General features: G+C 32.4%; 1 protein-coding gene across 2 annotated transcripts; it reads left to right on the top strand.

Moving 5' to 3' along the window:
- Nucleotides 1-77196: 77196 nt before the first annotated feature.
- LOC130894034 (gamma-sarcoglycan) lies at nucleotides 77197-262091 on the top strand. 2 transcript variants are annotated; one of them, XM_057800558.1, is made up of 7 exons: nucleotides 77197-77364; nucleotides 82313-82549; nucleotides 207653-207699; nucleotides 236319-236547; nucleotides 251045-251234; nucleotides 253534-253726; nucleotides 255376-262091. In XM_057800558.1, exons 2-7 carry the CDS (start codon nucleotides 82373-82375, stop codon nucleotides 255680-255682), a joined length of 1143 nt encoding a protein of 380 aa, XP_057656541.1. In that variant the 5' UTR covers nucleotides 77197-77364; nucleotides 82313-82372; the 3' UTR covers nucleotides 255683-262091. The 2 variants fall into 2 exon arrangements, with proteins under 2 accessions (XP_057656541.1, XP_057656542.1); XM_057800559.1 differs by lacking the exons at nucleotides 77197-77364; nucleotides 82313-82549 and adding an exon at nucleotides 199107-199381.
- Nucleotides 262092-274969: the final 12878 nt, after the last annotated feature.

Raw genomic sequence — 274969 nt, 5'->3', positions numbered from 1 at the left:
GATATTTAAACTTCAGATTTAGAATTCGTGCCATACTATTTCACAAAAAGGGTTTTTTATAACTTGTCTAATTTCACTTTGGCTGTTAGATGGAAGAACAAAGACCATTATGATAAATCCGATAAGGTATTTAACCTAAAAGTGTTGTAACTAGGTTGATATTAAATATTGTCAATTGCATATGTTTTAAAAATTTGTTTACGCACCTTTATAATATTATATAGTTTCTAATCACTAAACGATGGAGTGAATTTATACGCACGGTGTATCTTTCTTCAGTAATTTATCTGTACAATAACTATTCACTAACACTTTCACATTTAACTATACACTAAAATTAATCACTGAACAATTCACTGACAATTATCATCTAATTTATTTTACTTTTCACTATCACCGTGTTTTCTCTGATGCTAGAGACTTCATTATCATCACATACTAGAATCTTCGATTTCCTGGAAATTTGTCGTGAACAAATAAAAAGGCCTTAGAAATCGTATCTATAAAAACAATTATAAAAATTGAAAAAACCTTTTTACAATTGAATTCAAACTAAAGGATGGTTATTTTATGTAACCTATTGGTAATAGGTTCCATACTGTCGTTAGGCGCAATCAAATTTTCTGAAAAACTAAATTTTTCCATTTAAAAAACATAAGATGACGCTTTTACGGAGTACTCATCACATGTCTCGGTATTTTTTTGCTTGAACGTTCCCTAATGAAGAGAATTTGAATCACAATGTACATAACCTAATTGTTTTCTATTTCTTCAATATCCATACTATTTTCAAAAGCTGTTGTTATTTAAATTATTCAAAGAAATAAGGTTTAATTGTCAATTAACAATTGAGACTAAAATATTTAGCTTGTAATTGTTATACTGGATATTCGAGGACTAGAAACCGTTCGCCATACAGGAACATTCTGAAGAAAATTATCATAAATTGTAATCAATTGCTATTAGAACACAATCAAACCTTTCTTGGCGAACTATTGAATAAATAAATTGACATTTATACTACATAGTAGCAAAGATCATAATACTGGTACAACAAAAAACTCAGGGTACAATTCAAATAAAAAATCGACTTTGATTTTGTGTTAATGTGTGGATAGAAATAGTGGGTAAGAATTTAGTAGATCCATATTTTTCATATAGTATCTTGAATAGTTATTACCTGTTAGTGAGTTTATGATAATTTTCTTCAGAATGTCTCTTTTTAGCGAACGGTTTACATGACATGAACAGCGATCTAAAAATCTACTCCTAAACCATATAATTTATCGAGTTTCAACAAAGAGTACCTTTTTGTTAAAAAAACGATTGAAAAATTCATTTTTACTACATTTAGATTGTACAGGTTGTCCTTGTAAAAGTTACGGATTGTTAACCATTGAGCATGAGCCGCTTTTTGGCCTTCAGATGGTACTTTAGAATTATTCATTCCGTTAAACACCTTAAAAAAGTGAAAATAACAAGTTTCTTGAAATAATTGAAATTATGGAGGGTAAAGGTAAGGAGGACCATATCATATAGGGGATAAGCTTAAAAACTGTCCGTTTGTAGACGGTAAATTATAATTCAACATAACATGTGTTCAGTGTTAGAAAATTCAATATTTCAACTGACTAGAGTCGTTAATTAAATATTTTGTAATATAACCTAGAAATTCTACTGTGAGATAATGCTGAATGTTAATTAATTATTGTGAATTTGTAAGAATTTTTGCAATAATTATAAAGTCAATTATCACAAACCAATAGAATCACAATGGGAAAAATTTGCTCAGTGAAAAGTTGTCCGAGTGGACGTAAAATGAAAAGTAATTCAAGTAGTACTCCGAAGTCATTATCTTTCTTCAAACTCCTGCTATAGTAGCGTCTCCTTAACGTAAAGGATTTGATGGACACTTTCTGTAGCGCCTTACCTCTACCCTCCATAAATTGAAATATTATTTATCAGCTGATTGCATTCATGTATCGACGTTAAGTTGATTTAGTACACTAGCTGGAAAATTGATTTCAACCGTTTATTACATCCTCATATTTAATTTACATACCATTAGTGGTATTTAGAGAACTTAATATTATGTAAAGTAAGTATAAGAGAGTATTACGCTAGACGGAGCAGAAGTAATATCTTACTCATTTTGTATTCTCCAATTCAACTGGTACCAACATCAAAACCCTTTGAGTATGTAATATAAGTACTTATTCCTATCAGCCATCAATATAAACGAGACTTCTAGTAATGTTTTTGTTAACAAATTTATTCGCATCAATGTGGTATTCATTCGGAAGTGGCTAACTTACCGAAATATCATAATAAATCGATCAAATTCAGAGTTGATGAATTTTTGACTTTTTCTACAGAAATTTCGATTTTTTTTCTATGGAGTTCACGTAATGTCGAGAAAGTACCAAAAATTGACTGAATCATGTTTATAATGGTACAAAGTATGAAATAGCGGTCGAATGTGCTAATATATTTGCACTGTGTGAAAGCTGCTTCAATAATACCCAGCTTTTTCCCTTTTGAGCCAGTTCCAAATCAAGTTCACATTTTTCCGTGGAATCTATTGGTTTCCTCAATTTTTTTCTCTCATACACCACTTCCAAAATTTTGCTGGATCCGGTGGACTCCCTGCAGTTTTTCACTTTTGATCCTATTCCAAATCGAGTCCATAGTTTTCTGTGGAACCTATTGGTTTCCAAACTTTTTTCTCTCATAGACCACTTTCAAAAATTTTGCTAAATTACTACTAATTTCCAAATCTCAAAAAAAGTGGAGATTAGATCCATATATGGAAACTAGCGTTGTGACTGAGTTTCAACTACGAAAACAATTATTAAAAAAAAGGTTAGAATTGATTGCTTGAAAGGGTTAATTATTTCATGTATCAACTGAACAAATTTTCAATTAAATCTCAATTGATTTCGCTATAAGTAACATCGAAAAAGCAAAGCTGGTCATTCAAAAAAGTAGCTCCATCCAACTTAACTTTTTTGAAATCTACAATGACTCACAGCACAAGAACCAATCAATTCTTATAAATCTTATTTAGAAAACTTCCAATTCGGAGTGGTAAAAAGAAATATTGAGTTTTATGAAGAAAATCTAGATTATTCTAAAAATTATAAAGATCATATTTTGTAAACATATGTCAATGTTTATTTTAATATAAAATAGGATTGTTGAAAATACTTTTCAATGAATGTTAGTTTATTCAATCGTAAAATTAATTAAGCTCATTCGCATATAAAATCGTAAACTTTGTTTTTTTTGTATTAATGAAGTTTTTAAAAATGAATTTTCGAGAGTTAAGCTCATAATTATAGTACATTTCTTTGTGTTGTAGGTATTTAGTCAAATTTATAAATTATTACACTATTAATTATTGTCATAACATTCACTATGTAATGTAAGTTCCAAATTAGTAATTACAAAAAAAATATAATTTTCACGAGAGGGATGTACTTGATAGACTGACAACCAATTATGAATATTTGGCTTGATTTGTTCTATGACATTCAATCTGCACTTTTTTTGTTAATGATTCTTTAACGGCTCTAAACCTTACCAGCGAAAGCTCCTTATTAGTGCTAAGCTCGAGTAGCTCTTCTTATAATATCAGATTCTTCCTTTCTGTTTCATCAAATTGAATTATGATCCTTGGTGGTATTTCCATCGACAAAATATCTGATTTTAAAATCATCGATCAAGGCAATCAAATTTTGAGCGTATGTCTGAATCTATCACTCAAATTTGGGAATTTGTGGATCCCAGTGAATTGGAGTTATCTCTTAGGACTTATAAGCCTACGATATCGCCCAAACATGGTAGGAGCACCATCTGTTGTCACCGGAATAAATTTTGTGAATGGAATCGATTTTTCCTTAAAAAATCACTCAGGATAGGATTCGACGTGTTGTACTGGATATGGAATATGTTTTTACACCTGAGCGTCTTAAAATATTATCTGCCTGTATTGATAGAAGAAGTCAAACCTTTCAGCTCTTCACTATAGAAACTAAATACATTTTTATAGATCCCCCCTTACGATTGTGGACCCTATGTCACGCCCAACGTACATCCCTGTCTTGTTCATCTCCTGACTCCTATTCTGATTTATAAGAAGTAATTTTACTTATACTGGCGAGTTTTTATATTAAAATTATTCTGTAAGATCCTGAGCTAGTCCAAAAATCAAATTTTAGGCCCTTATCCCTATAACATAACCAGTATGACACTATGATCTTCATATCTTGTGAAAAAATGAAACATTTTTGCCTTCTCATATAAGTGTACACCCGATATATTCATTATATTCAAACAAATTCTATTTACTACAAAAATACTCGAGGGGTAACTTGAAAAAACATATAACTATGTACTAAAAGAAGTGATACGCCTCTGGATTACGAATGCCCCTTTATTTTATTACTCTCTCTATCATAAAAATAGACTATGGCAGTAATACTTCCATAAATATTTTTTTTAACTATTTAGCATAAAATTATTCTTTTTATAAAGTACAATACTGAAGGTGGGGTCACATTGACGTGTCTGTTAATACAATGAAAGAATTTCACACTTGTTTTCATTATTCTGCTACTTTTGTCTATATTTCCGATACTTCGTATTGTTAGACACTTTCGATATAAAGTAAGGAATTCGCACTCATTGAGACTAAAACGTGGAAGGTATTTTAGATAGCGGAGACGCCTACCTTGCATACAGATTACGTATTTGCCAACCGAGCCATAGGTTTCGATTTCAATTACAAATCCGGCAACACAACTTAATCAAAAAAACATCAAAGCGAAGTGAGCGAACAAGTTTCATTGAGGGGTTACAGTGTTCTAAGTCAAAAATAAGGTTTCTTCTAATGTAGAAGTTGTGTACGGAAGCGTCAAATATTCACAAAGGACATTATTCTCAAATTTATTGATTTTGATGCATACTATTCAAGATATATACAGAGTTATGATGAAAAACATGAAACGTACAAAAAACAAAAACACTTCGCATAAGAAAAAACTGTGAGATTTTATTAAAAAAAACTTTAACTACTTATACTAAACCATTACTCAATAAGTCGTGTAACAAACACATTTTTCTGCTAAAAATCGATTTGATTCATCAATATAATCTCTTTTAAGAGTAATAAAATAATCCCAACGCTTCTCTAACTTCTCGATGCCAAGCTTGAAGAAGGATTTGTCTTTAGCCTCATAATAGGCTTCTGTTTCTGCAATTGCTTTTTCATTTGAGCTGAATTTCTGACCGGCCAGCATTTTTGTTGAGATCCGCGAATAGTCAGTAGTTACTGGGGGCTAGATTTGGACTAAACGGTGGATGAGAATTCAAGCAAATCAAGAGTAATTCGTTCAATTTAAACATATTTGCCATCGACTTCTGAAACGGTGCATTGTCTTGGTGCAACCTGTGCTAACAACCCGTTAAATGACGTATATCACCGTCGTCTTCTTCTTTTCCACTTACTTCTTCAGGCAGAATAGCACAGAACTAATTACGAAAATAATACGCAATGGATGAAAGTCTCGTACTGGAATTTTTCTAAACTAACATCCCGATGAAGAAAAGAAAGGACTCTGAAGCATTGTAACTGAAAAACTTGTCTCTAAAATTGTTACAAAAGTCTTCTGGTCCCTCCGGTATCATTGCCTTGGTCCACGAAGGGCTCTCCAAGACTGGAAAATACTTCAGAAGTCGCTGGTTTTCAAGCAAGGCTCTTCTCATAGGTCCCTTCCCAGGATTTTCTTCCTCGTGTTGATATATGTTTGATAATTACTGAGAATTTATATAGTATTCTCTTCTGCTATTCCACACAATCTGTCGTCTGGGCTAGCGGTATTGCCGGTGTTGCAATGTGATAGCCGATTTCACCGTGCTCTGACATTAGGTCTTCCAGAGTCTTTTCGCCCCCTTAGCTGAAGTATCTACGCTGCCCAGTCTGATAGATTTCCTTCAACTATGAAGACTATGTCTTTTCTGCCACCTAATAACTGGAACTAAGCCTTTTTTTCTTTTCCACAGCTCAAGATATTCTTTAATCAGCTGCATATTTAGACTCTGTCAGAGGTTGTGTAGCCTCAAGTTTGTCCAGGTGGTCCCTGAGTCCCTTATGTTCAGTGGATCTTTCAAGCACGGTGCTAGCAGTATGAAGATACCTGTAGATATTGATCTTGAACTACTGTAGGATGTAGTGTACGAGAATGCCTTGGTAGCTGATTTTATAGGCTTGCAGTTTTCTAAAAAAATTGACGTTCTGGGTGTCTGCATGGAAACTTAAAGTTCATGAGCTACGTCTGCCTGTGAGGGTTTTGAACAAACTAATTCAGGTAAATTATGTTAGACAATTCGGAAGAGCATTTACCGTGGTAGTATGGGTAAAACAGAGACCTTTCATCTTTTTTCTACGCTGGCCAAGTTTGTGGTTAACTCTGGATCGCCTATAAGTCGATTTTGTCTCTTCTGCATTGAGTCGCCCATCTTAAAGGTATGCTTGGGAGCCAAACTAGAGGATTGTAGAGGATTACTCGTAGAAGCTGTAAATAGCTTTTTGGCCTGAGTCAGATTTTCAAAAAACTTTTAAAAAAGTATGAACAATTTTGGAAAACTGTTGGGAATAAAATATAATCAAACCGAAACAGACATAAGTTGAAGAAAACTATGTGGAACCATAAAACAAAAGCAATTGATGAAAATTAATAAATATCTAAAAAACTATTGGACATATATAAAAAACGCAGTTCGAATACTGTTGGAAATATAAGACGAATAAACCAGAACTGAAATAATTTGAAGACAACTACGAGAAACTATGAAACCGAAGTGATTAATGAAAAATTACTTGAAAATTCTAAGAAACTGTTTTATATATATTTTAAAAACTGTTGGAAACCAAAATAAACAGAAAGAAGTTAAAGGAAACCATGAAACACAAGATACTTATCGGAAATATAAGAAACTATCGAGAAAGAAATCGAAAACAGTTAAAAATATTGAAAAAACTGGCCAAAACTTGTTGGGAACGAGAAAACGAAACTGTAGAAGACTAAAAAATAATTAAAAATAGAAAAAAACAAGTGGAAATTGTAATAAAAACTCTTATAAACATTCCAGTTGCTCCAAGTGTGCAAATGTATACACTATTATGGTATTATGGTTGTTATTTTTGGATCTGCATAAAAGAAGCGTACCTTCCTCGAGGAAATATGTGTCCTTCATTCCTTTGCACTTAGTCAATCCATGCCATCTTCGCCGTTTTATCTTGCATGCATCTTTAATTTTGTAGTGCGTCTTCGTACCTTACACACTGATCTGCAGTGTCATGAAGAAGGTCCCCATGGCAGTCGTTGATGTTGACTTCATCGCCCGTACCTTTGTTTAACGCTGCTCATTTTGATTTAGAATCAATCAAACTTTTTTTAGTAATTGCTTTCATAGCAAACGTCAAATAATGATTTTAATAAGAAATTTTCTCATATTTTAGTTTCTAGAAATTTTCATAATGACATCTTATTTGTCCATTAAAAACAATACACCATGTTACTTGCCGATTATCTATCCATTGGTACAAGATTTTTTCTTATGGTTCCATTTTTTTCTGCCTTTACAAACATATAAAAAGTAAATTTTCTTTGGATGAAACATTTTCAATTATTTCTTAATTTTAAAATATAAAAAACGCTGTATGCGAAGAATATCATTGGAATTATATAGGAAAACTTTTGAAAATATATCATTACCTCGAGCACAAACTGCAGAAAATTTTCTTTTCATATACGAGTATAAGTTTTAGAAAGAATGTCACTGAATTAGTGGTGTCGATGTCGTCGGGATCGATGCAGGATCCCGAAACAGAACATAAAGCAGGTATGTGGACGGCAAATACACCTCGGGGTACACTTTAGGTATTTTAATATGATTTCTCCCGGTTGCCTCACTGCGCTGCACATTATTGGGAATCAGAACAGATGCTACATAGTCATTCTGAAAACATGGTTTCTGATTTTACGAGGGTGAACCGACATCATAGATTCTTTATATAAATTATAAATAATATAAAAATTTGTGCCAAAAAAGGAACGGAAATTTCGTTGCATTTGCATTCTTTATTGAATTTAGCGTACATCTATATATATATATATATATATATATATATATATATATATATATATATATATATATATATACGTCGTGGGTCAATAGACAAGTTGGGATTTCAGCTAATATCCCAAGACAATAGGCAGTTGACTGATGGTGCGCCACCCACGCCTATTCTCCCGGAGTATTAGCTAAATGCCGGATAATAGATTATTCGTCGAAAAACGACCAGGCGTTTGTCTATTCTCCTGGAACTTTAGCTAAAATTACCTCTACGTGCGCGAGTACTTTCTTCACTTCGGTGATCCTTTGTGATAGTGATACTTTAGCGAGTATTTTAGCAACAAGATGATAACGCAAAGTTTTCACGATGCAATTGTTGGACATTGGAAATAATAGTTGCAGTGTATACCTCCACCATTCATCAGATGACTCACAGATTTCAGTCACATTACAGACTCAAAAGAGTAGCTTGTTCAGCGTGTTTTCCCAGATATAAACGCAACAGTTCAATAACCATAATTAGCTGGGTGAATGAACAATATTAGCGACGAAATATAAAGATATCAATGCAACCATTTAGAATTTTCTTCCGGGACAGTTGGATTTCCTTTGAAATCAGTCGAATTCACAGAAATTGCATGGATAACTACCTCACAATTTGCAGTTACATATAGGATCAGTTGTTATCATGCTGCGTAACATTAATCAACCTCGATTGGCTGTGAAAAAGCTGATGAATATCGTCATTGAGGCAACAATCATAAATACAAAAAAATACAAGGATGAGGATGTCTTGTTACCGCGTATATTGATTATCACAGCAATTTCCATTCGATTTTAAACATTTACAATTTCCGGAACGTCTGGCCTATGCAATGACCACAAATAAATCGCAAGGTCAGTCGTTGGAAGTTTATGGAATGAATTGAAATAATACGTCGCGTGTTCGCGCGTCAGAAACCGTCATCTTTGTTGATTTCCGCACCAAAAATCAAAACAAAAAATATAGTTTATCAGAAAGCTTTAAATTTATTGAACAACTTACTAATTTGACATTTTAATAACTGATTTTTCTCTTATAGTTTTTGGTTATATATTCGGTTGTACATTTCAATAGGAATAGTAACCGCTCAATCAAGAGCTCTTTAACTCATTTATTGTGTTCATTGCATGTCATGGCTTTTTCTGCTATTTTTCTTAATTTTTTACTGTCCACGGACTCCCATTTTGTTCTGATTACTTGTTACTTGACTTTTCCATTGGTTTTTTGGTCTTAAGGGTTTCCATTCTGTTATTTTTCCACCGTTACTATTTTATAAATATAGTGATAGTCTCTTCATTTAAGTTTTCTCTATTCTCAGCGTTCATAAGGATCATATTATATTGTTCGTCACTTTGTTGGCCCATATATTCTTCTTATCATTTTTCTTTCGAAGGCTGCGACTATTGTAGAGAATAATGGAAAGCAGCTGTGAAAGCGAGGTTGAAAATGTACCTCACGAAATTACTAAAGCAGCAGCTGCTGCTACAACTCAATTAGGTACTGCCCGAAAAAACAAAGTAAAGGTCAGAGGCGTCTTTATTTATGGTGTAAGAGCCGCCCGGCCGGTAATTTCATTGAAAATGTACTCGCGTTATGATAGCGGGCCCGGGCGTGGTATAACCTAACACAACCCAAAGTACTCCGGTTTGGATATCTATATTTTGCATGGCATCTAGAGCTCTCCATAAATAAATGCCCAGTTTTAGCAAAGAAAGGCGCGGCAAGCACGAGCGGCGTTCACTGTAAAAAATTTTGTTTAACATTACGAGTAAATAAACATCTAACCTCATAGTTATAAAGATTATAATATTGGTAATAGTGAGTATCGCATTGCTACCGAAGGGCGCGGGCATTTGTTTTGATTTGTTTAAAACACGCTTATCATCGTTGACTCGACTTTAAACAAAATTTGGGCAGTGCTCAGTAAGCTTAGGTACTAGAGAGCTCTAGAGTGATGATTGTACCCGGGAGCTTTATGAACTAGAGACGCTTCTGGTTGAGGTACGGAAGTATTCATAGTTTAATCATGGATGGATCGGGAAAAATGCAAAACTATTACAAAGGACGTTTATTTGGCACGAAAATCAGATATCGTTGAACCTTCTACTTTATGGACCATTTTATCGATGGTGAAAAATATCATTTTTGTTAAGAGTGATGTGAACATAACCACGTTTTTGACGGTTATGGCATTTCTTAGAAGAATGAACGTATTTAGTAGACAATTAATCAAAAAACTTGGTAGGGAATCCGACAAAGAAGCCTATCTAATGCTGAAGATAATTTCATAAAAAATCACAATTGCGCGACAAAAAAATTTTTATCTAATAGCAGCAATTATTGGGTTACGGAGTGCATGTAGACGCGAAGAACTAACAAAAATGACAATTGTTCATATACACGACGAGGAAGACATTCTGCTCATAAAAAAACCAGATTCAAAGAGACGCATTGAAGAACATTTTTTGTAATTGGGCATGAAAATTTGATATTATTACTAATATTAGACAAAATGTTCGTTTCGGCCGGTTGGTATTCACAGTTTTGGAAATTTGGGCCTAAGAAAACTACCAATTGCTAAGAATTACACAGGTCATTGCCTTTGTCGAAATTCAGCGACGATATTTGCTGATAATAGTGAAAACATTACAAATGGCAAGTCTATCAATGTCGCTGGAGGATACATAGAAAATTTACTTACAATCATTTACAAAATTTCTATCCTGAAAACAATCATAATGATTTGGATACTTAACCTTCATGCTCTGACAACAACAAGCATTTAAATATACCAAACATTTAAAATAAATTGAGCCCGTTTATATTATCAATTGTTTAAACTTTAATACAAATATTAATATAAGCAAGAATTAGAATGTAAGTATTATGATATTCCTAATTTTGCTCTATAAATGATAATGATAATATAAAGAAATATCAATCACTTATTTTTGTGGATATTTTCACGTGAATTACTATTTTTTGTGAAACAAATTATTATTTAGGAATTTCTATGAGATTTTTGTTATTTAATTTGATTTTTTCTAACCAATAAATAATTTTGAAGCTGCACAGATTTTTCATTACAAATTAAACTTTTAAACGACGATTTCATATAATGTAATATGAACTTATTGATTTTAGATTGAAACATTCTGTTGATCTAAATTTAACACCTAAGCAAATGTCAAATAATTAATTTCATCAGTTCATTTATTTTAAAATTCGTTGTATTTGGGGACGTTAACTATGAAGTGATATTACAAATTTTGTATTTAGGCTTATAGTAGTATTACTTTTATTGATAAATTCATTTCATCAAAGTGGTATTCAAATGTACTTTTGACTAATTAATCTAAATACTGATCAGATGTCATAAATCATCAAAGAGATTGAATATATTCACTTTATTTGATATGTAACCGATTATTGAAACATTTATACTGATTTCTAATTCATTAAATTAATAGTTTTTGAGGCGGCTCCCACCCAATGGTTAACAATCCGTAAGTTTAACAGTGACAACCTGTACAATCTAAAGATAAATTTATGGTTTAGAAGATATGTAGATTTTTAGATCGTTGTACATGCCAAGGAAACCGTTCGCCATAAAGAGACATTATGAAAAAAGTTATCATAAATTGTAATTATTTATTGAGAATACTTATTAATACATAATCAAACATTTCTTGGAGAACTAGTGTTCGTATGAAAAATTTTTCATGTCACATCATTATTTTCCCAAAACTTTTAGACACAATTGATGCAATGTAATCCAAGTAGGTTTTCTGCTATGTAAAATAATCTATTCAAAATGGTTTCATAGTCAATTTTTGACAAATATTCTAGTGCCTATACTTGTAATCTAATCTAATAATTATTCAGTGCGTGCTACTCAGAATCGATTCTCGTGCTGTATCGATGATGTACGTGAATTTATATACGATATGGAATTGAGCGACAGTTGAAAGAGGTTCTTACATAATTAAACATACGTTCGAAAGAATGAGGATAATTTTTGGAAAATACTTTGAAAATGCATCAAAGACGGCGAATAAAATATATTGGTACATATTTAATGGATCATCTATGTACATAAAAATGGCAATATTGCTTACAAATCAGCGTTAGTTAGTTAAAACTCAAAAACAAGGCTAGAGAAACATCGATAGGTTTAAATTGAAGAAGAAAACATCGAAAGAAATGTTAATTGTGTTAATTGGTTTTAGCTTCATATTAGTTTTTGTTCGGGACAAATCAAAAGTAGACAGTTTTCTTATATTAATATTGATTATAAATTTAAATTTAACAAGGAAGCAAATTGTTAGAATAATTGCTCTTGTTGAAGACGGGCGCAGTCAGAGGTACGTTGCAAAGAAACTGGAAATAAATCCGTCAACTGTATCCCAGGTAGTTGGGGAATATCGAGAGACCGGAAGATATGAAAAAATAATAGTGCAAGGTCAGCCGGCAACAACTACATCTGCAAATAAAAGTTCTTGGAGAGTGCAAGCTTCACAAAGAAGACATGTAATGGCAAGACAGCTTCAACAAGAGATAATTTATTCCTTGGTATATTTAACAATTATATCCATAAATAATATCTGAGAAAGAAAGATTCCATATTCATTTGGGGCTTTACAACACCTTTAGCACCTTCTTTTGTTCCTGGTAAGTGAGTTATCAAATTTTTCTGACAAGTTTTATAGTATAGCATATAGGCTATCCAAATACCATTTACGTGTATTTTTAGAATACATCACCATTGGCCGAACTCAAGTCTTGGGCCAAGGCTGGGAAACCACGGGCACGGCCAATGCTTGACTGACCAGACTTGGGCCAACGATGGCGCGCCCAACCTCGGCTGTCCAGCTCGGGGGGCTCCTGTATGGGCATCTTCATATACAGTGAAATCTACAGGGGTATTTTTCTAAATAAGTTCCAAGAACTGGTTCCTGTCTCGCCTAGTCTAGGTCTTTTTGGCTCCATTATAGTATACGAAAGGTTCCAAATAAAGAAAATAATGCAGTTAACTATAAATTTTTTAAAAACTAACTCAATTCACCTCAGAGATTTATGTACCATAAAACACGAGGTAGCGTCGTATACGAGCAATACACGATAACTCAAAATTGTAAAAATTTTAGAAATCTCTCGTTCGTTATCTTCGAGACAACTGAAAACGCCACCTTGTAGCAAGAAGGTTAATGAATTTTCGTGATATTATTTCACTGAATATGGATGAGAATATAATCGAACTGCGTATTTCTAATTTTTAACTTCCTATTTTCACCTTAAATATACAATAAAAATAATGAAATGTATGTACGTTTTAGAAGTGACACTCTGAATATGATATGTCGATATTTTGAATTCATAATCATTCTTAAGATTCATGCTACTTATCGAAAAATGTACATAACCAACATGCTAAAATGAAATATACGATCTTTTTCATTTTTATTTATCGTATTTCTCTCGTATACAGCATAAATCTGGTTCGCTCTTCCGCAACTGATGTTATTGGTTACGGATAGGTTCTCTCGGTATAACGTTTTGGTTTTTTCGACATCAGGATTGAGTCTCCTTCACCTCGACTTAAAGAAGGTATCTCGAAATTGAATCTCGACTATAAAAAAGCGTATCTTTTTTATGCGGGACACTTGAGTTGCTTGTGAAGTAATATAAACATAAGTAATCGGATTTGGGAATTTAGTCAGGGATAGGAGAATCACTGTATGTCGTTTTTTTGTCTGGAATGACGTTTGAACGTTCAAAGAATAGTCTAAAATATAATATGTTTTCTTGTAGATCAATATATAAATCTCACTTTTTTAGTTTTGAAATAAATTATGCTAAAGTTGAAATTTTCAGTAAAAAAAATCAGTAGACATACTAAAATGATAATATACAGAACAGCAATAAAGTCAACGGTAACCTATGGAGGAAAAACGATGTATCTAGCAAAAGCAGATAAAAAAAAACTTAACACCTTTAAAAGAAAAATGATATGAAGAATATATGGACCAAAAAATTTACGTGACTGACAATATAGGATCCTTATGAACGCTGAAATTGGAAAAAAATTTAAATGAAGAAACTATTATCATCATAGTAGGTCAATTTTTGAGAAATATGATTAATAACACAGAATTAGACAAAACAGAGAAGAAATTAAGTCAACACCATTTCTAGAAACATTTTTGGAGGGATATGTTTTGGAAAACTGTTTATTAAGCAATATTTTTGACAAAAAAAAACAAAATATCTTCAACTATTTTCAAGTTTGCCTCCTTTTTGATTATAATAGAAACCTCTGAGGCTTTCTAAGAAAAGTATCAGTTTCTGGACATTGTCTTTTTTGCTGTAATAGCTCTAGATCTATTACTGTCTCTAGATCTCTAGATCTATTAACAAATTATCAATATTCAAATCCTCAGCTTCATCGAATGAATATTTACTTAGTGAGGTCCAAGTGCTATTGGTCTTATGTATCTAGTCAATACAGTTAATTTTTATGTATGCGTCAATCAACAAGTAGAGCTCGATATACCATTCTAAAGGGCGAAGATCCTGTGACGATGAATACTCCAGAAAACATCAAATTAGTGTAAAAACTTGTTCTAAGTGATCAGCACCTTAAAACAAAAACAATTAAAAGACAGACCAGCATTATCAAAATAGTGCAATTAGTGCAAGATGGGTGTCTCGAATTCTCAGTGCAGTTCAAACCAGCGACGAGTTAAGAGCGCTTATTAGAGCTTTGCTGTTGGGACTAAGAAAGCGTAACCTTATCAATTGTAACGAGTGATAAAACTAAGGTCTTTTACTACGATCTGACATCCAAAACAGATTCCACAGAGTAGGATCGGATGCTAAAAAAAGTGAAGGCTACTAATAAAACCAATGAGGATCTGGACAGAAGAGGTGAAGAAAGATATTGAAAAGTATGTTATAGAAAGATGAGAAGAAGAGGTGCATATAGGAAGGACAGAATACTAGACTTGAAGGTGCGAAGTTCAGAATTATTTCAAAAGCTATCGAAATAGAGAAACGTCCAAACTGTTTGAACACAAGAGACGATATCCGGAGATTACCATCAACCAGGAAAATCTTCTTAATCCACTTCGACTAACAATAACATTTCCTCTTAAACCCTCCGAGAAACCAAACACCACACATTTATTACCTCTCCCGCCAATGATATGCTCCGCAAGTGGCGCCAAAAAGATAGAAGCTCGCCAATAAGTCCCCTATGATTACAAGGTCCATGCAACTAGCTCAACAGTTAGCTCTAGACAAGCAGGGATAGTGTTTACGATTGTGAGCTTATTACTTTTTATTTCTGATTTGAACCTAACCATTTTCTGGTGAAATTCAAAGAAGTAGGCAGAATAAGGCCTTGGAATCAATCAAAAAAAGGGGTTATTCGTTGCGTGGACTAAGCAGATTGAGAACACGGAATCGGATCAATTTTTACCAACAAACGAATAACCACTCTATCCTCACGCCTCTCTTGGTATTGGCTTATGAGAGACGAAACGTCAAGAATTTTCAAATTTCAAAATTTTTATATTTTGAGCGCCAAAGTGTACTAACTCTACTATATACCCAAGCTTCCGAATACTTGTATTCATCGTCTGGGAGTGGACAATTATGTATTGTTTGGTGTTTTACCTTTTATTTTAGGAAAAATAGATTGAATGTTAAGTGTCTGACTGTACGCTATCTAAATATTGTATTGTTTCAAGATTCTAGAAAGGTTAGGAGTAACTGATTTTATATTATAAAGGTGTATGAATAGGTGAGATAAAAATGGAAGAATTGATGTTTGAAAATGATATCGGTGCGATGTCAAAGCCAGTGTCAGATGTGTTATACAAAATTCTTTTTAAAGATATTAAGGGTATGAGTTTTCATAAAAAAGTTTGTAAAGTATTTTATGAAAATAAATGATAATGATAATAATAATAATAATAATAATAATAATTTCAGTCTCAGATGATAAATAGATAGCTTGGAAGTATTACACTTTGGTGTATACATAAAAAAGATCAGTGATAATAAGTTCGGCTAATAGATTTATCCAACTATCAGATTCTGAATTTAGATGCTTAGCTATTCAAAAAGCAAAAATTGCATTGAAAGAAAATAATTATACGGAAGAAATGATAAATAACATATTCAAGAAAAAGATAAACAGATACCACAATCAATTTAAAAACAAAACAGAAACGAAACCTCAAAACATAAAACATTTTTCCTTGCCATATGTACAAACAATTATCGAATTATTTCAATAAATATGATATAAGTTTAAGTCATAGAGGACATAATACATTATCCAAATAATTCACAAAATTAAAATCTAAAACACCAAAAAACAAAATAAGTAATATTATATATCAAGTACCTTGTACTAATTGTGACGCTATCTACATAGGGAAAACATCTCAGTATATAGAAAATAGATTAAGAGGTCACCAATACGATAAAAAAAAAAATAGAACTGCATTAACGAACCATGCGATAACAAAAAAAACATAAATTCAATTATAAAGATTCAAAAATTCTTGAAACGGAATCTAATACACGAAAAAGGGAATTTTTATAAACGGTTCACTTTCATAAGGACCAAAAAGCTATAACTGATAAAAAAGATCTAAATAATTTAAATAAAATTTATAGCTCTATTTTGTAAATCCTAATAAATTTGATTGATAACCGCTATATATTTGAGATGTGGAAACCAAAGAAAAAATTAATTTTTCTTAGTTATCTACCTCCTTGATTGAGCATTGAGTCAATTTTTCCTGCATTTTTACATTACTCAATATAACATTTTACATTGAAAATCACAAGGTACAATCTTATATTAAAGTCGTAAATAAAAACACTTATAACTTGATGTGCTATTAAGACTAACAATTTTACTGAGGTTTCCGTATAACGTCATTATCACATGATATCTTTCCTTTTAACTGTTATAGCTGGATAACTATTGCATTATTAAAGAAATTTATGAAGTGTGGAGGAGCTGAAAGTTATACGATGTTTTTTATGGCGATACTTGGAAGTTATTAATATATCACTTGAATTATGGTCAACTTTATATCATACTAGAAAATTTTGTGTATAATAATGGGTTTATAGAAACTATGATGTGGGTATATTTGTACAAGTTTTACATTTATGAAAATATTTAACTTTATAACAACTTCTTCTCTTCCCTTTGAAAAAATCAGTTATTTTTCTTTGTTTTCATGTTTATGTGTGCATACAATTTAATAATAATTATATGTGTCATAAATACTGCTTTGTTCTAAGTGAATTTACATCAATAATCATAAAGACTGTATGTTTATTCCTCTGGATGCCTCATGCTTATTATGTCTTTGTTTATATGTATGTATATATATTATGGATTTGGGGTCTTGTATACAGTGGGACCCAATTTTTTGCTACTATACTGGGGAACTATTAAACTCATTCCACTTAGAAAGTTGAAGCTGCCAAAGATCTTCGTCTTCTATTTTAAGCGCTCCCAGGTGTGTAGGGCTCTTGAGTTCCTTAGTCTTTCCCTCTTCAACAGATCTACTCTGGTTATAGCTTCCCAGAAGAGTCTTTGCCTGTCTCAGCCCCTATAGGTTGTACCAATAATTAATTTTACTTCTATCTACCTTCTTTTCCAGTGCCTTTTCCTTTGTTTTGTAACTGATACCACAGAAGAGTTCGGGTCTCATGAAGGGCTTGTCTGCCTTGCTTTAGCGAGCTTATCAGCTATTTCATACCCCTCGCCCCGGTGTGTCCTGGAATCCATTGTAGGGTTATTTTATTCTTCTTGTCTAGCTCATTTATTTTTTCTAGACCAGCCCAAACGAGTTTGTATTTTATGATATTGAAGCTTAGAGCTCTATGGCTGCTTGACTATCGGACTTTCTAGATTGAACTGAACACATTTTTTAATTGCATAGATTTCTGATTGAAAAATGCTAGGTGTGCAGTCTAGACTTTCAGAGTGTTTTGTTCTGGGCCCATACACCCCTATTCCAGTTCCTATGGCATTTCTGTTCTTGTCTTTTATGGTGTTTTGATACCATTTGCTTTTACAGTTTATTATTGATCTGAAGCTTTTCTCAAAGCTAAACTTTTTCGATGCAACGTCCTGAGGCATGTTCCCAGGGTTGATCATTATTTAAGAACGGGTTTTCTTTGTTTATAACGATCGGCGACTGGACTCTTTCCACATTCCAGAAGCATCGAATTCCAACACTAAAGGATTTTTACATAACTATTAATTCATTTTCAAATAACTCTTCCTGTTTCAATTATTTTTCGTTTTATTTTATTCTCAAATATCTTAATGTTGAGTTAAGTTTATTTCATTATGCTAAAACAATTCTCTCTTATACTTATATGTATCTACGCCAGTGACTTCCAGTGTTACAAATGCGATTATTTCAAGCTTAGGTCCGGACGGCACAGTTGATGTAATCGTAAAACAAAAGACAAGGCAAGGAAGTGACGTCATCTGGACTATTTGTATATCTGCTATTATTTCTAACATCTAAGGATATAACTCGGATTATTTCGCATCTCTGAGTTATATCTTTATATAATATTAAGTTTTCATCTTCTGCGATTTATTGAAACGAGCTTGGTTTCACAGTTTTTCCCATGTAAAATATTTAATACTTGATAATTTCAACTGAAAATCTTTAGCGTATATGAAATCCAAAAAAGGAATTATGTGAATCAACACATACCTAATTCAAGCCTGCCTCTCCAAAATTGCATCCCCCAAAGAAAGATGCATGTCTAAAAGAGGTTCCTACTTCCTCATCACCTCATCCGACGGGGTAGTGGTAGGTAAACTATCTTAAAAAGTTTATTCATTTGCTAAATCTGTCCCTACTTGAGATCATGTATAACAGACTCTCTAATAGTTAGACCTTCTTCTTCATTAGTTTCTTTCTCCTCTTTTTTCGCTCTCAAGTGATCAGAGTAGTTGTTTCTAGCTTAGTCAACTTCTACTCTGGATATTGGAGTGGGTCCTCAGTTCTTCAAATTTTCTTCTAGTGGTAGATCCACGGGATCGGGATGTACCCTGGGGAGTTCCTACTTGCCTCAAGTTTTTTTTAGTTTGGATCTTCTTAGAATGATTGAAATAAAGACAACACGATAAAGATTCATTGTTTACTAGGAGGTCCACGTGGTTCTCGAACTTCAATTCTTGATTCATGATGTTTTTCAGGTATTCCTTTCTGGTCCAGCTGATTTATTCTCCCACAATTTTCTCGGTGTTCTTTGTATCTTCTGTACTTGTTGAAGAATCTTGCTCGGCATTTTTTCGCTTATTTACTGATCTTTTACGTTGTCCATTAGTCGCTAATTTAGTGCCTGGCTTTCTGGAATATTCACTATAATTTGTTGAGTGCAGTGATATTGTGGTCTTCGAAGAGAACTATCAGGGTGTTGCCGATCCTGAGAAGCAAAAAATACTCCTTGAGATACTTCTGGATATTACTTGATTGGGAATCTTATGTTTGTGATGTAATTCAGTATCCCCAGAAATTGTTCTGCGGTATTTACTTGCTTCCTGGATCTTAATTATTCTTCAAATGGGATCCCAAATGCTTTGTTTCTTTATTTAAATCCATAGTTTATTTTTTTCTGCTATTTATTCAATATATTTCAAAGCTTTTTCTGCCTATTATACTTATTTGTTCCAATACTGTTGATTGTGTCATTCATTTTAGTATTAACGTTTTTTGGTTGAATGGTTGAATATTAGTATTTCAGCTGGCTAGCTTTTCCTACACAGCAGTTTTGTACTTAATGAAGTTTGGACGTTAGCTATTTCAATATAATGAAGCTTGAGTAATGAATTGTTGAGTAATCTCAAAAGCACGACGAAGGAGAATGAATTTTGTAATTACAAGAACGGAGGTTTTCAATATCATAGCATTTATGGCAGCATAGATAAAGAAATAGATTAGATATGCTAGAGAGAGAGAAAATAGAGATCACTGAAGGAATAAGGGATAGAATCTTTTCAATATTTTTAATACCATAACAGTTATCATAGCTTAGAGAAATATAATAGACAAAATCAGAAAGAATAAGAGACCAAAGAGGGGTGTATTGATGGATTGTTGGGAGTATTGTATAGAAATTTCGAATATTGTATCAAGCGGCAAAGTACAGAGAATAAACTACGTGAAAAAGATTGACATATATGCAAAATTGAGCGTTAGGTAGAGAATAGAAAGAAAGAGAAGACATTGATTTTAATCTTGAATTGTGAGTTACCATAATATGGAAATTCTATATAGTTTTTAGTGATTTTTTTGCGATGTAACACATTTGTTTCATTGCTTTGATACATCACCTTGTATAAAACAATATGGATTTAACATCGAGTTTTAAATTCATATTAAATCGAAGAAATACTTTATTGCAATATATGCAGTCTACAAAATCGAATCAAAGCTATATTTCTTATATCAATGTTCATGGTCGAGTTAGATCAAGTAAACTTAGGGAATCCGTTTAACCAGTAAAATGGAAATGGGGAATTAGGACTCAGCAATAAAATTTTGACAGACAAATCTGTGGAACATAACTGGAACAAACGAGCAATTTCCTAGAAATATGATGTAACGTTAGGATAGAACGATTGAGAAGCAAAATCGTGGAATAAGTATTTTTCAAAGATAGACATAAAAAAATGACTTGATAGGATATTTTATTTTACATCCAACCAAAATAATGGTCTAGAATTAAAATAACACAAAATATTACTCATCAATAATTTAGATACTTTATTTATTATAAAAACGCCAGTACTTAGTCCTGCAATTTTTTTTATATTTATGATATTAAATTATAAGTAAAACAGCTTATTTCGTAATAAAATGAGATATGGGATAGGTTTTATGTAAAAGTTTTACGAGAAAAACAAATTTTTCAAAATAATTTGACAAAACGAAATTTATACAGGATGGAACAACAAATTATATGCAAGTTATAAGTACTTTGAGAGAAACCAACGCTGTACCTTGTGGTCGGGATATTTTTTTCGGCAATTACGAATAATAGATTAATTAACCCTCAACTACTATTGTAACCTTTAATCATCGTGTTGTTTTTATTTTCATTATATTTGCTTGTGAGTCTGCTAGTAAGAAGAAAAAAAGACCTTCTAAAATGGCCACCAATATATTCCTTCTGTTAGGTTCAAAACCAAAAATCAATTTTGTTCTCAGTGATATCATTATTCAATAGTAGTAGTAGCGATAGCGTATTTATTGAAATAGTCAGTGTATTTTAAAGTGATACAAAAACGACTCATTTTCGTTTTAGTAATCAAAATTTGCACAATCAATGATTTATCTATTAATAAGTTTTGCGAGGCGCTGTAGGCGACTGCGAAGCACCCGCACTACGCACTCCGCTATTGTTGACATTCAGGGGTCAGTCGGCGTTGAGCTACAGCCACGTAAACATGTCCGTCATTGTTGATGCTCCCGCCAAGCGTGAATTGCGAAATATGATTGGTTTTCTACAGGCTGAAGGCCATAGTGCGGCAGAAATCGATCGGAGAATGAGTCATGTATATGGGGAAAACTTCATGAGTGATGCTATTGTGCGCGAATGGTGTCGAAAGGTTAAAAATTGCCGTAATTATGTGCATGATCCAGAGGGGCCAAGGACGCAAATCTGTCGTTTCAGATGACCTGGTTTAATGGGTTGACAGAATGGTTAAAGAAAACCGCAGATTCACCATTATTGTTTTGTGTACGGAATTTCCAGAAGTTTCAAGGTCTGTTTTGTACTCTACTTGAATTCAGTAGCAGCAACTTTCATTGAAAAGGGCAAAGAAAAGCTTGTCCACAGATATGACAAATGTCTCAATCTCTTCGGTGAAGTAACCGTAATTGTACCAATCTTTTGGTAATAAAATTATTGTTTTATATGAATTGTCTTTTATTTATAGCCAATTGGAAGTTAAAAACAAACGGCTCTCGTACATGTCTTCACCTTGGAATGCTCCATATATATCCCAAAAAGTAGCTTCTTATATTATACCTTCTTTAACGAAGATTATTACTTTAGTTTTAAGATATGGCAACACTGACGTGAACATGTCAAATATAATATTGTCATCATATGTATTAATCACACTATGAACACTACCACTACATGTAGTGTGTTCATTATGAATATCACCAACGGTTCCTGAAATTCAAACTCAATTCCGCTCATATAGTTTGATATTTTTAGAATTGATTGAACTAAGAACGTGTTGTTATACGATTGCTATTTGAGTTTTTTACAGACACTTTAAACTTTCATCTTGGTAAAAAATGGAATGGAATTGCAAACATTCTTGCAGCAGTGTGCCGATAAACTCGATTCGACTTTTGGTGATGGAGCGCCATCTCGAGCCATCGTGTTTCACGGCTTCAAGCATATCAAAATAACTTTAGCACTTCCAAAAAATAACGACTCACGAGACCGCCCGCATGGTTACCTGCCCACACATACCCCAGGCAGGTTTAATTATTTTTCAACGAAGACGTGAGGATTCCGGTCGTTCCAGTACAGGCAGTTATATCGATTGACCGTAACGCTCAACCTGAATGTTGCTTCATCCGACCAAATGGAAAGCTGAAATTGCATCCGTGGTACCATTCGCAAAATTCCAATTTGCGATGGAAATTAATCTCGTGAAGTGCACGGAGGAAATGCGGATCGTAAACTCGATAGTGCATGCGTGTGAACATTCTTCGTAAAGAACTCCTTGAAGTTCTCCCGAGAGTCACCCTGCAGATAAGTTCGGCTGTTCAACTAACACCAGCGCCACTGTTTCCATATTTTGGTTAGTTATTACAGATACCAGTCATCCAGAGCACTGTGCATCGGCAACAGAGCCCATTTTTAAGAATTTCTAGTAATAACATATTTTCGTAATCCGCGTTCGTACGCAGACACGACGTAACAAAAAAAAACATGAATTCACTCTGAACAAGCATTTACTTGAGGAGTACGTGTTATCATGACACACTTACAGCTGTCTTAAGCACGTACATGCTCTATTTGAACCTTTTTCGAAAATGTTGCTAGACTTACGAGCGTTGCCAAACTTATGTCGATTTTTCGAGTCAATTTCCTGACTTATGCTGACCCCTGTATTCTCATTGTCGATTAGAAACGCTTTTCTGGAGCTGATATAAGATTTTCAATATATCTCATCTGGCCTCAATCTGGACCTAATCTGAATAAATAATATTGAAAAGAATAATAGGGATTTAAATCCAAAAACAAAGCTTTTCTCCAAACTATAACATCTTCGTCATTCGTATAACAAAATGAATTCCATGTAGGACCGTTTATAAAATTTTTTGCCCAAAATATAGTTGATTTGTTTACAAAAATAAATTAGTTATGGAACATATTTGTCAATTTTAATTAATATCTTCTCATTTAAAATGGTATGTATGTGATGGATAGACATCCTCGGATCAAATAGACGGCACGCGGGCTTATTTCTACTTAAAATCATGCTTTAATAGTTTAATTATGGTGAATACAAGACGAGTGTCTCATGTTTTAAGATATGAAATGTTCCATAATAAGAAACTCCCAAACTTCCACGGGTATATTTAAGGACCTTGCTACTAGAGGCATCAACTGGTTATCATAAAATCAGTCTTGTTTTCCGCTTAGAAGAAATGAACAGCCACGATGTTAGAGAACGCTTATCTCTCTTTTTAAAAGTTCAATAGCAAATGACTGTAATATTAACTTTCAGAGTGATCGAAATTTGAGAAAACTTAAAAATTTCCAAACCGAAAGTTCGATACTTTTTAAAAGAGTATTTTCATTAAAATATTCACAACAAAAATTTACAGACTAAGAATATTCCATTGTTATTTCTAGAAATAATGTCTTGAGGTAATTTGTTATCTTCATATCGAATTACCTCACGTTAATTACCTTTTTGATCATGGAAATGTGTCATTTTGATCTCTAAATTATTGTTCGTGACAATTCATTAACTTTACTTGCATGTCTGTACAAAAATCGTTAAAGGACCTATTTCGAAGGGTCTGTTTACTTGCTATTACGAAAAGTCCCCTTTTCCGAATGCTGATATTAATTTGTAATTCAAGTTAGTACGTACATAGTAGTCATATTTCATATAAATGTTACGTTCGTATTTATGAAAGTTCCCAGTTCGGAAACGTTCGCCATTTGCTGGATAAATATTATTTAGACGTACTTAGAATTCGTCCTACAGAATTTATGATTGACTAAATGCAACATTTAATCATTTTCAAAACTTGTACATGGGGTTGATTAAGTCTGCGGCACTGTACCCACACTGATTACACTAGGCAACAAAAAAATTATTAACTTCTTCCTCGTGGATAAGATTATGTTGGATGTGTCTCCTATATTCGGAGTCCGGAATGTCTCTAATTAAAGACCAACAGTAGTCTACAAGCATTACTGGTTATATACATTGAGCATTGAGCATTGAGCAAGGGGTCAGAAGAGATCTATAGTTACTCAAAACATTTTCAGTAACTTCGACAAACGCAATTCTTTTCTTGGGTTACAAATACACCTTCCCTTTTTTTGGCGTCACTTGAAGGGTAACTTTTGAAGCGCTATCAAAAAAAAGTATAAACATTTATGAATTTTGTATTTCGAATGAAATAAGAATTTGAGGCCATTGAACTCACAGCGGTAGACAGCTGTTTGGCAACTAATATTAACAGTAGTATAACAAACTAAAAATGAAATTAATCATTCACAATACGTAATTTATGTTTATTAGCAAGATCGATATCATAAAAATTAAGCGAGTTATGAATAAAAAACTATTTTTTTAATTTAATTTAATTAATAAATTTAATTGATTAAACTCGAACATGACATTTCAATTAATGAAAAGATGTTAGGACAAAAAAAATAATTATAACCATTATCCTATGAAGGATTGATGTTGATGATAGTATAAAGTAAGGAACACGAAAAATCAAGAGACTACCGCCTGACAGGCTCTCACAACATAGAAATTAGTAGTAACTGGATAATATACTAATAAAATTCAGTGTGTATTTATACTTAATCCTATTTAGTTTGTCAACTTTTATTTTAAAATTAATTTTCTGTCTTTTTGGACCCTGAGTTTTGGCCTATTAGTTCCTGTTGCATTGTCAACTCAGTTATTTGTTGTAAGTGTTGTTTCAGTTCTTCTGTCTCCAACATACCATGACACGTCTCCTATAGTCTTTGTAGATTATTACTATGGTGACATAATATGCTTATTTCATCTGATGTACTTTATCTGTTCTGTTTCTTCTCCATTTATAAAGTGTTTGAGGGTCTCCACGATTTCAAAGCTATGTATTTCTCTTCTTGTGCTTATTATGTATGTGGCATTCCTTTCGTTTATTCCCACCACTGTTTTTTATATTCCTCCTTTTATTCTGATTGTAGTTTATTTCTTACCATTAGTGCTATGCCACTAACTGTAACTTTGAGAGTTATGTTAGCTGTACCCACATCTATTTCGTTTGCGAAATCTTCATGGTTAGTACTAGCCCTCCTTCCATAGTCGTTTGTATCAATTTGAATACTTTTTTATCATTGTTGTTCAAAATCGATAAATATTATGTCTAGCTCCATACCAGAAGTTCTCGTAAACTTCTTTCAAAATACTGATTACTAATTTTAGTTGATACATTTATATCATATTACCAACTCGTCAAAAACACAGATCTAGCTATCGAAATTTTCAGGTACACTCGTGTTGTAGAGCTTCCAGTGGACCCCTGGGGGAGCACCTAAACTACTTCAGGAATCAGTGCTCTATATCATGGTTGTAACACTTTTCCAATGTCTGTTAGATGCGGGTCTCTTTTCCACTTGATTCGCAATTTTTTGTTTTATCATTGTGGTATTCTAAATTATTATTTTCCTCAATAAATTTGAGGAGTTGAGGATCTTATTCTATGTAATCGTTCTAAAAATGCTATCATGTAGGAATAAATTATTAAATCATAAAAAATTGAAAAATTGAGAAACAATCAATTTCTGATAAGCTTGAATAGTATACCAAACATCTGTGAGACAAAAGTGAAGATGGATGATGATAGATTCAGGTTATAATCGGATATTGAAGAAGTTTTCGATGAGAAGTTCTTGATTCTATGGCTGTCAATTTTCTTTATTCAAATACTACGCTGAAAAAAAATTATGCACGTAATTACAAAAAATCAAAGGGAAAAAATTTGTTTCAAAACCTGCTCAATTCATAATAGAATGGAGTAGATATTCATACATAATTAGTCGAGAAAAGAAAAAGCATTCTTTTTATCTAATGGTGGGTCCACACGATACAGACTTTTGTTGGTACAGATATCTGTACAGTCTATGAAGTCGGAGTAAAAAAATTCACCCAAAAATTTGGATAGAATGTCTGTACAGACTTTTTGTTCTAAAGTACAATTTAAATTTCTTAGCTACGATGAATACGCAGACTCACACGCATACTCCGACTTTTGGATCGCACCGACATTTGTCTAGTTTGCACAGACAAAATTTTATAGAATTTTATGGAATCTGTATCATGTGGACCAACTATAAAGAAAGTGTGGTAGGAGATTTTTAGCTCAGAAGTACTTCTCTACCAAGTCTATTTTATTTTGCAACTATAATATATTTCTTTTATTTTAAATATTTTCTCGCGATATTGCTTGAATATTTCCATTTTTCATAGTTCACGTTTACGGTTTGATTGAGAGTTCCTGAATAGATATCATTACATTTCACGAAGCCGCTTCTGTCCGACATCTTCGAATTTGAATAAAGCAGAAGGAAAATTAATTGAGTGGTGCTGTGTCATTTTATTTGTGGAGTTCAATCATAAACTTGACACTGAATTATTCATAGATGTCACCCGAGACCGAACATCTGTTTCATTCCCATATTGCAGTTTAATATTCAGTTTGGTAAAAGATTTTTTTCAAATTCGTGTGGTAGGCAGTATCTTTCTTCCGATAAAGTTTGAAATATTTTCATCTCGAATTCTACTAACAGCACATTTTTATGAATATATTTGTAATATGGGCATTTGAAGGCAAAAAAATAGCAAAGTTATCTACTTAATCCAATTAAAGGAATCTTCACTTTCACCTGGTCCTTGTGCAACACGCCTCATTGCTCTTGAAGGAACTTAAAGTTGTCAAAGGAATGATTGATTTCTCTTGTATTCACTCTTTTAGATTGCGCTTTTTGGCAACGAATTCTGCAGTTTGTTTCAATCAGACCTGAGTCCAACTGATCTGAATTGTAATAAAGTGACGGAACATTAAGCAGCATATACAATGTGTTTCGTTGTAGAGAGCAGTTTTCTTATATTATTTCACCGAAAAAACAGGCATGGTTAGAATCGTCTAAAGGACCTGTTTAGTATAAGTTATTATGAATTTTGATTACACTGGATGGAACTTACCCGGTGTAGATTTCCATTCATTTCAAGAAAATGTTAAAGCATTAAATTTCGTAAACGTTTTCACTATTGATGACAACACATGAATGTTTATTTAGTCCGAGACTGCTACTTAAGTTGTTAGATAAACAAATATTTATAATTGGATGTATCTTTATTGTTTTTCAAAATATTCTCCATTGAGATACACTTTTGCATACTTTTGAACCAATTGTCGAAGCATTATTTCTGATTGGGGTACCTCCAAGTGTATCAACCGCTTCTTCAGGTGTAGAAAAACGTTGATTTCGCAATTTACTTCTGATCTGAGAGAATAAGAAGAAATCATTGGTTGCCAAAGAAGCACTAAACGACGGATGACCCGTCAAATCGATGTTTTGACTGTTAAAAAACGTTTTTGATTGAAATGATATATAAGAGCTCACATTGTCGTAGTGATTCGTCTTCTGCGACCTCTTTGAGTTGATTGGCACTCAACTCGTTTCGAACAACAACTTAAAAAGCACTCGTATGACCACACGTACTAAGTAACCATTAAAAATGTCAAAGTTCATGATAATAATGTCAGATTGGACATATTCAAATCAGTGTTGTCATATCTTGCCATTATATAGAATGTTCTACATTTTTGTCATTCTTTAATAGTATTTTCAATGGAATCAACACATTTTCTAAATTTTGTAACGATTTGTTGTACAGTTATTTATTTTTTTTATATTGTACTGTATAGTGTATATACAGTACCAATTTAAGTCTGGAAAATGGGACTTTACGATATCCTTGTGCTTTACAGTATTTTTAAATTCTTCCTATCCCATACGAAATGATGAAAAATCAACTAACATCAATAGCTCATTCTAATTTTTGAATGTTTCAGTAACGGTGTAGCAACTTTTACTGTAGGAATTACTAGATGTACTTCTTCATTTTCAATAATGCTGGAAGATATGTGGCTTTGGTTTAACACTTGTACTAAAGTTTCACCCCTTGTATCATTCTTGCTATTTCTTTTTTGATCTCGACGGATTCTCCCACATATTTTTCAGCCACTGATGAGCTCTTCCCACTACAATGTTGCTTTGAAACATTGATATCAGTCCCAGCATTGACCAACAGCGTTGACGAAGTCCTTGTGGAGCAATGTGGTGCTTCCGCAAATTTTTATATTTTCTGAATACATCCAAATATTGCACCGCATTGCTGTTGACACATCTACATCGTCTACTTCTAAATTATTAATGTCTTTTCTTCGACAACCTCCAGAATTATCATTTAATGCGATAACTTTCACCAGTAAATAGTCTTTGTATGGGACGTCCCTCATAAATGTTTCAACTTCTTATTTTGTTAAGACCTTCGACTGTTTTGGATGGTAGTCTATACATTGTTTTTTTTTGTAAAAAGCTATTAACTTAGAATAACGGGAAATGTTCATTCTCATTAGCTATAATCATTGATTTGACCATAATGAATAGCTATTTGATGTTTTTGACTGAAAATTTGGGATCTGAAAAGAATGCTTCTAAAAAACAGCATCATCAAAATAAACCAACATCATATATTCATCAGCACTTTTTCAAAACTTTCTCAAAACATCACATACTCTTTTTCGTATCTTTTCGGATTTTGGAATAATTTGCCCTACTGCTTGTGCACTTCAATTCAATATGTTTGCCCTTGTATACTTTTACCTTAGTGACTTCTGTTAATTTTTATTTTTTTTTAATAATATCAATAAAATCAAAGGAGCTATTTTTGAGTAAAATTGTAATATATGACATTTCATATTTTAATATAATTTTCCTTTAGATATTGCTGATTAGATACTCTTGACTCGGTTCGTCCATGAACATCTATCTCTTGTTCAAAACGCAAGAAGATTGGCAAGTGTGTATAATCACACCAATTAGGAATCACATACACATCACATACTAAGTACAGACAGCGAGATAATAGAAAACAGACGATCTAGAAAGAGCCATAGAACAACAACCAGGGTTTAGAACAAGCAGAGGAAGTTCGTGATTAGAGAAATAACTGTAGAAGAAAAAGAGGAGACAGATTCAATAAGAATAAATCGAAGGCTGAAAGAAAAACAAACCTCGTATAATTTAGCAAGAATAGTTGTTAAAATTCAGGCTCATTTCGATCTTGTGTCATAATTTCTGAGCGACAAACAATAATGTAGAATTTATACCTAACATTGCTTTATCTAAAAATCGAAATTAATTGTTTTCTATGATTCTTTAAACCAATTACCTTCTTTCTATAATGAATCAAAGTTTCCTTTTTTTACTATGCTCTTTGAAATTATACTGTAGGAAAATATCTACGCTTCATTTTAATAAAAAAAAAATCGATAGCATTCAATTGTACACTTGGAAACGGCAATTAATCAGTCAAATTAGAAAATATTCCCGGCATTGGAATTAAAAGCATTATAAAAACATTGTCGGAAGTAGGCTAGCAGATAAAGCGCGTCTTCCATCCCTTACCCCATTTTTGACAACAGCTGGTCGCAGTCGCCCGACGCCTTCTTCCTTGACGTCGACTATGATTTACGGCGCTTTCTGAGCTCTCTGATTACAATTTGATGATTGTTCCTATTCTAGCTCAGCTCTTCATATAACATTATATACGCCGAAGTTGAGAAAAGTGGCCCAGACATTAATGTTAAAGTTAACTTTTATGAAATATTAAATCCATAAAATTTTATGGCACTACTATGAATGTTCGTTTTGGTTGAACGACTCACAAAGGAAAATAGGTTATTAGTATTAATGATCAACAAAATTTCCGCACCCAACTTTAGAACGATCAAAGTTTCGAGACAAAAAATACTATCAACCCTCAAGTTATATAAAAGCATAAAACCGTGTGTATCCTTTATGGGTGTCGGGTGTGTGTATCTTCATATTCATGCACAAATTTTTGCCACTTCTTTCCATTTCTAGCTTTTTTCATAGTCTCCTAAAATTGCAGCATTTTTGTTTTCCCAGGGTTTATTTGGGCGTCCTCTTTGTCTCTCTTCCATTTCTCTAACTTGTCAAATCCTTCTTGCCAGTCCATAGCTCTCCATTATACAAAGTTGGCTAAACCATCTAAGCTGTTTTTTCAATTGCTTCAATCACAAGCTCTACATTTAAGTCTTCTCTTATCGTTTAGTTTCTTTTCTAGTGTCACCTTTGACTATGCGTAAGTACACTTCATTTCAGATGCTTGAATATCATTTTTGAGTGAGTTTGTGAGTATCCACATTTCGTTCATCTCGTTTGTTGTTAACTCGTCTCTTAATAAGCGTAATAAAATTTGATTACAGTGCTGATTCTTTCATTCACTTCTGCTTCTTGATTTCTATCGCTCTGTTTGTCCACGCCTAAACACTTGTTCCAGTTGTATTTCATCTATTTCAATTTTGAGCTCTCTTTCTTTATTATTTTTTTCACCTCTATATTGATATTCAGGCTTCTCAGTTTTAATGCTTGTTTCCATGTTAAGAAATTATGTTTCAATTCGGCTTCGTTTTTAACGAGCATTACACAATCATCGACAAAAACACATTCAGATATTCCATGTATCCTAGTTGTATCTGTTTCACTTTTGCTTCCACTTCTTTTAATCGATCATCCATTATTATTATATAGTAGGTCCGGACTCAGTACTCCTCTGTGTTTTAATCCTCCTTTAGTCGTAATTGTTTTGGATTGGTCATAATTTTTCTACTACTAGTTCCTTGTTGTTCCATCCACACTTCTAATATTATTTCTAAATTAAACTCCAGCTACTCTATGTTGTAAACCATTCCATATTTCGTTTCTTCGAACGCTACCACGTTTTGGATGTCTATAAAACCGAGGTATACTTTTAGATTCATTCTCAGTTTTTTTATTATATGTCCAAACAATGAAGAAACTACTCACTTCCGAATTTTTTGCATCAAATCTCGGAACGAGCATGTGTGACGAAAACCAGGAGCAACGTATCAATCTCAAATTTCTCATTAAATTGAAAAAAGCTCTGACTGAGTGCTATGAATTGTTCCAAGAGGCCTATGGGGACAATTCTCTATCTCATGTGCGTGTTTTTGAGTAGTATAAGCGTTTTAGTGAGGGTCGAGAGAGCACTGAAGATAACCAGCGTCCAGGTCGCCTTGTGACTGTTTCAACTCCGGAAACAGTGACCAAAATCAACTAAGTTGTGCGGTGCAGATCGTCGAATGAAAGTCCAGATCATTGCCGATGCTGTAAACGCCGATAAAGAAATGTTTGGAAAAACTTTAGTCGAGGAATTACACATGACAAAAGTCTGTGCGAAGTTGGTGTCAAAAAATCTGACTCCTGAACTCTTGCGTCAACGGATCTTCTCAGATTTTCTTACAAGATTAGAAGAAGATCTGGTTTGAAAGAGATCCGATTTGAGTCGATGGAAGCGGTGAAGCAAAAAACGACAAAGCTCCTAAAGGCACTCACCAAAGACTTCCAGCACAGCTTCGATCAATAGAAAAAAATATGAAAACGTGTGTGGCGAGGGGAGAGGAGTATATTGAAGTGGAGCATTTGAATGTAGAGTAATTTTTATAATATATGTCATATATGTCAAATCTACTTACCTAAACTTTTTTTGTTGTAATACTGCAATTATTATTATAGCAATTTTGAAAGCATCTTGATCTGATCTGCCACAGCCGTCAAAAGTCGTTTCCTTCAACGCACTGTTCTTCTGTATTTTTGCTGTATGCAGCTTGGTATTATTTTCACAAGTAGGAAGAAATTCCAACGTTTCTTTTGATGCACACGCTCTAAGTTAGATCAGAGATTTTTCGTTATTTCTCCAAAAACTCATTTTATGTTCTCTTCCAAGCTTGTGGATTTTATCGATTTATTCTATACCAGCAGGTTACGAAGAAATATTTTCATGGTGTACTGGCTGTTATAGAAGTGGTTTTTGGCATCAACGGCAATAAATCTAATTTCTTCTGGATTTCACTTAATAGCACGATGGTAATTTCAAGGTTATGACGTTTCGTAAGCAATGTAAGCTAATGCAGATCTTAATTTATGCGGTGAAACTACCGCTGGAATTTCTTACCTTAATAATTTAGAGGTTCTTTCATGTAATCCGATTTGCTACTTTCGTACACTTGAAACTTTTTATCTATTAGACTATTTCTCAATATGTTTTAACATTCTTCATTTTTTAAAGAATAGATTCATGCAGATAAAAAAGTGTAAGCTATTGAAATTTTTCTCGTAAGCCAAATTACTTTGAGATTTCATTGAATCACTCTTATGATTTACATTATAATTATTTCTCAATATTGTTATGAACAAGTTCGCAAAATGGTTCCCTAAACTGGCCTCGTCCTGATATTATGGAACTTAAACATTCGGCGAATTCGCTTGGCGTTTTTCGAGCGGATTCTTTCACATTTTTTATAAATGTGCGGAGCTCGTTTGATGTTCATTTGTTTATAATTTTCTTAACATCAGGCGGTTTATTAACAGTATTTGTTCTAAATAATTTGTAGGAAAGTCTATTTATTTATTTCTTTTAGTTCTAGACTTCTGTCGAATTTTATTTAGGTATACAAATGATTTGTGTAAGTGCAGATAGTTAGTTTTAAATAAATAGTCTTAGTAAAAAGAACGAATTAGTGAAAGTAATCGCAGATATTATGTAAGTGACATTTATAGATATATAATTATAAGTTAAGTGTATTGTAGAGTGTTTAAAAGGATTAAGAACGTGAGAGAAAGTGTTCACCACGAATAGAAAGATTGTAAATGAATACGAAAAACATTACAATATCATTTTTTACTATATCTTATGAAGTTACTATTAAACTGTGAAAAATATTCTTTTATAAAACAATCGAAGAAGAAATCGCTCGAGTCAAAGTTTGTGCCACATACATAACTTTCCATTCAACATTCAAACGAAAAAAAAATGACTGAAAAACCTTCAAAATCCCTAAGTGACGTCAACAGATCGACTTAGTTCAAAAACTTCTGAATAAAATAATTCGTTTCTTTTGAATTTTCCGGCCTTTTTACTCTCCCGCCCGTATTATTACCATCCAAACAAATTTAACCGCGTATAATGCGACAGCTTTGCCATTCTGAGATACTTTGTCTTTTCTCTCTTCCAGGAGGGGGAGTTTTTGTCTTTGGAAGATCCGAAACGTTCAATCTGCGAGGACTGTCTAAGTGTCCTCCTATTTACGGTAATATACAGCTACTTGTCTATTGTTTTTGTGAATTCGAATGGCAATAGTGATATTCTCAGCGGCTTTTGTACCGTGTTTCTTTCTACTTCACGTTGAATTATGACACTTAATGATGGAAATCAGAACGGCTTATTTGTTTGTTTCGAATGAAAATGGCATTCTTAGTCTTAGTATAATACTTATATAAGGTAAGGCATCAATGGAAAAACAGATGAGATGAATAAAGCAGCTAATTTTACAGAGAGCAAATATCATCATTTTGAAATGGAAATGATGGTTGAAATTTAACAAATTTTTCTACCGTATTTTCAATTGTAGATATTGTATAAAAAGACTAGCGCCCTCTATGAGAGTCAGACATAAAAACAAATTCATTGTATTTATCAACTTCCAAAACATATTTGCATATAATGTCATGACATTGTTGCCAGTAGTTGCGACAAAATTGTAAAAAAAAATTTTTTTCATCAACGCTCTTCATCTTGAATACAAAATTTTTTTATTGAGCAAAACGCAAATATTTTTCAGTTTTCTATCTATCCTAGAGACGGGATCACCTTTTTTTTGAAACACCCGGTATATTATACACTAACATTTTTTATTTTATTATTTTATTTTTTGTTTTCAATTTATTTTTAAAACAATTGGCTATACACTACACTTATAGTTTTGTTGTTCTGCTGTATTGCATTGTTCAATTCCATAGTACTGGAATTTTCCACTCTGTATTTTATCCGTGGTATAAATATTAACTTTCCTTTTTTTTACCTTTTTTTCATTATACTGACTTCGATGACTCTATTCTGTAGATGTTGGATGCAGAGTCTCGTACCACTAGACAGTTTTGGCGAGTTCAGAATTCTTAATAGAATAATTGTTGGACTAATTTTTAATTCAAAACACAATCTAAATTCATATCAAACGTAACTTTGAATATTGAATTTTGAAACCCATGAATTTGATATTTTTACAAGAATTAATAAAATTTAAAACCGCCTTAATTAATTATAGTAAGTTAATTTTATTATTGTTATACATTTATACATATTTTCAATATTGTACTTGTAAATAATTTCAGTCCCAGACGATGAATACATGATTAAGCTCGAAATATATATTAAAGTTAGTTTACTTTGGTGTTTCATTGGTACATTCCCGATAAGAAAACGCTCATAACCCAGTTGGCAAAGACTTTGTTCCAATTAAAAACAAATCTTCACCAACTAGATTATGAACGTTTTCGTATTTTAAAGAAGAGACTATTTAGAAATAAAAACATATATAAAAGGTCAAAGAAATAAGAATTCAAAGAAATATTTATATATTAATACACCTTTTATCATTATCCACTATTCCTTACAACTCACCATTATTTGTGAAGTGTAGTGCTGGATGTCTTCTCTTGTCAGCTCCTTCAGGAAGCATACTGCTTTCTCTTCAACTGCTTCAAAGGACTGCAATCTTATTATTAATGCATTTTGTCACGACATTGAAGCAATACTTTCAAACTAAACTTCAAAAAAATCCTGAAACTAGAAAGCGTAGATGATTGAGACCGCAAGGGGTCAAAAGGAAAACTGCAACTAGAACGAATGGAGAAAATCTAATTACTGCCTTATCGAGGTTTTATCAACATTTGTGGTGAATAGTTTTGAAGATAAAATTATTGCACCTATTATTTTGGCATTCTTTGGTACAATTGGTAATTTAATTTTAATTTAAGATTATGCGCGTCCTCACCGTGAAAGCAGTAGACATGAACATATCGATACACTTGCCGAGTTCTTTGATATAGAGTATACTTAAAAAAGTAAGAAGCCTCATTCGTGCCAAGGAAATGACGTTTGTAAAATAACTAATTGTAACTTTTCTATTAAGTATTCTATAGTGAACATTCGTTTCATTGAATTTAATGTTATTTTTGGCTTATATATTGGCTAAAACGACATCTTATATAGATTGTGATTTGATATCCATAAAAAATGCCATGATAATCTATCGAGAAATTAGTTGCACGCAATTTCTGTTTTGTAATTAAAGGAACATGAATTCATTACACCGTGTAATTTTCTGTTTCAAAAATTAGTCATTGATATAAAAAAAAAATAGAAAATATACACTTTTAATATTAAATGTTCGTAAATTCTTTTTTATTTGATGATAAATGAATGATAGTTTTATACTTAGTATAACTATCATAGTAAAAATTGCGCCTAGATAAAATAATCTCTCTAAGTAATAATATAAAGTAATAATAATAACATATTAAAAAAAAGGATAAACAAATATTATATTATGATTAATTATTTGAGGGAATATTAAAAAAAAAAAATAAAACACGCATAATTATCTCAAATAATTTTGAATTTTGATATATTGGTCTAACATCTCAATATACGGAAAATGGGTTTAATAGTCACCATCGATTAAAAAATAAAACTGCATCAACAATCTATGTAATAGAATTAAATTAAGATTAAAGTCGAAATAAAAACTAAAACCAAGCTTTTGATGATCTAACTGAGTAGTAAAAATTTATTGTAGTACATTGTGAACAATTTTATGTACTTCCAGATTTCTGGCGTCACTGGTGATTTCAACAGGTCATGTCCCGCTCAGTTGCAATCAAATAAACATGGTTGCTGCTATTGATTCATCCGCCAAGTGTGAATCGTTTCTTGCAGGCAGAATGAAACAGTGCAGCGGAAATTTAACGAAGAATGAGTTGAGTGTTTGGAGACGCATTTATGAGTGATGGCGTCGTTCGTAAATGATGACGAAAATTTTAAGATGGCCGAACTAATGTTCAGATGAAGGGAATCAAAAACATAAGTCTGTCGGTATATACAAGATAGTTAAACGAGTTGACCAAATGATTAGGGAAGCACGAAGGTTTACCATAAGTGAATTATCGTTGCAGTTTCCGGTTTGTTGATCTGCTCTGTACTTTGTCGTTTCTGTTGGACTTTCGGCTCCAATGATGTTGATTTACAACGACAAAATTTTTTTGGAATTTCTTGATCGTTACAATAATGATGAAGATTATGGATTCTAGATTACAAGTCCTAAACGAAACTACAATGACAACAATTAATGTACAGAAATTCTCCAACGAGATCCACAAAATTCGAACGAATCTTTAACAACTTGAAAATTATAGCAACTATTTTTCAGGATCAAAATGGTATGTTAAATGTGGAGTTTGTGAAGCATGGACCAGCAATTAATGCAGATTCATATTGTGAACGAACGAAGAGGCATGCTGAATTCTGATCTAAGAAATTCCTGCCCCTAAACAACTCCTTTAGCAATTCCAATGGGACATTTCCTAGCACCTACCATAGGGTCCCGATTTAGTACCGAGTGGTTATTATCTTTTCCCTAAACTGGAGCAGTGACTTGGAGGGCGGTTATTGTATGCAAATTCGATTTTGATCATTTGTAGTAGGCGGTAGTATTTTGTTCTAAATATTTTCACCATTTCCTCATGGTGACACTTAACAATTGAACAAGCAATAGTTTTTAACAGCTAAATTGAGTAAATAATTTGTGGATAATTCGGTGTACTTGGAAACCTGTGACTTTTTTTATATCTTATCTGTTTACAGCATTCTGGAGCTCGAATTGTCTAGAAAGTCAGTAAATAATTTGATGTCGTAGTGAGCACAATGGGATTTTAGAAAGTAAACTAATTGGTGTATTTCAATAAATTATCAAAATATCAGGAAATGAAAATCATGGCGTACAATGAAAGTTTCGAACAATTCTCATTCAACAACTGAACGAGTTTTTTAAAGTGTATCAGGCCTAATAAAATTAATTAACCGCAAAGTCGGTACCTATAATAGTAACTGCTTATCATGCCCAAACATATTACACATGAACATGAACATTCAAGGTGGCAGGGTGCATGCGATATTGTTCGGTTGGTTTTGTAGCTTGGGTTGATTGTTGGTGTGAATGGAACGTCGACTGAACACGACATAATATGATCACTTCGTACAAGTTATTCAACATTAGCTATCGTGTTAGTATATAAATGACCATAATATCTTTATACCGTAATATATCCCATGCTTTATTTTTTAACCCGCCTTAATATATGTCAAAGATATATTCGGATTTCGAAGCAATATCTTGAAATGTATCAGAGTGATGGAAGGTACAGTATTTGAAAATTTACGATTCAATCTATAAATAAGTACAAAAATTGATCCAAGATAGTTCCTCAGTGTATTTAATTGTTTAAAATGTTAGACATTCCTACCAAAAAAGTTTTATTTGACATAGGACATTCTAACTTGCCTAGTACGACCAGTTGATGTGTTAACCATCCTGTTTCATTTTATTATGTTTATGGTGAAATATCAGCGAATCGTTTGAATCGAATTGAATCGTTTGTATTCTGATTACTTCGCTATCGACACTCGACATCAACATAAAGTGTGAATGCATGAAAGTGTACGTATCTAACAGACAGTGCTCATCAGCAGCCAATTTTTTTCGCCGCCTTATCTATACTCTATGTATGAATTGTTTTTGATAGAGTTAGAAGGTTTTGTACGTTTTGCATCGAAAATAAATTGAAGATTCTAATTGCCTCAATAAATATGACTCGAAAATAACAATTTAATTTGATATAACATTCTCACTGTATCGTTTATAAGGTAAAAGAACGTTTTAATATTAAAAGGAAAATGAAATAATGTAAAAGTCGTGCAAGCGGTAGAAAATATGACACTTTAGGAAGAGTAAAATACCACAATATTTCTTAAATATTTGAATGTCTGGCTGTAACAAATTTTATGGCTCGTTCATTTTTTTATTTCGTGATAACATCATTATACTACGGGAAATTGGAATAATTGGAGTGAAAAATAAGGAAGTTGGAATTATCATGAGGCGGATGTAGTATTGTTTTTTTTTTGTATCTGATATTATATCAGTCTGAAGTGAGCGTCATCCACCACATACAGTATACGTATTTTATGAGATAGAGTACAGTAATTTAGTACCAAAAATGATATAAAAGAATAACTTGTAGTTTGATTTTCTACTTCTAGGATTACTTCATCTCATATCAAAATGTGATTATGAAAAATCGCTGTAAATGGGTTGTCTTCTTCTTCTTTTATTGAACCGGCTTCTAAGGTTCTCAAATCAGTATGTTCGTCTTCTTTCTGGACCTTTTTTCCAAATATTTTTCCTCGTAGGATGGCTTGGAGCAATGCATCTAAGGATTCGTTGCGCATTATATGATTGTATTCTATGTTTTTATAGTTATCATTATTTCTAATTCTTTTTCCATGTTTCTGAAGACTTCCTCTTTTGTTACCCGAGCTATCCTCAGGATCTTGAGTATACGTTTATCAAACCATATTTCGAATGCTTATAATTTTTTGCTTGTGTCTTCGTTCAAGATCCATATCAATCAACGCAGCATCTCAGTATTCTTATTTCCTTTTTAACGGAAAGATTGTGACTCTTGAAGAAAGCACTTTTTGATACATGCCCTCTTTCTATTGGAACTTAGTTGATATAAAGATGGCTTTCTTTGTTCTAGTTTAATTAAAAGAATAAATAATAAACTGTAGCCATCACGTTAGTTAGTTAAAAAAATATTTGACTGCAGGAAGAATAGAAAAACAAATTAAATTTTGTAAATTCGACGTACTTAAATAGACAAAAACCTTGACTATTATATTTATGAAGATCGTATACATAATTTCATTCCAGTTATGGTAAAGAGTTGAGGGGAGGTTTTATTGAACCGACTTTTCTTTCTAGGCATTTTTTTCAAATATTTTTCCTTGCAGGAAGACTTGGAGCGCTTGGAGCAATGCATCTATGGACTCGTTGCTCATTATGTGGTTATGTTTCCAAGTTTTTATGATTACCCATACAGGAAACCCCAGAGTTGACAAAGGGGCCAAGCCTGGGCCAGTTCTGGGAAGCCTAGCTTCGGCATACCTGTATTGGCCCATGCGTGGGCGAGGCCATACCAATGATTACCCAAGCTCAGGTTGATGCTGGGATACCCAGCATTTATTTGCCACCCAGGCCTGGGAAGGTTGGTTGACTCTGCCTTGGCCATATCAATGATTACTCAAGTTTAGGCCAAACCTGGATATCCCAGCCTTGGCCATTCGTTGACAACCCAGGCTTGGACCAAGGTTAGGCCAATCCTGGTTAACCCGGCCCTGGCCATTCATTGGGGACCCTAGATTGAGCTGTTCGGTCTCATACGGCAGCCATAATTTTTTTTAATATGGGTCTGATCTATCCGATATATAGTTTATTCGGTGTGTGTGTGTTTTTTGTCACATTTTTTATTATTTATTACTACTAAACGTAACCATATCTGATGCGTATCTTCGAGTTCAAAAATGGCATGCATTGAATAGAGAAAAAAAGAACTAGCTGAATTGTGAACGGGCAAAACTTAAATAATTTAAGTGTGAACATAAGCTCTGGGTGTGAAGTTAACGATAGTGGTACAGACTTGTGCAATCTACAAGCGTTTAATAATCATAATTTGGATGATAATGCTGATAATAATGATTCTATGAATTCTAGTGATAACGATCTTGACAACAGTAATAATAATAATCGAGAAAGTAATAGCCGTAAAGATAAAGAAGAAAAAGTTATGTAATGAATAAGTCTTGGTATTTAACCCTGGCCAGGTCCTGGCATTTAAGCATGGCTCAATCTTGGTGACCAAGCTTGTCCCATCGTTATTACTCCAGAGTTTTTCCAAGACTGGGTCAAGCCTGGCTTACAAGCTTGGCCTAGAGTTTTCTAGCATAGTTGGACCAAGCCTGGGCCAAGCTTGTGCCATTGGAACTTTCCTTTATGGGTATCATTACTTCTAGTTCTCTTTCCATGTTCCTGAAGACTTCCTCTTCTGTTACCTGAGCTATTCTGAGAGTATTGAGTATTAAACTATTAAAGATGGATCTTGCTTTTTGATGCATGCCCTCTCTATTGGAACTTAATCGATATAGAAATGGCTTCCTGTATTTTAATATTTATTTATAATCATTAGTTTTGTCTATTTGACATTGTATATCCAGGTCGTATCGCTGACTGTGACAGGTGTTTTCTGCATATCCGATGTTATTTATTAGTCTACATTCTACTGTCTCATATTGCTGGATATTCATTTTAAGCAGAACTTGAAGTTGTATGGAGATTATATGCTAATATGCATGGGGTATAAGATGCGTCAACCTCACCATACTTTTACCAACGATGCTCTAGCGGTTGCGCCGATGGGATGAGCCAACGGAGGAGTTCTGGTGCTGGAAAATTGGCTCCTAAAGGTGGATGAGATGCAGATTGCGGTAAACGGTGGAGAAGTAAGGAAGAAAAGTAGGATAAGACACATCATTGAAGATCCATAAGGTTATGCCGTAATTAATTACATCATGACAATAATCACTACTAAATTAATGAGTAATAGGAAAGCAGAAAGCTTTACTACACATCTTGATAACCATAAATCTCGTAAAAGATAATTGATGTTTGAAGTGAACGAATAAACAATAAACTGTCGTCGCCACGTTAGATAGTAAAAAAATATTTGATTGTCATTGTCTTAAAACTTTCTAGGTACGTGAACAGACAAAAAACTTGACTATTATCTTTATCGTATACAAAATTTCATTCCATTTATATTTGTTATATTATTTTTATGAGATAAACTGCAATTTTTCTAGTAAAACGACAGAAAAAAAAACAAGATTCTACGATGCTATTCAGCGCTGAAGTTGCTATATTCATATCTTCGCGAACACTCGTTTTTCCTAACAGCCTACAAAAATACACTTCTTTCTAAGAAGCTCATATGATATGAAAAACGTTTGAGCTCATGAAATATGGGACGTGGATTAATTTTTGTTAACGTTCAGTCTAATACTGGCACTAAAATTTCAGATTTTATACTTTAATAATGAAGTTGGTTTAGTGTTTCAATCTTGTGGATGTATAATTGTGAATATTATGTTTTCTACATTGATGTTTCTTTTATTCTAATACAAATTTTAACAAATATTTCAACCTTTTTTACAAATAGAGAAAAATCGGATTTTAGTTACGGTGTATAGAAAAGTGATTTGTACGAGAATTAGCTTTCTGTTGGGTCCAGTAATGTGTGTTGCGATTTTGATAATGATCAAGCACCTCCAAAAGTCAGGAAATGTTCACAATTGTAATACATTTATTTTAAATAGCTTCAAGTTAAGAAATAAGTGCAGCAATTTTATATTTAATGCCTTTAAACATGTCAAAAACAAATAAATGCATTGGGAATCAAAGACCTGAAGAGATTGGACAAGTGATTGTCCCGCGATTTTATGATTTCTGACGTGATCATAGATAGAAGAAATAAGTGGAGCAATTTTATATTTAATGCCTTTAAACATGTCAAAAACAAATAAATGCATTGGGAATCAAAGACCTGAAGAGATTGGACAAGTGATTGTACTGCGATTTTATGATTTCTGCCGTGATCATAGAACATATTCTTGGAAAACAGTCATTTTTGGAAACCTTGGAAACAAATATTAAGCGACAGGTGACTGACGACTTTTGATACATATTTTATTAAGTATTTTGAATGCCAAACAATATTTGGTAATGAAATCGATGATACAATATAGTTCTATAAACATTGCCGAAATGATAAAATAATAGTACGACACATTTTTTTTGTTTTTGGAAAATCTAATTTTTCCAGGAAACTGTCAATGTAAATTCAAGGAGTCTTCCAAGAATCGTAATTACTTTCTATACTCTTTAAGGATTCCAAAAGGCAGAAATCAAAAAATCGCAGACAAACAACTTTCGGCGTTCGGCAAGAGAAAAAAATTTTTCATATAATCGTGAAGGATACCATCCAAGAAATAGCAGATTATACTTGGTATTCATTTTTTTAAAGATTCGATACATTCTTGTAATAATATTTGGACCAAGTTTTTAAAAACTATTCCATTACATAGCATCTAAGTGTACGATTCTATCTCAAACACTCTTTAAATAGAATCAATTCATAAGACTTGAAAAAGACGAGGACTGTGGTTGGAACGGAGCTCAAAAATGTAGAAATTTTTGCAAAACAGTACGTTAATCACATAAGTAAGAATTGTTTTGGTAAGCAGTTCAGACAAAGGTCTACGAAGAATGTTGAAGCAGAGCTCACTCTTTCCCCTATACTAAAAATACTATTTATTTGGAGCATTTTTGGGAATAATTGAAGATTATAAAAAGCTTCAGCAATCCGAATTGGGATATTTAAGCGACGAAACCCTTCAAGAACAACAAAAAATTCGATCAAGGTATAACTTTAATGGTCGATGGGAACTATAGACTCATTTTTTCAAATGAAACGTACCATGAGTAATGGCCGCTGGTGAAAATATTGTTTTTGCGAACATGGATTGAATGATAAAATCTAATTTCATCAAGATGGAGTTACAAGACGCGTGTAGGCACTAATACCTCAAATAGGGTGACATCGTGGATCGAATCCATTTCTCAGCTTGTATGTACGAGGATGGTCTCAGAAGTACTTGCTCCGATCTAAAGATGGCGGTAGTTGCTTGAAAAATACCACTGTACACAATCTGTACGAGTACATGGAAAAAATTTATCACCGTTATGTGACACAATATTTGAAAGGAGTCAGCTTAACCAATAAAAAAACTGAAGTAGATTCTACTCTGGGTTGGACTGCTCCTCTCTTATAAAATATCCCCCAATAAAATATTGGGTAGGAGAGTTTACACGAGTCCGTACGACCTGCAAGGACTAGCATTGCAGTGGTCGACCAAATGAAGTGACGACTCCAGAAATATTGAAGAGAATCCAGAAAGCGGTACTGGATGATCATAGACGGAAATTGCGTGAAGTAACAGATACAGTATGCCTTTAAAAAATGCGGAACATCGCATATTAACTGAAAATTTGGATATGAGAAAGCTGTGTGCAAGATGTGTATCGCGTTTCCACAGACTATCTTTAAAAAAGATAAACTATCAATTGTGACTATTTTTTTTATGTTTTTCCATCAAGACAATACACCAGCTCACACATCCGTTATTGCAATAGCCAAAATTATTGAATTAAAGTCTGAATTGCTACCTGATGCAACCTCTTTGCCAGATTTAGCTTCCTCGGATTATTTTCTGTTTTCAGGCTGGGAGGTGAAAGATTTTCTAACATGAAAGGTGATGTCAGTAGTTAAAGTTTATTTTAACTAGCTTGACGATTCTTATTGAAGAAAGGGTATAGAACTTTGAACATCGCCCATAAATTGAGACGAAAATCTTGGTTTAATTGGCTTTCAAGAATGACTTTAATAATATACTGCTAATAACAAACCTTGAAAAGTATATTACTTTATAATAATTACAATGTGATTAAGTTGATATTATGAAACAAAAGTTGTAATATGTGACCCGATAGTTATAGAGAAGAAAAAAGAAAAATTTCAGCAAACAATCTACAGATCTATAATAGGAGTCTAGACAAATTTTTTTACTTACAGTTTCTATATTTTAAATGTTTTGCATACTTACGAGGATACATTGGTATCTAATTAGCCTAGACCAGTTCCGTGCATAAACAAAATATTGTGTTATCATACAAACTAACAATAACTTATTAGAAGTGTCAGTGTAAAGTTTGACGTCAAAAAGTAGACCAGAGTTACGCAATAAATTAAAAGAAAAAAGATATCCACCGCAATTGTGAAAATCGAAAAATTGGAGAATCGAGCCATCATCAAGTACCTTTATTTAAAAGGGTTAAGAGGTAAGCAAATTTACGGGAAAAAATTAAAGAGAAAGGACGCAAAAAGCTATCCAAAGGTGTTTTGTTCTTACAGAACAATGCCCCTGCATACAAATCTCATGTTGCTATGTAAAAAATTCGTGATTTAGGGTTCAAATTACTAGAACACCCCCCTTATTCACCAGATTTGGCTCCGTCCCACTAGCATCTCTTTTCTCAACCGAAAAAAGTTTACAAGGTCGTAAATTTTCTTCCAACGAGGGGGTAATATAAGTTGTGGAGGTCTGGTTTGCAGAGCAAAAAGAAACATTTTTGGAGTTTACTCCTTAAGAATCGATTTGCATATATAAGGGGCCCGGTATGAGAAAAATGTGAGGAGTAAAATCTATCGATGAATGACCTCGTTACGTTTTTGGTGCGCACCCTATGATGCGCAACTTTCTAATTTGTCAGTGTCGACATACTTATATTGCTGTTTTTATTATAAATATTAATAATTAATATTGTTATTGTGAAGTTTTAATTTTTATAATTGTGTTCCGCTAAAGTGAACTGAAAGTATTTTCAAATAACTATGGCAGAAAGAGGTGTAGATGATATTGCCGGAACGTCTAACAAACACGTGGTTGCAAGGTACGTTAAAATTCATGTATTATATGTATGAGCATGTGCAATTTGTATTTATTAAATATTTTAATAATTATTGGTGTAGTTCATATAAATATATATTTGAAAACAACACATAAAATTAGATAATCAACCCAATATGAATTATCGAGATTATTGACTATTGTAAAAAGTTTAATGTAAAATATTTCGTCGATTAGTTATAATAAATGTATATGAAATGAATAAATTGAATAAATATATATTTATATATGTATATTATTTTCATTAATTAACAAATTTACCCTTTTATACAGTATCAATCTTTTTTAAGTTAAATAAACTCTTTTTGCGTCTGGTTAGACTATCGAACTTAAGGAGTAAACTCCAGTCGTGCGTCGGAGCTGACACACACAATTTTTTTGAATGGTCTAGAGACTTTGCAGGTTCGCTGTAATGAATGTATACAATTAAGAGGAGAATATGTTGAGTAACAAAATATTTTGGACATTGAAATTTTCTTTGGTTCTATAGTAGGCTGAGAATTTTTCAATATATCCTCGTACATTTCAAAATTTTCTAAAAGATCCATAATAAATTTCAATTTTAATTCGCGAAAACGTACTTCAAATTTCATATTTCTCGAGAATTTTCCTAGATTCAATCATTATTTCAGAACACCTAAACGAAAATGCCGAGGAAATTTGATAAGAATGCATTCAGTGTTGAATCGCTTAACACTTTAATGTAAATAAGAGTAGATTAGAGGAAAATAGCCAGCAAATGTATACAAAATGGCTTTGCTTGGATGGCTAATCGCAAAGAGAAGCTTTTATAGCGCGATGCCTTGGGTCTATGTCGGCATTGGCAGTATACGACAACACCAACATATCACAGAACCGAATCAAGAAGGAAAGTACACATATTTCAACGTCCAAATAATAATTTTTTCATTCAAAGTAACATTTTCTCGTTTCAACGTAACGTAAAAAAAAGTAACGTGCCCAACGATTTTGTTCTGGTTTGTGAATTTCCAAATTTCAACCATTGTTTGACTCTACTAATAAATAATAATCGCCTGAAAGCGAAATATCAATTCAATTATCTTCAAAATAAATATTTAATCCGAAATTTCTTATATAACCTTTTCTAAAATTAGATCGACATCCTATTTTCTTTTTAATGCAACTAATCATCTATGGTCTCTTAATTTTTTTTCATTTGAATTTAATTTTAGTAATTAACAGTTTTGAAGTCCAAATGTATTCTTGACAATTCGAATACAGATGTTAATAACGTCCTCACAAACTTTTATAAATCTGAAACCCCATATAATAATTGAATAATATCTTCATAAAAAATACATCATGCATCAACATAAGGTGAATCTTGTCATATAATCACTAAAATTTATATTAAGTATATAAGAAATTTTTGGAACCGTTCGCGATATTCATACTGAACACACTGTTTACACTAACCAATACTCACAATTACAATGTCTAACGCTCGTTTCGATAACCAAGTTATCGTCTTCAGAGACTGAAGGTAAACTGTTAACCTTCAGTCTCTGAAGACGATAACTTAGTTATCGAAACGCGCGTCATACAGTGTAATTTTGAGTGTTGGTGTAGTGGTGGTGTAAGCAGTGTATACAGCCTGAAGGTAATTGGCAAATTTCACGCAGTTTTTTACAGATTTTAACAACAAGAAAAACAAATCGGAATCAACTTCACACTTGAAGTTAATATTGTTTCATAATATATAAATTCGATGTATTGGAAAGCCTCAATTAGCGACACATTCTGACGGTGGTAATTGAAGTATGGATTCATAAGATGAATGATGAGATTGAGAACATGAAAAAATCACAAAAATGTGGAGAATATTGAAAAATATAAAAGTTCTAAATGAGAATGGCCATAATGTACGAATGTATAAGATTTAATGACGAGTTTGATTGATAGAAATTGTTAGTTGATGAATTTTGAGACGTTTTTATCAAGGTTGCTTGACATGATGCAATATAATGTGCAATATATCTTGATAAAAGGCATGCGCAGATGAAGTTCAGCTTATTGTTTCATGCAAGATCACGAACTTGGTGTCATTTTTATTGCATGCAAGCTGCAATTCTAGACAAAAATCTACTTACTTTTGGTTTACCAAAGAAACTGTCTGTCAGGCTCCAAAAGTAAAAAAGCTGCAGATATAATTGTTGACAGCGATCCACTGACAACTTTTTCACTTACTTACACGTTACTTACTTAGTTTTCCTTATTTCCATTTTGATTTGATTCCATTCGATTACTTTTACTAATAGAATTTTTATTAGTGGCAGTTATAATGCAATGGAAAGAGACTTGCGTAATATTAAGCGACGCGACGTGCAATATTGATCTATGCAATATTTTGACCCTGCATGAAATTGCATGCAATTTCTTGCTCGTTGTCTTGCACCATGTCAAGCGGCTTTTACCTTCAACTTTACGCTTGTTTCATTGTTTTTTTAACGAACTCCTTCAGATTCATATAATTCAATGAAGTTTTTTATATAATAAAATTTGGTTAAAAACAAATTCTTTCATTTATAATAAAATAAAAAATAATAAGATAATAGAAAAATACTTTCTGATTGAAATGGTATTAACAAAATTTCTATAATTATAAAACTTGGCTATAATTTTAACTTACAAGCTTTGGACAAAAATTAAGTTTAAATAGACTTTGTTTCAATTTGATTCTATAGAAAAATCAAGAAACATATTTCCATATCAAAGTAAAACGAACTTTCGAAATTTTCTGATTTATATTCATATTTTAGTATATTTCATCCAAAATATCTTCCAAAGCTTTTATTTTTAATTAAAAAAATAGGTTGCAGCGCTTCTTTATTGTTCAAAAATTATTATAAATCATTGATGGTAGTATGAACTAACTCAAAAATGTGGACACTCTTTAACTCCAATGGTATTTAATAAAGATTTTTTGATGTGGAGTCTTCTTTAATAACTTACGAGCAGTGTACAAAAACATTTATTTCTAAGTTCGATTTTATTGGAGTTTAATTTTGGAACTTTTATATAAGTTTTCTCCTATTATCTTTGGAGTAGTTTCTATTATATAACTGCTTATATTTGTTGTTTTCTTCATTACTTCCTTTACTTTTCGTCTTTTTTTGTTGTTTGTGAAAAAATCCGAAATCTTGTGACATAATTTTGATTTTAATTCAGAGATACTTGAATAACTTTCCAAACTTAGAATATTTACTAAAATTTGTCATGAGAGTTGAATTTTTTTCCACAAATACATACTTTTAAGGGTTAATATTTATTCTGTGGTTGATTTGATTCATTTAACTGACGTTTTAAAATGTTTCGATATGCTTTCCTATAAGAAGTTGATTTCTCAATGAATATGTTATTATTGAAATTTCTCAGCAATTTTTATTGGGGAGAATGGGGAGAATCGTGTTCGCGGATTGTTTTAACAATGTTATTTCTTCATAACATGTTTCCAGACTTCTTTTTTCTCAAATTCTTTATTTTCTCTACGTCTAACTTAATATTAAGTGTTTACTCCATCTGATTATCAGTTTTACTTGTATGTAATAAAATCGAGGTCTAAATCAACCTCCTATAGAAGAATGTCCAGCTAGTGACACACTAACAATAACAATCCAATTCTTGACGACAATACCTCAAATTAAACCTCTTCAAATGCCTTATTTTCCGTCGAATAAATCTTAGTCAATTATAGTGTGCTATTAACAATGGTTTTTAATTGTTTTCGTACCTCATTCAGCATTTCACTCTTGACCTGCATTTCTTTCACTTTCTGTATATATTTTGATCTCATCTTTCTGTTTCATATTAGGAGATAGATAAAAAAAATTATGAAAAGTCATAATTCATTTGAAACACCATTGAAATTAAAATAGAACTTTTGACGTGAATCTTGGTACAATTGATGTTCAAGAGTGATTCGATTATTTGATGATGACAAAGTTGTGAAAGTATATCGTGTACATATTGGTAAGAAGATGGAAATTTATTGTTCTCATTTTGAAATCAGTAATTCTATCCCATTAATAGTGAAATTTCAATTTTGATTTTCAAATTTTAAAGCATTTTGTTCCGTATAGAAATTAAGTTAATTCCTGCTTGGGATATAGTTAAATATTTTACCATTTTTTTATTGAATCCGGTTCTGTTCGACGACGTGACGGTAGTACAAAATTTTATAAAAAGATATGGCTTTAATAAAATATGTATTATCTCGAATACACATCTCGGTATTGTTGAAATATTCACAAGAATTTGAAATGATAATACCTGGAAAGCTACAAACTGGACAACAATATTTTACAAAGTTTGTATGAGGACAAGAAATCAGAACTCTTCTAAATTACTATGGATCTCACGAATATTGTGATTGTATTCGTTTTCATTCGACAATATCTCGTACATTCTTACATTCTACATTCTTCTCTAATTGATGAAATTTTTTGGATTATTTTCCTAAAAGGCATCTGAATTTGCATGAAGGATGTTTTTCTAGGAATTCCAATCATTCCACAACTTTTTTCGTCGCAGAACAGAACAGAAAATAGGGCAAAGAGACTAGAAGTTTTTAGTATAATTAGGAATAAACAGAAAAAGAGACCAAAATAATGATAATTGCCAAAATAATAGAGGTAACGTGAAGATTATTAACAATAAAATAATAGTTTGAAGAATTTAACTAGGGCAACAGTAAAAAAATGCTGACCCAATGGTGGATTGCAGATAGAAGTACGAAAAGACTGGATGCTTTTTTATGAAATGGAATGTTCAACACTGACGAGTACAGGTAAATCGGAAATAGATGTGTCAGAAATTTTTTACTAGCATTGAGAGTATTTTGAACTGAAACGACAAGTTTTTTGAAAATCAAGAATCTTCAAACACCCACTATGCAAAGAATGATACAAAAGTAGGAGGAAGATCGCCTAAAAGAGGCCTATAACAAACAGAAAATGACCAGAATATTTACTCAATTAATGAATCAATTTCACTATGCACTTCTTCGTTATTTTTTGTTACTTGAATAACTCAACCTAACTATTAGAAAGATAAGATTTGATGAACATATGTATTTGAAGTTTCTAAAAGTTAGTCTTTTATAGCATTTCCAATAAAAAGAATCCTCCAATCAATGTATTGAACTCATGTTTTTGAGATAAATCGCGAGTTATAGTCAAAACTTTTAAAAATAATTTCTGAAGTATACATTTTACATAATATAAAGGTTTGTATGGGATATTTTCCTACATACGACTTTATATTGAATGTATATTTTGGGTTAACACAGAAACGGAATAATATGAATTTGAAATTGGAAATTGGGATGGATTTCTTACAGAAAGTCCTGTCAGTTTTCTAAAGGGGAACATCTCCTTAAGATCTAGACATGAATTATTACAAATTATATACTGAGTGGTTATGATCTCGAGCTCTTAATAGAGAAGGAGATATGGATTAGTGTCAAATGCATACTTCGAATTACAAAATGAGACAATGGAATTTTTTTTAACGATATGCGAATAAAAAGAGTCTCTCATTTGATATATCTATGCACTGGTATGAGGCGAATAAATGGCCAAGATAGTGTTGGTTGTTTTCCAAAATACAACAAATTTACAATTTTGAGAAGAGCCAGAGATGTCATGTTTACAACTATTCGTTTCAACAGGCCAGCTACGTGAATGTAAACAAAATCATCAGTTAATGCAGAAGACTCAATTATATTGTTCGTTATTTTTATAATATACTCAATTCTTTTATAACAACAAAAAATAGTTTTAGATTGAATGGAAACTAGAATAACGATTCTCTTGAACGTAACTTGAGTGAATTTTACATTCTAAGGAGCACCGTCGTTTCCATTTTCTCTCCAGAAGTTTTGGTATGTAAGAGGACTGTTATTAGTCAACGATTCTCCGGAAATTAGACTATGAGATATGTGCGGCCCAGCTAACCATGTTTCACAAGATATACGACATCGATAGTGCCGAAGCACAGTTTTAGAGACGTTTCTCAGCTCAATATCGTGGAATGTCATCTCTCATATAAATTATATAACAGCATAATAGATTCGAAGTCTCTTATATGTATGTGTGGAAGGCGGCTCGAGGAGACGGCATATAATCAGTGCCGTATTAATAATTTTACACTCACAGCAATTCTAGCAGAGTTCTATATACAGAAATGTTAAACAAAATCAATTTAGTCTGTTCAGTTTAAAGTTATGTGATACAAATTTATCGAGATTAATGTATCAATAGCCATCAACAGCAAAAATACTGAGTTATTACTTGATTGATAATGAAGATACTATTTGAGAGAGAGAGAAATGCTTAATTATAAAAAAATTGTTACAATTTGTAGATAAAAGTTTGTAAAAACTAAAAAACAGACATAAAAATAACTATATAAAGATACAAATATAATAAAATTTCAATATACAGAAGAAAACCGCAATTAGTAATAAAATTATAGGTAATAATTAGTATATAAGTCCATAGCAAATATTAAACCAGTATGCAGCATGTCCGGAATCAAATATTATCATTAGAACAGAAGGCGTTTACTGACTAGCTTTCCACAAACTTTCCAGTAAATATGACCTCAAATTATTGGAAAAGATGTTATCGATTTGATTCAACTCGCAAGTGATTGTGCAGTTTTTTGCATAAGTGGATAGCCGTGCAACTATCTTTCTGAAATTGGAGAAGCGTGCTTACGAATTTGGCAAACGGACTCAAACATGAATAAGGAAGGAAGAGTCAGAATTTTTAATATTTTTAAGAAGTCCTACTGTTTAGTCCGATCTAACAGCTCTCTTTTGTAGTTTGAAGATTCACTCAAATTGAGTCGCACCACACGTACCCCAAAACGGAAGGGAATATCGTAGATGCAACTCAATAAGGGCATAATAAACTGTTGAGGAGTTGGATAAGTTCAGTTCTCGGGAAACTGATCTTAAAACAAGAGGAATTTAATTTTAGTGATAAAACGGCAATATGTATTAGGTCCTTAGATATGATCGATCAAGCCATTCCAGCCCTCTTTTCGGGATAATGTTGTTCTAATAGTGGATGACTTCCGGTGGTAGTTGTTGTTCTTTGTCATCACTGTTCGTGTCAACCTCGGAATATCCTCTACCTCTCTTTTCGTCCACTTCAGGATTCCAAAAGAGCAAGTTAAAACAGACGTGGCACAGGTGTTGATTACGTGGACTAAGTTGCCTGCATTTAATTTGGACTTCATAAGTAACTTACCTCTTCTCGTGTACTAATTCTGGTTTATAGTTTTTGCTTGCTGGTCGTCCAGTAACTTACCCTGTTGACATCGTAGGTTTCTCTGTTTTCCATCGCCTGTAGATAGAATATCTCCGTTGGGAAGTTGCACATTTCCGCACATGACAATGTCTTTTTCAATATGTAGAGTTTCCATATGTATTTCGGTGAAGAATCAATGTATTATATTGAGAAGATGATTGGATTGAGCTCATTTGCTGCATATATCGTCCATATAAAGAAGATGGGAGATGGTACAGTTGGAGTTTTTATTACCTTTTAAGTTGAATTCGTACTTTGTATCATTGAACATGGTAGTGGAGTATTATTATTATTATTATTATTAATAATAAATTCAATACTTTTTCCACTTTACTTTTCTTATTGACTCAAATACATTGTTTTTTCACCTCACTATATATCGATAATTCGTAAAATAGGGGCCTATTAAAGTTTCCATAGTAATAATATGATCGAAATTCCTTTACCAGATTTAATTTGAAGGGGAAGATGTAATATTACCTTCTTTGACCAAACGGTTGCCATTACGTCATTGCCCTTACTAACAATTTTATAAAATTGGAATTTACCGTCGTATTATATCCCTAAATCTTACTACTCATAATGAAATTTAATATTGAAGAGTTTTGCTGGAATTTTCTGAGGAGGAAAGTTCAATAGGAATGCAAATGATCGAGTGCATTGTCGTCATAATATTCTAGTCATACCTGAAAGTTTCGAGTTATACAGGTAATTGCTACTTTACCCAAAATACAGTATAAGTTGAAAAATCTAAGAGGAATTACAATTATATTCAATAGAATATGTATAGGATACAGAAATATAACAGTAGTGATGAAATAAAATTGATTTAGTTTGATCAAAAAACTGTTGACATGAGAATAAACCAAAAATAAAGTAGGATATTTAAAAGAGATGAATATTGAATACAATATTCCTAAAAAAGTAGAAAAATTTGATAGAAAAATACAATATTTGAATGGACAGTATAAAAAACGACAAGTGAATTGAATTCAGAAAATTAATAGGAAGTAATCAATCTATAACACAGGCCAACAAAAAACTTTAGCTGATTTTCATGTGCTGAATCAAAATCTGGCCCTAGTTTTTTTGTATTACCCATAGTTTCCAAGAAATAGGTATTTTATTATAATCTAATACCCCTGTACGGTATATAGGGAAATCAACGGAACACTATGTTACATCATAAAAATGGTTTGTATTTACAGTATTATAGTCTATGAGACTTCTTGTGTAACTTGTTTTGCGATGATTCGTTTGCTGAACATATCCACACCGTGCCCTACTGGTCGGATAACGGACGGAAGGTTAGGGTAGCTTATTACCTTCTTGTTTTTAGAGTTTTACGACCAGTAATATTAACACTCTGAAAGTAACAATCATCGGAATGATTTCTCAATATCATAGGCACAGCAAATTTGTTTTTTTTTTGACCATTTTCTAAGGTCTTCAACACATACATAACAAATCTTATACGGCGCCCATGATTTAACCTGATCTCCAAGTTTAGTTCCAAAGTATGCTAGATAAATCTGTTTTAAAAAGTCTGTAATGCTTCTTTGGTGTTTTTGAATAACAAACTCACCACAAATATAACAAAAACTGTCAGCAGAGTTTTTATAACCGCGATTAGGCCTTGCACTGAGCACATGTACATACATGAAACGGAAACGTAAAACTGAGATTAGGTTGAAAGTAAACTAAACATCAGCTGTTTGGTAAGTGTTTCAGCAGTACGACCAACATAATCTTCGTTCATTAAATATCCCTAGATAGATATGGAGTCGGTCTTGGTTCGTTAGATTTTTTCAATTTTATTTTAGCTATAAAAAAGCTGTTAAATTCTAAAAATGCTGCTTGATTTCATAAATGTAAATATAAAATGTGAATAAATGGTGAGTGATACAGCTTTTTAAGCATCATATTTGGATTCAGCAACCTAAAAAATATAAAAATATGGTATTTTCAGTAAAAAAGTTTTTTCAGCGTTGGCCTGTGTAATTTGTGAAACAAAATATTCTAGGCATAAGTAGTGATAATGATAGTGAGAATTTGTAAAGAGAATAAATAAACCATATTGGAGTACGGAGAGATTTCGAAGAATGAATTGCAGGACCACTAGAAAAAAGAAAAACTAATGCATTCAAGTTAAGGTATTAACTTGAATGAAAGAGATAAACTGTCAGTTATGATTTAACCATAAATACATTTGTGAATGAAAAAAACGGTAATCAATCTTGCTGATGCCAAATAATTTACTAATTGAAACTTTCTCGCTGAAGAAATAGAGATAGATTCATAATTAATCACCGAAATAGACAGATTATTCTAGTTCTATATAATTGTTGTATGAAATTATCAATAATTCAATTGATAATAATGTATATCAAACTTATCCATATCATAAGGAAAAAAAATTTAATGACATGTGCCCTAAAATATTTATAAAATAATTTCATTTAACAGTTAACGAATCATTAAACTCTGGATAACTTATAGTTAGAAGCACAGGTCTACCAATCAAGGTTATGAAAAGTTACATTTCAAAATTGTCATTTCCACAAATTAATTTTTAAAAATGTTTAATATCTAGATTCCTTTGTTTGTACATTTATTTGAAAAGTACCGAACGATATTAATACCGGAAATTCTAGAAGGTAGTTACAGGTTCAACAGAGACTCATTTTGTTAGAACATGAACAAATTAAAATAATTCCATATACTTATATAAATATTTCATAATATTTAAAATAAATATTTTTTTTTCAAATGATAAAGCCCTATTTCATTCCAAACATTCAGCTTTAGCTTCCATAGAATTTTTTTGGTAGTGTGCCCAGTAGTCTCCATGTGTTTGGTTCCTGGTTGTTTGCACATTTTGGCAAGTGTTTTCCGGCATGTGGACATCTACACAGACAGTGCACTTATTCAGCTTAATGTTAAAAAGACTGTAGGGCTGCTTCGGATTCTTGAATATAGAGGACTTCAATTGCGGAAGCCCTGGGGCAAGTTTGGAGTCGCTCAACCTCAACCAGTGGGGATCCTTACTTGTGATTTAAGGACTAGCATTCAAACTATTGAAACTAGTGGAGGAGTCTTGGTCCAAAGCCAGCGTCATGTAGATTTTTTCAGGAATAATGATATCTCTCATAGCTACATTCTGAGCTTTGGCTAGACACACAGATTTTTTAACATTACGAGTATGTATAACACAATGTGATGAATCATATCTATTTTATTTGTAACCGCACATATATATATATATAAACTCAAATCACATTTTCCATTTGAAACTTTGGATAGCCTTCAGTTTAAGTCATTTGAGTCAATCTCATATCGCGTGCAGATTATTCTTACACAATTTTGTGGAAATTATACGATTTTAACATCAAAACCCAGATGGTTATTAAATTATAATCGTAATTATGGAAAACACCAAACACTGGAGGAATATAATTATCATAGTGTTATTATCAACATGAAAATATCCCCTTGGAGATTGCGTAGGTGTTTCAAACAGAAGGGTGAAAAGAAGTCCGCGCGTTCCTAAAATTGGCATGTAAATACATTAGGAACACTTAATGTAAAATTAGAAGCACGGCTCACAGAGGAAATTGTGAAATTTGAATTCAACGTTGGAAAGTGATTTCCGTTAGGTCACGTGACATCTGCATTTATGAACGAATATTACTTCCACCGAATCGTTTTTTAGGGTTATGATTAATGATATATTTCAGGTTAATAGACTAAATAGTTTGTGACATTCACAAATTGTGTGTAATAATTACAGACGAATGTTGTTAATTATTCGAATGATTGGGAAAAATATTTCAAAATTCTAATCTCACGATTTAACGACATATACTAAGTACTTCACTGTCCAAAGTATTCTCAATAGTTCACTCAAAAAATTGACGTACTTCACTATTGTGGCTACTAACTATTAAACTTTTAACTATCACTTTTCATACAGTTCAAAAGGCTTGAACGATTCAGTCTACAGGCTGTAAGTCAATTATCAAGTTACCACATCGTTTATCGTGTTCTTCAGCAATATTTTTCATCTCTTTTTTTGACTGTTTTTATTTGAAGTTCTAGGTGGAAATCTTCATTGCGGGCAAACCACGAGAAATTAATGATTATGTACTCTTAGATTCATTAATAATAGGCTTTCATTAAGTTTCGAGTTATGACACTATTGGCGTTTGATCACGCCGTAAAGCTTACATTGAATGATTTCTCATAGTTTGACCCAACAACAAATCATACAATGGCTTCGTGCAACTGCTGGTGATAGAGCACCATCAGAGAAAACTGTCTAAGGTAACTTTGTAGTAATGGTCGTGCATCAGTGATGAATGTCGAGAAGGTCGTCCAAAATTGGCGATGCTATGCTCAAAATTATTAAAGAAGATCGACATGTTACTTACAGATAGTTACAGGCGTCTCTAATGTTATCGAAATCACATATGAGTAAGATATGGATTCTGTATAATTAGACTGAAGTGCAGAAAAAGAATCGTGTAGGGAAATGATGAAAAAATTCAACCAAGGACGTTCAAAATCCTCAAACAACATTTTCTTAGTAGTCGAAACTCTTAAGAGCAAACTACCTAATCCCATTAAAGTTGTTATTTCACCAAGAAAATGATCGTTCGTATCTAAAATTGTACTTAACATGTCGCAACAATTCTATCAGAGAATCTAGAAACTGTTGCCTTGAATGCCCAATAAAATGACCTTATATTTGAAAACAGTCCTCGAAAAAATAAGCATCATCCTTCATCACGACAATGCGATAAAGTACGTCAAACACTGAATATTCCAAAGGTAAAAACATCGAATTAATGATGCATTGCTTGAATTCCCCCGATTTATCGACTAATGACTTTTCCTCTTTCCCCACTGTACACCAAAATATGTGCGAACAACGTTGTTCATTATCTCAAAAGACTTTCAAAACCGTGTTTTGTAAATTATAAATAAAAATATTTTACTAAGTAACCTTTAATTTTCTATCTACAGACGAGATCACCTTTTTTTTAAACACCGTGTATAATAGACTCATTAATATATTATCGTAACGATTTACATAGTTCATTTCAATGATGAGAATTTAATATATTCCCACCTTGCTACTGCACCAAAAATTAATTTCGCTAGTGTGGGTTTAAATCAGGTAAGTAGTAAAACGTGCCTGACAAGAAGAACTAATAGATGTCTGGTAAGGTACGTAATTTAAGCAGTATTTTCTTTTGAGGAGCAAACATTCATTTTCGTGCCATTAGCTGAATCTTAATTAAATATTTTCCACGGCTGATATCTCTAAGTGTCACATAACTATGCAGAAGCATCTTTGCTCTCCTCGTTCCCCGTGCCACACTTTAAGGACCGCCCTTCGACCTGGCAGGCCGCTCTTAGCCGCCCTTCAGCATTCGTCGCTCACTTACAGTTGAATATTGGAGTAGTCTCAGAATCAATGTTGAGAACTTTTCAAACGAAATTAAAGTTTGACGTGATACTCTTATTAATTGGTGTCATTACCATCAAAGGTTTCGATATTTCTAAAATATTAATTCGCTTCTTTCAATACGGTGACGTTCTCTTATTTTTTTTTTATACAAACAATAAATTTTGTTAATCGTTTCTCAACATATCGAATAAGAATAGGAAGAGTTTCTATATAATTTAAAATCAAAAATTTTCTTATCTATTTAAATGAATTTTCCAAGATTCATCTTTATTTCACAGTAACCAAAAGTAATTTGATATCTTATCATACAATTATTTTGTTTAGGTCATACGAATAGCATTTGATATTTTCTTATGGGTATCGCACACATCTCCATGCTGTATTTGGGTCTTTTATGTTTAATTTTGATTTTCGATTAGATCTTTAAGGTCCTTCTATTCCATGATTGGTCTAAGACTGATTTTTCCATTCAATTTTTACGAATATACTTAAAATTGGATGATGTCTCTCCTTGGAAGTTCTGAAGTTCTGATATCTCCATGCTGTATTCGGTTCTTTTATGTTTAATTTTGATTTTCGATTAGATCTTTAAGGTCCTTCTATTCCATGATTGGTCTAAGACTGATTTTTCCATTCAATTTTTACGAATATACTTAAAATTGGATGATGTCTCTCCTTGGAAGTTCTGAAGTTCTGATATCTCCATGCTGTATTCGGTTCTTTTATGTTTAATTTTGATTTTCGATTAGATCTTTAAGGTCCTTCTATTCCATACGAGGTCTAAGATTGATTTTCCCATTCTATTTTAACGAGTATACTTAAAATTGGATGCGATGTCTTCTTAGAAGTTCTGAAGATGGTTCCTCCGCTTCTCACAGCAATTCCGAATTGATTTCGTGTCAAGTGTATTCTCAATTTAGCGAAGAAAAAAAAATCAACAAGACTTATGTCTGATTATTGAGAAGGAAATGTTTTTGTGACTCAAGCTCTCCGATATAGAACACATTTCATCTCTTTTTACAGCTGAAGCTTATTGTCTGCGTCTTATATCGACTCTCGATTCAATATTCTTTCATTCTTTCTAAACTTTCAATTTTGGCTGCTCGCTTTCTACATACAATTCGTATAGTTTAGTAATATTTAAATCGGGTGAGAGATACTTTCGGTTGGGATTGTTCTGGCGGCTACTCATTTATAAAATTTTTTGCGTTTTAAACATCCTCTTCCTTAGTTTTATTCTTAGGAGGGTGTTTTTCTCTCTTATCTACCAGCGGAGTGGTAATTTCACTACCGGTTGTCTTGTTCATTAAAGCTCTAAAAAGTATTCCATCCAAAAATCTCTTAAGAAAATTCTTAAAAAATGATTTACAAAAAGTTATCATTTCACCTGACTCTTTTGGTAATGTATACATTCTGGTCTTTGAACATTTATTAGGATTTTGCAAGCAGTTTGTAAATGGCACTTACTATGGCAGCTAAAAATACCTTCAAAAAATGTTTTTTCAGGTACCACGAGAGTTAAGATATGATTTGCCGGAATTTCTTGCTATCATTGATTTTTGTTTCGTCCAGCCCTGTTAATTCTGCTTTCCTTTATTACTCGAAGTAGGTTCATCGTCAACTTCATTTTCTTCTTTGGTTTGTTGATTGTATCTGAAGGTATATGGAGATCAGATTGGAATGGAATCAGAAAATGACAATTTGAAGCTGAAAAAAATAACTCAAATTAATTAATTGAGCAATTATATCATTTTCAGTCGACGTTTTTAGGAATATGGAGCATTTTGAAAGACTGACCACATTGCTTTGAATAGCAATATGGCTCTCGTACTTTCTCCATAAAATGAATTTTAGGTTATAAGTTTTGAAGATGAATACTATCTACTTACCGTTACATGAAGCTGCCAATGTCTAGATATAATAAAAAGTACTTGAAAACAACTGAAAAACTAATGAAAGTAGGATGTAGATACGACAAATTTTCCGAAAATAAAAAGTCAGATTGGCCTAACTACCACGTGGACCATGTTTCCCTATCAATTAAAATCCCGATGCGTATTTGCTGTGCCTTCTAGTAGGAAGTAGGTAAAGATTGTTTGGGTCACTGTGAAATAATAATATATGCAGAATAGTACTTATTGTTGGTCTCAACGCAAATATAAAAAATTATCAGTTGGGCCACTCTGCTTCTGAGCAACTCAATTGTTATCAACCAAACTGGTGATTTTCTGGCTCTTACATAAATTGGTCAACAACCGTCTGCAGCACAAAATTAATTTCAAAACTGTAGTAACTTTATCATGAACTTTAATCAAAAAAATAAATACTAACTGTGGTTTTCCATGGTTGTCGGAAAAATATAGTGTATAACATATGTTAAAAATTTAATTTCACAGTCAATGTCACTGTCAATTAACATTCCATCTTAGTATTGCTAAAATTTGGTATCTACTGAGTAGAATAGTTTTTCTATAGTTCTAAAAGCAGAAAAACTTGGTAATATTCTATAGATAGAAGATTTTTAATAAACTATCATATTCATTAATCAGAACTTCCACAGTTTTTTCAACTATTTTTAATAAAAAATATTGTTTTTGCTATTTGATTTATGACCTTAAAACTATTACACTTTGTAACAACACCAGGTAATACTGTAATAAACTATTAATAAAAGGAATCAAATTAGAAGTCCCGTTGTGAATTTTCATTACCTACAAGCGATTGCAGAATAGAAAAACAACGTCGCTTTGAATATCAAGGAGCTTTAAGGAATGAAAATTTTCAATACATGGGGAATATACAGTGCATTGAAAGGAAACTTGAGTCATCAGTGACATTATTCAGTCCAAATCGAGGTGAAAACTGAAGAATATATGTTTTAGTACATAGGAAAATCTCATTTTGTCCTTTAATAAATGGCTTAAATTATTTTGCTTTCTTGTGTGTCAATATGGACTGCTTAATCCCTATACATTAATTTGTATGTTTATGTTGTCTTTATATTCATTTTATCACAACTCCAGAAACTCTCGTATTTCCTAAAGTTTACTTATTTCCTCCTTTTGTTCGTATTCAAAAGCTTTTGTCAGGTCTACGAAGCAGGAGTGCATATCACCTCTGTCTAACTGATGTTTCTACTAGTTAACTCATAACGAACATCAGTTGTGAAATTACAATCTTTTTCTATTGTCTTCTTAAAAATACATTTTGCATATCTATCCAGTGGTACTTCCATAGTTTACGCATCTCTTTTTTGGTCAACTGCCCTGCATTCCATTCCATTCCCGAAGTGCTTTTCCTTCTAGAATAAGATTCAATTACTCTATAAGTATTACTACTTTGCAATTTTATTGAGCAGTTCAAGTTTTTCTATAAGTGCTTCAACCTTTCTTTGGCTTGATTTTTCACTTGGTTCTGATTCCGTTTATTGTCTTATTTGTTTATTTCTATCTTGTTCATTTCCATCTTCGTCCTTTTTTAAAAATCTCTTCCTATTCATATGATTTTATTATCTTCGTTTCCATGTTTGATGTCGATTTGTTCTCCACTCAATACAATTAACAAAGTAACAGGGACATTAATTCAGTATTCAGGTCTGAAAATTGATTAATAATTTCACACTTTGTTATTCAGTACGTTAATTTCTTTCCCAAACTTTGTGTTTCTATAAGCATTTGACAGCTTTTGAAACCTGTTACTGTTAGAATAGTCACAAAAGAAAATTTCAACGTCAAAGAAACATCGTATACAAAACACCATCCGCAATCATTAATTTTTTTTTAGTTCCTTGGGTTAAAAAATCAAAGGAAAATGGCGTCGGTGTTGATCTGAATTTGCAATGCCGTGATTGCAAGCGCTGTACGTGAAGTATTGTGAAAGGCAAGTGCATACACTCATTTCTAAACAAAGCGGCTACCATTGGGGCCACTAACGAGCGAGCAAGACCCGAAAGACTTCAAAGAAGGTTTTATTAAAAACGGTTTCAAAGTAAGAATTTTCGTATCGGATATAATGTGAGGAGAATGAAAAATTTAAGTACGTTATTTATACAAAAGAATTCTCTGTCGCCCTTCTTAACATTTGAAATTACTCCGGTTTTGGAGCAATTAGATAATTGGGAATCTGATTTGTTTTTTGCTGGGAAAAAATGCAATATCATGCCACAATTCTAAATTGAAAGCATTGCGATGTTGTGATCCATTCAAAAATTTTAATTCGATTGCTCAGAAACGGCTTGTACGATTTTTATGAATTTTTATGTATACAAGGGTCTTGTGATAAGGAAATCCTTAAGAAATACTTATTATTTTTCATCTAATGTTCCCTATACCTGAATGCCATAATTTCAGTATATAATTAAATAACAACAACAATAACAAATTTAACATTCCAATAAATTATTATTGTTGAAACTTATTGAAAGTCACGAAGAACGAATTGAATTTTAATGGTGGTAGCCGTAGAGGTCAACAAGAAACGTGTAATAATTTATATCCTAACCGAAATCTCATAACAAGACCTACTGTCAGTAAATTAGTAAAAAAGTTTAACGAAACTGGTTCATTGGAAGATTTATCCAAATCAGTGCGCAGAAAAACTGCATCAACTGGAAACAAATCTTTAGATGTGTGTGTCCTGTTAGAAGACGATCTACACACTTGAGTATTAGACAAATATCAAGGGAACTTGCAAGCATCCGTAACAAACATTTCACGTGATAATAAATTCCATCCATACAAAGTAACGTTGGTTCAAGAGTTGTCAGATGACGAGTTGGATAGACGTGAAGAGAATGATGGAAAAATGTTACAATCAAAACGATTCAAACTTTTTGAGTAATGTTATGTTTTACGATGAGGCCACTTTTTGTATTAATGGAAACGTAAATCGGTATAATTGTAGATACTGGTCACGTAACAATCCTCGTTGGATGCGTGAATCTCACACCCAATATCCCGAATAACTGAATGTATTGGCTGGAATAGTAGGCTCGGATATTTCCAAATCCAAGTAAGTATTTTGAATTACATTTAAAAAAACTTTTCAGACAATAACAATATCCCAAAGGACGATATTTGGTTACGATGGCATAAGATGGGCCATACAAACAAAAGCACTGATAAAGTGTAATAATTTTGACTATTTTGAGGTTATACTAACAACAAAACGTCAAACTACAAGATAAAAGTTGAATTAATAAAAAAACGATTATGAAATCACGTTCACAACATAAACATTAACATGTGCTAGCAATTTTTGAGTTAGGCTTAACATAAAACCAAAAAAATATTTGCTTTGTTAATTTTTTTCAGTACAAAAAACTTTTTTTAACAAGACATCTCAAACGAATAGCCAAATTATCCTGAATTTCCCTATATATTGAGATTTTCCTTCAAAAATCCCGTTAATTCCATAGCAGAGCTCCAATAGTATTACCTTCATTTTTCGAGGATGTTATTTCGCTAAACTATTTTCTAGTTTCTTTTATGGCTCAATCTCTCACCAACATGCGCAATAGTATGCTCACGATTTGAAGTTTAATGAGATTTGCATTCATTTTAGTTTCTCTTGCTCAACCCCGATATAATGAATTCTGGATTTATATAGACTTTGTAGTCACTACATAGAGTATTATTATATTCATATTTCTTTTATCATAATTATAGAAACTCCTACCCAAATTCCAGTACTTTTTTATTAACAGAGCCCCTACTTTTTCATTATCCCTTATACCAAGTGATAGTTTTGACTGCACTTTTCTATATGGGTTATAATCATGTACTAAAGTTTCATCTACTGACAGAAAACTTTTTTGCAAACCCCCGTATCATGATATTAAGCGTTAAATAGAAAAGTTAGTACACAAATATCACTTTTCGAATTAATATATTTTCCAGAACCCGATGCTAATTTTACGAAATAATCAGTCTCGAAATTAGAATTATTCCAAGTTTCTTTCGTTTCAACCGAAACGTCGTATCGCCCCAATGAAGTCACTACAAGTAAAGAGATTGTTCCAAAAAAGCCGAAAGGAAAACCCAATAATAAGAGTACAAGAACCGAAAGAAAATACTGAGAACGATACGAAATAAGGCATCAAAGTATATACTAAGTCTGCGGGAAAGGATGGTGGTTAGTGAAATGACAGGCTTATGTCCGATATAGTCAAATAGGGAGAAAGAGAGGAGGACTCGACGTCTGTGAAATATCGTTGTTAAATTGCCGTAAAAAGCGGCATGAGTTGGTCGGGAACTTCCTTTTCAATTTTCATAATTTTCCGACTCACAGAATCAGCCGCTACTAACGAAAAACAATTTCAGGTATTTTTAAGTAAATAATATGAGGTATTAAGAAACTTCGTGATACTTTCTTAATGAAATTGTTTAATTGAATATTTTGATAAGTGAAGCGTTCTAAGAAACATCTTAACATAAAAAAAATCATATTATCTCAAACTTGATACAATTGATGAGAAGTTACAATACCAATTTGATTATCAAGAATTTAGTTTATGTGATCACATCTTTCGGATCAAGTAGCAATTAATTGAGTTGATCAAAAGAACAAGGTCCATTATCGTGAAAAACTAATGATTGTAATGATTATAATACTTTACTAGAGTACATTTGAATATTCGAAATGTTTTGCTGCTACGAGACCCATACAAGTATGTCATTTCGTAAAAATATGGTATTTACTTATAGGACAAACATAATACTTTCTGGAAAATAGAATATAGAACCATCACTACTACGGAAAATCATAAGTCAGCACCTTATTAGATTACAATTTTTTCTTAAGAAACGAAAGGTAATTCGTAGGTTGCCTGATAGCAATTGCAACGAATTTCCCAGAGGTTGTGGTGATAATAATTTTAGGAAGAAAATCATCGTAACTTGGATACAGCATGCTGTGGGTGCGTGAATATTGCACCGAGTTTGAGGACAAGTGTTCTTATTGCGGTAATAAGAAAAGAAAAGGGTTGAATGATTCCCCTATTCAATTTTCATAATTTTCCGACTCCCAGAATCAGCCGCTACTAACGAAAAACAATTTCAGGTATTTTTAAGTAAAAAATATGAGGTATTAAGAAACTTCGTGATACTTTCTTAATGAACTTGTCTAATTGAATATTTTGAGAAATGAAGTGCTCTCAGAAACATCTGAACATAAAAAAATCATATTATCTTAAACTTGATACAATTAACGAGAAGTTATAATTCCAATGTGACCACATATTTCGGAACAAGTAGTAATTAATTAAGTTGACTGTAAGAACAAAGTCCATCATCCTGGAATAATAATGATTGAAATATTCAGAAAAATTATGAAGAAATATTACTCATTCAACAAAACTAATGAATAAAATATTTTCCTAGAGCAGGTTTGATTATTCGAAATGTTTTGCGGCTACAAGATCTATTCAAGTATGTCATTTCGTAAAAATATGGTATTTACTTATAGGACAAACATAATACTTTCTGGAAAATAGAATATAGAACCATCACTACTGCGGAAAATCATAAGTCAGCACCTTATTAGATTACAATTTTTTCTTAAAAAACGAAAGGTTATTCGTAGGTTGCCTGATAGCAATTGCAACGAAATTCCCATCGTTTTCAATGACACTTGTGGAAGTGAAACTGAAGATATAGAAAAAGATAACTGCAGAGGTTGTGGTGATAATAATTATAGGACGAAACTAATCGAAATGTTGATACAGCATGCTCTGGGTGCGTCAGTTTGATAAAAAGTGTTCTTACTGTGCTAATAAAAAACAGAGAGTTAAATGATCTGAAAGGCAAAATACATAAACACTTTGGTCAGTAAAAATCATATTTTTCCAATTCATTAAAGTGATTTAAGGCTAATTTTTGATGGGAGTTATAAGAAAATTTGATTTTATATATAAATTCAATGTTTTATTCAATGAAATTCCTTCCTACTAGAGTCTTAAAGTTACTAGGACCATCTCCTCCGGAATTACCTTATAATTTACCGATTAACCCACGAATTCTTGTTATTTATGTTATCAACTTTTTTTTGATGTATAGTATTAACAATAGCTGGATTCATATCATGATAAAAATACAAGGAATAGCGGTCAGTGCATCGACGATAAGACGAAAATGGACAAAATCATCCTCACACTCGAAATGTCTTTGTATCGCCCGTAAACGACAAGATTAAAGCATCATCAGTCGAAAATAAGAAAACCTCATCGTTATCTAACTCCGGCAGGCTACAAACTTCGGCAGTGAATCTTCTCACTTGTCTTATTACAACAACTCAACTCGCCCAATACTGAGTATACTCGTAGTCTCGTAATGCTATGTTAGTGCGTACTTGGCACGTTATGCCGTATGATTAGACAGATTTATGAGGGGATTTCCTGCATTATGTCAAAGGAAGCGCTTAGAGGCTCGCTTTATGAAAGTCGTTTTGTCTTTAATGAGATTTTCCCTTGTCAGCAATTACAATAATTTCCTACTTATTACATAATTTACATATGTTTTCTTCGGGGAAAAGACGGAATGTTGCCTGCTATTTTCTACTGTAGTTAAATCGTAATCAACCTAGTATAACAAAGGCATTTTGTGAGGTGTAACTATTAAAATTACACGACTATTTGTATGTTGTTCTTGCTAATTAACTCCTGAAATGAGGTTATACACATTCCTTTTATATAATTTGATATCAACTTGGATTATTTGTTATCATGTTACTATTTGGAACAACAAACTATTAGTATATATAGTGTGTTATTTTTTTGAAAACAGGTTATCACGAAACATGACTTATTTTTCTGTTTAAACACGTTAAACAGTTTTGAAGTACTGAATACTGATTATGGAACACCTTATATGGGGTATAGGAGTTTATTCAGTGATTTATTCAATTAAGGAATTAATAGTGTGAAATTTTGAATAAAGTGAAAGATATTCTGAATAAGGCGATCAATTAATTACCGTGTCCACTACTTTTTTATAATCTTAAATTCTTTCTCTTTCTTTTCCTTGTATTCATCTCCTTTATTTTAATCTTGTCGTCATAGGCTGAAACTTCAATTCTCAACTCAATAGTTGACATTTATACAATTTTTGATGAACCCAATATAGGATATAGAAGTCTATTAAGAGATTGCGCATAACGTGGTTGTATTCGATTATAACTAGAAGGCCCGTGCTGCTCCGCAGCATTAGTCGGTATTAGAATTAGTAGTAGGAAAAAACACGTCAAAAAAGGGAAATGTATATGAGGATTTGTCTCATAAGAAATTACATACCATCATCAAGAAAATATGATTATTAGTTTACATGTCATTTCAATCTCGTTCACAAAAGTACACTATCTAATTTCAGAAATCATAATACTTCCTTCCAAGCCACATTGGATGTGTATCGACCTTTAGGTTTAGTTTCTACCTTGACTTTTTTGAAAGATTTCCCGCAGGATATGCCCACATACAACTGACCATGACTGAAGACTGGTTCAGGTAAGTATATTCCAACTCGGTCAATGGTTTATCTTTGCGCCTTCTTAATTGTCATACAAAATGCAACTTTCACAGGAAATTGTCTTCGCATAAATGAAAATGGAACAGTAGTTTCAGATGGTGATAAGTCAATGCGAAGTAATAATAGCCGTTGTCCAACCTCTCTACCAGTAATAATCTCTAAATCTAAACTATTCTCGTACATTTTTCTGACAATTAATCTTGTGCCATTCAGTAATCCTTTTATTGCATTAAGATTTCTTAGCAACATTCCTTTAAAGTCAACTCATGGATGGTAAGCCAGTCACCTCAAGGCTCAATTCAGTCGTGAATTGTAAAAGTTCACTCTCATCTTCCGTTATTAGGTTATTCACACTCATGTAAGTTCTGGATGAGCCTGGAAGTAGATCTAAAACCCTTTTATTGATCGCATCGCAATGCTCATTCTTGGGTGCCAGAATTACACGACTTGAAAAGTAGGAAGCTTCAAGAGGGTATGGTAAATTTTGACCATATATTTCAATGATTATATCAGAGTCTGGAATCAAGGACAAAGGCAACTCCAATAAACCATCATCATTAGTAGGGTATTGACCATTACCAATTTCAAGCAGAAAGTTAGCAAATTCGCATTCATCATCGCTAGCCCTCATATTTTTGGTGAGTTTGAAACCTTTGAAAAGTGGCCATAGAGTTGAAAATGTAATTGAGTTCTGTACTGTAGCAGCGCTAGATGCATGAGGTACAACTGGTAACACTTGCCAAAAATCTCCTCAATTCAGTATTTGGTATATTATGAATTTTTAGCGAAGAAGAATTTAAAAAATCTCAGAAAAATTATAAGTAAACTTATTGCCTCACAGCTCTTTTCAGGCTCAACCAATCAAATCATATGAAATCTCAAATGAAAGAGCTTTATTCACTGAGTGTTATTAGACCAAAATAATCAACATATCTTGATTAAAACTGGAGATATAAAAGGCCGAATGTATGAAAACATGGAAAATTGTGGAGGATGAAAGTTGAGTGATTTTCTGTGCTTGATGACAAATCTATGCATAAATACCTTTCATTTAAAGAAAAATAAAGAAAATATAATTTTTTTTAATATATAGATGGAAGAAAACAATTGAAACAATTTCAATGACATTTGAAATGATTATTTGCTGCTCATTTTCCTTCTCTAAGACAATTGTCTAATCTTAAATTCTCACTCCCCTACTTTTTGTTTTAATCTTTCTTCATCCTAATCTTGCCATACTTATTTGTTCTATATTTTGCATCATTCCAGTTTTTTCTCCTATCCTTCTCCTTTTTCTTCTTCTATTGCTTATATTTCTTATTAAGCATATGTATCTCTTTTTTGCTTCTTCCTCATAGATATTTTCGTGTTCCTCTTATTTTCTCCCCTTTTCTTTTCTCTTTATGTCTATCTCACTTTTTTTTTCTGTATTCTCGATTGCTTCTCTTCTCTTATTCACTTGCTCTTCTTCACTTTTACCACATTTTTTGTTTAGTTCTTTTTGTGAGATTCTGTCAATTAGCCCATTTTCTCTTTTTGTTCATTCTCATTTTCTCTTTTCCAAATATACATAACAAATTTATCTGATACCAAGTTGCACAAAGAATGTGCTAGCAAATAGATAATTGGATAGTACTTGGATAGTACTTAACAGATTTTCTCTAAAGTTACTTATCGTTGAGGCCAAAAAGGTCAGATACTTTCCCCAAATTAACCCCAGCCCACTGAGCAACCCATCTACCATTTGCCAGATACCACTTGATTGGACTAACCAACAATGGAGCTCAGTTCTCTTCTCAGACGAATGCCTAGTGTGTCTACATAGGAAGGACATGAGTTTACAGGAGACTCTGACAGAGGAGGATTTGGGAGGAGTTTTCTAGATGGTTTTGGTGTGTGCTTAAGGTTTTTATTGAAACTGGTGGTGAAGCGAAGGGATCAATGCTAGTATTATCAGCGAAAACTTCATCCAAATGCAAATCAATGCCCGTCCATATACTGCAGGTCCAGTACAACATTGAGCATTCATAGGATAAATTTGAGAGAGAAGTTTAGTCAGAAAATCCTGCACCAGCTACGAAAAGGGACCTCCAAACGGCGCTCACTGAAGAATGAAGGAACATTGAGCAAGACGTGTAAAGTTGTTCGATCCATGAAAAAGTGATTATTAAAGTCAGGGAAGAGAACACAAAATATTAAACGTTAGTTGGAAATACATTATTATTTTGATAAAGTTAAGCTTGTGATTTCTTCACTGTTAACTAAAATAAACTCAATAACAATATAGACCACTGATTATAAAGCTAAGACTTGCGTAAGCTAAAGATTTTTTAGATTATATATATTTTTCTGTTTCTTATATATATTATAAATACCATCCCTGTATGCCAATACTATATTATATCCCGTGGATATATTCATTTTCAATCATACCAGAATATACTCCAAGAACTTTACGCAATTCAAAACTTGAAAATTTCTAAAATAAATCTGTAACATTTACTTTTGTTGTATTAATATACCCTGTATCAAATCAGCACGTATTTAATAAAACATTTCTCAATAAAACACCCTTTTTGAAATTTCTCAACTCTCAGTTTAGATATAAAAAGAAAACCAAACTTGAAAATTCTCAATTTTACTCTTTTGGATACCTATTACTTTTATCTAACTTCAGTATCAAATTCCCAATCCTGAGAGTTCGTTGGACGTATACGTATGTAGATATTCGAAAATGGGGAGTCAAAAGCCAACATAATTGAGTCTTTTTCAAGTTAGCTCTTAAGCTCGCCTCTTTTGAATCTGTGGTGCTGATAGGACTTTTAAAAACTGACAATAACGCGGAAGATCTGCCACTTTTTTGTTAGAAGTTGGGGATTACTTCATAAAAATCGAGTAAAGATATACATACAAAAAAGTATCGTTTCTTTCATATTTAGAAATATTACTAGTCGAAACCAGATATAACAATGTAGAAGGTGTTACGTGGATGGTCTCAAAAGTATCTGGCCTGACGTAGGCATGGCGGTACTTGCCACTGTATTGGATAATACGCAATTTATGCAGCATATGTTACAAGTTTGGAGACACCACGTTGTTTAGTATTTGTTTGGAAGCCATCAGTAGTGAACGTTTTTAATGAATTTGTAAACGTGGAAAAAACTGTTCATCGTTATGTGATACAATACTTTTATTTCGAAGACATTATAAAAGATGAACTAGATTCTACTCTGGGTGAGACTACTCCTGCGTTATCAACTTTGAAATATTGGGTACCAGAGTTTAAACGAAGCCGTATGACTTGCGAAAACCAAAATCTCAGTTGTCGACCAAATGAGGTGACGACTCCAAAAAAGCTGGAGAAAATCCACAAGGAGGTACTGGAGGACCGTCGACGCGAGTTAGAAGACGTAGTAAGCATTTCAAAAAGTGCAGTAAATCGTATATAAACTGATAATTTGGACATGAGAAAGCTGTGTGCAAGATGAATGCCACGTTTTCTCACAATTGAACAAAAACGAATGTGCTGCACAGAAATAAGACCCACTTTTTGCACCGTGTCATAATCTTAGCTGAAACGTGGATCCATCACTTCACACCCGAAAAAAATAAAAACTATCAAAACAATGGACTGAAAAGGAAGAAACGGCTCGAAAGAAGGCAAAGACCGTTTCATTTGCAGGCGATGTCATGGCGTCGGTTTTTTAGAATGCGCGCAGGATAATTTCCATTGACTATCTTGAAAAAGGAAAAACTATCAACGGCAAGTATCATGAAAACTTATTGCAGCTTTTTAGCGAAGAAATCAAACAAAACCGGCTGCATATGACTAAGAAGAAAGTGTTGTTTCATCAATACAATGCACCAGCTTACAAATCCGTTATTGCAATGGCCAAAATTTATGAAATAAAGTTTGAGACGCTACCTCTTGCACCCTATTTGGAAGATTTAATCCCCTCGGACTATTTTCTTCTTGATAGACGTAAAAAACTGGATCTGTGGTCGAATTTTTCCAAGAATGAAGAGGTGACGTTGGTAGTTATTAGCTATTTTGAGGAGCTCAAATATATTTTGGATTTTACGTGTCATTATTGTCAGTGTATCATTAGTATTAAACTGATCGTTAATAGCAACACATTTTTGTGAAAATGTTAAAGCATTAAAAGCATCGAATATTGTTGTTAGTCGAAACTGCTCTTGATCGTTTCGCTAGTCTTCGTTTCCTTCGTCAGTGTTACGATTCTTACTTTCAGCTTCTGCAAGAAATTTCCTCAGTAGCTAAGGTGCACACGGCAACATTGTCATCTATTCCTATAAATTCCTCTATCTCAATCCTTGGTTCTGTAGCAGTTCAGTAGTCTGAGCAACCAATGGAGTTAGTGGTACGTTGTTATCTTTTTTTGTAGGAGATTGTATCATTCTCGTTAGCGGATTATCATCATTGTCCAGCGTTTACGATGAAGAGAGATCTTTAAAACCCACATGACGAAAGCAGTTAGCTATAGTTTGATGTTTTCGTTTTCCTAAGCTTCCGATATCATTAGAATTACATCTAGAATGTTAAGACTTTTAGTATCTTCGTATACTAGTGTAATCATTGGATGACATTGTTTTTGAGATATGTTCTATTGGGTCCAATGATCCTACTATCTATTTATCTAATAGTAATTGATAATTATATCGGAATTCAATGAAAAAATCAAATTTGGGTTCAATATACTACGTAATGTTTTGAACATAACCACCACCAGCGCGCAGTATTTAACCGTTTGGATAAAAATTATCTGAATTTTATTTCGTATTATATAATCAGCTACATCTTGAATTCTATAGATTCTAAAATAAATAAATAAATAAGTTACGACAAAACCAACACGGTAAAAAATACCAATATATCAATCGTCACGCTTTCTTTCTTCTTCTTCTTTAGCCTTTATCATTCCAGGGTGCAACCTCCTAATATTTTTTTTTGTTTTGTTTATGCCGGTGGACTCGGCACTCTAGCACCACGTGACGTGGGTCCTCCGTCACACCGCAGCTGGGGCATAGGCCATCTCGTGTTTTTTTTTATCCTGTATGTGTATTTTCTAAAAAGTGAGTTGAGGCAGAACTAAAAACGATTTACGATGAATAGAAAACGCGACAGACTTTCTCTTATCGTAGCTGTCAACCGAATGACTGCTAATTATCGCTAATTTTCTCATCCGCCGGCATTCTGTCAACTCACTAGGCAGTCGGCAGAATCCGGCATTCTGCAGACTGCCAGCAGATGAAAGAATGTATCATCGAAATCACCTGTTTTCCAACTGCCTGGACCTTGTCAGGCAGTCGACAGACTGCCGGCTTTCGATAGATCGTTCTTCAAATTACCGGCAGTCTGCTGACTGCCTGACATGGTCCAGGCAGTTGGAAAACAGGTGATTTCGATGATACATTCTTTTATCTGCTGGCAGTCTGCAGAATGCCGGATTCTGCCAACTGCCTACGACATATGTACAATATATACATATATAAAATAACGACATATGCTCAAAGTAAGCTCAAAAATTCAAATAATTAACATTTTCTATATTTTTTATTCAAGACTACAATTTTTTTATATTTATTCATCAAGCTGCAGGTAATTTCTATCATAATTCATAACAGGGTGATTTTCAATTTATTTAGGCAAAAATTTTGCTATTTTTCTGACAATATATTTTATGAATATTCGGAAAACTCTTCTTGACATCTACAGAGGGTACTGGAGGATATTTTAAGTGACTTAAATCCGGAATTTCTCCCCTTACATTAATTTAAATTTACTGAACTACCAATTTTACCTAGAAACACTAAAATATATTTTGTTTAATTCTTTAACAATTTTAACGAATTTTATTATATATATATATATATATATATATATATATATATATATATATATATATTGTATCTTTAAATTATTTTTTACTACAAAACTGTAATGCATTTTGATAAAGGATGGTTGATTTGCCATTGAGGCTTTCGTTACAATATTTTGTGTATTAAACTTTGGAAAAAATTCGTCAATTGCTACGAAACGTTCAATAAAGTCAGCATTAACCATATAAGGACAGCACCTGATATTATAAGTCAAATTTTTCCAGTAGGAAGTATGTTCAGTGGAAAAAGCTACTTAAAAATTTACGGATTGATATGAAAGTTTTCAAATGATCAGTTTTTTATAACTGTCTGCATGCTATTAAATAAAATTTACTAGATTCTTCTTCCTGCATAGATCTTATTAATAAATCTACAATGTAACGTTTACAAGAATTGGTAGTATCAATTATGGGTAAATCTCTGTAATAATTATTTATATTTATATGCATTTACCCATTTTCCCAGTGGATGAAATCACCCTTATATTAAGCCACTTAACTATATTCATATATAAAATAATTAAGTTTGTTACAAGTTGAGATTTACTAAAATGCTTAAACATACATTAACAGAATGGCTGTTGGTATGATCTACATCGAGAACCCTTTTAAGTATTCTGAATATTTAATAATGCTCAGAAGAGCTCCATCAAATATCCATATCAGTGTCAACTTCTGCCAAGTTTCCGGCGACTATAAACTTGTTGGAACTTTCCAGTTAATTCTAGCCGTTTTTATTAGTTTTTAGTAGTTTTCAAATTATTCTCAAGAAAAACGCTTTCGGTAAAACAAACTCTATTTCATATTCTATCGAATAATCGAACTTGTCATGTTCTATAATACAGAATTTTTATAATTTTACGGTTTTTAGATTATTGTTATATTAATAGAGCCATAGAGATATGAAGATAAGTTCTAGATACACAAAAATGTTAAATAGAATTGTATTAAACTAATAGAATCAAGTGACAGTAAACTTATTATAATAAACATAAAAAATAATACGAAAAAATTGAATTTGAAATTAGTGAACAAAATAATGTTATAAAATCGTCCAAGACATGGACCCTGAATCCAATCCTGTTCGATTATGTTGAAAGAATCCGAAGACTAACGGATGGAGCAATTCTGGGAAAGGCTATTCACATGTTTTTATATACGGCGGCGATTTCAGTTTTCTAGTAAAGCCTGTCTATATTCTAGAACCGAACTATCGAGAAATTTCTCTTGTATAAATATTTGATTATTGAGCAGCAAGAAGGTCAGTAAATAATCTGATGTCATTCTGAACACATCAGGATAGACAAGTAAACGGTGTGTAGTGTAGTGACTAGTTTAGTGTACTTAATGTAAGTGTTTATATAGAAGCAGTGTGTATAAATGCACCCCATCATTAGAAATAGTTGGAATAATTTTGAAAAGAGAAAAGGACAGGAGGGCCAAAACACAACCGATTTTCGCGGCCTAAGGTATAAACATCCTCGAACAGATTTAATAAGTGGTTTCCAGGGAAGACACGATTAGATTGTGTCAAGTCCACAACAAGATAATTCCAATTCCAAGTCGAAATTTCATTATATTATAAGAAAAGCTTTATCGTTTATGTAATGCAATGGAAAATAACCTCAAAACTAACTACTGGAGCTGGAGTAAGTATTGCCAACCGTTCTGAAGAAACTACCAGCATCACTTCCTGAATTTTTTTAATCATTTACAGAAATATAGAACCAATATGAAGTTGATGTTTATAATCCATAAAATAATGCGAGATTTTTTTGTAATTATATAGTTCTGGAACTTCTGAAACCATTGGTGGTATTCAGAGAATGAGAGTTTCCCTTCAGTCTCTGAAGACGATAACTTATCGTCAGACAGTGTAATTGTGAGTGGTGGTGTAAACAATATATTCAGTGTTAAATATACTTCCCACATTGACGCAAATGCCATTATTCTTCCCACTTGAAGCCACCTCTGAATGTTTATATCACAAAAATCTCAAAAAATGGATCACGAAGAATCATTTTAATCATTTAGAGTAGTTCAAGCTGTATCCCAATAACTTTTGGGATTTAGGAACATCGTTAGACAATAAAATTAGACAAAAAAATCTGTGCTATCATGTATGGAAGATAGACGTAAGGAGGAGTATCTCCTATGTCATGAGTGCTGAGAAAATGTCCATCTGTAAACAGCGAATTATTCTTTGAAGACTCACCGAAATAGCGCTAGTATAGCAAAAGGAAATGATATTAATTTAGCAGTTATAACGGGTAGCGCAAAAAAACGCATGAATTTGAGTTGAGTAGTGGGAGTGGAAGGAACGGAGCGGAAGGGCAGGGACTGATTATTTTGTACGCTAGGGCGTCGAGTTTTAATAGCAATGGCGCAGTGGACCGTGGCGCATCGCGTTTCCGCTGTTGAACATTTCTTCAAAAGTGATGAATCTGTTATTACTGTTCAACGGCTTTTCCCCACAGAGTTCAATGTTCCACGAAATGGTAAAGTTAGGTTAAGTTCCGTTGGTAGTTCGATACATGATTGCATCACAATATTTCGTTGGGTTGCTTTTCATCGCCCAACTGGATCAGTTAGGAAGCAGAATTTGTCTGGTCGTTCTCGCACGATGCCAAGTCTTCAAAATGTCGACAGAGTTAGGATATCGGCTTTTCAAAGTCCATGCCGCTACACTAGGCTCCAATAAACAAAGTCATAGATTGGATAATTTATTGTATTCATTTGATTATAATATAATTTGATTATAATGGTTTGAAATTCATGCGTTCTTTTTGCGCCTGTATATTGTATGAAAATTTTTCGAATGGATATGTATATTGAAAGTTTTGTTAAAATACTTGACATACAACGTCTGTTGCTGTTTCTTAAATCTCTCCACTTGCTACCTCAATGTGATTCTTTACAATGGTCACTTTTTGATCCACTGAGATGATTCTCCTTATTTCTATACTCCATACTATCATTTTAGTTAGAATTTCTAGAACCATTGGCTGTTCACATTACCACTATTCAAAATACTCAAAATTACGCTATAGGAAGCGCGTTTCGATAACCAAGTTATCGTCTTCACAGACTGAAGGTAAACTAAAACCTAATTACTTGACTAAATTTTCCCACAAATGAACCCTCTCCCGCGAAAATTAATTCCAGCAGGAAAGCCTCCTTGGCGGGAATTTTCATATCCATTCTTTAACTACTAAACTATAGAGTAGGCTGTAAGGAATTGATTCTTTGCCCGTATAAATATTTTTGACAATCCTCCAATAATAAATGCCGCTTTTCGGAAAATACCTAAAGAGTTATTAAAAATATCATAATATAGTTAAAAATTTTTCACCAATTCCCAAAAGTTTTTTGTGGAGCCTCTAAACACCGTTTATAAACAAATTACAAAAAACATAAGCCGAAGCACGACAAAAACAATTATTTTAAAGATATAAAATTCCAACGGAAAAAAATCTTTCGCGGCTTAGTGAGCAGCATATATTTTCTATTCATTTCAAGTGGTTAGCTTTACTCATGCGCTTTTCCGGATCGTCGAAAGAGACACTGCGATGCACGTGAGCGAACTTTAGTTTACATTCGAACGCGACGAGGGTCGGTAAACGAGGTTTTCCAATTTTCCCGGAAAGCACGTGCGTTGGTTACGAGTTAAAAAGTTCTCACCAACATTTTCATTGAACAATTTCATCATTATATTTTAATGTTTTCATCATTCTTGAAAATATCAATATTATTGAGGTAAATATGAGCAAAATCTTCAAGTGAATTTGGGAAAAGTAATTAGGGTTACATGTAAAAGTGAGCGTCTTTCAAGTTGATTAATAGATTGAATGATTTTTCTTTGCTAGTTTGATTGAATTTTATCATAATCGAGTACAATTTGAAATTTTTCCAGTTGAGAAACCGTCGAACTATATTCATACAATGTGAATTGCGGCTTTAGTTTAAAACTTGAGCGCAGCAAAGTTTCAATTAGAGACATACATCTACTTTTTAGTAAATTATTTTATTTTCTCGTGGTTTCACTGGCTTACAATAGAATAATTAGATTTAATTCTAACTTTTATCCAAATATTGATATCCTCAAAACAATTTATTTATACATAAACATAAAACAACTGTTTCTTCTACTATATATATTGCATTCTATTTTCTTAGGAAACTCATAGGAATTTAAGGTTATTTTCTTTTTCCAAACATTCAACAAGAAGGGAACTGTCTCCCTTATAAATTAATTTCCATTGTGATTTATTGAATCTGAATATAAAGAAACTATTTCAATTTTTGTTTCTTAGATTTACAATAACAAATATGAAATGAAAATTTTTTCAAGTCGTTCAGGCCACCTATTTAATTTTAACTGTACAAAGTGCATCTTTATTCCATAATAATATATAAACATGGTTTATTATACATTGAACAATGTTTTTCATATACCTCCAACAAGAAGTTCTGGAATTTGGAGGATAGTTAGTTTGTGCTGCTTATATCACATTTATCTAAATTTTCTCTTGAAATATTCGGAATTTTCACTAGATTAGATACAAAAGAGTTTAGATTAACTGTAAAAATTTTGGGCATATCATACTGTTTGATTTGATTTTTCTGGTATTTCTGTGTTCATAGAAAAATCAATCGACTCATAACAATAGTTTTTTCAGTGTCACGGTTTTGTGAAACTGTTGGTGTCTTTTCCAAATTGACTGTAAAATTGTTCAACTTCTTATCACTTCGCTTAGAACTATATTTCATCAAATTCTTTGGAATTTTCATAATATTTTTCTGGTATAATCGAAGATAAATTAGTTGTGCTGTAGAAACATCTTTTGTTTTTGTTAGGCTTTTCCAAATTATTTCCCAACGATTCTACTTTTTATGAGTTATGCTCAAATTCATGATACATCTTTGATTCTTCTATATCTTTATGGGGTTTCTTCAATCTATTCGTGGTATTTGGAGCAAAATTCGTTGTATTATAGTAAATTTCATTGGTACCAGATTTTGTTGGAACTATTGGAATTTCTTCCAGATTAGGTCCAAAAGTATTCAAGCTGTTCAATATGTCAATTTGTTCAGTGGTATATTGACATGAGTCATCAGATACTTCTGAATTTGTTTTGGATTTTTCAAGTACAATCCAAAGTTTATTAGTCATGTTTTAGGAAAAGAATTGGTTTTTGTCCAAATTATTGTCCGAAGACTATGAAACTTTTGTGCAAAAGAAATGAGATTTTGTTCGAACTATTTTGTATTGTATTGATACATATTTGAGGTTTCTAGTTTTTCTTAATTTAAAAAAAAATACAACGAGCAGCAGAAACATAACGGACGAGGTAGATAAGCAGATCAAGAAAGCAACTAGAATATCGGGATATTTACGGGACATTATATGGAGAAATAAATATATGAGCATAGAAAGTAAGACGCGAATCTACAAGACCTGTATCAGACCCATACTAACCTATGCCACAGAAACAAGGGCAGACACAACACAAACAAAGAGAAAAATGAGAACAGCAGAGATGAAGATATTACGAACAATAAAGGGTACCACACTCCACGATAGAATACCCAACACAGATACCTTAAGAGAACTGGGAGTACAAGATGTCGTTAGATGGGTAAGAGCAAGACGCCGACAATGGAGAGACTATGTAGAACGAATGGCTCCAGAACGGATTGCCAAATGGGCCAAAACACAGAAACCAGACACAAGACGCACAATCGGTAGGCCCCCAAAACGCTGGTACGATAGCTGGACATCGGCGTCACAAGAGGGCAGATGACAGACCTGACAGGACCTCGTCCTACTACAAGAAGAAGAAGAAGAAGAAGAAAAAAAAATTATATCCGTAGTTTTTTTCCAAATTAGATTAGATCCAAATTTGATCATGTTCAGCTCAATTTGTTTAGAATTACATCTGCGTAGTACATTTTTATGAGATTCCTCTGGTTCAATCTGGTTTGGTTCGGATCCGCTCCTATATCTTCTGTACACAACTGATCTACTTCCATCAGACAATATCCTTAGTGCAGTATATGCCGATGACATAAATTGAATATGCTCCACACCAAGATCCTAAAATTCCTACAAAAATTCTGTAAATAAATCTCGACTGGTGGGTAACAAGTAATTATTGAAAATATTCCTAATTCAAATTATGTAGCATCGAAATTAAACGAGAATAAATCAACATGAAATCCACAGAGGGAGGAAACTAAATATTTTTGATTCCATCTGCATACTTTCCTTCATGAAAAGAAAACAACAACAAACAACAACAAAAAAGGGCAAAAAATTGTGTTGAACAGTAAAAATACTAAAATACTTCACATTCACCCTAATCAAATTGTCGTAGTATCAGAATCTATTATGCGATGTAAAAATTAAAAGATTCCCACGTATTACATCGTTTTAACAGGTTTTAACCTATGGATAAAAAGTTTTATTATGTTTACTATTATATTTCAGCATACTTTATTTTAATTGACTAGGAGTGTTAAATATTTTCTTTCTATTTAATTCTATATTGCAACTAACTTCACCAAATTTGATATATCTATTTTTAATCTATCAGTTCTACTTCTTTTGTGATGTAAAAAAAATTTTTCTATTTACACATACTACTCACGCGTTGTGTTAAGAAACAGATTGTACACTCAATTGAAAAAATATACCTCCAAATAGGCAGTTGTTTGTGTTCCCGCATCCCTCTATAATTAGTAACGTTCAATCTATATCAACAATTATTGCAATTTACATTGCATTACATTTACGATTGCAACGATTTACATAAACGTGGTTACATCAGGAAATACTGTATTACTTGTAATATGTCTGCTTCCTCGTTTCATATTTTGTTTCTCGAAATTGACGATAAATTTATCATCAATAATGTTTAAGATGGATCTTGCCCTAACATCGTGTTTAATTGCAGTTTTTCGAATGGTTGTACAAGGATTTAATAATTTTCTATACCTTCCAAGGACTGCTCATTAATTGCTACGTTCAGTTTTGAATCGATTTTCAGTGAAATTCATTTCATTAATAGTTCGTAACCCTTCAAACTGTAGTTTCATCCATTTGGTTTGGTTGTGTTTTGTGTAAGTTACATTAAATAAGTGAGCTAAATAATCACACGTTTTTTCATGATCACTATAACCTTTTATTTCCTAACTCAGTAACTAATAACTAGAAAACCTCTTATTGATGATACTGAAACTTTATTTAAAATGGATAAAATTTCTTTTACATAAACTGTCAAACATACATAAATTGTCAAAAAATTGTTACGATTTGTAGACAAAAGCTTGTGAAAACTAAATAACAAACATGAAAATAACTAAATGAAGATGAAGCAAATAAAATAAAATTTCAAATTATAGGAGAAAATTATAATGAATAACAAAATTGGATTTTATTTCAATTCGCAAGTGACTGTGCAATTTTTGCATTGTAAAATATTGAGCCCTCAGCTAATTCTGAACGTGAAGTACAACGACTATTGTGCAAAGAATTAGGCAAGCGGATTCAAAGATGAATAAGGAAGGAAAAGTCCGTATTTTTAATCTTCTAAAGAAGTCTCTGCAGTGAGCCCTGCTGTTTAGTCTGAATAAATATCTAACAGATGTAGTTTGAAGATTCGCTCAAATTGAGTCGCACTAGACGTACCCCAGAAGGGAAGGGCATATCGGAGATGAGACTCAATAAGGGCATAATAAACTGTTAAGGAGGTGGATGAGTTCAGTTCTTTGAAAACTGAAACAGGAGGAGCAACTTCCATTTCAAGGAATTGTCCACAACAAACCCTAAGAATTTTATAGATTCAGCGACGTCAATGGTGGTGTTATTTAATGAAAAAGGCTGCAATGTATTGAGACATATATTGAGACAGAGAAGTTTATAATCGCACCATGATTTAAGGGTGATTAGGTCACTAGATGTGTTCCTATGAAGTGCCGTAAGAAACTAGTGTCTTCTGCAAACATTAAAAGGTTATTTTGGAGTAAAAATGTATTCTGGTTAGATCTAATCGAGTTTTATTTATTTACCAAATAAAAATAGCATATAATTACTTTATGAACACACAATATAAATTTATCAATTTAAACTTCTCAATGTCTTATTTATTAGACCTTTCAAAGTCTTGATTTTAGGTCTCTTTTGATTTAAAATTATTTTTTTATCTAAAAAAGTTATGTTCGATACTACTCGGTACGAACCGTGTAACTAGCGCCCTCGATGAGAGTCAGACATAAAAACAAATTCATTGGATGTAAAAAAATATGTTTCCTCAGCGCCCTTTATCTTGAGCGTTACGAAATTTTTTTACTGACCAAACCTCAAATATTTTCCAGTTTTCTATCTATCCAAGAAACTAGATCACCTTTTTTTGGAACTCTCTGTATTTATGCACGTGGGGGACAACCGGTTTATGCATGGTAACTTTCATCGATCGAAAAATATTTAAGTGAGATAGGCTTAACAAGGGGAGAAGCCTAGAGTGACTCATCTTGTCGTATAGCTAATATTTTTTAGAAATAGCGGAAATTTGTGAATCGAAAATATTTTTTTCTCTATACTAAACTCAATAAACTCTTGTCGTTTTTTCATCCACTTTTAATAGTTATCTCAACCCCAAAGGCATTTTATCTGCAGTGGTCTTATTCCTGTATCATTTTTCAGATCTCGATGTGACAGATTATGTGAAGAAACGGAAATAAACAATTGTATATAGTATATAACATGTCGGCTGATGAGGATTTATTTTTGAACGGCACCGGGAAAACGAAAAGCATTTATCAACAATCCTCTACGGGTGAAAAACACGTCCTTTTTTATCCTACTAGTTCTCTGCCATCGGTGGGCATTGACAATCAGACAGGCGATAGAAATACAACTTCCAGAAAGCTACAAAAACAAGTAAGTATACGTTTCATTCTATTTTTGTCAGATATTTTGTTCTTAAAAGTAAAAGTAAGATATTTATAGTTGCGACATAACAAACATGAAAAAAGAAATGATGAAATCATTTATTGTGTACTACATTTTTTTGATAAAATTATTCACCCTTTGGGAGTAACAACCCTCCAAAAATTTTGATGAAAATGGAACGAGCGTGTCATTGCATTAAGAAGGATTTTCAATTTTATATTGAGAATAATGTTTTCCATGTTGCTTATGAAAAAATAATCGATTAGTTTAGAGAACAAATATCACACAAATTAAGAAAAATTCAAATTATATACTAAAATCGTATACTTAATAAGAATTAATAGTATCTAAATTCAATCAGAACTTTTTCCATAATTTAATTTATTTATTTCAAGCCCTATGACTTGATTCAATGGATAGTTTTTAGTTGCGGTCTAGCTGTAGATATCTGGCTATTAAATAACGAGACTGGTTACGAAAAAGGGTTTTATTATAAAAGTTATTCTACATTCGAATGCTCCCCTTCAAGCAGTGCTGGAAGACTCAAATCGCGTCCCTTTCGAAGCAGATATTTTTCTAACCTTTCAAGGAAATCTGAAGAGAGCTTTTGGACATTTGTTAGATTTTTTGGCACCAACTTCGCACAGACTTTTGTCATGTGTAATTCCTCGTGTAAAATTTCTCCAGCCGTACCTTTATCGGCGTTTACAGCATCGGCAATCATCCCGATGCTTATTCGACGATCTACACGCACAATTTGGTTGATTTTGGTCACTTTTTTCGGAGTTGAAACAGCCACAGGGCGACCTGAGCGCTGGTCATCTTCAGTGCTCTTTCGGTCATCACTAAAGCGCTTACACCACTCAAAAACATGCGCACGATATAGAGAATTGTCCTTTTAGGCTATTGCAGCAATTCATAGCACTCAGTGGGAGTTTTATGCAATTTATTGAGAAATTTGAGATTGATACGTTGGTCGACGTTGTACGAGAAAAAAACACGTTCGTTTCAAACCGGTACTGTACAAATACTATAATAGTGACGTTCATAGACAAGATATCTTGATAGACGCTAGAGGTCTAGGGCGACCTCTAGGCGCATAGTCTCGTTATTTAATAGTCATACCTCGTAATCACAAAAACTAACACATCAGGATTACCAACTCGCAAAAAGAAATTTTATGGAATCGAGTTGATATAAGGATTTAGATAATCATTTATCATTTTTTACTCATATTCATGCTGCTCAATTGATATTTCGCATGGATTTTGGAAAATTTAAGTTAATTTGAAAAAGTTAATTTGTTTTTCATTCATTTTAAGAAGCAACATAATTTTTGTTCCTTTTGACGACAGGAATCTCTGTATTCAATTTAAAAAAAAACACTAGTCTACAAGTGAAAAACTGCATAGGTCTTTCACATTTTCTTATAGATTTTGATGTTCAAGTACCCAAAAATAAATATAAGAAATTCCATCACATCAATTCATTCCACAATACTAAATTTCAAATTTTTATTTTGTGTAAAGTTACTATTTACTTAAAACTATGTATCTCATTTTTTGAGCTTTCAATCCAACTAAAATTGAGTGTTCTTACCCTAGTGAACAAATATAATTATAATTTAATGGAAGGATAAAGAATTTGTTGTGTTAGGCAGACGATTGCAAATAGGTTAAGTTAGATTAAAGAGTACGATTGAACATTTTTCAGCGTAGGCAAAGGATGGGGTCCTCATAAGGTTTTTAGAAGTTACGAAGTTACGACGCTTGTGATTTAATAGAATTCGTACTGGCATTCCTATGGCGTGAACAGATAACCTTTCGCTATTTCTGTTCGGTTGATGTGAACTAAGCAGAAAGTATCTTCCTCTAACTTTGAATCAGCTATTCGCCCAGTATCCCATAGCTCTGAAATACAAGTTCCGCACCTATCTCCTAATTGAGATGAGATCCTGAGTGATACAGAGAAATCAGAAACGTTTGCTCCTCAGAAAAAAATTAGCTCAGATTTTTCAGTTAACAAGAAACCTCAAATTTGTTCTCAGATTGAGCTCAAATAACCTAGTAGGAGTCTTGAGAAAAATAATAAAAACATCAATGGATGGTTTGAGATTTTAAAATTCTGAAAATGTGGTTGGTTTTGACAGTCAGATTATACAAAATTTCTTCATTTTCTATGTAGAGCCAGAGAGCTGGACAACAACTGACTGGCCATCACGACAAGGTTTAATTCCTGGCGATAAGAGGTTTTATTGCCGCTTCCTCATATTAAATAGGAGCTAATTGAGCAGTTGGTGAAATTATTACAGAAAGATGGGGATTGTTTTAGATATATTAATTCCAAATTCTCGAAATTGTCTGAAGTCATGTTAAAAGAAGGAGTTTTCATTAACCCCGACTTTCGTCTCATCTCCTCTTCACTGAATCATTAGGAGAAATCGAGCAGCATGAGATTCTTTCAAAAATGTACTACATATGAGCAATAAAATATTTTACCAGGTTGTACTTGATATAGAGAAATGTTACCAAGGAAGATGCCATGTCCGTATAATAGCGAACTACTGCTGGATGTTTAAGCGAGAAACCAAAGAATGAAACCCAAAACTAGGTCGGAGAAGCATAAAAAAAAAACAGAAAAGATTTTAAAAGGAAACAGAGTGAACATGAAGTTGAGTATAAATTTAAATACGAAATATAATGGTTGATAGATATTGATGAATATTATGCTGTATGTTTGTTAGACTAAATAGTTGATTTTTCTTATTATTGTGTTGGATGGAAAGTGATGGATGAAAAAACTTTTTTTTATACTTCTGTCAAACTATACTAGCGTAAATTCAGACGAATATCTCAACTGTCGCTGCACTTAAAGCAAAACTTCAATCTCAACGCAAACTTTGTCTATGTTCGGTAATTTCTAGGTTCTCGTAATGCCTCTTAGACCAGGGTCGATAATTTTAGAACCAAAACAATAGTAGTAGGATCAAATCTATTGCGAAAGGAAAATAATATAAGAAAAATTAACAGAAAAATGATTTACGGGCGATCTGAGGTCCGGAAGAAAATGAAGAAGTGGTTTTGTCCTTTGGTTCTGAGGTAGCACATTTCTATTGTACCTGCGGCTAACTCCAACATGTAAGAAGTAGAACTACGCAATTTATACTTTATACAAGACATTCGTATCAGTCGCGGTTCCCAACTTCAATGGCACAATTATTGTTTGTATAAACAAATGTCATCAACATAATCTATGTTCCAATATTTTTGCCACAAAGTATTTAACCATATATTTTTCATAAAGGAACTTAAATGAAACTTTTCTCATTTGCCATAATTAACGGCTAAGTAACTGAAGAAATTAATTACTTAAACTACCTGAGGAACATCTCTCATTGGACCATAAACGACTTGAAGATCTATTTCCACTTATTGTGGGTTCAGACATGATATTCCTTCTTTAGATTCGGCTTTAACACCGTAAATTCTTCCGAGGAAAAATATTTTGGTTCTGAAAAACGCTAACTATATCAGGATTTGGGATCTGTTCAACCAGATTATAAATATAAAGAAAATTCAAAGTTTACAAAGTCATTTTCAAGTTTTATCACTACAACCTACAACTCCTAAATTGTGTGCCAAAATTATTATTTGACATAAGTTAGCAGCCTTGAACGACTTACTCGTGGCAAAACAATTCATTGTGATTTAATTTTGACGTGACATGTGTCTTGACTATGAATACAAATTATTACATCGAATTGTCCACATTTGACAACAATAAAAATTGTCATAGTTATAGAAAAAAAAATATTACTTCATACAAAAATAGTTTCTACTTTATATAATAAATAAATTGGACCGATATTATGTTTTTGCTTGAAAACGACATTTTAGAAAAAATATTAATATATTTATGCCATCCTAAAAAAAGCGAAATGAAAATTTTGATGATAAATGTTACCTTCCAAGTTTATTAATAAAGTAGTTTGAAAGAAGCTTTACGGATCATTTAATGTGCTCTCCAGATGATTCCCGATGAAAACTTTACCTTCTAAATAAGAAAGATGCTCCTGGATAGGTATTTTGAAAGTTTTAATAAGTTCAATATTTATGTTGTTTTTATAAACACGTTTCATACATTCACCGTTGTTCAAATTATATTTAGAAAAACTTTAATGAATTGATAGTATGTTCATAAAGTAACGTTCCTTCTCATTTTGTTATAATCTCTTATAATTCATCAATATGTGCGTTAGTGGAAATTCCTTGTCGTTATATCTATTAGATTGAAATCAATAAACGGTAACCATTTGGATCAAACGTGGTGTATAACTGAATTCAAAGATGGTATTGATTTCGTTTTATTGGCTTAGTAGATACATGATCACGCGTTTAATATTCTTTACTCCATAGTAGCCAAATAACAGTTTTCTTTCTCATTGTGTTTAGGTTATAATTATAGACGGATTAGTCTATAAAAAATTATGAGGAGAAAAAACAAGTTATTTGAAAACAAAACAACTTAACCGTATGATTCTCAAAAGATATCAAGTTTTTTGAAAAATGAAAATTACTAAGAAATAAAAACCTCAATGAACTGGATGCAATTTATGAAATGTGAGGTATTTATCGATTAAAATGTTTTGTAAATCCATATATTGAATAAATACCTGGCTTTAGACCTTTGTTACTTGTAGTAGTTTTTTGAATCTATATATTAGCTCTATTTTTTGTAACATTTTGGTTACTAGAAATTGCTTTTTCTGTATTAGCCATAATAGAAGTTAAATACTTATTCTGAATAATGTTAATATTTTTCTTAATACTAGTATTGTTCAAATTGGAAGTATTTGAAATAGATGATCGATTTTCTTATTTATGGAGAGTTTTGTTTGGACCTTCCCCGGACTTATCTGCTACAAGTGTATCTCTATTATCTGGAAACATGATTTATAGATAATTTAAGAGTGAAAAACGACTACATTATATTGTTAATTGTGAATACTTATGAGGAAACTCATAAGCAAAACAAAAACCTAGTCTCCAAGACTATAAATCCGAAATTATTAGTTTGGCTTACCGAGCTACTCAACTATAAGATCTTAAATTTAGATCAACTATTGAAATGCTAGAGCTACATCACGGACTAATAATTATCCTAAATTATTTTTAACAAATATTATAATCATTAATCAAACAAAAAAGATTTTAAACATCAATATGTGAAATGCTTATCCTTACTATATGTAGAAGGAATTTTTTAGGAGTTATCCAATTATTTTAGAAAATATAAAATATAGTTAATAAACTGTATAATATATTATTTAACGCTATTTTCCAATCTACACATAACTCCTACTAATCTCTGTTATTCCAAAAAATAACAGTTACTATAGCTTGGATAGCTCCCCACATTGGTAAAAAGTGGTCCAACTCATACCATCACCAACTATACATTTGTAGTGCACTCCGTACAACACACTCAACCAATTATCTTCTCAAGCCTCTCAAGATCAGACTTGAGTTCTATAAGGATGAGAATCGGTCATTCAAGATTCACCCAAGGATTTCTAATACCTTTATAAACCCACTATCAAATATATCTTCTAAAGGAAACTACTTGGAGCAAATTTCCATTGATCTTCAATTTTTTAAAGTTATGAAACTTCATAAACCATAAACTGAAGAACAAGTTCTTCTATATATGAGGTATCTTGTAATAATTATGATGCCTATAAAGGGGAGACTTCCCAATATTTGGAAAATAGATTAAGCAAATTTTCTGGAATCTTGGATAATTTGAAGTATCTGGTTTTCCAATTGTGGATCTCTCACATTTCTGAGCTGTTCAATAATATTTTTTTTGATTTAACAAAATTCCAGTGTCTTGTAAACGAATATTTATGTTGGTATCAGAACTTGGTAAACGATTATTTGGACAACGCTAGCCTCTAAGACATTACCATTCGCTAATCCATACAAAAAATGTAGTAGTATTAGTAAACGCTGGCATCGTTGTTAACTTAGCACAAAAAACCTGTATGTTAAAAAGTTTTTATTAAATTTTTGAGTTAGTACAGATAAAATTAGATCAAATCCGAAGTTTGATTGGGCTTGGGCGCTTCTGATTTTCTAGTTTCTCAGAGGTTTTCGCTTCCTGAATAAGCCTAGCAGCTCTTGCAAAATTAAGAGCACGGGATTTCCAAATTTTGGAACTTGTAACTCAAAAAAATTTTGAAACTAAAAGGAATTTGAAAAGAACTGTCCAAACAAAAAATGTAGTGCAAAAAATTTTCTAAAAAAAAGGTATCCAGTCATTTTTTCATTGGAGCCATAATTTCTAAGTAAATCTTCCTCAACGCCGAGCATCCGCTCGCGGATTCCCGCCAGTGCGAATTCAAGCTAATTTACGTTCCAGGCGCACATGGAAACTGCTCTAACTCTTCGTTCTCAAAAAATTGAAATGCGTAGTGATGGTTAAGATGTTTACTTTCTAATTGGGTAAGCTAGCATAATTTTTAACTTGGGAATTTTTCGAAAATCTTGCGAGATGAAGAGGTATATTTGCCACATAAGCAAATTGGAGTTTCAATGGATATATTTTATCACTCGCCATATAAACAACTAAATCCAACGAGAAATTTATGTAATTATAAATATTTTCATGTTTATAACATACATGAACTACTTCTTATGATAATGAACACTATATTCGTTCTCGTTTGATTATTATTTCAATATTCACAGACTTCTTAAAAGTATCTTTTTCATAAAAATGTGGATTTCCATTTTGAAGCTTAAAATCTCATCTTTAAGTTTATACAATAACAATCTCAGGGTGATGTATCCTTATTCATACAATTTTATAGATGCATAGAAAGTTCTAAATTCGAAAACTAGGAATTGAATAACTAAAATTAATCACTCTTCCATATACGAGAGTAGACAAAGATCATTCATCTCACCTTCAAAGCTGAAATTACTCAGAAAATATGCATGCCAGAAGCTCATAGAGATATTTTCCCACGTTGGAGCTTGCAGTTCTTATCAGGAAGTGAATCTGTACTTGGATAGTGTTCTTTGAGTAAAACTCCAACTCTCAACCCCGGATTGAATGCGCAAAATACTTTTGAAGATAGCAAAAAATTGAAACTTTTTTTGTAGAAAACTTTGTGCTTCACATTTTTTGTCCCGGCAGTTTGTGTCAAAATCCTGATAATATTATCCGCAATTCATAATGTTTTTGAGTACATGAACACATTTTACAGTGAAAATTTTAAGGTTAGGAAAAAATGCTTGGATACCAATCTGTAGAGAATTTTGTGCTGTACATTTTTTCTTCTGCACTTTTTCCTAATTCCTCGTGAATTTCGAGTTATTCGCGATTTAAAAATTTTTTGAGTGTATAAACTCACTTAAAGTAACGATTTTGAGGTTAGGAGCAAATACCTTGGATAATTTTTGTGTTCTATATTTTTTGTTACGGTAGTTTTTCTCGAATTCCGCATAGTTTTCGAGTTATTCGTGTTTCAAAATTTTTTTGCGTTTCAAGTGTCAAAATTTCGAAAATCCGCGTAAGAGCTGCTATACTTATTCAGTATTTCAAAACCTCCCTGAATCTAGAAAATCAAAACCGCCCAATTTGATTTAAGGTTTCAGTTCAAAATCGCTTTACTAAAAATAAACATGTTCTTTCGTATTACTTCTAGAAGCGTCACAAGGAAAAATAAATTTCACTTACAGTCAGAGCTCTTTTATTAGACAAAATTCAACACTCTTTATTTCTTTAACAAGACTTATCACACATGTTTATGGGATCTTTGCTTTTAAAAACTAAGTGACGAAGCCCTTACTACAACATTTTAGATTACTTAGGAAACACCTTTTATCAATTTACTTGAACTCTTCGTATTTCTTTTGAAAAAAACAGCCAAATCTCTTTCAAATATTATTGTTAGTGCTATCAAATCGAATTTTTAAACCCCTTCGCGAAAACAATGAACACTGTCAAAGTATGGAGGCAGTACACTATATTTATATATCCATAAAAGTAATGGTGGATTAATAAAAGAGTGGTGGTTTCAGAAAAAAACAAACGGATACGTTCGTACCCAGCTATAAAATCGTTACTTCTCCATTCGAAAATTGTTCTCAATTGGTAATAACTGGTAAAATGCCAGGTGTGTGGAATGTGCCAGCGCTGGAATTATGGAAGATTTAGATAGCAAACGAGCATGTATTTATCCAAGTTAATGGTAATATTTTGAAAATATACATCTATATACAATGAGGTTGCATTACGTATAATTTACAAATGCATTGAATAAATTCATTTGGTGTCATACATTGTTTAGTATAGGAGACGCCTATTCTGGCAGAAATATCAAACTAAGGAAATGCTTCCAGTAAGTTATGGTCACAAGATGGTTCTACTTCTGTAATATGAGAAGCTTATTATCGTGTAAATTACAAATTAGCTCAAGATATTGACGGAATATCAAACGAGATAAGCAAGTATGGAAGTACCAAGTTACACGATAAACTACGGACTATTTTTAATAAAATACTTGACACCAAAAGTATACCATCAGAATGGAAAGAAAGTATTTTGATTCCAATTTTCAAAAAAGTGTAGAACAAAAAACTTTTCACTAAATGTTTAGTGGAAAAAGTAATGTCATCTGGCATTTCTGAGGAAAAGCAGGGATTCGGAAAGAACAGGTCTACTACAGATCCTGTTTTTGTGATCCGCCAAATTACGGAAAAGGCTATAGAGTTCAATAAGACAGCCTATATGTGCTTCATCGATCTCACCCAAGCATTTGATAGGGACGATTAAGGAATCTAACAACTCTACTAAGAGAAGGAAGATTCACGCCAATATATTAAAATCAATCGAAGATCTGAACACCGATAATTACAAATATATTATATCAGAATGGAAAATGTACTGAGCAGTGACGGCCGGTATCAGACAAGGAGACAGCCTCAGCCCGATCTTGTTCAGCGTATTAATGGATGAGATTATAAACGATGTGAAGCAAGCTGGAAGAGGTTAACAGATGGGAAACAACGAAATGGAAATAGTATGTTATGATGATGGCACTGTGATCATCTCAGAAGACTAAGATAACTTACAAAGGCTACTGTATAGGTTTGAACAAACAGCGAAAGCTTTTAATATGCAAATATCCCTGAAGAGAACCAAATCTTTTACAGTATCCAGAGAACCGATCAGAGTGTCGAACAAGTGATTTCATTCGAATATCTAGGAGCGAACGTAATAGAAATCATGTTATCATACCAGTGATTATTTTCGAATTTCCAGTGACAATTTATTCTCAGGACAAACCTCGCTGACATTGATTTCTATTAAAAAATTGCTTTCAGTACACATTCGCAAGTCTTACTGAATACAGTGTTATAATCAACAGCTTCTGCAACTCGCCAAGCTAATTCTACCCCAGTTATGTGATAGAATTTCCGTTTAAGCCCTTCAGGAGTATTTTCATTCAATAAATTCATCAGTTTTGTTATTTTTACGGAACCTAATGTTGTCGAATTCTATTTCCTTTTACAGCGATATGATTAAAGTTTTCGTCGTACACTTTTAAATGGATTAATAATAACTTTTTTTTTAAGTTTTTTATATTTTTTTTGTAAAAGTTAACTTGTTAAGTTTCACATGGTTAGTTTAGGTGAAGTTAGGTTAGGTTACATGGTTTAGATCGTAGTTTATTTAAACTTCTCTTCCCATGTACATAGCCTAATCTTCCAAAATTAACGCGAGTTATTCCGCCGTCCGATTTCCATCCCCGTGATACTTTCTATCATTCCAAAAGTTTCTTAAATGCTTTCCATAGAAATTTTTTACTCTAAACGGTATTTTTTGGTATGTTTGATTCTATATTTTCATCTATATTTCATCAATAGAATCGTTTATATCACAATCGAATGACATTTCGAAATATTAAACATTTGAAATAGATTAATGTCAACGTGATAAAGTGAAAACAGCCCATGGGATCTTTTTTCAGCGTGTAATTAGACGACTTCAAAATAAATGATTTCATTGGATTTGTACTGGAGAAAAAAAATTTCAGCTATTATATCATCGGAAATAATTGATTATTTTTGTAAGTTACGAGATGTTATTTACAACAAACCGCGAGATTGAGATACGCGCCATTTAAGTTAATTCACACCAAATGAATATTTTTGTATCAAAGTCCTTTCTCATTTCAATCTGAAAGAAGAGTTTTGAAATTCAGTATTTTTATCTTAACATCTTCTGTGTTTTCAACGCACCAGGTATTGATATTGTTTGATGTTAATCATTTATGATTTGATTATTATAAATGGCGACTTTGTTTTTAAAAAATTTCATTAGGTATAAGATTGTTTGTTTACCACGACGTTTTATCGACAGTAGATATTTGGTAGACTTTCTTTGTAAACTATCAGGGTTGTCTCTAGAAATTCATATTTCGAGAACGAATTTTTGCGGTTTTAGTGTATTCACAGGTGTTGAACATCCAATTGCCTCCCTTATAGCCAAACTTGAAATCTCTTAAGGTGATTTCTATTCCAACACATTTTGTTCTACCCTTAAAGTCTTGTAGAAAAAACAATTTCAACTGAGAAGAATTCAGTTTCCAAAGATTTAAACTTAGCTGTGATGTAGAATAAGTCTTCTCTCTTCTTTTTTTAGTTTTTGCTTCTATTTCATGACACAGGTAGATTTTATGCTAATAATTTCTTATCACTCTCGTCTTTTTTTCCTTTTTTTTACTAATATTTCCTATACGTTTTCTGTCTCGATACTGCTTCTATTGTAGAAGACAATTTCGTTATTTAAACAGTTATTATATGTTCACTCTCAATTTCTTCTCTGATTTAATAATTCTTTTCTTAAAATTGTTGTTTATTATATTTTCGAGTATTAGTTGAGCGTTATCTGGAAAATCGAGAACGTAGTGGCACCCGAACATTATTAATAACCCTTGTATAGATGATTACGTGACAAATAATAGTATCGCGTGCTTCTAACTTTTGTTAAAGTGCAAAATATTTAACGAATGACATTTTTATTTTTCGATCGAAACAGGTAGAACTTTTTCGTTACAATTTAATTTAATGTTTCTCAGACTCGAGTTATACTTGACTAAATTACCCTTTTCATATTAAATGACCATTAGAATAGCGAACGTAGTTTCATAACTTTTTATTAACACCGAGCTTTCGAAAATATTTCGATTATCTACGAATACCTTTGGGAGAAAAAACACGTGAAAATCCGCGGAAATAAACATTGTATCGCTACTAAAGTTTGCGATAAATGGGAGACGGTTTTAATTTTTTTATTACGAAAAAAAAAATTATTCTTCATTAAAAGTTGAGACCTGAAATTCAACCACCATATTTTTTATTCGATTTAAAGTCATTATTAACAGGTAGATATTTGGGGTAGATAGAAAACTGAGAAATATTGGAGGTTTACTCAGTAAAAAAAACGCCATCCGTGTTCAAGATAAAGGGCGTTAAAAAAAACATATTTTTCACGATTCTGCGACTAATGGTAACATTGTTATATTGAAATATCATATGTTTTGTAAGCTGATAAATCTTGAGTACGAATGGCGTCAAAAAATTTTTTTACTGAACAAATTCCAAAGTTTTTTCAGTTTTCTATCTATCCTAAAGACTTCATCACCTGTTTTTGAAACACCCTGTATATGTATTACGTACTAAGTTATGTATTGAATCACTGATATCTCAACTCAACTCTCTTCTTTCATTTTACGAGAATATTCTATTGAAACATTCAATATGTATATTGAGTTGTTGCTGGGTTCATATCTGATACCTAATACAACCAGAAAAAAGATTGTACTACCTAGAGTTTTAACCCGAATTGAGATCCCATTGAAATGTAATGCTGAAGAAGATAACTGAGGATCTACTGGTTAAAAATGTATGCAATAAACCACAGAATCCTGGTGCTCTATAACTGCAAGTGAACTAGATGGAACAGAACAGTAGATAAGATTATGTGAATCATAATTCTTCCAGAAAAAAATAATGAATAAGTATTTCTGGAACGACAGTTCTGTTATCAGCACTATCTACATGTTTTCTTAGACCGTTTCAAATATCTCCTAAATTCAAAGTCCGGAGTGTCTCTAATTAAAGACCAACAGTAGTCTGCAAGCATTGCTTGTTCTTATTTTCCTTGGTCGCGTTTTCCATTTGTGGCGATATCTTGATGCAAGCGCTGTCCATGCTCGTCACTTCAAGCGTCCATATTTTCGGGAAAAACTGTATTTTCAAGGACTTATTACATCCCAAGTTATGATATATATATTAAGCATTTTTTTTTTGATGAGATTCGAATATTGAGGAGATCTGTAGTTATCGAAAAAGTTCTCAGTAACATCGAAAAACGCAATTCAAGCTTCTGTTTCCTCTGATTTAAGGTTGCTATGAATGCCGGATCTATTATTTATAATTTTTTGACGTCAGATTCAACAAATACATCTTCCTTCAATTTAGCGTCACTCACAGAAGGAAATTTTTGTTTTAAAAACTAGAAACCAGTTCCATCTTTGTCCATAGCTTTCAAAAAATTGTTGATTAGCCCTAATTTGTTACGTAAAATTAGTAATATTATCTTTTCGGAATTAATTGAAGGTTTATTTGTTTGTCCAGGAATATAAACAGCTCTTGGCGGCCATATTGTTCTTACATAATGTTCATCTCTCTGTCGTGTGTTCCACTCGAATAATCTGCACAGATTAAATATTGGTTTACTTGACTCCTTGAGGAATCAAAGAAGAGTTTCTATTTCTCTGACCTATGTTCATAATCCAGTTTTAACATTAACCCCTCAATGTCATCACAGTACATCAAATAGTTCTCTTCAGAAAACAAATCAACACATTTACCGTGACCTTTACAGTACATGGTAACTTGAAGTTCCTACTTAAACGTTTCAGTCTAGAACTTTAACAGCTTTTTCTTTGGGCAAATCCAAATCTCTTATGAGATCATTAAGCTCCAATTGGTTCATCAAATACGATACTGGAGGACTGATAGGAATTGTAAATTTTATTTCAATTTTTTCGTTTTCAGAAATGCTGGAACACTATAAACTGGATAAAGCATAGGAACTGTTTCCGAATGAGGGACTGTTTTTGTCTGTCTACCAATCACTCATGTGATTGGTAAATTCGCTCTGGTTTTCCAAAAGGCTTTGTTAAATATTATCCTGGTTGAATTTCTATGACATGAGAAACATCAGAAGTGTGGTAACTAGTATTTATTCATGTTGCGAATATCCAGGTTAAAAATGCTCGATAGCCCTTCTTAATTAAAGGTATAATAGCCTAATTATTTTGGCACAGGACTACGAAGACTTAGAATATATGACAAGAAAGCTAGTAGAGGAATACAGGAAATAGGGTCTGGAAGTAAATTTGAGTAAAACGAAATATATGTGTATTGGAGGAGAACAACAAAATTTAATACTTGAAGAAACACAACAAAAAATGAGTCGTTGTACAAAATATAAATACCTAGGTATGTTCATCACTATTGATGGAAGATTAGATGAAGCAATCGCACAAAGAAATAAACAAGAAAGAAAAGCGATAAGACAGCTAAATAGTGTATTGTGGGACAAACAAACTTCGAATATACAATAGCATAATAAAAAGTATAACAACATATAGTAGCGAAGTCTGGCCTCTAAAAGAAAAAACTGTGAAAATGCTTGAAGCCATAGAAATGGATTATTGGAGACGCGCAGCAGGAATCTCAAGACGTGAAAAAATAAGAAACGAGAGAATCGTTGGTACGGACATGTCCAAAGAATACATGAAAACCGCATACCCAAACAAATTTTAAATTGGACACCACGAGGACGGAGAAAGAGAGGAAGACCAAGATTAAGTTGGAGGGAGGGTATCGAGAAGGGATATTCGAGAAAAAAGATTGGAAGAAGATCTTTGAGAAGATCGAGAAAGATGGAAACTTGGAATCGGAAGACGGCGAAGAACGTCTTAACCCTAACCTTAATAACTATGATCTACTTATAGAATTTAACGGAAAGGGAGTTTCGTAATAAAATACTGAAATGATTTTAGACAAAAAAAATTGTGTTTTTCTGTTCTGCGCTCTATCAATAAAATGATTAACAGATTTGGTTCGTGCAACTTCGAATGTTGCCTGGTGTAATCAGAAAGAAAGCGACAGATCTTCCAAGTCTCAGTGAATCATCACTACTAATACAACCAGAAGATATTGAAAGTTTGTATTATCCACACCACTAAAATTTTTAACATGAATTTATATTCTGAGTAAGTTTATTGTGCTAAAAATATGACTGCGGATTCTACATGTTGAAAGATGTGCGCAATAAACCACAGGGCACTCATATGCGAGTGAGCTTGATGGAACAGAAAAACTACTCTAGATGCAAATTAAATTAATTAAGTTTTCATACTCAACTATTTCTATTTATGAAACTTCAGTCACAGAGTTCTAGATTATTTAGTGTTTGGTCATCATCAAATCATACAGAGATTAGCGTTGTATGACTTGAAAATAGCTCAAATTGTTCTGATTGTGAAATTCTAGCTTCTACATAATTCCTTGTTTTTTTCTCAATATGTTTTTCATTTGTTCCTGACAAATTTCTCAATTATTCGACAACAAAGGACGAGAAGATTGATGATAACCTAGCCTGCGCATCGTTGAGATGTTATATCCTTTGTCATATCGTAGTTTTCTTTATTTCTGTGAGTTCCTTGATCAAATCTTGTAGATGCTTTCCTCGTTTGTTCATTCTGAAATAATTTTCAATAAAAAAAAACACATTTCCATGATTCGTTCCTGAATATTTGTTGCCAAGCTTTACATTTCAAACTCACTCAACTCAATATATTATTTTAGGAGAAATTTTCCAATCGAATTTTTGAAGGTTTCACCTTCAGTCTCTGAAGACGATAATTAGGGGTTATCGAAACGCTTGTCAGACAGTGTAATTGGGAGTGTCGGTGTAGTGGTAGTGTAAACAGTGTGTTCAGCATAATACAAAAGAATGCCGCTCTATAAGAACCGGCTCTTAGTAATAGTAGTAGGCTGGGAAAGTGTAAGTATCTAGATGATCTACAATTACATGAAGAATGATATGTATGGTTTATCTGGTATACTGAATGAGTTAATGATTCATAATACCTGAAAAATCGATTACTTCTTTCTACGTACTTATGTGTTCAGAATATACTTCTCAACATTATCATTACCAGCATCTATAATTTAAATAATAAAGACCGATTGCTCCGAAAAAACTTATTTTGCGATTACGAATATTTTCGTTTAAAGATTATCTTCTGGAACTGGTATATCAGGGTGAATTTAATATTAAAAATTTCGAAATATACTCGACGTAATATATTCTGTAATATACTGAAAATATTAATACAAGTTTTGCTTTCAGGTATATACTTCAATTATTTGCTTTTGCATGGGTTTATAATAAAGGGGATTCGTGACATTCTGAGAGCTAATGAATTGCTAAAAAGATAATATGACAAATTTTCATGAAAAGCTAACTAATGAAGTAATGAAGTTGAAAAAAAAATCATTCATGTATTTCATATATTTTACGTATTATGTTACAAGAACGATGATGAAGATAGTAATTATGATGCATTATTTGATATTGTGGAGTTTCTGGAATCAGCTTATTGGAAAATTCACGACCTCTTCTTCTTTTTCTTTTCTCTCACAACCTCTAACATTTGGTGAATGGGCTCTGGTAAAGTTGGAGGGGGATCCACTTTTTTATCAAAAAATTGTTTCCAGAGACGAAGCTTTTTTCTGATTGAATAGATACATCAACCAGCAAAATTTCCGTATCTGGAGTGAAGACCAGTCAGAAGAATTGCAAAAGTTACCAATGCATCCCGAAAAAGTCACTGTTTGGTGTGCATTATGGACCGGTGGCATTATTGGGCCGTACTTCTTCAAAGCCGACGATGGCTGGAACGTTACTGTGAATGGCGAGCGCTACCGTGTGATTATTGACGTTTTTTTAGCCCAAAATGGAAGAAATGTACATCCCTGACATGTAGTTTCAACAAGGCGATGTCACATGCCACACGGCACGCGAAACTATGGCCAAATTGAGAGCCGCCTTCGAGCTTCGGTGAACAGTTCTTCTTATGTTTGGGGCCCGTTAATTGGCCTTTTAGATCGTGTGATTTAACGCATTTGGACTATTTCTTGTGGGACCATGTTGAGGCTAATGTTTACAGGGATAAACCAGCAACAATTTTGTTGCTGGTTTGTGGTGTATTCAGTATAAAATTGATGAATCGATTTTAGGAGCCATATTACTACATCGGACACATTGTATTTTTTACAAACCATTGAATAATGCTTTCAGTAGGAGTTGTAGTATTCTTTCCATAAGAACATAATAAATCTGAATATCACCGTTGTTGTTAAATTGATTAAAGACATTTTTAAGTAAGTGAGGTTAACTGTTCGGCATTAAAGCTAAAGTTATAGAGAAAATAGTAAAGACTAAGTGCATAAATCAGTTGTCTTCATGCTGTTAATTTCATGTCTCCGTGTGAGAATAAGTTAACGGAGCTTAATGTAATATAGTATAGGTAATATCAACCTGCCGCTTGCTAGTAATTACACTTTACAACGATATTAATGTCACGAATATATTCCGTTACATTCTCGGAAAACACGTGCAAGATTTTCTAGAATTGTTACAAGTGTGAGTCAAGAAATAAGTCATAATTCTATCAATGAACTGAATATTGAATAGATACTTTCATATATGGTTAATCATTATATAGTAAGAGTCTGTTAGAATGAATTCTATACAAAGCTTTCACAATATCGGTCAAAAGTTTTTACCAATCCTATAGTTTACGTAATCGATATTTATATTTTGAAAAACATATGAAGATGAAGAAAAAAGTAGCAACGAGTTTTCAATCTGTAATTTATTTAAATTATATTATAGATCCATCGATGCCACGCCTTTTTTATTATCTTGGCATACAATTTTGACATCCTCTGTAACATGCAAATAATCGTGGCGTTTCAGTATATTCCAAAAGATGTAAAATGGAAGTAGGACTCTGCTTTTTGACTTTCAGTACATTCTTCCTTCACAATTCCTTCAAATACTATTTACACAGCTTCAAGGAATGCTTAGGATCGTTCTTATGTTGGAAGATAAAATTTTTGCCAATCAAGCGCTGACCACAACGTACTACATTCTTCTTTAATATTTTCTCATAGTCTCCTTTCCTCAAAATATCTTTCTCCTTACAATCAATTACTTCCGCCGCGTTTTCCAGTCGGGATTACACATGGATCTAACTTTCTATGACCTATGTACAAAAAGTCATAGAGCTAAAAACCACAAATTTTGATTCATCACTACGCAAAAATATATCCCATACTTCACACGTCCAATTTTCATGGTCTTCAACCCACTTCCTCAATTTAAATTTATTTTGTATGTCTCAAAAAACGTTTCTTCACTGTTCCAAAGGGGCATTGCCCTCAATCATCTTTTCACTGTAGAATTACTCAAAGGAAGATCCCTAGATTTATCTGATTTGAGCTGCTATCTCTGGGACCGTGATTCTTCGATCATATTTACTTATCAATACAATGCGTTTATTTTCAGCGGTTGAGGTTTCTCTGAAAGTTTTTTATCGCTAAAGCTGCATAGTTTTTCACGTTGTAGTCCACGGTAAGTCGAGGTATTTTTAATTAGGCGGCAATGGTACGGTTACTTCTGTCTAAACTATGAAGCATTAATGCACGAGTTTCAGCCGGTAGTTCTTTGGTTTTACCCATTTTAAAACTCTAAAGTTATGAGAACGAAAACAATTTGTATAATATCGTCACAAAAAGATGTCTCTATTCAAAACATATAAACCACAGCACATTTTTGCCTCTCATAAGACTGACTTAGACTAAACTACAATCATAAACCCCTAAAAAATAATACAAGCAAATATAGGACACTAATTGGTCTCTAATGAATGGATTTTGGGGTATGCATAAACTTTTGACTGCTAGTGAATATATCTCACCCTAAATACACACACAATTATAAAATTAGGAAGAAATTTATGTTGAAAAAGATGTTATAATGGTTAAATCAAATTATATAAAACGATTGAGATTATTTCTCCTTTCACAACGTTTGTTCATCATCAAAGTTGATACCTGAATCACTTGGAATAGATTTTTTTAGTTTCAACAAAAATATTTTCATAAAAGTAACCTAATGATTTTTCCATATATTTTTGTTTCCAATTGAAAATATTTAATCAAAATAATCAAATTTTGTTTGTATTTCCTAGATTCTCCAAATATTATTGCGATGACTTTATTCAATATATAAGTAATTTAGGATGTATTTTAGTTCTTGTTTGGAACTAACAACTCAAGATAATATATCTTTGAATTAATTAAATACTAATATGAATCAGAGACAACAAATCTCCCTAATTTCTAAGTTAACAGACAGATGCTGCTGTTTAATTGTGTTATAATTCAATATTATGAAGATAGGCATTCATATATAACCAGAATGATATATTTGGTTAATATTGGCCATAACATGTTACAATTTGCGTGAACTTTCGTATCAGATTTCGAATTTTTTTATTGGTTACCAAATTTATCATTTTAAGTATTAGGAAATTCTAGTATGTATTCAAATTTTTAACTGTCTATCATCCTATATTCCAAATATTCTTGCTACGATATTTGCCAGAACTTTAATGAATTATTTCCTTCTTCTTCTTCTTCTTCTTCTTCTTACGTTAGGACTAGGTCCTGTATTTTCATCAAGGGTTCGCCAGGAGTAGTTGAGATGCTGAGGACCAGCTTTCATACCACCTTATAGGTGGTCGTCCAGGAGGTCGAGTTGTGTCTGGTTTCTTTTCCTTTGCAATTTTTGCTAACCGTTCATTTGAAATACTTCCACCTTTGATGAATCTTTTCTATAGTCAATGAAGAGAGGGGTATTTTATATACCACTAAGGGCTAGCACCGCCGAATGGCAACACGTTTTATACATACCTAACGGAAACTGTTTATTTTTTTTCATTCGCAGGCAAGAGGTACTTACCATTATGATAATTAGTGACAAGATTGAAAATGGATTATACATTGTTACATTATATAGGCGAAATGGGAGGAACTATTTGGAAAACTAGTGAACAAAAATAAAGTAGAAAATGTAGAGGAAAGTTTACAAATAGATTTGAAAGGAGATGACATCGATATGAATGTGAAACATAAAAGAAGTGGAAATCATAATAGCAAACCTAGGAACAAGAAACTAGAATAAGCAGACTCACAGCAGATATACCTGAATTTTCAGGAAAATAGTTAAAGGAAAATATAAATGAACCAATTTAAATGATAAGTAGATTGAAGACATACCCCAATAGTGAAGGAGAGCTATAATGTACCCGCTCTTAATGAAAGTGACGGGCGAAGGAATATATTCATGACTTAGAACTAATAGATCTCAATTCCTAATACTGATTTCTAACATCTAGCTGCTGCAGATGACATAGATCTGATGAAAAATTGAATTCTTCATACGAGGGCCGACTATTTAATAACGATACTACGCGCCTAGAGGAAGCCCAAGACGGGGTGTGACGAAAACAGGAGCAACTTATCAATCTCAAATTTCTCGTTAAATTGAAAAAAAATTTCGACTGAATGCTATAAATTGTTGCAAGAGGCTTATGGGATAATTCTCTATCTCGTGCGCGCGTTTTGAGTAGTGTAAGCGCTTTAGTAAGGGCCGAAATAGCAATTCAAAAATCAAGGCAATGTTGATAGTTTTTTTCATATTACTGGTATAGTGATCGGCAACACTGCGAGAACGAGTTTGTAAAAAACGACCCGATTTTGCACCAGGGCAACGTATCTGCCCATAACGGGCTATCTGTGAAGCAGTATTTGGCCAGTTAGCGCACTCCAGTGCTCGAACACCCGCCGTACTCATTAGAATTGGCACGGTGTGATTTTTTTGTTTCCGAAGATAGAATCAGCTTTGAAAGGGACCAATTTTAAGTCGATGAAAGCGTTGAAGCAGAAAACGGCAGAGCTCCTGAGGGATCTCACCAGGAGGGGGGGGGGCATTCGAATGTAGAATAATTTTTATAATAAAACCCTGTTTGTTACTGTCAATTTCGCCAGTATACTGTAACGACGTTACTATTTTGTGCAACGAAGTTAATATTTCTCTAAGACATAAAAGCAACGATATTACCGATTTTAAATGTAAATTTATATCTCCGTGATTTTTAATTTTTATATCGTTCAGCCTAGGTTGATCGTGATATAAATACGCACACTCTGGAATAAACTAGTACGGCCTAGTCTAAATATTGTGGTATAACTAGAAAGTCAAAATAAACAGAATAAAATCCTGCATTATTGGAAAAATAATTATTTTTATTAAAACAATAATGATTCTTCGTTAAAAGCTAAGGATAAGTGGTAATACAAACAACCATACTATAATAAATAAATAGGTTTTTTTTAAATAAAAGCAATATTCAAATCCCAGTTCTTAGAATTATTTTTATATATTTATTTTTACATGGTGTGCTTTTGTGGCTCTTGCATTGAGTATTGTTGCCTAAGCTAACCTAACCTAACCTAACCTAATCTAAACTAACCTAACCTAAATTAATCTAACCTAACCAAACCTAACCTCATTGATTATTTTGATTTTCTACATATACTATAATGCTTAAGCTAGGCCTAGTTTATTCTAAAGAGTGGGTTTTTATATCAGGATCAACTAGCTTAGCATAGGCTAAACTGATTTATCCTATGAGGATAGGACAAATTACTTTTCTTATAGCAATTCTGGAAACAAATTCAGTCATTGGCCAACACTAATATCGATTCACTTTTATTCATGAAATTCTGGAAACTTGACATTCGTATTTATAGTGGTAAACTCTCAAACCAGTTCATGCAAGATTGCTAGCCTACTCTAATTTGTATTAATTTGCACGCCTGAACAAGCGTTGCGGATGGGACGGCGGCCGGCGCGGTAACATCAAATCTCAACGCGTTGTACTGAATATGGAATATGCAGGTTTTCACAAGTAACAGTCTCTGAGCTGCTTTAAATATTAATTGCCCATATTCATAGGAGAAGTTAAGCCAAAATTTTAGTTTTTCACTATCGAAACCAAATAAATTTCCAAGGATTCCCATTTAAAATTTGTAGACACCCATTTTTTGTCACGCCTAACGTCGTAGATCCCCGTTGAGTCTCCCGTGGTCCCTTGGTGGTCCCTTTGGAAATCACGGATTCAATACATTACAGATCTTTTTGTATTGGTTTGCAAAAAGTTATATATCTCCACTTGCATAATCTTGAAATAAGGGTAGTCTTAACGTTTAATTTTGCCTTATATAATGTACCTCAGAATACTACAGAGTTAATATCTCCACAACTTCAATTTAATATTTGAAAATACCTGAATGTCGAATCAAGAAAGTATCTAGATCTAGCACATTCAGAAATTTCCTGTATAATTGGAATAAGCATTTATTTTTCTTAGTGTATCGTTTGAGCTTAATGTATATCCCTCCTCAAATAATGCCACAACTTCCATTTCCCCATTACTCAATATTTTCGGAGTTCTTTGTAATTGTTATATGGAAAATATCGAAATTTTCCTTCTAAATGGAGTGGAATTGATTAAATATTGATCATTTCGTCTATATTGGTAAATAAATCTCATACCAGATATCCGTTGAATAGAATGTTAGGCTCAGGTGTGTAGTCTTTTTGATTTTGTGCATTTCTCTAATACCACAAACATCTTTTGGTGATTTGTTCCTTGGGATTTGATGTTCGCATTGAATATAATGTGAAGCAGCTGCTACCAACGTAGAATAGAGAAAAGCGTAGATTCTCTGAATGTAGATTGTCTCAGGAAAGAGCATCTCAGTTTTATATCTTGTGAAAATATTATCTTCTGTTCGCGAATTATTTGTATTCCTTGTAAAAGAACATTTTCAAATTAAATTTTGAATAGTACAGATTGAATTAATACGAATTAGGCAGCTGGCAATTGCATTTCGATGTTTCGGATTAGTTTTATCTGCATAGAATAGTTGTTCATACTTATAGATTAAGTGGTATAAAGTGACACATTGAGAGTGTAATGAACTTTATGACTCTAAACTGTTTGAAAATTCGGTTGATATGAATGATTTTTTTCCTTAAAAGTATCACAAATATCTTTTAACTATTTGTGTCGAATTATCATTCCAATATATTGTAGTTTACCTCCAATAATCAATTGCAAAGATCAAAGTGAGGTCACAAGTTGAGAAGAAAGAAGTACAAGCTCTTTCCCATACCATTTTCTGACATTTTACAGGAAATGAACACCAAACAATGGATAGATCGAAAAGAAACCTCTCTAGTAACATCAAATATTGGGATGTACTGTTTTTATGGTTTATTTAAACTATTTTTATCGGTGGAAGAAATTAGTTCTGAAAAAAGCACAAAAAAAAATTCTCCAGGATTCTAGGTTTTCGGAGTAGTTAACCCACAAGAGGACACTCCCCGACTCGTTAACTTAGCACTTTATAAACAACTGTTGAGTTAAACGTCGAAGACAGATGTAAAGAAGGCGAATGACCACTCGGATTAGATCTTTTCTAACCGAAGAAGGTTGAAAAAGGTTTAGCAGAGGCAGCGAAACCACACACAAAGACACACACACACACACATCAAGACGTTCAGAGCAAGAAGACAAGTGTATATAGCCATTTCCTAACAAACCTTCCAGAATCTGCCATAGAACTCCAGGAGAGGAACGAATCTACGTGCGAAACTGGGACGCTAAGGAGAATGAAGACCTGTCGAAATGACAGGGGATGGTGGAATGTTCTTCTTCGCATCCATCCGTGGATTTATCCGTGTGTATATAGGCAGTAGGAGATTTCACAGGCAGTTAGGTGTTAGCTAGGATTATAATTTAAAATTCAATTGAAAACATTGAACAAGAACAACTCTTCGTGTCATCAACGTTAGATACTAAATTGAATAAAGTTAACTGTTCAAGAACAGAAAAATAAAAATATCTAGTATAGATCAAATGGAAAAAGATGGAATTAAAAACTTTGTAAGAAGTTGAGGATGTGCTGTCGCTTAACCGATTCTCTCAACGCTGTCGAATTTCTCTTTATAAACTTTCTCAAATGATGGTATTATTAATACTTATTGCCGAGAAGTGGAAGAAATGATTCGAGTAATTTTTGTTTGATATTGTAAGTTAAACTTTTCTACAGCAGATAAAATATTAACTTCATTTCCAAGTTTCCCAACACATAGATCTAACATTCCTGAAGTTGGTAATTTTATTACTACGGCGTCTGTTGAATTGTCAACGAAATAATAAAGTTTGAAACGGTCGGTTTGCAAATTTAATATATAAACATGCTTTTCCCAATTTTTTTGTGCAGGAAAACTCCTTAGTTTAAATAATTCTGGAGGTAGTAATTTTTAATAAAAGTGGTGAAATATGTGAACCTTCATTTTGGAGGGGAAACACCGCATTGAGCATTGATCAAAAAATCTATCCATACATAATAGGATCCCTACAAGACTTGAAGCTGGGACATACAGGGTAGCGCAATAGAACGCGCATTTATTGTATATAGGCTAAAAAAATAAATAATATGAAAGTATTCAGGTAATTAAATGTTTATTTTTTGAAATTAACATCATCTAAATGACGACACTCTAAACGCGACCGCAGATTTGTGAAAAATCTTGTCAATAAATCTGGGGTGATTGCTGTCACTGGATTGTTCATGTAGACTTTATGTTTGAAGTGTCCGCCCAAAAAAAATCGAGAGGCATCAAATCAGGGTGTCAAGGGATATCGCCTCTTTTGGGAAGTAGTCTTGAAGAAAACATCTGTTTCACAGCCGCCACAGAGTCACTCGATGTGTGACAGGTCGCTCCATCTTGTTGGAACCAAGTTATCGTATTCGCTATTCTTGATCTCGCAAGTTCTGGAGTCAAATATCCCTCTAACATCGCAACATAGCGGTCGGTGTTTATAATATTTCGTTCTCGTGAATCTTCAAAGAAGAAAAGGCCAATAATTACTTTGCTTAGATTGCTGCCCATGCCGTTATTTTCGGACTACCAAGTGGTTTTTGATGCTCAATTTTTGGATATTTTTTGGTCCAATAATGACAATTTTGTCGGTTAACGCAACTATTTAAATGAAAATGAGCCTCATCTGAAAAAGGATGTTGTCGAAAGTGGGAAATCGAATAGACATTTCTTCAGGAAATGCCAACCTTGCTCCTAAGTCGATATCTTTCTATTCCTGTGTTAACTGGAACTTATAAGGATGCAGTTTAAGATCCAACTTCAAAATTCGTCGTAAACGCGACAGGTTTTTCTCGTACTGACTCCATCACCCTATCAATATTGTCTGTGGTCCTAGTCGTTCTTGGAGACCTTTTGCTGGTGGTTTAAACGTGGAAACAGTCTTTTCAGGACGCTTAACCAATATTTCAAATGAATTTGAAATTTGTACTCGGAGCTTATTAACGTGTTTTATATATTCTAAACGATACAGTCACCTTGTCAAGACTTATGATCGACGACAATCATACTGTCGGCCAGTGTCTGGGGAGGAAATTATACTTGGGTGTAGTTCAAATTTTTTTAACCGTCTTTCATCCGTCTTCAATATTGCTTCCAATCAATCTCCAATCGTGCAGTCATTTTTCTTGTCAATGCGGCGTTCTAAAATTACTGACATCAAGGAGAAGTGATAAGAGTTCGAAATACTTTCTTTCTATAGATCTTGTACTCCGAGAGGTATCTACCCGAAAATCACGTATCTGGTATCCTCTAGTGAAGCTCTGCGATCTTCTTCTTTTAAACACAATCAGTGCTACTAATTTTCGAAAACATCGCGATATTGTTTGAATCAAGATTGTTGTGGCGAGTATGAGCTGGAAGCTTGAATGATTAGACCATTCTGCACTGAAAGATTATTTACATCTAAAAACGTTTTATAGACCATATTAAATAAAAAAAAATTATTGAATACCAAATATAATAAGGGGGTCATCCCATGTGATGGGCTCAAAAAGACGTTTTTTTTCATAAATTGCTTTCTTAGCATGTCTGGAATACGGTAGTAAAGTGATTTTTGAAAATTCGAAGTGGTTTTAAAGATACAGCAGGTAGAAGAAAGAGCTGTTCGGAGCGCTGAATTGGCAGTTGGGGTTCTATTGTGTACCGTCGACTTTATATCTGGCCTCCCTTTTATACATATATACTTTTATACAAGTTTCTACAGGCTTCAAAGGAGTTTAAAGAGGACGAGGACCGGGCATCGCTGATTGAGGGTAAGTTGAGATTTTCATAGTTTTAAATGGACTTTCAAACTTTCCTCCATTGTATCTCAAAAGCGGTTTGACCGAATGACTTGAAATTCATAGGGCACACTCAACACATGTCAATGCATGGAATGAACTATTATCAATCGAAAATTTCCAATATTTCGATTTTTTTAAAGCAAAAAAATGGAAAATTTGCAAATTTTATTTTAAATATCTATTAAAAGTCCAATTTTTTGTATATTCGTTTGGTAATAGTCCATTCCGTGCATTTAGGCTAACAGATTAGAACGTCGTTTTTTTTTTGTTTCAGATAAGTCAATCAACCGGAATCGTGGAGGAAGGGCGACCTCATTTTTTCGAGGCGGGGGTATTCAGAATGCTGTAATTCAAGTTCTACACAATATTTTTAGCTTAAAATTTATATTTATACTGTCGAAATATATGTTAATGAATGATAATAAACTCAAAGCTCTATTTATTTACTGGTCGTAGAAAAAAAATCCTAAAAAATCTATAAAAAACAGGCCGTCACATGGGATGACCCCCATAAGCTATGACACAAAACTCCAACATTTCAAGTAGCGCGTACCTACTAAAATAATTTATCGATTTATTTGACAATTTCTTAGCCTCTAGTTTGCTTAAATTTCTGATTAATTACTTTTTATGAATTCGTAGTTTTCTAAGAATATTCTGAGAACAAAATTGTTTATCTAACGAATACCGAATAACTTCATGTTCTGTATATTTCCACAATTGAATTTCCTTTTTATTTTTGGAAATTCGTACATCGGAATCGCGAGACTCAATTCCAGGGGGAGAAAGGAACGTCAGGATCACATAACTCCCTCCCTTTTGGCGTAAGACGGCAGCGGTAGCAGGGACAATACCCGAAATTTGTATTATATGTTTCTCTGGGGATTCTCTTAGTAAATTTATACGTCAAGAGATGATGGATTTCCGGAAGTTGGCCATTAAATCATGAAGACATGCAACGTTTGTTACGCCGTTAAGACACTACTCGCTGTATAATATGCAATATATTCAATTACATTACGGCAACCATTATTTGAAACATGAAGTTTGTGATATGTATATATAGGAATATGGCCCTCGGATTGTTCATGAAATATCTCGCCGCTTTGCTTTTAGACGAGCACCACCTGACAAGTTTTCAACTTAATTATTTAAATATTAACAAAGTTCCTGAATAAATCGTTAACCTCCAAATTGTTATACGCTCCTAACAAACTTTCCAATAAATCTTTAAATAATTCATACTTTAAGAATTGGGATTTATAAAATATACAATATACAAGTAATACATCGATTATAGTAAGAACAAAAGGCATATTATACAGTGTTGAGTACTTGAAACACTTGTTTTTACGGTTGATGAAGGTTCTTACTGGTTTTCTTTAACCTGGTAAAAAATTATATACGATATTAATGTAATCTCAGCTGCATCATTCCACTTCTACAACAACAAATTGGACAGTAACGTACTTACAAAGTAGCGTCACAAAGCGAAGACTTAATTATTGCCTGTCTATATGTGGATGGTTTAGGTAATACATTCACAAGATTTTCGTCAAGCTTGTCTGTCCCTGGAAAGACACACTTCTGGAAACTATTTCTGGGAATACAGTAAACACCATCCGAATAGAGAGAGAGAGAGAGAGAAAAAGATAAAATGCTTAAATAAAAGTCTTCTGGTCTCTTTTAACTATTTATAATCTTTTTTTTTTTTTAATACGAATCACTCTTGAAGTTTGGACTTTATTTAGATCCAAATAGACAATATGTCGTAGATAATCGTAGTTCCTTTCCATCTGAAATCGAGTATTCTCATTTCATTATCAGTTACAAAATGCGTTTTAAGGGCGCGACTGGCTTTTTTACATAACATTTTCGCCTCGGGTGGAATCTTATAAACCGGAGATTCTATAGGAAGAGGAAGAAATACCAGAGTCCTTAGTTTCAAAATGATTGTCAGTCCAGATAGAGTAGTTCGGAAAAAATTTAGAATTTGAGTGCGATCTATGAATAATCTGACTGATTTATCCATGAAGAGGGTGGATACACAATATATCTTGATATCACACTGTTAAGTTAACTTTAATAAACTCCTATAATTTACAAGAATATGGGACTGGAACTGACTTGTCCCAGCATATCGTTAGAGATTCTTACTTGATTCTAAACATCTTCACAGGGGAATAGTTCGCATAAAGACAAGTCTAAACATTTTTTTAAATTGTTGAGATACATTTTTGACTGCTTTGCATTGGAGCTTAGTGACTGAAGTAATTGATTCTCACATTTCTCCAATTCAAATAACTGGAATTATTATATTCTCTTCTAGTATGTTCATGGACTTTGAGTGACATCTTCCAGATATTTTTATCTGGTTTGTGACCACGTTAAGCCCGTACTACACGATGCGTTCCAGCGCATGGCTGAGCATTGGAAGGAAGACTGGATGTAGTGTTGCAACTACACGATACGTCCAACGTTTGCGCCAACAGTCAATGTTGTCAAGTCAAGTCAAGAAACAAAAACTTCTCAATAAAGTGATGAATAGCATACAACAGAAATAAATTCTTCATTTTTTATACAAAACGCGCAAAAAGAAAACAAGGTTGTGAAGTTGTACCAACTTCATTCTAATGTTGGGTACTCCTTTATATATGCGTCTAATTATACCAGCGTCCAACTTTGGAAAGATTGGACGCATCGTCTGGTACCGGCTTTATTATGTATTGATGATAGATAGATAGAGTTGACGTATTTAGATTATAGCTCCAGTACTATACAATAAAAATAATAGCTTGTTGAAATATGTTGAGCGGAATTGAAAAAAAAAACTATATTATTATCATTAACCATAAAATTTAAAATTGCAGTGGTATTATCGAAAATTGGTGGTGGATTTAAATTTAAAATTACCTATAATGATATACAAACAATGAATAAATATAAAATGAATATGCAAATTTATGTCATTTGGCCAACAATAGAATAAAATATACAATTTGAAATCGGTTACAATCGAATAGTGGCAGTTAACCTATTTATTCTTTATTAGTATTGTGAAAAAACTTGATAGGAATTAATTCGAAAGATCATGAATGTTATATCAAAATGAAAATTATTCAATCTTAATAAATACGGAAGGGATTACGGCGTATTTTATTGATACTGTATCATTTCTCTACCCAACAGTCACTTCTTCAGAAAATTTCAAATTTCAAAAGAGGGTTAGCGGTTTTTCTTTTAAAAAATCTTTCTTCTGCCGATCTCTTTTATTGAAAATATCAGTTCTTTGTCTTCCAATTGCTTCGTTTACATTGTTGAATACGTATAGATTCAATAAAAGAAATTTTCAAATAATGATTTCATTTCACCTTCAGGTGACACCATTACAACATCTAAGAAACCATCCTCAAATTGAACGCAAGTCATTTTATTGGATTTTTCAAATTCATATAGGGGTTCATAAATTTTTTCTTTTTTTATATATGTTTGGGATCACGTTAATTGAGTCTAGCTCACGATTTTTATTCTATATCAAAGTTTCCCTGATAATGGCAAGAACACTTCCTGAAAGCTTGGAATTATAGTTTAATAGAGTTCTCATTTATAAATTTACTGCAATCCCAAATATTTTAGTACTTTTTCATAGGTAACGGAAAAGCTAATCGATTGGTAAAAGATTCAGTACTCAATGGAGTTGGTTTGAGAGGTATATACAGAATAAGATAATTAATTCAATAAAAGAAAAATGTGTGTATCCTGCCAGAGATACTGGAATTACATTTCACGATCCTCAAATAACATCTATTTTCAAATTTATCTTATCTTCAAAATTTTATTCAAAAAGTATATTTAGAATATCTTGCAAGGTATCTGTTTTTACAGATGATTCAATGAGTCGCCGATAATTTTTCGGGTACAAATGTTAAAACATCCATTCATACTCTTGCTGGAACGAAAACATCTCACTTTCTTACTGATAATAATAGCGATGAAACAAACAATGAAGAAAAGATTACTGCATTTATGAAAAAATAATAACTGACATGCTTCCCACTTTTAATATAACCTGTCTTGATGATGAAATAGAAGAAAGTGACGTTCTTATTGATAATCATTTGACCCGACAATGGAAGCAGCTCTCGTTTTACTTTAAAGATCTTGAAACCCGTTTGTAACTGAAAAATATGATGATTTTGGCCTTAAGACAGCAGAACAGGAAATGATAATTGACTTATCTATTGATAACACATTAAAGCATATGTTTCATGACAAAAATAATATTCTTATGTTTTGGCTACGAGTGGAGGACGATTTGACTTCGACAAACAAAGCTTTAGAAGTTTTATTGCCATTTGTAACATCTTACTTTCTACAGTAGTTGTTTTAGAAACAAAGTATCGATCTCCCTTAGTGAATGAAAAGGAACTGAGAATTGTGATTTCTTCAACGATACCACGGTTTGATAAAATTTGTTGTGAAATACAAGCTCAACCGTCGTATTAAATGTTGTATCAATTATATATCAATTATAATTGTATTCTTGTAAGATTTATTTTTATTACATTCAAAATATTGTATATTATTTTGTTGCCCATTAAATAAGTTATAATATTAGTTGAATATTTAAGAAATTGGAATTGTTAGAAATATCAAGGGGGCGCAACAATTTTTTAAAGGGGGCGAAGGTACAAAGATGTTGTAGAGATTGTATGAGGTATAAAAATGGGCTTATTGCCGAGTTACGCACTTCAGTTGTTAAATAAATAATTTCAAACCTCTAGAAAACAGCAATCCTCATTAGCCTTACTAGCCCTAATTTTATCCATTCATGAGAGGGAGAAATGCTCTATTGTCAAAGAATTGTGTAAATATTTCCTCAAATTATTGCGGAGTGCGGGAAAAGATGATATCGATTTAATTTCAATTGGTAAATGATTGTGCATTTTTTGCATTGTAAAAATATTGAGCCCTTCTGATTCTCGACGTGAGGTAGGTAGGTAAAGGTCTTGCTCCGGGTTCCTAAGTGGATAGCCTTGCAACGACCTTCATGAAATTGGACAAGCGTGCTCATGAATTAGGCAAACGGATTCAAATATTAATAAGGAAGGAAGAGTCAGACTTTTTAATCTTTTAATCAGAAGTTTTTTATAGTTTTAAGATTCGTTCAAATTGAGTCGCACCACACGTACCCCAGAAGGGAAGGGCACATTGGTCTCATGCGAATCAATAAGGGTATAATAGACTGTTAGTAGATGAGTAAGTTTAGTTCTTTGACAATTCATCTAGGCGCAAAATTTGTTAGATGAGGCGGCATTCCCATTTCAAGAATTTGTCCACAACAAGCCTTAAGAATTTTACAGATTCAACGACGTCAATGGTGATGTTATTTAATAAAAAAAGGCTGTAATGTATTTTTATATGACAAAACTTTGGTTTTAGAAACGTTGACCGAGAAGATTAGAATCGCACTATGATTTAAGGGTGATTCGATCACTAGATATGGTCCAATAAAGTGCGTTGACATCACTACTCATGCATAGATACGCGATGTCGCTTATAAACACAAGAAACAAATTAAGGCCTAGTACTGAACCTTGTGGCAGTCCACATTCTATTGACTTACAAGAAAATATCGTTGTATCAACCCTTACAAGCTGACTTAAACACGAGTTTCCGAAATTTGCGTGTTATGTTGCTGCTGCAGCATATTATCTTGAAATTGAGTATTCCCTTCTGTGAAGTAGTCTTCTACTTTACCAGAGTTACAACCACTTATAGTCCTTGGCTTGTCTTCTGTCTCGAGGTACAGTTCACATTTCCTTACCCGTGTGGTGTATCAGTTCCATTTTCCATTAGCGATTTATCTAAATAAAATCTGAAAAATAAATCGTGAATTTGAAATTGCTGTCGTAAGTATATAGGAAATTTCAGTCTACGTGATTTAGGAAATATATCTGAAATGGCTATAAATATTTTACAAATCTATCTCATAAGTTATTGCGGTTGAGCTTAAAAAACGAAAGCACGTAGAAAAAGATACTGAAGAGAAAAATAAAAGTATTTATCATCAAAAAATTCGTGCTGAGGGAGCTTTAATTTGAAAAATATGTCTGGTTGTAACTGACAGAAGACCAAATGAATATTAGTACGTAGGATAATGAAAGAATATTTTGTATTGAGACTAAGAATACGGAAATGCATTTAACATTCCAACAAATTCGAAACTGGAGTTGAAAACTCAATTATTTTTTATATATATCACATCCACAATCTATAAATATACCTAGTGGTAGAGTCGTTAATATATAATAAAAATAACTCTTCCCCGACATGAAACCATCTCTCTTTGTTTATAAAGGAATTCTAAAATTCGGCGAAAGCGCGACACGTTTTATATACTGCGGAATTCGTTTGATGTTTGTTTTTTGTCATAGCGGGCGATTTGTTGACATTGTTTCTTTCGAACTAATTTCTAGGAAGGTCTTTCTATCTATTTGTTTTTTTTTCTTTATTTTCTAGAATTTTTGAGAACATCGTTTTGGATATATAAATGAGTTTGTTTAGCGCAATTGGTGAGTTTGTAATAGATATTTAACGAAACGAAATAGAAAAGTAACTGAAGAATTTAAAAAGTTAGTTAAGTGTAGTGTGAAGTGCTTAAATAAATTGAGTGTTTATAAATTCACTCCCTCGATAAAAATAGTGGAGAATCAATAGAAAAATACTATAACTACAATATTAGAAGGCAAATATTCATCAAACTTCAAATAAGCATTCAATAATCTGACAAAAAAACTTAAAAAGAATATGGAAGAACTGAAAGTTCTACAAAAGTTGATACAAATGCTAAAAATGACTATGTTATATTATAGGGGGAGGGGAATAACAAAAAAAGAATTTTGAAATGAATACTTCGTATAGATAAATCGAAGCAAATAATAATATATGCAGATGATTTCATTATAATAGTAAGAGACTTTCAGAAGCCTTGAAAATAAATTAGAAAGAATAGTAAGAGACGCAGGAAAAAGACGATTGGAAATAAACCAGAAAAAGATTAAATATGTGGAAATTGGAAGGAATAAGGAAGTAAACACTCCTTAACGTACTTAAGAACAATAAGTAATAAAAATGACACAAAGAATGAGCCAAGCCAAAGAATTCATGCAGAATATAGAGTGAAAATTGAGTATAAAATCATAATGCAGAGTTTGTAAAACTGGAAAAATGTATGGAACAGTGGAAGTTGGGAATAGTAAGAAGGGAGGACTTATGAACTTGAGCGAAATTGAGAATATGGTAAGAAAAAAAAATGAAGATGAAGTAAATCAATTAAATCAAAAAGTTTACGATGATACGGATACATTAAAAGAGAAGAAAAGCTACAAGGCATTAAACATAAGAAAAAAACTATAAAAGACAGTGAAGAAGATGAAAAAGTAGATGGAAAGATCATATTGTACAAAATATATAAAATCTAGGAGTATGTGGCTGAAATGGATAGAATGGAAAATACGCTGCAAAACATGTAATAAATTGAAAAGTAGATGTAATAGAATGTTGACTATAAAATATCAAAAGAGCTTAATTTGAGCCGCTACAATTTCAAGTAGAATGTATATAAATAAACAAGGTGTTTATAAATTCATGCTACATTATTCAGGAGGTGACTGCTTGTATGAAATCAAGATAGGACTTTCCTATAACAAAATTTCATCAGTCAACATCTTTGCGAGATATCACGCTTAAAAGGTGGTGACTGAAATTAAATTTTTTTCTAGAATTTCAGTAATACTAGAAGAAGAAATCGTTGCTATATATCTCAACTGTTGAATTGGTCTAGGAGGGCTCCAATATTGGACTCGTCGATCTCCAAAGTTAAATTCCTGTTATTTCTGTTTATTAAGCTACCTGAAATCATTAGTCTACATGACACTCATGATTGATATGAACGATTTGAAGAATCTTATTCAAATAGCGTGAGACACCTTTTGAAATACACCTCAAATCTTGAAACGAGTACGACTACGTGCAAGTATTTCGGCTAAAGATGGTCATTTCCAACATTTATTACAACAACATTTTACAAAGTTATAGATCATAGTTTATTTTTTTTCTCGGTGCAACTATTGGTTTTGGGAAAAAAATTGAAAACGAAAAATATTTTAATATTGAAAAAAGTTTTGATATGAAATAAAGTAAGGGTTCCCAATTTAATTCCCTTATAATGTAACTGAAATTTTAGAAACACAATTTTAGTCACCACCTTTTAAGGGTGATATCTCGAAAGGAGAAGGGCTGAAGAAATCTTGTTATAGGAAAGATTCATCTTAATTTCACTTCCTGAATTTTGTCGCACGAATTTAGAAACACCCTGTATGATGAAAGTATGACCCAATGTAATTTATGCTTCTGAAATATTTGTACTTAATGAGATGAAGAAACTACAGATGACACCATGGAAGATCAATTAATAGAACACGTAAAGGAGGAATAACGAAGAAATAGCAGCGGAAACATTGGGAAGATTTGACTACCATGAATGTTATTAATTGGTTAAATAAAACAGGAAATAGACTGGAATTAAATATTGTGTTGTTCGAATTAACATAGTCAAATATACGTACGTAGACCCCCACTTCCCCACTAAATAATATTTCCATTGAATTCGAGAATTTATGTAAATCGCTCGGGGTATCAAAACAACCGTCATTCGAACAATTCATTCTAATTTGTGTATGATAACTTTGTATCACCCTATTGGCCATGGAGCATATATTTCTACACACACTCGTATCAGTGCAGGTCTCAGTTTTGTGTTTCTACGTTTATCTGCCAATATGTCTGGTGGAATTATTGATGCAGAGGAATCGGTTGATTGAGAACTAAATGAAATTCGAGACATATAATGTATATGTATATGTATATGTATATGTATATGTATATATATATGTATATATATATGAAACGATTAAATCGTAGCATTTAAATATTGAAAAATTATCATTCTCATATTAATAAATCTATAACTGTCAGCGAGTTAAAAGCTTTCATAGAAACATATTGAATTATATAAAAATAGAAAGTGCTGATATTCACTACAGGTAGAGTGTCAGGGATGGTTATTTTATTCTAAATAGATTTACTTGTATTATAATTCTAGAAATAGAAATATTGGAATATATATATATATATATATATATATATATATATATATATATATATATATATATATATATATATATATATATATATATGGTATGAATATATCCAAAATAAATTATTAAATAATAATAAGATATAAATAAAGCAATAAGTTCTGTTCTGTTATTCGGTTACTTAGAGCAGTTTATCACAATAAAATAAATAACATTCTTTATATTAAGTTTTGGCCAACACTATATTCTAAATTATTATTTAATTTTGACAAATCCTGTATAATCAAAGAATTTAATCCATAAATTGACAGATAAAAACAGGAGCACCAACTTCAAAAATTTGTGTGACATACCAACATAAATTTTAAGGTTATAAATGATAAAATATAAAAATTTTGACAACTGCAATGATAAAATTAATAACATAGGAATGAAATAAATACAACAAAGAAATTATAGAATAATATTATTTGAATAAAGTCACAATAATTTAAAAATTTAGAAATGACTATTTAGTAACTAACTTTTAAAATAAATATCATTGGTTAAAAAAAAAACAAGGAAGAAGAGAATCAACAACGAGAGAAATTTTGTTTTTGCAAGAGAAAAAAGAGTAAAATAATTTTAATTGAAATTTAAAAGAATTAAAATCTTGATAAAAAAGGCATAAAATATTCAAAGGATTGATAATTAATAATTGTATAAGTGTAGTAATAAGAAATTAGTGAAAACAATTAAATAAAGTGAAATAAGTGAGAATACTCACAAAGGGACAATTTCCAAGATAAAGAAGTTGTGAAAAGGAAAAGAACAGGAGTGGAACTACAGCGGAGTATCTGTTTATTCTGCAAGGCCGTAACAATTTCCAATTTAAAAAAAAAAAAAAAATTAAAAATACAACATAACAAACACTTAAGGTACTATTCTATTAAGTTTAAGTATTTCTTTTAGTATATAATATTTGAGTTCACATTTCCATATAATTTAGTTTTATGAGTGTAATTATGAGTATGAATGAATGAATGAATGTTTGTAAAATAAAATAATTGTAATAGCTAGTTAAGAAATTGTATATTTTGAATATTTTATCCATTATAAAGAACAGACTCGGTCTTAAAACTATTATAATCTGACCTTATAACCATAACAATTTATCGCAATAAATTTTTTTTTAATTTGACCTCACAATATAATACCCTGAGAATAAAAAAAATAATAACATAATAAAATAAAGAAATTCAAATAATTATTAATGGCGCCCAAATTAAAATCTGATTTTATTTAAAATAAAATTTATAAAAATAAACATTACACACTATAATACCATAACAATATATATATATATAAATGAATTAAATTATTAGATCATATATGAGAAATTAAGAAACATAATATCTCTTCATATACACATATTATTTCTAGTTTCTACATTCAAAATGTAGGCTTGCCGTTCCTCAAAGTAGAAAACAACTACTTTCCTGGCTAATGCAACGAAGAATTTCCTCTGAAGAATGTGATATCATCGACAATCCGCCGAAATTGGCATTTCTAATGGTTCGCAATTACAAGGATAGGGTCGTAACCACTGACTAGTTTTGACGTTGCTGCGTCTCGTCAGATTGGCGTAATGACCTCTCGTTCGGAGTCTCTAGCCCGAACTGAAGACACAGCCAGCCAATGCTACTACTTGATTAATAGTTAAACATTCCTCAGTAGCGCTTTCTGGCGACCTTTTCACTTTCAAGTGCAAAGCATTACTCAAATAGATCATTAGCAGTAGACGCTCAGAAATTAAAAAACTAATTATCTATCTTCACATATTAGTACGAATTTCTCGATTCGAAATGTCAGTATAAAAATATTTGAACAAAACATGGAGTAGAAATTACTACTAGGTAAATATTCTGCAAGTAATTATCGTTTTTCACTCTAGTTCTCGAATCTTTTGGAAAACACGATATGTGTACATATGAAAAAGAATCGTGTTGTAATAATTGACAGTTCTCTCGAAACAGGGCAATTTCCAAAAGCATTTATAAATGTTATACCAATTTTTGAACCTGGAGACAAGAATGACGAAATTATAGCCCAATCTCTCCTAGCTAGAGTATTAGAAAATATTGTGAAAAATAGAGTGATCAAATTCTTGGAAAAACATAATTTACTTTCAAGCTGCAATACATTTATTAACAAACACTATTTACGAAAGCATAGATAGAAATAAACCAACAATTGAGTTGTCTGAAAAATTGAAAGCAACAGGTCAAAATAAAAGATAAAATGAACAAAACAAAAGAAATGACATGTGGAGTGCCGCAAGGAACGGTCTTGGGCCCATTGTTATTCACTATTTACGAGAACAGTATATTTTTATTGGAGAAAATGGGACAAATACTGAGGTTGTATATAAGGACACAAACTGGTACAATTTGAAAATAAAAATTGAGAGGGATTGAATCTTATTGAAGAATTTTTCAGCTCAACTAACAAGTGCGCTATTCAAACTCTTTTCTCTATCATATAAAAAAAGTCTTTTCCTTGCAGACATAGAAGTTACTTGGTTAGTTTAGTTAGGTTAGATCCCAAAAATGTAAAAAACGGTTCCCAATTCGGTCCTGTATGGTCATAAAATATCACCATTACTGCAAATTCGTTAATTGGGTGTTGAGGCTGGAAGAAATATGTCCTACCATAGTCACGTGGATGATTTAGTCCCCATGCATAGCCCGAAGATAGATGCTGGACTCAATACAGAAGAGAGCAGTTCGAGCGATTTAAATTTGAGCAGTAATTTGGACAGCTTACAGCATACAAGAAATTTCGTTGAACTTACTTTGTTTTACCAATACTTCAACGGTGGAGACTTTCCAACATAATCCTGCCTAGAGCAGTTTTTTCGAGACCTACTCGACAGGCAGACGTAGCTCATGAACATCGAGTTCGTCTGCAGGCACTCAAAACTTGTGGTGTGCAAGCTTGTGGAAACATCTTTCCGGAACACTACAAACTACAAAAACTCAAGATCAATATCAACAGCCATCTGCTCCAAATCACAAATTTCAAATTATCCGTCTTAAAATATGTGCACCTAATATAAAATTTCCAATTGTAATTCATAAAGTATCGCTGTGTATATTGTGTATAATCAAGATTTATTTCCAATTTATTCCTATGGTATAAATGAGATAAATAGAAATCAAAACTTCGGCGATTTTTCACAATTCTGAAAGTAAATGTAGGACAATAAAAAGATATATTCCATTTGGGTTATTCCTGTATTTGGCGTTGAAATGGAATCAACGTAAGCGCGAAAATTCAAAAACAAACCAATAAATAACGTATTATCCGTATAGTGTCCGGTGAGAAAAAATTACGGGTAAAGGGATCTCCGTTGGGAAATAATTTTTGTAAACGCCATTAATTTCCATTAAAAACGTACTGCGAGTGGCTCTTAACAAGTTAAATCATAAGTTAAATAGAAACCGGTTCACTCAGAAACAGCTTCGGAGTCACGGAACGTTACATGATTTTCAGACAAAGATGTGGCAGACCGTAAACTCCTAAGTGAAGTCCGTATAGCCAACAGGTTAAAATATACCCTAATCAAGTAGAATTTAATAAGCTGTAAAGTTAGGGAAATAAGAGAAGGTATGATGAAATAAATTTGAATTGAAACATTGACAGAATTTATTTCGAATTTGGGTATGTAGTGCAGGAGTTAGCAACCTTTTGAGACAGGACAGTTGAAAATTACTATGTCGTGTACTATCGGTAGAATTCAATAATAAAAATGTCTCTCGCAAAGTATGCCGTATCTTTTTGGAAAAAGTTTTCAAAACTTCAAGCAACTGACTGGAACATACTCTCTGGTGATGTGGACGTAGAATTTTCTAGATTAATTAGAACACTAACTAGTCTGGAATCAAATTCTTTTTCCTTCAGTCGTATTAAAAATAAGCAAACTAAACCCTGGTCCACTAAATTATATCTGCAAATAACATTATTATTATTTTTGTCTTCTTCAAAAATTACGTGAAACTATACAGAACAATTCATCATAGGACAATCGCGATGTTGCTTTAAAAATTTAGAATGAAATAATTTATAACTATGAATATCTTCTGCAAAAACAACCGATTTTTTCATCCAACCGTATGCTGGGTTTTAATCCATTTAAGTTTGATGTAAAATCCAACATAAAGTAAAATTTTCAGAACCATTTGTCGGAATACTGAGTCTCCATTAAAAATTCTTCAAATGCCAATAACAATTTTGATTAAAAAATTTATAACCTTAACTAATCAGGCCGGAAATGCTGAGGCACAAAACGCTTCTTGGTATATTATGTTGTGAAACTACAGAATTTCGTGGTTTATTTTGCTCTAAAGAATCGTTGTTGCCCATTTATTTTGTTCCTGTCATAGTTCAAGCTCCAACAGTCTCTATAGAAATGATTTCATTCATAGAAATTCTTCTTTTGGGCATTGGAAAAACAAATTTCTGCCAAGAAGAGCAGCTTATGTTGTGTCTTTTTAGTCGCATGACTCATCGATAGCAATAGAAGAAAATTGATTATTTTTCACCTGCAAATAAGTAGCATTTGAAGATACTTAAGCTATTATATCTTGTGATGTTTTAGCGGATAATGGTTAATCTTTCTTCTTTTTAAAGATTTCTATTTTGTTTTTGGAATAACGAAACAGTTCTTCAAATGCACGTATGGAGCGATCGTTGACGTATATCATAGGGGAAGGGGCGAAAAAAATGAGTACAAGTCGCTGAAAGATGGAATTGATACTCAATCCTCGTTAACAGATTCGATAATATTTGCGTATGGACTTAAAGAGCCGCAGCCTCATATATAAAAGGCCGCGTGTTGCTCGCGAGCCGCACACCTCTTCTAGGGGGAAACTAGACATTTGTCGTTTGTCAATCCTTTCACATCAAATCCTCCACATTACTTTACTTTCAAATGAGAAATCTTTTCTCTATGTCTATAATATTCGAAACTGTGCTGCGTCCAATTAATTTGAAATCACATTCATGTTTTTTTTTTAATTATCAACAGGGAAAATTGATATCACTGAATTTGTTTATATTAAAAAACAAATAGCTGCCGAATTAAAGTTTCTAAAATCATATATATACATGGGTGATAGCTTCAGTAGATCTTCTGCCATCTTTCTGGTTGATGCTCTGAAGTGACACGGAGGTTGGAAGATCACGTCGGCAGCAGAAGGATACGTGGATAATTCTATGATAAACAAATCGATTACAGCAAATAAAATAGTCCAGTTGGCAAAGAAAAATCCAAGTACTCTTGATAATATTCGACAAACATCATCAAATACGTTCCGAGAAGAAATTCACAATTCAACAATCAATATTTGTGCTCGTTATAAAAGAGAAAGCAGTACGAGCTTTGAAAGTGCTGACAGAAGTTTCCTAAACTGTCTGTTCAAAAAATAAACCATCGTAAATTATTGTTGGAAACAAACCATATTGTTTTTTTCGAAAATGAAATAATCATATGACTTTTTGAAACCAATCTATCACATGAATTTGTTAACTTTCTTATTCGAAACAGATTTCTGTCTAGACATAAGAAGAATAAGAGTTTCACAATTTCAAACAAATTCGAACCTTTATAACATATTTTGCATCGTCTTATATTCATATCTAGTGCTCCAATTTACTATTCTAGTTTGATTTTTTCAATTATATTCTACCAGCGTGTACGATTTTACGGTTCGGGTTTTCAAGTATTTTTTCATTGACTTCGTTACAGAGATTCAATTTTATTGATGTGTGGTTGTCATTTAAAACTTCCACCTCAATAACTTATTCTCACATTACAAATTAATCATCTAAAAAAAAAAGACAATACCAAAGTTATAATGACTGGGTTGAGAAAATAAAGCTTTGAGGATTATCTAGAAATACGGGAAACAAATAATGTCAAAGGAACATCCATTCAGTTTTTGTTATTGGTAGGATCCAATTCTACAAGGTGAGGCTTACATGAAAACAGAAAACAAACCTCAATTTACTTTATTAATTCTATACTCAATCTATTGTTTTACCTATGGAATAATAGAGAAAGTTTTCCTTGAAGTAACTATGAAAAAACTTTTTCTTGTATCTAATTTGTGAAGTAAAAGATGTTACCAGATGTAAAACAGAGGTAGCGGAGAAGGCTAGAAATATAATGTACGCAGAATAGCTGATCATTTAATAGTTAATAATTTCTAGCAACCAAAGGAAAGTAGATCACAGGAGATACTTTATAAAAACTGTATCTAGGTTTATCAGGAATTTTGATAAATCTTAAATAGAAGGAAAGTAAACTCGTGAAAGAAATTGGGCTCAAGTCTTATCTTTCAGTTATATGTGAAGTATATGAACAAACAGAATTGAGTGTCTTCAAAGATTCACAAGAAGACACGACTTTATGTTCATTTTTTGTGAGACATCTTTTAAGTATTATACCATATTAATCATCTACAAATATCAATAAATCATTAAGGAATTCTGTTTGTTCTAAAACTCGTTTTAGCTCTCTCACACAACTTCTATTTTCTCGTCAATTGTAGTTGGAACTCACTCAAATATATGAGTTTGAAAAAAAAAAATAGATATTTATGAATGGAAAGTTCTCCATCAAGATAAATACACCTTTGCATGCGTTTGAGGTACCTCCAAAACAGGGGTAGAAAAACGTTGACCTCGCAGTTTATTTCTTCGATTGTTTTTCCTAATTTTTTCGGAAAACAAATACTGGTATACCATTCAGAATTGACCGTCCTACGTTGCTTTAGTGGAACGATAGGGGCATGTCCATTTATTCAGAAAAAGCTCCGTACGCGAACAACTTTTATTGGATTGGGCTCATTTTAAGAAACCCATCTAGTCGTTCGTTGTTTAGCTCCGGATTCATATGCTTGGGTCCATGATCAGTCGCTCGTTACAATCTTATAAATGTCTTTTGAAGCACGACACGACACGAGATTTTTTTGAACGATTGTCAAACAAAACGGTATCCAATGCAAACATATCTTTTTGATATGATCACTATATGTGATATGAAGATTTTGCAATATCTGTTTACGCACAGCATCGATTTTTTCAGGCACATCAGCTAATTTTGAACGAATCTCATCCCATAGTGAAGGGCGACCGCGATTGAATTTTGAAAAACCAACGAAAAACGTTGGTTGGAGATAGTACTTTATCACCAAAAGTCGGAGCGAGCTGATCCACGTGGAAAGTCAGAAAATCATCGTACGAAAATGTTAGCGATTCAATTCCATTTTTTTATATCAAGATGAATTTTTCAAATATCTGTGAACAATTTAAAGTGTCTGACTGACTAAAAGTAATCTTTTCAATCCCCTCGATTGCATCTGGTTTCATTTGTTTTTTTTGTAATAACTATCTTTATAGATCCTTGAAATGATGGAAGTTCTGCTTTTTTATAGTATCTTTCAGAGACAAATTGAATTTAAGAATGATTGATGAACTTTCTTGTTTCACTCCTTGTGTTTAAATGAAACTTTTTTGGATCTGCCAATGTACCAGCTTTTTTGATGGTGTTTCTTCACGGGATAGTTTTATTAACTCAACTAGTTAACCTGGTTTCCTAGATATTTTTCACCTCTGGATACAAAAGTCTGATTTCTTTATATTTTTCTTTTTTTGTTACACGTAGTTTCTTCTCCTTTTCTGCTAGCATTCTTGCTGGCCATTTTTTCTTTCTTCTCCATAGTATCTCGTATTTATGTCCTTATAACATTAATATGAATGTTTTGGAAACCTTACTAATTTAATAATGAAATTGAGTAACGTGAAGCTAAAATTCAAATAATAGCTCTATGTTTATTTTTATGGCTATTTACGAAGATATACAGAAAAAATTATAAGCTACCACACTAAAGAAACTCAAAGAGTGAAAGAAAATTTGGAAAATCTTATTATTTACGTGTAGTTGTTGTGACAAGTGAGATGTCGAGGCTATAAGGTTGCTTCCTGATTTATGAACACACTGCAAAGTGAGTTCTGTGCCATAAATCGCTATTCACTGCCGAGGGGCGCGACTCTAATGAGACGTTATTTTTGAAACATCTCTTGCATTAATCATAATTGTGTTCTTCGAGTCGCTGTTACCAGATTTCAGGAGAATTCGTACGTGCTTGCATCGAGATAGGACAAGAATTGATATACGGCATTAAATATAAAAAAACCAGCACCTAGATTGGCTACAGTGGAAGCAATCATCAAAATGCGATGGAAAACCACGAAATAGAGGTGGGCAGGAGCGAAACAATGCAGTTAATGAACGAGTCTCGTCTCGGTAAAGAGAGCTTGATGATTGATAATTCATTTAGGCATACTAACAAACACATCATAAGTATATTGCATATTCTCATTGCAGGAGTTGCGATTTCTCAACACTTTTATTGGATAAAATTTTGATAAAAGCATTTTACCTGAATAACTTTCTCTAAATCTAACAACTTTAAACTGATTTTGAATCAGACCAGCGAAAAAAGCTGTTGTCTCAGAAAATACTTAATTATTTACTGGTACCATCAAGACGATAAAAAAAATTGTTAGGAAGATTTCTTGTTGGAAAATTTAAATACATTAAACACCCCTGGAAAGTTTGTTTTGATTTTAAAATCATTGTACTACACGTTGGCTACACAAAATTTTGCTGTTTTATTTGGGAATGGGAAATTAGCGACAAAAGGATCACTATATAAAGAAAGAGTGACTTAAACATAAATCAGTCAATATAAGTCATAAAAAGGTTAAAAATCATCTTTTAGTGAACCCTGCTGACATTCTTTTACTACCATTGCATATAAAACTTGCTCTGATAGGAATGTTTTTGAAAGTCATGCGCCTAGAAATGGAAGTTAATTTGTATATCTAGAAGACCCAAACACATCCAAGCAAAAATGAAAGAGGGAACATTTGTAGGTCCACAAATACAGCAAATGAGAGAAGAATAAGAGCTCCGAAGAAAAATTTTATGATCACCGATCAATGTTTTGCCAACAAAAAATCGAAAAATTACAAAATTCACTTATTATTTCATACTCGAATGAAGCTTTCGAGTGTAATATGTCTTCAAAGATACAAATGCTTCCCTCCGGATTTATTTCCTTTAAATTTTTGTGCTGTGGGCGAAAAACAAGGTGAGAAGATCCATCTGGACATTACCTTAAAGCGCTATCAAGGAAATGTAATACAGGAATGCTAGCAGATTATTGTTATAGACTTAGCATTCTGTAGCAACCATATTTCTAAATGTAGGTGATGTCTGATACTTTCCTTGAAAATATATGTTTTGATGTCACAAGGAAGCTTGAAGTGTCAATTTTTTTCATTCACATAATATCGTTTTGTGATCCTAGTACATTCAAACATTTTTTAACCAGTACACAATGGAAATGTATCCCGAAGAGATAGAATTTTGGACTAGATTGGATAGGAAGTAGTTGATGATAGTGGAGAAATTTAATGAGTATAAATCATAGTAGTAGATGAGAAAAATAGAATGAAACCTACATCAAGTAATGTCAAAATCATTGTGTGAAAATATATAGAAGGATTCACTATGAAAAAAGACGAATTCACCTCTCAGTGAGCTTAAGTTGTAGTTCTTGGGCTAAGGACATCTTGCTGGATATATATAGGGATTGAATCCGTCATATAAGTGTAACCATTTCTTATTCACATCCAGGATGTAGTGAGATGGGCGAGGGAATGGAGGGACCACGTGGACAGAATTTCAGATGACAGGCTAGAAAGATTGCAAAGGAAGAAAAACCGAATACATCCCGACCACCAGGACGACCTCTTACAAGATGGTATGAAAGCTGGTTGTCATCATCCCAGCTGCAGCTAGGCAACCATTGATGCAAACATAGGACTAAGTCCTAACGTACGATGAAAAAGAAGAAGAAAGATTTCTTCTTTGATAAGTTGAGCAGAGTAACCTTTATTTTGTACAAGTAGATATATCAAAACCTTTGCAATTCTCTATTTGTGAATTGAGGCCATAATAATCCATAGAATATTAGTTCTAAAGCCGAATATAAGATATTATTTGAATGATGATTTGAAGAATAGAGATATTGACCAATGCAATGAATATCCATCGGTTTGAGATAATTAGATAATTTTTATACCGAATGTCATATTAAAGTGCATAAATAAAATCAATAATGAATTTTCTGAATAAAAAATTCGAAGGCTTCACTAGAATTATTTTATGAAGCCGCATAAACAAGTAATAATCGAATAATTTATTATTTGTGGACTAAGTGAATTGCTTACAATTTTGAGATCTTTGTTGATAACCATCTAACTCCAAACAGAGAAAGATAAAATAGATGTTGGTGCAGCTGCTAATTTAGTATTTTGATTGACTGGAGTTTTATCAGAAAGAATCAATAACAGGATATATTTTGAAAATAATCATTCTACATTAGGATTACTTTAATATTTAGCATGAAAAGATATCTTCGTTTTGGGTACAGTTCGCAGTAACAGATATCTGTCAAACTCATATTTACATCAATAAAAAGATATGATGAATCCAAGAAATTGATTATCTTTTTATCATAAAGAAATATAACAAGTTTATGGGACGAGTAGATTTGCTAAATAATATAAAAGTAGGAAGTGGTATGTTAGATTATGATTCTTGCCAATTCGAAGCTTTTCGACAGAAAATTCTCTACAAATCGTATGAGCTTCTTCCATTTTGGTATTGAAATGGTTATACGCTGAAAATAGGCCAGAATCTTAACAATTTAAAATAAAAATGAGCTCAACTTAGTACACAATAAAAAAGCAAAAGAAAGGACCTAATCGGCAAATGTCGCCCACAGATGTTAGGTTAGGTAACAGTGCTCGTTGACCAATAGGGGCAAATAAAAGATCAAGATGCAAATTTACTCAATTGGATTCAAGAAATGCTAAAGACAAAATAATTTATTCATGAATTTCCATGGGCAGAAGTAGTTGTTCAGTTCTAACTTGACACTTATATGGATATAATGTGCCGTAAGACTCCTAGTGCATAATATTGTTTATTTGTGCATGGATATTGAGTTTTATTTTGTTGTTAAAAAAATATTCGAATATTCTCTGTGAAATTTATGCATGATAATTGGAAAATTTATTATTATAAACCAAAAAATGACGCTTTTGAGTGTTGATGAAAGATTCTATATCCAAATTTCATATGTTCTCCTATTTTATTACAAATCTGTATCGTTTAATATGCGTTTATTACTTTAACATTGTCTGAAAACCGATCAAAATAAACATCATGTTGATTAAAAATTTGTGAGGTAGCTCTTTTTATTTAAATAGGATGTATTAAAAGTGATTTTCAAGCTTTGGCGCGCTGCATACCTCGACATGGTTTTCCAATTAAATTTACTAACGCGCCAGCACTTTGTAGTTTATTGTAAATAGAAAAAAATTGAATATTTAACACGTTTGGCACTATCAGTTTACTGAGGTATAGAATTGCATTCGAAAGGTTTACGCTAATAAATTGGAAATTTTGATAAGTGTGGTCTGGTACACTGAACCAAGTGGGCGTTAAATCATTCATTTCAAGTAGAAATTTCGATTTTTATAACTGTCTACATTGTCATGATTAGTTTCAGTACTGCAATACTGTGTTCTGCAAAGAATCGAGAAAGAATACCATAAATGAAACTGAAATTCATATTTTTGATAGGTCTTGATTTGTAAATGATCATTTTGCATATTTTCATCCCTTAACACTTAGAGACCCGATGCGGTCCATATGACCGCATCAAATCTTTCCCATTGGCCCAGAGACCTATTTTATTTCAAACCTTCTGCATGGTCCAACGGACTGTAGTTAAATGTGTTTAACAGTTTGGTTGGATCGTCCTGCGTACTTCAAACATTACTTTACACATGGTCCATTTAATTTTTTTGCATGATCTTCAGCTCATTAGTAAAAAATTTACTCTTCAGCTTAATTCTGATAATATATGATGTTTTTTGTATACAGTCCAAGCGTTAAATTTTTTATTTCAAATGAATTTTTCCTTTATTTTTTCATGGATCCACTCCCCATATAGAGTGTAAAATCACAAAAAAACTTTTTGGATCCAATGGAAAGTTTATCAAGTTTTAAATACTACCCCTCAAGTAGAATAAAATTGAAATCTGACAATTGTGGTTTGAAAAGAATATTCTAATATAATTTTCTCTATACTGATCAATGTGAAAAAAATAACAAATCAATGTGCAAAATAAATAAAAGTTAACAATATAATATAATTTGGTTAAGACTCAGTTTTTTTCAAAATTATTACTTACTAACATTTCTTCTTGAGTCAGAATCTTATTTATTTGTTTTCTGCCTCCACATCCAACATTAGAAATATTATACTGCTGCCTCTGAGTCCAGTTCATTTGTTTCCAAACAATAGAAAAAATATCTTGTCTTTCTACCTCTGCTACGGTTTTACATCCTCGAAGTTTCGAAGAGCAGCGTCATATTTCATGTGCAAACTGCTTAAATATTTCTTGTTTACTATTTCATCGACATCCCATGTACTGCTCTTCCTCTAATCTTAATTTCCTTTATTTATTTTTGGTCCACTCTCTTTTGGCATCTGACTTTACCTGACCTTTCCAGTTTCCTTTACGTTAAAAATTAAGATCTCCACAATAATCGCTGTTAATTGTTTTTTCGTTTTTATTAGCTTCTACAATATAAATGTCTGTTTTTCATCACTAAGTCAATTTTTTTTAATTTGAGTTGTTACAACAGGTACTTTCTTTTTTTTAGGTAATTACTTTTTTTTGACGATGATAATCGTGTTTGGTTTTCATGCAATTCATCTGATTATTGTATCTAAAATATTTCTATAACTCCTGTCCTCCCCAATCAATGAAGACTATTTACTATAATGACTATAATGATTACATTTTCAACAGTAACTATATTTGAATGATCATCTGTTAAAAGTTCTGATGAAGTATGTGAAACTAAATAAAAAACAGTTATATTTCCATTTTTTTACCAAAAATAGATTTTATTCCTCAATGTAATCTCCTCTTAAAGCAGTACAATCATTCCAATCCTTCTCTAACTTCTCAATGCCCTGCTTGTATAAGGATCTATCTTTTGCTTCAAAATGGGCTTCAGTTTCAGCAATCGCTTCTTCATTTAAGCTGATTTTCCTACCGCCGAGATCAGCGAACAGCCAGTAGTCACTGGCGGTCCTATCGGGACTATACGGTAGATGAGGAAACAATTCCAAGAGTAATTCGTTCAATTTAACTATCGTTACCATCGACTTGTGAATCGGTGCACTTGATGAAACAAGGATATTTCTCTCCGACATATGAGGCGGTTTTTCGTTAATTTTAGCATTCAAACGATCCAAAAACCTATATAGCATTCGCTATTGATTATCTCTCCCTTCTGGAGATAGTCGATGAACAGTTTTCTATGCGCATCCCAAGTACTGAAGCCATAACCTTCTTAACTGACCGTTGTGTCTTAGGAAGTTTCGGACGTGGTTTACCGGCTACAGTCCAATTAGATGATGATCGTTTTGATTCCGGAATGAAATCATGGTTCCATGTTTCATCCATTGTCACATAGCGATGCAAAAAATCTGATTTATTACGTGCAAACACGGCCAAATACTGTTCTGAATCATCAACACGATGTTGTTTTTGATCGACTTCAAATTTATGATTAGATGTAACCAATCAATGGACTTTTTTATGTTTTCTGGAGTAAATACCTCAATTGGATGACCAAAACGTTCACCATCATCGGTGTTTGTACGATTCAGCAAACCAATAACAAATGGTTCTTTTCAATGGAGCTGATAACACTTTTGAAGCGATTGCTGAGCTGGTACAGTATTTTTTTCCATCAAGAAGCAATGATAAATTAATACAAGAAATTGTTTTGAAAATAACAAAAGTAGCTTCACTTAAATGACTGTCACTTTTTTCTGACTAATCAAAATGTCATAAAATTCCACACATAGTTCTTGGAAGGTTGGTACTTCATAAAAGTAGTATGGATTTGATAATAGCAACGCCATTTACGTGTCAGTCACCGAACTTATTGAGTGATGTAATGTGTAATTTTAAAATAGGTGAATTATTTAGATCCAAATTTTCAAAATTTCAAATATATACAATATTTTGGGTAGCTGATTTTCTTTCACGATTGTCCGGCGTACCTTAATTTCCAATTGTTTATTAAGTTCAAGTATATCCTCGCCACTGCTCATTATGATTCTTTTTTTCTGAATAAATGGATAACCTACTTACACTAATTACAACTGGAAATTATGTTTTAAATTTTATGTTTCTCAATTATCAAGTATTGAACTCAAAATTTGAAATATGATTGTTGAGCAAACTAAAAGATCGTTACATTAAAACACCACGTAACTCCTAATGGGCTTAATAACAACACCGCTAAGTTATTCCACCAAATCTCAATAGCATCAACTAAACCTCATATCAATATATAAATATTAGAGTTTAACAGTGAGAATATCTAAAAAAAAACATACAAACTGTGAATGATAGATTGATATCTCTCTAGCTTGTTTCCATTCATTGTATTGCAACCAGGTAGTAGGTTCCACACTATAGAAGCAAATATAATTCCGATTTGGTGGATCCCGTGTAGATGTATTTTCCCAATTTCACGACTTTCTATTGGCGGATACGTGTTTCTGATTGGCTAAAACGACGCGTCTTCCGATTCTCTACTGAATAGCATCAAATTATAAAAATAGCATAAAGTGCCTTACGTGGTGTTGGAATTCCAACTACGATAAATAAACGACTATTTAGAGGAGAAGGTTGAAAATATTATACAAAGGATCATGTATAGGCTTGAAAAGAGACTATGTCAGAAAATTTGAATTATTGAGGAAAAAATGTTTTGCTTCTTTATTTTATTAAGAATTTTTGATATAACCCTCGTAGAAAACGGAAAAATATAATGATAAGTAACATTAGTAGTGTCCAAGACTTCAATGGGAATTAATTACTAAAAAATCTCAAAACTGTTGGTGTTTACAATTAACTATTATTATAAGATTTGACAAAACAAACGTTAATAATAATTTTTTCAAATAAATCCAATTTAGAAAGAATCTTTCCGGGTCTTATTATCCCATCCCGGAGGTACAAAAACAACTATCAGGAACTTTCATCTGCCGCACTCTCTGTGGAAAGTGTAATTTTATGTTAAGTGATCTTGAGGGAAATTATACAAGGTTCTCACCTCCGGTTTACACGTTAAGTATAAATAAAATTACAAGTGCGAGCCTGCTTGTAAATTAGTACCTGCGCTAAAAGTTAATTTGATTATATTGTAATTTGCTGAATGCAATCTGGACCACTCTCTACAAAGCTCGACCCTTTTTAACGATGAATTATAATCCTCTACTTTCCGCGTCTTCTCTTTCTATCTCTCATTGTTTTCCCTAAAAACATTCGTTGTAATTGTGCCTAACGCAATTTAGAAACTGACTAGATTTTCAAGATAAACATGATTTGCGTGTGGATATTTTATTTTTCGAACTTTTTTCTATATCTTTGTTAATTACATAGATTAATTTATTGTTCTATTCAATTCAATTAGTTGTACTTTTCTCTATGAAACAATGGTTACTAAACTATAATTACAAACATTTTATATAAGGGTGATTCCGTTCTAACTGTGATTTTTTGTATTCAAAATTTCAAGATTTTAAAATTTAACTTTTCTAACTTTTTTATGCATATTATTCATCTATTTTACTGTAAAAATAAAACTCTAAGAGGAATTTACTACAACTTCAAAGTATCACGAGCAAGACACAAATGTCGGATTTTGAGTTCCACGGTACTGACTCATTTATCCACGGTACTGACATGGTAACTTAAGATATTAAACAACAAGTGCATCAATTTTCCTCAGTTTGATCATAAACATTAGAATTTATAAGGTAATTAGTTTAAATCATTTGTTACGACAAAAAAAATTAATAATTTATCGGTAAATTCTAGGAATGGACATGACACGGTACTGACATGGTAACTTAAGATATTAAACAACAAGTGCATCAATTTTCCTCAGTTTGATCATAAACATTAGAATTTATAAGGTAATTAGTTTAAATCATTTGTTACGACAAAAAAAATTAATAATTTATCGGTAAATTCTAGGAATGGACATGACACGGTACTGACATTCAAGTGATGTAGTATAAGTTTTCTTTAAGTGGCAAGTTATATTGTATAAAAATAATGTTTAAATATCTTAAGAATTATTCAATTAACACAAAATTTTTATTAATTGATTATTAATTAATGACTAGTACAAAAAAACAATACAGGACATTGAATATCACAGTTAGAACGGAATCACCCATAATTGGATCAGTCGGCGTGTTTTTTTCACCAAGATAATGTGAGGCTTCATACATCTTTTGCAACTCGTGGAAAACTTTTGGAACTTGGCTGGGAAGTGACGCCACATCCCCCATACAGCCCTGATCTTGCACCATCTGATTACCATTTATTTCGAAGTATGCAGAATTCTTTGAACGATGACTTCCAATCGAACCTATTTCAGAAATTTTTTTAACGTTGAAAGAAAGATGATTAAATTCATAAAAAACTATTCGTCGTTGGAAAAATTTGTTTTATTTCGTCCTACAAAACCGAATTTACTTTGTCGCTAACCAAATAATGACATCAACTATGCGATGCCAAATTATTATTCATATTACTGAAAACATTTCGTTCTTTGTTTTTGTATTAATAAGTTCTAGCAACTTTATTTAAGAGCAAGGTCTTTTGTTACACAATGGTTTGCAAAGAAACAAAATTAATGTCATGATTTTCACTCCTCGGTGAATCAAATATATAACAGCTTGAAACATGTCCAAATAGTTCTCACAGTGTTTGTTAATACCTATGTTTAAAGCTCTCCTTTCACTGAAATGTTTGTGTATTGACTTTCAGTTTGAAGACAAAAGTCGCACAGAAAACTAATTAGAAATGGAAGAATTAAGTTCAATTAGACTGTACTCAATGAATTTACACAACAGACAAGATTAAAAGTCATCGGCGTCTCCTCAATGCTGACCTTCATGAACTTCGAAATTAAAACTTCCATCTCTTGAGTTCTCACGATGATTTAGAAGTTACAAACCTTATGAATTATCAATTCAAAATCAGCAAACATTTAATAACTAATACTCAAAACATAGAATATACATTAAACGTTGCAATATTGCAAAGAATACTGAAAGAGTGTTCGTTAGAATAATTTTATTTTGTCTATTGAAGTTTTTTTAATCCGACTATACGAGGTCTGGCTATTAAATAACGAGACTGCGCGCCTAGAGGGCGCCTTAGGCGGGTGAGTTAAAAACGTTGTCTAGGTATCTTGTCTATGCACGTTCCAAAACACGTTTCCGTTAGTATTATAATATTTGTGAAGTAGCGGTTTGAAATGTACGTATTTGTCTCGTGTCGAAAACCATGTGTTAAATTGAAAAAAACTCCAACTGAGTACTATAAATTCTTGCAAGGTGCCTATGGGGACATGCATGTTTTTGAGTGGTGTAAACGCTTTAGTGAGGGCCGGTAGAGCACTGAAGATGACCATCGTCCAGGTCGCCCTGGACGCTGGAAACCAAATTGAGCGTGCAAATCGTCAATGAGTATCCGGATGATTGCCGACATTATTTAATAGACAGACCTCGTATACCTCGTATCATACAATATTATTTGCATATTTTTTTAAATTTGATGAGTTACTATATTTGTATTATAAATATTGTATTTGTGTCAAGTATGATGTGTCATATTCAAAACAGACAATTCTAAATTTTTAACCTAATTGTTCTACATTGAACACAAAAAATTAATTTTTGTCTATATTTAATTATTGGTTGACGATTTGATGGAAAATTGAAAGAACTGGCAGCTATGGTAGCATCGGATATATATGCATGTGAAAAGATAATCCAGAAACCACATTAGTGAGATGATATACGAGGGTTGCTATTTAAGTTATGGCAACACTTATGTGTATATATCAAATTTGATAATGCCGGATTAATATTTTTATTGCTGAACGTACTAAGAACGTGCTGTCGTCATACGACTGCAATTTATTGGGATGCTCATAAAATGGAGTTAAATTGTGAACATTTTCATGCCATCAGCTCGCTTCGACCTTTGGTGATGAAACAGCATCCAGAGTCACCATTTTCCGCTGGTTTTCCGAATTCAATCGTGCTCGCACTTCACTACAGGATTCATTTCGTGAAGATCGTCAAAAATCGGCTGTAAACTTATATTGCAAGATCGTCATGTGACATGCCGTGAAATTTATGCATTCTTTGGCATTAGTTCTTCTGAAAAAGATAATTTAACATTGTGGGCTTCTACTTCTTATCTAAGCATGTATTTATCGAATCATTTATACAAATATGTGACAAAGTTAGTGGATTTGAGAGAAAACTTGTAATTTTATAAAGGACTGATACGACTATAAGAAACTATATAAATATGATAATTATGAGTAAAGTAGAATGTCACAAATAAGGAATCTAAATAATGAAGTAATTAAAATTACCATTGAATCTAAATAATAAATAATAAATATTAAATAATGGAGTAAATAAGATTAACATTTGCTTCTCTAAATTTCAAATCCTGTCACCGGGTACAAATCTTATTTACGTAATAAGGAATCATTTTATAATTCAAATTTGATGATTTCCAGTATTTTCTATAATTATTGTAAATTGATCGAAATAATGAATTGATTTCATTCAGTCTTTCCACACTGTATTATTTGCAATGTTTATGATTTATAAATTATGTTATTATAAATATTAAGAAATCAAAGTTTGCTATGATAAATGTGATATAATTAATTTTCTTAAGACGTTAAGGTTAGGCTTTCTACAATAAAGTTTCTAAGTCATAGTTATTAATGCACAATTTTCTTTAATAAAATATTTTATTTGGACTTAAATCAATAATTCCTACATTTGAAAATCTTTTTCGATTTCTTCTAATAATGGAATGAATGGGTCTATTTTTGGTTCAGATTTACCACGCCATGTATATTCTATGATTCTGACCCCCCAATCTTCTGAAGATACATGCCTATCGCTGCCCTCAATTCCTTGGTATGAATCCCGCTATCAGAAACAAATCTTTCTTTATGATTGACCCACTCATGAGTGTAGCCTTCAATGCTGAGGTATTGATAAGCTAGCCAGCCATCTCTATTTTTGATAGAAATGTAAATTCGTATACTTTTTTCATAGAAACTTTTCTCCACATGTGTCAATCATCATAACTTTTCAATAAGAGTTAGCCTTCCTATGACAATGGCTACTTCCGGTAACCGACATCAGAATTTTTGGGAAACCCTCGTATTTCCAGTCATGAATCACGTTTGAGTCGATAATCCTCTGAAATTCAGTCGCTAATATCCAAATTAGTTTCCATCACTTAAAGCGAGAACAATATGCTTTCCTGATCCAATGAAATTGACTAGCAAATATTTGTGTCATCTAAACAAACGATATAATAATCATTTATTCGATTTGTAATTGCGCGTGATATCGGTAATGAATTTCAAATTATTCATGTGCATTTAATGGAAGGTTAAAAGGAAATACTGGACGGTTAGGTGGAATAGTTTGTTATTGGCCAGAAAAATGATAGCAAAAAAAGCTTTTACCTCAGGAAATGTTATTAATGACATGATGGTCGATTGGGAAAGTGAAGAAGAATAATGTATACAGATAGATTCTTCAATTAAGACTGAATTCAATACTTGATTAGTATTGTTTTCGAATGTCGGTTAGTAATTAGAATTTTTTGTAATAACTCATTTTTTATTTGACTGAATTGCAACAATGTAAAGTGTACGTAATTGCTAAATATTGAATTCTCATGAACAGTAACAAAGTTTAATAAAAACAAATCATTGAATTCAGTTATATCAATTGAGCAAATACTCGTGCTTACGCTTTTGGCTATTCAACACTTCTTGATTTGTTTTTTTTTCAAATATTCTCGTTGAGAAAAGCCCTACTCATTGAGGGTACTTCGAAAGCTCTTAACTCGATTGTTGATCCGCCTGGAAATATTGTATCGAAATACGAACAGATCCTGCGAAATGGTGAGAAACACCATGTTGTTGAAACCCGATGTAAACTTCTGTTCACTGAAAAAGCACACACTCACATCTTGCTTGCGGGAATGGGAGCTACCTACCTAATGTCACGACAGATAATTAAATAATTGGAAGATTACTGGACTGAAAAGGTTGATAAATATGGTGGAATGAAAATATTCTGTTAATGCGTACCTGATAACTGATTGGTAAACATAGCAGCAAATTTTCCTACGACCACTTATGAAAATGATAGATTGTAATTTTCGGAAAGTAGCTTATTTCATGTACTAAAAAATAACAAAACATACATGTATTGAAATACTTCTTTTTCTTATGTTACATATGGTCTCGAACGATATAGGGAATACACGAATACAATATGATTCTGGCTGGCTGCCGAAAGGCAAAAGACCAAATTTAAGAAGACTGAAGAAGTAGACAATACTATTTTTTGTGGTTAGTGTTCTATCGGTTCTTTAGTTAGTAAAATATTTCACAATTATTCTTTTCGTTTTTGTCATCTCCACTATTACAAAATAAGAAATATTTTGTAGGATTTCTTAACTTTTCAGCACACGTGTTTATATACTGTACACTATATCAACAAATGTGTGATATTGTTTAATTGACTTTCTTATTTGAAAAATACGTTTTTTTGAAGATTTTTTTACGTGGTCGTAGTAAAAATAGTGTACATAAATCGTTGGAAAGTGTATTTCGTACTCGTTACGTTCAAGCACTCGCTGCTACGTGGCTTATGCAGAACACTAACTAGTACGAAATGAATCACTTTCCAAACTTGTTATGTAATATACTATAACACAGCTAAAAAATTGCTAAAATCAGTGCTATGACTTGTATGCTGTTTAAATAAACATGAATGTATGTACAAAGTTAGGAAGCGAGTTGGCTGATTGCTACAATAATTCTTCTCGAAATAATTCCAAATACCATACTACATTGAAAGATTCATCTTCCAGTGTATCTCTTGCACAATCGCTTTTTTTGGACCATACCTCATTTAGCACACTTGGTCGTTTAGTCCAAAGGAAAATTCTATATAAATACAAGTAGAAGTGAATAGAAGAAAAGTACAATTCATGTTACACAAATTCAAATTCTTAAAAATGCTTGATATTAGATAGCTTTTTACCCATATTAGTGTGCCACATTGGCAACGCTCAAACGGTGAGTGTCGAGCAATGCCGCCCCAGCGGTGTTCAAAAATCTTTCTGGCTATAGACTTTAGATGAATGTGTTCACATTGCAAAAGACCACCGTTCAATGTCGCGCGATGCAACACATCGCGCAGCTCGACCTTCGATCTTGTTCGTTTTTTCGAGCGACATCGACTTTGTGGTGCGCTCATGTTTTTATTTTCATTCAGTATGGAGTCGAAGTGGGACCAATTTATACGTCGCAAAATGAGATTATTGATCGTGAGATATTAATATCGGAAATTCAAACCAGGCAGCCCTTTGGAATGATAGACACCGTTCCTACAAAGACAGGCAAATGGTAGCAAAATTATGGGATGAAGTATCAAAAATTGTGAGAGTTCAAGGTAAATAAAAATATATACTTATAATACTAAATATACTTATATTACCTAAACGTTTTGTTGTATTGCATACCCATTATAATTGAAATGAACGCCTTGTATTTTTTTGCTTTTCTTTAAAATTAGCCTTCGCAGTCGTGTACTTTCTATTATAAGTAATAATCGTTTGGATATCGAATTCAATACGTCCTTTTGGTTCGAAAGCTAGGAAATAACGAAATCGACGCTTAACATATTTGAACAGGGCAACGCGCGCGATGACTTCGCAAAAGCGGCTTCGCTCGATGCTCACCGCTTGAGTGTCGCCAATGTGAACGCACACTTAGGTGTGCTATCACAGTTTTGCGTTCTAGATGAGTTTGGTATTTTTAAAAACACTAGAAGAAGAATAGAAGTGAATATTCCGGCATTTTATAAGCAAAAAATGTAGTAGTAGTTCAATCCCAGTATAAATATGTATCAATAATTTATTACACTTTTTGACTTTGATACAATTTACATTTTAATGAACTACCTTCAATTTTCTAGTGAATTGTTTTGATATTTGATTGTTTTGAGAAAGTAAGTCCATTTCTATAGCCAAATTCTTGATTAAATTCGCCGTTCTAATTGATGGACATAGAAAATCCAAGTAGAAATTCTGCGAAAAGGAAAAGAAATCTCATAAACTTCAATTGCTGTAAGTATACAAAATAAGTTTTATGTATGGAACTCTTCAATTATCTCGTACGATTTTCATAAATTTTAGTCTTGTGATATGGTCGGTGTTATGGTGGTATAAACATTGTTATCAGACCTTTTTCCAGAAAAATAATGAAGTTTGTTATTTCAAATAGACACCCTATATATTTATTTATTTATTATAGCTACAGTATCTCCAGTATTTAGATGGCTTCGATTGGATAAACGCCTTCAATTTGAATATTCTCTAATAATTTATATACTAATACAAATCTCGAATTGAGGCCTAGTGTCAGTAAGTTAGTAAGAAGTTTAACGAAACAGGTGCAGTAACATATTTATCCAAATCATGTCACAAAAAACCTACAACTGAAGACAAATCTTTAAATGTTTATGTCATGTTAGTTGTAGAGTAGATTCAAATTTGTGTAGTAGAGATTTTACGAATTTTATCAAACGTACAGTAAAGGCGATTACAGCAAATGCTCAAAATGTTGTTCATTCAATACAACAAGCCATGTGATTTTTGAAACTTTGCATTTCCTTATGGAGGAAGGATCTCTCTATCCAGGTGAGTCATCTTCCGTTTTCTGTTACTTCGGATTTTGTTAAGCTTCTTTATTATTTTAATTGTCCCATAACATCATCATTATTACTAAATATTATTAGCTTTAGGTTTCATCATGAAGTGCATGCAGTAGACCATGGATTTATTCGCGATTTTAACTGCAATCTGAAATATATCTCAATTAGACCAGGAACCAAAGCTGGAGACTGAACTGTTAACAATATCAAAAGACTACTCTACAATCCAAGTGGATTAATATAGTTCAAATTAAACTTTGATGACGACTTTGTGGACCACCCAGCAAAAAGTGGAATGAAAAAAAAATTTCCCATTGCTAAATTCATTTAGTCCATCGAATGATAAGAAAATTGGCATTAGTCTCGAACAATATGATTATTTGCACCAGTTGAAGGCTGTTATCCCAGCTGATGTGCATTCTTTTTATAATTATCTAATCCATAAGTAGGGCTTGCAGCTTTTTTCTCCAATGTTTATCAATTGGGCTCCTAAGCAGTGGTGTCATGCAAATTCAACAATGCCGAAACGCTGAAACTGACTTTGATGGCCCTGCCCAGTGACATGGAGTCGTGGCGGCTGCGCAGCAACGTTAGCGCTGCGCCGGCAGCAAAAGCTGGTTCGCGCATATTTAGTCTACCTTCTTTGAACTTTACTTACTTTAATAATAAATTCATTGCATATTATATTTAATACTGCTCAATGACCTTTATATAAAGTAGCACTTATTTGAAGTCGTATGAAGCCATTGTACTTTAACACTGTTCTGTAAAATAAATTTTAAATTCATATTGCATTAAGACAAAAATGGATAAAATAGAACAAAGCTGATAGGAAAAAGCATTTTTTATTAATTTGAATATCAATTTTCCTCGTCCAGTGATGGTTTCGCCTGGCGTGTTCTCGTGTCGTCTGCGGTACGGTGCCTTCTCGTCCAACTTTCCAGTCTTTGATATTTTGTTCATGATGTTTTATAAACGTAAGGCTCGAAACATGTTTTGTCAAAATTCTTGACCTCAAATCAGTGATTATTAGATTCATAAGGCTGAACCCTAGTTCACATTCTGATGAACTAATGGGATCAATTTCATGCAGTTTAATAAAGGTGTAAGGTCCTTAGGTACTCTTGATCTATCCTCAGTATAATCTCTAAAGGAGTTTCTAATTTTTGTTTTGATGAGCTTAAACCTTTTACAGAGATTTGCAATTTCTTCCTCACCAAACCGTACTGATTTTTCAGCCGGCCACTGATCAATTTCCAGGACTTTTAAGTCTGACAATAGTGAGTCATATTCTACCTTACTGGCTGAGGTACCAACCACTGACGCTGATGTTGATTCATGACTGGATTTGGTAGACAACATTGTTTATTAGGTACACTGGTAATAAGTTGGCTATAGTTGATGACCTTAATCTTTTGGTTGTTTGTGAGGAGAACATTGTTAAAATGGCCCTCTTTCTCAGCAACAGCTTCAAGAGACTTGGTTCCAGGTTTTTCTTTGAGTTCGAAAAATTGTATACTTCTTCTGATTAACTCATCCGCATAAACAACAGTAGTTTCTCGATTTTGCAAAAATTCTGACAGCATTGAAAGTTCTGCCTGCCAAAATATCGTACATAACGGCAAGATTTAATAGGAACTGAGATGACGAAAACTGCTTGGAGAGACCACTGTACATAGCTCTTTCTGTTGAAGTTCTGTCTGCGTCTACTTTAGCCTTTTCAAAATAGTTGTATATAGCAGAGTATCCATACCACACTGAAGAAACAGCTCGGAAAGAACTTGCTACCCATCTGGTTCCCAGAATCTTTCCTATTTTCTGTATTTCTTGTTTTAATTTTGAGGCAAATTCAGCTAGTTCACGCTGATTTTTCGATGATTTACTATAAATGGAGTAGATTTTATACATAAAAATCTGAAAATGATTTACGACTCCAACTTCATCGATTGCATCACTTAATGCTAGATCAAGCCTGTGGTTGACTAAAAAATAAGCCGTTCTGAACACAGTTTTTGTTGTCGCAAGGTGTGTAGAATTCATTGAATCACTTATTTTTTCAATTGACTCAGATTTGGCTACTTCGGTGATTCGTTCTGCTGCTTTGCGATATTTTACGATGTTTTATGGCCAAAAATCTTTTTTCTCATTGACGTTAGTTGAGCAGTCTTAGTTTTACCATTAGAAGTAACTAAGTACGATCGCCATTCATTAGATATGCTTGACCGTTCTATCTTATAGGTATCTAAATGTGAAACATTTTTACATGTGATACAGCCAAGTTTTCCATCTTTGCAATCAAGCTTCTTTTTTTCGCTCCCATATTTCTTGGGTCCAAACAATAGGCCACTTTAAACCGGCAGTAATGGTTGCTTCCTCTGTACAAAGACATCCGTCCAAATTAAGCAAAGGATCGGGTTGCGAAATATCATCATAGGCATTACCTTTATTTTCATCGCGAAGTAGAAACGTTGTACTCACTTCTTCTGCAGTGATACTGGTACAGGAAAAGGTAACTAGTAGTACACTCTGTATTGCCTCGTCATTTGAAGAAGGAGAAGAATCAGGTTCAGGTTCTATTTTCCCTAGGATGATAAATGAGGTTGAAGTTTTTTGTTTTTTCCTATTCCATTACATTGCTTAACCAATTTCAATAGGAAACGTGCCAAAAAAAAATTAACCAAAAATAGACTTGACAGCATATTTTGAAATATCCAAAAACCAGTACCGCCGGAAGAGCGTTACGGCGCGTTCCGCCACCATGACACCACTGCTCCTAAGCTATTATCTAACTAGTCTTTTTACTTTATTTTATTTATTTTTTTATTTGAGGTTTTAACTGATTAATTTGAGTTTTTCGTATTAAATTGATACCTATACTTCTAAGGACAATGGTCGACCGAGAAGGATAGGCCCACAGAAAACAATGTAATCAATTTGTGCTTAAATAACATAATAACTTTTTAAATTTCTGTACCTCTTCTAGTCGATGAAACACGATATTTTATATTATTAAAAATTATTTTGCAAAATTATAAATTTATACTCGTACAAATTTTTCCTTGAAATCTGTTCCACCACAATTTAAAATTTGCAATCTTTTCCCAATCTTTTGATAATTATTATGACAAAATCTATATTAGTAGATAATAATTTTTCAATTAATACTGTGGATCAGTAAGTAAAAAAATAATTAGGCCAAACCAAATGTAAGTAATTTATGGTTAAATTGAAAAAATAGTTATTTTCCTAACAAGTGCGGAAAGTGATACTTTCCCGCACGCGACTGCAGTTGTCCCGAACAACGCGAAGCGGAGTTCGGGCAAGCGGTTATTTTTTCTACGACCGTATGTACAAAAAAGTATACCAACCCATTATTATAAAATTATTTTATTCCAACAAACATAATAATATACAAAACTTTAACTAAAAACTACTAATTACAATAAATATTAATGTTGAAAACACAATTTGTTGTATTCTGTAGACTAGTAAGAATTGCCGGTCCAGTGGAGTTATTTGGTTTCAACTGGAAGGTAGAAGACGTCGATGAGGATGGCATCGGTTGCAGGTCGCATAAAGATGACGGTGACGGCAATGGTTTTAAGTCATTTGGCTCGGAATTAGTTTCATTTGCAGCCTTCAAAATGGCTTCGGGAAGTTCTTCGTCGGATAAATCCATTAATATTATTGTATCGGATTCGGTTTAATGTGGTTTAATTTAGAAGAAGATTGCACTTATTCGGTCACACGTTTTGAACAACTTTGACGCTTTAGTAAGAATGTACATGGTTATATAAAAAATATCTGTATTATTTTATATTTTCAAAAAATTAAAAATGCTACAAAAAGCTAGAAAAGGTTCAAATTTTATTTGATTGACTATTTAGTAAATATTTATTTACCTGTAGTAACAATATTTATAATCAAAGAAGTGAAAAACTATCTAATAAGGTCAAAATTTGCATAATTTTACTTTCCCGCACTAGTGCGGGAAAGTGACACTTTCAAAACTAAAATGCGTGCGGGAAAGTGGGTTAAAATGCAATGTCGAAAAAAAAAATACATTTAGAAACATCGCTGTGGAGACGTTGTTTTTATTTTTCTGAAAAGTAGCAATTTTTGAGTTACGCCAGGAACAACTACGATATATGATCTGCCTACAATAGAAAAATTGTAAGAAGTTATCTAATATCAATTTTGAATTGTTCGTGTTTTCTTTTATTAGTAGCCGTACGTCATCTAAAATTATTTTCAAGTTGAATTGTACAGCAATCTGATTTTTATCTTCAGCCAGACGACAAGAACTAATTTAGCGATTAGCGGAGACATTTATCACCTTTATATTCCAGGCATCTGTTGGAGAAGGATCGAATTAAACAAATAAAGAAAATAAATGGATCTTAAAGAGCTTGACTGTATTTATTGCATTTATTTTTTTCACTCAACCATGGTGATAGTAATAGATTAACTAGAAGAACACAGAATTCCCAACCAAACTGAATTATGATGTCGATTATTCAGTCGGTGACCTTCCATTGATATTATTATTTTGTGAAAACTGAATATAACTCATTCGAGAATAGCTTGTGACTTCTTATTATTCAGGAAACCCAAAAATGCCAATGGAAAACCCAAAATATGCATATAAATATCCAAATTATTCAGTCAAAATATATACAAAAATGTTGGAAATATGTAACTAACAGACATTTTAATTTTTTAAACATGGATACTAAACTTATACCAAATATGCACTAATTAAATTGTCGATAATTAAAAAAACAGTAGATCACTGAATGTTTTTCGTTATGAATGATTATTGCAGAGTCCAAATTAATGGATTCAGTAAATTCTTCCTTCACAATTTTTCACACACATCTTTCAATTTTTGAACAATTATGCCTCCCATTTTTTCCTGTGACATTTTAAAAAGCTGTCCAAGATTTTTTTTGCTCTACACTTCAGGTTAATGGCAAATAATTGCTTAGCATCAGTAAGGGATTGGAAATATTCATCAAGTAATTTTGAAATTGAATCTTATAGTTGACAAAAATTTTCGTAATGAAAAAGAGACTTCCAGCCGAGTGTCCCATCTTGTAATAATAGGTTGAGGTGGAAGAGGAGTGTGCAAACTAGAAGACCTCCAGAAAGGCAAACCATACTGAAGATGCGATTCGAATAACGAGAAGTGAAGCAGTACGTGAATCGCGCTGTTCAGACACAGATTTAAGGGCAGAATAATCATTTTATGCTACATGAACAGACCATTGAAGGGCATCGTCGAAGAAATTTGATCGAATTTGTGGATCGTCTTAAGTTATTGTTGAGTTTAAGAGGTGGTAAAGCTGCTTTATAGGATAAAACTGAAGTTTTCTCAGTATTTCAACAAAAACCATTCGCCTTAAATCAGGACGTAATAGTGATGAGATCTTCTCCCATGGTATAATATGAAGCTTGTATACCCGGATCTCTAAATTGTGTCATCCGCAAACGAAGTGAATTTACCATTAATTCCCAAGTGTGTGACATCATTAATGGATACCAAAAAGACGGACTGGACCTAAAATTGAACCACTACCAACTGGCAATTAGCTTGTACCATGTCTTACGACATTCAAGGTAAGATACAAACCATTTTGTTAATCAAAATTTCATGATCAACACAATCGAAGGCTTTAGCGAAATTACAAAAATCCGAAGACGTATAAAATGATGTAGTTCAGAAACATTATAAAGAAAAAGCAAAGTTGTGGATTCATTCAATTTAATTTCCAAGAACTCAATATTTACATTTTGTTTTGAAATATTTATCAATGGAAAATCTGATATGAATAAGTAATAAACGATAATTGTGTTTTTTTTGTCACTGCTGAATTAAAACGAGCGCTCCGTTTATCGTTCTTCCAATTCCATCTACATTAAACAGATTCCGAGAATATCAAAACGTGATAAACTTCGTCACTAATTCCGAAAATTAGTTCTTGTCATTTTCTTCGAGATATAGAAATCAAGATGCCGATGCCGCCGAGCTCGACGGGAATATAAAATTGACTAGAAACGACCAAATTATTCCGTCAAAACGAAACAAGACAATGTAACAATAAACGATGCACATTTGAAAATCGCACTTGAAATAACTTTATACCGACATTAAGCTAATGAAAGCTGAGAGATGCTCGAGGCGACCCGATAATTAGCCAACAAACCGCCGGCGCGTCCAATCAAATTACTTACTCGACTTAACCGCCGCGTAATCTCGGTGCTTAGGCCGATGCCGCTGCCACAACCGCAGCTAATGCTGCCGTTACTGACTACTGCCGCCTCCGGCTGAATCTCACAAGACAGAACAACGCTCGATACTACGAATAATAGCTAAGGGGAGAGATATGGTTTACAGGGTTATTCACATCTATAAATAAGCTGGAATGGTCAATCGGGCAAAATTACTCGAAATTTGGAAGGAAAATAAATGCTTATCTAGTGCTCATTTCATGCTAAAAATACAAGTTTTCTCCAAAATAGAATAGTCAAAACTTATAAAACCTAATTTGTCCTTAACCTAGGATTGCTTAAGCCAAAAATATTATGATGAAAATATAAAATCATTTTTAGATATCGGAAATTCTAATTTGTTGACTTAAGAGCAGATACCCAAATGAAAACTCAAAATTTTAGCTTGTCATCATCTAATCACAATAATTTGATGACCAATTTGTACTGATAATATGAAAAAAAAAATTTGAAATGATTGTCTTCATGACTTGCAACTAAGAATTTGCTAATTAAATTGATTGTTTAAGGGAAAAAAACTGAGAAATACTTTCAAAGACACCAAGAAATTTGAATTTGTTATAATTTAATGACATTGATCAATAATTTGGTGCCCAATTTGTGCTGATGATATGAAAAAAATAATTTTAAATAATTGTCTTCATGGCTTGCAACTAAGAATTTGTTAATTAAATTGATTGTTTAGGGGAAAAAACTGAAAAATACTTTCAAAGAAAATAAGAAATTTGAATTTTTTATAATTTAATGACATTAATCAATAATTTGGTGCCCAATTTGTGCTGATAATATGAAAAAAATAATTTTAAATAATTGTCTTCATGGCTTGCAACTAAGAATTTGTTAAATAAATTGATTGTTTAGGGGAAAAAACTGAAAAATACTTTCAAAGAAAACTAGGAATTGGAATTTTTATCATTTTATGACATTAATCAATAATTTGGTGCCCAATTTGTGCTGATAATATGAAAAAAATAATTTTAAATAATTGTCTTCATGGCTTGCAACTAAGAATTTGTTAATTAAATTGATTGTTTAGGGGAAAAAACTGAAAAATACTTTCAAAGAAAACAAGAAATTTGAATTTTTTATACTTTAATGACATTAATCAATGATTTGGTGCTCAATTTGTGCTGATAATATGAAAAAAAAACAATTTGAAATAATTGTCTTCATGGCTTGCAACTAAGAATTTGTTAATTAAATTGATGGTTTAAGGGAAAAAAACTGAAAAATACTTTCAAAGAAAACAAGAAATTTGAATTTTTTATAATTTAATGACATTAATCAATAATTTGGTGCCCAATTTGTGCTGATAATATGAAAAAAACACTTTGAAATAATTGTCTTCATGGCTTGCAACTAAGAATTTGTTAACTAAATTGATGGTTTAAGGGAAAAAAACTGAGAAATACTTTTAAAGACACCAAGAAATTTGAATTTGTTATAATTTAATGACATTGATCAATAATTTGGTGCCCAATTTGTGCTGATAATATGAAAAAAATAATTTTAAATAATTGTCTTCATGGCTTGCAACTAAGAATTTGTTAATTAAATTGATTGTTTAGGGGAAAAAACTGAAAAATACTTTCAAAGAAAATAAGAAATTTGAATTTTTTATAATTTAATGACATTAATCAATAATTTGGTGCCCAATTTGTGCTGATAATATGAAAAAAACAATTTGAAATAATTGTCTTCATGGCTTGCAACTAAGAATTTGTTAATTAAATTGATTGTTTAGGGGAAAAAACTGAAAAATACTTTCAAAGAAAACTAGGAATTGGAATTTTTATCATTTTATGACATTAATCAATAATTTGGTGCCCAATTTGTGCTGATAATATGAAAAAAATAATTTTAAATAATTGTCTTCATGGCTTGCAACTAAGAATTTGTTAATTAAATTGATTGTTTAGGGGAAAAAACTGAAAAATACTTTCAAAGAAAACAAGAAATTTGAATTTTTTATACTTTAATGACATTAATCAATGATTTGGTGCTCAATTTGTGCTGATAATATGAAAAAAAAACAATTTGAAATAATTGTCTTCATGGCTTGCAACTAAGAATTTGTTAATTAAATTGATGGTTTAAGGGAAAAAAACTGAAAAATACTTTCAAAGAAAACAAGAAATTTGAATTTGTTATAATTTAATGACATTGATCAATAATTTGGTGCCCAATTTGTGCTGATAATATGAAAAAAATAATTTTAAATAATTGTCTTCATGGCTTGCAACTAAGAATTTGTTAATTAAATTGATTGTTTAGGGGAAAAAACTGAAAAATACTTTCAAAGAAAATAAGAAATTTGAATTTTTTATAATTTAATGACATTAATCAATAATTTGGTGCCCAATTTGTGCTGATAATATGAAAAAAACAATTTGAAATAATTGTCTTCATGGCTTGCAACTAAGAATTTGTTAATTAAATTGATGGTTTAAGGGAAAAAAACTGAAAAATACTTTCAAAGAAAACAAGAAATTTGAATTTTTTATACTTTAATGACATTAATCAATGATTTGGTGCTCAATTTGTGCTGATAATATGAAAAAAAAACAATTTGAAATAATTGTCTTCATGGCTTGCAACTAAGAATTTGTTAATTAAATTGATGGTTTAAGGGAAAAAAACTGAAAAATACTTTCAAAGAAAACAAGAAATTTGAATTTTTTATAATTTAATGACATTGATCAATAATTTGGTGCCCAATTTGTGCTGATAATATGAAAAAAATAATTTTAAATAATTGTCTTCATGGCTTGCAACTAAGAATTTGTTAATTAAATTGATGGTTTAAGGGAAAAAAACTGAAAAATACTTTCAAAGAAAACAAGAAATTTGAATTTTTTATACTTTAATGACATTAATCAATGATTTGGTGCTCAATTTGTGCTGATAATATGAAAAAAAACAATTTGAAATAATTGTCTTCATGGCTTGCAACTAAGAATTTGTTAATAAAATTGATGGTTTAAGGGAAAAAAACTGAAAAATACTTTCAAAGAAAACTAGGAATTTGAATTTTTATCATTTTATGACATTAATCAATAATTTGGTGCCCAATTTGTGCTGATAATATGAAAAAAACAATTTGAAATAATTGTCTTCATGGCTTGCAACTAAGAATTTGTTAATTAAATTGATGGTTTAAGGGAAAAAAACTGAAAAATACTTTCAAAGAAAACAAGAAATTTGAATTTTTTATACTTTAATGACATTAATCAATGATTTGGTGCTCAATTTGTGCTGATAATATGAAAAAAAACAATTTGAAATAATTGTCTTCATGGCTTGCAACTAAGAATTTGTTAATAAAATTGATGGTTTAAGGGAAAAAAACTGAAAAATACTTTCAATGAAAACAAGAAATTTGAATTTTTTATACTTTAATGACATTAATCAATGATTTGGTGCTCAATTTGTGCTGATAATATGAAAAAAACAATTTGAAATAATTGTCTTCATGACTTGCAACTAAGAATGTGCTAATTAGATTGATATTTTAAGGGGAAAAACTGGAAAATACTTTTAATGTTAACATGAAATTTGAGTAAATAACAGTAATCTCATAGAATCATAGATTTAAAAGTTATTTTAAACATTTCAAACTTCTTAACCAGACTATATACCTCAACTACGAGTATATAATCCTTATCAAGAATGAGAGATATTATTCATAATGTTTATTGGCAGTAACTTTATCCACCTATTGTGGAGGATAGTAAAAATGTTTAGCAATAAGAATATTCGTGTGAAATGATCATATAACCATCAGTTTTATTTTTGTTCTATGTTTTATGAGTTTTATGAGGTATAATATGGAGACCTTATAATCACGTAGTAATCAAAATGAGAAGCCAAAAGAGATATTCCAATTAAAATTTTTCACAGAAGTTTTCAAAGCAACCCTTCTAATGATAAATGTTATGAGCTGGGTAAGAATTTGTAAGTAAAATGATTATCACAATGCTATTTAAATCATAAATTTTCGAATCGTTTCATTTGATTGTAGATAGGTTAATAGTTAATTCAAACGGACAATTTTATTGAAATCATAAAAATTCTTTGATTGATATTTCTTTAACTATTTTGGAAAGACTTAATTGGAAGTTCTGGAGCCGTTAGGGTAATCATGGTAAGAAGATGATTCACTGCTATCATTGTATCAACATTAACAATCACACCGAATTTTGCCTTTCGTCTCTGAAGACGGAATGGTAAATATTGGTCATTGCAGGTACAAAACTGACGGCCTTTACCACTATCTTAAAACAAAAAGAAGAGTATCCGAGTCCTGAATAAATTGTTAAGGGTATTAAAAGACAGTTTCTCATACTATTCACATATTATCTCAAATCTAATGTATAAAATAATAATGAAACCTCCAACATTTGATTCTGACATAATGTTGTTGTCTAATTGGAGAAGATCTATTAATACAGATATATCATAGACGATTCGGAAGTATTCCAATCTACAGAAATGATGAAAAAAGAAAAAATTCAATCAAAGATAATCGGAAAACTTCGACCTCTATGTATAAAAAGAATGTTTGGTCGTATGTCTTTTTTTAGAATCGTAAACTATGCATTTGATGGTTTTAACGAAGTTATTGTGCTTCACCCAACGAAGGTTTCTGTTTTCAAATAAATCAGCATGAACTGTCGCGTCAGTTGTCATGAATGTATATACAAAAAACCATAGAATTAATCGAGAAATAGAAGAAGTCTTTATGTCATTCATAGTATCGTAAAAGATGGATTGGATCATATGATGATCTTTGGCAATGTTGGTGTACATAAGGCCACGAAGGTTTCATAGCCGTTCATTATAATTATGCCTCCAATGATATCGGTGTTGAATTCATTGGTTTTTGTTATATTTAAACTTTTTTACGGATTTGGATGAAAAACATTATAATTAATTTAATAATATTAAATTAAACGGGCACATATCACCAAAGAAACCGTCTTCGGGAAACGTTAGGTATAAATAAATATCTATGATAGTGAAAGTGGGTTACTTTGACAGATATGATCGACAAAAATATTTTTTTTCTTCAAGTGTAGCATAAAATTAGTTGAAGGTATAGATCAGGGATTGTATTACCCTGCACTGCAGCCTTAAGTGTTGTTATATCATCTAATGGAGCTGTTTTCAATATCCGCTCGGTTTCAGAGTTCTGCTAAAACTCCAGTATATTATCTGTCCTGAATTCTTTCTCGTCTGGAGTTTCCTGACGAAGCTAGTGAAACTTGGTTCAAATACTCTTCAGATTTAGCAGTATCAAAGTTCCAAGAAGTTTTCATATGTAATTCAATATTAGAAGACATATTTAGAGTGGATTTTGTTTCTCACTTTCTATTTATTGTAGTAGCATATCATATTCTTGTACACCACATAAGGAATTCTGTGAAACTAGGAACCCAAAACTAAGTGTTTAGGGCTTCATAAAACTGCTTCACTATTAAAATAAATAATATGAGGAGTTGGTGATAGTTTCTTTCCAGATTTATAACCATGCATCTTTAAAAATCCAGAATTTATGTCAGGAAAATGCTTGGAGGAGATTATTTACCACAGACACATTTACTGTAGCACCAGCTTAAATGGTGGATTCTAATACATATACAATGACATTTCATTTGATGATAACTATTTCAAAATTGATCACTGGTGACACACGCTGATGAAATATTTTTAGAGACGACCAGCATGTTTTTTCTCAATCCCTAATGGAACTAGTTAATTGAATCATATCGAAATTGCAATGTTCACATGATCACTATAATCTCTGAAGATAATAACTTAGTTAAAGAAACAAGGCTAAGACAGTGTTGTAGTTGGTGTAGTGATGGTTTGAACATTGTAATCTGTTTGGAATTGTAATGTTGAGCCTCAGATAATTAATGATCACTTCTTGAAAATGTAGTTTTAATTTTACGATCGTTAATTTAATGAAATAGACATTTAAAAACCTACTCTTGATATAAATGAAAAACGAATTCCCGAGAATTCCTTGAGAAAAATAATCCAATTCTTGTGTTTCCTATTTTGTTATAAAATCTCACATTATACAGTTAATATAAATGTATATTCAAACAATCAACATATGCCGAAATATTTATTGTTTTACTTTGATATTGATGCTTCTGTAGTCAATCTATTCTGTTTGTAAAGAATTTATAACTGATGTTTACTTTTCAGACGGATTCCATTTAATCTGCCCAATTCTGTTTTATACTTTTGTCCAAACAAAGCCCTGTCAATATTACTAATGGTATTATGATTGAGTACTAAAGTCAATTTGGAATTTTGTTTGGTCTCTCTAAAACGTAGTTAGGTTTTATCGTGAAAACAAAAATTTATATTTGCAAAAAACAATTAAAAAAATACGTGAACTTCACTAGGAACTTCTACCTATTTCCATTAAGTAATTATGAATCGATCAGTTAATAAGGTAAAGTGTGTGGGTGTGTGTTTATGAAAATTCATGGTTGCTACTTAAGTTTTGAGATATGGCAACACTGATTTGAATATGTCAAATCTGACATTGTCATCATGAAGTTTGACATTTTTATTGCTGAGCGTACTCAGAACGTGTTCTCATACGAGTACCATTTTTTCAGATATTTCATTGATACTTGAAACATTGATCTTGGTCAAAAGCGGAATTGACTCTTAAACATTTTCGTGCGATCATTTTCTATGTCTTTCGACGTGAATTAAATCAGCAGCAGTGTACTGATCAACTCGCTGTCAACATTTAGCTGTCAAAAAGATTTGTTCGCGTTAATGCCGCATAATTTGACAAAAGCTCAAAAAAGCTCGTGTCGATAGGTGCAATGAAATGCTGAGAAAATTGAAAATGCAGTGTTTCAAAACACCTCTATGAGATAGTAATAGTGAGCCAAATCCAACAAAAATTATTCGCGTATGAAGCATTTCGAAGGAAATGATCGCCTTTTATTTCGGTATAACTGGACATCCGCCGATTTATTGGGGCAACGTAGAACGGTGAATTCTTAATGGTAGACCAAAACTTGTTTACTAGAAGTGTTAAAAAAACTCAGGGAAACCTTGAATCATTCTCCACCACGACAATGCGAGCTCTCACAGATCAGTTCAGGCAAAAACGTTTTTTGAACAGTCAAAACATCGAATTGATGGGTAATCCGCCGTACAGCTCTATTATTCCACCCAATGATTTCTTTCTATTCTTGCAGATCAAAAATATATTGCGAAGTCCACGTGCCTGAAGAAGCGGTTAGTTACTAATCTGTTAATAATGGTAAATAAGATACTTACCACAAAATTGTGAATGATTGGTTGTGTAAGGGAGTAGGATTGGCCTCAGTCAGGCTGTTTGCCATATATTGTTTAAATATTTAGTACCAAAACTATTGGAACTTAGTTGTATATGAACTGAAGTTCTCTAGATAACTAATTCCATCATCTACGCTCATGTTTTCGCCACAAGTCTCAGCTATCTCCTTTCAAATATTGTACTTATTGTGGCTCCATATTGACCACATTCAATATAAGTCCCTTACCAAAACTCTTCACCGGCTTAACACATTAGTAACTGAGATCCTCTAATGAGATTTCTATAGATTAAATTGTTATAATCTAGTCGTAATCGCGAAATTCCTATTTTTTGTTTGTTGTTCGATGTTGGTTCTGGTCAAGTATATACTGATTATTTAATTCTTTTCAGAACGATTAACTCAATATGTTCTGTCACTGATTGAAAGGATACTGTATTAATCTGAATAGAGTTCTGGTTCCTAGGTGCCGATGTACTTTCTTATTTTCTTCTTTGCAGTATCTAATAAGATGGAATAATCATGAATTCGACGATGGCATCTCTATTTTCGAATTCAATAGTTTTGCTTTGATTTATTTATAACTGTTGAACAGTCTGGAGTAAGCCTAAATAATAAATAAGGACTTTTGAATTTTTAATATGATTGACCGATTGTAGTATTGCATATAATTCTCCAGTCTCCAAAAAATTTGATAAATTGGAGTTGTATATCGTTGAGGTCTCTTCTATTCCGTTAAATAGTGAGTTGTCTTTACTACTAGCCATTATGAATATGAGTTTTAAAGATGGAAGCTTAAGATTGATGCTTCTGCTAGGTATCGTAAGCTTTTAGTTGGTAGTGTACAAAAAATGCATTTATGTATTCTTAAAGTTGTGTTTGGATTGTTCTCCAAGGATTTTATTTCAATGTTTTAGTGAAAGCGTAAACTATAACGCCATAGTCAAGTTTAGATCTAACTAAAGATTTATATGTTTGCTCCCAATTTTTAATGTCTATAATTTTTTGCTTTAATCATTCATATGTTCATTCTACGATAGTTTTCGATCGAGGGTCATGCCCACGGAATTTATATTGTAAAGTTTTCCTATTTCTTGATTTATTTTAAATGTTTCCAACGATGGGATGAATTTATACACAATTTCATATACTAACTTAATCGATTTAAGTACTTACACTAGACTTGACTAACTCATATAATTATTATTATCCATTACTAATAAAAATAACTAATCACTGCTTTTAAAAACACTTTTCTACTCTAGCTACCATCTCAACTCTAGTTACCATCAAACTAGTTTATATACTCAAAAGGAATTTCTAAAAAATTCTAGAAAATAAACAAACAAACAAAGACCTTTCTAGAAATTACTTCTAAAAAAATGATAAACAATTCGCCGCTGTGATAAAAACATGGCATAAAGGCAATATCAAAGACGCTGCTGTATTTGGAGTTGGAGTGTTCTCCAAATTTTAGACTTCCATAACCAGGCTTCATGGTCCATGTCGTGGGCGAGTTCGTAAAATATTTGTACAATTGAGACTTTGACTGTTCAGATTCAATGTAGTGTAGATACTTGCGTTTCTTGTGAACAACATACAGTAAGTTGTAGTTGAAGAAAATTGTAAAACGGTCGATTGATTGCTTCCTAATTTCGATTTTGAGAGAAAATTGGGTAGTGAAACAAATAAGGCCCAAAATTCGTGAAGAAAAATTTCACTTTGGGGATTTTTAGGATTGTAGGATTTGTATTTCCTCCGAATTATGCCGATTTTATTTCACAGCTAGAGACTTTTCATTATATTCCACTCATTTTGCAATAATCTGCTATATATCTTTCTTAGCGAGATTTTAATCCATTTAAAAAAAAAAACGGGGATATTAATATATGAAAGCTTTCCGAAGTCGATGCAAAACGTCCATAACGATTGTATGGAAAAGAATAATTAAGCTGAGAGCCTGTTTTGTTTTTAATTTAGAAAGTAAATATATTTCAAGCGGTGTTAAGTATGTGATTCCAGCATTTTTTCAATTTAGAGTTGAAGCTATACTCGAGAATCTGATTATTGAATTCAGCTTCGTTTAAGTTGTAAAAATTGACTCAGCTTTACAAATAGTATTGTTATGGGAGATTATAGAGTCCAGATTTGACGTTAAGAACGAGTAAGTTACTATGTGCTTGATTCTCTGACATCTTTTCATTTTTTAGTTTCAAAATGAAGAACATTAATATCATTGTAAGCATTTTGCATTTGAGCATTTCTGATTCACCGTCGATACCGTACGATATGATCCAGTCACTTTTGTAGTCCTCCAAACGAATCGTGAAAGGTATGAAGGAACATGAACTTGTGCAGATTAAGATGATGTTGCCATTTCTCAAGATAGAAGAGGCAGATCTGTCAAGTCAACTGACTACAAGTATAGCTTTCCAAATTACCGTGTCCATGTGAATAATACATTTTCTATAATCTATTGAATCTTGAATAAATTATATTTTAGTTTGTCTTAACCCGAACAATACGCTTTTATAGATAAACTACAAATTAAAACTAAAAGGATAACATGAAATTAATATTTATAGACCGTGGGATGCTCAATATTAATTGAACTGATGAACTTGGTGATGATAATACAGCGAAATGTTAGGATTGATGGCCAATTTAATTTTAAAATCACCTCTTTTTTGAGCTCTTTTTACATTTCTACTTAATTTTATATTGATAAGTGAAGATTTGAAATATTATCACCATTAAATCTTGCCTACTATTATGTGAAATGAAAACATTAGAGCAAATCTTCATAGCTACCATAAACAAAAGGAATTCCATCAAGAAATCCTGAAATTAGTTTTCTCCTAATTCATATTCGCTTATATCTTCTGCTAAATCTTCTGTCTTATCATTGCACTTATTTTTCCAATCTAGAGGTAATTGAACATACATTTGCTCGATAATATTTTTGATTTCCATAATCGAAAGTCTGAAATTGTCATCATAAAGTTCAAAATTTTTAATAATGAACTTACTCAGAATAAGTTGTCATGGTCATGGTCAAAAAATAAACAGCTAGTTCTCCGAATTCAATCGTGTAGTTCGTCCAAAACCGGATGAACCCCAAACTGAATAATAATGTATACGAATCATTCTCCAGCACGAAGATGCGAGCTTCCACACATCAGTTCAAACAAAAACGTTTTTGCACAGGCCACGCAACAAATTGATGTTACAGTCCTTGTTTAGTAACCAATGATTTCTCATTATTCCAGTAGATCAAAAATTAATTGCGAGTTGAACTTTTTTAACACCTGCAGAAGCGGTTGATGCGTTCACATTACATGTTTTGGAGGTATCTCAATCAATACTTCGACTTTTGGTTCAAACGCATGTAAAATGGTATTGATAAAAACTATCATACCAGATTATAAATATATAATATCCTAATAAGTTCGAATCTTAAATGTATATTTTTTCTATAAATACGACTACAAATAGATTCATCGTTGCATTAATCCAGGAATGAAAAGTGCCCCCGTATATAATTCTATTTTTCGGAACATTAAACTTTCCACCACAACGCAACAGGATGACAAATAAAAAATTACCGGCAATAAGGACCCCAATGTCTGTTTCTGCTCTATAAATTTTATAAGCTGAAAGGTTTCGATTTCCTGATTCGAAACTTTAGTCATATTTGTTGTATACTCCTGATAATTTGAACGTTGTATAACAAAATTGAATAATGATCTAAATTCCAAGAATACTACAGTACAATTTTGCTACAATTGAAAATAATAAATTTTGTGTAAATTATTTTTGTTGTTTTATTTTATTATGTTTATATTAGCTTGGTATGTAAAAGAATCTTTGAACTCGATTTTCCTCAACTTCGAAACGTCAGATTAATTTAAAATTATGTACACTAAACAATGATGATGATAATACGATTATTCATATCATTATCTTCACCAATTCATCAGTTCAATGAAGCACCCCACTCTCTAAGAACATCAATTTCATGTTAAATTTTTTACTTTGTAGTTTAACTATAAAAGTGTGTTTTTTAGGTGCAGACAATATAAATTTAATTTATTTAAGATTCAAGAGATTATAGAGAATTTATTATTCAAATGGACAAGGTAATTTGGAAAGTAATAAAAGTTTTTTACTGGTAGTCTTATCAGATCTGCTTCCATCTTAGGAACCGCAATATCGTCTTTATCTGCACAAGTTAATGTTTGTTCATAAATATATTGATGACGATAATGCCAAGAACTATAAAAAATCAGTGAATCCTATCGTAGGTAGTAACTTTTGGTGTCTACAGTGAGATAAAAATGTACAACTGCAAAGTGTCGCCTGTGTGAAAAGGGCCACAGAGAGACACATCTCGGTTCAATAACACTGATTCAAACACTTGTCTTTTTTCTGGAATGTATACACAGTTTGTCAAATTGAAACTTTCATCCACTTAGCTAATCGCATTAGTGCTTTGAATCTAGGGCTCTAAGTATCTATTTTGACTTCGTTGAACGAGCTATGCCACTAGGATACTCAGAGCCTTAGATTCAAAGCCTTCACGCGGTTAGCTAAGTGAGAAAAATTACCATTCTGGCAAACTCTGTATTAATTTTGGGAAAATATCTTATCAAAATATTTATTTCAAGTTATCAGTTAAGCAAAATTTTTTTTTCAGATTATAATGAGCATCCCTACACTTTGATGCTGCTGGAATGTTTAGTTATAGAATCTCAAATTTTTCTAAAAAATTTCATTTACAAAATATGTCGTTTGAGTTTTACTAAGGTTGCTACTTAAGTTTTAGAATGTGGAAACATTGATGTCAATTTATTAAATCTGATATTGTCATCATGAAATTTGACAGTTTTAACGGTGAACTTACCTAGAACGTGTTGTCATTCAAGTACAATTTGAGTTGTTTAGAAATCAAGAAGCATTCATCTTAGTCAAAAAAAGTGTTTCGCCGGTTTTCCAAATTCAATTGTGGTTGCACTTCGTTACGGGATGAATTTCGTGAAGGTCGTCTAACATGGACTGTTGTGTCAAAAAGCATCGTCATGTGATATACCGTGAGATTGAGGCATTTTGAGCATTGGTTCCACTTGCATCAACATTTGGCTGTCAAAACGATCTGTTTGTGTCGCTTTATTTGGTACAAAGAAATGCTGAAAAAATTTAAAAGGCGTCCATGAGATCGCGAGATGCGACCATTCATGGATCTATACATATGAACTCGAATAATAAAGATGTTGGCGCAAGAACCACTTCGAAGCAAATGATTGTCTGCTTTTTCGAAATAACTGGACATGTGCTACCGATCCATTAGAGCTACGCGAGACTACGGAAATTGCAAGATCAACGTTTTTCTTTACCTGACGAAGTGGTTGATGCGTTCAAATCACATGGTTTGTGTATTGATCGTAATGGAGAATATTTTGAAAAACAATAAATCCATATCTAATTATGAATATTTGCTTTGATTTGTATATTTTAAAATTTGAATAGCAACCCTCGTATTAAATCTAATGATGCTAAAATTTATATTATTACAGTCTTTCAAATTTTATTAAACTGGATCCCCTTTAATTCGTAGTTCCTGGTATATACAAATTTTAGGCTTAAATGTGCTGGTGATTTTTAACCCGATCAAATTGACATATTTTCATGTAGGATTTTTTGTTCAATTAACTATAATAAATCAATCTAAGCTCAATTTTCCAGTCTTGATCATTTTTTTAAGTAACGATTGAAATTTCGGGCTTATGTAATATATTTACCTGATTGAATTATGTTACACAATGTATTCCCTTTACAATATTTTGCGTGTTTAGATAGATACGACATACAGTGTCAGTCTTAAGTAAGGTTACGAATTTTATATTCACTGAAATAATTCGTTTCTGTTAAGTTAAATCCTATAAACATGACTATACCTACCCATATTTCAAAACTTTGTTTTTGTTGGAATCATATGATAGATATAATCATCGATTTTTCTACCTTTACATCTAATCATTTAAAGTCGTTATAAGTTTCAAGAATACTTTCTTCACCAGTCATATTATGGGCAGTTCTGCTTGTGGTGGTTGTTCTTTCAATATTTTTAACACCTTATGTTGTACAGTAGTTATTCTTGTTAACGACTTTCACAAATCTTTCTCCTCGTTCTAACTCATTATTTTTGTTATCTCCGTTTGTTTCGCATTTTTTTTTCACAAATGTGATGTCATACAAACTGTTGACAATAATCTATGCAAGGACCTGCTTTTATTCATTTTAAATTGTTGTATCCCCATTAATTTTATTGCTCAATGGAAATTACCTTCACCATAGCCGGTTTTATTAAACTTGACTATACTCTATTCATTCAAGAAAAGTAGTAAAAAAACATATTCACGTATAGTGCACATGATCAGAGTTGAAAATGCCAAAGCCAAGCATGTAACAGAACCGCATTTGCGGTTTTATACACCAAATTAATAATATAAATTAAAAATGAAATATTCAAGAAAAGGATGAACAGATACTACGATCAATTAAAAACAAAACCGAAACGAAACATCACAACATAAAACATTTTTCCTTACCATATGTAAAAGGACTTTCTCAACAATTAGCAAATTATTTCAATAAATATTATATTAGTATTAGTCATACATATATGAAAACATAATACATTATCCAAATATTTCACTTAATTAAAATCTAAAACACTAAAAAAAAAAGAAGTAATATCATATATCAAGTGCCTTGTACTAATTGTAACGCTGTCTACATAGGGCAGAACTCACAATATTTAGAAAATAGACTAAAAGGTCATCAATACGATGAAAAAAAGAACTACATTAACGAACCATGAAATATCCAAAACCCATAAACTCAATTATAAAGATACAAAAATTCTTGAAACAGAATCTAATAAACGAAAAAACCAACTTTTAGAAATGGTTTACATCCATAAGAACGAGAAAGCTATAAATGATAAAAAAGACCTAAATAATTTGAGAAAAATTTATAGCTCTATTTTGTAAATTCTAATAAAACTACAAATAAATTTGATTAAGTACTGCTACATATTTGAGATGTAAGGACTGAAGAATAATTAATTTTCCTCTTTAGAACACATTTCTATTTTAATTTTATTCTTATTTTGATGTTCATGATGTTCATAAATACGCAATGTCAGTGTCAATATCATATTATCATAACTGTTAAGTCGAAACATCAATTTTTTATTATTCTTTGAGGAATTATTAAGAAATTTTAAATTTTAATTTAATTTAATAAAATAATAATTTTAAAAGAGAAAAGACCTAAAATCAAGAACATTTAGAAACATAAACATATCAAAAGGTCCAAGAACTAAGAAACTAAACTAATAAATTATAAATAGATATGTACAATTATTATGAATTATACATATGAAGTTTGGAATAGATAAAGAGTAAACTTTCAAAATATAGAAGACATTCATTTAAAAATATGTGTATTGAAATGTTTTTCCATTTTTTCACATCAATAAACACATTCTCTTATGTCCTATCAGATGACATTGAGCTTCCATAGTCGCCCACATTTATCATAATGGGCTCGAATTGCAAATCAATGACAATGTCTATATTCCACATTTTGATTTCAACCTTTTCCTGGACATGTGAAATACGTTTTTTCCACTTATCAGGTGTTATTCTCTGAATATTTTCGTGAAAAATATTTCTAACTTCAGAAAATTTAAATGTTTAATTTCTGCTGCAACTTTTGTCCACAAAAACTCAATGGAATTGAGCTTACAATGGTAAAGCGGTAATCTTAAAATGTTTTTGGCCATTTCATCAATAATGTTTGGGTTAATCCTCGAAAGAGTCTCCGGTTTTTTTGGATTCAAAGACCCATAAAGCGTCTGGCAGAAAACCATATTCACCACCGATGTTAATGTCAGTCCTTTTGATAAAATTGAATTTTCTCTATAAAACCAGGCACTTATACAACCCATCATAACATGTGCTATAAGTTGAACTAATAAATAACAGTGAAAAAATCTGTTTAGAAACAATTTTTTATTTTAATGAAATATTAGAAAACTCACAATATGGTTTTAAAAGTGGAAGAAGCTCAAATAACAATTAAGTGAGAAATTATAAATAAAAATAAGGGTGGATTAAGTCCAACCAAGAATGCTTGCCTTGAGAATTGTACGGAAAAGTTCACCAAAACATTATCCTAACTTTTTCCAGCGTTTACCACTCAATAAACAATTGTTTCCTTCTCGGTTTTTTATATTGAAATCCCATTTTTAGTCGAATTTTTCAAGGAAAAATTAGACTATTACGGTAGGCATTACTAGAAGAAAAATGGGGGGCACATCATATTTCCCATGTTTTGAGACCTCCTGAACACGATTATGATGGTTTTTCGAATGTCTGTAGTTTAATATATATCTGTTTAAGCTACAATTCTCATTTTCGTCTCCCGAGCAATTGCTATGGGTCCGATTTGGTTCAAAATTAGCATACATGGCTTTTTTGGCGGCGGATTGATGTTATTAGAGTTTGGTTGAAAACAAATGAATATTTCGAGGAGTCGCAGTACAAAAAAAGTGGTTTTTGACCTCTGCAGGTCAAAGAAAAGCGACTGAAAAATGAAATTTCACATGTAGGTTCAATTAGTTGCGAGATGATTTCCTGTCTAAGGTCGAAACTTTCCATCTCCACCCCTCTCCATTTTATGGTCATTTTTGTTATATTTTCTTATTGTTTGGCCAGAAAAAGTTTAACTAGAGGGTTCGAACTTGCATGCAAGTAGGGGTGATGTTGAAGAATTGTCTTTCTCAAGTTCCATGTTTTCTTCTTCAGTTCTTCTAGCACAAAACGCCCGAAATCATTTTGATCGTTGTAATTGTTGAACTGGACCGCCTCCTATTTAATGAATAATATGAGTATGATCGTTGCTAGGGTGATTTTTTCTTGTCATTATGACAATTTTTTCTTTGTTGTCAATTGGAATTGAACAAGAGGGTTCGAGACCACCGGGTCTATTGAAATTATGAATTTTCATTCGAGAGAGAGAGTTAACTTGTGAAATGAAAAGTTATTGAGGAAAAGCAAATTTTCCATATAAAGAAATAAGATTGAGAAATGAATTTCCAAGAAATTCATTTTATGGAAAGATTTGCTTGTGTATTAGTTAAATTATTCATTCGACGAAAAATTCGACTTTCGTGATGGAGCTATGCTGCTCACGGCTTTTTTTTATAAATTAATTACTCTTAGAACTTTATCCACTTAAGGTAACTCATTTAAAAAAAAAATGTGCAGAATTCTTCTGATCACGTTTCTATCGAAATCATCGATTGAATTGTTAATTTTTTGTCTTAATGGATACTTCTTTGAGTTGGCCACTGCCCTGTACTCACGATTCAAAGAAAATACTCCTGAATTATTTGCCATTTTGGAAGTAACTTACTTAACAGTCTTGTCATCGTTTTCTTGCATTTTATTTTTATAAATATTCACAATCATATGTTTTCCGCTAATGTCAACAACGTCATCATTTCGTCACAGACAAAAATAAATTGCAGTATGATAATACAATGCCGTCCCTGTACTAGACCTGATCTAGCGTATTTTGCAGCAATGCTGCACTGGTCCATCCCATGTCCCTTTTTGTTTGTGGTATTTCATGGATTTGGACCAATAACGTTGACGCGCCGCGGGATCCACCTGGGATAATCACGGGATGATTATGCACTGATCATTGTTTCGATTCACTATTTTTCTTCGATAAATGGATTTCAGTCTATTTATTTCATTAAATACCTGGTTATGTTTTAGAAATATTGAATTGGATATCTTCATGTTGGTATATCTATAAATCAAAATTTTGAATATAATAATATTTTGATGAAAGTTATAATATTCAAATATTCAAGAAAATATGTATTTGAAGTTATAAGTAGCTACCGATATATTGGAGGAATGTACGTGGAAAGTAACAATTATTAACGAAGTATGACGTTGTTGAAAAGCTGCTGAAATTATTAAGACTACTTATATTTTAATAATTAGCAAACTTCTACAATGTTCCATCGCGTCACGTAGTTAGATAGTAATCCTCGAGTTCCGTTCACAATTTAGTAAAAGATTAGCAAATCGATTAATTTGGTAGCTCGTTCCACGCTTTAAAGTCAGATAATCGTGAAAACTACATAATTAATTCCTCCCCTTTTCCTTAATTTACTCCAATTGTCGTTTATTTTGTCGAACGTACGTAGGCCTCAAATATTTTAAAAAGCAACAATATATATTTGTATCAAATATGTTCAATGTACGACAATTGATGAAACTAGAGCTTCGAATCTATCTCGATACATATTCTTGTTTTGTTCACTTATCAAAATAAATCAAAAATTTAATCAATCTTCCCCGCACAAAAGCTGATAATGAACGGAAAAACTCGTCAAACCGGTAGGCACAATTTTACGATGTGGTCGATATTATTTATCAAAAAGAAACAATACAATACGGAATATGAATGTTTGGCAGGGGCAGAACAATTTTGATAAATAGGAGGATGAAAAGAAAAATACACGTTGATTACTTGCAAAAAGCTCATAGTATCATCACGTCTTCATTGGTCAGTTTTTCTACAGTTAATATAATGTTCAACTTTTCTCATCGCTTGGGAGATATGTCATTTTTCTCACTTGGACATTGTAGTATAGTAAATTCATAATCCTCCTGAATGTTCTATGTTTAAATTAGATTCTTGATTGAGCATTCACTTTCTCGCAATTACAATTGATATGCCTTCATAGAACCCGCCAAGGCTACACACACTCAAGTTATTTTTCTCGTTTCCTCTTGTTGCAAGTCCCTTTTTCTTTCTCCCTTTCGTCTCTTTACTTTCTTCACGACTTGTTTGAACTTTTAGAAATATTCTTTCCTACTCAAAAAATACTCCATTACGTTTTCTAGAGTTATCCTCTGGCCTTGCACTACTTCCATTCTTTCCCGTTCGTTTTGCTACGTATAACATAAAAAAACAGTATATTTGGTAGTATCTAACTTCTTGTTATAGTAGCAGAGCTACTTTTTCTACGTATTTTATGGGTACCTACAGCGTCCATGACCATGAACTGTCTGAGGAAATATTTTGTATATTTGTGGGCACAATGCACAATTCGGCCGTTTCTTTATTAGAAAGATCATTATTTTCGTCCATTATAGACATGCTACTATGAATTTTTGCTATCTTCATTTTCTCTTCAATAAGTAGGTTAACAGAGATAATTTCTACTATAAGATATGCAGCTTCTATGGGCATAGTTCTCTATTTCATCATAGTTAAAAGTTCGATGCTTCTGTACTTCGGTTCTTCTACTCCATATAGTAATACTGATTGTATAATGTTACTTTATACTTTCAATTTACTGCTACTAGGTCCGATGATATTTGACAGTATTCTAGTGCTCTAACCAGCCTTGACAGTTACACGATTCTGCTAATTTGGTTCCTAAAAGTTAAATCACGTATCCACATCTCCTAAGTATTCCATGCATATTCTGGCTTCTATACTTGATCATGTGACATCTGATTTATCTTTACTACCTTTTCTCCCCACTGCTTCAGTTTTTCTTATTGGAAGTTTTAGTTTGTTTTCTTCTAGAAACTAGTTTCCGTTTTCCACAAGAATTTGCATATCCTCTATAGTAACAATGCTAAGTCGACAGTTTAGACCAGGGTAATCCCATATCCTGGTATTCTAATGTTTAGAACAGGAAGAGTACGTTCTATAATGTATGGATTCTTGTGGAACGCTTTAGATTGTGTCTGGTACGTTTAAATTGAAACCTACTTTCCTTTGCGAGTAGTTTCCTGGAAGCATTCTTTACGCAAGTGTGACGAAGGTTACCCAGGTATTCTTTTTGATCTTCCTATACATTTGAATAACCTCTTCCACTGCTATTGGAGCAGATCTCTCTTTCATAGAACCATACTGCCTTTCAGATGCGTCTCACTACCTTTTTCCAAACTATTTATAATCATTTCTCGATATAGCTCACTTGAAATGATTATGAGACATATCGATCCAAACTCTAAATCTTTGGCTCTGTCGACAGTTTCTTTTGTTTTTTGGTGAAAATCTTTTTTCCCTCAAAAAGCCATTTAAGCTTTGCAGTTTGACATATGGGTAGTGTTCTACAAAAAACTCTGGTAGGACTTCATCTATCCCTGGGGTTTTCTTTAATTTTATCCTGTCGAATGTTCCTTCTAACCCAACTTAACCTTACCATTTTTAGGAACTTACGCCATTCCTGTGAGAAATCTTAAGTTCTTTGGACATCCAGCTTCATCAACATAGATTTTTTCTCTTGAAAATAGGCATAACTATATGTTTTGAGAAAATTCTCTTCTTACTCTTAGTTGGGAAGTATTATGTAAACTAAAGTTCCATCAATTTATCAAAGTCTCAATAAATTATCGAATTCAACAGAATTAAAAGTTCTAAATATAGGGAAGTGGAAAGTTATATATAATATGACATGATCAAGTTTTGTGCTTTCTAGAAATTCAACCGGATCAGTGAATTCAAATATACGAAAGTAAATAGCGAGATTTTTCTCATAAAAAATTCAATCAATTTCATGTTTCTCTGAATTTATGTTAATATATTTGTACACAACGAATTAGGCAGCGGTCACGTACGATATTTTCATTATTTTTGCTTCAAAGTATCCATGACGAACTCATAAATTAGTGGATACGATGTTTTCACATCAATTCAATTTTTGCACGAACTTTGGATTACTTCACACGAAAACTGATTAATTCTATCGAGTTGTGTAAACGAAACTCTCGTTTTTATGAATACTATTTTTTCGAATATACATAAAACATATAATGTCACTCATTAATCTGATGAAATTACATAGTAAGTTCTCATTAGTTAACATGTTCGTTGCCAAAGACGAGACCACGATTTTTGATCTTTTCAAATACGCTGAACTTCTACGTAAATTCATGAAGAATTAAATTTAAATCAGAGAAATCTGTGTAATATATATGACATAGTGGAAAGGTGGTGTCGTGGGTTTAAGTGTACAGAAGAACGCTACTAAACACGAAAATGTTCATGATCTATTGACATTCAAAATTGATTATCTCATTATTAATAAGAACTTTATGTATTTGAACATATATAAACGATCTTCGTATATGTACCAGCGTAATTCTATGACATTCCTGGGAAACTTCTACTTATAGCTCAGTTTGGGATAGTGTAGAATATTCAATACCAAAATATTTTTAGCACTTTGCGACATTGTTCAATTTCACTTATGGACGAAAAGTTACTTACTATAATATAATAATATACAATAATAAAGCTTATTCTACTTTTATATGAAGCTTATATTCTCACTCTTTGCCATCCATGTAACTCCTATGCATTTAAGGACTTTGGAGGCATGAAGTACTCCATTCCTTAGTATTTTCATAGACATTTTATGAATCTTTCTTTTCACTCATTTCAAATGACATATATTTAGAGATGGCGTTGAACTAAAAAGGTCTTGAAAAAGCTTAAAACTATTATGCGGATGGGTTTCATTTTTCATACTACGGGCTCGTTCCTTTTTAGCTTTTGTATAAACCACTGGACGGTCTAGATCAAACATTTTAGTGCCTGAGAAATTAAGTTCCAGTAGTTCTTCTCTCTTAACATATCCACCACTACGACAACGTGCCAATGTTGTACTCGTGGTATCAAACTTCTTGTCCCCCTTCCTCATTAATCTCGGCTCCCAAGGACCTAACCTAAACAAGAACCTTACGAGCCTTATCCTCGTTTGCTTCACTAACTTTGAACACCCCTGGTATACTTTTACATTCAAAAGCTAGACATTTTATCGGAATAACTTTCTCAATTATCATTACCGTTGGTTTTGAAAACGTCCAGCAAGCTGAAGTCACTCTCAATGCCACTGAACTAGTCTTCACCAATTCTCAGTGCAATGGGCCACATCTCTGCACCATACAAGATAATCTACTGGACCATATTTCTCAACAATCATCTTTTACTAGCTGCAGATTCAATGGCGTTAACTATTGACCTGCTCAGTGCGGCGTAATTCATTGCTTAGTCAATTTCAGACAAAGTTACCCTCAGAAGTTTAATATTTTTTGTTAATTGTTAATCTTCTACTCGAATTCGAGCGACTGTTTTGATTATCTTTTTAGTGCGAATAATGTTCAGTGGTAAGCAGAACAAAAGAAACTAAGAAAAGATATAGGAGGTAAGTTACCTCGTAAACGTTTAGTCATAATCAACTGTACCTATTATCAGTTTGAAAATTGTTTTAATCGACTTCGATCTTTGTTATTCGTAGTATGTTTTATCAAGTAAAAAAGAATGGATAATTGGTAATATTCTGTGTGGAATTGGAGTATTCACCAGATCAGTCTCAGCTGTAATTGATGATTTAGTTTGGTTAGGTAAAGATATAAGATATATTAGTATCAAGTACCTGGATTATACTTCCAGATTTGATTCCGTATATCTTTCACCTAGAGATGCACGTCTAAGACATTGATACAGGGTGATACCGCATTTGTTTGCAAACAACGGTCTTCAATAGAGACGTAAACACAACGTTAAATCTCTCGTGTAAGTCTTCTTGGTGATAGAATAAATAACTAACTTGTCGAAACAAGTTAATTCAAACGATGGCGATTGTAGCGAAACTCAATTTAATTGGTATAGGGACAATTTTGGCCATATAGTGATATGAAAAATATGTTTGAGTACCAGAAAAGGTATTTCCCTCATGTACAGAGCCATATAATGAATTGTTTAAATTAAAAAATTATTTTCTTCGTGATAATTTATCATCAATTAGTTTTATTGAGTTACATCGTATTTGGTGTGAAAATATGATGATATCTCCGGCACTGGACAAGTTCTTTTAAAATCGAACAATACCGTGATATCCGTGGAACATAAATTTCTCATCTCGCCGAAAACAAACCACGTAACCACTTTGACAAATGCATCGAGTATTAATAAAGCGAAAACAATGGGGTGAGAACAAAGTGTGTCCGACTGCAGCGACAATACGATGACTTACTTCGTATCTCTCAGTCATTTTGAGCCCTTTGACATACCAAAATGTTGATTACGAAAGGGGCTTAATTCACGCTTAATTATCTTCTAGGTAAGTTTAACGAAAAGTTTAGGGTATTCATGATGAATCGAACAAGTTGATTGTTCATTGTTAGAGAGGAATAACACTAAATGGAGAATTTAATTTTGTTCAGAATCCGATATGAAAATTATGTTTAATTATTGTGAGAAGACTGCATTGAATAGTCAGATAAAAAACATTGGATTGACTACTGTGTTATACTACGTAGAATATGAGAAAATGGTACTTTGTTTACACGACGAAGACATGAATCGATTTCAACGAAAAAAGACGTCAGACGTCAGGAATGTCCTTATGGAAATGCTATGAGTACATTAGGTATACTCAAATATAAGAAATAAAAAGATATTCAACATTGAACGTAAATGAAATCACTTACATTAGAAAATGGTCAAAAATATCAGTTTCATTTTTTGATATATTATGCTGGTGGCCAAATCTGGAGAATACGATGGATTTTCACCTACCTCGCAGCCTGCCTGGGATACTATAGTGGACATATTACAAAGTGTGATATTCTGATTTAAAAGGATAACTAAGCGCACTTCCGTTTGACATTAATTCTTTCATAACCTCACTGCATTAACATGATAACCGCTTAACCAAAATTGCAATTTCAGCATTCCAAAATGCGATTACTTAAATTTTTTCGATTATCATAAACTCCGATACTTCCACTCCTTTCTTTTCGTGTTTGCTTGTATACATCTATCATTTTCGTTGTACATATCATGCAGATGAGGTTCAGTTCGACAATAGTAGCACACAGTTTGAGAGACAACTTTTTCCAAATATTTGTTTAGCAATTGTATCCGACAGGTATATGGCCTGAGGGTACTAAGACAAGATGGGAACACTAGTTAGCACTAAAAGCCCTGTTTCTATAGAAAAGGCAGAAAGTAAAATGATACCAAGGAAAATAAAATAGAGAAAAGGAACAAATGGTTCGTAATAAATGTAGAGAAGAAATTAAAAACAAAAACATACAGAAAACAACGTTGAAGACTGGTACAGATGAAGACGAATAACGGTATGAGGAATCAAGGAGAATAACGAAGAAAATGTGAAACGAAACGAAATGGAAAGCAGAATAAAGCACATAGATGAAAGCTATATAAACGAATAAATGAGCAAGCTAAGCAGAGGATCATGTTTATATAAAATGAGAAAGGAAAAATAATAATGGATGGCACCAAAATGATCCAAGAGCACTTCAAAGAAATATTAAATGCAGAATGTGAAGAAGATCTAAGAGAGAGAGAGAGAGAGGAATTCAGGACTAGAAAACGAAAGCAAAAAATAGAAAAGCGTGGAGTGGAATCGCTCACATGTTATTGGCCTAAAAGACCTGCGTGTACCACCTATTTCTTCAGCTCACCATCTTCTACCGTGAGTTGAGCTCTAGGAGAAAAGGAGCAGCTCAGCAGTTACGGGAACAACAACAAGAAAGCATTTTTAGTCTTGTTGGGAGAAAATGAAAATGATGATGCTTAATAGATGTACTTACAAAGAATGGGTCTAATATCTTTGCCCGAAGCATTTTGTCCATCCAGATGGTTGCAACGTTAATTATAGTGATTGTAACGATGATTAAGAAAACCAAAGTGAAAAAGTTCTCAAATACCGAGGAGGATATGTTTTTATATACAAATTCATTTATTTAGTTTATATCGATTCAGCATATTGGGTTTTACATGTCTTATTCAATTTTACTCGTTTCTCTTTTCTTCATCAACTCGTTTCCATAGGCATGAGGGTCGTAACCTATTAGAAATGTTTCTATTCCCTTTTTTACTGTCTCTCTCCTTATGTATCGACGTTTAGTCTGGTGTAACAGTACGTGGAGGGGGATTGGTCTGTGACTTGTTTGATCTTCCCATGGGCGATCGGCTGCTATTTTATTTCCTGTAGCTCTCCAATCTCCTCTTCCGTCTTTCTTGTATCTTAATTGATTCTACTAGTATAAATAGCGTTACTAAAATTACTTTGTATAAAATATTCCATTTCAAATAAATGAGTAACTCTCGGCCCAAAGAAAATGTGTGATTCTCAAGTTAATATCCTATCCTTCAATGTTTTGATTAGTTTCCTACAATTTTCAATAAATCTACATTATTTGTACTAAAAAATCTAGAATATCAATCTCATGTTCATCAGTCCAGACATACATCAAGTGGAAAACAATGGGTATATATCTGAGATTCACCCTATATTATAGGCAGACATGGAAACAAGATAACTAAGCAAACCACGTAAGTCCTAGTGGTTTGTAGAAAGTTCCAAAGGCAAAGAATTAGGCATCGATAGAGACACCAATCATGACGAAAGGAGTGATAGTCTAACACTTCACTTCTGAAGTCGAATAAAGTTAGTAAGAAAGTCAATTCACACACTGAAATAGATATCAAATGACATTAGTAACATTTTTCTAGATCCAGTGAAAAAACTTATTATTGCAACTGACCCTCGAAGGTTCCTAGATATTTATAAGCTTCTCGTTTATCAGCTTTATCTCCAAACTGTCTGTTAATTGACTGTTGTTGTTTGTAGAAACTCCCGAAAAGAGTAAATCTTTATCTTAACATGTAATTGAAATGTATTTTCTTTTTATCGTGCTATTTATCGAAGTGGTTCTGCCACTGCCAAACATTCATGTATCGTATTGTATTGCTTCTTTTTGATAAATAATACCGACCGTATCGTAAAATTACACCAACTGATGTTTTTCCGATCATTATCAGCTTTTGTGTGCGGAGTATTGATTTGATTTTTGATTTATTTTGATAAGTGAAAAGAAAAAAAGTATGTATAGAGATAGATTCGACTTAATACAAATATATTTTTTATTCACCGACCATCCAATAGTTCAAATCATTGACGACATCTACCAAACTCTCATTGCGCTTGAATAACAGTCTCTCTCATCTGGCTTCCATCGCCCATTGGAATTGCTGGAGACGAATCTGCAGATCTACATCACTTCGTAACTTCAAAAATCTTAGCGCGATATTTGGAGCAAGATGACTACATAATTACATAACATCCAACCATCTACTTCTCACCTGTTCCTAAACTTTTTGAATACGAGAGAAGCTGGGACAATAAGAAGACTACGCATCAACCACATAAAACTTACTTACGGCTATTTTATATCATCAGAAAGTCAAAGTTGTCACGTTCCTGTATCAGTTAAGCACATCCTCACCGACTGTAGAGAAAACTCTATCGCATACCAGCATTTTGATATGAAAACCAACCTCAAAAGGACACTTAACTGCCCGACGGAAAAAAAATTCATGGTTTCTTAAAGCCACCAAGCTGTATGAGGAAATAAAAATAATTTACGTATCGTAATAGATTTTGTAACAGTCTTTTACTTGACTCATGTATCATATGATTGTTTTTTTGTTCCAATGACCAGCGCTGTCGAGGCACGTTAAACTAAAATTAGAAACATCTTTTTTCCCACACTTAGTTCCTCTGTGTGTGATGGAATTTTCTAGGTTCGCAGGTTCAACCGCGTTGGAATTTTCAAAATTCTCGACGTTTCGGTTCCCACGGCCATTATCAAGAGAAGGATAGTATAGGGTGTTCGTTCATTGATAAGAAGTGATCCGATTCCGTGGTCTCAATCTGCCTACTCCACACAATGAATCATTCCTTTTTTGGTTAATTGCAACCCTCAAAAGTTGACGTTTCGACCAATTGCGGTATTTATCAAAATATTTTGAGCAGCAGGTCGAGCCGTTCTTAAAAAAAAACTAATTTTTAATCAGAAGAAACCTACAATCAAGACGCTTTAGGAACATAAAAGTTATAAGGTGGAAGAGATTCAATTTACTATTTAGCTAATAAAACGTATTTTCTATCACATACCAGATTTTTCACTTTCCTTAATTTCATGGAATTATGGAATACTGAATAGCTCATTCGACGGAGTTTGTTCAAAATTCTCTTCTTTATTTCTTTTTGTGTAGTTGCTTTCCAGAATATACGTTTCGTTTCAAATTTCGCCAAAAACTTTCAATTGGCCTCAGTTGCATAATAAGCAGTTATATCTAGCCAAAGCTCAGAATTTCTTGGAAGATGCTTTTTGTTTATGGACTGGATTAATCTAGATCCAACCTACTATTTTTCACTCATTTGGGCGGTTACAGACTATCAGACTTTCGAGCTGAACTTTTTATATCTTTCAAAATACACTTTAGTTCCTTTCCAACACTCTTTCTGAAAATTATAACAAATAATTTTCAAACCATTAGTGGTCAAAAACTCGTCTTCAATGAGAGTTTTGATTTTGTTTCATTTGTTGCTTCTCAGAATATCTGAGTGCCGTTTTTTTATTGTTCAACTACATTCTGTTCATTTCGAATAATGCTCAAAAATCTTTTATCCATTTTGAATGTTCTGCGCAATGTTTGGAAAATGACTCACAGTTTTCTGTCTAACAAAAGCTTATCACGTCGTTAGATATCGAAAATTGTTTGTCTGGCGATTCCCATTCTTACAAACGATTTCTTCAGATTTTGAAAATTATTCTACATCGTTTTTTTTTTGTTTTATATCTTCCATATTGAAACTAAACTTCTAACAAATACGTAATGATTATACTTGGGAGATTTGGCAACGCCTACTTGCTAAGTTGTCAAACAATGTACGAATTTTTTGTCACTACATCCGCATTTCCATTCCATTCCTAACTTTCTACATCTATTCCTATTTGAATACATTTGCATCTAATAATTGGTCATGTCACTTCCACAGCATTGACTAGGAGTTACTCAATTCTTACCTTGACATGCGTACTTTCTACTACCTACTTTTTGAAATATTTAGTGCTCCCAATCATTTAGGATTTGATAAATGGCAACTTCTAAAGATTAGCTTTCCAATCAATTTATAAATTAAATTCTATAATTCAAATTCTCAGTTTAACTATATCATCTAATTCAAATCACTCTGTATTCATATTCCTCAATAATTCTGTTAAAACTTTTTATTATTTTTTTCTTTCCTACATAAACTAAGTTAGAAAGACATTTTTCTCAATGCGAAACCTTCATTCCATACTAAAAATTTTGAAAGGACGATATAGGTGGCATAATCGGGATAGCTCTCAGAATGATTTATAGTAAAACATAAAAACACAAAATTCCAAACAGCGGAAAGTGTCTAAAAAAGTATTTCGACATAAATTCTCAGCTCTCCCTTTCTGCAATCGCGGAAAAAGTACAGAGATAAGACGGAATAATACACCTAAACAGTACATTTTCAGCTATATTTCCGTGACTATCTTCTCGAGGAAATCTCACTGCGGCAACGACCTACGAAAATAATCACCAATGCTGTGAACAAATTAAATTAACGATAAAAACGGCTTATGTAATGTTTTTATATTGTTTATAAATAAACAATTTCTTTGCTAGGCACGCAATTTTGTTATAAACGAAACTGAGTTGATATACTATCTACCGGTAGAGAATTTGACAAAAATTTTTCACTTTTCTACAGTCAACTCTTTCACCAGATCACGTGGTGATTGCGGAAAAATATGACTTTTCGACCACATCCAATCAGTACATCATTATACTGAAAATAGATCCCGTGGGATGTTTTCACTTCAAGTTGCCATGAATACATATGGATTTATCTCGATTTTGACGTTTCAAATACATAAGATTTCAAAATGTCACGATTTGTTAGTGATAATTTTGATGAAATTATAGAATTACATACCAAAAAATACTGTTTACAGTGAAAAACTATTAAGGAAAGCATTTATTGACCTTTGCAATGATGGAAAGTATCAATTGGATGGAAATCAGATGGTGATTTTAATTGGGCTGTGAACATGAGAAGAAAAGATGGTATAGGCTACAAAAAAATATTATGAAGAAATGTTACCATTCGAAAGGAAATTCTATCACATAGCCCCGGTAGAATTAGCCTGGCGAGATGGGAAAACTTTCAAGACTGATTTTTTTTGCATCGAACCAAACAAGGATGGTTCTGCAACAAATCGAGTTGAATGTAACCCTGTATAAGCAAGCAATAATAAGGTAGTTCAAGAATGTGAAATAAACACTAAATTTTGATATAAAATAACGTCCTTATTGTTGCAAAGCCATATCAGGAGACTGTATCTTTGAGAGCTTATCACCGAAGTCATCTAACTTTGTTTGAAGACTGAAATATTGATAGCGATTAAAAACAAGATATCCCTAGTAAATGTGCCGTCTAAAGACATAATTGATGATGGAAGACGAGATAAATGAAGCAACTCATCAATTTTTTGAGGACATTCCCAAAGAGGACTTTTCAAATTGTAGTAACTTTGATTATACAAATAGATTCATTTAGGTTGTGACTTCATTGAACATAAATAAATTACTTTTCATAACAAGGGTTTTTTGTATCTCAAAATGTATATGTTCACCTCTGTATCTCATTATATTGAGGACTTTAACTTGTACTTGAAAATATCAGTATCAAACAAGAAGTTTTATCGGATATTTCGTTTATAATCACAGTTATTTTTCATAGATTATTGCCCGTAATTCATAATATTCTAGTCCATTGCGTTTTCCGTGTAACTACAACGTGTAATTACTTATTCAGATTAGGCATTAAAAAGTCCCCGTAATTCAGTTAACTCAGGTGTTAGCATGATTTATATCATAATTAAAGACTTTGATATATTTTATGTTATTTCACTAATTGCCAGTATAATTATCTGATTCGACTTATTCTTTTTCGAAACCGCATTGAGATTATCAAAATTACAATACTTATGATTTGAACGACTTATTTTCAACTTCAACAAATTATGCTCCTTGACTCCTGCAAAATCATAGAGAAAATCTGTCGTGGTAAGTTGTATTCATGCATTTTCTTCGGAAAGAAGTTATGATGTTTGAAATCATCCACAGAAGTCACCTTCTGGTATGAAGAGACGATACGAACAACTCTACGACTGACAACAGTATACAAGATGTCTTTTTACAATGGTTGAGATTTGGCAACGCTGATGTGAATAATTATGTCAAATCTGACATTACCACCATGAAGTTTTAAATTTTTAATGGTGAACGTATTCACAACGAGTTGTCATCTCTTTCTCAACCGCGAAAATTTTCGTGCCATCATTTTCTATGACTTTCGACATGGATTTAACCAAGCAGTCAACTGGTTTCGATGATCAAGCACCTTCTCGATATTTTGAATAACAATGAAGCCAAATCCAAATATAAATATTTGTTTTCATTTGTCTATTCCTAAACATAAGTATCAACTCTGGAAAGAAAATCATAAACAGGTTATTAGCGTAAACAGTAAAAGTTTAAATTTTCCTATTTTATTACTATGGGTATAATAAGATTTTAGAGGTTAGTTATATTTTTTGAAGGTCATAAAATTCCAGATATTGGAAGATTGGATGATGATTTTTCTGCGATAAGAGATGGAGACTCTACCATTATATGTTTTATAATCAATTTGCATTCACATTTAGGTTCTGGTTTGGTACCGAATGAGTAGCTATGAGTCAGTAGGTTATGGCTTAGATGACTATCAAGGTTTCACGGAGTCTTGTATGTAAGAAAGTACATGCACTCTGCACTATCATAATTTATAGATTCCTTGCGACCAGGTCTGCCTCTACACTACCTTTTATTCAAGTATGAGAAAGGATCCAACAAAATCCATTTCTATTGTTGTTATCTTGTGTATATTGTGTTCCATGCTGAATTTTGATGATCAAGGAATTTGTGGTGGCAATCTTATGAAGATTTTGGATTGAGTTATTCGAATGAGGTAAGCTGGGCGTATTGAATTTTGATGCTTTTTATTGTCCATGGTCGAGTCTAAGATTATTCGATAGGAAGGTATTCAAGAAGGAAGAAATTTAATTCAACTAGATAGAATCCAATTCTAGCATATAAAGCTTTATCGGCACTAGGTTTCCGTGAGAGAGATTTGGGAATTTCTTAGAGAAACAGTTCCGGAACTTCAATTAGTTGTAAGTTGTTTGATCCGTCTTAAGGAAATTCAAACAATTATATTGGGTAATGAACCATCTTTCCAACTTACGTTTTTTTTTGTGAGATCTCACCATTCTATAGAAAGTTAATACTAGTTTTTATATCTTGATATGTATTGTGATTACATTGAAGGTAAAGTGTACTAAATTTAACTCTTATTCTTTTTTGAGTTGTTTTAAGATAAGTATAGAAAAAATATCGTTCATCACACGTCTAAAAATGGATTTCTCCGTATTTGCATGACTTCCTGAATTTGTCATAGACACCAGATTCCTGAATGAACAACTCAGCCATGTATGGCGTTCTATGCGGTTAGAGGTGTTAAGTGTAGAAAGTTGTTCAAACCAAGAAATACTAGCAAAAAGACTTTAGTTATCCAAGTCTTATAAATTAGTTTAGGTTGGACAAAAATGTTCATTGATCGAATTCTATGATTATAATATTGATATATGAATATCCAGTTTCAGTTATATAACGTTAAGAATTTTATTCAGAGATTGATTCCTCAACTCAAGAAACAACAACAAAATAGTTTATTACCGACAATGGCAGATAGAAAAGATGCTGAAAAAGGATCGACATAATTTCTTTCAACACAAATAACATCTTAAAATACAAAGCTCATTTTTGTTGAGTGGATTTGTGGAAAACTAAAAGCTAAAAATAATAAGACTCTTCCAAGACATTCTGAGGATATAAAACTGAGTAAAAATGAGGTTATAGTAAACCCCATCTTCGTTTAATAAGTGCAATCTACTTTCTGTGAACGAAATGTTACTTCGGAGAGAAAAATAGACATCTTATGAATAAATAATCCAACTAAATATATTCCGAGAAATCCAACGAATCACTGAAATTTTGACGAGTGAAAAAGTCACATAGAACGGTAAATCAGTTACTTGATTCCATTGTAATTTCTCTGATGTTCTTTTTTATGATAAAACTTATATATAATCAATCAAACACATTGTTTCGTTTGGATGGTAAATCAGTTTCTTCTCAAAAACTTAGGCCTTCTCACATAATAAATTCTCAATACGATATTTGATAATCATCGATGTTTATATTGAAATTTTCGATGTTTTATATAATGGAATATCGTTAATTTAAAATTGATAATGGTAAAACATTTGATAGGAGAACAGATACGCAACAAACAACTTATTGATGTGAATATTTATAGTAATATGCTCAACAATTGTTAAGGATCATAAGTGAATTCCTCAAATTCTCTTTCTTTTATCTGTAATTAGTTAATTTTCTCTTTTAGCTTAATAATAGTAATGACAATCTTTCAAAAGCGTCATTTGAATAAATAAAATACCGTTGAATTGAATATAACAAAAGTTTACTATGGAATAAGTAATCGATAAACATATAAAAATACTATGGATCATTTAAAGATTCCAACCGAAGACTGTAAAAACTTACTAACATCTGATTGCATTGATAACTTACTAAATTCTTCACATACAGTGAGTTCAGTCCATGTTATTTTGGAAAATAACAGATTTAAAATCTACTGAAGCAAAAAAACAGAAGAATATATTAACATTGTGGCTATTGGACTCAAGGTTCAACAATATCCACTTGAAAGACATTGTGGTATCTCCTAAATCTATTTAACTGATCTGCTCGATTTGAATAAGTGATTTGAAATATGCAACGCTAGACATTTTGAATAACGAAAGTAATTTCTCGTTTTACAAAGCAGGAATTGCATTAGGCCAAGAAAGAATGAATCTAAAAGGATACTTTCAAGATTTCTGGTACTACTTTTACCCACAACAATAAAAATCGGTTTTGAATATTGAATTTTAAGTATAAAATGCCTCCATTTGCATGATTTTATGCATGCAATATAATATTTATCCAAGCTACAGTACGTAATCAAAATTGTGTTAATTCTTTCGAGTATAAGCCATGTCACCATTCATTCTTTGTCTCAAAATGGGACATGAGTTTATTTAGGTCAAATAATAAGTGGTCAATTAAAGAAAAAAAAAACACTTTTTTAGACGACGCTATCTGAAAATTGTTCGTTATGTATTCATTTACATACCGAAAGTTGCGTTTTGAGTTTTGGAGTAGACAACTTTAACTTCCTCAAATGTGACTCTAGCCACTTTAATGTGGACTGTTGACAGTTTCACTTTGATGATTTTGCATAACTTTCTTGCACTATAAATACGAATCAATCAACAAATTCTATCGAAGACACAAATACATCTACAGAGATTCCATCAACATCTAGTAGATATTCAATCTGCATCCAATCCAATAAATATTAATAATTGTCCTGGAGGTACAATCAAAATTACTTCTTGCAAATAATTAATAAATTAATTTGGCATTGCAAATATCATTAAGTACATCATATTGTTCAATAAATAAAATGTTTATAATTCTCTATTATTTATATTATTTATTTATTTATTAAAAAAAATTCAGTGCAAAAAATATAGGTAACCAAAACCTTCAGTGATATTCAAATTTATCATTAGAACAAATTTGCTTTAATATAGGTGGAGACGATTTCAAGTAAGAATGAAACTCTAAGCAAGTTTTTTTATTGTTATCTTAATTATCAACATCGCCTTTATAATTGGAATTTGTAACTGGGTTTTCCAAGATGTCTATCTATGTCTATCTTGTTAATGATAGAAAATACTCTTTCAGTTTTCATGCTGAAGATTGTTGGTGGCGTTTGTATATTTCCACCCAACGGGAATCCGTGGAATCATTCCATTCTGTTATTTTTTGTGATATGATGTAATTGATAATTTATAAAAATTCGTTAAAAACTTCAGTTTCTTTATTACAATCAATATATTGCTCTTAATTTAATACACCAAGAGATTTTTGGATATCTTCCCACGTGTGGACCTTTTTTAAATCCGCCAAGTACAATATCGTTTCTTAGTTAAAAAAGCGAGTTCACTGCTCAAATTTAAACGTTTTATTCCATAAAATCTGTAGCCGTCCTTTTCCTAAACTCTTCATCGAGATCAGTACCATTATCTATTAGTTTCGATATTACTTGACGGGCCATAAAAAGAAGAAACTGATTGGTCAGATTCTGAGTTAAATCATCTTTCAATTTATTATAGCTTCATTTACCTTGACCATTAAATTTCAAGAGAGCTTGTTAAAAACTTGTTGACTGAGCATGTAAAAAATAAAGCCCCAATTTGGATATGGGATCTTTTTGGCAACAGGGGATGTTTTTCGATACTCGGAAAGTAGCTTTTTAACTGTTGATACAGGTATGAAACTCTCTTCAAGACAGGCATAATAGCAAGTCATCTTGTTTCGCTATAACTGAGCATTTGTCGATATTCTGTTTCAGTTTCGGCACAAAATCTTTTATATCTTTAACTCGTTTAAATATAAAAAAATTGATAAATCTTCACAATAACGTTTGCGTGACCTACGGATAGTCATCTGCTATTCAAATTTTCGCATTTTTTCTGAAAACGGGACAATTTTAAGTCCCAGGGTTCATTTCGTGAACACCGAGATTAGAAAAAGAGACAGTCCTGTTCAAAACGAGGCGTCTGGTCACGATAGAAAATTCCAAACTAGAGTAGTATACCCCGGAAACAATTGACAAAACAAGTTTTCTTATCATTAATTGGGGATTATATATTGATAAGATGACACAGCAGCGATTATTTGATTCAGAGAGACATAACTGAAACTAATCTGTTATCCAATTAACCTCAAAATCGGCAAAATCTCTTGTTTTCTTATGGTACAGTTGTAGAAAGATTAAAGAATATATTTGAGCAAATCAAACAGTTCATATTTATTAAAAGTGAATACTAAAATATTTGATAGAGTTACGTAGAAATGTAGGTGTTGTTCCAACAGATGTTTCAGCCCGTAAAATGTGCAATAAAAGTAAGAAATTTTGCAGTAGCAAGCAGAGAATACACGAATAGGTAATAAAGCCAATACACAAAGGTGTACATAATTGGTTTCGTGTGTAATGTTGTAATGTAGAGAGATGAAAGGCACAGTAAAGGAACGCCGCCATATAATATAAGACGTGATGAGATTCCTAAAGTCGAAAACCATTGAAAAATCCACCATTAACGTATATAACAAATGAATTCTTCAGAATTTAATTAGTTTTCTATCTGCTCGAGACTTACTAAAAGGAAATTTTATTTCGGGTTAAAGATTTTCGTTTTACAGTTGGGATTATATTCAAATTTTAAATGAAACCTTTGTAAGATCTCAGGAAATGAAATAACTGAGGAAGATTGAAATAGTATAACGTGTATAAGATGCTTAAGGCGCCGTTAGTTTTGAGTTGCGATAAATTGTGAAATGTGAAAATTACAGTATATTCCCAGCATTTTTATAACTACATCTCAATACGTCAATACTCAGGGCAATCAACATAGTATTGCCAATGAATTCCAGTTAATTTCCTTGTAAAACTGAGACTTAATATCACTAGCTCTAGTGAAACCGGCATAACTCGAAATTGGTACGTAAGACGTTCACAAGCCATAATAATATCAATTAAAGGAAAAGAGGAAAATTCAGTTAGAAGTATAGGACCTCCACCCACCGACACGCTAGTCTGACGATATTGAGAGGAAAACCCAAACCATCGTATTCAAACTTTCGCATTCCCTACGCTATCAACATCAACCACAAAACTTCCACTTGAGACTACAGAATAGAGGCTCGAGATCCGCAGAGAAATCTTCTAGCTCACATTCTTAGTTGGTCAACCGATCTAAATGATACTCTTGACAGAGTACGGTGTCGAATCTGTCTAATCAATACACTCGAGGGAAAATTCGAACGAATCCAATCCCTCACCTTATTTCATCCGTTCTGTGATCGAATATAGAGCAAACATCTACAGCACCTTACCTGATTATCTCCTCAAAAAACTCTCAATCTGCAAACAGTCTATTCTTAGGTACTGCCAATACAAGTGCTGATTTAGCCCCACTAACACAGTTTATATCAATGATGATATAAACCCCATTCCAAGCCGTCTAAATGACATACAAGACCGCTATGTGATTCGTACCATCGAATCAAACAACTCCTCTTCGATAAGGAATGATGCAGCCTCAGTTGAACTCCCTCTCCTAAGAACCCGCTTCCTATCAATAATAAACAACAAAAATTGAATTAAGAAAAAAATAAAAACAAAAAGATACTATAAAACAAACGTTAATCTGGAAGGAACCTTCACTTTTTAGGATGGAGCTTTCCTCTTCTTTCTTCTTATATAAACCAAGCCTGATCGCTTGTTTTTTTCTTTTTCCGACCTGAAACAGTACAATCACAAACAATGACCACAAACCAACCCATGCAGAGGAGCAATTTTTATATCAGGGCCAAATCCAACGAAACTTTCTCGCCATAAAAAATTTCCTCATCCCACCCAAAATATACCCAACGAATCTCTCTCTCTCTCTTTCTTTCTAATGGATAACAGCTCCTGGGACCGTGTATAGGATAAGGAAGGCCTATGACGTGCTGGCTGTTTGATGATGATGAGTAAATCTCGAAAGTAGTTAAGAATTTTACAATAATTTTGTATACTCAGTATTTGATTTGATATACGTGATACAGCTTGGTGGCTTTGAGAAACTCTTTGATTTTTTTCATTTCCGTCGAAAAGTTAAGTGTCTCCTTGAAGTTAGTTTTCATATCAAACTGCTGGTATGCGTTAGAGTATTCTCTGCAATCGGTGAGGATGTGCTTAAGAGCTGAACTGGGATTTCAGCAGGATTCTTTGTGGCTTCTTTAGCATGGCGATCTGCAGATTCATTTCCAGCAATTCCAGTGTACGATGGAAACCAGATTTTATTTAAATAGATTCATTTTATCTAATTATGTGATGCTTAAAGGTTAGTTTCAGATATTTTTATCTCGTATTCAGTATATTATCGCATTTAGAGGGTAATTTTTTGGAGCTGGTATATATTCTGTAACAAATTAGGATAGATTTATGTATGAAAAATTCAATAAATCGTACGTTTAGCACTTGATTAATCTCAATACAAAACACAACCGTGCCGTGTGGCTGATAATTCGTTCTGCTTCGCTTCCCTCTTTTTTGAGATTCGTTTATAACATCGCCGCATTTTTGAATAAAACATTTAGACAATCTGTTCCATATCAAATGTTGATTTGAAATTGCTTTTGTCCATACACATAAAAGCCTTAACGTAATTTTTCCCAAAATATGGTTAAGCTAGAAAAATTTCATCAATTATCGTTAATTTTTTTAAAGGCCTCTACAATCGCTTTTTTTCATCACGTGATAAGAATAATTTCAATCCTTTCTTAAATACAATTTATTGTATTGATCATCTTTCACAATATTCAGGTTCACAAAAAAATTTTTATAATGATTATTGTTATCTACTAAGACTGGATCAGAATAAATTCATCGTTAATCCCAAATTTTTTTTGTAATAATATGCCCTTATATATTTTTTAAATTTCATTGATCGGTCGGTCGGTCCGTCAAGAGGTCAAGGTCATATAATTACACAGTTGTTTGGATGTATTAAGAATTATTTAGATCAAAAAAAGAATAGGTTATTCTATCATCAATTATGTTAATATCAAAGCAGTACATTATTGCGTTTTGATACTATTTACAAACTTTTTTTTAATAAAAAAAATATATTGGTAAAAATTCGTTTTTAGCTTCTGGTACAACACTGATTGATTTGTTATTATCTACATGTGTGATCCATCAAATAGACCAACGATTGTCCTTAAAAATGTTTCATTTAGTGTTATGACTTTTTTCTGATCTTTGCTTCAAATATTCACATACATATTAATATTCTTATTTACTATTGAAGTCTTTCCTATCATCGGATTTCAGCCTACAGAGAACCTATAACATCGTTATTTTTTCCTTCAGAATTTTCTGTCATCCACTTTAAATATTGGTCATAATCTTTGTCGTATGATTATCTTGGCTTTCTCGGTAACAAGTTATGCGTTGCTTTTTCAGCCTTTTTGCAATTCCAACAGGATTTTCAAAATTTTGACATTTTAATACCTGTCTCGCTAGCAAACAGAGACAAAAACGATGTCGCAGTAATAAGCGAAAAAAAAAATGGTTCCATTATTTAGAAAGAACTGATATGACATAAAAGTTTGTGTGTAGTTATGGATAAGTTAACGTCATTGAATCTATAAAATCATTAGTGTCTGTTGTAAACAATTCTTTGCAATAGGATTCGCATTTCCAATATGCTTTTCCCTTCTGTGGTATATGTTGTGCAACTAAATTTAAGCGAATCTTTAAATTTCAAAAGATAGTGGTCAGATGCTCATGCAATATTCAAAATATTGACTTATTCTTTCCTTATTAATATTTCAATCCGTTTGCCTAATCCTATTTGCTTAGCTATCCGGAGCTCGGAGCACTATCTATATCTACATATTCCACGTGCCACGTGCAGAGTTAGTCATTGGCTCAATACTGTACAATGCGAAAAAATGTACAATCATTTGCCAATTGAAATCAAATCTTCAACAACTTTTCTTTGATACCAATTTTTACATATTTTCGGATTTCCTTATATTCAATTTAATTATCTGGCTTATTAACATTATTCAATTTGTTTATATATCAGATATAAAATTTTGATAATGTATATTTCAAAAGTAAATATCGTTACTTCTTGTAATTTTCATATGTATACTTTATATTTAGATTCTATTTTAGTTTGTTTTTTAGTTATTTACAAACTCTTGTCTACAAAGTGTAAGCAACGAATTTACGACGGCTAAAGTACTGGTCTCATTTGCATATCATCTTTTAAAAATCTTTTCACAGACCCGAAGAATATTTTAAACTCGTCACTATGCTCCTGAAGAGTCTTAAGAATCTAGTTTTTTGACTTTTTGCCTATTTCCAATTGTTCCAAACCTTGAATGACTCATTTTTATTTCTTACTCACTGGTAAACATTCTTCAACTGCGTCCGTTAAAATATGGTCTTGATTTGGCGGCTGATAACGGAAATTACGAAGAAGTTGTGCTACTATGAAAATTCATTTCCCTTATTTTGTAATGATTCCTGATATGTTGTTTCACAATCCAACAACTTGTGGTTTTTTATTTTTATTTAAACATAATATATGGAACAATAATTTTCTTTCATTATTATTGGAACCATCTAAAATCCATTTAAATATTCAATTTCCTTTTGATGTTCTTTTCTAATACTTCCAGCATTTACTGTTTTTATGTACCTTTCCTCCTTTAAACATGTGATTACTAAATTATACTAACTGTGTAAGATAATCCTTCTTTAGCACTGAATAAATCTTTCATGAATCTGATTCAAAAGATCTAACATAGAAACATGATGAAAAAATAGACAACGTCTTAACGTCCCTTCTCAGCTCTTTTCACTACAAAAGTATAAATCTCCCTGTGATCCTGGAGTAGGAATCGAGAGATACGTCATTTTATCTACAACTCAATATAGGATTGACGCTACTCTGGTCAATTTGAGTTAAGCCTTATTCTGTTAATCCAGGAATTAATGTTTTTTTGTCCAACGACGCTAACCAATTGCCTTTCTATATTTATTTTGTCTCGAAGTCCATAGTCGTATCGAGTTATGTTTTATTTTCTTCATTGAACAGAATAAAATTGTTGACATTGTAGATTTATATATTTAATTTCTTAATTGTTTGATAAAATTTGAAAAAATGGAAAACAAATCACAATTTGAATAATGTACCCAGGAAATGGGTCTTACTATAAAGAAAACAATTATTTTATAAAACTACACCATGTCGTCAACTCAAAGCAGAAAAAACTTCCATAAAATAGGAAAGTATCATACAGTACTTTCAGTCTAGGTACCAAGGCAAAGAAAATTAAGAAACCATGAGCTCCTCATAAAAGAAGGAACGTTTTTGTTTAGTTCTAAGCTAACTAGATCTCCTCAGAGAAACGATTGAGAAGAAAGCATGGAATAGAACGTGTTAATTTAGGAAAAAGCCCGAGAAAACGAAAATACTTAGCTTCCAAGCAGAAGATAATTTAATTGAATATCTAAGAATGATGTAGTCTCTCTAGTTTGAATAAGCGAAGAAAATGGAGAGGGTATTAAACACACGTAAAAAGGAGCATAGACGCTTTCAGTTGATTAAAAACCATTCTTTGCTTTAAGGGAATGATACTATGAGAATAGTAGACATTTTAAAGAAAACAAGTCTCTAATATAACTTCTTTAATCTAGAAAGAGAACTATAGAAACGTTTATACTCACCATGTTATCGACACAATGACTCAAAGAAAAAAAATAATGCAATTTCTCCAAGGCAAAGGAAGTGGCCATAAAACGAGCAAAAATGTATCTATTTGGATCGAAACCTCTCCGTGACGTGAAAACAACATTTTTATTGAAGAAATTTATTCTCAATTTTCTTGCTAGGAAAGGATCAGCAACCCCTTTAGTTGCTTAATTACCTTTCATTGCTGCAGAAACAACATGGTTAGTGAATAAGTGGGCCATTTTACTCGCTAGAAAAGGTGTTTTTAGACTGTAGGAGCAAGATGATTGAAGAAATAGCTTAGACAAAAGGAGACAACTGGAAGAGCACCACCACAAAGTGCCTTTCTGGGCTTAACGACTCGTGACTTTGATCCTTCTAGATACCAAATTTCATCATAAAGTTGTTGGTCACATAAGAAGGTGGCTAAGAGCATTTAGAACGAATGGACGGAGACCGTCTCTTGAAACAAGTAGCATGAAAGATACGGTTTGATGAATCCAGTTTCGTAGCTTTGATAGAAAGAAAAATAGACCAAGAAAACGGTGAAGGGAAGTTGTGAAAGAAGAACTAGAAGAAACTCTAGAACAGAACATTCAGAACTAGAGAGAAAAAGCAAGGGACCGAAAGAAGTGGAGAGAAATTACAAGGCTATGGACTTAAATGTCTGCATAAAAGCCTATATATACTTCACTTCATTATTAATCATTATTGTTCCAAATTTTCGAAGTTACAAGATTTTTCTGCTGTGTACTATCAAGTTTTACTGTATTACTTCTTATACTAATATATCAGTCAAATCAAAACAACACTCACGATAACGTGAATTGAAATCAATTTTATGCAAATCTAACAAAACATTACATCTGAAAAAGCACCTCATTCCATAATTAGTCAAAGTATTTCCCTCCAGAACATATTAAAAGTAATTTATTAGCAGAATTTAATTCAATTACAGTCGATTCCAGTAACGATAAACTCCATAATCTATCGGTAATCTCGGAATGAAACCAGAACTAGGGTAATTTATGACATCCCTTCTTTGATGGGCGTTAATTCATGGAATTCAGAGGAAATTCTGGTAACGAGGAAAGACAGAAAGAAGGTGGTAGATTCGAATAGGTTGATTCGACTTGAACGAAAGTCGTAAATTGTATACGTGCCAGTGTTCGGCTCGCTATAGGTAACTGGCCTTACATGTATCACAATACCAAACTGTAGTTGGTATACATAACACACGTGATTTATCTAGCATTTCTACGAGTAATGGTAGATTAGTTAAGGTTACATCTTACGATTATACATTGGTTCTATGTATAGTTTACACCCGTATTATTCTCATGCTTTATAACTTTTGATCCTCCCACAAGGGTTTATCATTCATCTAGTTCATATATTTCAGGATAAATTTGTGTTTCTGAAAATCATCCGATTTACAAAAATTGTAGGTATTTATCTATGCGTTCGAATAATATATTGTTAGAAAGAGGCAGCTCTGGAGTATCACTTGGTCTCACTTGTTAAATGCTAGTCTGTGATTTCCATTTAACGTACACAAGAAGCTGATATAAGCAAATACAATCTTTGTGAAGGTGAAGAATCAGATTGTCCCCGTATGTCAAAAGAAAACGTGGAGTATAAGGATTTGGGAAAGACATTATTTATACCACTTCTCTTCCAAGAATAACTGAGAGACCATCTTATAAGCCATAAAATCCATCACTTAATATATATGTAGTGTCTCTAAAGAGGCCATATTGAGCACCTGTATAGTGTGTCTTCATATCCATAATATATGATTCTTAGATTTAAAAATATAAATCTATGAAAGGATGATTCTTTTCAAAACACTTTTGTACATATTTTCTCTTCATTCTACTATGTCGATGACTTTGACAAACTTATCAGCTAAGTCTTTAAAAACTAACATTTAGCATATGAGGACTCCTGGAGGTAACACCTACATTTAATAAAAGGTATGATGAGTGAACAGTTGGATTCAAATACCGGGCATTTGATGTGGACAAGCGAGAAATTTATGCCAGAATGGTATTGAACACAAGGAGAATCTTGAATCTAATAACCAAACATAATTGGATATTTGAGTACCATCTTGAACAAAATAGCAAAGCGAAGTGTTTCATGAAAATCTTCCTAAAAGGCTGAGAAAAGAAAAAAATAAGCAGATGCTTCACAGTGCTAGGAGATGAAATACCAAAGAGAAAAAAACGGTTTGCCAATAAGATGTGAGGATATATAAACTTTACTAGGATTACAGTCATTCGTGGAATCAAATATCAGTATGCTTAAAATACTATATACAAATTTGAAATGCGTTGTTTTGAATACAAGGGTTGTTACTTAAGTTATAAGATATGGCAACAGTGATATGAATATGTCAAATTTGACATTGCCATCATAAAGTTTTTAGTACTGAACATACGTGTTGTCACGAATAATGTGTGTATAGATTTAGAATTCAGCACTTGACCTCAATAATAAACTGTAAAAGCAAATGGGATCAAAACACCATACTAGAAATGAAAAGAAATGACATTAAAAGGTATACGGTTGGAGCAAAAACAGAAGACGGAACAGTTCAATCTCGAGAGGAACTATCGCAAACAGGAGATCATCATCCCGTCCAATACTCAAGCAGCAGTAAAGCTTCAATAGAATAACACCCAAGCTCGTTTGGGATTGATTAGAAAATATGAACGAGCTAGGCAAGAAATATAAAATAATCCTCTATCGGGGCACTATCGCCTCAACAAACATCTGTAAACGCTAGACCTAGCAGAGAATGCGGCGTGCAGATTTTATTACACATGGGACGAAGCCTCTATCCACATTCTCTCAAAGTGTGAGACACTAAAGAACTCCAGAGCACTCACTACACCTGGGTGTGTATGAAATAGAAGACGAACATCATTGGCAATTGGAACCATCCCACATCATAGACTTTTTAAACGAAGTGTACATACCTAGGGCTCAGCAGCATCCAAGTAGTAACAGATCTTATCAAGTTTATTATCAAATCGCTCGGCTTAAAAAATTAATATGACAGTTTTCAATATCATTTATTGCTATTAAAATTGCATTCAAAAAGCATCCCTATATTTTATGCCATTAGCTCCAAGAGAGAAAATTTTATTATTATAAAAACCTCAATATACTTTCTCTTATGGATCTCCTCTCTTATATTTTTATGATCTTGTTTTGCCAAATTGTATCTTAGGATTTGGATATGTCGAGATACATGAATAAGGACTATTTTGGGTGAAAAAAAATTTGAAAATGTTTTTGATATCTCTGATGGAATTTGATTTGCATTTTAGTATATGAGCAGCCAATTACTTGGCACTCCTTTTTGGTTCAAGTAATTCAAATCCTGTCAGCAGCGTTTTTAAGTCATGAACAGTTTTCTATTCCATTTGGATTATCGAAATATTTCTTTCAATAACGGTATCAATTAAATGGATTGTTGCGGATTTTTACTTGATTGTTAACCTGCCAGACAGGAGGAAATTATTTTGAAAAATTTTTCTCAATAACTGTTGACATGGAATATTAACAAGTCATTTTGGTTAGAATGGTTGGCGGGCTTACAAAAAAGTGCCGACACAGTCCGACGTTCACGGTTACTAGTTTTCATACGAGTTGTTGCAGAGCTGTGACGATTGCGGTGATTCGATACTTTGTGTGCATTAAAAGACCAAAATTGTTCATTTGGGGAATTTTAAGAAAAATTGATAACAATCTATAGTTATAAACACTGAGTGAATGATTGGTTTGATACAAAATACATTTGCTATCAACACGGCAAGTAAGGACAATCGGTATATATAACATAAAACAAGGGGCCTAGAGTGACTATCCTTGTCTTGTTAATATTCGGTCAAATTAAACAGTTTCAACGAGATTGGTTCCAATTTCATGTGTATCGACTTTTTTCTATGGATATTTCATACATATCAATACATAAAATGGAAATTAAAGTATATGTGAGAAAAATCTATCTATCTATAACTCATAATAATAAATATTACAGCAGGACATAAGAATAGAACCGAAAACGGAATGTAAATAATATCAATCATTAATCATAACTTTGGATAAACACGAGTGAGTAAATACAACTAATCATCAACAAATATTTGTAGTTCCATTATTTTTTTTCTTAAGCCTGGTCGCAATTGGAAATTATGACTATAAATAAAAATGTTCGACTTAATGGAATATGTGCGTTTGACACTGTCAACATGTATTTATTTAATGGAATAAACTCTGCAGTTTCAGTTAAAAGAGAAGGTACAATCTTAAATCGGAAAGTATGATCTTTGAGCCAATACTAACTTTATAAATAATATTTTCTCTGAGAAATGAACTGAATTTATATTTCCAAGAATAAGTAATGCTGCGTTCAACTTCTGTGAGAAGATGGATCCTCTCAAGAACAAGAACGAATTATGACATCAGCATGTACTCGTAGAAGAACATATTTTAATGGTTGCTCTTTCATATCAATAATTAGTTCCGAAGACATTGATCAGAAAAATATTGCTTGCATCATTTCGAAACACTTGAATAAACTTGATGTGAATCGTCAAAGTTATTAGCTTTGAGATCAAGAGTGGGTAACCTTCCAACAAAGATTGTGAAAAACTATAATTTTTATGAATAATGTGAGAAGTTACTGTTGAAAAAGCTGTCAAGCAACAATGAAATTTTAAAATTCGGCGAATTTGCGAGGCGCGTTTCATCCGGTTTTTTTACGAAAGGCGGACATGCCTTTGATGACCCTTGGATTATAGAAGACCGTTTATTACGGTATTTCTCTTAAATAATTTCTAGTCTATTTCTTGTGTTTCTTTTTGTTTTACCACTTTGTAGAATTCTCTTTGTGGTATATAAATAAGTTTATGTAGTGCAGTTAGTTTTATATAAATAGTCGTAGTGAAAAGAACGAATTATTTAATGGATATTTATAAGTAAATTTTTATAAGTTGAATGTATCATTTAGTTTGTAAATAAATTTAGAACGTAAGACTCAGTGGATTAATTCACACCACGAACAGAAAAAGTGTATAAATAGTGACATAAACATGACCAAGAGAGTAAAGTGACCTGAAAGTGACGGAACTGAAAGCCGAACTGAAGAATCGCGAGTTGAAAACGTCCGGTTAGAAAAGTGAATTAGTAGAGGCTCAAAGTGGCTCTGGTAAGTAACGGATTTGATCCAGAAACTTATTTATTCAAAGACGAATCTTCCACTTCGATCTTATCAATTTTCGAAATGAAGAACAATATATTTCAGTTAATATTGACAAGACAAGATTTCAATCATGGAAAACAATATTTCTGTCAATCCAAAGAATGATATCTCTGTCAGTATCAACGAGAAGATTACAACTGTGAAGAATGATATTTGTGCTAATACTGACGACAAGATTTCCACATATTTCGACTAAAAAAAAAACGATATTACGGCTAATATCAACGAGAAGGTTTCGACCATAAAAAGCCGAAATTTTCTCATTGAAAATCGACATTGTAGCTAATGTCAAGAACAAAATGTCGTCTCTAAAATCGGATATCGAGAACAAAATGACAACTATGAGAATATCAAGAAAGATCGCGAATTCTAGAGCTGAAGATATCCTAATGGGTCCAAGCACCACTCAAAACGAAAGGGATTACACGAGTCAATGCTACAACGTTCGACGGCAAGACATCTTGGACCAATTCTGTTAAACATTTTGAGGCGCTGCTAGAGTGAATAATTGGTCCGATAAGGAAAAAGCAGTGAACTTAACTTTTGCACTGTGAGGAGACGCCTTAGATGTACTCTAGACGATACCTCTTGAAGAAACTGACGACTTCGAACAGCTGCAGAAGAGGCTGGACATGCGAGTATCAAGAGCATTACACACTTATACCAATCGCAGCTGAAGAACCGAAGGCAGAAGCGTAACGAAACTCTGCAAAAGTACGAGGTAGACATTGCAGGACTTGTCCGACTAGCTTATCCATCAGTACCAGAAAGCATTATGGAATATTTAGGCATCCAGATATTCATTGATCGCTGCGCTATCATGATATGCAGAGGACGTTTCGATAGACCCATCAGAAAATCTTAGTAGATGTGTGTGAATAAATATGGAAAACATTACATTTCATAGACTGATACGTGTGTCGTGGTTTACCGACCTATACTCTGATGCTGTAATGGAGTAGTCAAACTAATTCCAAATAAGTAATGAAATATAGGGTATCTGTAGTAGTCTCTGAAGACGATAACTTGGTCATCGAAAAGCGTGTTAAACAGTGTAATCGTGAGTGTTGGTGTAGTGGTTGTATATTGAGACCTCTACTCTGGATATATCAATAAGAAATCTTTGGATATCTATTAATTATACGTTATAAGTTTAACACACTTCCAATTTTCAAGAAATATTTTAATTAATGAGGTTTTTAAGCACCATTATGTTATGGGTGAAGACTCCATTGTAATAAAACTGCATGAAAAATAAATATTTTGTGATTCTTTGATTGATATAAACCTCCTCTCAATTAAAATCAAATTCTGTTAACTTAACGAGGTAGTTCTTCTCCACTTATGGTTAAATAACATTAATTTTCATTCGACCTTCCCTCCAATTTCCTAAGGAATTGGATTTGAAAGCAAACCAACTAATTGAATTTCGAAAGTATAATTCTTCTTGTCCTTTAAACGGATTTACTTTTCCAGCACTGCGCTTCCTAGTGCTCATCCGATGTTAATTCAATTTTTATTCTGTTTCAAGCTCAATGAAAATTATAAGAATAGGTGTATATTTTTATAATAAAGGTAAAAGTATGGTTTCAAAAGGAGCTTGAGGAGTAGAAGTCAAAATTTCAGCTTGTTAATGGTAACTACTCATCAAAACATTTTCATGAATGGATTCCTCTGGATTTGTAGTGCCACGGTAGAGACTTTGTAGAACTTTGAAGAAAAATGAGATTTTAAATTAAATTTATTACCCGAAAACGTTGGGAAAGAAAATTCTAAATCTAAATGTTTCTTTTAAGATTACGTTTTATACATAATATAATTTTATTACATCGGCAGAGTATTAAAGTGCTTCAATTGCTTCACTTTGCGTTGAAATTCTGTAATAGTTTTCGTAGATATCGTCGCCGCAACAAAACTAACCCCATTTCATTCAACCAGGGAGACATTTCCGTGAACTATCTAATATGTGTACCATCTTTGAGTCCTTGTGGGTTGGTATAGTAATGCTAATTACGTTTGTATGAGGAAGACCGCCACTGCTACAGGAAATTATCACTTTTCTCTTTGCTTTGTTCTAACGGACTTGCTAAAACTGAATATTAGGCTATATTTAGGTCAAGTTTTCATATTTTCAGCATGAACGCATGTAACTAGTGTTACTAACTTTATTTTAAAAGCTTGTACATGCATTGCAGTTTTTGTTATTCCAACAAAATTATGTCAAAATACTTTTACAAACTTAAAACTATATTTTTGAATAAATTACTCTAGAATATATTCCTCTTATGTTGTGCATGGAAATTAAAATGAAAAAAATAACAAAATAGAAATTGAATCTTTATAGAAGGTGATAGATTAATGTGATAAATTTCAGAAACTCCTTTATCCTTTGAGATATAAATTTGAAAATTCGAGAAATTATAATAAACATTATTAGTATTCACATTTTATAGTTTTTCACATATCAAAGTTATATTTTTTTAAATGAAACGCCTTATATTTTATTGCATATTTGGAATCAGTTGGACTTCTCCATCACAACAATATAGGGTTGTGTTGTCTTCGATAATATATTTAACCAATTTTCCATAAAAATTGTAACAATAAATTATTCATAAACATCGATGTTTCAACATCGATATCGAAACCTAGAACATCGATGATGAACGATATCAGCTGCGCACACTCTTCGGAAACTGTAACCCAAGTTCAGAAAAATCACCAATCAAGTGATTACGGATCCTAACGCAGAACGAGATTTAAATCACAGTTTCCGACAGTCGCGTTCAATTTTCGGTGGAATTTTCAAATGCAAAACCTGATCTATAAGAATTTTGATTTCAATTACTTTTTGTGCGTTGATATTTATTTAGTTGTATGATTAATTCTTGATGAATCACAAGGGTTTTGCACTAAAATTTAATATGTATTAAAACACTGTTTCTATGCTGAAATGACGAAAACTGAAAGAACCATGAACCTCAATAACCTATCAATGACGCTAATCATGAAAATTGATAATAGACAGCCTATTTAAGGAAAATAAGTGAATTTTGTTCAAAAATTCATAGACAAATGGAACAACCCATACCATTGATCGCATTTACTCACCAGTCTACCAAGATCTCAATCAGTTTCCAAATAACAATGACCGTCATACGGATAAGTTTCTGAACATTCAGATACTCATCGAAGAAGACGGAAACTATAACCTGGATTCAGGTAGATCACCGGTCAGATGTGTGCGGATCCTAACACAGAACGAGATTTAGATCACAGTTTCCGAACGAAATTCCGATTAACTCAATCACTTTGCAAACAACAATGACCTTCATCCGCGTTAGTTTCCAGACATTCAGATCCTGATCGAGTTAACCCGATCATAATCCTTAACAAATACGGATATCTCTTATTCACAAGTCACAGGATTTTTCTATGTCGTCTGTCGTACACTTTTACTCTTATAAAGGTAAGCTAAGGGTTATTTCCCGGACTTAATAAGTTATCTATGACCTATATGTTTATTGTGGCAGCTTCGGTACCCTGTGGGCAGTTATTCTCTGAAGATGGAGCTACTATCACCCATTAGTGAAATCGATTACTGGGCACCAGGAAATTATTATTTCCAAATTCTGTATTAAAAAATCAATCGATAATTATTCTACTATTTCTACTAAAAAAACATCGATATGTGTTTCATAAGCTTCGATGTTTCTAATATTGATGTTTCACTTTTCAAAATATCGATGTCCTTGCATCGATTTTTTTATGAGCGATGATTCATCCCTGTACAATCTGCGTCCAAAGCATTCGAACCTAGTAGAAATTGTGTAAAATTATTTATTTCGATGATATTCATTGAATCTGATACAGGGTGAATCAAAATACTGATACTATATTTTTTGTATCAAAAAGTACTACCAACATACTTTTTTTTATCAAACATTCCCTATACCTAGAATTATAAGTTAACGAGATATTTTTCTGTGCAAAACAATGATTATGTTCCAATGTCTGAACATTTAATAATTAATTATTAAATCTATTTACTACAGTAAACGTACATGTTTTTATTTTCATTATTGGTGCTCGAAATGACATCACAGAGACATCAATGCATGCTTGAAATCGTTAATCGAAAAAGTTATACACATTACGAAACATTTCAAAATTCATTTCGTATTCTCTCCGTGTATTCATTCTCAATGTAACCTTAAAAAAATTAATCAATTTTATTAAAATCTGGTGACATCGATGGCCACTGTAACATTTCTTTAGATCCACCATCCAAAAAATAGTTTATTCAGTTTATTATTATTGAATTGATTAATTTTAGCAGCTACCTCTTAGTCTAACTTATATTGTCATTAAAGTACAAGTTTATTTTTTAACTGTGACGACCCAATGTAGTACTATTAGAAATGTATTTTGGAATTAATGAAAAATATTCTCACTCTTATGAATAAGAAATATTAAATTACTTTACATTTTATTATTCTTTGAAATTTATACGCTAATAAACATTATAATAGTCTCGCATAGTAAGTATTTTCACCTGCATATTTTTGGTGTTTTTACGATCGATAATATTTTATTATATTCTCAAAATAAATTCACCATTAAATTTTGATACGTTTCCATTTTATATCGACATTTAAAAATAGTTCAGGCAAGACTACATGGAATATTTCGAGAACGGTTTATTTTACATTATTTTCTTCTAGCTTAAATTGAATTTTTGATAATGAAAATAATCAGACTAATTTGGTTTTTCGGACCTATATTAATGAAATATCTAATTCTCTACGATAGTAAACTGAATATTTATTGTCATATCTTGTACAAAATGTAACCAAATTAGTAAACAACAGAATTAAGTTTTAAAATCAGTCTTGAGCACGCAATTGATCTTTCACTTCCACAGCAAATAGAAGAACGGTTAAATCATGAAGTAGAATGTCTTGTAACAAATATTCAGCAATCAGCTAGGGAGAACACCCCTGGGATCAAATACAAAACAAAAGGATATAATAACAAAACAAATCAGGTACCTAATAAAAGAGAAAAGGAAAATTACAAGATAACGCCAGCAAACCAGAGCACCAGCTGATGTAACAACAACACTACAACAACGAAAACCCGAAACCCAGTGTATAAAAAATATTATCTATTGTTGAATGAATTAACTCAATCAAACGATTGAGGAGGTCTACTCTACATAACCCACTACTGAGAAAAGAAGATGGAAGCTGGGTAAAAAACAAATAGTTTTGGAAATCTGGAATGAGCTATAACAGGGGAATTCCATTGCTAGATCTGTTTCTTCAAAAGAAGTTTCTACAGAAATTATAATCAACAGAAATCCTTAAAAATCTCTGGACATGACGAAGCAACTTCCACACAAAATACGGAATAGCTATGGAACGTAGCAGAGGCTATTATGATACCTAACCAGGATCCCCAGGATGTTACATCCCACCTCCCTATTTCTTTGTTACCTTTTATTTCGAAATCTTAGGAGATAGGAAATATTGCTCCTTAAGATGCGAAAACGTATAATAGATGAAAAGAATATAAGTATATCTAATTAATTTGGTTTTCGAGTACAGCAGTCAACCATCAACCAAATTCATAGAATCACAGACGTAATAGAAACGTCCTTGGAGATAAACAAAGTTTGTTCTGCTGCTCAGGCCTTTGACAAAGTTTGGCATAAGCCTAAATTACAATTAAGTAAGTTACTACCACGGAACTACTGAAATCATATAAATCGTACAGACATTTTAGAGTAAAATAGAAAGAAAATGAAGTTACCTTATGGACCACCGAGACCACGAAGAAGCTAATATAATATTACAAACATTCATAGACATAATTAACACCTGAACTAATAGATGGCATGGCAAGTTGAATGAAAACAAATCTGCTCATAATAAGTTTACGAAAAAATGGAACCAATATATCCTAGTGAAAATAAAACAATGCTCAAATTCATCATAAAAAAATCTACTGGCTTCTAGGAAGGGACTCTAAGTTGTCCACACACAACGAACTACTTTCCTGCAAACAGGTATTGAAACCTGTGGACATATGGCATACAACTCTAGAAATATTGAACGAAATCTCAAAGCGGTACTGGATGATCGTCGACTGAAAGTGCACGAGCTAGTCGCATATTAACTGAAAATTTGAACATGAGGAATCTGTGTGCAAGATGGGTGCCGCGATTGCTCAAAATGGAACAAAAACAGCGTCGTGAGGATGTTTCTATAGAGTGTTTGGCAATGTTTCACAAAAATAAAACGTTTCATAACCATGTATACAAAGTGAGTCCATCATTTCACACTCGAAACACAATTTCACGCTTGAAACACAATGGACTGATAATGGAGAACCGGTTCTAAAGAAGGCAAAGACCATTCCATCTGCAGGCAATATCATGACGTTGTTTTTTTGTGATACGCGTGGGATAATTTTCATTCACTATGTTGAAAAAGAAAAATGATCAATGGCGAGTATTATGCGAATTTATTGCAACGTTTGAGCAACGAAATTGAGCAAAAATTGGTTAAGAAGAAAATGCTGTTTCATCACGCCAATCCACCAGCTCACACATCCGAGTTTGCAATAGCTAATGAATTAAAGTGTATTGTATGTGTATTTTCCATAATTTCCAAAAAGTGGAATAATTTTTTTTTCAATGCACGACGTCATCGTATTTTTCATCACATCTATCAAATATTGAAAGCATTGGCAGAAAAAGATTATTTTCCAATATTTTCACAAGTGATTTTTGGTAAAAACCACTTAGGATATCTTGGTAATTCATTGTATTATGGTTGATATGATCAGAAATCAGATTATACATTGATTGGACACGTCTTGTTTTAGTATAGGTTTGAAAAGGATAATGGCAGATATTTTCCACTAACGTGTGATACCTCCTACGTAGAAACGTATGGAAGTGATGAGAAAATGTTTTCATATACAAATACAGTATGTATTTCGCTTTCAACCCGATAATCAATGAACCTCTCCACTCTTTATGAATGTGTGAAAATTATTAATTAGTCTCAAACATGACAATCTCTTTTATGCATTCAATATCAAAAGAATACTTGTGTACACTGCGTCACTAGCTTGAAATTATTTGTAGTTGTTTGATTGGATTATCAGAAATTCCGAATTTTCTAAACTCTTTCTAAATCAACCTCAAAGAAATATAAAAATTTTCACCGTATATTATTCAACCTACGCTGTGCCAGTGAGAGTGTGAAACTTATCAAACAGTTTCTCTGAAAATATACCGACAAGTGGCTAAATGGCTCAACATCAGACCCAAAGTAAACCGACTCGGCGACGGCTACAAAACTTGTGAAACTTCCGACTTGTTATTTCGGTCAGTTAATTTTCAGATTCCCGCTAATCCTGTTCTATTTTGTGATAGGATTTATGTCGTGAAAACCGCGATCAAGTTTTATTTTATTGCCGTTGTAAATAAAATTCCGCCAATAAAGTTTTTCATGTTTTTTTGTATGTTTGCGGTATTGGTCGGATATAATTTTGAGAAAAATGCTGCTCTGTATTTGATTTAATCAAATCAACTCGACATGTAAGTAGATACTTTCCATTCTATCACTTTTGACAAATCCCTTATTCTGACATGTCCCAGCCACCTAATTCTTTTACTTCTTATCACAACCACAATATCTGGTCATCTGTACCCCCCGAGTTCCCTATTTTTCATTATTCTTCTCCTTCGAAAACTGGCCCATATATCCTCCTTAATATTTCATTTGCTAATTAACTTCTTCTGAGAGTGTTTTTGGAAAGCAGTTCAATTTCGATAGGCTACAAAAACATGTGCTGGCTGCATTTAACCTCGTCTGTATTTCTTCTTCTATTTTATTGTTCCTGTTCATAGTAAATCCTAGGTACTTACGAGTAAATTCTTCATTAATTGATATTGGTGTCTGTGAGACAACAATAAGAAGAGTGTGAAGAGGTCAACTAAAAGATGGAATCACCAAGTAGGTAAAGATGTGAGCAGACTTGGTGTGGAAGTAGACATGGCTGAGAATAGAAAATTTTGTAGGCAACTTATTGGTAAGGCCCAAAACCAACTTGGATTTGAGTGGCCACAGTAGAAGTAGAAGTACTTACGACAAATCAACTTAATTTTATCAATAAGGGGAAATTCTATGCTACTGCCTGTTTGATTGGTACTTCCATAAGATTTGACGTACGCATTTCCCATATAGAGAAGAATACTGTAGATGCATTCAGAAACTATTGGAAATTATGAGCCAATTACATTGAATATGCAAATATTTGGGTTTGATAATCGACAGCAAACATATAACTTTCACATTTCAATCATTGCTATTTGATACATGAGCTTAGATAAAGGTTATACTCATAGGAGTTATATAGTCTAAATTCTTATTACAATTTTTGAAAAACAAATCACTCAAATATTTTTACTCAAGAGGTACCTAAAGAACAGACAGTCTGATCTCCCCATCTATTTTTTAATTGAAATTAAAAAATTAAAAGACATTGTTTTAAGCAAAATTTGCAAAATCATTAATTATGTTGTCGTATGAAAACTTGTTCATTCTGACTCTATATATAAAGAGCTCGAACGTTTTTATTAACTTAACGGCCATTGTAAATAGTTATTCACTTTTTTCGAGCTTCTAACATCTCAATAATTTATCGCTGGTGTACACACAAGCAATATGAAGTTCTCTATCAAAGTTTGGACAAATCTTTTCTTAATTCTGTAATATCAAAGACAGATTTTTAATGATCCAGTACTCGCAGCTATTTCAAAATCTTCATCAGGTACTTTATCAAATTTTTTTCTTTTTGGTTACCTTGTTCATCATTTCTTCAGTATTATCTCTCTATTCGCTTATTTCATCGTCTTTTCTTCGAAGTACGAACTTGTTTAGCTACGAAAAACTTCATGAAGACATGAAGATCAGCATTGGTGACTAGAACTCGTTTTATACCAGCAAACAATACAGATATGAAAAAAAATTCTCCACACAATCTGTACAAACTTAAAATAGCATAAATTATTTTTTCAATTGATTTTTCATCATGAAAAGATATTTGAATTTTGTGATCGTTGTACAAGGCAATGAAACTGTTCGCGATAAAGAGATATCCAAAGAAAATTATCGAAAAAAATTTTAACTATTTATTGAAAGTTTGAAATACAATAAATCAAACTTGGAGGACTAATGAATAACTAAATAATTATTTGTACTATATACCATCGGAGATTATCCAGATAAACAAAGAGTTGACAAAACTGATGTTTACTGATGAAGCTGATTTCACACATTAATTCTCATAATTCATATTTATCGGCAGATGAAAAATCCTTTTTCTAGAATTTCATTTGGCATGTATAAAGATCTCTAGAAATCTATATACCTCCATATACTTCCATTTTTTCTTAATGACACACTTTCCCGTGAGAAGAGCCCATCCCTCTAGGCATCCATCCCCGGAGAAATCCACGAGTGGGTGGGAAGAAGGACATTCCACCACCCCCTGTCATTTCGACAGGTCCTCATCCTCTTTCGCGTCGCAGTTTCCTCTCCCCTGAGTTCTATGGGAGATTCTGGGATTTCTTATCTTTTTGTTAAGAGATTAGCCTGTTGGCTATACACTCTTGGCTTCTTGTTCTGGACCTAATGTGTGTGTGTGTTTCGCTGCCTCGGGTAAACCTCTTTCAACCTTCTTCGGCAAGAAAAGATCTAATCCGAGTGGTCCTCCGCCTTCTCTATAGCTGTCCCCGATGTATGTTTTTCTTTTGTTTTTTCTTTTTATATTTTTTTTTGTTTTTTTTAATATGTTTTTTTGAGTTTTTTTTTATGTTTTTGTAAATTTTTTACTAACCTAACTTAACCTAATGATCTTGGTCCTCGGTTTTACTTTACCTGTTGGGCGATGAGTGTTGCTATGAGTGTCTGCATGTTCTGCAGCACACTCAGTAGCTCAGGCGTTCTTCTCCTGTCGTTTTCTTAACAGCTAGTGCGTAAGTGCGTCCTGTTTTTGGGTGCTTCGGGCACCCCTTGTAGTTTGCGGGGTGTTCTCCTCTGCAGTTCCTACAATTTGGTTTTTCGGTCCAGTGCACGTCCATGTTGCACGTGCTTTGCCCGTGGTGAAACATTGTACAGGTCCATCGTGCCTTTTCTGTTCTACCACACTTATTTTTGTGTGGCATAGGTATCTTAGCTTCTTATATGTTTGTTCCTCTGCGGGTTCGATTACTACCATGTATATACGTAGTAGTTTTCGGGTGTTGTCCTCGTTTCTTTGTGTACGACTTGTCAACTGCCATACTTTTTTTGGTCTCAATCCATTTTCCCTCAGTTCATCCTCTACTTCGGATGTAGGGGTGTTAACAGCCAGTCCTTTTATGACAAGCTTTCTCTTATTTTCTTCGCTGAGTAGGTACGTATATCAATCTCCTTATACTCCTTATACTCGCTCAGTAGCATCTTCATTCTGTTGAAGTCTTCTTTTGTCGCCGTCGTTATTTTCCCTGTGTGTATTCCCATTTTACACTCCGCATCGATTTTCTTTTGCACTAGCTGCTTGCTAGTAGCCTTATCTCTGGTTTTGTCTGTTTTCTTTGTTCTTCTCTTTCTATCTTTTCCAGTTCTTTCTGGACTTATTTGTCCATTGATATGTCTTCTTCCTCTGAAGATTGTCTCTCTGGTTTCTTCCTTTTTTTCTTATTTCACACTTCTATATATTATCCTTCCATGGGACAGTCTTCATTTTGTGTTCCTTCGTTCACTTTGTTTCGAGTTTTCGTCTTATCTACTTCTTCTGTAGTTGGATTCCTTTTTAGCTCTAGTATTTTTTCTACCAATGAATTGTTTTCGGCATACAGTCCTTGAATAGTGCTCTTTAAGGACTTAATATGCTCATCATTACCATTAATCGTTTTCAATCTTCTCTTCAAGAGATTTAATTTGTTGTCCCATCGTCTTCGTCAATAATTCATATTCAGCTTGTTGTTTAGTTATCATTTTTGACAACTCAATTTTCTCTTCTCTAGTCGTCTTGTTGTATCTTGGTTTTTTCTCAGTATTTCGTGTTTCTCCCAATTTTTGGAGTTTTCTGGCTCAATACCTGTTACTTTTTGTTTTGGCTTTCCTATTTTGCTGGAGTACCTGGAAATTATCTAAAAATAAAATGTTAAGCCGTACTGAGAAAACGGATAAATTCCGGACAATCAAGTTTGTGTTAACAAACACAATTCTTTCATGCAAAAGTATTTTCTTTCATTATAAATAAAAGGCTGTGTTAAAGCACAGCTACCTGCAAAAAAAAGAAAGTTTTATCAGGGTCTCACCTGACTACCTGAGTCCGCTTTCACTGCACTTCACTCTCGCACTTGTTCACTCGTCGAAGTATGGGAGTCAACTTTTTTTTTGCTTGATGATGTGGTCGACAATAAATAAAATAAGCTAAGTCGATAACAGCAGCCCTTGCTGGATTTCATTTTGTAGAGAAGTATGTAGGTTAGGTTTCAACATTGATTTAAATATTACAATCACTGAAAAATAATTACAATTATTTGATTCCTCAAACGCAAAAAAAATACCTGAATACCGCTCTATATATATAAATATATATTTCTTCAATTTCTTATTTCTTAGACCTTTCGATATATAAAATACTTTGATCAAGACTTAATCAAGAAAAAAAACTAATTTTGAAACAGATGAGACCTAAAATCAAGAACATTTAGTTGCATTTATATAAATAGTAGTTTAAAATCATTTATTCGAATGTGAAATTTGTAAAATATATTTGAATATAAATTCTATTTTCCCTTCTTTGAAGGCTTATAACTCAGACATTAGGAATTATATGAGAAAATGTTGTTTCTATCATATCATTAGTTTCACGTCATCCCTTTACTCCCAATTTTTTTGCAATTTGCCGCCCCTTGATATTTGCCGCACTAGGTAACAGCCTCCATGTAAATCTACTGCTGCGAGGTGTGGCTAAGTAAAGAGACTACCGATGCAGGTGTTTTATTCTAAATAATAGTCACAATTTCTCTTCAATTTAATACCTAACGTTTTTTATTTTATAAATAAGTAAAGTGAGTGAAACCACAGTTATAACGAAATGCTTTTGTGGTTATAAATATTTTATAAATAGTTGCCTTCATTTTGTAATTCTCGTCCTGCTGGCGTTGAACCAGTCGTTTTTCATTTCGGCTCATGCATTTGTTCCGAAATTTTCCCGGTTTTATGACGAACTCGCCGAAAAGAGGAAAATGTGAATGAATGTTTCGAAATATATTAAATTCATAATTTTCATCACTACTATAGTCCCCATCATTTCCTCTCCATTTGTGAGTTGATACATCGAGTTGGGAATTTCTATTTTAACATTCGTTAGTTTCGAAATAGCGTTTTTCATATTAGATTTTCACAAAGAAAAGCAAAAACAACTACTAACTTGAAATATATGTCGCGACAAATATATAACATTTTCGTTAAAGAATGTGACTGATATCGATTTCTTTTTCAATTTACACTATTCCATTCGAGGTAGCAGTTGTGCAGTTTTGCTCTCCAAGATACAAAAAAAAAAGTAATCAAAAATTCAATCGCCAATCGAAACGTTAAAAGGATTTATTAGGAACTTAGTTCAAATTCTGATAGTTTTGGTTGGCAACGACCATATTTAAACTGTACATTGTCTTCAGTATTCTTTAACATACCGCGAAGTTCTGTAGCGAAGGATAAATTATTTTTCTTATAGAACCAAAAAAAATTTACGCATGAATATGACTGTATATGATTTGAAGGTAATTTGAAGGACAAACTTATCACCAATGAGTTGCTAGAGTTAGACTAACTCTACATTTTATTATACACCTATGATTACGTAAATAAATATAAACTGAAGTTGTTCACAACATGTAGGATTGCACAGTAAATACGTTTATGGATTCTTGCCAAATCTAAAATTAGACGATGTTAATTTGATTTATTTAGTGACTACAAACTTTTTCATCAATGAAACTGTAACGAGTTATTTTTAAAGTTTGTTTTTAATTGACTGATTTTTCTAAAAGCTAAAAAATAAAACTCATAATCTCATTTTTTCTTAAGAACATAAAGGAAATTAGTTCTATAAAGATCGCTTTCGTTGTATTGTATAATTTCAACCAAACTGAAAAAAGGAGTCACTTCAAGTCCGTTTAAAAAATTTTAGACTCTTCGTAAACTTCTAAAGAGAAGCCATGTTATTATGTTGTAATTTTACAGTGTGATTACTTTATTAATAATCGAAAAACATATTGTATATTTGGAGTCACAATTTTCTTTAAATACGAGGCGGTAAGAAGGAAAAGTGATGTCTACAAATGAAACTTCCACAAAATACGCGTTTGCTTCTGGAATTGTTTAAAAAAATTCATTTTCCAGAGTTTGGAGAGAGAGAGTACTCGGGAAAAGCTAGATAATGGATATGGTGGATCAAGAAACAAATCGTGAACCAGACATAGTATAGTCTAATATCGATTACAGATTATAAAAACCCTTGCCGACAATTTTGTTTGATCTACCATAGGCGTAGATACCTCATTTTATGAATTTATCATTTTTATAAATATAAATAAAAATATGTATACCTTATATTCGAGAAAGTATTCTTTAGAAGGCAATCTAATCATTATAAATTATTATGCGCCATTATTTATACACGCTACAACTGATATTAAATATTAAATATAAAACATGAATAGACGAATAAAATATACCTGCCTGTAAAGGCGTTTGATTTAAAAACGTTATCAGACGTAATCTGAGCCTTTTTTGTACCCAATAGTTTTTTTTCCTGAAAAACGAGATTTCAAAGCAAAAATCATAGAGGAAAATAAATTCTTTTCAAACAAAACAAAACAAGAAAAAACATTTCAATTCCAAAGTATCTATCTAAGTATATATAATATATAAATAAAAATGGTAGTCAGAATCATCTGAACTAGAGTCATCATTTAATTGAATCATGAAAAGTTGTAAAGAGGGTGATACCACAAACTCATCTTCTTCTTATTTAATAACTAGTTCAACACAGTTTGGCGGTCTGTTGCTAGAACTTTCTTCACGAGTTCTACAACAACCTGTTCACTCAGTTCAGTTAATTCAGCAATTCTTATTATTCAGATTGCTGAATATTCTCCTTCTTCAAACATTCAAATATATTTAAAATAGCTTGCTGTGTTTGTATATCCAAATTTTCATTTGAATTCATACCTGTCTTTATTCTTTACGACTCGATGTTTTCAATGGTAAACAGTGGAGATGATGAGTCCACGTGGACTGATGGTTTGTTAGATGCTCACCGAATTTTATACGGGGAGTGAACATTTCTTAATTTGTTATTAGTGCCGTGTGTTTTTATGGAATATTTATTGTTCTTCGCATAACTGTCTTCTGGAATTGATATTGGAATAACTATAATCTTTCTGCAATAATAGCTAACGATAGACAGGCTTATTTTCTTTTTTTAATAATTCCCTATAAGCGATAAATTCCTTCACATTTAATATCATCATTTAAATTTACTGATGGAGACATCCACTTTTCCATCGAAATATGTATTACAAATATAGTGAATACACAAAAAAGGTCATTGCTGCTGGGATATTTGATTGGAACCTTTTCAACTCAAATCTTCACTAACAAAAGTGTTTTCTTTTTATATATAATGTAATTACCCTGTGTATTATTTTATGTAGTCACCTTGTATTCTGTCTAATATAAAACATTAAAATAATAATTGCTTCTTCTTCAACAGGCTTACTTTAGTTTTTTGGTTTTCGTAAATCCAGATAGTGAATAATTATGATGTAATCGTTGGAGGAATTGCACAGGCACTTGTATTGACATTTTAAGCGAAATTATTATTGGTTTGCACGTGCATCATAAACTAGAAATAACATTGTAACAATGATTACGATTAACCGGACATCATCACACTTTCTTGTGGATCTTTTAATTAGTTCTTGTTTATACCCTCTAGAAATTTCTTTTACGTGCAACAACATACAATACTGTATAGCGTCGTATACTCCACCCCTCATTTTAGCAATTCTTCTAAAACAAGCTTTTTCCACATCCCCTAGATATACCTTCTATACGTCAAAACGTACACACTTATTTACTTTCTGCATAACCTCCGTAGACGCTACCGTCATCCCTTGCAAACCATCTAGAGACTTCTACTTCTTGTACACCATCTGGAAACTTATATCTATCTATCTATCCGATTCATTGTCATAGAAAATACGTGTTATTACTACTCAACTGTATATTTTCAAAAATCTATTGACTAAGAAAACGATTTCAGCTTTCGTGCGAGCACATTTCTCAGATTAAACTCACTTTTTCGACTGCAGTTTCGTTTCTAGTGTATGTAATGATTTAATCGACTGTGTTATTTCACTTTGATTCCTTTGGAAGATATCCTAACATTGTTTCAAACTAATAGGTGTAAGCTTTAGATGAGCATCAAATAATCATATAACCAACCTTGAAGATAATATTTAATATCCGTTGGGACGAAATATTTAGCTTTCACGCAATTGGTTCCAACCTAAATGAGTTTAGAATAAATCATAAATCAATGAGCTAAATGAATACAAAAATGTTATATATTTTGATACAAACTGAAGAAATTGATACTCTGCTGGTTATTTAGACTTATTACTAATTAACTAACTATTAATTATGAATTTTTCTACCTTTATTTTCCAATAATTACATATCCAGCACCGTATCTCAAATAACTTTTGTTGTATTTAGAATAAGATTAGAATTTGTTTCAGATTCCTGGTCACCAAAATCATAGAAACTCTTATAACAGTATTGTAGGGTAAGTTAAATATTTCTATTATTAAATTGTCACTGAAATTCTTAGAAAATAGGCTATTGAATCAGATAATAACCCCTAATATTCATTGTAGTTGACTAATGATACACATTACTAATTTGCTAGATGTATATATGCTAAAAGTGATATAACTAATCAAACATGGAGACATCTAGAGTGACAGAGTCACTACGAAATATTTTTTTTATACAATGGATGTCTCCCATGGCCTATTTTCGTTTCCAAAATAATCCGCATTGTTTCGAAAACAATGTTTCAAATTCATATTCTACCAGTGAAAGTAAATATAAGGGTAAATATAAGGGTGAGACATTTACTTTAGAATTATTTTCTCAAAATGAACTTAGTGATTTATTATGTGATATAAATTTATAGAAACAAAGATCAGAATTGTTAACAACAGGAAATAAAGAAAAAATTAATGGTACAAACGGTGACAAATCATTGTTAATTTCAAAATTTGTGATCTTTAATATTTTCTAACGAAGTGTCTATCGACACTCTCCAAGGAAATATCCTTGACTCTAATTTCTACCATAGAGACACGGATATTTTTAAAAAAATCAGGCGAATGAAGCTGTGTCTCTAATTTAGGCCGTGAATATTACAATAAAAAACTTAAACTCACGGATGAATACTGCACACGAATGGATATCTTCCATGGATAAATAAAGAATTGGGCATACAGGATGTGGTAAAATGGGTCAGGGCACGAAAAAGTTTCTGGAGGGATCACGTAGAAAGAATGCCCGAAGACAGACCGAACACACTCAGACCTGTAGGCAGACCACCAAAGAGGTGGTACGAGAGCTGGGGTTCAGCTTCTCAGGAAGATCAAGAAAGAGGGCTAAACGTACAGGATTGAACAGGACCTGGTCCTATTGAAAGAGGAAGAAGAAGAAGAAGGATAAATACCATCCACGGACAAATATCATCCAGGGATAAATACCATCTACAGATGGAATCTGACATATCTGCCATCCCAATATATTTTTTCCATTCATTTAACACGAGTTTTACAAAAAATTCAAATCAATAATTTGATTGTAAGAATAACTTTAGTAATAATGAATTGATGTTAGTGCTATGTGTATCTCGTAATTTATTCTTTGATTCTTATACTGAGCTTGCTAATAGTGCACAACGTTGCACGAGTGACTAATATCCGTGGCATTTGGATGGGGATGATTAGATTAGGTTGGGTTAGGTTAGTTTTAAAATTTCTGTGTCTCTAAGAGCCACGGAAATTTCCGTTGAGGGTACCAATAAAACCACCGATTTTCTAATCGATTCAGTAAAACCACCGTTGACTTGTATTATCACTAATTTAGTTTTATTTATATCAACCTCATATTTTATATATTTTCAGTACCATTTGATTTTCATTTGTCCGTGCTTAAAATAACATCCAGCGTTTTCTGTGTTGAAGCGATAAATTGGTTTGTTTACTAACAAAACCTATTTTGATATGTTTAATTATAAATTATCTCTATTTACACAGCTTAAAAGTTATTTTTTCTAGAGTTTCTTTCTATCTAATGAATATTATTAGATTTCAACGAATTATCGAACTCTTTGAGAATAAATAACTTTAAAATTGAGTGAAAAATGGATTTTCAATGCCATTAAATACAAAATTTTGATATGAACAAAGGATTGCTCCTTTTGAGTAACATAATTTCTGCATGTTTGCGCATAAATGCAGATGACACTTGCTATACCCGCAGCCCATACCGAGTTGAAGGGAATAATAACTAGCGGTTTCTTGGATTTTCGACTCACACCTGCATTGAGTCAATGGCAAATCTGTTTTTAATGTAGTTTTTCTCTCAGTTGGCTTGCAGAATAAGTATCTACAATCGTTTATAAAAAGTAACTGGTCACCAGACGTATTTTTAAAGTTTTCCCTGTAACCTGTTGAAATCGTTCATTAGCAAAATGACCGACGAAATGGAATAAATAGCCGCAGCTGTACCCACTCTTTAGTATATTTTAGTTTTCAACTGATTCAAGAAGCTATATTATTTTCTCTAATTTTAATTCTTACTAGCTGCTCCGGCAGACGTCGTACTGCCTCAATGGGTAAATAGAAGACCTAAACTTTTCTAAAAAATAAAATTAAAACAAACAAAAGGAATTATTTTCTTATTTAAACAGATAGAAAATGCTCGGTATAAATGAAGTTTTATTATTATTTATTATTGCTTACTTACAAAACAGAGTTTTCCTGAAATACTGGCTATTTGTACGGTTTCAATTTGATATTAACAGACACACATAGTTATGATACAGTCTGTTAATCAATTTAAAGCTTTCTGATGAACTACATTTTTTTGTGGTGCGTAAATAAACAAAAATGACAGTTTTCCGACGTACGAACATGCCACGTATAATTCCAATTCATTGCGCAAGCTTCCCACGACTGGCCTTGCGATTTATTTATGGTTATCGCAAAAGCCAGACGTACCGGAAATTGTAAACGCTTAAAATCGAATGGTGAATCCGTTGAAATACGCAGATGTGTTTTCCCTTTATGATTGTTCGCAATTCTGACCTAGTAATACGACTATTTTCTTCATCTGTCCCTCTTTTGTAATGAGTGCGGTTAGCACGTGAGGTAACTCTCCACACATTTGATTGATTGCGACGACCTAAGTCTCCTCGACATTGTTGATTGTGATTAATCAAAGTGAGAAAAGTCCTCGCGCAGTAAAATGTCACCATCACAAAAGATCAACAAAAAAAGCACATAACTTGAAATGTCACTATCACAAAGGATCGCCGAAATGATGAAAGTTCTCTCATACGTTCAGAGATTTAATTTGTATCAAAACATCAAGGAAAAATTGTTGGTTTTATTCAATTCCAAGCAGTTTCATATTTATTCACCTTTTAAACCTTCTCTGGACTTCCACAAATAATTCAAGATCAAAATGCGATAGGTGGCAAACACACTCACTGCGCAAACATTGCTTCTATAAACCGTCCGGAAACAAAAACCTTCAATTCCAATCTTTTGAGCCATATTCCATATGTTTTCTTTATCCACTCAAAAATGAGTCCAATAATTATGTTACTATGATGACTCATTGTCCGAAAAATTTTTGTTTATGCCCAGGTACTAGTAATGTTCTCTAGTCATTTATTTTTGATTTGCTTCATCCACAACATTTCTAAAATCCTCTTTAACATCTAGCAGGTTCTAGAGGGACAAGTCCCCAATTTTTTCGTAACAAGTCCGAATGTATACGAAATTTCATGTCACTTATAAAAGGCACTTATAAAAGGCAAACAAATTAAAAGATCTAACATGTGTGACACTCTCTAGAAATTTGGAGAAGTGAAATTCTTGTTTCAAAATATTGCAACAATTTCCATATTGATCCAGTATAGACTTCTCAAACAACAAAGTGTTTTCAATTATTTCCATATCCAATCGTATACAAAAGTAGGGATGATATCCAGTTAGATCGAATAATTATTTGTAAACATTGAAAAATGTGTACAAAAAATAAATGGATTGTTATCTCTGAAAGTGGAGGATTCTCTAGTAGTCCATTTCATCGTCCTCATCGCAGGGAATGGAAAGGAAAACATTCGAGAAATGATTAAAGAGATTACGAGACGTGCCTGAGCGACCCGACAGTATTTGCGCATCGATGTTTGCCAAGCAAGAAAAATATGGCCTCAGTGAGAGAGCTATTACTTTGAAATATTCATGTTCGTGTCTATGCGGGATATCCGATGGATGTAAAGTGGTTGCTTAGTAAATTCCGTAATGGGTATATGGGATCGACGAATGAACATTCTCTACGCCTCTGATGCTATTTTCGACACTTTCCCAAATCCCGTACGCGTGTCTACGCCTTTCATCATTTGTTGCCTCCATGTGACGTTAATTTTAAATAAGTTTCCAGCACAAATACAATCATAATATTCTTATATAGTTCAGAATTGAAACAAAAAATATTAAAATGCGAATGAGAATATTCCGTTCTTGCTTATGAACAAATACGAATCCACTGAAGGCAATTTATAAAAATAAAATATCCTCCAATATTGAGCCAAATATGTAAATTGTTTCACTACAATATTCAATAGGACATAACTTAGAAACATCTAGTATTCCCCATCTCGTAAAGTTGATTCTACTCTCTTCAATAGCATAATGTATTCACGTTCGTTGTAGTTTATAGTTTTCGCAGTCCCTTTTTGTCGTGTCTCTTAAACCTTGACGTAAATCTCTTGATATTTTACATTGTACCTCTTTCACCTCCGCTAATCTCCTCGTGAACACCCCTTTAAGTAGCATAAAACCCGTAAATAGATCCGAACCCGACGGACTCCGATTCAGACCACAGGAACTAATTAGGGACTAACGGACTTGCGGTTCGACATTAGAGTAGGCAAGTTGAATCGACGACCTGTTACCGGCAGGTTACTGGACTACATGCTTTGACACTGTACGCGACGGTAAAGACTTAATTGCACTACTGGAGTTTCCAACGACAGTTTCTGACACAATTTTAAATCGAATATAATCGTACGAAGCTCTACAAAGGGCTTTCTATCAGAAAAAGTATAAAAAAGTGTTCAACAAGCTATGTTTAGCAGAATTAAAAGTTAATTGAGTTAATTCTCTCTCGTTTGACAATATAAATCAGAAGCTACAGTAAGTTTCTCATTGAAAATTTGGTCTCACATAAAATCGCTCCAGTATTGACCGTAATTTTTTTCTTTTTTGGACAATTTAAGTCAACCTCTTTCAAGAATATTCGTTATAAGTTTTCACTATAAATGCTGTACACCCTTAGAAACGAATCGATATTGAAATGAACTCATTCTATTTTAAGGTTAATACTATGAAGAAATTACTGATAAAAATTATTAGCTCTCAATATTGTTAAAATAAAAAAAATATTCCTACAAAGCTACGTTCTGAACGCCCATTTTAAGGTTTAAGAAGACATCAAGTATTTCTTATTACTATTACTATATCATCAGTGACAGGGAATTGGAAAACATGCCCATCTAACCAGATAATCGTTCAGTGAAGATTTCCTTAGAATTAAAGTGAAGAACAAGAAATTGAGGATGTAAGTTGATTATTTCAGAGCGATGCTGCAGACCTTGTAGTACCTTTGGGACTTCCTGAAATCTAATAATTTGGGAGCTGATATAATAGAAGAATATTCAAAATTTACGAAAATATGTATGAAGCAAAGTTTTTTCAGTACAAAAACGAGTTTTTGAAACAACACAAAGGTACTAATGGGCAGAAATAGCAATTGTATATTCCAGTTTATGTCAGAACTATTCATAAGTCACTTTTAAAAGCAGAGTAATCAAGTTACTTCTGTGATACATTGCCAAACACTTGATGGAAACATCTTTTCGGCGCTGTTTTTGTTCAACCATCTTGCGGACAGCGTTCTCATGTCAAAATTATCATTTAATATGCGACGTACTATACTTTTTGAAATGTCTATGTCTGCTAGCTCGCACACTTTGTAGGTTTCCTCCAATATTTCTGAAGTCGTCGCCTCATATAGTCGACCACTGATACTGATATTTGCTGATCGTACGGCTTCGTTTAAACTCTGCTACCAAATATTTTATTGTTGATAATGAACGAGTAGTTTCGCCTAGAGTAGAAACATGTTCAGCTTTTATATTGGTTGATCTAACACCTTTCAAATCACATCCATCACATCACATAACGAAGATCAATTCTCACGTGTTCACTGATAACGTTCCCTATTGATGGATGTTCAACAAATACTAAACAACATGGCCTCTTCAAACTCGAAACATATACTGTATAGATTGTGTACTTTTTAATACAGTGGTATTTTTCAAGCAACTACCACTATCTATAGGTAACGTGGACTACGTATTTTTGAACATTTTAATAGTACAATTCTCATAAATAATATATCTTCCCTACCTATAAATATGATTAGATTTTCCGATTTATATGGAAACATAGGTGCAGTTTCTCCTAGCCTGTGAAAGCTACATCGAAAGGAAGCTGGCGGTTCGTTGTTCTGGTTACTCGGTTAGAAACAATAGTCAAATATAACGTTGGAATTTTCATTTTTGTTTTGACATGACGTTGGCGTTCCGTAAAATACGATTCGACCTCTAGGTCACCATTTCCTATCTACCCAGGATGTAATTTCATATGTGAAAATTCTTATATCTCAATTTCAACATGTGGTTAAGACTTGTCTCTAATTCTATGGGGAGTACTTTGTATTGTCGAAAAGCCGAATTTGCATCTAAGTCCAAATAATGGTTTTACTAAGGTCTCAAAGAGCTTGCTGAACGTTGGGTTAAAACAGTGGTAGGCAAAGTGCGGCTCCAGAGCCGCATGTGGCTCTTTGACTCCTTAAATGCGAGAAACTTCAGTATTTGTCACAAATTCTCTAAATGCTACAATAACCGAATTGAAATGTTCTCCTTTTGAAATTGACATTGATGGCTTTGAAATACAATTGGTGGATTCTGAAACAAGGTGATAAGGCAAGGTCTCTGTGTGGAATTGGAAATACACGTGTGTTTGTTTTGAATGACTAGGAAAAGGAAGACATGATCATTTTCAACGCTTGGAATAGTATTCCAGACTCTTACGATCAGTTGAAAAAGCTGCATGCCATAAAAAACAACATACAAACCTGACTTACTCAAACTTTCCAAGGAAACACAAGCATATTGTTCTCATCAATACCTGGGTGATACCGTTCTAACTGTGATATTCAATGTCCTGTATTGTTTTTTTGTACTAGTCATTAATTAATAATCAATTAATAAAAATTTTGTGTTAATTGAATAATTCTTAAGATATTTAAACATTATTTTTATACAATATAACTTGGCACTTAAAGAAAACTTATACTACATCACTTGAATGTCAGTACCGTGTCATGTCCATTCCTAGAATTTACCGATAAATTATTAATTTTTTTTGTCGTAACAAATGATTTAAACTAATTACCTTATAAATTCTAATGTTTATGATCAAACTGAGGAAAATTGATGCACTTGTTGTTTAATATCTTAAGTTACCATGTCAGTACCGTGGATAAATGAGTCAGTACCGTGGAACTCAAAATCCGACATTTGTGTCTTGCTCGTGATACTTTGAAGTTGTAGTAAATTCCTCTTAGAGTTTTATTTTTACAGTAAAATAGATGAATAATATGCATAAAAAAGTTAGAAAAGTTAAATTTTAAAATCTTGAAATTTTGAATACAAAAAATCACAGTTAGAACGGAATCACCCACCTATATATTCATTAAGAATGAAATTTAGTTTTATTTAGTGTAATAAAGTTGACTAAACAAGCTGATTTGGCCACGATTTTTTTAAATTATTGTCATGTTCACATTTTGGCTCTTTGGCTAATACGTTCGCCGACCAGTGGATTGTGCAATTAAATTAGATAGGCTTTACTTCGAATATAAAGAATCCCTGTTTCATGATTATTGAACTAATAAAGTTAAAACATTGGAAATGGAAATTATTCATGACAAACCTTAACATTTTCTAATTTTTATCAAAGATTGCTTCCAATGAAATTCATTTAGAAAAATCTTCAAATGATTTGAAAGTCATATCCTTGAGATTTTTCTTAATAACAAACTTTGAGCAATGTGTTCCAAGATTACTGTGAAACCCATTACATTTGCCTATCATTATAGAGAAGTTCAATTATTAAAAGGAAACTAAGCATGAATTTTTGATTGAAGTATCATTAAAATTTCTCATTTCTCTACTTAATAACAACCAACAACGTAATATATACATCGTCTCATTAAATAGATCCGTGTAGTGTAGAATCTCGTCTCGTAATGTTGTCAACATATTGAATACGAGGGTCGAAGCTAAAATACTTTTATTCCCTATAATTTATGTCCCCCAAATAGACCAAGGTAAAGGCCTTCAAAAATGTTAATAATATGAGGATGAAAACCATTAGAAAAGAAGGAGAATATAATGAGAATAAAAGAAAAAATCTCAGGTCTCAGTTCGAGAAGGTGGTGAATTTTTAAGGGTAGAAAATGGTTTATCTTGATTTACTGCAAAACTACAAATCGTATGAAAGAAAGTCAAATAGCAAACTTGTAGATAATAAAATCAACAACTCTTTTATTTACAGTATTACGCATAACCCCAAAATTTGTGTGAAAAATTAGAAAAACCAAGTTCATCATTTTTTATTATTATCTTTTACAAAAAACATTTTTTTCACGAAATTTCTTGAAAACTTACCTTTTTATGTTCCAAATATACTGTGATTTATTTGTTTTGGAATACTTATTTATTTTTTCATATCACGAAAAGCATCCAAATTTTCAAACGAAAATTCACCCGTCAAAATATCAGTATTTGTTTACTTAAACCAAATATGAAATCACAGCGCGAAATATTTTAATTTTAATTGTAGCGTTGCCAACTCTAGCTTCTTTAGTTTCGTGACTTATCGAATTTTACATTTTACAGAGTGGTTCTCTTTACAAAGCATTTCTACTGACTTAAGTGCATTTATTTTCTAACCATTGTTTTATTTCATTCATTCCATCTATTATTTTTTAATGAGCTGAATTATGTACCGTTCATCATCTTCTTCGTCTGTCTTTTTTATAAAACCACATTAGACTTTTTTTCTCTATGTAGTCTTGTTATATTGTCACTCTATTTGTTATTTGCAACTCCCTTTTTTTAATAATTCCATTTAGGTTGCTGCAATGTCCATTTTATTCTATTCATTGACTGTTTTTTAAGTTTTGAGTTAAAATAACATCATTATGAGTTTTTTACCTCATTAACTGTTGAAATAATTCCCTAATATTAAATTTCGAATCATTAAGAATTGTATTATAGCTCGTCAGTTGTAGATTTTCATCGATGACAATGTCAGTTAGGCCGAAGTAACCAATCATTTTTCAAAATTATCTTCCTTAAAACCTACACCCTTAGGAAAGCTATTTTCCAGTATATGAAACAATCATAAAAAGGTTTAGTAGTTGTGTAAAATATGCTTCTAGCTCCTGTTTAACCTTTATTGGGAAAACTTCTTAAAAGACGCCCCCCAGGGTCAACAATTGAGCATCAATGATGAATGACACATGAATTGAAAATATAGGATATGCCGATCATACAGATGACGTCCAAAGGTTTTTGGACAAAGTTGGAATACTCAATCAGCTTATGGAAATCAATATCAACATGAAAAAGACAAAATTCCTGGTAATCACCCGCAAATTAGATGACTTCCAGAATGTAAAACTACCATACAATAGCGAAGAAATTGAACGACTAACAGAGATTAACTATCTGGGAACTTGGTTATGTGAACACTGTTTATCAAACGTAGAGATCAAGTCCCGGATGGGAAAAGCGACGAGTTTATTTATGATAATCAAAAACGTGTTTCACAAACTGCTACATATAGTCTGTACTATTATGTGTGGAAGGCTGAACATTAAAAATTAACAGTATGAACAAACTGGGGGCATTTGAGATGTGGATCTATAGAAGAATTTTGAAAGCTCCAGAGACTCATAGAGAAGGAAATATAGAGGGAAAGGGATTGGCTCCACAATAGCAAAAAATGGACAGGAATGAGATGTACTGGAGAATTAATTCATACCACCAGAGACAAGATAAAATGGTCAGAAATGATCACAAACATTCATCAATGGATAGCAGAAGAAGATAACTGATTCTTTTCTGCAATATAGTGGATACATGTGCAAGCGTATTGTGATGAAACAAAAGTATTTCCATGAATAAATATAGTCGTTTTTTTAATAGTTAGTTATCGAAATTTTCAGCAAATCTGCATAATATTGGCAAGTTATCGTTTCCACCATGTCCAAATAATCAATAAGGACTACACATTGAGATTTCGAAATACAATGGTTGTCAAAAATAGATTCAGAATATATTTTAGCAAGTTTGAATGATCTTTAGTCAGAGTAGCGTATGTTTCTTTTAAAAAAGTTGAGTTACTATAATTAATAACATTCCTGATGTTCGGTATCATCCGTGTTGAAATGTCCACTTTTTAAAGCAAAGAACCATTCCTAAATCGGTCAAGCAACTCCAGGAAAATATTTACGAGCATTTTCCTTAAATTCTTTGTTTTCCCTCGTCACAAATATGTTTGATTCTATGTAGGAGTATTGAAATTGATCTATCTTTACGATTTATTTGAAATTTCGACATAAAAATCACAATATAGTGAAAATTGGAAACAACGTCACCGTAGTTAAAGTATTGTTAAACAAAGTCGCTCTTCTGTCAAATTCCTCTTATATTTATGTTGAAATCGCAATGTACTTTACCATAAAATTTGCCATAATTTCTGATCAACCGTAGCCTAGAAAGATAATTCTTCCATTGATATATAGATATATATTTATATGTAACATTATATATCTATTTAATGGTGGTATGAATGCTTAAACAACCCATTATAGTTTGTGTTACAAGCATTTGAAGTTATCGGGAATGTCAAATACTCCAATTGAATTTATCGACATATCTCCCCTTAAGAAATCCATCTCTTTTGATAGTCTTGTCGATTGGGGGATGAGAATGAAGATGGGAAGACGTATATGTGCCTATGTGATTACTCAATTTGATGTCGAAAGCTTCAACACGAGCATTTTACTATAATAATAGTAGTTATTGAAAAAAGTTGATTAACAACGCATGGAATGTAAAAATTTTTCGTTTTAATGATATGAACAGAAAATTATTCTTTACTTCTTTATTCATTGTTTCCAATTGGTTACATTAAAGAATGGGAAGATATTGCGAATCGTCTTCACTGATATAAACTGCCTGAAGGTTACAAGATACGGGATTGGATTGAACCTGGCGCTTACCATACATCAACAATTCTTAGGTTGGAGTTTATATTATGGAAACCTCTCGAACACCCTAGAAAGGAGCTCAGTTGAGCTATACGTGCACTAAAGTTTCGTCTTCATCTTTGCATTTAAAATATTGAGTATCTTGCGTTTTGCTATTATCTTGAGGTGGTCCCCTCTGAGTTGAATGAGATAATTATCCTGTACCTGCGTTGACCTTATAAAATGAATATTATTATATGACACACCGGTGGTTTCCAACTACCTGTCTGCAGCTGTCTTGTCCATTAGACTGTTGATGAAACCAACAGGTTCGAGAATTGGAGGATCTTTTCGCTAAACTGTTGGCTCGCCCATTTTACCGAACACCATGATGCTCAACAATCAACACAATGTTGACACAAGTTATTATTCAACAGATTTTCTAGACGTTCTATATAGTTTTGTACCACCATAGAGGTGATAACCACCCCCAGGAGTAACTTGAATGCTTGTCGTTTATCGCAGCGTATAAAGATGTTTTGCTTCTTGTGCTTCAGATAAATTATTAGATGATTTTAGGCCCAAAATTGCAGAAACCCTCAAATGAAAGATTGTGGCTAGAGAGATAAACTTTATTCTATACTTGTAGCTATGAAAATCTACTCTTGCTACTATTCAGGTACCAAATGAACCGCTTTGGAAAAAATAATCTTTCCAGACGCGACTATCACAGATAACGACTTTATATTTGAACTAGGCTTCAGAATACTATCATTGAAAATATTTTTGAAAATATCACATAATCGAATATATAGAAAATGCGACGCTAGCATCAGAGACATTCAGTTCGTCTTCAAGAGTGTAATGGGGGCAAAAGAAGCTCTATTCAGTATACGTTTGCTGGTCCATAACTGCCGAGTCGTACAGAAGGACATCTTTCTCTGTTTTGTTATTTACGAAAAAGCCTTTGTCAAGGTTCAAATCAGAAATTATTCAAAGTATTAACAACAACGGATGTAGATGATGGGAATATAAGATTTATTCGAAATTTGCACTGGCACCAAGCCGCTGACGTGACAACAGATAAATTTAAAACAGATGACATAAAAGAGAATTCAAAGAAGGAAGCATCCTATCTTCTCTTTTATCTAACCTCTACTCTGAGGCCATCTTTAATGAAGCACTTAACAGACTAAACTATGTTGGTGAAAGATAGAGAGCAAAAAGAAAAAGTTTATGATAATCAACAGACATAATGTGCCTTATATAAATGCACAACTCTTTGTATATGGTGCTGCATTAGAGCGGGTGATACGCTACAAGTATCTTGAAAGTCGGTTGGACGAGGACTGAAAGTACCATAGACTGACGAAGAGACAAACGAACAGATCCTAAGAAGAATTAGAAAAGACTGAATACAAAAAGAAGAAAAATAGCCTATTGGAGTTAAATACTCAGAGGCCCAAAGTAACGATTTCTTCAATTTCATATTTGAGAGTGGGATAGATGGTAAATGGGAAGAAAGCAAATATCTTAGCTGAGGAAGATAAGATTGTGAACAGTCTTGAGAAATAGGAGATTTAGTTCACACAGTGGCGGACAGAGAAGTCTACGAAGATTTAATCGCATTCATTAATAGTGAATAGGTGACAAAAGAAGGATAGTAGCCTGCAGCATGGAGAATTTCGACTACATATCTTCAAATGTGAGGAATATGATAACACTATTTCCTAATTACGGAACGAACAGAAATAAAGTTGTTCTTTTATGAAATTACAGTGATAAAATTATTGAATATACTGAAAAAATATGAAAATACATCCGATCAGATAGTTTTTGAATTAAGTGGAAGCTGAGGAAAGAAATAGAAGAGAATTACCTATATTGATTGATCTCAATTCTCGTAATAGGTTTAACTAGAACTATTCAATGAATCCTTAATAGTACAAATAATTTGCTACTAATACTCCCAATGGAGTAAAAGCTTTCGATTTCTCAGTGTTACCGCTAAGTGGCTATCAAACATTCTCGAGCAGTTAAGCACATTGTGGGAATAAATTGCAATAATTACATTGGAATTAGAAGTACCTAGTCTAGATTCAAACTATTCCGCAAATAATTTTTTTGTAACAATTTTGCTTCATTCTAATTTTTTGAATTTCATATTGTACAGTTTTTCAATTCATAGTCTTATTTCGGATATAAATAATATGGACAAATTTTTTCCGTAGCTGTTTGGCAGAATAAAAAATAATTGCCACAAGATTCGAAACCGGAATCTCTATTTTGACGGTATGAAGTATTAACACTGAGTTGTCAACGGATAAGAACGTGTTTGACGTACATCTCTTCATTAACTCGCAATGGTTTATGAAACAATTCATAAATTGAAATTGGAGCGGATAAAATTTGATTCAAAACTGTCAACATTATTTTGTGTTCAGATGTCTCGGTATTTCAATATTTTATGTTTAAAAACAACTAAGAATGGATATAGAAAAAAGAAAGTGACTTTCCACTTTTCATTAACACCACCAGAAATTAGAGGAGCTGCTAAAGTTGCCTAATTAAATTTATTACCGGAAAAATCAAGAAAACTTGACAATAAGGCATATTTATTTTGAATTGGCAAAAGGGATTATTGATAATTATGAATAAATATCATCAAATTGTGAGATTAGATACCCAATATGTGTCAAACATATATTTTTGTGTTTAAAATTATGGTCTTAAGTCTACGGAATACTCACTATAGAAGACGGCCAAAAGATTAAAGAGACCAATCACCCAAAATCCTCCAATCAAAAGCCAAGATGGTAGCTAGGCTCGGAACAATCACAAAAAAAAATAGACTTGCAGAACATTCAGCATACACTTATGTACAGCTACCGAAGGAGTAGAATAATTTAATACAAAGTCAAGACAGTTTGGAAATCTCAATTAAAGAATATCAACCAGAAGAAAGCTTCTGGCTTTGGTTTAGTCACAAGAGAAATATTAAAACATTTACCAAATAAAGCTATAATCAAATTGACGCATATTATAAACGCAGCATTCCGCTTTAAATATTAAGTTCCATATTTGAAATAAGAAAAGTAATACCTTCACATCAGTTCGGCTTCAGGGTAAACCACTTCACCATAGACCAAGTACATAGGGTAACCTATATCATAGAAAAAAGTCTGCTACTCTGTTTTCTTAGACGTGGCTTAGGCATTTGACAAAGATTGACATGAAAGACTCAAATACAAACTGAATAAACTCTTGCCTAACCAATATACCAAACTGTTAGGGTAATATATAAAACAACGAGCCTTCAGAATAAAGCAGGATGATTACTCAGACTTGAATGAAATCAACTCGGGTGTACTACAAGGGAGTGCTCTTGGACCGGTCCTTTACCTCTTTACCTTTACAAGCAGCATCAATGGATAAAATTAATTATCGTACCAACAAATGGAGCATAAGTTTAAACAAGAAAAAAATCTGTACATATAAATTACGCAAATAAAAAGGTGCAAGATGTACCACTACGAATCGGCGATAAACAGGTACCATATTCTAATACGGCAAAATATCTGGGGCTAACACTAAATGCGAAGTTACGCGAGAAACCTCACACAGAAAAGAATCGAGAAGAACTATGTATAAGATACAAGAAAATGTATTGGTTGCTGGGAACACAATCCACTTTGTCAATGTATGATAAACTACTTGTATATGAACAAATCCTAAAACCGGTGTGGATCTACGGGATTCAACTATGGGAATATGCCAGCGAAAGCAACGCCCCAATAATATCAAAATTTCAAAATAGAGTACTAAGGAGCATCGTTGATAGACCCTGATACTTTCGAAATAGCGATCCTCATCGGGACCTGCAGATAGACACAGTAAGGCACCCACTAAATTCGCAAAGAGTCACGAACAGCGGCTCTTGAAACATGTGATCATCGAGGCAATCCAGCTCCTCGACAACACCATCCTAGAGAGAAGACTGAAGAGGACGAAACCTTTGAGTTAGTCATTTAAGTGCTCAGCTTAAAGCACTTAAAGCAGAGCAAAGTCCGGGGAATTTTACATGTTAGTGTTAGTGTAGACAATAATAATTGCATTTATAATAATTCACAGATATTTATAGTAATTTAGAATGAAACCAAAGTTTTCATTGATTGATCGTGATTATGATCAGATCACAATGATAGGGAAATCTTCTGGGTTTTCTCAAAAAAAATATTTATGGACATATTATACGATTATTATAATTTTCGATAACTTTGTACTATGTTTCAATGAACATGAAAACTCTAAATATTTTGTAGTCTAGTATAAAGTATAGTATTCTAATCGCGTATAATGAATTATTATTCGCTAGATCTCATGTAAGTAAACAACTCGTGAATAATACCCTCCATTATACACTCATGAAATGAATAATATTTTTATGCAAAATTTGAAAAATAAAAATAATGATCTTTCCCTTTTCTTCTTTTCGTTTCATTTCCGGATCTACTTTGAAAAATAATTCCGAAATGGAAAAAATCGTGCGTTTGAGGGTTAATAAATTTAGACCGCGTTTTCGTGAAATTCTAAAATAATCATAGTTTTTCCTTTCAAAGGAAATCAGTTCTATTGATTAACAAAGCTGCACAAGTTTCATTTTTAAAATCACCCGATTACTTTTATGGTTTCATATATAATATAATAATTTCAGTTATTAGATTTATATTATCCGTTTTCCGAAGTATTCCTACGTATTATGTTTCAACTGGACGAGATAGATAATTTAGTATCTGTTTTATAAGGTCATTACAGTTTTACGTTTCTTGGACGGTACGAAGGCGATAAAGAGCAAGAATTTATCGTAGGTTAAGTGAAATACGACCCGAGATTCCATGGTTGGAATAAGGTGGAGGTCCTGATACTTGACATGGGACTAATAGGAAAAACACCGCGTTATTGGTAGGTGGAAAAGTCGAGACGACATGTTACAAGTTACCTAGACAGTGATGGAGGATTTGTGGGTTAAATGAAGAAACTAGACTAGAAGTTTGTTTTAAAATGATTTTCCAATTTACTGTGTGGGAAAAAAATAGAAAACGTTTTAACAAAAGATATAAACGTTAAAGGTAAATCATAAGAAAAACATTTATTTATGATTTAACTTAATGTTAACTTAGTATTTACAGAGATCATTCGACTACTACATTACCTCAACGGGGAAATTCCTGGCCAAGCTTTGGAAAAACCAAAATATATCTTGTGTGTATATCTACGTTACTTAGTATTGGGTATGCTTTGGTTACTTTCTTTGAAAATTCCGTACACATAATTTTTGTTCGTGGGTTCTGTAATGATTTTTTTATTACAAGTTTTTATTAAAAATCATATTTTTCACATTCTATGGGCTAATTTGTTCGCGAGTGTTAAATAATCTAACATGTATAATGTCTTGATGAGGCTTGCATCCAGTGATGCCTCGAATTAGGTCTATTGGCCAATTTTATTTCAGTCTTTCCGCGTTTCGTGGCGTTAATAACTCCTCTAGTATTGGATTTGGGTGGGTTTCTATAGTTTCGTGTTATTTGATGATTTTCTCTGGGATAACTTCTTGTACAGAGGATACACCCTGGTCCACGTGAATGGTGTGATTTGTTTTATACCAGGAGCATCTACTAGTTGACGGAATATTTTAGATTGGGATCTCTGAATAATTTTTCTATTAGATTTGAGAGCGTAACCCACAGCTCTTTTCCATATGTCCATATGGGCTTGATGATAAACTTTAATCCTCCATTTTTGTAGCCACTTCTGTAATTGATCAAGATGAGTCTGGACATTTTTTGCTGCTGTTTGTGGTTCTTGATCAGCAGAGAGGATGGCTGTGTCGTCAGCAAAGGTTCTTGTTGTTGTATACTGTGTCTCTGATATATGTAAAATTTTCGGAATTTCGGATAGTAGTTTGGGGGAAAAGTTCTTTTAATTTTGTACAGTAGCCCTTGATGCCACACTCTGTCAAAAGCCTGTCCGATATCAAGGAAAATAGCAGAGCAGTATTCTTTGTTTTCCAGGGCTTTATTTTCTGCGTGAGACTAATGGCAGGGGATCCAATCCTGTGGAAGTAATTCTTCAGTTATTCTATGTATGAGTAATTTTTCAAGGAGTTTGGACATTGTAGGTAGAAGGCTTATTGCACGGTAAGATGACAAATTGATTGGGCCTTTGCCTGGTTTACCAATAAATATGATTTTTGCAACTTTATATGATTTTGGCCAGTATCCGAGTCTCAGAATTGCATTGTTGTGGCAATTCTTTCAGCATTTTGGCGGTTATTAGATCAGAGCCCGGTGCTTTTTTCCAGTTTAGTAATTTTATTTCATTGTGTACTTCTTTTGAAGTCAATGCTTTTATCGGGCTTCTTGTGTTTATTACAGCTGCTCTACTTCTTGATCTGTTTCGTGACTTAGTGGCTGAAAGACTGTAGTAAGATGAATTGCAAATAAATATGCTTTTCTTTGTCGCTTCTAGCCCACTGTTCATGTTCGTTTATTCGTACAGGTGGGGCTGTTATCTTGGGCTTTTTTGAATGTTTCATTGGCTTCCAAATGGAATTATCTGTTCTTGTTAATTTAGTTACGTATTACTCAAACTGTGCATCCCTTATTTCTTCTAATTTTTTTTTTCAATTTATGACTAAGTCGATTGGAGTGGTTTTTGTCTACAGGAATGTAGCTACTTTGCCATCTTGCCCGAGCCTGTCTCTTTTCTGCTATTAGTCTCTCTATTTCGAGTGGGACATCTTTGTTTCCTTTTATCTGTTTCGTGTTTGGGCTGCTAGTTAAAGTTATGAATTAAATAGGTATGTTGCTCTTTCTGTAATGGTGATGGTAGAGCTGCCACTTTTTCTAGTGGAAATACAGAATAACTAGACAGAAGCACTAGACAAGTAAGTCGAGGAATGAGTGGTACTTAATCTATTTGTACCCAACGACTATATCCTAGTAATAAAATCCATTGGTTGGAATTTTGAATATGAATTAACAATCATAACAATAACGCCGTACAGTGCATTATTTACAGATGATGCCCTATTTATAAAAAATATATAAGGGTGATTCCGTTCTAACTGCGATTTTTTGTATTCAAAATTTCAAGATTTTAAAATTTAACTTTTTTATGCATATTATTCATCTATTTTACTGTAAAAATAAAACTCTAAGAGGAATTTACTACAACTTCAAAGTATCACGAGCAAGACACAAATGTCGGATTTTGAGTTCCACGGTACTGACTCATTTATCCACGGTACTGACATGGTAACTTAAGATATTAAACAACAAGTGCATCAATTTTCCTCAGTTTGATCATAAACATTAGAATTTATAAGGTAATTAGTTTAAATCATTTGTTACGACAAAAAAAATTAATAATTTATCGGTAAATTCTAGGAATGGACATGACACGGTACTGACATTCAAGTGATGTAGTATAAGTTTTCTTTAAGTGCCAAGTTATATTGTATAAAAATAATGTTTAAATATCTTAAGAATTATTCAATTAACACAAAATTTTTATTAATTGATTATTAATTAATGACTAGTACAAAAAAACAATACAGGACATTGAATATCACAGTTAGAACGGAATCACCCATAAATGAATAATCTCCTTAATTTACATCTGAGAGAGAGAAATGCTTTATTGTCAAAAAATTGTTACAATTTGTAGACAAAAACAAACATGAAAATAATAACTAAATAAATATATAAATAAAATAAAATTTTAATATAAAGGAGAAAACCACAAAGAATAACAAAATTATAGGTATTATTAAAAGGTAATAATAAGTAAATAAGTCAATAGCAAAAATTAAACCAGTATGCAGCATGTCCGGAATTAAATAAATAGAAATGAGTTTGTTATCTTTGACTTCCTTCTTCTGATCTTCCAGAAATCTTTTTTCCGCCGTCTTGTCCATTTAATTACTTCAGATCGTTGTTTCAAATGAAAGTTTTGATAAATGAATAATTTACAAAAAATATCACTTGAAAAAAGAATTGAATAAATATTTACTAACTACTATAAAAAAGTTGTTATTTCAGTTTTTAAATTAATTTAAAATTTTGACAATTGATGATTTGGTTTCTACATTCAACTAGAGATGTTTCTTGAGATTGGAGTGCAGTATTTGTATTCAATATTCTTCTTAAATATACTCGATCACTTACATTTCAAATATGGGTTCATAAGAAAATTAAACTAGTTTATACCATTGACAAAATTATTTGCCGGACAAGAGAAGAATTTCAAGTGTGTAAGTTAACTGAATATGTTTTATTCTTATGCTGAAAATGAATATTTTTTTTTCAATTCATCAATTGAAAAATAAAACAGGACATAAAATTTATCCCGAGTGCCTGTGCAGTCGTGGTTATCAGTTAACGCGTGGATTGGTGTCATAAATGACTAATTAATAGGTCTTCACTTTTTGATTGTTAATCAAGACGACAGATTCACATTGACTTTTTATTCGACGGATGTAATGCCAGCATGATAGGACATCCCCCACTTTTACTGGCAGTGAAACATCTAATCTAATGTTTATGACAAAAGGTGGATGAGATGTGAAGATCCTATATCATCTCGTTGGTAATCATAATCGGGACGATTGATGCAACTAGTTTACAAACAATATTAACAAACTTTGAACAATCAATTGATTGAGTTATACAATTTAGAAATGGTTCCTAGAGTAGCCGTAATTCAACACGGTAATAAGAATCTTCTTTAAATGGTTTTTTATTTTTTTGCAATCATTTTATTTTTTTCAGTCTTTATTTATGCGTCTCAACTACATCATTTTCGTAAATAATAATCGAATGTTTGATAGTAGATCACTGCTACTAATAAAGAATAAGAGTTAACACTTTTTAATAGCCACTCGATATATGGTAGAAGTATGTATAAAGATTGATTAACGTAGAGGTTCACTAGTAGGATTGATTGGTTCAATAAAGTTTATATATTCGCATTCAATGTAATTTCACTGGAATAAAAAGCGGAGTTTTAATGGTATAACTTGATAAACCGTTTGCTTTGATGTTATTTCTATGCAGATAAATATCATGTTAATAAAAATATTCACAGAATGGATGATAATTCTTCAAACAATATTTTATTCATTTCGTTCTTTTGTATAGTTGAAATAGGTGTGTATGTAATATAGAATAATGAAATTACCATGTAAAAGAAATAATTTTAAAACTTGTCGCATTCATTCGAAATTTCATACGACGTACGAAATGCTGAACAAAAAGTATTTTATGTCATTTTTTTTTCAGGAAAATTATGATTCAAGAATATTTATTGTTAAATTATTTACTTGGTTATCAGGATCAATATAAAAATCAGAAAAAATTACTTCCTGTTACCTTCAAATAATAAGAAAAATGAAATTTAATGATTATTGTGTCTATTTTCTCAAAAAATAATTTCATTTTCTCCTATCCTCAGCTTTCGATCAATTAATTTCCTTTATACTTTGAAGATGACAAGGCAGTAGCTCCGATTACAGAGAGTGGTGTCCATAAAAGGAAAAAATACCGTACCATCAGTCGTATGAGTCATTTTTTAATCTCCTTCTCAAAGTAATCTACAAATTTTGTGACAACCGAATATCTCCGAATCAGTTCGGTATTATGAAAGAGTCTTGGATTTTGAATGCAGATATGAGTAGAAAATTAGAAGCATTATAAATGTGGTTTTATGGACGAATACTCAAAATCTCCTAAGCCGCCTAGGCACCAAATGAAGAAGTCCTCAGAAGAATGATAATCATAAAAATCAGCAAATTACAGTACTTCGGCCAGAAAATGCGAAACGCATCCAGATATGCTTTGCTCCAAGATGCAAGGCAAATTATTTGGAAAAAGAGGTCCAAGAAAAAGACGAATATACTAGATCAAGAAGCTAAGAGCCTGATTCAATAAAACCTCTCCTCAACTCTTTCGCATTGCTTATAACAGTATAAAGATAACTGTGATGATCGCCATTCATAACGGATAGCAGCCTCAAGAAAAGAAAAATATTCTACAAAAAGTTGTTTCTGTTTAGCTATGGTCACCAAACTAATATCCCACAGAACATGTGTAATAGTGAATCGACTGTCCGTCTCCTTTGGTCGATGCCTAGACGTATACACTTTTTAAAGGAAATACTTTTTTCCTGTTATATTTTATTCTTCTTGAATTAATAAACACTGTCTCTCAAGTTCGTAATTCAATTACACACTATACAATACACTTAACTTCAATAATTTACTTATAAATGCCACTTAAATAAGTTTCGCCATTACTTCTACCAATTCGTTCTTTTTACTAGGACTAGTTATTTAAATTTAAAATACAGCTTTCCAACAAAAATAAACAAAATAAATAAATAAATAGATTTTCCTAGGTAATATTCGAAAGAAATACGGTAAATAAACCGCCTTCTATAATGAAAAGTAGTAAAATCCGCGTCCACTATTTATAAAAAATCAGATGAAAAGCGCCACGTGAATTCGCCGAATTTTAAAATTGCATTGTAGCTGGACAGAGCCCACCTAAGCACCCATTACGCGAGCTTATTGCACATTAGGAAAACAATACACTAGTTGACAAAATTCTAACTTCTTCCAAATTTCTTTTTCAAGTAACAATAATGAACTACTAGCACCTAAATTTGCGGAAAAGAAATCCAGATGAGTCCAGCATTTGTATTATTAAGAACGTATCATTCCACTAAGCCAGTTCTATATGATTTTATAAGTTCTATTATCAATAATATGCAATTTTCCGAGATATAGTTTCCTAGCAAATTTCGAACAACGTTCACAAACCATTTCCATCATCATTCAGTTCTTATCCTTTATTAGTTATAGTATTTAGAGATAAAAAAAATGTTCCCACTCTAATTTTTGCCTCGCTGAGTATGAGGAATTTCTTATTCAGATATACAAATTCACTACCACTTTTACAATCAATTATTTTCAGGCCAATTTTTATTGGCAGTGATGGTAAAAGAATGTCATCAGGGTCATTTTCAACATTTTCACGACCAGGAGTAAGTGATTAACTCTTGAGGTATATTTTCTTTGTATAGTTATGTTGTCTGTACCATTCGTAATGAAACAGAAAAATTGTTGTAGTCTAAGCAAAAGTGCAATGACTCGCCACAAATTTTCCAAGCGTATTTACTGTACCAAATTCTTTCTAGACGAAATTTTGTAGTTCCGTATATCAGAATCACGAGCAATCAGCACTAGTTTTTCAGCAGTCAACGAACAATCGCCAGTGATTTGTAACAAAATTAAAATTCAATAAAATCGCCGAAATATAAACGTTATTAAAATAGATTGAATTACCTGCCTTAGAAAAGTGAACTTCTATTTCATCGTCAAACCCAAAAAGCACAGTCTGTTTTTTATGCAGATTCAAGTCAAGGAACTATCTTCAGGTACTTCATTGTGTCACAAGTTCTAGAGTAGTATTCTGACTTTGGAAACTGGATAGTGTGTTAAGACTTGGTGGTAATGTTTTCCGTTTGAGTCAGACAAAAAGAACTACCAGAAGATCTTTTGATTCGATCCAAATAGTCTAAATAGAGCTATTCAATTGATGGTGTAAAAGACATTACAAAAAATGTTGGGGTTGTTAGAACACTCTCGGGGAATTTTTACGATGTAACAAATGTTTATAACATGTAAGTTATTTGAACATAATAGTTATACAGTTGTCTAAATGAAGATATTCACAAAAGGACACGAATATGTCCTGTCACAAGAAAACTTGACGTAATTGAAATAAAATCATTAGACACAAACATAAATAAAAATATTATTTTGTTATTTCCCATATTCAAATACTTGTGGAATTTCTAATTCTTTCTAGTTCTTCTTTTGGATACTGAATCAGTTTTGGTTGCATCTGGTTTCGTTATTTTTTGTTCCGAATCCAGCTTTTACTGCTTAAAATTAAAACTAGTTTTTTTTAAACGTTTCTTATGACTATTTCTTGTAAAAATTATAATAAACATCCATGTCTATTTATGTCACCAATCTGATAAATTATTATTTGCGTAAGTTGTGAAGTAACCGTACGACGACGCTGCGTTTATTGTCACATCAGCACTCCAAGGGTTGTTGATCACATGTCCGTTCTCAAATCAGTGGGGATTTCTCAAAGGAAACCTACTCTACAAATTTATTTTACCGTCACTAACATTTGGAGATCTCTTTTCGTTCTCCACTTGGATTAAATAAATCTTCCAGGGATATTTTCCGTCCCCACTAAGTTTATAATCTTCCTATTTGTCAGATAATATATGATACTTCATTTCTTATTAATTATTATGATTTCGGAAAAATATGCATTGAACCAATATTTGTTATCGTAAACTGAACTTACTGAAGTGAACAGATCAATTTTGATTGTGTATAAGCAGACATATATTTGCGAGTGGATCACCCTGATATTTCGGTTTACAAAGCATTAAAAGCACGATATTCTGAATAGATCATGTTTGCTACAGTGAACTAAACTGCAGTTTATCTTAGTTAATAGTTATAATATATTAAGTGAGCATTTAAATGAATTCCAGTGATGGTAAATTGGTTTAAACGATTAATTGCATTTCAATGGGGATTTTGTACAATCAAGGTCACCAAAAAACCTTCGAACCAAGACCTGCTTCTACTAAAATTTAATAATAGAAGAAAGACAAATGGAGCTAGATTATACTGAAGTGAAAACAATACTCCACGTAATAATCTTTCTAAAAGTCGTTTAATCCACATGGAAAACACATAGACATCAATTCAAATGTATTTTAAGATACCATTCCAGGAAAAATATTTTTATATGACCTGAAAAATATCAGGATCATGTTTGTCTCCTTGTCACTTTCATTGTCTGAAATCAATTCAGATAAAGATATTTTTTTGAGATTAGAAATTAATCCAAGGGAGTCAAATCAGGTGACGATGCGGATGAAACAGCTCGATTTACACGTGAATTTCAATGAAATCGTCTAATATAGCTTCATATGGATACCATGTATAAAATGAACGAACTTTCCCCTCATCATAGATCATAGGATTTTCGCAGTAATTCTTATGAATATGGTGTACAGAAGACGAAAATTTGAACAATGGAAGTAACGATTTTGTTTGTTCGAACATGATATATCTGATCACATACAAATATCAAACAAATGCCAAATATTCCTGACTTATGTACAAGTATCACAAAATTGTATAAGTTCCAATCTGCTCGTGAAACGTGGCAAATCCTTATCATATATAAATATTGCAAAAATGATGTGAATTTTCATTGCCAATTGGACATTTCGCCACAGTTTCATTAGAGCAACGTAGAACTGTCGATTCTGAATGGTACACCAGCTACTCTTATTCTTTTCAAAACAATGCATTCAAAACAATTTCGTGTGTTTTACCGTTGCTTCCTTACAAAAAAATATGTACAAACTTATCAATGGCTTCAAAAGTGTTATCCGGACTTTGCTCGATCGGAAAAAACCATTTGCCGAATTTAAACGTGGACATACAGACACCGATGTTGGTGAAGGTTCTGGTCCAATCCAAATGAGGTGGTTACTCCAAAAAAACATAAAAACAGTCCACACATTCTTTATATCTAATCGTAAATTCAAATTGCGTAAGATAGCTGAGGCTATAAAGATATCAGAAGGCATTTTGTTCACAATTATCCAAGAAAATTTGACCATGAGAAATTGGGTGCAGCGTTTACTCCCAGTCGATCAAAAATAACAACTTGTTAATGATTCAGAGCAGTGTTTGGTCATATTAACACGTAATAAATCAGATTTTTGGTATCGATATGTGACAAAGGGTGGAATATGGATCCATCACTTCACGGAATCAAAACGATCATCTTAGTGGATTGCGGCCGGTGAACCAGGTCCGAAGGGTCCAAAGGCACAACAGTCAGCTGGGAAGGTTATGTTTTCAGTATTTTGGGATGCGCATATTATATGATACATCTACTATCTCCAAAAGAGAGAGTTGTTGGATCATTTGCATGCAAAAATCAAGGGAAAACGGCCTCATATGTCGAAGAAAAAACCACTGTTTCACCAAGACAATGCACCGATTCACAAGTCGATGGCAACGATAATTAGATTGAACGTTATTAAGTTGCTTCGTTATCCACCGTAAAGTCCAGATCTGGCCCACAGTGATTACTTGCTATTCGCTCGCCGGTAGGAAATTCAGCTCAAATGGATAAGCAATTGCTGAAACTGAATTTTGAGGCAAAAAACAAATGGAATGATAGTATTTCTCTTGAAAAAGATCACACTAATGAATGAAATAGATTTTTGGCAAAAAAATGTGGCTATTAACGCAACTTATCGAGTTATGTGTTAACTAAATACAAGTAGTTTATTAATGTTTGTCACTTTTTGGTACCAATTTTATTTGGTACCAATTTTATTTAGTACCAATTCACCATGAAACCATCCATGAATAAATTGTTTTCTCAGTTTAGAATACATATGAAAAATTGAATTTGCCATGTCAACGTCCAAATGAATGGTCATAGTATGTATTTGTGTAGGAAAGTGTTTTGGACTTTGAAATATCACCGGTGTTGGATACTAAATTTCTCATTTCCCCTACGGATTTTCCGTATCAGAGGCAGACGAAGACAACAAGATAATTTATAACATAACTCGCTACAAGACAAAGACGGATAAATAAAGCAAAATGCGGTCTATTTCTTTGAACAACGCAGTCATATCATATTTGTGAAGCGACCAAGTCATTTTGCATTTTCAGACGAGGTTTTTTCTCCATATTATATCCCTCGCTATTCTTAGATAGTGAAAAATCGTTATTATTCTATAAAACAGACGGTGATATATTGTATAATATAGTCGTTTCTAGACAGAAAGTATAAAAGATGTCATTAAGCACTCATCTAAAGACATCTGAGACATTCCGGATACAAGAAGGAAGAAATTAAGTTACGAAATCCTGTGTTGACAACTTATATCAAAAATATTTGAATATAGATCATTCTTTGACATCAATTGTATAGCAAATAGTCAGAAAGCGTCTTAAAATTGCAAAGAGCTGCTTCAGGATAGCTTTAAGTATAGAACCAAGGATATTCAATTCCTCTGAAAATACCAAAAAAGTAGAGATGCGTTTAGAAGCAATTGGAATTCTGTGAATTTAATGAAACCGGCTGTGTGAGGCTTCCTTCAAAATATGGAAGACCAGAAATGAAAGAAGCGAAACTAGTTATTTTGCTGTCTTTAGGAGAAAATCCTCACGCAACCACAACAGAAATTGTCTTGCTACAAAATGTTTGTTAGGCGTTTGTAGTAAAGTTTTTGTGGAAAGAAAAACTGCTCCTATACAAAGTTCAACTCTCAGGAAGTGACCTCGACAGACATTTGGAGTTTGTGATGAAAATTTCATATAAAGTGTAGTATTATAAGACAAGGTATCAATGTGTTCAAGTGGTACAGTGAAAACAAAATATTGCACTACTGCAACATGATCTCAATTTCCGAGGGTCTGGATGATCAATTTGAAAGGAGGTGGATTGAAATAAGTGGAGTGGCCACATAGCTAGTCTTCATATTATAAGTGAATAAATTACAACTATCAAATTGATTGCTCTTCAGCATCCAATTGAATGAATCCTCCACGACAGTTATATGACTAAGAGGTTATAATCTCCTTTAAAGTAATGCACTTTTCCAGACCTATTCGGCTCATATACATAATTTATAGTAATATATGAATAGAAGTTTTGTCCCTGGGTATCTGTTATATTATAATAACCGAAAAACAATATCCATCAGCGAATTATCACATCTCTTTCGTAAATGGTCCTCCAATAGTTATTATCCCCGCTTCATTATCACCACCGCGTGACTGGCATAAGCATCAAATCATTCATTCTGATTGAATCAAAGTTTAGAGAGGTGGAAACGACAAAGGAGGAGAATAACCAATTTTTATTCAAATAGAGGTAGAGGTAGACCGATTATCTTCATCTTTGTTCCAGTAGTACAATTGAATAGGTCATGTCGGAAACAAATCGAAAAAAATAAATTTCCAGTAGAGACAGAAAGATAGATAAAATATAAACAATTTTAGTTTGATAAACAAACTCCTAGTTACTGATATACAATCACATTATACACATTCCAGGTTAATGGTAGCATCTTAACTCTCTTACTCTTCATTGGGTTTCACATTATCAACAGCCATACCGACATTTAAAGGTCAGTCAAAAATGTTCCCTTTTTTGTTTGTGTCGGATTTAAGACCCATGTATGTAGACAATGCGAAGGATAGTTTTTGTACTTTTGGCAACTTTCATCCAAAACAATCATCCGCCACACAATTTTTTTTATTTGGAGCATGACTTATTGAAGTCCAATATCTGAGATGTCCACATTTTGAATACAGAAAATTTAGAGCTTGCTTCCGCCATAATAGGCGATATGGAACATATATTCGATCGTATTTTTCCTTTTCGAAGATTTTCCAATGGATGAGACTCAAAGCAACTAGATTATTAATCTGGTCGCCACAGTAACTGTACAAATTCCCCATTGGAATAGGAGAAATTATATGTGTCATTTTATCTTGTCGTAGATACCAAATTTCTGTGCTATTTCTTTTTCCAAGACACGTTTATATTCTTATGCATTGTCTTTTCCACAATTTATTTTTCTTTGTCGTTTTATTCAAAAAAGTTAGTTCTCCGTCATACTTCCCCCGTAATTTTCTACAATTCTCGTCATATCATCTTGTACAGTACTCGTATATTCTAAAATGTTTTTCTAGAGGTTTTCGTATTTTGTAAAGGTAGAAGGTAAGACTGAAAAAAGATATATTTGACTTACTCACGTTAGTTTATAGTAAACGCATCATCGATATCACAAGTTTGCACACGAAACAATAGAATGGCTCCCGTATTTACCGACTGAGACCCGTGTGATTTCTTCTCATCGAGCTTCCTGAAAGATTACTGTTAGGCAGAAAAACCCAAAACAAAAGATGATTTGAGAAAAGCTATTAGAAAAGGGTTTTATCTATAATTGAACAAATTTTCCATAAATCTTAAAAACGACTTGATTATTGTGCTCAGATGAGTATAACTTCGAAAATATTTATAGTTATTCGCTAGATAGGTTTTGTCATTTTCTATTTTAATTTAATAGTACAATGAAAATGACAACATCAGTGACTCAATGTATGTTTTTATTATTTTTTTCTCTGCGCCCATCCCAAAATTATAAATCATTCATTATTTTAGGCATCATTCCATTTGCCACCCGATATAATTTTCACTTTCTTTAAAAATATTCTTTGTTTCGAAATACGATATACATACTAAGTAATAAAAATCTCAACTCAATTACAATTTTGATTATCTTGTTATTCACGGGTGAGACCAAAATGAGAAAAATATCTAGCGAAGAGATCTGAAAGAACGAGAGCCAAGAAATATTTTTTAAGAGATTCCTAGCAACAACAAAAAATGTAAAACTATTTATCAAGTCTTGAGAGGCTCACACCTTTATTAAAGTATTGCACATGGTGCCAAAACGATATCTCTTTGTTTTCGAGTGCAAAGAAAAGTTGAAGTTAGATTGTATCATTACATTCTGACAGTTTGACTGGTGTTTCAGGATGAAGAAAAGTGAGGGACCGAGCCCAGCCGTCGGAGATACTCAAGAGTCTCACGGGGACCAAAGTCGACTAGATCCTGATATTTCAGACTCTAAATATAACTTTAGAATTGGAATATATGGTTGGAGGAAAAAATGTTTGTATTTTCTCATCCTAGTATTGCTTATCATGGTTGTTGTGAATCTTGCCCTCACGCTATGGGTTCTTAAAGTCATGGAATTTTCATCGGTAAGTTTTTGTTTCAATGTTTCCTACTCTATTCTCAAAACATAAATAATTCTTAGAAATCACAAATTATATCACATATATGAGATATAATTAGCGCAAATTGCCAATTCGATGAATAAATAGATTCCGAGTATACCAGAACCAGTTAGAAAGTAATATGAGTTTTTTTAAGAGATTATCCTATCAATTTAGATGTAGTGCTAGACTTATTCTACTTATAAAAGACAAAGTATAAGCAAATAATACTTATACTGTTCACATTTATGTACTTGTACATCGATTCATAATAGGAATTTAGAAGGAATTATTGATCTTAATCTATGCCGCTCAACGAATATTCACAAATTTTTAGATCAGGTGTGAGTACCGATGGATTAATTCAATTAAACCCCCTAGGCGGTAAATATATACAGTCAGAATCAAATTGCGCCACTTTTGAGATATATTTTGATCAGTCTTTATTTTCGAAAAAGTTTTTGAGGTTTGTTCGAAGGCTATTTTAAAAAACACGGCTTATTGTACCATTCTTTGTTTTTATGTAACTATCTAGTTGTACAGTCGTACTTCTCACTTCCTAATATTGTTACTTCATCATTTTAATCAATTGATACGTTAAAAAGATATGCTTCATTTCGAAACGTTTTTATATGTTGATCAAAACTAAATTCGAATATATAACCGACATAACCTAACTCTTGAAATTGATTCACACGAATAGACGCATCGTTTCCGCGCCAAAATACTATATATGCCGTCAAACCCGAAAGAATAAATTCCCTGAGAAAGGAAAGGTCCATTTCCTCCCCCATCGAACAATATAATCGATGTTAGCATGTTGGCAAAGTGATAGCCAGAGGTCGAATCTCCCGGTTAACTTAATTACGTGGTTTACCACACGTTTGTAGACGGAGCGGAGGTCCGCTAAATCCCCAAAGCTAATATTTGACATTTGGGCAATTGTAAAATATATTCCTGAACGTTTTTCTGAACGTATGGTTCAACTCCAGTGACGGCTTTCGATATCAAACGAAATAATACGTAGCTATTTCAAAGATATTAAGAATACTGAACAAATATATGAATAAAATTATTGAAAAATCACAGTTTGACATGAAAGTCAGGATATTCAGACTCTAACAGATATATAATATAATTGTTTGAATCAGTATATATAAAAATTTCATCATTTCTCGACCTCTGACAGAGTTCGATTAATAATGTCTGCTTCTATCAGTTTAAACAGTATATATGAATGTTTAAACATCGCTGTCTAACCCATGACGAATCAATTATTGAAATGTAACACCATACAAGTCATTCTATTTATTAATGACACCATAGGACACTGTGGATTACAGTGTCTGGCATAATTATACTCTTATGAGGGTACAACCCACCTCGATCATCATGAGTTATGCCTATCGAATTGTTTGTGACAGTTGCTTTCATAATCCTCAAAAAGATTAATTAGTCTAGATCAAACTTCCTCTCTTGATCCAAGTGTGATAATTGTCCGCTACTAATTATCTAGGCAAATTCCAAATTCAATGTGATTTGCTTTACCACAAAGTCAACCAAACTCATCACTTCTAATAAAGATTCATTCCGTTAATAACGTCACAACTCGCTTTTGCTTTATTCGCATTCGTCTTGGTCATTTTCTATTTAGTGTGGCGTTACCTCCTCAATTTGAGGTTCTTTGAATTTTCCAGATAGAGTCAACCTGAAGTGGATCCCTGCTACAAATCGTGCTAAACTCAATTACATATAAGCCGACCTTCTTATTTCTCTCTTCGACTCTGTCTAGCTATTTTCTTGGACTTGGATATGTAAAATAATCCATAATATCCATAATATTCTGAAATTTAAAATGGAATTCCAATCTTCTCCGAAAGGTGCTGCCCATGAATCTTTGCTCAAGGAAAAGATACTGAGGCCTGATGTAATAAAAAACTCCCATCACTCACATCAGGCTGAGGCATGAGTTATTTTTTGTGACTTTTGGCTGTTGTAAGTGCAGCAATTTGTCTTTCTCGATCTATTTATTACGTAGGCGCCATGGATAACTCCCAGGTGTTTGGGTATTGTTTTTTGATGAATCCTGTCATACTTGGTATCATATCAATCTTCCACATTGTACACCAGTCGTAAATGAGCTTCCTCATACTTTCGTGATGAAATTGCTATCTGGGTGCTAGTACTAGCAATGATAGTAGAGACTACGTAGAGATAGTGATATTCGTCTCAATGGATGCTGCGGAGCACCGAGTAGGGAGTAGCTTTCATTTGTTCCTCCTGCTTCCATCTAGACCAATATGATCTTGAACTTCGTCTTTTTTTCTTCAGGTAATTGCTCAGGAAAGGCTCTGGTGAATCCAATGCCTCCCATTAATTTGTGTAGTTTTCATTGTAGTGGGTAGATAAGAGCAAAACCAATTATTGGGACAATCTACAGGGGCTAAGACAGATAAGGACTCTTATGGAAAACTATAACTAGAATACTACAGATAGTAACAGAAGTCCTATCGAGGCAATGTCGCCTCAACAAACACCTGAAGATGCTATACTTAAGGGGTGTGTAGATTTTGTCGCACAGAGAACGAAACCTCTATCACTAAGGAGTTCCAGAGCACTACCCCTGAGAGAGCTTGGAATACAAGACGAAAATTCCTGACAATGAAAGCCTTCCCACATGCTAGACTTTTTAAAAGGAGAGGGATTGATGGATCAGCCGTAAGAACTGAGTTCTCCAGTATCGAAGCATCCTTTGGGCTGCAGTGTATACGAGACCTGAAATCCATACATGCATACGTTGTAGTGAGGTAAACAATTCCTCTAGCTCAAAATGTGTTTGTTTAAATGATATGAAGTAGAAAAAAATAGAGAAATTGGTTATGGATCTTCCACCACATGTGAATGGATTTCATTTTGTTCATGGTTGCTTTTGAAAGTTCAATAATGCAATCTTTGAACAAACTCTAATGGGCGAAATGCAACAGTTAAGCTATAAATGTTAAGACAATTCCCAATACATTTATATTTGCCTTTTATGTTGTTGCTTCTAAATCGATCCAACAAAAATTTATTAAGTTATTTGTTATAACAATCAATTTCAATGTACTTGTCACCTTTGATTTATTTTGTCTCGAAATAAATAGATTGTTCAGATTTTTTTTCGTGAGATTTCTAGATTTAATCTGGAGCTAGTCCTGTATTAGTCCCTTCGATTGTGTAGGTACTTACGGAATACATTCGGGCTAGATACCCCACGGGAAATTTGGAAAGATAACAAAAGTTTTTAGCTGGGTTGTAGGTATTATTTTGACAGTATTGAAATATTTATCGAAGAATGAAATAAAACCATATGCGTATAAGAAACTAATATGGAAGAAAGTTTGATTTCAACGATAAATAACACAAAACACATGCACGAAAAAGTTAAATCGCCAATACGGGACTTTCTTATTATTTCTTATTTCTTATATATAAATTTCTAAAAAGACAATTTTAATATTTGCTGTGTCGGTAATATATGATAGTACATGATTTCATGATGAGTTTATGATATTATATTATATATATATATATATATATATATATATATATATATATATATATATATATATATATTACAAGATTTTGTATAATCATAACAGAAAAGGGTATTTTCGGGTAATAGCAGCGGTATATTAATGAAAACACATCCTCCAATCCATCTTCTGGGAAAGAATAGTTGAGAATATTATTTATTATTCTTTTTGAGAATCACGTATTCATGGACTAATGGACACAATGTTTTACTTCTGTTCAAGCAATTGATGTAAAAAACAGTTCCCTATCAAGGGCCTGATGGAGTTTCTAATCAGTGGAGTGATCGCTATTATATTTAATCGTTTTTTTTTAATATCAATTATTTCTTCAGTATTGATCAATGTTTTTCAACTTCTCTAATCTCCAATAACTCTCAAAAGGAGAGAAATATGGAAAAAATTACTCCACGCATTGATTTGTGAGGCGAACTGTTAGTTTCCGTAATCTATCAAAATTATACGTAAATTTGACAGATAGAGCAACTTTAGTACTCATAAATATGGGGAGAAAAATTCTGGAATGTTATATTATTTTTGTCATGAAGAAACAAACAAATAAAAGCAAAATTACGTCATAACAATGGAATGATTTGTAAGTAGTTCTCAGCTTGTGAAGTCATCTGAAAGGAGGATGCTGCTATTGGTTAATAGTGTTCAACAGCTGGAATTCAAACAAATCGTAGAATGTAATCCATGTTATAGCTGACCATGGAAAGGAAGATAGAAGGCAGGCGCGGCCTGTGTAGAAAAAGATTTTCATGATTGAAAAACCTTCGAGATTGGTTCCATTTACGTGATGCCGTAAATCTAATACGCATGACTGAATTCCAAAGGATGATTGCCAACCTCCATTAGAATGAAGTAGGCACTGGAAGAAGAAGAATTGATAAATATGTCACAGTGAACAAACGGGACTTTATCCGAGGAACGTGCTCACGAAACAAAAATATTTATTTCGATCAACAAAGTAAAAGCAAAAGTATTTTGGGAATCCAAAAAAATGATTATTCAACAAAAACACAATAAATTGTCAATATTAGTGAATATTCTGCAGATTTGCAGGAAACTTTTGATGTCAAACTCAATGATAAACGATAATGCGTTTATAAGTCCAACGGATAAAGATAAATTTCTTCTTTCGTATTGGAAAATGCAGAGGATTATGTTGCAAAATGGTTTTTTCACACTATAATAACTTTTTCATTTGAAAATATATCTTGCAAATTTCTTCAAAAACTAAGAGGTAGGGAAAACTGTAATTTCGACTGTCTGTCATTTGATTTTTGCCCAAAGTTTAACTTTATGTCGACTTTTCCTGTAAAACAGAGAATATAGAAAAATATAGACCTACTAAAAATCAATAGAGTTCATGAAAAACTATGTGTCGCCTTGGGATACCTCCTGATTTAAATAAACGACTAGAGATGTATCCAAAATACAACTTACGTCAATACAAATCATGAGAAAACTTGACCAGGACGAAAACTCAAATAATGAAAATACTTTGGTCAGGATGGTTTTATGCTTTCAACTGAAACTTAGAGAATTAAATTCAGAGTAATCTGCATGTTTTGATAACTTATAAAATTAACTTTTGAACGTCAATGCAACAGCAGCAAACGGAGGGAAAAAAGCTAGAAATTGAGAGAATCACTCAGCAACTGAAATCCTTGTAATTTTCTGAGGACAAATTTATCCTTTCAGCAGGTTTTCGAATTGGATATACCTTTATCTGTATGAAGGAAAGTCTTTGATTTCCCATTCCTTAAAAAAGGTTTTTCGAATCGAATCCTCCATTCACGCGATGACTATATCGAAACTAGAAAAAAAGTATTTTTTAGTTTCCTTAGAACCTTCTTCGATAGAAGACTGTCAACTCATTCCCACTACATACAACTTTTCACCAATGTCCTCCATTTCTTAGTTGCCTATAGAAAAAACCCATTTACCAAATCAATTCCGACTTCTATCCCGAATACAAAAAAAAAACGAAGTGTTATTAATCAATAAACTGTTAGAAAAGTAACAACTTAGTTACTGATAATTATTTTAGCTAATTCCCTTATCAAATGCCTTGACATTAGGAAACGTCACATTTTTTGTAACCTTCATATATCAGTAAAAACTTTACGTAACAGCTCACGAATAATTCATTAATTACTGTAAAAACTGAAAATTATTTCATTATTTAACCTGACAATTGAGTCATTATTTCAATTGAAGTATTTTATTTAACAATATAATTTAACAAAATTATTTAAAGTCTATTTTCTGGGCGAACTTCTTGTTTAATGATAATTTCCATTGAAGCTGTGATATCTATATGTATGCCAGGGGCTTGGCCTGAAATTCTTTCTTATTTTCTAATGAACTCTCCACAAAGGATACACTGTTGGACTCCCATCTTCCATCTGGTCCTGGGTCTGCTAACGAACTCTGAAACAATGTCTTTTGTATCCTCTAGCATTAGGTAGACCCAGATTAATAAGATTGTCCCAGCAATATTTCCTGCAGTGACCACAAATTCGCGGATAACATGTGTTTCTGGAATTGTGATTTTTAAGAAAATACCTTCATCAAATACGTCAATTCTGCCTTCCAGCATGCTTCCGCAAAACCTTTTATCATTGATACCTAACAAACATTATATTTCGTCTTCAGCCTCTGTTATAAATCTCCAAATCTTCTGCATTGTATCCTGCTGATCGTCTCTTCAGCCAATTCAAAAGCATAGTGTATATCTTAATATCGACGTTTTCGCGCACGCGGTAAGTTCAGATTTCAACATTGAATATGTAGTCCACAAAGTCAACGCCTTTGATGTTTCTAAATTCTCAAAATAAGCAAGTAGCACCTTTTCGTTGAAGGTACGCCAGGCGTATCTACTCCTTTATTTTCCAGGTATTAAACTACCCACTGCAGCATTTGACTTACTTCAAAGGGAATGTCGGATACGCCATCTAAAGATATTTCAAGTAATTACTTCTGACTTGTTTTGGCTTATTTTAGAAAGCGTTGTTTGCTTCGATAGTAACAAAACTTCGAACAATTTCATTCCACATAGATATTTTCATTTTAATTGAAGATTCTATTAGACTGAACTTTGTACTTAAACAAAGATCAATATTGTTCAATATCGCTTTATTCATAACTATTTTCGTAAATAACTATTAGGTTAGGTTAGGTTAAGTTAGGTTAGGTTAGGTTAGGTTAGGTTAGGTAATTGGATTAGATAATTACCTAACCTATATTAGATATTAGATAGATATTATTAGATTAGATAATAATATGAGAACTCGATCAATTGATGTACAATTTTTAATCACTGCAAAACGAGAGTCTCTTGAAACTACCCAGCAACTGAACATTCATTTATGAACTTTTTAAATTATGTTCGCAGTATGCAGTTATGCAATTTTTTCTCTATCGAAAATGGAATCGCTAGGATTTACGTGTCGCATATTTGAATCGTTGATTTCCCTAACGACGAATTGCTGTTTACGGTATGTTTGGCGGCTACGAATAATTTAGGTTGTTCGAGTGCTCTGTCAAAAAAATGCTCTAGATAAATATCAAATTGTTAATTATTCAGTAATAGGACTACACTTCATACAGTGTGAATCATAAAATTTGGAAATACGAAGTTATTTACCTACTAAATGTTAGATAATAAAGCGTCTAATTCTTTACAAAATTTCCAATATTTTAATTTTCAAGATATATCATGATAGTTTTTTGTAGTATTGTTTTGGATCAAATTCGGTCTCTTAGTTCTGACATACAATAAAATAAGAATTGTAAAGTTAGTTGATTATAAAATTGGTTATATGAGTGATATAAACTACGAGTCTTTGTTAACACGTTCGCGGACACAAGCGAAAAATGATGGCTGTAGAAAATGCATGGCAATATTTGATGAAACAGAAAAGCTGGAATAATTTTAAAAATACATTTATGATGCGAAAATAGTATGGCAAATACCGTCTTGTCCTAGGCCAAGTGGAAAATTGGCTTATTGGGACAAAAACGGCGTATTCCGTTACATAATTTGTACAAAAAAAACTTATTTATTGCAATGTAAATGGAAATATAAAGGCAGTAACTAATTCTTCGACTTATGGTTTTCTGGTATGGTAAAGGAAGCTTTTCGGGGAAGGTTTTGCTAAGAACTTGGTCTCTTTCCGTTTTTTTTTGCCGTTTTTGAGGATCCTTAGTGTCCGGAATTGTATCTAGAAAATACATGGGCTGATAAGGAAGATGCTCATCCATACTATCTTGGGAAAACAGCTCATCATTGCGTCTTCTTTTTTTCCCCACGAATGGGTCCAGAACTAACTAAATTTCTGACATCAAAATGTGTATTGAATATGCCTAGGTAGTGTTTTATGACATTTTCCCGAAACTGTAAAAAATTTTGTTTTTTATCCAACTTTCTACGTATATAATACGAATTCGAAAGAGTAATGTCCAAAAGGTGGAACATTACTTTCTTGTACCTTCTGATGCTTTTCCTCTGTGAAGAATAATAACTGATCATTTGATCATTACGATAAATTCCTAACATATTCATATTATAATGAGTAATTTCCACAGGCTTTACTTCATCTTGTCCATACCGGTTTTGAACAGTTACTAACTGAGGATGATATTTAGTGGTAATTGCTAAAACTTCCCGCCTTTCATTCCACTTTGAAACGTAGACATTCTTATTTCTTTCCCATATTTCATATTTGGTCGGCATATGCTGCTTTGTCCTTGTATGTATTAAGAGCGTCATACGCCGCATTGTCCGCGAAAGTGTTAATATTGTTCAAATATTAGTGCAATGAAAGTATATTAAATCAAACTTCCAAGCTGAGTAGTGGTTCAGTTTCTCTATTTTCTAGTATTTATTATTTTTATTTTCTTTGTTCTTTTTGTTATAATACATTTTTGTTTCAAATTGAGATTGAGAATAATTTTTGTTTGTTTCAATTATTCGAAATTAAATGAATAATTAATTAATTTGTACATTACTTACGTGCTTGCAGACTTTTGTTTAGAGGCAAATTTCTACAACACCGTTCATTTTAGCTCCATAAAAGGTTGTTAGTTTTTTTAAAAATAATCGGGTAATTTAAAACAAAATTAAAAAGGTATTTGTTCCAGTGGCTTAAGAAATAGGGGGGTAAAAGTGACAACTAACCTTGACAGCGCGCCACTGGTTAAATTTTTCAAAAGTTTGTTCACGTCGTAATATTACTTTATTCAGGAGCATATTGGTCATCAAATTTGAAAAACAAATTTGAAGGCGATCTTGATTTATGGCAAATTTTTGGTTTTGATTTAAAATTTTCAACACCCTACATCTCAGCAACTAGGCCCCGTAAGGGTTCGTATTCCTATATCAAAATAAATATAGAATATAAAAACACTCTGTATGATGCGAGTTACATCTATCTAGAAAAATCTGGACGATGTTAAAATTAAAACGCCAAAAAACGTAAATGTTTCCAACACTACTAAATTTGAATATAAAAGAATGCCGCGATATACTATTCAATGAGTTATGTTGATTCGATCTCTGAAATTACTCAATCCATTCAATTGAAGACTTGTACGTGGTTAGTCTTAAAAGTACCTTGTCTGGCCTAAAAATTATAGCTGTATATCATAACATTCCATTTTCATTAAAATAATATTGAATTGAGGGACAAAAAGAAATATATCTTCTACACACGAAAGCATACACACTTATTTACTTTTTCCATAACCCCCGTAGAGGCTACAGTCATTACTTCTTTATTTTTTATAACCCCTCTGTGAAAACTTCTTCATATCGGCAACACTCCCATCGGCCATCCACCTGTTCGTCAGATTCAGTGTCACTTATTTACTTTTTGCATAACCCCTGTAGATGTTACCGTCTTTATTTGCAAATCATCTAGTCTAGACACTTCTATTTCTTGTAAACTCTATGGAAACTTCTTCATAGTGGTAACCCTCCGATGGCCATCCGACTGTTCAGCCGATGATACGATGATTCATTTTTTTTGGCATCAATCTATAGTGAATGTTTTCAATGAATTTGTAACAATATAAAAGATGAAGTACATTCTACTTTGTGTGAGAATGATCCTAGAATATTGATAGCAGGGTTTAAGCGAGACCGTACGACGTGCGAAGACCAGCATCGTAGTTCTGGACCAAATGAGGTGACGAATGCTGAAGAAAATCCACAAAGCGGTACTGGATGAGAATTTGGACATGAGAAACCTGTGCGCAAGATGGATGCCGCGTTTGCTCATATTGGAACAAAAACAGCGTCGTGAAGATGTTTTCATCGAGTGTTTGGAAATGTGTCTCAGAAATGGAGCCGAATTTGTTTCATAATCATGGATAAAATTATCAACGGCGAGTATTAAGCGAACTTATTGAAACGTTTGACTGAAGAAACTAACAAAAAGAAAGAAGAAGGTGTTGTTTCATTAAGACTATGCACCAGCTCACATATCTGTCATTGCAATGGCCAAAATAAATGAATTAAATTGTGGATTGCTACTTCTTGCAAACTATTCACCAAATTTAGTCCCTTCGGATTATTTTCGGTTATCAAATTTTGACAGATGGCTTGGTAGTCAATGGCAGTTAATGCTCATTTTGAGCTTGATTATTCTTATTATAAGAAGGGTATCGAGCTTATTGAATATCGGGAAAAGTGTAACGACCTAAAAGGAGATTACATTAAAAAATAAATATATTTTTGTGTTTTATTTTTTTTGGCCAGTTACTTCTGGGACTATCCTCTTAGTATTAAGAATAGATAAAAACGCCTAATGTCAAAAATAGTTAATACTGTAGTAGAATAACTACAGTGCAACACTAGATGTCTCCTCTACATGTCCCGTCTTTTGAATTGACATACCTATTACTTAATATATACCTAACATTGTTTTAACTGCCCTGGGAAATCTGGGACAACCGTGAGGGCAGCCCCACACACTGATCTGTCTTGTATGTCCACTGATACTTCCTATGCGCATTTCGTTGTTCCTTTTATAAAAAAAAAAGGGCTCGGGAAAGATACTGTAGACAAATTAGCATTAAAAACAAACAAGTTTCTGTTTTCATCTATTCAATAAGATCTCAAGAGTCGAGTGCAAGGTCCTATTTATTAAAAAAATTGGAAGAATCAAGAAAATATATTCTAATAACAGTAATTCCATTTCACTATTAGTTTACTTCTATTACTAAAGTTATCTTTGTCGTGTGTCCGGCTCGAAAATAAATTTTCCCTTTTCCATAGAGTGGGATGCAGTAGAATGTTTCACATTAACGAGTTTTTTTTATCTCAGTAAGTTGAATGAATTTTGTTTCATGTGCTAATTATATCCCGGGGTATAAGAATAAAGAAATATAGCGCCAGTAAAGAGTATTCAATTTTTTTCATAATTGGAATTCTTTTAAGATGGCACAATACAAACTGTAGAGAGAAATAAAATGTGTTCGTTACTACGGCGGATCATTATCTGACCAAAAAGCCTTCGAGAGGAGTTTTAATTAACGACCGACCTCATTGTTCGGTTCCAAATTCAACTGTTTTGAATAACATTTGCATACAATTTTTATTTGTAACAATTAAGTTTAAAAAAATTACTGTTAATTCATACATTGATGAAGTCGATCGTAATATAAAGAATAAATTTATCGGAAATGTGTTATATTAGTTTCATTATCTAGAATCTATTAGTCAATAAAATTCTGGGTCTGGTACATTGATGGAATCGCTAATATCTTTTTTCTTGTTAACACCAAGCTAAGATGGACGTTTGTCCACTTCTTTTGGTTTAGATAAATCCTAGTATTGAAATTAAGAGACGCTACCAATGAACAAAGATTGGCTATAAAGAAAAATAGATATCACACTGAAAGAAGTTTGAGAGCTCTGCAAAAATATCAATCTTTTTGAGCTAGTTGTATAATATACTCATTTTTACATTAATATACGACATACAAACATTTAGTTCCGTTTCCTCAGGGATAATCTTAGGTCGAGTATAAGTGAGAAAAAGTTTTATATCTGCTCCAATTTATTCACCTGCAGTTATCTGTGAGGTTGTAGTAGCTTTGGACTGTGTAGATTTAGCGAAATTATTTTTGGAATATCAATTGAACACAGAGAGAGAAACAGAAATGCTTTATTGTCGAAAATTCGTTACAAACTAAATAACAAACATAAAAATAACTAAATAAAAATAAAGATTATTGCGGAATGCGGGAAAAGTTGTTGTCGGTTTGATTTCAATGGGCAAGTGATTGTGCATTTTTTCGCATTGTAAAATATTGAGCCCTTAACTAAATCTGAACGTGGAGTTGATAGCCGTGCTTACGAATTAGGCAAACGGATTCGAAGATGAATAAGGAGGGAAGAGTCAGAATTTTAAATCTTTTAAAGAAGTCCCTAGAGTGAGCCCAGCTCTCTTTTTTAGTTTGAAGATGTGTTTAAATTGAGTCGCACCTCACGTATCCCAGAAAGGAAGGGCATATCGCAATAAGGACTTAATATACTGTTAAGGAGGTGAATAAGTTTAGTTCTTTGGAAACTGATCTTAGCGCAAAACAGGAAGAACTTAATTTTTTAGATAAGGCGGCTATATGTAACTATCATTTCAAGGAATTCTTCACAACAAACTCTAAGAATTTTACAGTTTTAACGACGTCAATTATGGTGTTATTTGATGAAAAAGGCAGCAATCTGTTTTCATATGATAAAACTTTAGTTTTAGAAACGTCGAGACAGATAATACTAGAATTGCACCATGATTTAAGGATGATCCTAGTGTCTTCTGCATATAGAAATATTTTTCTACTGATGTCTAGATATGCGATGTCGTTTATAAACAAATGAAATAAAATAGGGCCTAGTACTGAGCCTTGGGGCACTCCACATTCAATTGGTTTGCAAGATGACATCGTTGTATCAACCCTCACAAGCTGAATTCTGTTGGTGAGATATGACTTAAACCGTGCTAGAGGTATTCCCCTGAATCCGTACTACTTTAATTTGTTAATTAAAATATAATAATTAACACAATCGATAGATTTAGAAAAATCACAAAAAAATTTGCAGTGGAGTGATGGCTAGAGTACATATTATTAAGAATATGACATTATTTGTGCATTTGTTACTTAAAAACCCCAAATTGATGGGTAGTACGTATTTTATATTGAAACAAAAATGATTAAAGCCTCTTTTTGACCAATCTTTGATCTTAGATAATTTGATATTTGGGTGATTCCGTTCTAACTGTGATTTTTTGTATTCAAAATTTCAAGATTTTAAAATTTAACTTTTCTAACTTTTTTATGCATATTATTCATCTATTTTACTGTAAAAATAAAACTCTAAGAGGAATTTACTACAACTTCAAAGTATCACGAGCAAGACACAAATGTCGGATTTTGAGTTCCACGGTACTGACTCATTTATCCACGGTACTGACATGGTAACTTAAGATATTAAACAACAAGTGCATCAATTTTCCTCAGTTTGATCATAAACATTAGAATTTATAAGGTAATTAGTTTAAATCATTTGTTACGACAAAAAAAATTAATAATTTATCGGTAAATTCTAGGAATGGACATGACACGGTACTGACATGGTAACTTAAGATATTAAACAACAAGTGCATCAATTTTCCTCAGTTTGATCATAAACATTAGAATTTATAAGGTAATTAGTTTAAATCATTTGTTACGACAAAAAAAATTAATAATTTATCGGTAAATTCTAGGAATGGACATGACACGGTACTGACATTCAAGTGATGTAGTATAAGTTTTCTTTAAGTGGCAAGTTATATTGTATAAAAATAATGTTTAAATATCTTAAGAATTATTCAATTAACACAAAATTTTTATTAATTGATTATTAATTAATGACTAGTACAAAAAAACAATACAGGACATTGAATATCACAGTTAGAACGGAATCACCCATTTGCCGTCTTAAAGCAATTGGGAAAAGTGCCATTTTGAAATGAAATATTAATTAAAGTGGTAAGGTGATTTAATGTGATGACTCGAAAACATTTTTGCTGTAAGTCCATCAGTTACAGATGATTATTTATTTCTGATGTCATTAATTGTATTGCGAAGCTTTGCTAAAACTACGGGCATAAAGAAAAAACTGTGTAAATTAGCATTAGAATCGGGGTGATATGGAAGCGAATCATGAGAAGGAGTTATAAAATTTGATGAATTTTTGGCTACATTCACAAAATAATTATTGAGGTTATCAGGTGAAGTAGATATTATTCTCGATGAAGGCTAATTTCTTAGATGGACCATGTTTCTTACGACACATTACGGGAATTGGCGAGTCTGCTATTATAATAAATATACTTGACAGCTTTTATTGTCTTATGATAAATTTTTCTGTCTAGTTTCACGTAATTTTTGAAAGAGACACTATCCGATAATTTCCTTATGTGGGATAGGGGTCGCTTTTTCTTTGCAGATATACATAAACCTTTAGTGGACCAGGGTTTATTTTGCTTATTTTTAATACGCCTGAAGGAACAGCCTTTAAAACCTTCTCACTGATTATATCATCAACCATAAGATGATGAGTCTGAGCTTCTTCAGAAAGTCTTAAAATTATTAAACTCGTTTTTAATTTAAAAACACCTATTTTCATTGTAATAATAAATGCTTTTAATAAGTATTAATATTTAATATAAATAACTCTAATTATGGCAAATATGAATTATTAAGACTAAATGCTTTTAGCTCCAATATATTCCCATAAAAATCAGTGAGAATATACACAAAAGTAGGATTCTCAGAAGAAAATCCTTTCCCTTCTTTTTAGAAAACTGAAATACTGAGTGTTATCTATTTCGAAGATATCTCTTTTGTTACAGGAGGGTATGGGTCAGCTTAAAATTGTATCCGGTGGATTGAAGCTGGAAGGAAAAACCTTCGTACTGGATAGTTTAATAGCGAGTAGTATAAAATCAAGAAGTTATCAACCAATAGTGATAGAATCGACTAAAAATTTAACGCTTAGAGCTAGACATACAAATGGTTATGTAGATAGTTCCATTGTATTAGGTAAGTTATTTGTTTCTCTTATTTCCTTGTATTGAGACGTTATATTTATCACAGATTAAGTTCCCTTGTTGATGATGCTGAATCTAATGAATAAAGTTGATGTAGATAGATAAAACAGACCATTCTCATAACGTTATTTCCTACATCTATTTTAATGAACACTTATGAAGACCATGTCAAGATAGCCTCGTTAATAAATATTCGAAGAAACATGAAAAATCACAAATAAAATTTTGATTCGCTTCGAAATGAATTCATAATATTTTATGATCAACTTTACTGAGACAGGGCTTGTATATATCTTGTCTTATGTTATACTCGGTCCTTTCAAATTTTGATACGGAACATCCACTTCATTTAACCATCAGCCGCCACTGCCTCAACTGATACAGCTGTCATCGTGGATGATTTATTCTCATCAAACACTTGTGGTTGTTGAAAATCGAATTTTATTTTCTATTAAGAAGTTCTTTTTTTTTATATAGTCTGGATCTAATCCGTCAATTTTTCATATGTCTGATCTATCAAATTCACAAAGGATTTTGCTGATCTCAACAGAATTCTCTGTAAATTGTTGATGTGTTTCTACACGACGTGCATCGGCAATTTTTATATACTATAAGTTTATTGGTAGAAAATTTACGAAAGGCATTACTTAAATTTAAGAATAATCTCAAGTAGCAACATATTTATCAATGATTATTTTAATTCAAGAAATAACTTAATCAAATCATTTCGTAAACACATCTCCAAAAATTTATTCAAGTACTTGTCAAGAATTTTCCTTTATAGACGGTGCGCGTTTGTATTGCCTTGCTGATATCGCTGATATTTCTCTTCTTGTTTTTGTGAAAGTGACTCAAAGGGCGTGAGAAGATGAGAGACTTTCATGTTTGCTCACTTTTTTATTGACAGCTGCATAGTTAGCTCTATTGTGGGAGTTAATTAAAAATTTGTAGATCACTTTTGGAGAATTATACCAAATTGTACCAATCGTATGGAAGCCAAAAAATCTTTATCACAAGGATAAATATAAAGTGAATTGAACGTGTGATCGTATGAGTAAAGAATCAAATATAGCTACAATTATTTTTTAATTTATTTGTTGTATGGTACATAAAGTAGCTAATGAGGTCACTTAAACCACGTCCTTTTTGTAGGACTGTGTGACTGAGAATGACTGAATAAGTCTAGAGTGTACACTCCTGTCGACTCAACTCGCTAAGACTCGTGCCGAGTTCTTTTAGGAGGCGCCTCGCGAGTCTGGAGCGGTATAAGGATTGGAAAGGAAAAATATTAATTTTTTTCCATAAAAATGAGTCGAATTTTTCTTCAAATTGATGTGAATTCAGTTTGTCTGGTATTGAAATATAACTTATTAACACGCTTATATTAGCTTCATTTGTATGGGGGTTTCTGAGCTTGTTTGTGACTCTTCTTGGTGGCTTATTACTGTTAGTATATCTCAACACTTTAATTGCGTTCGTTAGCCGAGCAGGCTAAGGAGTCAACCTCCGAATTCGTCGGTCGTAGGTTCAAATCACGTTCACGCTGTTAATTAACTTGTTTTTTTTGGGAATTTTTTTCCACTGTAATTTTTTTCGTTCTATGAATAGAAATTTCACAGCTGTATGCCCCCTGTTGGAGATTTTTTACACTACCACATCAATATTACTTCAGAATTTAACACCTTTAATTTTATTATGTTGTTCTAAAAAATCCCATCCTTTCACCTTCTGCTGAAGATTCACAATACTAAGTGGAAAATACATGTAATTCTAAAAGACCAAAAAACAAAATTTTATAGCATATAAAACTAAAAAGTGAAAAATTTAATAAAATGATAATAAAATAGTCGATGTAAAAGAGGAATCATATTTTTTGTTTGCACGTCTGTTTTCAAGTAATTGAAAAATATGTATATTTGTTAACAAAGAATGCACATTCAATGTTAGACGCTTTTTTCCGCCCTTCTTTTTTTTATCTCTTCATTACAAATTATAATTTTTTTAAATACACACTTTCCTTAAGGCTTTTATATGTGATTCAAATATCAAACAAGTTCCCAGTCTGCTTACGTCTATTGAAACAAATCTAACCACGATGTTTGATAGTAGAGAAGCTCTCATCATACTTTTTCACCCTAATTCCTCATTTTCTTGTTTGGTCGTTTCGCTTATAAAAAATAAAAGCTATATATATTGTAAAAAAAATTCCTTTTCTATCAGAATGTACTCATATATGTTTATTTCAATCAGAACAATGGAATTGTTTCATTTCTCTCTTATATTTTTTTCAGGTAATGAAAAATTAGAGTGCCTAACAAACAACTTCAAAATAACAGACGATAGAGGGTCGCTTTTGTTTTCAGCCGATCGACGGGAGGTTATAGTAGGATCCGAAACACTTCGAGTTATTGGGGAAGGAGGTACAAGTTTCAGTGGTTCGATACAGACGACACTTGTTAGAGCGGAAGCTGGACATGAACTCAGGTTAGTTAATAAAATTTATTGTTTAATGAAAATCGCTGTTCAACCACATCTCTGACAAACGTTTATCTTTCATTAAAATACGCTGACTTAAGTAACGAAACCTTTCCATTATCGTTGTGTGAATTCTAGCAAACGAATATTAAAAATTGGTTAACATATATTAGAAATTCATGTAAAATACTTTTAAAATAATTCTCAAAAAACTTGATATCGTTATTATTGGTCTACAATTGAATAGAAATAATTTGCATTGAGTTATTCAGTAACATCTCGTTAATACGATGAAATGGTTAGTTTAATATTCCTTGTTTGAGGTAAGTGTTTTTGCCAATTAAAGTATATGAATATACGAAGACTTTTGAGAAGTTTACGACCTAATAAAAATAAAACATTAACTTTTATCTCTATTCACTTAATCCAGCGATGTTCTAAGCTTTTGAACCCTTTGTTTTGTGTGCGATTACGTGTTTGTTCTCTCCTGAAAGTAAAACTTTAGGGTTAGCGAACAGAAAAAAGTTGCTGGGATTGAGATCGGGTAGATACGGTACGTGTTCAACCAATAAGAAGGGCACTTTGTGGATTTTAGTTTCACCAAAATATGAGAAGGTGCGTTATCCATGTGTCTGTTTTTTTCAAATGCAGTCTCTTTTTGCAATTTCTCCCTTATCAAGCAATAATCACTATTCAGGTTTGCCATTTATTGTCTGATTGTCTTAAACCGCTTCAGTAAATCCAAAAAGTCCAAATCTCTCAACGCATGCGCAGCTATATTTTTCAACTCAAATTAGAAGGTCTGATATCTTCAGGTTGAACACGTAGATTTTCAGATAAATCTCGTAAAGAGCAAAGCTTAGAAGCAAGGAATAGTCCTTATAACTACCCATATATACTTCAATAGAAATATTTCACATTACGTTATGTACAAAGCTTTAATATTTAATTCAATTTCTTATTTTATGTATTATTTCACATATTTAGCAGAATCGTATGGAGATTATGTATCAAGATATTTTAGTTATAAAAATCAAATTTTATTCGTTTTATTCGTTTGGATATTCGTTGAGTACTGAACGTAAGGTTTAAAATAAACCCTCAATGGGGAGCTTTTCAAAAAATATATCTATTTCTGGTCAAGTTATGACATCATGTTCATGAAGTTACGTGTTATCACGTTCTCTCCTTGAAAAATGTTAACCAGCCGAAGGAGTTCGTGGACCCTCCTTCGAAAATTAGCGATGAGCTCATGTATGGTACACTGCACGAAGGTTACTGCTGGTGTTACCACCCACAACATGTCATCCTTCGAACTACTACCTCTCTCCAAGAGGCAACTTTTCTACGGTTATATCTCTTTAGTGAAAAAGCCAATTGGCTCTGCAAAGCTATGCTAAATATGGAGGTATTTGTAGTTATTCATAAGTAACAAACTGCGAAATTTCCTTATCGGATTAAGATGTAGATTTTAGGTACTCAGCTTTTTGGAACGGAAATAATGGGAACAATTTTTCACTGTTTTGTTTAAATTTTTCATATTTTTTAATAGAAATATAATTTTGGAGATTCTATATTCTATTTTTCTATAAATTAAAACCAATATCATGATTAGTCGACATTTCTAGTTGCCAAAATTTATTTTTCTATTGTTTCAGACTGGAATCTCCCACTCGATCTTTGGATATAAAAGCCGCAAAAGAAATCAACATCGAGTCCCGAGGAGGAAAAATCCGAACGTTATCTTTCAATGATATTTCCCTCCATTCTGAAGTCGGAGCTATAAAATTAGAAACCAGATCACTACTAATGCCTCTAATACCCACAGCGAAAGTAACGTCCAGAGCAGCTTCGAGTGGTTCCTACGATATTTATCAGTTGTGTGTATGTGAAAGTGGCAAATTGTTCCTCGCATCACCCCATTTAGTGTGTGCTTCCGAAAATGACGATAGATTATGTCGATGAAGTCGATTATTATTAGATTGATTGTTTTTCGTGTTTATTTTGTTAACATATTTGAAAATATTCAAACAACCAAAAATGAATATGAGTAATTCTAAATAATCTAAATTAATAGATGGGCGTAGTGTTGCCTATGAGACGAGACGTCTTGTCTCGCAACAAAGTGGAAAGTCTCGTCTCAAATCTCCAGTCTCGCAACAAGTGAAAATAGAGGGTCGATAATAATTTGAAAAAAAAAATAATAGTTGGATGAAACCCATTGGAAAAGGAGAAGAATATGGTGATAATAGTTTACGGTCGATCTGTGGTTGAGAATGTGGGGAGGTGGTCTGTAAGAGTAAACAACGGTTTATTTTGATTTTCGGTGAAAGTACAAGTCTTACGGAAAAAGTAGAATAGCAAAGTTGTAGATGATAAAAAAATCAACAATTTATGTAAAAAACATTTTGTCCTCGCGAAATTTTGTGAAAAGTTACTGTTTTATGTACAATATCATTCAAATTATTCGTTTGAAATGTTTATTTTTCAGGATGTTTTGACACAATATCGAAAAAGCCCCTCAATTTTCAAACGAAAATTCTCTCATCAAAATATGAACTTTTTTGAAAAATTGGTGAGATTTTTGTTCATTGAAATCTCAGAAGAAATTTTGCCATCATGAAATGATAAATTTTCCCAAAAAAGACAACGAAAGCTTGCATCCCAAAGATTTATATTTGATCATTATATACAATTTTTAGTTACTTACTGAAATTTTTCGCTCTAATTACAAAAAAAAAACCGTAAAATTCCAATGAACATTGACAAACATATATAATTTATACATATATAATTTAAATTTTTTATAAATAGTTTTTTTTGCTTAGAAGAAAGTTTACCATAGTCATGGTAATATTTTTTCACACCATCAGAAAGTAGAGATTTCAACGAACAAAAGTCTCAATTAGTTTTTGAAAAATCTAATAGTTTAACGGAGCGAATTTCTATTGAAAATTAGTGTGTTTTTTCGATATTATATCAAAATAAAATCAAAAAATAAATATTTTATATCATATAAATTACAGTATATATTGGAAAAACATGTTTATTGTAAAAGATGGATATAAAAAAACAAAAACTTGGTTTTCAAAATTTCCAGGCTATATGAAATAACTAAAGTTACAAAATTTGTAGATTCATTTATTCATCTACAGCTTTGCTATTATTCTTTTCTCCAGAGGATTTGTATTTTTGCCGGAAATCGAGGTAAATAGTGTTTTACCCTTAAAAACTAACGCCCCTTTCGTTAGCGACCACAGATCGTCCATCAGGCAGGCTAACTGAGAATTGTGACAATGTGATTTGTCCATAATTCCTTGGATCATAGAGCATCGAAATCGATCTCAGAATTTGGATTTGAGAACTGAACTGAACTTTTCAGTAGCTCTGTTGTTTGTGATTTTCACCTTCAAAGTTTGAGTGATAAATTTCTAATTTTTCTTCATTTCTTCACTATAAGATAACGTAAACAGTTTCCGATTTATCTCGAGGATTCAAAATTAAGACTACGGTATAAATCCAATTTGTATTTTTGTGGTGATTAAGAATTTTTCTCGGGCTGTCTGAAAATTTATAATAAGCTGTTCATTAACTTATTTTATGTCAGTGTTAAGGTCTCATTCAATAGCTCAACTTTCTACTTTGTCAATCAACACATTTATTGATTGGAAATGTAGCATATTTTACCTTAATAGTTGATTTGATAATAATTCTAAGTTTATCAATATTTCATGGACTTCTTCAAGTATTTTTTAATTCTGCCAATTTTTGTGTATTTGGACGAAAGAAATTAAGGCTATTTTTACATTTCAATGCAACTACTAGATGTTTCAATGCAACTACTAGATGTCTAGAATTCTAACGTGTAGATACATCTAGCTTAAGGATAAGATTCCTTGCAACCCCAATTGTTTAACAGAATTTTTATTGTACACACTATTATGCGGATTCAGAAAAGACGTTTAATAATAATCACGATAATTAGGATTATTAATATTTGCCAATTTTAATTATAATACTTCGAGGTTTTTGCGAGACTTTTGTGCGAGATTTGAGACAAATCTCTTCTTGTTTCATATGAAAATACAAATTATCTTCTCGAAAGCGAAAGAGAACTCTAGTAAACGAGCTTATGATGGGCAACAGTAGACTGACAGATCTACAAAAACATCTTTGTTTCTCTTATAAAAGAATGGCCTGTGAAAAATACTGTACACAAGGACCCGAAGAAAATATTTAAAGAAAAAAAATTCATTCTGATCCTATTATCTTACATTATTCTTTTTATATTCTCAAACTGCCTTTAAGTTGAGCAGTTGAGGGAATATCCTGGAAAGCATAATTGTGAAACAAATATTACTAATTCATGAAGCAACAAGGTTAAGTTATAGTTTTGATTGCTTATATTGAGATTTTTCAACAAACAACAGTTCAGAGTCCTTGAGCATAAAACCCCGAAGTCGTTACTAATAGTAAAAATGAATTGTTGAAAAACATTTATTCTTAATTTCACAGAAACTAACCATCAGAGATTAATATTGGTAATGTAAATAATAAGTCAAAGGATCATAATTGCATTTTTTATTCTTAAAAATAAACATACTGTATACAGCTTCATCACTTACTGAAAATGTCGGTATTCACAACGAATTTCCTTTGAATTCAATGCAATCCAACAAAAAAATTCTATTTTTCAAAGCAATCTAATTTTACTCAAAATTTTCGTTTCGTGTATCAAATACATAAAACAGAATGTATCCATTTATTTTTGTCGTGTCGATAAGTAATTAAATTTCCAGAGAAATGTCTTACTTGAAAACATTTTTCTTTCTAATATATTTCTCATAAAATATTAGAAGTGTACGCCGAAATATTCCAAGCTGCACTAAGAAATTAAATTCTGGGAATGACTATTGGGAAATAGTAATTTTAAAACCTCTGGAACATCTTTTCTAAACGAGATATTTATATGAAAACTAATAGTTAACTCATGTGAATAATCTTTCGACCCATACTGTCAAAAATTTCATACAGTCGTGTCCCATACATAATCTATTACCTAATATTGTTTTTTGGATACATTTTTATTCCTCTCTCATTCATTTCAATTACTGTTGATTCCAATATTTGTATGTTACTTGATCGTTTTCATTTCACTTCTGTTGAAAACTGGTTTCAACGCGAAGGTACTTCATTTTCAATAGTAAGCATCAATTAAAAGTTACCACGATTTGGTTAGCTTTTGGCAAGTACAAAAGTGTTTCAAGTCTTCGGATTTTGTTTTGTTTTTTATATCAACTACATTGAAATGCATTTCTCAACCTCCAGCAATAAATATCGTACTTTTCCATGAACTGTTGGTATTGGTGCTTTCTCCATAAATTTCAAATACTATCGCAGAAGATGCTAAAAATACGAATAAAACTTCAATGTGCTGACTCGGGTTTTTTATTTTTTTATTGAAATTAATATCTGCTCATTCACGAAATGATCATATAAATTTGGATATTTGTAGAAAAAAACTGGTTCTAATTATACAAAGATTAAAATTACCATTGAAGAAGAAAACCCTGCATTATTTATAATCAATTTAGCGTATATTTGAAAAATTTTCAGTGTACTTGTATTTTAAGTATTGTGGAAATTCTGGAAGCAAATATTGTTTTTATTGAGACAAAAACGTGATCCGCATTTGGAAGATTGTATATATGAAAAAGAAGTACATTTGGGAAGCTTGTATCTCTGCCTTTCCTTTCCTATCTGTACAATGGCCAATGTGATTGTCCATCCAGCCTTACATCCTTCGGAGGAACGTGGGATGTTGTTCCTGACTTTTTCTTGTTTTCCTGTATTTCTTTTTCCATATCTGATGGTCTACCCGTTTTTACTATACGATTAGAATTGACATTACGCATACAATATGCAGTATGAGCCCAAAAATCTCCAAGTTTCATATACTTTTGAACTCTTTGTTGTGCAAGGCATCTCCGATGAAGCAGCCAGGAATTCAAAACTACACTGGGACAATCAATGTTCAAATATTGCTTTGCTTTCCTGTCATATCGATACATTTTTCCTTTTGTAACTCTCCAGAATAATTTGATAGTAAACAAATACTTTTGTTACCTTCAAGATATTCAACAGATGTCCCACGGTCCATTTTTTTGCATCCTCATCCGAAGGTAATTTACAGTTTGGAATACGATTACTTCTAACAGTGAAGACAGGGACGTGTAGTAATTGTCAAAGTAGATAACAAAGTTCTCAGCTTGTAGGACAATTCTGGTCAACCTAATGATCACGTTTACACTTGCACCTGGATCGGGTTCTTCTACACGGCGATATTTTTTTTTCTGTGCCAGTATGAATTTGGAATTTATATGAATATCCACTTGCTCCACATGAAACAAAAAGTTTGTAGCCCCATTTTTGGGGCTTAGCAGGCATATATTGTTTCATATAATGTCTGACTCAAGAAGCGCAGGTCTGTTCATCCACTGGAAGTTTTCTTCAAATGGAATGCTTTGAAATTTTTTATTCATGGTGTAATTGATGTAGGCGATCTAAGTCTGCATTATTTTGATCCAAATTAGCATGGTCATTGAAATGCATGCATTTTCGAATATGCATAAACTCGAATCGTTATACGCTGATGATATTTTTTATTCGACAATTACGCATTTTAACCAAAGAAATATATATGCAAATGCCCAAGTATTGTTTTATATCGATTCCAGTCAGTTGGATTCATAGACAATTTTTTGAATTAGTTCATAATCAAAAAAATGTTTGGAAATAGCGGTAGTGTCTCGGTTGAAGTGGTGTCTTCCTTGAAGGCATTTACAATTTTATCGATAACTAGATGTTTCTTCTTCCATACCATATTCTTGTGTGCAGTGTGCAATAACTGACACTATACTAAAAATATCTTCGGTACAAGATCCCTTTGTTGGTCAATAGGCTTGTTACTAGCAATAATCTCATCCTCAAATTCTAAAGGTAGATTTTCTATATCAATATCATCAATGACCAAGCCAATATCCTTATGGTGTCGTACATAAAGTTGTTACAGACAAACCTGCTACAGAGCGCATCAACGAATTTATATGAGTCACACTCAAATTACGTTATATAAAAGATTTGCTACAATGCGTACTATAGGGATAAATATATTATTTGATCTTCATTTTCAGTCTATTAAAATGAATAATGTATTTTGTGATCTTTTGGACGTTTCGAACTAATTTGAGTTTCTATTCAAGTATTTTTCTATTTTCGTAAATGTTATAAACGATTCTCCTGAAAAATGTTCATGATGATTATTCTATCACAACTAATTCGAACTGATAAAATTTTCCGGTATACTATTTCACCCCAAATTTCCTTCAATAACATCCCTTCATTTGTTCTGGATCAGTATAGAATCCTCGGCATAAAATTCAACCTTCAACACGATTGGAAATGCCATATCTATGAACTTTAGACCTACTACCTAGAGAGACTAAACACAATTTAAACCATCAGCCACCGGCGAAATTATATAGAAAAATCTTCATCTGTATGGGTAGTCTACGGTGGTTCATATAGGAAAAAAATTCTCATAAAGTCTTAACACTTAATATGAATTTTAAGTACTACAATTTAAATATAAAGTTTCGCCATTAAAAATTTAAAAAAGGAGTAAATTTTTTTTCCACAAACTGTGCTTCAACGACTCCTATTGATAATCCAGTGCAAGTTTTATAAAAAACGATTTCGAAGAGCATAAAATTCCTCACAAGGTCCATCAAACTGATTCCCATTATTGTTAAAAAGTGAGTAAGGATTAAAAATGTAAAACTATAAGTATAACTTTAACTAAAACTGCTTAATTCTGTTCATAATAGCACTCCACGCTTTTGTTTTAGTGTCTTCCGCTTTAGTACTACTACAAGCGTCTTTGCTGAAGCTGATTAGCCATCTCCACCTTGTTCTTTCACTTACCTCATCATTATTTGAATCTTTTCCAATCTGGGCCTTGCAGAAGACTAGAAGCTGTTGCGGAGTATAAAACTTTTTGATCTTAAAGTTACTATTTTATTTACGTTAAAAGTTATTTGAGATAATTTTTCATAGAAAATTTGTTTTTCTACATATTATATTGAAAATTGAAAGCTATCTGGGGTAGTTTTTAATTATTTTCCAAGTGAAATACTACATTTTTTATTTTATAATACAGGTTTTATCCAATTCAGTATCCAGACTAAATGTTAATAAAGAAGATCAAAGTATACACGAAAAACTAATTTAGCCAATGAACATTATAACGTCATATATTTTATGCGAAAACTTATTAAATAGCATGTAATATAAATTACTTTGTATTGTAAATAAATTTTTATTCTGTTTTACGCTGATAAATATTTTGACCAATAAAACATAGAGAAACTGAAACTATAAATATTTATTCGTCCTTGATACTAAATTTTAATCAAACATTCAATAACAGCAATTTGACATTAAAAACGGATCCAAACAAATATGATGATTTTTTTTTCTTTCAACAAAGACACGGTTTCATAAAAAAGTGCTGCTCTTATCTAGCGACCGTAATATACCATTGATTAACGATACAAAAACGTCTTTTGAACATATCATATTTAAGTAGGTTTATTAAAAAACATCGATTGTCACCGTAACGACAAATAACTGTAAATCCCTTCTATATTAGCGTCACCCTTGTATAAACGCCGCTTGACATGATGCAATATAACAGCGCAATGGAATCCAAGACGTTTCTTAATAAAAAACATGTGTAGATGAAGTTCAGATGATTGTTGCTACTTTTATTACGTGCAAGTTGCAATTCTATGGAGAAATTTAGTTAGTTTTGAATTAACAACCAATCTGTCCATCAGGCTTCAAAAGGAACGCAGCAGTAGATATAATTAACGCCAGTTATTCACTCAATACTTTTTTCCCAGCTTACTTAGCTTTTTTTGTTAACACTAGTAATAGTGTTAGTAAATAGCTTAGTGTAAGTGTTAGTGAATGAATAAATTAGGTAAGTAAGATACATCGTGTGTTAAAATTTACCGTTTTGAAAACTGTTTGAAAAAATAAGGAAAACATTGAAAAATACAAAGTTATAATAAAGTAATGTATTAAATTTTTAGAATACTTATTTACTCGTCCAATTCAGATTATGGAAATTGTACAATGTCAAACTTTTATGTGTATCTTATTTATATTACGTGTATACTATGTCAAAACAAAATAAAATTAATTAATTAATAGAAATCCAAAAATTGCAAAGATTGATATTTAGAATCAAGATTATTATCAAACCAATGCGAATAATGTTCAAAATTAAGTATTAGTATCGGAATACATGTCGTTGCGTTGTCTGTTCTTGCGAAATGCGGGAAAAGTTATTACAGATTTGATTTCAATTGGAAGATGATTGTGCATTTCTTTGGCATTGAGCAGTATTGAGCTTTTAACTAACTCTGAACATAGAGTAGGTAGATAAAGATCAAGCTCCCCGTTCCTAAATGGATAGCTGCGAAATGAACTTTCTAGAATAGGAGTAGTGTGTTTACGAATTAGGAAAACGAATTCAAATCTTAATAAAAAAAGAGAGCCAAAAGGGCATATCAGAGATACGACTCAAAAAACACATAATAAACTATTATGGAGATTGATAAGTTCCTTTAGATCTTGGCGCAAAACGGGCAAATTTTTTTCAATTTAATCGGCGAATAGTAATTCAACGAATTGTCTACAACAAGCTTCAAGAATTTTGCAGATTTAATCGACGTCAATTGTGGTTTTATTTAATAAAAAAGGCTGCAATTTGTTTTTATATGATGAAACTTTAGTTTTAGAAACGTTTAGGCACAGAAAATTAGAATCGCATCATGATTTAAAGGTTGTTAAGTCAATAGAAGTAGTCCTATAAAGTGCCGTCACATCAGAGTTGTACCAAGAGAAACTAGTATCGTCCGCAAAGAGACATAGGAGGGCCGTTTTTGTTTTCAACCTCAGAAGAAGTCGGGCATGCGCTATAGGCGACTGCGAAGCTCTCGCACTACACACTCCGCCATTGTTGACATTCAGGCGTCAATCGCCATGATGCTCCCCCAAAGTGTGAATTGCGAAGTGTGGTTCGTTTTCTATAGTATAGAACTGCAGAAATCCATCGGAGAATAAGTCGTCTATATGTGGAAAACTTCATGAGTGATGGTGTTGTGCGTGAATGCTGTCGACAGTTTAAAGATGGCCGTCATGATGTGAGTGATGAAGGTGGCCAAGCACGCAAATATGTCGTTTCAGATGACCGCAGATTCACCATTACTGCTTTGTCTACGAAATTTTCAGAAGTTTCAAGTTCTGTTTTGTACTTTATTGTTACTCAACGGTTAAGCTACAATGGCGGCAACTTTTTTTGAAGAGGGTATTGAAAAGCTTGTCCACAGATATGACAAATGTCTCAAGTAAGTGTACCCAATCTTTGGTGATATAATTATTGTTTTATATGAAATTACCTTCTATTTATAGCCTACCGGAGGCTGAAAAGAAATGGCCCTCGTATTTTACCGCTTATGACTACATAGCCAATGTCGTTCACAAACAGAATAAACAAAATAGGACCTCATACTGAGCCTTGAAGCACTCCACATTCAGTTAGCTTGCAAGTAGACATCGTTGTTTTAACCCTTAATAGCGTGTTGCAGGTACTACTATAATTAGATTTATTTCTTCATGACGATTTGTCTTGATAATGATAGATAATGATGAAGTTTTACTTGTTATTTTGAACTTATTTTCATAGAAAATAGACCTCAATAAATATTTAAAACATATAAAAACGGCTAAGAAGGAAAAAATTTGGAAAAATGTTTATTTGGATTTCTTAATATATTGTTTATAATGCAGAAAAACAAGCTTTATCGAATGATGTAGAAAGAACTAGCTTCCTTATAGTTATAACGTTTTTGACTCCCTCAAGACGCGGAATACCCTGTAAAAATGAACATCAACAACAAAAAAACTTACTAAGAACAAAATTACATCTTATTTTGATGAATTGAAATTCATCTATAAATCGAGAATATACGTAATTTTTTCTTCAAGTTAAAAAGTAGGTAGGGAAATGAAACTTATTTTTTTTTGGTGCTAGAAGAAGTAATGACATTCGAGGAGAAATTATCCATTTTGCTCAGGATTTTGAAATGAAGCATTGTTTCACTCTCTCACCATGCTGAAAAATCCCCAAGAAAATAATTTCTCTATTGTTAAACACCATTTTTAAACAATAATTTTGAATATGAGGGAGGCATTTCCCAGCAGGTTTCAGGAATTTGAAAACAGCAAAGCAACTTTAGTATTTGTCAAAAGTATTCTAAATGCTACAACAACCGAGTTGAAATTTTCTTATCTCGAAATTGACAGGTGGATTTTAAAATAAGGAATTATGACACTGTAAATACGAATGCTTTTGTGTTGGAATGGAAATATTACAGAAGGAAAAAAGTGATCTTAGTTCACAACACAAGTGGTTCGTTTTGAATGACCTGGAAAAGGAAGACATGAACATTTTCAACGCTTGGAATAGTATTCCGGACTCTTACGATTTGCTGAAAAATCTTACGTTCGCTGTTCTTTCCCTTTTTGCTTCCACATATATTTGCGAACAAACGTTTTCAATCATAAACATTACCAAGAGTAGACTGAGAAATGATCTTATTGATGAAAAATTGCCATCATGACATTAAAAACAACAAAATACGAACCTGATTTACTCAAACTTAAATTTAGTTTTATTTAGTGTAATATAGTTAAATCAATAAACTTAATAATAAAAGAAGAGAATGGTTAGATCACACTTTTTTTTGAGTATTATACATATTCTTAAACCATCAGAATAAGGTATGCTTTCCATCATTCACTTATTGATAACGAAAAGGAAAGGAGGAAAATGCAAGAATATAATATTTTTGTCTATTATTATTTTTATATAATGTTGTAATCCCTAACAATATTTGTATTCTGTTTGACTGTAATATCAAGTCGGACATTTCCATTTTCAATCCGCAACATATGATTTGTAAAGACTCGTCTTTATATATATGTTCGAGTTGATAATCTCGAAACGTATTATGCCTTCGTGTCGTTTAATGTCGTTTTGGCTTTGTGCTTTTCCATTGTGGACTACAACGCAATATTTGCATATCGCGGTACTCATTCGATGGCGGAGAACATTACGAAAACTCTTCGTCGTATTCCCTTTTCAGATTATCGAAGATAAATAAAACTTATTTCATCTAGATATATTTGACAGTTTCAATAGAGCGTGAGACATTTATTTCTGTTGCGAGTGTCTTCATTAAAAACAGAAATATTAGGAGAACGAGGAGTATAATTGTTAAAGTTTTCGTTGCTGTTATTAAAAGAGAAGCATACGTAACCGCTAAAAACAAACTGAGTTTTAATAAAAAAAAGGAGAAATTCAATAGACAACCGGAGCGTGACTTTACGGCCGTCATATTGTTATATTTCACTTTCCAAACAAAGTTGTGAGGTAGTGTGTGTTTAATTAGTTTACTGTTGAATAAGGTGATAATGTGTTTTATGCCAGAAGGTATTTTTTATATATATACGATCGTCAAAGCAGTTAAAACTTTGTTTGGAAAGTGACAGGTCACGAATCATGAAACTATGCGTATAAACTCTAAGATAAACAACAATCTATTGTAAGGTTTTTTTCGAGACGAGTCCAATCCAATAAAAGTTGTTCGCACACGAAGCACTTCGAAGCAAACGGTTGCTTGTTTTTTCCGAATAACTGGACATGTCACCACCGTTGCATTGGAGCAACGTAGAACGTTTGCCAGAAGAAAATCAGTGAAACCAATCGCAGAAGACGCTCTCCACCACCACAATGCGAGCTCTCACATATCAGTTCAAATAAAAAGTTACTATTGCGACAATTGGTTCAAACATGTATATTGATCTTAATGAAAAATATCAAGAAAAAAGAAATAACGCCATATTCTATTATAAATGTTTATTTTTATTTGTCTATCTCAAAATCTGAGAAGCATCCCTCGTACTAAATGAGCATGAGTTGAGGGGAGAGGGTAACAAGCCACAATTCACAAAATCTTGAGATTGAAATACGGTTAGACATAGAGGTAACAAGCCTAAGACTCGTTATCACGTAAATCTGTCAACATTTGGCAACGCTGCGTAAAAGATCCGTTGTTACGTCTAGCCATTGGTCAAGAAAGAGACAGTCCACATTTGATTTAACATAGCGTCGACAAGTTCATCATGTATTACATGTAAAGTATTTTACACCTAAATAAGAAAGGAAAACCTGCTTGGACTGTATTCCAAAACGTGTGATGAAAATTTTTCGGTGAACACAAAAGCGATGATTATGTCAAGGAATTACTGTTACCGTACAAGGCCATGGGATGTAAAATCTCTCTTACACTTCCTTTCTTGATACCTGGACTTCTTCCCTGAAAATTTAGTAACTGTTACCGATAAACACGGCGAACAGTTCCATCAAGTCATTAATAAGATGGAGAAGAGATTTTCAAAGAAGTGGTGTGCCTGTTGGCATAGTACTGATGGTTTTTGAGACGAGACAACTTTTTCCTGCTAGAATAGTTGTTTTTATGGTGGGTGATGAGAGAAAACGGCAGTTATATTTGTATTCAAGACGTCATTTTACATATGAATGCCAGAACTTGATTATTTTTTTTCTTTGCAAACCAGTATAATGGTTAATGATACTTTGTTACAGAGCTTCACTTTTAAGTTCAAAAGTAAAAGTTTTTTTTCCAAAAATAAGTTTTATGTTATCTAGTAATATTTTTTTTTGTATTGTTTGATTCTTTTGATACATTTATAAATAAATATAATACTGCAAAAAAATGTTTGTGAATGATTAATAATTACTATTTCAAGACTTGAAATGTTGATTTTGAAATTACTTAATTAGGTGACTTAGGGGCTTATTAGCCTCTTCCTCCAAGCCCCTCAGTTGAACTAATGTTTTCGTCTTTTACTTCTTGTCTTTACCAGTTATTTTGGGAAACCCTAATGAAAATAAAAAATACGTATATAAAAACATCTTCCAAAATAGTTTATTACCCTTAAAAACAAGCATTTATTTGCCAGAAGTGTGCGAGAAAATCAGTAAAACCACTCGTTCTCCACTACGACAATGCACTGAGTCTATCTCAAAATCTGAGTAGCAGCCCTCGTACTAAATGTTTTTGTTTTTCACTTCAATAATTTTGGACATTCTTGCGTTTACTAGTTATTTTGAGAAACCCTAATGAAAATAAAAAAATGTGTAGAAGAACATTCTCTAAAATAGTTTATTACTCTTCAAACAAGGAGTAACTTCTCTGTATAAAGAATCAACAAAAAATGTAACCCGGTGGCTTACTATACAAATACGTGCATAAAAACAATAAACGTCTGTCTGCGGAAAAGATAACAGAAAGGAAACATAAAAAAAGGGCAGAACTGTACTAGCAGTTGTAATTCTTCATTTCAAATATATTCAAATAAATTGTGTTATGGAAGCATATAAACAAGAAAACATTTTGTAGTACGTTACATTGAATACACGTTATAAAACAGTTTCATTTATAGTAGGGTGGTTTATACACGAGAGAAGTTGAATTATGTGCAACAAAATCTAATAAACTGTAAAATGTGACAAATTTAGTAAATGGACTAGAGCTAGACGACAACAAAATTTTTTTAAACGATCATATCAATACTATATTGGTATTAAGAATGTATAAGAAGAATGGAAGCGCCGAGATCAAAGTGGTCTAAAAAAGTAAAAGAAGATTTTATACAACTGGAAAGTAAAGATAAAGGACAAAAGTGCATGAGGAATAAATAACGATTGAGTGGAATAAAAAAATATTGAACCACCCTGCTTATAGGATCTAGAAATTAGGCACAACGGCCAGACACAGATCAAAGGTTGGAAAAAGTAGAAGAAGATCTGATTAGAATGGAAATTTAACGATGCAAAGTAAAGACTACAAGAGGAATAATCAACGATTGAGTAGGGGATTGATCCACAATGGAAAAAGATCTAGAAATAATTGCATGGCTTAATACAGAAGGTGTGTACAGTAGGGTGAAACTTGAAAACGAAGTTTCGAATATTGTTCTATAATAATGAGAGCTTTGTTCATTTTCCCATTCACTTAACGAAAATATGTTTTAATTTCAAAATGAAATCTAGTTGTGCCGCAGAACCACCGTATTTCATTGAGCAATTCACATATTAAGAAACATTACAGGCAGACAGCCTTATTTTTTGACCTTGGTTCCCAATAATGTACTCAGCTCGGGAGTGGCACGTTTATACGTGGGACGGGCCAATATAGGCCATAAATATGGAATCATTAAACTATTAGAAACTGAGAAAATCCTTGCAATGGATAATTTGTTTACTAGATGCAAGTAATTTTACTTTGAACCTGGCAAAAAGAAAACAAAGGACAGTTGTTCATTCTCGCTGATTATCGACTGGAAACTCTTATAAATCTTGCCGTATTTGCTAAGATTTATAGTTAGATGTTACTAAACATAAAATTGAAATCCTATAGCAAGGATTGAGCTATCCATTTGTGGAAAATCTTCAAATATACTAGGTATCTCGAGAAACAGTATAGAGACGTCGTTGAACTAATTAATTTGAAAAGCACTTAAGAAATGCCACGGATTCTCCACAATTTCTTTGTCATTGCCAGGCGGCGGAAATATGTGTCAAAATTGTCACCAAAGTCGCACTAGCTCTATCAACATATGAAGCTATAGATTCTATTTAGGACAACTAAAATCACGAAATATTATGCCATGGAACCAAAAACGATTATAAGCCGATAAAGTAGACATATGTAATAAGTCAATACGCATCCACCTCTTGGTGGTAACTTCTGGATGATATTTCCCTTACTAGAAACAAAGATCTGCGTTTTTTACGTTTCTATATTTTCTTGACACCTTTGTGGTGTCACTTTACAAGTCAAAACAAAGAATTTGATTTCTTTATTATAATTGAGCTCCACTCTAGTATGCAGCTATATATGTCTATCACAATAATACTTTTTGTAATCGATTATTTCAATGCTACTGCTAATGCTAATGTAGTGAAAGAATGAAAAGAACCAGATCAATCTGGTTAGAATTAAAACACCTTATTAGAATGGAAATTGAACGATACAAACTTAGGAACAAAGACAGAACTGTATGAAGTATAATTAACCATTGAGTAGGGGATTGATCAACCCTGCAAAAAAGATCTAGAAATAATTACAAGTCTTCACACTGCAAGAAGTATACAGCAATGTATATCTACTAGAATAAAATTGTAACCATTCTTTTTTATACTATTACGGGCTCTTACAACAACCAGTGGTCTAATAGAAAAAAAAAACTCGTGGCTTGATGATCGAATAGAATGATGCTCTGATAAAAAAATTATCCGAGCTCAAACTCAAGGCTCGGACAAGAAAGATCAAAATGAATATTTACATGTGCGAATATCAGAGTAGGAAATTCTGGTATCAGTAGACTACACTAAACAATTTATAACTTAGTATATTGTGTATTTAATAACTGTCTGAATGAATTAATTATATTAATAAAAATGAGTATTCAATACACACATATGTGTGTATACTTCTTTTGAAAATGATATTTTTTATTGTTCCATTGAGAACGCTCTTTTTCCTCTTTGCAACTTGTTATTTATGTTGTCGTCGATGCTTTGTTCGGCAACTTTTGACCCCTATAATATTGAAGGCCTTTCAGTTTCTAAAACGGCTCAACTTGTTTGCTGTTGGTAGCAATCTTTTGTAATTTACATTTACCATTTTCGAAATTTGAAAAAAAAAACAGATTGATAGAGCAAAAAGTGATCACAGTGGAATATATTTTCTACAAATTTCGTAAAATTCACCTGACAAATTGTTGTCCTTTTGGCACCCATTGCTACCGGCACGTAGCCTAACGTAGCCTTTTTTTATGTTTTCTAATACATATTTATGGAGAAAATATTAACACGTTAATATTTTTTAGGCAATAGACTCTTCCAAAAAATTTGTATTTTTGTGCCGAATATAATCATTTTCTTTAACAAAATTTCATCTGAAAAAAACTACGTAGCTTAACTCTTATCTCTTTCCACCCGTCACGTGGTTCAGTATTTGAACTTTCACCTTTGTCTTTGTCTGTAACTTATCGCTTTGTTTTGGTGACAGGTATAACGATCATTAGAGATCTTTTGTGATCTTCAATTTTCTTAGTGAATTACAATTCATATTTTTTATCAATAGATACTATCAATTGCAAAAAAGCAGTTGAAAAACTTAATATATAATTAAAAGGAATAATCAAATTATTTTCACTTTGAGAAGCCGCCCCTGAAACGTTGTAAGGTTGCTAGAGTGGCCTTCAATCGTTGTTGTAGCAGAACTGCGGTAAACGTGACATGCTGGACCTGAATTTTAACGATGGATCGAGGAAATTATGGAAGCGGAATCTGTTACTTACTTTTTTTTTTTTAATTTTTTATATTTCCGATCTACTTCCGGACCACATGCAGTGTAGTAGAAAAATAGAGTTTATGTGAGGTCTTTCACATTATTTCATGTGAAAAATTGTCTTGAGAAGATGTTGTCTGTGCTATTTAGTAATCGGTAATCAGTATTTTCACCACACTTTATTAAATTCACGATGTTTTTGTGTATGGTACGAATTTTATAATAAATAATTAACTAACTTTTCGTTATCGCATCAAATTGACATTTTGGATGCTTATTTAATTCAAAACAATGACACTACAATCGATTGATCAATTAGTGGAGATTAAGTTAATATTTCATATAAACAAGATTGTTCGTGTTTTCAACAATAGATGGCGCTAGTAACATACATATTTATGTTGGTAAATCTTCTTGATTTTACATCTCTTCTGTTTCAAAATAAGCTTTTTCTAATAATAAGAGACCTAAAATCGAGAAGATTTAGAAACATATCAAAAGGTCTAAGAAATTGACGAAATATAATATATAAATATAAATTTTATATGATCGCATGAGGAGCTCACATTTCGGTATTGTTATTTTATTTTTAGTTATTTTTATTTTTTTCTTTCAATCTATTATTACCAATTTCTGACATTTCTGGCACATTTAAATCTTAATAAAGTGTGGTTTTTGAAAATTATAATAAAATATTAACGGTTGATATGTTTTCAAATGTCTATTATGAGTTATATTTTACTGTCATTATTTTCTGATTTTTCGTTTCCAGCTAGTAGGTTTCGTATTCTAGCTGTATAGTTATATCCTATAATTTGTTTTATACTTGTTCGGTGTTTTTCCTTATCACTTCCCTATCACGAAACAATTCCATTCGAACACCACTACATCACAAGCTCTGTGCTCATATCAGGGCGTTGCAATTCAACCAAACACATTTTGAGACATTTCATCTACAAGGGCAGTTTTTTCAACATCCTATCGCTCCGTGCCGTCACTACGCGGGCAGAAGAAACCAGGCATGCGCTATAGGCGACTGTGAAGCTCTCGCACTACACACTCCGTTATTGTTGACATTCAGTCGTCAGTCGGCGTTGTGCTACAGCCACGTAAACATGTCCTCCATTATTGATGATTGATGATTCATGTTTATTTTACAGTTTAGTTCCTTGGAAACTGATTTTGGCGCAAAACAAGCAAAACATTTTCAATTAAATTGGTGATATGTAACTCAAAGAATTGTCTACAACAAGCTTCAAGAATTTTACAGATTCAACAAAGTCAATGGTGATGTTATTCATTAAAAAAAGGCTGCAATGTATTTTTATATGATAAAAATTTAGTTCTAGAAACGTTGAGGCACAGAAAATTAGAATCACATCATGATTTAAGGGTGGTTAAGTCAATAGATGTAATCCTATGAAGTGCCGTTAGGTCAGGGTAGGACAGCCACGTAAACATGTCCTTTTTTTTTTTGGTAATTGTTGTAGTTGATTTATAAGAATTTGTCTTTTATTTTCAGAGACAGAAATTTATGTTGTCTCTGATTTCGTTTACCACAATTATTACATTATTTGATGGTAAATTAAATGCTACGCTATGAAACGAATCAAATTTAACTAACAATTGTAGAAAAATAAAGAACTTTTTTTTATTTCACGAACATCGGAGGACTAAAATCATTTTTTCCTTTATGGTGCTTTTCCATGTTTATGTCGTTGAACTTTGAAATAGTTTTTGCTCGTCAAATTCACGTGGATATCATGAAATATGAACGTAATTTAGAAGTTTGATGTCGAATGCTTCTGATTGAATTTTAGGGAGCCTTTAGTCCACTTGATACTTCCATTTTCCATCTAAGGTATTTTCAATTCTTAATATAGTTTTCAAAGTTTGAAAATTACACATAGAAGTTGGATAGTGGTCTTATCCAACTCCATTGCATTGCCAAGAGTTTTTACATGGTCATTTATTCGTCATACATTCTTCAGAGACATTGTTCGAATTGGAAATAATTCAAAAATATTCAGTGGAAATTTGTATGTTACCTTGAATTAATAACATAAACTCGCAAGATTAGATATCCAAGTTTCTAATTGTAATCACAAAGGAAAAGAGCAATCAGAAGTTTGTCAATACAACTGAATGAAAACAAGCAAAGACTTTAGAACAAAGTTATGTATATCTTGCGGTAATTATCGAGGACAACGGTACCGAAGGAGGAAATCTGGAAGCGAGGATGAGAAGCTAGATATATGAGAAAGGAAAATACTCAGAAGGATACCAAGGGGTAAAAATTATGGCTTTGAAGAACAAATAATGGAATGAGCAATCTAGAAGCAGAACTAAGCAAAATAATAAGATCAAAGATGCAGAGAATGCCAACAAGGAATAAGGAGGAAGACCGAGGAAAAAATGGAAAGCAGAGGTGATGGAAAGCCTAATAATGAGAGAATACCATTCATGGGTGAGATGTTTTTACACAGAAAATATTTGTTGTTGGTACAAAAAAATGAAAATTTATTATATTTTCGTCCCATTTTATAATTGAATCACATTCAAAGCATCACCCTGTATAATTTCGAAGAATTAAAATTATTGATCTAGTTTTAAAATTAAATATGATTTATTGCATCACACTGTATAACTTGGAAAAATCAAAATTTATTTAATCTGGTATTAAAACTTATGTATCATTTATTTTGTTCGTTCGCCCGTCTGTCTGTGTGTAGCATGGATATCATGCCTACATTCTCACAGGAGGATGTAGGGAGCTCTGTTTATTGCATTTGATTCCTGTCTTGCCGTTGATGTGCCGAAAGGAAAGAAATTTGGAGCATTATAAGAAAAGGAATAATTAAATTAATAAAAATGTGGCTTTTGTTAAAACTTTTATTTGTGAATCATATTTTTCATTTTATTAATCAACTATTATTATGAGAATTGTAAAGAAATAGTGACGATATTATTAAATAAATGCAATTATTGATATTCCACTCGTTTTATTTTTCATTGACATTTTCCTTTTTAAATAAAGATTTTTTTAATATCCATTAATTGTAATAAAATGTGCTATGGTCTAGAGATGTATACTCCATCGAATTAAACACGCTGACCACTGAGTTTTTAAAATAAAATTCCCTGACTTTTTCAGGTTTTCCAGAGATCTAATTTTAAAATTTCCTGACTAAGTTTAAAAATATTCGATTATTTGTATGATTAATAGATAACTGTATTTGAAGAATATAACTTAGGAAAAGTGTAGTAAATAAGAAATCACCATAGCACTTTTATTTATATTTATTAAATAAATATGAAAAATTAACACTTTTAGCGCAAAAAAACTAATTAGCATATGTAATACATACTCTTTTTTATCTTATAATTATTCATTTATTCTTTAATTTTTTAATTTCATCATCTGTGGATGAGATATCTCGACGACTAGTTACGACTAGAGTTTTCATTTTATCTAAAAAATTTTTCAATTGCTGTTTCTCTCAATATTTATTCTTACTATTAAGGTCATCTAATTATAATAATAATAAAAAGTACGCTAGATGGTATGAAAATCGCATGCGCACCAATTTTAAATAATCCTAATTGAAAATTTGCATTTTTTCCAGATTCTTAGAGAAATTCCCTGACTACACCTTGACTTTTCCAGTAAATTGAAAATTCT

This window comes from Diorhabda carinulata, chromosome 5, assembly GCF_026250575.1.
Source record: "Diorhabda carinulata isolate Delta chromosome 5, icDioCari1.1, whole genome shotgun sequence".
NCBI lineage: Eukaryota > Metazoa > Arthropoda > Insecta > Coleoptera > Chrysomelidae > Diorhabda > Diorhabda carinulata.
The sequence above is the reverse complement of the archived record's forward strand: the minus strand, read 5'-3'. Positions and strand labels throughout refer to the sequence as shown.

Excerpts from the sequence above, each read along its gene's own strand:
- LOC130894034 (XM_057800558.1), top strand. The coding sequence starts at position 82,373 with ATGTCGGCTGATGAGGATTTATTTTTGAACGGCACCGGGAAAACGAAA. Across the intron at positions 207,700-236,318 it reads TCTTATAACAGTATTGTAGG|GATGAAGAAAAGTGAGGGAC; the intron begins GTAAGTTAAATA and ends CTGGTGTTTCAG. Across the intron at positions 236,548-251,044 it reads AAGTCATGGAATTTTCATCG|GAGGGTATGGGTCAGCTTAA; the intron begins GTAAGTTTTTGT and ends CTTTTGTTACAG.